At 40.2% G+C, this 215,864-nt stretch overlaps 2 protein-coding genes, 1 non-coding gene and 1 pseudogene across 4 annotated transcripts; all 4 read right to left on the bottom strand.

Annotated features, from left to right (window-relative positions):
• Positions 1-485: 485 nt before the first annotated feature.
• On the bottom strand, positions 486-69,314 carry TXK (TXK tyrosine kinase). The gene is made up of 15 exons (XM_002814727.4): positions 68,094-69,314; positions 48,216-48,270; positions 47,087-47,189; positions 46,191-46,396; positions 44,422-44,487; positions 38,772-38,826; positions 29,546-29,625; positions 28,478-28,605; positions 24,149-24,223; positions 20,857-21,028; positions 14,383-14,599; positions 10,884-10,948; positions 8,447-8,565; positions 6,068-6,225; positions 486-2,257 (listed from the first exon to the last, which is right to left on the bottom strand). The coding sequence occupies exons 1-15, from the start codon at positions 68,107-68,109 to the stop codon at positions 2,189-2,191; spliced, it is 1,584 nt and encodes a 527-aa protein (XP_002814773.3). The 5' UTR covers positions 68,110-69,314; the 3' UTR covers positions 486-2,188.
• LOC112133183 (U6 spliceosomal RNA) lies at positions 39,972-40,079 on the bottom strand. Its single transcript, XR_002914870.1, has one exon. It is a non-coding gene; the product is annotated as a U6 spliceosomal RNA (small nuclear RNA).
• On the bottom strand, positions 43,221-43,280 carry LOC112133244 (U6 spliceosomal RNA; annotated as a pseudogene).
• Positions 69,315-69,443: 129 nt separating the features above from the next.
• Positions 69,444-200,368, bottom strand: TEC (tec protein tyrosine kinase). Of its 2 annotated transcripts, none has more exons than XM_024246119.3 (18): positions 200,272-200,368; positions 160,431-160,613; positions 110,021-110,125; positions 105,235-105,316; positions 104,118-104,246; positions 102,442-102,482; positions 101,632-101,807; positions 97,542-97,607; positions 90,552-90,606; positions 84,760-84,839; positions 83,459-83,592; positions 80,238-80,312; positions 79,330-79,501; positions 78,990-79,206; positions 75,288-75,352; positions 72,849-72,967; positions 72,603-72,760; positions 69,444-71,436 (listed from the first exon to the last, which is right to left on the bottom strand). In XM_024246119.3, the coding sequence occupies exons 2-18, from the start codon at positions 160,566-160,568 to the stop codon at positions 71,353-71,355; spliced, it is 1,896 nt and encodes a 631-aa protein (XP_024101887.1). In that variant the 5' UTR covers positions 160,569-160,613; positions 200,272-200,368; the 3' UTR covers positions 69,444-71,352. The 2 variants fall into 2 exon arrangements, with proteins under 2 accessions (XP_024101887.1, XP_054409859.1); XM_054553884.2 differs by lacking the exon at positions 200,272-200,368 and adding an exon at positions 166,918-167,003 and having other exon boundaries at positions 70,813-71,436.
• Between the last annotated feature and the right edge of the window lie 15,496 nt (positions 200,369-215,864).

Below are 215,864 nucleotides of genomic sequence, written 5' to 3' on the forward strand. Positions count from 1 at the left end.
ATTATCTGGACTCTTAGTTACCTAGGACATAACCCCAGTTATTCTTGTTCCTAATTTGGTACCTCAAATTTTCCCGAGTTGTTAAAACAAAAGGAATAGGGCTGCCTAGCACCTTAGAAGTGCCGCACCCTCTTAGAAGTGCCAGGCACTGTCATAGTTGTTGCCCTCTTAGAATGATTTACCTCTGGGTGTCACTCTTTGCTCTGTACCTGGTACATCTATAGTGATGGCAGGTGCTCGATACTCAGTCCTAGCTTTTCAGTGTTTGGCTTTGCTGGGTTTTTTCTTTCTTTCTTTCTTTTTGAGAGAAATGGGGACTTCCAAGCTGAGTAAAACCTGGAAAGGGCAACTTGCTGCAGCCATATATTGATACTACATTATTTCCTATGTCATAACATTGACTTCCCTTCCATCTGCTTTTGCTGTTTAGTAGTCTCATGTCTTCTTGAGCTAGACTATCTTATGTAAATTCATGTTATGTGAATTGAAGTCTCAGTAATAAGAGCCTTCTGTCTCTCCTCACCATAACAGGAGTCATAGGAAAGGGGGTGTGATAGTCTCAGAAACAGCCTAGCATCTCATACAAACTTGTTTCTGTTTTTGAGACAGGGTCTTGCTCTATCACCCAGGCTGGAGTGCAGTGGCACAATCATGGCTCACTGCAGCCTTGACCTCCTGGGCTCCTGTCTCAGCCTCCCAAGTAGCTGGGACTACGTGCGTACATGCACCACTATACCTAGCTTTTTTTTCTTTTCCTTTCTTTTTTTTTTTTTTAATAGAGACAGGATCTTACTTTGTTGCCCAGGCTGGTCACAAACTGGGCTCAAGCTATCTTCCCACCTCGGCCTCCCAAAGTGCTGGGATTATAGGCATGAGCCACCACATTCGGCCCAAACATTTCTGAGACCACTACTTGAACTATCAAGTCTCTTCTTGTAACTGATTCTCATTAGAAATAATACACATTTATTGAATGTCATTGCTATATAAAGATACCATTCTTTGAGTGGGGGAAATATAATTTAAAAGTCGCAACTACTGATAATCAACAATTTAAACTCTAATGAGAATCATAAAGCTTGTTCCCAGAGAACCATGATACAGGGTGGGACAGTACGCAAATAATGGGCTCCTGTTGTTAGACTTCATGGTAATTACACTTGTGCTTTCTCCAGTATCTTTCTTCCTATTGTACTCCTGAAGCACTCAGAATGATAAAGATAAATTTCTGATCATTCCTACAAAGAGTGCAGGCAAAGTTAAGATTTAACTGTGATTACTGGTTGTTTCATCTCGAATTCAAAATCCTGGATTTCCAAAACAATGGAGCTTGATGTCACATTTGGCTATCTTGCTTTTGTCTCCTCTTCTGGAAAGAACAAATCATCTTCCTGAAAATTACAGGAGACACTTAGTATGACAAAATAAGGCCTCTGAAACTGTCTAATCTCACATGTAAAAAGTGTAAAATCACAGAACTAAAATCAGGTTCCGGATTTTCCTGGAAATAGAATGTCACCAGGATCTGTTCAAAGATGAGCTTTGGCTACATTTTATAACAGTGTTTAAAACTCGAATGCAAAAAACTGCTTTCAATATAATCAGATATGTGCAAAAACAATTTGTTAAATAACATGGGAAGATTATATTAACAAAAGACATTTCCAGAATACTAACATTCATGTGGTTTACAAAGGTGCATTTTCTGTAAAGAGCTATACAGCCCAAAAACATGAAATTCTTCAAGGGAGTCCCCTTTATCCCATGAGTTGGAAGAATTTATTTTCATATTCTATGCATGGATCACTGAAGTGATGAATGTCACCCGTCTTCAAGAAGGAAACACTCTCAGTCTTGTGAAGAAGAACCTCAAGGGTTCCTGGGGCTATGATCATGAAGAGCACCACTATGAAGACTGCTGCAAAGCCTTTTTCACTTCTTCACATTTGGGATGTGAAATATTTTACAGAAAAATAGGAGTGTGCAAGTCCCTCTCACACATAGAAAAACGATTGTCTGAATATTCTTAAATTTTTAAAACTTTTAAAAGCTGTGATCTTTGCACTATTTTCAAGAGTCAGCAACTCTGAAGAAAGATATTCACCATAAGTGACCCCATATGGTGAAGATATTCACAATAAATGACAGTTTTGCAAGATGACTCTTTGGGTTGGCATTCCGTTTCCGGTCACCAGGTTTCCGCAATCTCTGTGAGAGCCCGCAGCAGCTCGGCAAACGTAGGGCGGCCTTCAGGTTTCTGGAAAAGGGAAGTGGGGGTGGTTAGCTCAGCTTAACCCACTTATGCCAAGGGTTCCATTTTTGGAACGCTAAGCATGTGGGAGTTATTTATATCCCACTGCTCGAGGTCATCGCCAAGGTCTGATTTTTCACTCATGCAAAAATTCAAAAAATTGCCACCTGCGGCATAAATGGGCTAAGGATCACTCAGAGACCAGCTCTGGAACTTGCTAGCAGAGACCTGAATCCAGGCTGGCTCTTCACAAAAAGGAAGAGAAAGATATCTTGACTGACATACCACAGCATGGTATTGGCAGTTGAGTGAGGCGTGAATATGAAAATGTTAGAGAATGCTGCAAAAATAAAATGGCTAGACCTGCAAACACTAGCAACATGTGGCTATTTAAATTTAAATTCCTTAAGATTATATAAATATTTAAATTCAGTTATTCAGTCATGCTAGCCACTTTTCAAGAACCCAATAGCCAGAAGTGGCTGCCATATTGGGCAGCACAGATAATAGAACGTTTCGGCATCTCAGAAAGTACTCGAGGACACCACGACCCTAGAGATATATTTGGATGACTTGACATGCGTGAGGTAAAGAAAGGGCTGGGAGAAGGGGCATCTAGCATACCAGGCTCCCAAGCTCAGTTCAGGGTATCTATGACACCTGAGCCGTTATAGAAAGGAGGATTTCAGTCAGAAAGCAAAAGGCATGATTTCATGAGGGACTTTGAAGGTCTTGGGGCACAGGTTGTGCTTTCAGTTTCAGTCAACAGAAAAATAAGAGTGTGGAAGTCCCTCTCACACATAGAAAAATGATTGCTGAATATTCTTACATTTTAAAAAGTTTTAAAAGCCTGTGATCTTTGCACAGTTTTCAAGAGTCAGCAACTCTAAAGGAAGATATTCACCATAAGTGACCCCATATCCCTGGTCATGGACCCAAGGATTGGAGCATTTTTTCCTACTTCACTTAGGGGTGTGATTTAGCTCTGATTCCATGAGGAAGAAGAGATGGCACTGTCAGCATATTTTAAAACCGTGGGAAACAGAGCTACTCATAGTAGCCACATTCTCACAGGTGTCATTGACAGCAGGGTCAGCGGAAAGACACCCCTCTTCATGGCTCATAAACAGAGAGCATCAATAAAACAGAGAGCAGAAGACAGCACAAGTGCAAGTGAGGGTCCTCATTGAGACTCTGGGCATAAATTTTGGAGCTCTGTGAGGAGCCTGTATCTGTGCATGAATCCTGAAATTTGTCTCTCAAAGATAACATAATCACGTTTGACTCTAATGCCCTAAGCACATGGGGTAAAGTTGTAGGCAAAATCAACTTTTGCACCTGACATAATGGCTCACATCTGTAATCCCAGCACTTTGGGAGGCCAAGGCAGGAGGACTGCTTGAGGCCTGGGCAACAAAGTGAGACCCCCATCTCTAGAAAAAATTTTAAAAAATTAGCTGGTCATGGTGGCACATCACTGTAGTCCCAGCTATTCAGGAGGCTGAGCTGGGCCGATTGCGTAAGCCCAGGAGGTCAAGGCTGCAGTGAGCTGTGATTATGCCACTGCACTGTAGTCTGGGAAACAGAGCAAGACTCTGTCTCAAAAATAAATCAACTTTTTCTTTTCTTTTTTTTTTTTTTTTTTTTGGAGACAGTCTCGCCCTGTCGCCCAGGCTGGAGTGCAATGGTGGGATCTTGGCTCACTGCAACCTCTGCCTCCCAGGTTCAAACAATTCTCCTGCCTCAGCCTCCCGAGTAGCTGGTATTACAGGTGCCCGCCACCATGCCCAGCTAATTTTTTTGTATTTTTAGTAAAGACAGGGTTTCACCATGTTAGCCAGGCTGGTCTCGAACTCCTGACCTCGTGATTCGCCCGCCTCGGCCTCCCAAAGTGCTGGGATTACAGGCATGAGCCACCACACCCGGCCAAATCAACTTTTTCAAACAAATAAATCAACATAACCACACCATTGTATTAATCAATGTTGTGACTGCAATTTGAGACTAATATTTACATGGTCCTTCTGACAGCATCCTATTTATCACTTCCCTTCCTCCTTCTATGTCTCAGTCCCACTTACCTATAACATCTCAATAAGTATTATATTACACACACACATATGTGTGTATTATTTCATACACAACATATACTTCTGAGCTACTTACATTGTTATTGCAAAGATGCTCCTAAAACAGCTGTTTATTACTACTTACTGAACATTTTTCTGAACATTTTTTTCTTACAGCTTGCTGAACATTTTTCTATGTCTTTCAAGATTCCTTGTAATGTAGTTAATATATGTAAAATATTTTCATACATTGGGGCTCTCTATAAATGTAATGCTTCTTGGAATATGAACAACCACATCACTCTTAAAATATTCAATATTCTAGTGTCTGTGGATTGATAATCAAGTGCTTTATTTTTTCAGCCAGGAGGAAACTTCTCATCAAGCTGTAATTTCCAGCTGAAACTGTCAGCTGGAAAGAGAGCAAAGCTCTCAAAATCACAGGGAATTTCACTGAGAAGGGCAGGGGTGTGTTGAGTCAGTGCCCAGAGGTGGAAAAGAAGCCCCTCTGGCTTTATTTCTAAGCTTGGCATTTCAACAAATAGAAAAACTAAGTTCTGGAGAGATTTCTTCCTGAGTGGAAGTTCCTGACACACTTTCTGCCTCCATTCCTATTCTAGTTTAATCTGTAGCAGGAGTCCTGACTGCCAGAAGACAGATGAAACCCATTACTATTAGCATTGGAAAAGCAAGACAAAGCAAAGTTGAGTGAAGTAAATGGAAACACCATCTTTCTTTTTCAACCTGTAAGTTTAACAAACCTGGTTCTACCCTTAGTTTCCACCATTAATTGTTTTATTTATTTGTTTATTTTATTTTATTTTTTTTTTGAGACAGAGTCTTGTTCTGTTGTCCAGGCTGGAGTGCAGTGGCGCAATCTCAGCTCACTGTAGCCTCTGCCTCCTGGGTTCAAGCAATTCTCCTATCTCAGCCTCCCAAGTAGCTGGAATTACAGGCATGCACCACCAGGCCGGGCTGATTTTTGTATTTTTAGTAGAGACAGGGTTTCACCATGTTGGCCAGGCTGGTCTCAAACTCCTGACCTCAAGTAATCTGGCCACCTCGGCCTCCCAAAGTGCTGGGGTTACAGGCGTGAGCCACCACACACAGCCTCCATCATTTAATTCTTTTTTTTTTTTTTTTGAGACAGAGTCTCGCTCTGTCGCCTAGGCTGGAGTGCAGTGGCGCGATCTCGGCTCACTGCAAGCTCCGCCTCCCAGGTTCAAGATTCTCCTGCTTCAGGCTTCAGCATCCCCAGTAGCTGGGATTACAGGCATGCACCACCATGCCCGGCTAATTTTTGTATTTTTAGTAGAGACGGGGTTTCACCATGTTGGCTGGGCTGGTCTCAAACTCCTGACCTCAGGTGATCCACCTGCCTCGGCCTCCCAAAGTGCTGAGATTACAGGCATGAGCCACTGCGCCCGGCCCATTAATTCTTAAAGCTAATAAAACATCTAATCACTGAGGCTTGAGTAACACCAAGAGTTCCTGCAAGAACCAATCTCAAACAGATAAGACTCAGAAAATGCACTGAATTCCTCAGATAACAGGCCATTGTTCAAAACAAAACGGATTCATGACTTTGTAGTGAGTTTGAGATAGTACTTCAGACTCTCAGGATCATGACCAAGACACAGATGCCTTTTCCTGCCATGACAGAGTTCTGAAGTAATGTTTGTGATAATCAGGTCTGTTCTCGGATGCTGGGACTGCCAACCTTTATAGGAAAGTAACGTATACTTACCTCATGCCAGCAGCTGTACATGACTTCATATATGGACATTGGTGCCAGGTGAGGGCGATATAGCCTGAAGCCTTTAGAAATAGCTTCCACGACTTGCAAATTTGACTTATTTTCAAAAGGCATTTTTCCTTCTGTAAAAACTTCCCACATTAAAACTCCTGCAAACAAAAATGCAGGAAAACAAGGGGTTAGAGAGAAATGATTGCTTGGGAACTGAAGGAACAATTTCAAACTACAAGGCATTATTTTTGTGCTCCAGGCTTTGGCTTTGGGCTATAACCATCCTGAGTAACAGCGGTTCTATCAAGGAAGCAAATCATGTTCACCTTAGTTTTCAAAGAGGCCTGTAACCTGAAAATAATCTAAGTGAAAACAATGCCTTTCCTTTTCCATGGGTCTTGATTGCCTCCCCTATCAGGAGAAAATGCCGGTAGCATTTTCTTTTTTTTTTTTTTCTCTTTTTTTGAGACAGGGTCTCGCTCTGTCACCCGGGCTGGAGTGCAGTGGCATGATCTCAGCTCACTGCAACCTCTGTCTCCCGGGTTCAAGCAATTCTTCTGCCTCAGCCTCCGAGTAGCTGGGATTACAGGCACCCACCACCACGCCCAGCTAATTTTTCTATTTTTAGTAGAGGCGGGGTTTCACCATGTTGGCCAGGCTGGTCTCGAGCTCTGACCTCAGGTGATTCGACCGCCTCAGCCTCCCAAAGTGCTGGAATTACAAGCGTAAGCCACCACGCCCGGCCCAGCATTTTCATTTCTAAATAGCAGTCATGTCCCTGCATCCTGAAATCAATGAACCTTTCTGCCATTCCATAGAAACCGACAGGATTATGTGAGCCTCTGCTGCCTACTTAGCCAAGAGTTTCAGCCAGTAAATGGCATGTGTCCCCTTCTTTCTGCTAAAAGATTAGACTGATGGGCAGAGCCCCAGAATATCTAGCAGGGGCTCTGTACATAAGTAGGTGTCCAATAATCATTGATTGATTGATTACTGAAACTCCTGCAAGAACTCCCAATTTGAGTTCATTTAATTATTCGCTTATTCTACAAATACTTACTAGACATTGATGAGAGGCGAGGCCTCTGCTGGGGCCTGGAGATTTTATAAGTGTGAGATCAATCCATGTGCCTAAGGAGCTCACTGTTCAATGAGGGAGACAAGTAGGTAAAATTCAGGGAGTTCTAACTGTTTGGCAACCTTTGATGAGGTCCTTATATTGCTCTTCATTGGTCTCTAAGATGTGGTCTCACAACCTTTAATTGCTCTTCAGCAGAGCTTCAAGTGTCACCTGCTGAGACTATCATATGTCCATGGAGAGCTAATGAGATTAATGACACAAGCTTAACTTTATTGTATGTTTTTAAATTTATGTTTTAATTTTTTTGAGGCAGGGTCTTGCTCTGTCATCAAGGCTGGAGTACAGTGGCACGATCCTGGCTTACTATAACCTCAAATTCCTGGGCTCAAGCAATCCTCCTGCCTCAGCCTCCTGAGGAACTGGGACTACAGGTATCTTCCACCACACCTGGCTAATTTTTTTTTTTTTTTTGTAAAGACAGTGTTTCTAGGTTGCCCAGGCTAGTCTTGAACTCCTGGTCTCAAACAATCCTCCCCACCTCAGCCTTCCAAAGTGCTGGAATTGTAGGCCTGAGCCACTGTGCCAAGTTTTAACCTTATTGTAGACAATAAAACTGACACTCTTCTGAGGACCCAGAACCCACAAGCATCCAGGAAGTTTGGGGTGAAAGAGGATAGATAGAGTTTTGCATATTTATTACCATTTTTTGAAAATCAACCCTGAAACTTCACTGGACATGGGTCTATGGTGTCTCTTTCTCAATGAAGAACATTATCCAATATGAATATCAATTCACAGATCCCAAGGAAGCGTATGTCTAAATTCCACAAACTTTAAAGATAAGGAAGTAAATGAGATGCCACCATTTTTTAAACTCAGGTTTTAAGTTCAGGTTAACAACTGAACAACTGGAAAATAGTCAAGCTGCTTCACAGTTTAGACAATGAAGTTTATTAATTACACTCTAAACAATGTCATAAGATCATTTTCCCTTCAAGCCTCTGCGGAGTGGAAAACTTATCTGAGTTTGTTTTCTAGATCAGTAGACTCTTTGTTATGGTTTTACAGTGAGTGCCCATGGAGGAAGGAAAAGATCCAAAAGGCAGACTTATGTAAGAAGGTATGTGACACCAGTTGCCAAAGACAGTTGGGATGTGGTTAGAACAAATAGAAGGAAGCACAATTACAAGAAGACTTTTAAAAAAAATGCTACATCAATTAGGAAATCAAAGTTAAAAATAACATATTGCCCATTTTATTAAATCAAGCTCCAGCAAGTGAACATCAGAGGCACTCACCAAATGACCAGACATCAGATTTACTGCTGTACTTATTGAAAAGAAAAACTTCAGGAGGGGACCACTTGATTGGGAACTTGGCTCCAAAAGAACTGACATACTCATCATCCAAAACGTACCTAAGGTTATCAGATTCAAAGCACATTGTGTTAATTACCTCCAAGCTCTATTTACTTCAAATCCCTTTAGTTAACTCTAAGTTGCTAAAAGACGAAGTATTTTACCCCAGAAAGGTTGTGGACGCCTTCTTGTTAGTAGAGTGTGAAAGTGTCCCTGATAATGTTTCCTCCCCAAACCAAGTCTCAACTGTGTTTGTTTTATGTGGACCTCTGAAAATCATAATGCTGCTTCAGTTCCAAACGTGGCTCACTGTTTATGTTAATTATGGTAAATTCTTAACTCTACAAAGAAGCATGCTAAAGGCTCCAACAACCAAGATTATAAGAAGGAAATAAAAGACCACTCTTCCCAGGGGTGGGGAAAACAAAGACCACTCTTCTTAAAATGGAAATGAATGATTCAAAGTTGGATGTCGAATTTTCTTCCATGTGCATGTTTTTATGTGGGGCATAGAGAAGGGGGGAAAGTAAAAGTATATGAACATAATGCTTCTGATATGACAAATCCCTAATGCATTAGAGTGGCCCTATATGGAAAGAAATCAAGAATAACTACCATCTCCTTAAAAAAATAACAAGTTGAACCCTCTCTCTTTTTTGAGAATTGTACGCAGGGATGTCCAAATGTGAGAAACTGAGGAGAAGAGACAAAAATAAACTTGTGCTTGTTGTCCCTTAAATATACAATATAGTTTTTCACAGTGTTTATTAATGCTGCCCCTACACTCTCACTTTTTTTTTATATACACTACCTCCCTCCACCTGTCAGCACTTTATTGAGTCAGAGGTCATTCTACTTAGGTAAAGAATGACTAACAGAAAACAAAGAGAGAAAAGCCATTGTTTATAGACTTCGAATTTTTCAAGTCTAAGCTCTTCAGAGAAGAAAGATTGAGTTATTAACAAAATATCTTGGAAAATTGGCCATGAACAGGAGTGAGATCTCACTACCACCACCCCTATTACCACCACTATCTAGAAAAAGATCCCCTGAGCTAGAGGAATGGGGGAAATAGAAGGGAAAGAAAAGGGGGGTACTAGACATTAGTAGATCAGTGGGTTAGGGTCCTGTATCTTGTACCCTAAAGGGCTGCCCAAGTGCTTTAGGAAAGAAACTCCTACTCCCACATTAGGTTGGTGGGATTTAAAAGTGACACAGAACCGGTGCTCTTTTCCCCAGGTACAGCCCTCGGAAAGGCAGAAAGATGCCAATGAACAAATGGCTGTGGATGTGCCTAGGTAAATGAGATCTGAGATCACACCATGGAATTTTGTAATCATAAAGAATGCCGGCCAGGTGAGACTGCTCACACCTGTAATCACAGCACTTTGGGAGGTGAGGTGGGTGGATATTTGATGTCAGGAGTTCAAAACCAGCCTGGCCACATGGTGAAACCCTGTCTGTACCAAAAATAAAAAATTAGCTGGGCATGGTGGCATGTAACTGTAGTTCCAGCTACTCGGGGGGCTGAGGCAGGAGGATAGCTTGAGCCTGGGAGGTCGAGGCTGCAGTGAGCCGAGAGAGCACCACTGCACTCCAGCCTGGGTGACAGAGCAAGACTCTGTCGAAAAAAAAAATGCCAGTTCTGAATGAATCTTGCAGAAAAAATTCAGTATGTGTTAGCAGCTACCTGTTTGAATGGCCAGCCAAAGACAAGACCGGAGGATGGTGGCTGCAATGATGCCATGCACACCGATAACAAAAGGACCAGTAAGCCACCTCCCTATCAGTACTATAGCCCCACGAGACACAAGAACTTGGACTTTGAAGCTTAGGGAAGCTAGAGAGAAACCCCAAATTCCCTGTGATTATATTTCTAGCACCACCCCAAAAAAGGATGCTCAAAATTTAAACTATATTGAGTTGTAGAAAAATATGGTTAAATTTTTCACACTCTTGAATTGTAGACTTAAAGTCAACTACTATACTTAATAATAGAAATGTTTGGTGAGGACATAGAAAAATCAGAGCTGAGCAAATAAATTTCTTTCTTTTTCTTCCACAAACATATGTATATCAGGAATGCTTTTTTCTTCACGTTTCTCAGTGGATCAAGAAATTCCTTTTTTAATTTTAAGATATACCATAGTTTTGTTAAAAGATGAGAAGAATAGCCCACAGTAAACATTTACCTCACAGCTAAAATTGGTACATGTCCCAAAATTCAAAGTGAGCCAGTAGGCCATACAACCAGGCCTACAACCTAGGAAGATAAAAACACAGCCTGCAGCATCTTCAGTTTATCAGTAAACAAATGTAAGATTCCCTCTTATGAGTAAACAAACCAACAAAATACATATATATACATAGCATGTACCTTGTCATTCCAAAGTCCGAAATTTTTACTATGCATGTTGAACTGACCAAACAATTCCTTGCCGCCTATGGAAAGAAGAAAAGAATCCAAGTTTGAATACAAGCTTTTATTTCAAGAGTTTTTCGTCTCCTCTTCCTTAGGTTATTTGGACCCCACACTACTTCTCTGTGTGGACAGCCAAGTCATTTTTATGGTGATATCCATCAATGGTATAGATTCAATAGTTTGCCTTCACTTTTTTTTTTTGAGACAGGATCTGGCTCTGTTGCCCAGGCTGGAGTGCAATGGCACCATGTTGGCTCACTGCAACTTTCCCTTCCTGGGGTCAAACCATCCTCCCACCTTAGCCTCTTAAGTAGCTGGTACTACAGGCACACATCACCACACCCAGCTAATTTTTCTATTTTTGGTAGAGATGGGGTTTCGCCATGCTGCCCACGCTGGTCTTGAACTCCTGGCCTCAAATGACCCACCCACCTTGGCTTCCCAAAGTGCTGGGATTACAGGAGTGAGCCACCATGCCCAGCCTGCCCTCAGGATTAATTCAATCTGAAAGATGATACAACTATGAATCTTGGCATAAAAATAGTGTATATTTTTTAACATCTTTATAGGAAAGCCCAAAATACATAACAGATAAGGCATAGTCATTTTATATCTTTGGGATCTCTAATACGTAATAAAAATTAAGAAAATATAGTTTAAAACATATTGCACTAAAGATAACTATTTACAGTGATAATTTCATATTTCTTAAAATTATCACAATGAACTGAATATAATGCTATGTAGAAACAATATGTCTGATGCCAAAGCAATTCATTTTCAGCAACTTAATCCAGAAAATCATTGATTTGATTATTTAGCCTCATGTACGTAAACTAGATAAACTATTTGATAGAATTTTCCCCTTTTCAGCTAATTTGTGGTTCAATCAGTCAAGCAACAAAAGCAAGAAACTTGAAATAATAAATCACAAGGAACCAGTTTAGAAGATGCCAGCAAGTCCTAGCAATGACCAAACCACAAGAAAAGTTCTTGACAGGGAAAAGACTCATTGTTCACGGACATATTTTAAGTAGCATATAGGGAGATAAAATAGAACACAAAAGAAAATGAGCAAACAAGGAAAAAAAACAGGAATAGGAGGGCCTGTGAGAAGCCATTTGGAGCAAATAAAATGACCAGAACTTGTCATCCCGTTGTTATCTGGAAAGACAAACCTGCAGAGACTAGGAAAGTGAGCTAGGTGGAGTTTATACTGTATTCATCCACTCAAAAATGTGCTCATTTCTCCTAGGTGCTGGATACTGGGGAATGTGCCTTTAGGGATTTTTTTTTAATGATCTATCTCTGTAATAGCAATAGTTAGCATTGCTGAGCTCCTCTACATGCTAGACACTGTTTATTAATTCATGTAATTCTTCCAACAAACCCATATGAGGAAGGTGCTATAATTAATACCACTTTACTGGTTAACCAGCTTGCCCAAGGTCTCACAGCTAGTAAAAAACAGAGACAATATTTCAACCCAGCTAGCCTGGCTCTAGAGCAGTCATTCTCAACCTCAACTTCATATGAGGCTCATCAGGGGAATTTTCAAAAAATATTGATGGCTGGGTTTCAGCCACAGAGATTCTGATTTAATTGGCCTGGGGTATGGCCTGGCTATTGCGATTTTTCTAAAAGCTTCCAAGTAATTGTAATGCACACCAAAGTTTGCAGTTTGAGAATGACTGCAACCTGTGTTCTTAATCACTGCGTGGCATCTCAGATATCTAGGCCTTGATCTCAAAGACTCTAAGTCTCATAAGATAGACTCTAGTATTTGTATAAACGACGTAAATAATTAACTATTGGGTGAAGCAGTAAATAGCAAATGCCCTGAGTGTTCCAAGCCATGGGTGGGATAAGCATACTTCCCAAGGTGTGCTGGGGCCAATGTAACTATGTTCTCTTTTTGTCCCCAAAATACTGCAGCCTGAACAGTGAGTAATATGATCACTTTGATCATGTGTGGTGGAAGCACAGAATTACTTCCAAGGGGCGATATCAGGGATTTCTCATAGATTTCTCCAATTCTCATTTGAGTTAATTTTTAGATTTAGAAATGAGACATGGAAGAACATAAGGACATCAAGGGAATAGTGTGATTATCACGAATAAATGTGGAATGGACAGAAAGTGTTACTCAAGGGGAGGTAGCAATGCAGGGAAGCAGTGCTGTTAGCATATGGTTTGGGGCAAGACAATCATTTATTTAAATAGAAATGTTCTGAGCATTACAGAAAAAAATAATTTAGCATTCCTAGTCTCTTCAATAATGCCAGTAGTGCTCTTGCAATCCTGTTAGGACCAAACTACCTCCACATCAGGAGCAGTTATGCCCCTAGGTGACATTCTTTATATAAAGTGGAGACTAAAACTGGAACTTGTTCTTCACTGTTGTATCTCCAGTGCTTAGCAGAATGCTTGGCATATACTAGGCACTCGATACATGTTTGATTATGGGTTGAAAGAGAGAAAGGTGGAAGGAAAGAAAGAAGAAGGAAGAGAAGGAAGAAGGGAGAATGGAAAGGAAAGGAAATCAGTTTTAGTCACATGATAGGTTAGGTGGTTAATTAGTTCAAGGCATATTTAGAGTAAAGCCTTACTTGGCTATGAAATCTCCTTTGCAAAATTATGACTCCATCTTGCTTCTAACCTCCAAGCTGTCCTTGTTCATTCCTGGGCATAGGCTAAACTAACTTTGGGAGGAATTTATAGTTTATAGTTTAAAACGAAGATGATAACAGCCCTTTCCAAAAACAAACCTCCCTCTTGCCTGGGGACTAGACTTCCTTTGTAGGACAGATAAATTAGCCACAAGATTAGAAATTATGGTTTAGGAGTCAGACAGCTGGAGGCTACAAGATTCTGACTCTCCTTAAACTGCTCCTAAGATCACTGCTTGAGATATTTTGCAGACCCTGCACTTGATGGATCAGGTAGCACCACCCAGATCGATTAACTGGCTCACCTGATCTTCTGTCCCCCACCCAGGAACTGACTCAGCATGAGGACAGCTTCAACTTCCAATGGTTTCATCTCCTACCTAACCAATCAGCTCTCCTGGCTTACTGGCTTCCCCCCACCCACCAAGTTGTCCTTAAAAACTCTGATCCCCATATGCTCGGGGAGACTGATTTGAGTAATAATAAAACTCCAGTCTCCTGCACAGCCGGTTCTGTGTGAATTGCTCTTTCTCTATCGCAATTCCTCTGTCCTGATAAATCGGCTCTGTCTAGGCAGCAGGCAAGGTGAACCCATTGGGCCTTTACAGCTACAGCATCAATGGACAATTGAAAACAAAGTTACATTTTACAACAAATTGCATGAATAGGTAAATGTTTAAAAATTAAATCAAGGACATATTATTCAAAGTATTGAAAGTAATTGTCACATCCTTCTGAATATAGGTATGATACATTAAAAAAAAGTAAATTTGCACCATACTTACCAAATCCCTATGAATATAGCCATTCCTCTCCAGATATTCCATTCCTTCACATATATCCTGGCATACACTCAGTAGCATTTCCTTCCTGAGCTTTCCTTTATTCTCCCTGAGATAGTTAAGCAGGCAGCCATTTTCCATGAACTCTGTCACAATGTAAAGGGGCTTCCGCTGTATACAGACCCCATAAAGTTGCACTAGCTTTGAATGAGATAATTTCCTGGTGAAGAAAAACATACACCAGTGAGCAGAATTGTGTTTGCATTTTTAAATGTTTGAACACAACTGGTAGTATTTACCATCTATTTATCACTCTCATTACCAAGATAAGATAAAAATCAACCCAAACACAGAGAAAGTAGTGCAGTTTCCTTGCCACTTAATGCACTGAGAATGTGGGGTCAAGAGTTTAAGTGGGGTCAAGAGTTGAGACAGAATATTACATGCCCTATATTCTACGTGTAAGCATTTTATTTTTCTCCTCTTCATTTTATAATCCTTTTGTTTCTTCATCACTGTTTATCCTTGCTACGTCAAGCAGATTTCCTTTCCTGTTCTTTGAATTCCAACTTTCCTACCTGCAGCTGTCCAGATGAAAAATTCTGGACAGACAAGAGGGAGGAAAGAGTGACTAAAAAAGAAAACAAAAATTAAATTCTAAAGCATGAAGTTCTTTAAAAGGAAATTTGTAGATAAAGTTGGAAACTAAAAGACATTTACCAGCATGAAAACTTGCAGTGTATTTAGTAATCACACACACACACACACACACACACACACACAAGCCTTGAAAGTTGCCTATTAAAACATACCCAGAACTTTTTAGTTATCTAGACTTCAAAAGTTTATTGGTTTTGTGCGCGTGTGTGTGGAATATTATATTCAATCTCTAAAAGACTTTTATGCCAATTAGTCATCATGGAAAATAATACTCAAATTAATGCTTATAATTTTAGAAGATGTACCTTGTGTCAAACGTACCTTGAAAAGTTATTGCTTCTTTTCATTCATAAAGGTAAAATAAAATCAGTGACTTGGGAAGACTGTGTACCTTAACACAATGTATATGAACGATTTTTGACTCATTACCATAAAATTAGCTTGTGAAAACACTCCAGTTAATGAGGAAGAGAGGCATTCATAGAACTTAACATTATCTTAATTTGGAGATATATATACATTATATATATTTTGTCTTTTACTTTTTGAATTCATAAAGTGTACTTTCAGTTAAGGGATGCAGTTTACATGTATATAGAGTAAGTGCAGAAAAGCAAGTCTTGAGATGAAATATTAATTTGCCACAGGAAATCCACCAAGTTGATACCCACATGGAAGCATTTGAGAATTGAAACGTTACTGCATTTCCTTATCAAGATCACTGGTAAAAATCTAACAGAAATAAGGCAAACCCTTATCAGAAATCAGGCAAAAACAAACTCTCGCATGTGATTCAGTCTAACAAATATGACAAATATTTCTCACAAGCATAGAAAGATGCAAATGGAAAATCTACATTCTTGTTTGTTATAACTCTAGGACTTCTTAATACACATTATTTCTCAGTTTAGATAAGTATGTGGGATTCATCATAGGGCAAACACATTTAAATTTATTTAAATTTGTTATTTAAATATTTTAAGACCCTTTGCAGGCTTCTCCGGTTCTCCTTTTCTAATCATTCTCTTTCCCTAAGTAATCACATTAAGTTTCAGGGTTTTAAATATCATCATATCATTTTGATCACTCTCAAGTTAATACCCTCCACTCTGACCTTTTTCCTGAACCCCAGACTTATATATTGACCTCAACACTTCATCACACCTAATAAATAACAGGCTTCTCAAATCCAACATGTCCAAAGCAGAATTCTTGATTTTTCCCCCTAAACCTGTTTGGTCTTCCCCCATCTTTGTAAATAGCGCCATCCTTCGCCTGATATAATAACGTACATCAAAACCTTAGCATCATCTTTGTTCCTTTGGTTTCTTCCAACTACCTGCCACATTCAATTTATCAGCAAGTCTTGATGACTTTATCTCAAAAATGTATCCTGAAACAATTCTTCTCTTTCCATCTCTTGCCTTCTGACATATATTAGTTTTCCAAGAATTTATTGATAATTATGTTCATTAAGATCACGGTTTTTGTACCCAGATAGTTCAGTTTTGATTTCAATTAGAAGCTCTAACAATGTTTTGTTGTGGGACTACAGGCAAATTACATAATGTAAACCAAAAATAAAATTCTAAGCCCCTAACCATCTGAATGGACTCCTCCTTTTAACCAAGGGCATTCCAAAGTTAACCTGTAAAACTAGTTCAGGCCACAATGGGAAGAGGGAGTTGGACATGCCTCATAACCATTAACATCAACACAGACACTGAGACTGATAGAACAGACTCTTTAAGTCTACTAAGAAACATTTACAATCTATTTTCCCTGAAACCTTCTACCTGGAAGTTTCATCTGCATAATAAACACAGACCATCTGCATTGGTCTCCATAACTCTTTATAGTAACCCAGACATTCCTTTCCATTGATTCAAGTTCTTTGGATAATAACTCAACCAACTGTCAATCAGAAAATCTTTGAATCTGCCTATGACTTGGAAGCCCTCACTGATATGGACAGGAGACAGGGAAATACTGGGTAGAAGACGACAGTTTCCCCAGGAAAGTCCTCACCCTCAAGCCTAGATACCTATGGCCTTAAGTGAGAACAGCCATTCCTGTTTTTGTGCCCCGAAAGTTGCTTTTTGGCCCACCATACCCCCTATCCTGTACCTATATAAATCTCAAACTCCAGGTCCAGAAGCAGATGAGGAGATGAATAGACAAACAGCAGAATAGTACAGCAGAGAAGGGGAGGAAAGAAGGAACGTCAGGAGGAGTTTGGCTGGACCTGTCAGAGAATCGGCTGTTGGATGGCCAAACTCCAGGGGAAGATCATCTTCCCACCCCATCATCCCCTGTCCAGCTTCCCATCCATCCTGCTGAGAGCCACCTCCAACACTCAATAAAACCACACATGCATCCTTCAAGTTTGTGTGTGACCTGATCTTCCAGGACACTGGACAAGAGCTTGAGATACAGAAAGCTGTCATACTGGCCCCCTGCCCTTGCAAAAAGGCAGAGGGTTCACTGAGCTGGTTAACCCTTAAGCCATCTGTGGATCACAAGGCTAAAAGAGCACACTACAACGCAGACCCACTTGGGCTTTGGGAGTTGCAGACACCCACCCCTAGATGCTGCTGTTGTGCTAGAGCCCAAAAGCACTCACCCTGATTCCTGCACCTGCTCATCTGCATGCTCCCCATCCTGTAAAAGGTCATGGTGGCTGAACAGAGAGCCACACCTCTGTTGCATGTCCTGCAAGTGGGGACCAGAAAACTCTCCTGTTTCACCACTCCCTGTTGTCCTGCCTTTCCAGACCAAACCAATGTACATCTTACATGGATGGATTGATGTCTTACGTCTTCCTAAAATGTGTAAAACTATTTTTACATTTTGTCGGCCGATCACCTTGGGCACATATCATCAGGACCTCCTGAGGCTGTCATGGGCATGTCCTTAACCTTGGCCAAGTAAACTCTTAAATTAATTGAGACTTGTCTCAGATACATTTTGGTTTATAATAAGCCTTCTAAATGTTCTCTGTCTTATCTATAAAGTTGGGATCTTAATAGAAGCTACCTCTTGGAGTTGTGGTGCAGATTCATTAACTCATTCAATAATCCATAAATGTTTTTTAAGCACCAACTACATGCTATTCATCCTTTTAACACTCACCAGGTTTAACAGGAGAAACAAATAAAAGGTCATATTATTAGAGAGCTTGCATGCTAGTGGGAGAGAAATAAAACAACTACACATTAAGCTTCAGAGTATGACAAGTACTTTGATGGAACTAACACAAGGCGATACAACAGAGAGCATTTGGCAGTGGGTATGCCTGCTTAAACAGAGTAGCCAGAGGAGACCTCCTGAAAGAGGTAATATTTAAACCACACACAGAAATGAGCTAATATGTGCAAAGCTGTATGTACTTGGTAGATAGTATGTCAATGCATGTCAACTATTTTAAAAATAAATGTATTTGCAATAGGATGTTAGAATGGAAGATTTTCTGCCTCACTTTTTTAGAAATCAGGGATTTGTGTGTGTGTGTGTATGATAGGGTCTCACTCTGTCACTCAGGCTGGAGTGCAGTGGTGCCATCATGGCTCACTCTAGCCTCAACTTGCTGAGCTCAATTGATCCTCCCACCTCAGCCTCCTGAGTAGCTGGGACTACAGGTGCTCACTACCATGCCTGGCTAGTTTTTTTATTTTTTTGTAGAGACAGGGTTTCGCCATGTTACCTAGGTTGGTTTCAAACTCCTAGGCTCAAGTGATCCTCCCACATTGGCCTCCCAAAATGAATCAGGGGAAATATTGTCCTCAAAGATCCTGACCTCAAATGCCCAATCAGGCTTGTACCTTTCAAGAATTCTCTCATTATGACATTAAACATCTTCAATTCTTTCTTGTTTGATAGATATTCAAATATGTTTTTAACTCTCCCTGAATCACTTGTCTCCCATTCATTCTTTTTTTATTATGCCTATTTAATCCAACACAGGAATACAATTTTTGTCCTTTAGGTATAGAAAAACCATGGTAGGGTGCAGATAGCTACAGGAAGCAAAGGCAGATAGAGATAGGTTCCTGGGGCACCTAGGGACACAAAAACATCATTGGGAAGTTGGTGTCACTGGGAAATTGTGTTTGTAACAACTTCCCTTGGAATTCATTCTATTGTAAGTGAATGGAAAGGATATTTTGATAGGACCCTTGGGGTATGGGTTGAGAGCCCCAAGGGATATACTTGCTCTGCCTTCGAAAGAGAATAGGTCCAGTTAATCGAGAATGGGTCCAGTTAATTGCCTCTGATTATTGTTTGCTTGTTTTTTGTTTGTTTGTTTGTTTTTCTAGTTGGAGTCTGCAAGTGTGGGTCAGAACTAAATTTCTCTGGAAAACAGAGCAGAATCTAAATAATGCCATCTGGAGTTTTTCTTCTTCGCAGCATTGCTGTTCTTCTAAATAAATGTTGAACAAATATTTAAAGAATGTTAATTTGAACTATGGTCAAATTATTGGCCTGTCCTGGTCCCGCTCAGGTTGTTACAGTTAATGAGCCACAGAAATGGGTTCAACTGAGTCAAAATGCTGTCCCAGGAAATCACAGAAGAGTTGTGTCCAACAGTCTACAAAGAGCCACTTCTTTTAAAGCTCTGGACCCTTATGTCCTCTGAAAGCAAATACCTTTTTATCCTTAAAAAACCATTAACTCTTTTTGGCCATTGGAGGATGCCCTTTCAAAAGATGAGTAGTATATCACTACTAAGACATAACCATCATTTTTGCTTCTGGGAAAAGGAAAAAAAAAGAGTACTTGTAAAGCACCTATTATTGAGCTGAAAAGAACACACTTGCTTGTCACTGATACCGACAGGAGGCAGGGAAATACTAGGTAGAAGAGGGCAGCTCCCCAGCAAAATCCCCACCTTCAAGCCTGGAAACCTACAGCCCTAAATGGGAAGAGGCATTTTTATTTTTGTGCCCAGATGCTGCCCTTTCCAAGACTGCTCTAGCCTGCCACACCCCTGTACTGTGCCCATATAAACCCCAAGCTCCATTGGCAGGCGACAGAGCAGTGCAGCAGAAAAGAAGAGAAGAGGAGGAGTGTCTAAACATTGAGAGGAGTTCTGCTGGGGGTGGTCAGAGACAAGATCGGCTGCAGGACGGTCAAACTCCCAGGGAAGATCATCTTCCCACTCCATCCCCTTTCCAGCTCCCCATCCATCCTGCTGAGAGCCATCTCCATCACTCAATAAAATCTGTACATTCACCATCCTTCAAGTTCATGTGACCTGATTCTTCCCGGATGCCACACGAGGACCCAGGTATCAAGAGGGCAGGATGCAAAAGGCTGTCACCCTGACTTTCCACTGAGGTGGTTAACACTTAGCCATCTGCAGATGGAAAAGCTAAAAGAGCATTGTAACACCTCCAGACACTGTCGTGGGGCCAGAGCCCAAAAGCACTCACCCTGGCTCACCTGCATGCTCCTCCTCCTGTAAGGGATTTGAGCACACAGCAGCTGAGTAAATGAGCCACCCTCTTCACAAGGGCTTCTGCAAAGGTGTCAAGGGAATTCTCCTGTCTCATCACTTACATAAATTCTCTTATTTAATTCACACATTGATCCAGTGAGGTAGGTACTTTCATCCCATTTTATAGATGAAGACATTGAGGCTGGGAAAGGTGAAATAATTCACCCAGGTCACACAGAGGTCAAATAATGTGCCTGGTTACACAACGAGCTTGAGCAAAGTTGTGACACAAATCCAGGTGTGGCTGCCTCCAAAGTTCATGTTGTTTCCATGACACCGGGGCATGGTATGATATTTATCAGGGTGTTGTTTATACGTACATCATCACTTTGGCCTCTTCAATGAAATCCTCTTCAGACATGGAGCCTTCATTGATGGCCTTGATAGCTACCTGGATATGTGATCGCCATTCACCTAAATGGACCACTCCAAACTGACCGCTTCCAATCTCCTTTATAAAAGCCAACTCAGATGGATCTATCTCCCACTTTTCTGAAAAAGTAAAACATCCATGTCACAAGTGGAAAGAAAGACTGTTAAAATATTAGGGCTGGAAAATGTTTAGGAAGTATCTATTATTTGACAGAGAGGTCAAAAATGTATAAAGTGGAGAGGATATGAAGCCATTTTAATACTCTCACTGTGGCTTAAACGTAATTCAAGGACTCAAGTTTCAAAACACAAACTTTATTTATTTGGTGACGTTTGTATAACAAAAGAAGGATAGCAAAACGCACTCTCTGCTCCCAAAGAGAACAGCGAACACACTTCTGTGCCTTTCTAAACTAAACCTACCAAAACTAGACCTGGGACCCAAAATATTTGTGTTCCCAGTCTGTTTTTTTTTTTTTTTTCCTGGTGAGTAAACTTGTAAGGCAAATAAAACTGTGATTTCAGTTCTTCCTGTTGGTCTTCTCGCTCCATCCCTAAAGGGCTTTTCTCCCTTGGTACTTTTTCTTCTTAGGGAAAAGTCCAATGAAATCATCTAATAAACAAATTCAGTGTTAGAAATCTAACCCACATATATCTAAGAGTATATCTGAAGTGAAATTTTTACTGTATATTTCTCATTTTATAGAAGCAAATCAGGAAAAAATAAACTGTTTTTAAAATAACCCTCTTGAAAACTGTACTAAACTTAATGGTTTAGTGTCTCCTTTTAATACAGCAATACCACCATCTGCTGGAACTTTTGAATAATGCATTTAAAAGAATTGTAAAATCTGATAGTCCCTTCTACCAGCTATGCAAAGTATTCCCCCTCCCTATAGAAGGTATGTTTTATTTTATTATTATTATTATTTTTTTTTTTGGAGGAAGAGTCTCACTCTTTCACCCAGGCTCGAGTGCAGTGGCGCGATCTCAGCTGACTACAAGCTCCACCTCTTAGGTTCAAGTGATTTTCCTGCCTCAGCCTCCCAAGTAGCTGGGATTACAGGCACGCCACCACGCCTTGATAATTTTTTGTATTTTTAGTAGAGACAAGGTCTCACCATGTTGCCTAGCCTGCTCTCAAACTCCTGAGCTCAGGCGATCTGCCCACCTCAGTCTCCCAAAGTGCTGGGATTATAGGCATGAGCCACCATGCCCGGCCTCATAGGTATGTTTTAAAAGTAACATGGGAGGATATATTCATGGCCTTGGAATTGGCATAAATTTATTCAACAGAATATAACCACAAAGAAAAATATTGATAAGTTATACTTCATAAAACTTCTGTTCATCAAAAGTACCCCCATTAAGAAAGTAAGAAGTTAAGCCACAGAAGATATTTCTAAAATATACAACCAACATAGAATTCTTATTCTGAATATAAGTAAATCAACTAGAGAAGACATATACCTTAACTTTTTTAAGGGTAAAAAATTTGAATGGAGTATTCTCTCATGAAGAGAATATCCAAATGGCCACTAAGCCAAATTGATAAAAATAATCAGTCATCAGGGAAATGTAAATTTAGACCATAATGAGATACTACTACATACCAGATTGGCTAACATGTAAAAAAAAAACTAGAATAAAATATTGGCAAGGGCAAAGGTATGGAGCCACTAGAACTTATATATTGTTGATGGGAGTGTAATTTGGTATAAGCTCTTTAGAAAACTGACTGTATCTACTAAATCTAAACATATGCATAGCCTATGACCCAGCAGGTCTACACTTAAGCACATATCCAACATATGCTGGAATGTAAACGTGCACTTAACTTCATCAAAACACACACAGAAATGTTCTTAACAATATTATTTGTGAGAGCCAAAAATTGGTAACAACCCGAATGGCCATCTACAAGAAGCATGGCTAAATCAGTTGTGGTATGTCACGCAGTGTAGCACTGCACCACAGTGAAAATAAACCAAACCCACCCAGGACCATGGATGAAACTCACAGATGTAATGAGGTGAGGAGGAAGCCAGACACAAAAAAATGCAGTGTCTGATTCTGTTTATATAACTTAATCAAACCAGGCAAAACAAATCAAGCTATAGACTTATCAGTTGTACACTATTCTATTTGTTTTTAAACTTTTTAAGTTTATTTTTAAGAAATTAAAAAGAATCATGTTTAACTTAAGTAAATTGTTAATGGTAGAACTTTGTATTATATATACTATCTGCGGGCCAGAGGAATAATACAGGCACCAATAATAGCCAGAAATCTTGCTTCCATCCCACTTAACTTAATGAGATCCTGAGTCCCAGTTACTTGTTTCCCAATATAATTGTGTTATTAATTTTTTCAGTACATTCTGAATCCCACTATTGAGAGAAGTTTAAAGGAATAAAATGTCACCAAATTAGAAAATAGGATTCCCTGGCACTTATTTATTCTCACAGATTTACAAATACCACATTTGCCAGAAAGTGGTTCAAATTGAACTTTGTGCATGTTCTATTAGAAACAAAAAGAGAGATGAAGACGATACTTTCAGCAGCTCTTTTTAGTAGCTTCTCTCGGAGAGGAATCATTTCCCAGGCACCCTTGTAACCAAAGAACAACAACCCAAACATCCAAATAAAAAGAATTGTAAGTTATCAAAAGGGTGAAGATTAAGGCTCCTGGTAATGTAACAGTGAAATCTGAAGTCAAACGGAAGCATTCCTCCCCAAAGTTTAAATTGTCCTTATGAGATGCACATATTTAAACATCTCAGAAGGGTGATGTAAACTTTGAGAAGAAATGTTTCTAGATAGACATTTCGGAAGTGCTGAGAGTCCAAAGAATCAATAGGGAACTTAGATTCTTTTTTTTTTTTTCTTTTTTTTTGGGACAGAGTCTCACTCTGCTGCCCAGGCTGGAGTGCAGTGGCATGACCTCAGCTCACTGTAACCTCCGCCTCCTGGGTTCAAGCGATTCTCCTGCCTCAGCCTCCCAAGTAGCTGGGATTACAGGCATCCACCACCAAACCCAGCTAATTTTTTGTATTTTTAGTAGAGACGGGGTATCACCATTTTGGCCAGGGTGGTCTTGAACCCCTGACCTAAGGTGATCCACCCACCTTTGCCTCCCAAAGTGCTAGGATTACAGGTGTGAGCCACCGCACCCAGCCAGAGTAGATTCTTTACTACTGGATTTGCTATTTTACTTCAGCATGTGTGCACACTTTACCGTAGCTAAACCCAGCTGTGGCTGGTAAACAACTGCCCATCAGCCCTACTGGATATCGGAGACGAGTCATGAGACCTAAGGAGAAAGAGAAATCAATATTTCAAGCCTAGTTGCTAATATAGAAGAAAGAATGAAATATTCTAGAAGATAGTACCATTCTTTAAATAATTAGACAAACAAAATTCATTCTACCAGTTAGTAGTTTGCTTATTTTCCCACATTTTCAAAAAATATATATATATATATTCATTGTATACAATTTAAAGAATCTAAGAAAGTATAAAGATGACCCTAAAAAATCCCCCACAAAATCTTGGTATTCACAGATAGATTGTTATCATCTTGGTGAACATTTTCACAAAAATCACTATGTGCATAATTGAAAACATGAACACGTCCAATATATTTTACAGAAATATAAATATTTTGTTAAAAGCTTTTTGCACTATGCACGTAATTGATATATGTCATTGACTATAAACAGAGCTTAAATTTATTTCCAAGATTTCACTATTATAAAATATGCCATATGTCCTTGAACATACATTTGTCTGTACTTCTCAAATTATCACCTTATAAAATGTGATTTACAGGTCAAAGGGCGTCCAGAAAGGATGTACTAATTTATTCAACCACCAACGGTGTTGAAGTGTGCCCATTTTCTATAATCTTTGTTTATTTGATTTTTAATAGCATGGTAGAGTAAATGAGACTTCATTTAATCGGGTTAACATATAGAATTCTATACATTAAATGTCTCTTTTTTTCCTTTCAGTGACCCACTTAGGCATATACCTTACATTTCAACTTAGTTTAATAATCATTTATTATTTATTTGTTCAACTAATATTTATTAAAAGCCTGGTATGTGCTTTTAATAAAAGCTTTTAATAAAACACTATCTAGATGTTGGGAGACAGTAGGGAACAAGACTGATGATTCGGTCTTGCTCTCATGATTACATTCTAGTGAGAGGAAGAGAAAATAACAAGTGCATGCACACACAAGAAAAAGTAGATAATGATGATTACGTGCAAGGCAGACCAGATAACATATAATTACTTTAGAGTGGGTTCTCAGGGAAGGCCTTTCAGACAAGATGACAGCTATGCTGACGTTGATTGATGAAGAGCCTTCTAGGTAGACGGAACAGCATGTGTAAATGCTGGAAGACAGAAACGAGCTTGACCAGTGTAAGAACAAAAAGAAGCACATATTAAGTGCCTATTGTGTGCAAGGCACTCTTCTAGGTAGATTCCCAAAGATCTCAGCAGATTCCAAGATGAGTAAGATGAGGACTCTGCCCACAGGGAGCTCTATCTCAGTGAGAGAAGACAGGCAGAGAGAGGCCATTCTAATGTGAAAGGAATAAGTATTGTGCTGGAGATGCATATAGGGTGCCTTGGGATGTAGAAAAAGAGCACTTGACACATTGTTGGACTCGAAGAAGTCTTTGGGAGGAAATGACTGAGATGAAACTAACACATGGAGCTAACCCATGGGGAGAAACTATGAAGGACTTTCTAAGCAGAGGTAACAGCATGAGATGAAATTTAGAAATGTGAAGCATGGTGGTGGGTACTTGAGCAAAACTCAGGAGGTAGAGCCAGACAAATTACACTGGAGAGGTAAGCAGTATTCTGGGTATGATGGGCCTCATAAGCCACGCTAGGGAGCATTACATTTTCCTGCAGGTGAGAGGAAGCTATTGAAAAGTCCCAAGTAGGAGGGCACAGTCAGATTTACATTTCTTTTTCTTTTTTTCTTTTTTTTTTTTTTTTTTGAGATGAAGTTTCACTCTTGTTGCCCAGGCTGGAGTGCAATGGTGTGATCTTGGCTCACTGCAACCTCCGCCTCCCAGGTTCAAGCGATTCTCCTGCCTCAGCCTCTCGAGTAGGTGAGATTACAGGCATGCGCCACCATGACTGGCTAATTTTGTATTTTTAGTAGAGACAGGGTTTCACCATGTTGGCCAGGCTGGTCTCAAACTCCTGACCTCAGGTGATCCACCCACCTTGGCCTCCCAAAGTGTTGGAATTACAGGCATGAGCCACTGCACCCAGCCAGATTTACATTTCTGATAGATCACTCTAGTACTAGCAGAATGGATTAAGGGGAAATCAACATTTGAGGCAATAAGACCAGTTAAGAGGCTACTGCAGTTGCCCAAGTGAGCAATGATTAGGGCAGCACTAGAAGGTAGGGAGAGGCAGGGATCTATAGGAGACACATTTAGGATATGAAATCAATTGCATTTGATAATTAATCAGAAGTGAGGTATTAAGAAGCATCTATTTAATTCCTATGCTTCCAACCCCTACAAGGGGCTGGATGATGCTAGTATTACCTGAGAGAGAGAAAAGAAAGAGGACATTTGGAGGGAGAGTAATGGTGTAAGATGAAGCATCCTAATTCATCAGTGAAGTTCAGGGCCTGCGGGATTGCAAGTGCCTTTGTCTACCACACAGAAGATTATGCAAAGGGAGATGCCTAAGGTGAGAAGAGTAGTGATCAGGGATGGATTCTGGAGGAAAACCAATATTTAAGGGAAGAATAGAAGTAGGGCACATTGGGAAGACCCATTAGGAACTATTGAGCTAGAGAAGGCCAAAAAGGGGTGGTGTCAAACATCGAAGGAGCAACAAGTGACACTGCCAAATGTAGCAGAGAGGACCTGAACACATCAGAACTAGAAAGCACCACTGTACTGTCAATATAGGGGCCACTGGTCAAATATGGAGTGTTGAAAGCAGAAGACAGATCATAGATGATTAAAAAGTAAATGGAAAGTGAGAGAGTGGAGACAGTGGATGTGGACACATTTTTCCAAAAGTGTGACTTACAAGAGCAATGTGTAAAGGGAGAAAGAGTTAGGGCAGCAGGAGGAGAGTTGTTTTTGTTTTTAGGATAAGAAAGTCTTAAGCATGTTTATAGGGTTAAGAGCTAAAGGGAGACAGAAGAATGGAAGAGATACAGGAGAGAAAGGAACAGTGGATGGCAGGTAAGGGCAAGAGCACAGGCATGCCCTCACTACTACTGGAGGGAATGAGGATGAGAGGGCATGGGGACAGAAGAGGAGATGGAGGTCGCTCATGCCTAGTGACTTCACTTTTCCTAGTGAGGTACACAGACAGGAGATTTGCTAATAAGGCAGTGGTTAATTTTGGTAAAGGAGTCTTGAGAATGGTAAAAGTTTGAACAGGGAATAGGAGTGGATGCTTACCGTGACTCTAAGACCTAGTTCAGATTAAAGCTCTTATCTAACCTCATTAAACCTTATCACCAAAACCACTCTTTCTTTTTTCTTTGGAGGAAGGAGAAAGAGGAATGTAAAGGAGAAAATTCAGAACTGACATCTTGACTCTATCTCTAGCTACAACTAAGACCTTTATGGCCCCACCCAGATATTTTACCCTCACTCCTTAAGCAAAATTCCAGTGAATAGCCATGTGGATGCATCCCACAAGTGGATAAAAATGTCCTTTGATATATTCCTGATACTTAGAACCAGTGTAATGGAAAAGTGAGCTCTTTCCAAAAGGAATATTTGTCAATACTTTTCATGAGAGAAATCTAAAAAAGAAGTGCATAACAAGCAGTCAAAATAATATGAAAAGTTACAGTGGATTCCGAATTCTACAATGCTGAGATAAGAAGATTCCCCATGGGCTCAGAGTGGTTCAGCACAGGTTGGGAAAGGGCTGAAGGCCAGAGAGGTGATTGTAATTGTGGTGGAACTTTCTGGTATCCTACATCTTTCCACAGATGATAGGTCTGCACAAATAGCAATTATTGCAAACAATGGCTGGGGAGATGGGTTAAGTATGCCTCTGGTATAGTTAGGCTAAATTGTAACTGTGAAAGGCTGTGTTCTCTGTGAATTTTTATATTCTCCAAACAAGAAAGAACAGAGAGTGAGAGATATAAGGGTAATTTTCTATTACAACTGTCGAAAGTAGAGAGCAGATTTATGGGGGCAAAGGGAAAGAAGCATCATTATTTAGGGTATTTGAAATCTTATTACATTTAGCCCTGTGTAAATTTCCAGAACAAATGCATAATGATTGATGACTATTTGCTTCTCTGTCATCTATCATTTTTCTAACCTGGTAGAAATACAAGAAATTGACCTACTTCTTGCCCCCAACCAACCAGAAAAATGAAGAGGCATCAATAAGAAAGATAATTGCTCAAAAGATAGGTTGTACTTCAAGCTTTTAAACTATTTCTACAGGGAGATTTGCTCCTGTTGAGTGCCTGATACCAAAGATGCATTGCCCATCAAGGGCATAGCTCCCTGACTCACCCAGCTTGAAGTTCCCCACTTACCGGCTGCATTGTGCTGGTGATACCAGATTAACTCAGGGATTGATTGAAAGACGTGTCTTTCAGCCACATACCACTGTCCTGAGTCATTCTTTTTTATCTGATAATGTTTTATGGCAGCCTCCGTACTTCTACAATCAAGAAAATGTGAATTACTACAAATGTGAAAGATCACTTTGGATCTAAGCCAACTCATTAAGCAACAGGACTCCAGTTGTAAAACTCATCCTAGCAACACTACACTGAGAAGTAGATTGGCTGAATTCAACAAGTGCCCCCTCCCAATGCCAAGAAAATTCCTCAACTAAATTATTGGGGCCTTAGATTCAAACGTAACTTCAGCCAAAGTTGTCTGAGTGACAAGATCAGTGTTCAAAAAAGTAGATCTCATAATGAATACATATAAGTACATATTGAATATCAAGTATTGGTTAAATGAATGAACACATGCACTGTAAGCAATTGGAGATGTGAGACAAGAAGGGAGGAAAAACCAGTGCCAGGTGCATTAGTTAGTAGGTTACTATTATGGGCAATTGGGGCTCAATACTTGTAGGAACCTAGGAGAGACCGGGGAACACACCTCACAATTGTCCCACTGAAGTGCAAGGAAGCTGAGATATTTATCCACCAACTCCCATTCTCTTTAACGTAGGGTTGCTCCTGGGATGTTACCTCTCAGGCAATTTCAGCCTAGCCATGGGGCCCACAAGTTCCCACAGCCAGAGAACATTCTCAGGCAGACAGACACAGGAAGCTTTCTGAGTGCAAGAGACCTTTCTGCAAGTGAATCCCAGAACAGACCAAGGGATATGAGGAAAGCGCCCAACAGTGTCTACTACAACTAATCTCCCCCCTTTACTTTATGGTTGAGAAAAGGAAGACGGGAGAGGTTAAGAAACTTATGCAATGTCACACAGAGCATGCTAGGGATATATCATGGACTGGTTGGTTTTTCCAACTTCCAGGCCAACAATCTTTTCCCTAAGCTAAGCTCTCACTAACATTCTCTATGTGATGGAGACTGTCCCAGGGATTATTTCTATAGTAACCAAAATCACAAGTGCTTACCTTCTAGCTCCCATAAATACGGAAATTGTGTAGGATCCTAAATGTCTTGAATCTCTGACAATAAATGCACCTTCTTTAGACTGCAAAAAAAATCATTTATTGAATAAGTCTATTCCTTCTTAGAAAGACAAACCTACAACTCAGGGATGAAAATCAAAGCTATATTGACTTACCATAAATAAGTGACCTACTATATTATTAATATGAAGAATTAGATTGTCTTTACAAGTACACAAAATCTTATCTCCCTTATAGATTTAGAAGTCACACCTATCAAATAAATTGTAATTGGGACATGCATTTATAATGTATTTTAGAATATTGTTATTGATTTTTCTAAGAAAAATTCTCTATTTGACAACCTTGTACCCTACTGCTTATTTTTGTTATATTGATCAGGATAATAGATAAAAAATCACTGTAGAATAGGAAGAACACTGAGACAGACTGACCGGATTGTACCTTGGAAAAAGAGCAACAAGGTGGCAGGGAGGAACACAGCTGGGCAAGCAGGGAGTGGGGAAGGACACCAGAGTTCATGGGAAGGAGAAAGAAAGAATAGATTTGGGGGAGTCTGAAAAGAAAAGCAAAAGGAACCATATTAGTTGCAGTAGGGGTATGGGAAGATAAAAAGAAATGGTAAAGGGGAGAACATGATAATAAATCTGAAGTTATCTTATAAATTAGATTCCTATTAACATTCTTTGGGAGATGCCAATAAAGCTGTAAATTGCTTTCAAAGAATCTTGAATGTTGGATTGTTTCGATTCGTTTGTTAGATATTGTAAAATGATTTAGCTTTACTGAGTGTGTTTATGCTTGTGAAGAGGGAAAATATATCTCAGAATCTTGTCAAACCCATAGAAGCTTACACTTATAAAGTGCTGGCATTATTTACATTGTGCTTGAGAATTGCAGGACCCAAATAGCATGGTCTGACCCTCAAGGTAAACGTATTACATTAAGTAGAGTCTTCTCCTTCTCATTCCAGATATTCACCAAGATATAAGCCTTATTCCCTGGTCAAACTGTTTTAACCAAAGAATCTCTTGCAGCCATTCGAAATAATAAAATCTAGCTTTTACTATATTCCTACAATGTACAAGGGTACTGTTACATACCACAGAGGACACAAGATGTAAAAGACAAAGATGAAGAAATAAAGTTGAATGTATTGTGTATATGTATATAATACACACAAACAAGTATATATAATATGCATATAAAGTTGTATATGTAGCGATTGCTTTATAGAAACAAAGTAGAAAGGGTACAAGCAAGATTTCCTGACTACAAAGCAATAAAACCAGAAATTAATAACAAACTCAAAAGTAAAAAAGCTCCTATCGCTTATAGATTTTTAAATTTTCTTTCTCTTTCTTTCTTTTTTTTTTTTTTTTTTTTTTTGGAGTCTCACTTCATCACCCAGGCTAGAGTGCAATGGCATGATCTCAGCTCACTGCAACCTCCACCTCCCAGGTTCAAGCCATTCTCCTTTTCTCCTGCCTCAGCCTCCCCAGTAGCTGGAATTACAGGCACATGCCACCATGCCCGGCTAATTTTTGTATTTTTAGTAGAGACGAGGTTTCACCGTGTTGGCCATGCTGGTCTCGAAATCCTGACCTCAAGTGATCCGCCCACCTCAGCCTCCCAAAATGCTGGGATTACAGGCGTGAGCCACCATGCCCGGCCTTTTAAATTCTCTTTCATATAGCTCAAGGAAATTCAAATAAAAGTGAAAAATATCTAGAAAGTAATAAGGAAACATCACATATTAGCACCTCTGCTATGCAGTTCAAGCAGTACTCAGAAAAATAACTTTATAGTCTTATTACTTATATCAACAAGCAATAGCAATAAAAATAAGCATATTCAACTCAAGAAATTAGGATTAAAAACTATAAAATAGCCCAAGTCAAGTAGAAGAAATAAATTAATAAAGACAAAATGGAAAATAATAAATTATTAAAGTAAGAATATAATATGACTAGTAAATTCAAAATCTGGTTGCTTAGGGAAAAATAATAGATAAACTGCTAATTAACCTAATCACTAAATAATGGTGAAAATCAATCAAAAATAATAAGTCACAAGGAGAAAATTATCAAGGATCCAGTAAAAATTAAGGAATTTACTTGATTCTATACAATAAATTTGGAAACTCGAATGAAATGGATAATAAACTAGTAAGACATAAAATTTATCAAAATTGAATGCAGAAGAGTTAGGAATCTTAATGGACCTGTTGAGTAGAAAAATTGATCGGGTTTTTAAAAAGCTACCACTTTTTTTTTTTTTTGAGACGGAGTCCCACTCTGTTGCCAGGCTGGAGTGCAGTGGCACCATCTCGGCTCACGGCAAGCTCCGCCTCCAGGATTCAAGCAATTCTCTTGCCTCAGCCTCCCAAGTAACTGGGACTACAGGCGCCCGCCACCATGCCTAGCTAATTTTTGTATTTTTAGTAGAGGCGGGGTTTCATCATGTTGGCCAGGATGGTCTCGATCTCTTGACCTTGAGATCTGCCCGCCTCAGCCTACCGAAGTGCTGGGATTACAGGCGTGAGCCACCACGCCCAGCCAAAAGCTACCACATTTTTTTTTTTTTTTTTTTTTTGAGACGGGGTCTCGCACTGTCACCCGGCTCACTGCAAGCTCTGCCTTCTGGGTTCACGCCATTCTCCTGCCTCAGCCTCCTGAGTAGCTGGGACTACAGGCACCCGTCACCACACCCAGCTAATTTTTTGTATTTTTAGTAGAGACGGGGTTTCACCGTGTTAGCCAGGATGGTCTCGATCTCCTCACCTTGTGATCCGCCCGCCTCGGCCTCCCAAAGTGCTGGGATTACAGGCGTCAGCCACCATGCCCGGCCAAAAGCTACCACATGTAAACAGTACGATAGTCACACATTAGATTGTACTGAACCTTAAAGAAAAAAATGGTATAGAGATGAAACTATGCCACAGCACATGGCATGAAAAGAAGAAAAACTTTTCAGTTTGTATGTAAAAAGTGAGCCTAATATCAATAATCAACAGCACAGCCAGAACTGTGCACAAAAGAGAAAACTACTGACCAGTCTTATCGATGTAAAAATTCTAAATAAAATGTTAAGAAATAAATCCCGTGGCACAAAAGAATGATATACCATGACCAAGAAGAATTGCATGACAAATGTAAGAATAATTCAGTATTTGGGATTTTATTAATATAATTTATCATATTATTAGGTTGGTGCAAAAGTAACTGCGGTTTTAATGGAAAAAACCACAATTACTTTTGCACAAACATATATAGCAGCTCTAAGGAGAAAAACCACATGAACATCCCTAGAGACGCTGAAAAGCCATTTGACAAATTTCAACTTCTAGTATCAATTTTTAAAAATTCTCAATAAAATAGGAATGTGTGTGTACTTCCTTAACACAATAGCACTTACTCACTTTAGTCTCAAATCCAGCATCGTGCTATATGTGGAAATCATTCCAAATAAAATCTGAAAAAGGGCCGGACGCAGTGGCTCATGCCTGTAATCCCAGCACTTTGGGAGACCGAGGCAGGCAGATCACTTGAGGCCAGGAGTTCGAGACCAACCTGGCCAACATAGCAAAACTCCGCCTCTACTGAAAATGCCTGTAATCCCAGCTTCTTGGGTGACTGAGGCACGAGAATTGCTTGAACCCGGGAGGCAGAGGCTGCAGTGAGCCGAGATTGCGCCACTGCCCTCCAGTTTGGGCAACAGAGCAAGACTGTCAAAAAACAAACATACAAACAAACAAACAAAAAAAAACGGGAAAAAAGAAATAATGCCCACTACTATCATCACTGACATTTCATACTGTTCTGGAGACACTAGCCAATTCAACTAAGTGAGAGGCAAAAATTAAAAGTACTATATTAAAATTATAAAAGAGGAGCTGAAATCATCACCGTTGGCTGCTGATTGTATACTGGAAACCCAAGAGAACCAACTGAAAACCTACTACATAAAACATGAGGATTCACCAAAATTATCAGTTACAAAATTAATTCACAGAAAAAAAAGCTTTATAAGTAAAAACAAGATACACTCATTTATGACACCAACACAAAAGATGAAATACTTTAAGATAAACTTAAAAATAAATGTGCAAAAGTTGTACGAAGAAAACTCTAAAATGCTCCTGAAGAATACAAAAATGTTTGCTTTTCTCATTAGGTGTTTAATATACCTATGGTTATTTTTCCAAGAGGCATGAATCTAATTTTAATTTTTTTCTATACGAATATCAATATATGGGTTCTAGAACAAATGGATCCCCAAACCTCATTGATTTGTAATGCCTGAAAATTTTTTCCCAAATTAATCTGTACATTTAATGCAACCAACCAACAGGAAGATTTTTAAAAATGAGACAAGGTGATTCTGAGGCTTATATGGACAAAAAATATATATTAATACATTCAGAATATTTCTGAAAAAGAATAATGAGGGAGGCTAGCCACACTAGAGACAGCCTCTGTACTTTAAACAGTGTAGTAGTCCTCTATGAGGACTGATCAATAAAACCAAGTAGAAAGCCCAGATATAGTCCAAAATAGGGATTTTGTTTATTATCACAGTGGTATCTCATATCAGTGCAGAAAGGTGGATGTTTGGTACCCATCCAGAAAACAATAAAGTCAGATCCATATCTCACTCCTTACATCAGGAAAAATTACAAATGGATCAAAGATACAAATGCATAAAATAAAACCACTAAAGCGATCAGGAAACATGAGAATTTTAATACTCTTCAGGCCAAAAGGCCATAAGACAATAGAAAAACTGCAGGAAATAACACCACATGTCACAAAGGGCTGATTTCCTTAATATAGCTTCATAGGTCCTACAAATTCTGAGAAAAACATCAAAAACCCAATAGAAAACTATGCAAAGGATATGAACAAAGAGTTCACAGAAAAGGAAATACAGACATATAAAATTTAGCATATAAAAAATGCTTAGCATTCCCAGAATATGGGAAATGCAAATTAAATCCACACTGAGATGAGGTGTCAGAGAGCAAAGATCCAGATGTTTTCTATGAAGTGCCGGCTGAAAAGGTTATGGGAAAACAGACTCGCTTACATTTCTGGTAGGCATATAAATTGATACAACTCCTACTGAGGACATTTCAATACCTGTTAAAATTAGAAATGTATATTTCATTTGACCCAGAATTTGCACCTTTGAGGATTTATCCTACAAAACCATATAAATGGGAAAAGATATGTGTATAGGTTATGGATGGTAGCATTGTTTCAACAGCAAAAGAAATGTATATTATTTAATTTTCATAATGAAGAATTGGTTTTAAAAATTGTGATACACTCAAACTAAGGAACACTATGCAGGTATAAAATGAAGGAGGACATGTTTTGTGTACTGATGTGGAGAGATTCTAAATATATATCCTTATGTAAAAAAAATATAAAAATATATATAGTATGCTATCGTTTGTGTAAAAGTAACAACACAAGAAAATATATTTGAACTTACTTGTGTATGTATTAAATATCTTGGAAAGGACACAAAATAAACTAATAGTAGTTTTTCTGTGGGGAGGGCAATTGGTGGCTTGCAGACAAGATGGAAGAAAACTTTCCAAAATCTTTCAATTTTGAACCACATGAACATACTCACTATTGAAATATGAAATAAATAAAAATTATAGGATATTGCCATGAATTGTTTATGCAATAAATTTGAAAATAAATTTAAAATAGGCAATTCTCTAGGTAAATATAAATTATCAAACATTTCAAAAAGAAAAGGAAATTCAATCAGTAGTCACGTATCTACCTGTTTGTAAAAGCAGCATATCTGGACTGTTACAAGACAGTTATAGTAGCTAACCAACCAATATAAACTATTCCAGAGATTGGAAAGAGAGACAAAGCCCCATCCCTTAACTCATTTTATGATGTTAATGTAACCTTTATACTAAAACCAAAGAGAACAGAAAATTATAAGCCAGGGTCCCTTTTGAACACAACAGGATAAATGCTGAATAAAATATAAGGAAACCCAAACCAGAATATGTATTTTAAATGCCTTATGACAAGTAGGATTTAATCCAGGTGTATTTTTAAAATAAAAATTAGAAAATATATAAATTAGAAAAACATTTTTAAGATACATAGAAAAAATATGTATATTTTAAATATCCCATGCTTTATACACACATACACACTCATTTCTGATAAAGACCCAGATGTGGAAAGCAAATCCTTAATACATTTAAAAGAGGATAGAAATCCATTAACTACTTCAAGAGGAAGAAAAATTTCTTATACTAAGAAAAAAAAAAAAGCACAGATAATAAAGGAAAATTTGAGAAATGTGACCACATTAACCTTTTTAAATTCTATGCAAGAAAACAATATAAAGTTTTCCTAAAAGCCAGAAACCAGAAGAATATATTTACAACATATAACTGACAAAAAAGATCGGTATTCAAAATATTACTTTTTTTTTTATTTTTTATTTTTTTAATTTATTTTTTTGAGATGGAGTCTCGCTCTGTCACCCAGGCTGGAGTGCAGTGGCGTGATCTTGGCTCACTGCAATCTCCACCTCCCAGGTTCAAGCGATTCTCCTGACTCAGCCTCCTGAGTAGCTGGGATTAGAGGTGCCCGCCACCATGCCTGGCTAATTTTTGTATTTGCAGAAGAGACGGGGTTTCATCATGTTGGCCAGGCTGGTCTCAAACTCCTGACCTCAAGTGATCCACCCACCTCGGCCTCCCAAAGTGCTGGGATTACAGGCTTAAGCCACCACCCCAAGCTGTATTTTTTAAATATAGACTTACACGTTTAAAAGGCAAGCACTATAGAAAAATGGACAAAAAATATTGACAGGCATGTCACTGAAGAGTAAGCTCAACTGGCCTACAGACACTTCAAAAGTAACTCATTTGCACTGGTAATCAAGAAAATGTTTGAGAAGGTATACAATTTCTCACCCAATGAATTGAAAAAAAACTGTGAAACTACTTGCCACCCGCTGGCAAGAATGTTGGGAACCAGTTTATCTCATTCACCACAAGAGCGTAAATTCGTATAACCGTTTTGAATCACGTTTTGAAAATATCTAATAATGTTAAATCTGCACATACCCTGTGAACACATAATTCCATCTCGCCCTTGTGTACAAGATGACATTTATAAGAAAATTCATTGCAGCACTGTTTGTAACAGTAACAAATCAGAAACATTTTGAATGTTTATCCACATTGAATACAATTTTATAGAATCATATCATGAAATACACTAATACATAGTTAAAGAAACGTATTTGATCTATAGTATATGTACCCATATCGGTACTTTGAAAACAAAATGTTTAACTAAAAAATCAACATACATATGATCTCCTTTCCGTCAAATGGTAAAATAAATAAAATAACATTATAGGTTGTTTATGTGCATGCATATATGATCAAAATATAAACACATGGACAAAACGGGAACATACCCCTCTACTGTGATTGCCTCTAGGGAATGAGAGAGGACCAAAAAGATGAAGGGGGTGGGCTTCAACTGTATCTGTAATGTTTTATTTATTTTTAAAATGTCATGGCCAAATTTTAATATTTGCCATATCTGGGTTGTGGGCCTGTGCGTATAATTCCCTGTTCAAGTCTCTGAAAAGAGATGAGACCCTTGCTTTGTCTGGCTTCTTGTCAGATGCAGAAGCTCTTATACTGAATCTGCACAGCCCAGTGATTTGGGCCATATTACCTGTGACCAGTGTGCTAACTGTGGACCTCCTCTGGGACTTTCCTTCTCTCGTTCTGCCCACCTGTCATAAAATTTTATTTCTCCATGTTGGACCTATTAATGTCACCTTACAAAAGGCCATTTGCTGTGACCATACCAGGAAAATAGCATATTTTCTGCCACACTCAGTTTCCTCCAAGCAAGTGAGGTCTGACCAACCTCCATCCGTGGTCACCTGAGGATGGGCCTGTGTCCCTCATTCTCTGCCTATAGCCCCTGCTATGAAGTAGGTCTTCATTGTACCCTGCGCCATTACTGGCATTGAGTTTTGAGTTACAGAACTGATTCTTTCTCATTCGCATTTCTAGATTTCCTCAATATCCAACAGCAGAGCAAAATGACACACATACTCTTACCTAGTTTCTAGTTCTGACTCTACTTTTACCCACAGTTAATGTTTACTGACAGTTGGAAATTTAAACTATAGGCAGCTTTGTTTTGGTTTGACCTAAATGAGCAGTTTTGATCTCAGTTTCATATTTTGGCTATTCTACTCTTTCCTTTGTTTCCAAAGAACAAAGAAACTGCAGCAGCATGTATTTTTCTTTGTTTGTGTTTTTAATGAGTCTAACCTAAGTTCCTGAGGATCGAGTTTATACTTGACTGCCTTTGATGCAAAGGTTACAATGAGCAACTCAAATACAGGACTCCAGACTGGGCGTGGTGGCTCACACCTGTAATCTCAGCACTTTGGGGGGCCAAGCAGGGCTGATTACTGGAGCTCAGTAGTTCAAGACCAGTTGGGCAGCATGACAAAACCCTGTCTCTATAAAAAATATAAAGAAACTAGCCAGGCATGGTGGCACGCCTGTAGTCCCAGCTACTTAGAGGGCTGAGGTGGGAGGAAAGCTTTAAGCCCAGGAGGTCAAGACTTCAGTCAGCTGTGATCAAGCCACTGCACTTCAGCTTGGGTGACAGAGCAAGACAATGTCTCAAAAATATATATATATATATATAAAATATAATATAATATTATATTATATAAAATATAATATTATATATAATATATATTATATAATATATAATATATAATATAATATAATATATAAAATATATATATTTAATATAATATTATATAAAATATATATATTATATATAATATATATCTCTCTATATATATATAGAGAGAGAGAGAGAGAGAGACTCCATTGGCAGAATGCACCTTGGAGTGAATGCAGGAGTCTGCATATGTTGGAGCTGAAATCCTTTCAGGAGAAACATATTTCTGAAATTATAATGAAAGTTGATGGAAAACATGATCTAATACAAATATATCTGATTTACAACTTCACATAAAATATATAGTAGGGATGTAATGATATTTTAGAACTAGAAAAGACAAGAAATAATATACTTTTTTAGTTGGTTAAAGTCTTTATAAGTACTTCTCAGAAATTTTGAAAATGTCCACAAATACATTGAATTACCTCTTGTCTCAATAGATGTTCTGCCTGATTTCTGGTAATGTTTCTATGGTACCACCTGTAAAAGCAATAAAAATGATTTTTAAATTTTATATTCAATTTTTTTTTAGAAAAAAGTGCTTCATTTTATTCATTTTTAAGAACTTACTTCAGAACTGAGCTTAGAAAGTTCAGTGTTTTTTTAAATTCAGATAAACAATAATATACTATTGTGGGTTAATTAAGTTTAATATAATTTTATTTTCAAGCCAATATCTAGTTTATTCTATCATATCTCAATTCAGCTTCCAATATACACTTAGTATATCATCATGAATGATTTAACTTCTTATGAATTTCCATGAAAGGTATGTGGTAAATCATCTTGAACAAACACTGAGTTTTGGCAGACAAACTAAAAAAATACTCATTTCTGTCTTTCCTCTCAGAAACTTCCTATTTACATGTTTTTATAGGTACTTTGTTACCCCTTCCAAAAATTAAAGCCCATTCTTACTTTTCTGACACTCCTAAGTATATTACGTCATAGTATAGTCAGTAGTTAGTAGATGTTCTCACTTACAAGTGGGAGATAACAGGGGGAACACATAGCCATAGAGATGGAAATAATGGACACTGGGAACTCCCAAAGCAGGGAGGATGGAAGGGGGGGTGAGAGTTGAAAAATGACTTATTGGATAAAATGTTCATTATTTGGGTGATAGGTACACCAGAAACCCAATACCCACCATTACACAATATACTGTTGTTAAAAAAAAAAAAAAAAAAAAAAAAAAAACTTGCACGTGTACCCTCTAGATCTAAAATAAAATTTTTAAAAAATCAAAAAACAGAATACATGGAACAACCAATACATGAACTTGCCTCTAACACCCTCTCCCGCCCCATCTCTCTCCTGAGTCTCCCCTCACTCACTAAGCTTCAGTCTCATTGGAATTATTTCCTTCCTCAGATTCACCAACCCCTTTTCTTCCCCCAATCATGCTGTTTTTGTCTGCATGAAACATGTAGTTAAATGACTCTAGAATATCAGAAGTACCCACAGTAAACATAATTAACTAATACTGTAAGCTAAACATACAGTTTGATATGATAATACCTAGTCAGTAAGCAAATGTTGTACAGGAAGGAGAAAGAAAAAATGGTAGAACAAAAGAGAGAGAAAGGAAAACTGAAAGGCTTTCATTTCAAAACTAGACTTTAAAAAAAATTTAATGCTTCATGAATTTGTGTGTCATCCTTGCACAGGGAACATGCTAATCTTCTCTGTATTTTTCCGATTTTTAGTGTATGTGCTGCCGAAGCAAGCACTCAAAAACAAGATTTTTAAGAAGGTTTTAAACTTAATCTAATATTGTCAGATAGAAGTATGTGACAAATTCAAGATCTTTTAAAATAATTCAGAATTCTATCAGGCAGGAAAGAGATGGAATGAATGGAACTTAGAGGAGGCAAGAGCACAGTATTTCAGAATTTCATCTATTTAAATCAGATTATAAAAGTTAGAAGGGGTTTTTTTTTTAATATGTAAGTAAAACTGTAACTTTTAGACAACTCTTAGACCTAGACAACACTGATTACAACTAGGACCAAATGATGTGTATGAAGGAGTTAGGGACAGGAATCCTATTGACATTTTTTTTTTAAATCAGCATGTCCAGCTATGGGTGAGTAGAAACATCTTGTACGTTATGTGAACACCTCTGGGCTCATGTCCCAATCTTAGATTTCAGATCAATAAGTAAACGGTATTGTGTTCTTGAATTTTTGATCTAGAAACCCCACTAGATCTGAGAAGGTAAATCTGCTTCTCTTAGTAAATGACTTTCTAACTGTGAGAAGATTACGGATTCCATGCAGAGATAATGAGATAAATGAAACTCATGCTTCTGTAAAGTTCAGGAATAATCAATATGTTTGGTATTTAAAATATCTATTATTTTAAGGGAATCTGACATATTAGATTTTTGCCTCTGATTTAAAGGGCATAATTAATTTTAAACTTGTTATCTGAAGTTGAAGATAATTTGACTTGTTTTTGAAATGATATTTGTACAGTTAAAAGAACTTAATTTCCCACATTTATAAGTTTAGTTTATTAGATTTCCAGGATCATTTAAAGACTTGCATAGGGCTTATTACAATTGTAAATTTGCCCTGTCAGTTATGTGAAGTACTTTGGAAGAAAACTGAATTTATTCAGTTTATTCATGTAAATTAAAAGTTTCCAAAAATTTAATTAACTGAGCTTATAAATAAGACTGATTGTTTAAGGATATCTAGTATGTTGAGTTTGAATTAAGCTGATTGTTCTTACTTCTTTAGATTTATATATAGTATACCAAATTTTATAAGTTGAATTTGAGGACTTACTGAAAACTAGGTTTTTACATTGTAATGTTAATAATTTGGATATTCATTTAAAGTAGCCATAAATCTTTCTATGCACAAAGGTTCCCCTGAAATATCAGAACTCCACATTGACACAGCATTCCTTCCACCATACCCCACCCTCCCCCCAACACACACTACCTGCTACCACCTTTAGACCTCAAGTCACTTCCTCAGAGCCAACCCAACATCCCCCATCTAAATTACATCCCCTGCCCTGTTTTCTTCCACAGTGTCCAATACTGTTCCTTCAAAACACTACAGTTTATTTTATTTTTTTCTTCAACTTTTATTTTAAGTTCCGGGGTACACGTGCAGGATATTCAGGTTTGTTACATAGGTAGATGTGTGCCACAGTGGTTTGCTGCACAGATCAACTCATCACCTAGGATTAAGCCCAGCATCCATTAGCTATTCTTCCTGATGCTCTCCCTCCCCTTGCCGCCCTCGCCCCACCCCCCGCCCCAGGCTCCAGTGTGTCATAACTGTACATTAATGGGCCGGGCGCAGTGGCTCACGCCTGTAATCCCAGCACTTTGGGAGGTAGAGGCGGGCGGATCACGAGGTTAGGAGATTGAGACCATCCTAGCTAACACCGTGAAACCCTGTCTCTACCAAAAAAAAACCGGGCGTGGTGGCAGGTGCCTGTAGTCCAGCTACTCAGGAGGCTGAGGCAGGAGAATGGCGTGAACCCAGGAGGCGGAGCTTGCAGTGAGCCGAGATCACGCCACTGCACTCCAGCCTGTGTGATAGAGCGAGAGACTCCGTCTCAAAAATAAATAAATAAATAAATAAATAAAATTGTACATTTATTTGTGGACTTAGGATTGTTTAATGTCTGTCTTTCCCCAAGAACTGTAAGTTCCATAACTCTGTATATTTCAAGTTGTTATATCTGGTACATCGTAAGTGTACAATAAATACAGATGGAACAAATAATGTGATTTGAGGACTGAAGTAGTGAAGGAGTGTTGAACCCCTGTAAATACTAGGCAAGGTAGCCCAAACTGTAAATGTTTTTCCTGTTAGTTTCATAGTTCATGAAATAATAATAATCACTAGAACGTATTGAACATTTATTATGTAATAGATAGAATAGGTATTACTGTCTCTGCTTTTCAGATCATTCAGAAGTTTAGAGACATTAGGTAACTCTGCCCAGAACCAAAGCACTAGTCAGTGCTGATGCCAGGATTTGGACCCAGGTTCCTCCTATTTCTATACACGTGCTCTAGTACTTCAACCTAGGGCAGTAACTTTTGTACAGTCATTAGAACAGTGCTTGGCACATAGTGATTAATAAATTTCAGTGATCAATAATGATAGCTATTTTATCTACATATTAATAAAGCTGTTTTTAAAAACAGCAACAAGATGAAAAATGAGTTTTCTCATAATTGGAGTCATTTTAAAAAGGATGATTTTTTTAAAAAACACATATATAAATCAAGGCCCAAGGAAATGAGGTAGCAGTTGTAACCCCAGAGTAGTTTAATTCAGATGATCCAACATCCACAGTATAAACAGGCTGTTATAGCCAGAGCCTAGGCCTTGTCTAAACAGGATAATCAATGAACAAATTAATGAATAACGAAAGGGTGGAAAGTAACATTCCTAGGTAGTGAGTGTCCATTCACTAACCACCAGGCACTGTGTTAGCAACCTTCACAAATGTCTCCTTTAATCGCCTGTAAAATCCAAATTATATGAAAAAAAGTCTCATTTTTCTAATTTTTCTGAACAAGATATTTTCATATAATATCTGTAAATACATACAAAATCTCTGACCTGGCCTTGCAAGAGGCCTGTTTCTGTTGGTCAGCTTCAGCTCAGGATAGCAGTAAGACCTCATGAGGACATGCTCTTGAATAGATAGCTGTGGAACTGTTGTTTTTTTTTTTTTCTGTTCTTTTTTTATAGAGATAGGGTCTCACTATGTTGCCCAGGACGGTCTTGAACTCCTGAGCTCAAGCAATTCTCCCAGCTCAGTCTCCCAAAGTGCTAGGGTTACAGGCGTGAGCCACCATGCCTGGACTCTTTTGTTTTCAATTTTTAAAAATTGCTATGCTAATCTTCTCTGTATCATTCCAATTTTAGTATATGTTCTTCCGAAGTGAGCACTTTGGAACTGTTTTCTAAGGAAGGTGGGTTCAGTCACCTGAGGACTTTGACTTACTGGAGATTAGAATCTTGGGAAGGGCTAAATGGCTCCAATAGAGACACGAGGCCAAGTGAAGGTGGGAAAAGAGAGAAGAGACCCTATGATGGAGCTGAGGAGAGTGACTGGAGAGAGAACAGAAATAGCTACTGGAGAAATAGCTACTGGAGAAATCTCATAGAGTATGGTAGATGAGTCATGTGTCCTGAAGTCATCTCCTTCTCTCCTCCAATAAAGTCTACATTATTCACCAAAGCTTTTGAATTCAAATTTGTTTTAGGAGAGATGTACTGAGTTAGACCTCCAGGTGGGCTTTATTAGTAGCAAGACCAAACAAGGAGGTTCTCTCATTCAATTGTATTTGCTGCCTGGTTCTCAGAGAAGCACTTGTCTTAATGCCTCAATGCATATTACCTACTGCCTGGTGGAAGCATATGCTAATTTTAAGATAAGTGCCCAAGCGGAATGAAGGTAGGGGGAGATGCTCAATCTGAAAATCTAAATTTATAAAAAACATATGACTAGTCTCAGTTCTGCCGCTGTCTACCTGTAATCTATCAATCTTCTCATCTGCAAAATGAGGGGCTAAAAAAGTGATTGCTAAGTGATTTCCTCCATCTTCCAAATCTGTAACAAAAATAGATTTCAGGCGGAACTCTAGTGAACATGCCAAACGGTTCTTCCAAACTACAGCATTAGCCTAGTTCTTATCTTCAGCTATTTCTAAAACATATAAAAACATGAGCCAAAATATAGTAATTTATCTATATGGTCAAGTCCAATTTACCACTCATTGAAAATTTAATGTCATTTTTAAAAGTAAATTTTCCAGTTAAGATGTATAGTAAAATAAGTGCCAGATGAGTGTTTGGTTTCAGTCTGTCACTGTTAAAACAGAAAAAGTGGCTATACAAAACGGAACAAAAATAAGTTTAAGAAAAAGAAGTTTCTGAATCACCATGATAAGGATCAAACGTCTCTTTATTATTAACGCTGTCAAATGTGTTACTTTCTTTTCCTTCTACAGACCCAAAACAGTATCTATACTTACAAGCTGCCAAAATGTCCCTGATTTTCATAGGTTATATTTTGGAGAAGACTTACTCATATATTTCCAAATTAGTTATTTTGTTTTCAGTCACATAGTTGCTTGGGATTAAGCCTTCATTCCTACAACAAAAGGAAAAGCAAAAATCAAAATGCTTGGCACGTTTGTGGCATTATCATGGCAACAATCCTTTTAAAACCTCAAGGATGTAGGGGGAAATCAAATTCATTTTACTGATTAAATTGTTAAAAGGAGAAAAAAAAGTTTTTTTATTTCTAACTCAACAAAAATCTCTGTACAAGAAATGTATTAAGATCCCAACTTGTAATGTGAGTAGTTTAAGAGGTTTTATGATCCCACAATCTTTTCAGAGAGAAAAGGGGGCACTTAAATGATCATCTGATATCATAGTGACTATGTTAAAAACACAGCAATTACAAAGACATTGACTTCATTCATTTCAATTGCTGAGGAGTATTCCACAGTATAAGTATTCTAGTTTAGCTACTTCGCTAGTAGAAGCAACGCTGTAAAGAAATTCTTGAACATGCCTTCTTGTACAGAAGAATATTTCTCAAAGACAGATAGCAAAAAAGGGAATTGCTAAGTCACGGGATATGTGCATCTTTCAGGATATGCAACAAATTGTCCTCAAAGGAGGATATACCAACTTACACACCTATCGGCATGGTAGAAGTTTCACTTTTCCTATACCTTAACCAACATTTGAAATTACAAAAAGATCTCCAAGACATGTTATTGAGAAATAAAAGTAAGTTGCAGAATCATGCAGAAAGTATGATAAGATTTAGGTAAATGAATTCTACAAACAATACCATGTATTTTGATATGTGCATGTAAGAGCATTGAAAATAATCTGAAAATGGATAATAGTATTTACTTTTGGGGAGACACTTGGGTTTGGAGGTAGTGGCAAAGCAGAATTTTGACATTAATGTTTGCATGTTATATTTTTTTAAAAACTCTATTCACTTACGGTGAAATAAAAAATTCAATTTTTAAGTCTGAGGCATGCCAATAGTATACTCGCAGGTGTGGCTAATTACATAGTCCTGAACCTACTAATGCCTCTTTTTCCACTGAAAAGTCTCCATCGCATGTTGAGAACTGTTAAGAGAGCCACATCATTGAGAAAATGTAGTTGGAGAGGTATGTAATTTACATGCTTATAATACTTAGATACTTAAAATCTCCAAATCTTGGCAAATATCAGAAATCAATGCCAGCCTTCTCTCTCAGGAAGTCCAGATATTCCTCAGAATTCTTCTCAACTCAGGAGTCCAGTCAGGCATTAACCATCTGTTGCAATTGACACAATGAAACCTGTCTGCATCCCAGGGTCTTTTTTCTTTCTAATCTAATTCAGCAGCGACTGCGATGTTTGCTTTCAAAACTAGTCATTGTAGAAACATAAAAGTGAATAAAATACTATTTCTGTTCTTACCTTAGAGCTTAACAGGAAAAAACTGACAAATTCCCAAATGAAAGCACAAATTAGAATAAGAACCTACATTGTCAGAATTATTATTTCCATTGTATAAATAAAGAAACAAAAACTCAAGAGACGGTAAGTGACTTGCCCGGGGACACACAATAGTAAGCGGCAGCATCAGGATGTGAAGCCAGGTGTATCTGGTTCTGAGACTCTGCCTGAAATCACTGTTCTCTCATTCTCTCACATATCCTGGGGGAGAGGGGACAGATTCCATTTCATGCAGAGGAAAGAGTTATAAGCCTGAGTCACTAAATAGTCTTCTTTGTGTTGGAAGAATTGGATACTGACTAAGTCATGTAAGTGTCTTACCCCAAACGGTCTCTTGCCTTCCACCAGTGAGGATTATATTTCTCCAGTATCAGGTATTCTTCTGCTCTCCTTAAGGCTAAATTACAGGGTTCTCTGGGCAGAAAATCATAAAGTGCCTTGACTTGGATCTTCTCTTCAGCAACCTCAGAGGGTGGGAGGGGAGGCAGTGGCTTTCGTTTTGACGGCTGCACACGGCCCGTGCTGGACTGTGAAAATCAAGAAGTGAGTTGTTTTACTATCATTTTAATAATTTGTACTTAAAAATATAGGGACAAAGCATATTTGCTTTCTGCCTCACTTTTCTTATCCAGCTACACCAAGGCAGAAGCCAGGATGAGATAAATGTAGAAAAGGACTAACTATAAAACTCCTTTAGGATCCAGCAAACACTCATCATTTTGTACACTTTTGAGATCACAAGTTCTCTTGACAGCATTTTACTGGATTTTTTTCATATCAAAATTCTCAAAAGATGATGTACTCCTCTTCAATAGTTGTACCTTGTTTTAAGGATTTTTTCTCCTTAAAAGAAGAAAAATGGCCTTTTTCTTTTTATGTAGTGGCAGTTTGTGCTTGGGTTTACCATACTTCCTAAGAATGCTGTTTCTCACTGAAGTGAAAATTAATCTCAGCCTCAAAATGACAGGAGCCAGACTATGTTTTTTCCCACTCATTGCCCATTTTCAAGTTCTGCCTTTAAATATAAGTAGCCTATTTTAACTGGTCTTTTCTTTTTCCCTTTACTTTCTTCTAGAACATTCCTTCACAAATTACTGAGCACTTATTTTATGCCAAGCAGGATACTAGATTCTGGACAACAAACAGCACCTCATGAATGAAGACTCTAAAAAGACAACCTTCTCCATTCCCCTCTTGCCTGTCAAAATAATACTTACTTGCTTCTTATTTGACAATTGGCTGAGCCACGGCCTGCGGCGCTGGGTGTATTTTTCTGGAAGCTCTTCATCTGTGCTCAGGCTTATCTGTGTTCTCACTTGTCTGACATTGAAAAGCAATCATGTTACAAATAATTATTTGTACCAAAGGTTTTCACAGAAATAGTAGAAAAATCCAGGTCTCTTTCCAACTCCATTTTCATTTAGAAGGCTTCCTAACTCCATCTCCCTGGGCAAATTACTGGTTTTAAGAACTTAAGTTTCCTTCTCCAGGAACTAGAGGTGCTAAGAGCATAGAGTTGTTATAAAATAAAATTAAGAAAACATGTCACATTCCCAGTAGAGTCTGGTGCATCTTCGGGGCATAACATTATAATCATTGTAATGAAAACTTACTCCGTATCTGGTTCAGTGTTTGTCATTTTATATGCATTACCTTATTTGATGGTATCTTTTTGTTATCAATAGACATGGTATAGTGATTAGGAACATGAGTTTGAATCCCAGCTCCACCATTTCATAATGTGGCCTTGGGTAAGCAATGTAACCTATCTAATCCTCAATTTCCTCATCTGCAAAATGGGGACTGTAAAAAAAAAAAAAGTAGGTGGTTTTGAGAACTGTATGAGTTAATAAACATAAATATTTTAGCGTAGTATCTGATATACTTTTAGCATAGTATCTGTTAAATGTTAGCTTTTTCTGTTAACATGCTGCCTTGGATTTAATTCTTACAGAGTCATTTACTGCCACCAAAGTATAAGATACACCGATAGTTTTGGGGAGATAGATAACTAAGATAGGATTCTTGCCCTTAAAGGGAAAAATTACGTATTGGAGCACAGACCTATAAACAACATACATGAAATAAAAATTAAGTGGAGAACAATGCCGCACACGGTGGGAATGCAATGGAATGAACAACTAAATCTAAAGGATCAGGAAAGGATCCCAGATGACCTGACATTTGACCTAGACCTGTAAACAAATAGGCATTCAACAGGGAGAAAATGGGAGAAGGTTCCCAGGTAGAGAGAACAGCAGGTGCAAAGAGACATGGTGACTCCATAGGTAATAAAGAAACGGAATTAATTAATTTTCAAGAAATTGCCCTCGGAAGTAGACTTACCGCTTCTGCACTGAACAGCAACAGCAGCAACAGAAAACCGACTGGATGGTGTTATCTGAAAAGCAGATCATTTCTCAGCTGTTAGAAAGCCATGAGTACGTGATATTGAGGGAGTCTCTAAGGGAAGGGTGATACGAATTATTATAAAGCGTATGAAAGTCTCGATCATGCCTTCCTTCACTAGTGGAAGACAAATAACTGTCACTAAAGCAAAAAATAAGTTTCTGGCACCTTGGCCAGTGTGGTTTCCCTTCTCAGGCTCTTCTCCTCTGGCCTGGTTTTTGCATTTCCTTAGTCTGTGAGTGATAAATGACCAGTGTATTCTCTTTTACCTTTGTCAGGGCTAATGTTTGCTAACAAATGTACAAGAGAATAGGATTCCAAAAGTGATGCTCTCCTAGGAAATCTGTTAGCAGGGATTTTGAATTAGATCTGTCATATTTTTTTAAATTAAAATGTTTAAAACATAGGCTCTTTTTTAAAATTCCATCAACATTTCAGTGGGATTTTATTTATTTATTTATTTATTTATTGTAATTAAAAATTGTTCTAAACCTTAGCTGCCTGTTAGAATTATCTGAGGAGCTTTAAAAATATTCTGGTCTACAGGTCATACCCTGCATACCCCAGACCAAAAAAATTAGACTATCTGGGGAGGAATCTAGGTATTTGTATTTCTGTTTTTTTTTTTTAACTTTAAGTTCTGGGATACATGTGCAGAACAAGTACGTTTGTTACATAGATATATATATGCCATGGTAGTTTGCTGCACCTATCAACCCATCATCTAGATTTTAAGCCCCACATGCGTTAGGTATCTGTCCTAATGCTCTCCCTCCCCTTGCCTTCCACCCCCCAACAGACCCCAGTGTGTGATGTTCCCCTCCCTGTGTCCATATATTCTCATTGTTCAACTCCTACTTATGAGTGAGAACATGCAGTGTTGGGCTTTCTGTTCCTGTGTTAGTTTGCTGAGAATGATGGCTTCCAGCTTCATCCATGTCCCTGCAAAGGAGATGAACTCATTCGTTTTTATGGCTGCATAGTATTCCATAAAACATAGGCTCTTACTATGGAATAAGTTTAAAGATAAACTGAATATTTGAAGAAAGAATTAGCTAGTAAGTCTAGGTTATGCCTAGACTTTTATTGTCAAGCTTCATCTTTATTTGATTTAAGTGAGATGATTTTCCTTTTTAAAGACCATAAATAAGCCAAGGGTGGTGGCTCATGCCTCTAATCCCAGCACCTTGGGAGGCTGAAGCAGGCAGATCGCTTGAGCCCAGGAGTTCAAGATCAGTCTGGGCAACATGGCAGAACCTCATGTCTACCCCAAAAAACTTTTTAAAAAAATTAGCTAGGCATGGTGGTGCATGCCTGTAGTCTTCAATACTCAGGAGGCCGAGGTGGGAGGATCCCTTGAGCCTGGGAGATGTAGGCTGCAGTGAGCTGAGATTGCACCACTGCACTCCAGCCCTGGTGACAGAGTGAGACTCTGTCCAAAAAAAAAAAAAAAAAAAAAACATAAATAAATTTTGAATTTCAAAAGGATATTTTATTTTCATGAAACCTACATTTCTCCATCAGCTCATACTCACATTGACATCCGAAAATATTCTGGAGGCAGCAGAGTACCTTAGAGGTGAGCATTCACTTTGAGGGGAGACAGACCTGGGATTTGGCCCTAGTCACCTGGCTGACTACATCTTGGATAAGTCCCTTTACTTCTCTAAGTCTTAGTTTTCCTAACTGTAAAACTGAGGTAAATAGTATGTACTCCCTTTGAGAAGCCCTATAAATGTCTAACTTTGTGACTTTGAGTAAACTAGTAAATGTTCTGTGCTTCAGTTTCCTTGTCTGTAAAATGGGAATAATAGGATGCCTAACACGTAAGCCAACGGTGAGGACTAATTGAATCGATTCATGTAAAACACCTAGACCAATACCAGGTATACGGTAAGAGGGTAATCAAGAAGGCTGATTATAATAGGATCGTGGTGAAGAATCAATCGGATAACATCTTTTAAAGTCCCTGGATCATAAAGGTAAGTATTATCAGTCAGGATCCCAACAAGAATCAGAAGGCACACTAAAACTGGGATATGTTGAGAAGGATTTATTTATAAAAGGAAGTATAGAGATGTAGGCAGAGTGTAGTAAAACTACAAGGATAGTGCAGGAATCCAGAGCTGAGCCATCACCACACCTAACCAAGTGAAGAGGGAAGGCAAGGTTACCAGAACCTAGAAGGAGAGGGTATCTGTGGCCCAGGCCACCTGGAAAAGAGCACGTATCATCCACCCAAGGACACAGACGGCCCAAGGAGAGTTCACGGCAGGAAAATCAGGAGGATAAATATCCTTACTCCACTCTCCTCCCTCCCTCCTTGCTGGGCTCTCCATTGGCCTAACCCAGCAGGAAGCCAGATGGTTGTATGTAAATCACACAGGAGCAAAGAGCAGGCTGGTGAAAGGCAGAGAGTGGACCAGCAAGGAGAGAGGCAGACAGGAAACATCCAGCACAGTCCACCCCTCAGCATCCATTTTTTGTTTCTTTTTTTTTTAGACAGAGTCTCACTGCGTCGGCCAGGCTGGAGTGCAGTGGTGCTATCTTGGTTCATTGCAACCTCCTCTACCTCCCAGGTTCAAGTGATTCTCCTGCCTCAGCCTCCTGAGTAGCTGGGATTACAGGCATGTGCCACCACACCCAGCTAATTTTTTGTAGTTTTTAGTAGAGATGGGATTTCACCATGTTGGCCAGCCTAGTCTCGGACTCCTGACCTCAAGTGATCCACCCACCTTGGCTTCCCAAAGTGCTGGGATTACAGGCATGAGTCACCGCGCTCGGCCTATCCTAAAGTGGAAATCATATATGCCCTCTTTCATTATCCATTCCATTTCCCCTTTGACACTGCCAACACCTTGGCTGGAGGAGGTGCCCAAATATTCATTCCTGTAGGATTTGGGTTTTTGTTTAGTCTTATCTCTGTGGGGTTGCTACAGTTTTCCATTGACCAGGACTATTACGAATATTAAGAAATAAAGCTAATGCATTCTCTAATTTTTAAACAAAGTCCCTTTGCCGTAATTGTGAAGCACCAACCCAATTTTCCTCTGTTAATCAGGATAATCACCCCAGCTACATTGACCCCCTTCAGGGCCTATAAATTCAGTAGTACAAGGAATCCCACAGTGGCCAGAGGGCAGTTCAACTTTCAATATTCCCTAATAAAAGGATTCTTCTCTTGGCAATGGACTCTCCAAACCTACAAAAACCAAAGTCTCAGGGAAAGTAAACAAAAATACTCCAGTGCGTTATTAGATGAAATGGTGAGAGAGGCTGCTCCAATCTCCACTGCTTTGTTTCCAGACTCATGTATCCTGGCTATGGAAAAACAAAAGCATATTTGCTGATGGTTTAAGACTTTATTGTATCCTACAGGACCCTACCTGAACTTTGCAAGATGTTGTCTTCCAGATGTGATAGTAATTGAGCCTTTAAAAGGCCATTCTTCTGTTCTATCAAGTCAGCTGCTTTGGAGTTATGGGACACATGGTAAGGTATTCGAGGACCATTGAACAAGCACCAGTGAGAATAAGAAAAAGCTAACTCCCTCCACAACATGGGTCATCTTGCCAATCTCTGGTTATATCTTCCTATTCTGTCCCCGTTCTAAGAAATTCAACCACATCCCTTTCCCCAAGATCTCCTTGTCACCAATCTCCCAATTTTGTTCCTTCCAAGTTCCCATTGGCAGACCAATTTGTTTTTACCATTGCCCATGAATCGAGGTAGATCAGTGTCTCAGACTATCTCTTTTCCTAATGAAGTGAATAAACTTATGTGTTTCCTGAAGTTCTGGGAGGACTTTATTTCAACACTATCTATCAGGCTACCTTGAATGAGGCTGTAGTACAATGGCCATTTCCTGTGGGTACACATTTATGACGCAGATCTTCCTGTAAATCAAGCCAGAGATTTTCTCCCATAAGCTGTTGGAGAACTACCCAAGAGGCCACTGGTGTGAGTTGAAGTAGAAGCAGAAAGAGTAGGTACAATGTGAATAGATGTTGCATGCTTATGAAGCTTTCTTGAAGCTTCTGGATCTGCTAGGGCCCATTTTCATATATGCCACTTCTGTATTAGGATAGAAAACTAGTACGCATGACCGATTTCATAGTCCATTGAATCAGATAACACCCAGCTCATGATAAGCAGCTTGGATCACATAAATATTTGATGATCCGTGATTAAGCATTTAGTCTTTACCAGTAGCAAGTCAGGAGCTGCTTTTGAGACGGAAAATATTCCTAGGGGTTTGTGCTGCAATTCTCTTATTGGGGTTTTCCTGAAATGCCATAAAGCCAGCATCTTGCCCTCTCCTTGCCCTTTATCCCAAGCAGTACCAATGACAATTTGATTAATTGATAACTGAGTTATTTCTCCAGCAGAGGGTATCTCTGGACCTCTAAACATATGACCAAATAAATCCCAGACCCAACTCTGAATCTGCTTCCTAGAGCTACTTCCGAAACAAGAGAAAACATGACATACTTAGATTAACTTTGAAAGCGTTATTTATAAAGGGACTAATTACAAAGAAGTGAAAATCACAAAAGATATACAGGAACCCAGGTCCAGCAGTAGTGGAACTGTTACCATCCCTAGGTTCACAAGGACTAGGATGGGGAGAGAGAGTAAAATAGAGCAGAGATCACTTTGAGGAGATGAATGATCTGCTGTTTAGGGACACAACAACCTCATTACAACTTCATTCCAGGGTTCCCAACAGGTATAATCCAACCAGAACCCAGAGGGCTTAGGAGGACATTGAACTAACCCTTACAGATTTTTGTTTCCAGGATAAAGTTTAGGATGGAGAGGAATGAATACTAAAAGGTGGGGAACACTGAGCCATTTTGGAGGCTGGCTGCAAAATTTAATCCCTACACATTATCCATACATATTAGTTCCTTTCCTATCAAAGAAGTTGATCTTCCAAACCTACATTCATACATCAGTTACTTACCTTTCTCTGATTGGACGTCACCATTGCTCAGTTGTTGAGCCATGGACAGACTGATGATCCAATGGGAAACCTCTCTTCTCTACCACGGACATACAGTTCAAGTCCAAGCCCAGGCAAGGATTCACCTTTGCACCCACTGCTGTTTCATTGCTCCCCCCGATTTCTCTCTTCCTTTCTCTCTTCCTTTTCTTCCATTTCTCTCTTCCTTTTCCTGCACCCAGAAATCACTCATTTTCCATGGTCCACCCAAAGACTTACTTCTGGAGACAAAAATAAAATAAATTACTAATTCCCAAGAATCTACACTACATCATGTTCTTTGGTGTTTGGATTTCAGCTGCTTCTGACTGCCATTTTCATCTGCTGTGTCTGCTGGGATGAGGAAACTGCCAAAAAATCACTCTTCGAGGAGAGGGCACATTAGCATTTAAGGACTCTGTTGACTTTGGCAGGAATGGGTCTCATTTACATTTTAACCAATTTATTCCAGTGTTGTTTCAGAGCCCCAAATAGATCCGTATCTATCCAGGCCAGAGGATGCAAAACCAAATGTAGGTTGCATAAATGAAAGAAGTAGGTCAGAATAGAGTGTAGACTGTGGCAAAATGTTGTGCCCAAGCCCACTTGGAGGTATTCAAATTCAAAATTTTAAAAATACTCCCTCCTTCTCCTATATCACCATTTTTTCCCCTCTCTACTGGATCATCAGCATATATATATGTGTGTATATATATATACACACATATATATATACACACACACACACACGCACACACACACATACACATACATACATATACGTACACATATATACGTATATATGTATGTATATATGTATATACGTATGTATGTGTATATATACATACATATATACATATATGTACATATATATGCAGTTACTTCAGCTATTAAAATACATATATACATATATACACATATATACGTATATACGTATGTATATATAAAATACATATATACGTATATATATGCAGTTACTTTAGCTATTAAAAACAAAACAAACTACGCGTGATCTTATTTCCTTCATTGATTTGCTCCCTATTTATTGTAAAATCTAGGAATAAGTCTCTTTTTTTTTTTTTTGGTTGAGACCGACTCTCACTCTGTCTCTGCCCAGACTGGAGTGCATTGGTGCCATCTTGGCTCACTGCAACCTCCAGCTCCCAGGTTCAAGCAATTCTCCTGCCTCAGCCTCCAGAGTACCTGGGATTACAGACACCTGTCACCATGCCCGGCTAATTTTTGTATTTTTAGTAGAGATGGGGTTTCACCATTTTGGCTGGGCTGGTCTCAAACTCCTGATCTCAAGTGATCTGCCCACCTAGGCCTCCCAAAGTCCTGGGATTAAAGGCATGAGCCAGTCCTCCGGCCCTAGAAATAAGGCTCTTTACTTGCTGTCTCCAACTGCTCTCCTTCCATTACAGTCAGGCTGTCATCTCTACCACTTCTAAAAAAAAAAAAAAAAAAACAAAAAAAAAACTGCTCTTGTTAAGGTCACCAGTGACCCATGCACCACTAAATTGAACGGTCAACTCTAAGTCCTCATCTTACTGAACCTCTCTCTGGGCAGCATGGGTACCACATCCCTTGACTTTGCTCCTTGTCAGTCTCCTTTGCTGCTTTGTTCTCTACCTCCCTGACCTCTGAATAATGCTAGATTTCCCACAAAGCTTTTGATTTCTTCTTTTCTTTGTCTTATTCACTCTTTTGATTATCCCATTCTCTCCTGCAGCTTAACAACTATCTATCAGCTGATGACATCAAAATGCACACATCTAGCCCAGTTCTAATTAACTCCAGACTCACCTACCCAAATGCATTCTCAAATTCTCCACTTGGATGTCTAGTAGATACCTCAAGTAAACAGGAGATGAAATCTGAACTCTTTTCTTCCTCCCTCCCCAAACGGGCTCTATCACCCTTCTCCATCTTGTCAAAGGCAATTCCGTCTTTCCAGTTGCTCAGGTAAATAATCTTAGTCATCCTTGACTCCTCTCTCTCTCACACAGGCCAATTTATCAAGAAAGTATGCTGACTGTGCCTTTAAAAAATACAGACTTCCCCAGTGTCCATGGGAGATTGGTTCCAGATCCCCCGACAGATATCAAAATCCGTAGATGCTTAAGATCCTTATATAAAATGACATAATATTTGCATGTAACCTACACACTTCCTCACATATACTTTCAATCATCTCTGGATTACTTATAATACCTAATACAATGTAAATGCTATGTAAATCATTGTTACACTATATTGTTTAGGGAATAATGACAAGAAAAAATGTCTGTACATGTTCAATACAGACACAACCATCCTTTTTTTCAAATATTTTTGTTCCACAGTTGGTTGAACCCAGGAATGTGGAACCTGTGGATACAGAAGGCTGTTTATTCAAGAGTTTCCATTTGGGATGATGAAAAAGTTTTGGAGATAAGAGAATGGTTATGGTTTATAACAATGTGAATGTACTTAATGCTGCGGAACTGTACACTCAAATATGGTTAAAACGGTAAATTTTTGATATGTATATTTCAACACAATTTAAAACACACACACACACACACTTATTGCTTTCCCCATCTCATCCATCACCACCATGGATAAGCCACCATCACCTCACCTGGCTCACACCAAAAGCCTCCTAACTTCTTCCTGCTTCTCCTCCTCCCACTATGCTTTATTCTCAGCACAGCAGCCAGAGTAATTAATTAAAGTCTTAAGTCAGATCATGTTACTCCTTGTCTGAGAACCCCACAATAGCTCCCCATTTCACTCAGGGTTATAGCTACATGTTCCACAAGAACCTATAAAATGCTCCATGATCTGGCCTCCTGTTCCCTCTCATCTCTGCAATAAGCTCCTGCTCACCTCACTCAGCCACACCCTGATGCTGCTGCTGGAGCCATAGGGCCTGCTCTCACCAGAGATTCTTGGCTTTTGTTTTTTTTCCAGAGCACTCCTCCTTCCATTCTTAACTCCTTCCAATCCCTCCAAGTCTTTGCTCAAATCTCTTCTTCTAAGTGAATAGCTCCCTGATTTGACATCACGGCCATCTGCACTCCCTAACTTTGAGGTTCCTCACTCTGCTCTACTTTTTCTTTCTTTTTTGGTGTATTTCTCACCTTCTAACATGCTGTGCAATTTATTTACCTTTTTTCTTTGCTGTTTGTCTCCCTCACTAGTATGTAAACAAGCACCTTTGTCTATTTTGTTCACATTATATCCCAAGAAGCTACAACACTTTTTGACACAATGAATACTCAACAAATATTTGTTCAGTGAATGAACGAATAAATGAATGAACGAATGAATGAATGAATATGTTTGAAAGAGCACAAAATTATAGCCTTGCTCAGAGGATGTACCTGTCTTGATTCATTCCTAGTGGGAATTTGCAAATGGTATTTGGAACAGAACAAGCAGGTTCAATCGGAAGTGGTGAACAGTACAACCAGAGAGGAATAACTCAGTCATAAAAGTCCTTGAAATAAAGGAAGATAAGACCTTGGAAGTCTATGTAGTAGGGAGGCTTCATAGATACTGAAGATAGAGAACAACTTGGCCACAGGCCAAGCAGAGCAATCGGTTCTCAGTCTCGAAGCCATTGGAAAATGGTCCAGCAACATGAGCTCTGACCATCTATATAGCCTCCTGTTTTAATATAAACAAATTATTTAATATCATCGAGGCCAAAAAGTGTATATAATGGCCACTTTATCCTTGAGTAATCACTAGACTGTTATGTTATTTTCTACTTTTTTCTGTAGGCTTGAAATATTTCAAAACTTAAATTTATAAAGAAAAAGAAAAACCCAGAAAATCAAATAGGTCTGTGATTTGATAGTTAGGTACCCATTCTATGATTGATAGCTTTCTACATGTACATAACTTTTAGTGATAGATGCAAAAGGATTTTTATTTCCCCAGTTTGGCCTCTGTCTTACCTTTTCCCCAACCAGAATTATCATCTTCCTCACTATCGTTAGTAAGAAAACCATTCTGTCGCTTCACCTTTCCAATCTCCCCATGTCTGTGAAAGAGTCCACCACAGAAAACTTAGATTCTTCCTGAGCCCCACCCTTTGTATTTGATCTGCCATCAATCTATCAGTCTGTTCACAGGGCTTGGCTTTTTCCTTCTTCTACACCCTTCCAATAAGCAAGGCTAAGCCCTCATCAACTCGTACCTGTAATTTTGCATTAATTCACTTAGTCCTCACAATGACTCTGTGAAGTAGATGCCATTCTACAGATGAGGAATCTGAATCACAGAGAGGTTACTCCTTACCAACAAAGGGCTAGTAAGCAGGGAGCCAGGATTTGAACCTGAATCTAGAGTCTCTGCTCTGAGCCGTCTCCTTCGATTCACCCTATATACCCATTTCCCTAAAAGCCTGCTTCAGCCAACTGCTCTTCATCCTCAGCATTATATCTTCCCCCACTTTCAAGGTCTTCCATAAGTGACCCCACTCTGACTACTTTAGCTTTCACCAATTCCTGCTGCACCAGCTTCTTCTGCTTGCTCTGTTCTCACAGACACATCGTGCATTTCTGCCTCCAGCCTGGAAAGGAAGACTTCCATTGCAATACACTCCCATCTACTCTTCCTTTCAGTTCCCAGAGCACCTATGGTCAGTCCTGCCCTGTGGCTCCTAGTTAGGTACCACCTGAGATCGTCATTTAAGTTTCTCTGTATAGGCTTCATCTCTCACAGGGCTTCTCAATCTCACCACTATCAACATTTTAGACAGGATCATTCTTTATTGTGGGGAGCTGTCTTGTGTACCACTGAATATTTAGGGCATCTCTGGCCTTTATGCACTAGATGCCAGCAGCAACATAGCCCCCTCCCTTCTAACACCCACACCACCACCACCTTCCAATTGTGGAAACCCAAGTGTTTCCAGGCATTGCCAAATGTTCCCTGGGGGCAAAATCAACCCCAGTGGAGACGCTGGACCAGACTGTAAGCTTCTCAGTCTCAGGGACTGCATCTTATCCTTTTTTTTATTTTTAATTTTTTTTTTTTTTTTTTTTGTCTTCTCCCTAGCTTCTAACATCAGTGCCTGGCACATAACAAAATCTCAATAAATAACTGTTAAATAAGACCCCACCAATATCAACACCCTTACATTACATCTGAGCTCTTTTTTTTTTTCCACTCATTCATCTTATCACCCAGTATTTCACAGTGTGATGCTGGCCACAGAGAAAGCTAAGTTGACCGTGACCTTTTGACTGAGTGGAACGGCAAAGGTGAAGACTGAGCTTCCGGAGCTTTAGCCAGCATTTGTGGTGGCTCATAAGTCTAACCTTTTATTCCAGACATGAATTTTTAAACAAATGCTTATCCAAAATAAAGTACCAAACCATGAGATGCCAAATGAAATTATTAAAAACTCTCTGGCATCCACATGTGTTTGTTTTTTCTTTTCTGTATTAAAAGAACATATGGGGTTCAGCAGGCTTTAGTATCAGGCAGACATGCAGTCAAATCACTGTTCCCTTTTCTTGGAGCAACAATGTGATTTTGGGCAATCAAATCTAGAAAATGTAGGTAATAAAAGCTGTCTTCTAAGAAAGGGTTTCCCCACTTCTACCAACACAGCCCTTACCATATGCCAGGCATGACAGATACTTAGATCTTACTATACTAAGCCATGATAACTTACTCACTATACTAACATTATGATCCCCATCTTACACATAAAGAAACAGAGGAACAGAGAGTTTCAGCCATTTATCCAGTCACATAAAAAGCAACTGAGCCAGAAGTCAAACCCAGAGTCCATGAGCATTACAATAGGACTATCCTTGTGGATGAGATTAAATAAGATTGCAGAGGCAAACATCGCTAGAACATACCAGCTACTCTCAGTTACTTTACCACTTTGTCCCCACCCGCCAGTTCCCTAGAACTCATTCAGCAACTATTTATTGGGTACTCACAAAATACATTTAAGGTAACCAAATAGGAGCAGGTGTGGTTTTCCCTCTGAAGACAAAATGGAGGAAGAAGGCTGAGTAAACGAAAGCGAATCTTCAGCTCCAACTCCTCTCTTCTAAGCCAACTCTATCCCTGACTCAAAGGCAGATGTTTTCCCCATTCGGGACTCCAGGAGACTCTCTCTCCCTGCTATCAAAGCAGGCCTCAGGTGAGGCTCTCACACTTTTTCTCAGTAAGGTATAAATGACGGACACAATGTTAAATAGTAAACATGCTGTACTGCAGCACTTCAGCAAGGTCATGCTTACTGCAGTGCAGAGGCGTGTACATGTTTGTAAGCATGACATTTGTAACAGTCAGGATGAACACACAGAGAGGTTTCTTTTAAGGAACTGGCTCAGGCAGTTGTGGAAACTGGCAAGTCCAAAATCTAACAGGGTAGGCCGGCAAGCTGAAGAATGAGAGAAGAGTTGCAGTTTGAGCCCAAAGGCGGTCTGCTGGCAAAAGTCCTCCTTGCTCAGGGGAGGTCTGACTTTCATTGATTAGGGCCTTCAACTGTGGAAGAGGCCCACTCACATGATGGAGGGTGACCCACTTTACTCCAAGTCCACCGATTTAAATGTTAATCTCATCCAAAAATTACCTTCACAGAAACATCCAGAATAATGTTTGACCAAATATCTGGGCACCGTGGCCAAGCCATGTTGACCCATAAAATTAACCATCACAACACATTAAATTTAAATAGTTTGACACTTGAAAAACATGGTATAAACATTTACATGAAGATTTTCTTTTGCCTCTGTCACCCCTGAGACAGTAAGACCAATCCCTCCTCTTCATCATCCTTCTCAGACTATTCAACATGAAGATGACGAGGATGAAGGCATTTATGATGAGCCACTTTCACTCCATGAATAGTAAATCTATTTTCTCTTCCTTATGACTTTCTTAAAGCATTTCTTTTCTCTAGCTTACTTTATTGTAAGAATACAGTGTATGATACACATAACATACAAAATATGTGTTGATCAACATTTATGTTATTGAGGCTTCTGGTCAATGTTAGGCTATGAGTAGTTACATTTTGGGGAACCACCTTATTCAAGTGTCAACAACTTTGTGTGTGTGTGTGGTTTTTTGTTTGTTTTGTTGTGTTTGAGATGGAGTCTTGCTCTGTCATCCAGGCTGGAGTGCAGTGGCATGATCTCGGCTCACTGCAACCTCCGCCTCTCAGGTTCAAGCGATTCTCCTGCCTCAGCCTCCCAAGTAGCTGGGACTACAGGCACGCTCCACCATACCCGGCTAATTTTTTTGGTATTTTTAGTAAAGATAGGATTTCCCCACATTGGCCAAGCTAGTCTCAAACTCCCAACCTCAAGTGATCCGCCCTCTTTAGCCTCCCAAACTGCTGGGATTACAGGCAGGAGCCACCATGCCTGGCCAAGTCAAGAACTTTGAAAGAGAAACTGCTGGTATCAGTCAGCAGGCAGGAGTATCTGGGACTAGAGAAATGCCTCCTCCCCCAGCTCCCTGACCTCACAACACATGGCCACACCTGATAATATTTCCCTTGGTTGTCTTCACTGTCTTCTGCAGCCTGGAATTTGGGAGAAAATATTTTCAAAAATTCTTATGTTTCCTGATTCAATAGCAAAGACAATGGCCTTTAAAGAAAGATACAGACCTACCCTACCACTGCTTTAATTATGACCCAATTTTATTTAATATCCCCCAAAGACCAAGAACAGTGGTGAGCAGGAAGGCAAACCACTGCCTTGTTTGTGGTTCCATCCTCTGCCCAGCAGAGTTGCTGCCCAATAAATAATCATTGCGAGAAGAAAAATCACAGTATGAAAGCCAAACAGCTCCCTGGTGTTCCCTTGCTTGGCATGACTTTCCAAGACAGCAGGCATCTTTATTTACAGGTTGAAGTGTTGGGCCAAAATTCATTCCAATGCAGGTATCAAGGAGTATTCGTTTCATGATCATTTTCAATTTACAGCAGCACAGGTGTTCCCAGTAAGTAAATAGAGAGCGCCCTTCCACAGGCATTCTGTGATTACAGAATCCATTCTTTGAATTGTTTTGCCGATTAACCTGCGGAGAGAAAGCTCTTGAGCTTTTAGCAAATTCCCAACTTAGGCAGGAACTCATGCATATCAAGGGCCTTTGCCAGAGCGACAAAAATGCCCCAGAGATAGGCAATGACTATTTGCCTGCTGGAAGGAAATGTGGAAAGAATATATTCAGGCTTGAAGATTATCACTGAAGGAGCTGAGCTTCCTCTCCCAGGCTTACATTTGCGCTGTTCTTTTCATCTACTTCTTATTCCTCAGTAAATATCTCTAATGATGAGTCTCAGGCCAGCAAATCAGAAAAAGGGCATTGCATCAGATGTAATCTCTGTGACCTTTAGAAACCGGCACGTCTGTCATGGGGTAGGCAGTTGGCCCTCCCACCTTTGGTATTTGTGTTTTTTCCTCAGAAGGATTTGCGCCCCTCTGTCCTCTAGGATAGGCTCCTATTGACATTCCTTCCACCCCCAGAGGCTCCTGGTTGGCAACAGCTGGGCTGATTGGGAACAGGTTTCCACCAGGGGGCACTGAAAGAAAGCAAAAGTGAGAAGCACCCCTTCTCAGAATAGCTCCTAAGGTCATCTCTGAAAAGGACAAAGGAACAGATGTGAAGAGCTGAGGGGCTTGGGCTGCACGGGAAGCAAAGCTGCTGTCGCTTCCTCACGTCTAATGTTTTGAAGTTTACATCGTCACCTCCAGTTCATCCCCTGGCATTTCCGATGTCAGGGTTTCGTTTTGAATCAGTGCCTTGAGTGAAATGCATTCCTACTGAATTTGGTCGTCATAATAACTGGCACAGGTCTAGTGATTTTTATTTAAAAACATGGCTTGAAACTGGCTGTTTTGAGAGCTGCCTTAACCCAAAGACCAGGCTTGTCGCCCAACCCAGGCGCTCCAGGTTGTGGTTTTAAGATAAGGAATGTCTGATACCGGCTGCTTTTGCAGTTGATGGGCTGTGGTGAGTGGGGAAAGCCTTGAAAACTTGTGGCTTTGGAAAAATGGCTCTCGGTGACCAGAGCTGATTCTGTAAGTTTGCTGCAACATATCCTTTTTGCTTTTTTTCCAGAAATTTACAGAAAGACCAAACTTCCTCGTTACTCTGCCATAAATGCCCACCACTACATCCATTTCTTTTTTGTTTGTTTGTTTTTGTTTTTTTTTGAGATGGAGTCTCACTCTGTCTCCCAGGCTGGAGTGCAGTGGCATGATCTTGGCTCACTGCAACCTCTGCTCCCGGGTTCACGCCATTCTCCTGCCTCAGCCTCCCCAGCAGCTGGGACTACAGGCGTCTGCCACCATGCCCAGCTAATTTTTTTTTTGTATTTTTAGTAGATACGGGGTTTCACTGTGTTAGTCAGGATGGTCTCGATCTCCTGACCTCATGATCCACCTGCCTCGGCCTCCCAAAGTGCTAGGATTACAGGCGTGAGCCACCACGCCCGGCCTATCTTCAAAAGGCCCCATTTCTTAAGGACCTTTTGGAGATAGGCACGTTTTAGCCACATTAACCCATATTATCTGGGGAGTGTGACACATAACCAGCTTGGCTATAGCATGGATTTCTACCTCTGAACAGGAGTTAGAAAAGACTTCCAAGTTGGAGTTAGACTTCTTGGTTTGGAGTTAGACACCAAACCAAGACCCCACACCAAGGAGAGGGCAAAATAGTAAAATTGGGACATTGAGTTTTTCACATAAATGTTTATTCAATTTAGAAAGTTATCCTTTATTCTGAGTTTATGCCCTTTATACATTTGGGGTCTAAAGTGATCCTGTGTCTGTGTTCGCAGGTGTGTGCACTTTTCCTTTTGATACTAAAATGTCCATTCCTCTAAGAAGTGATGGTCCCCAGAGATGTTAGTTTTTCTAAATGTATGGATAAAATGAGTAATTTGTGTTAGACCTCGACTGTTCTGTTTTGCTTTTTTGACATTATACTGCCAGTGAAACCTTAAAGAAGGGAGGATAACTACTTTAGGGGAGTCATTGGTAACTAAGAGAAAACAAGTACCTAGCTAACAGGACACCAAACTTATCAATTTGAGTGGAAGAGTGGTGCTTGACCTGTCTATGGCCTGAAGGGGTGCTGTGTGGGGCGAGGAGATTCTAGAAGCCTGGCAAGCTGGATGGGGTCCTGGGCACCAGGGAAGATAATGTTTCTGGGAGTAAAAGGTGCTGTAAGGAAAGGCAGAAATCTTCCTGATGATGACCGCTCATCTGTTTCCCAGCTTCTGCCAGGGCAACCCCCCAGGCATGGACAGCAGCCACTCAAATCCTTGTTTGGTCTATGAGGCAATTTTTCTTTCTTTCTCAGAAGGGGCTGATGTGAGTTGGTCTTTGCAGGCACCTTGCCCACAACTTCCCCACTCCCCCACATCTCAAAACAGTGTTTCCTAGAACACTGTTTTCTGTGAGCTCAAAGTTCATAACAAGCTCGCAGACATCACACCCAAGACATCGAGCCAGCTTGTGCTGTGAAGAAGCGCTCGGCCACAAGGCGCACGGGCGTGGCTGGCACTGGGCCAGAAGCTGTGCTGCTCACTGACCCTCGGTGGGCAGGGAGTGCGGGCGCTGCTGGCCTGGGGCGCTCCACAGAGGAGAAATGGGGGGATCTGCAGTAGTTACAAAAGGCAGCTGCAGTGACGAGTTAAAAACTGAAATGATTTAAAGACAAAAGAAAAGACACATCTAGTGTCCACTTTAATCTTTCAGAAAGGGCATCAAACTCCAGCCCCAGGCAGAAGGTTGGCCAAAGTGGCCAAGTTCTTTTTTAATCTGCGGCTCCTCCTGCTTTTGCCACACACTTAGTTATCTATTGTTGGAAACAAATTATTCTGAGACCTAATGACTTACAACACTTATCTCATACTTTTGTGGGCCAGGAGTTCTGGAATGGTTTAGCTGGGTGCCTCTGTCTCCAGATCTCTCATGGAGTTGCAGTCAAGCTGGGCCCAATCAGAGCTGGAGAATACACTTCTAAGCGAATTCCAAGCAGGTCATGGTGCCTCGGTTCCTCGTGATGGGGATTCTCTGCAGGCTGCCTGAGAATGCTCCCAACAAGGCAGCTTGCGATGCAGGAGACAGAAAGCCCGAGATCGCAGGAATGGGAGCCGCAGCCTCTGTAACCTGGTCTCAGAGGTGACGTTCCATCAATTTTACCATATTCTAATCACAAGAAGTGAGGTACTAGGTCCAATTCATACTCAAGGAGGAGGACTGCATAAGGGCAGGAACATCTGGAGGCAGATATCATCAGGCCATCTTAGAGGCTGCCTACCACAGCTACCCTCCTTATCTTCATATTCATAATAGTAATAATGGAAGGTGTTGACCTAACAAAGTTGGTGTGAGAATCAGATACAAAAAAGGAGTAAGATAGGACTCCGAAAAGAGAGGCCCAAGAAAGGCAGTGTGACCAAAATGTCCTTACCTTACCCTCAGATCCAGTTATGGAGATGAGCCCAGAAACCTGCCTTTTAACAGCACCCCAGGCATACTTCGGGCACACCAAGACTTAGAAACCACTCTTTCTACTCTCTAAGTTGGGAATAAAGAAAGGCAGAGAAATTAGGCAAACAGGGGAGCTAAGAGGTGAACTCTTTAAGCCCCCAGCTGCTTTCCCTTGCCCTGTCCTTTAAATAACTCTCCTAGGCTGGATCTGTTCTCAGGGCAACTGTGAGTTGATGGAAATGCTGGCAACACCAAGTACGTTTCACAAACTGAATCTCACTGGAGCAGTGCCCTGAGACCCCACTCCAAATCTCCCATCAGTATGATCAATATCCCACGCTCCACAATTACCTTCTCCTACCCTATAGCAGCCTTTGAAGCCAGGCTTCTATGACAATACTTAAAACAACAAATGTTTTTGGCAAATGACCCTAACAAACATATAAACTTTTTTTTTTTTTTTTTTAAGAGACAGGGTCTCACTGAGTCACCCAGACTGGAGTGGAGTGGTGCAGTCACAGCTTACTGCAACCTCAAACTCCTCAGCTTAAGCAATCTTCTTGGCTGGACTTTTTTTTGTTTGTTTTGTTTGTTTTTTGATTAACAGTAATACATCTTGAGGCATCACTTAGCTGTCTCCTTGTCAACAGTAAACACTCATTGTTTTACCCAGCAGAAAATGTAGCCACATTCAGCTGCAATTTACAGTAGACAACAGGTGATTCTTACCATCAAATCAAATTAACAGAAGCTGGAAAGAAGAGTGAGATTTCATCAAATCCATGCCAGAGAGAATAATCCTCAAAATATCCCGCCAATAGGTAGTCCCTTATTTAATCCCTTGGGCAATCAAATCCTTGTCTCAACCCTCACAATGATTTATTTTATATACAACCGAATCCTTACTGCTGTAATTTACAGCATTTTCTTTAGTTCTGACCTTGAGGGAAATAAAGAGCAGATGCTCACACAGCTTTTAATATTTAAAGATTCTTAAGTCACTGCTGAGCTTGTCCTGCCAGTGGGGGTGGCAGGGGACACAGGTTGCTGCTTTTTCGCTTTTTCTGCTTTGCTCTGCTTGGCCTATATTTCTGTTTACAGGAGCCTTGTTCTTATCTGCATGAATGGAAGACTATGAGTTATTTTCAGGTCAGCACAACTGGAATAACCCGATTTTTTTTTTTTTTTTTTTAACAAAATCTACAAACAGTTATTGGCTCCTATGAGGGGATTTGGCTTAAACAGATGACATTTAAAAATTACAATCAATTTTTCCTTAATGCTACCTAAAAGTCAGAAATGTAAAAACTTGACTTTTTTAGCTGGTCTTTGATTGCTTTAATCTGATATGACTGAGCTTTGTTGAAGCTTGGTTCCATCGTCATCTAGTATTAAAATCAAAGACAGTATTTTCCTTCCTTATCTGCAAAATAAGGCCCTCTGAGTCTTAGAGGTAAATTAATAAGTATTTCCAAAACTGCATATGGAACTGAATAGTCTTCCAAAGCAACTCCCAAAATAAAGTTCTTAAAGCACCTCTCAGGTTTATTGTTTCTTTATATTTTGTTGCAAGGTGGGCAAAAAGGGAGTGGCCTGGGCTAAAGTTCTAGTTCTGGATTTTGTCCAGCATTTGTGGATCGCGGTTGGCAGCTTTATATGTATACAAATATACACATACACATACACACACTCCCTTTGAGAGCTTATTTATATATATAAACTTATTTATATATGTGTGTATGTGTGTGTGTATATATATATTTATTTATATATATTTAAGGCAAAAGGAAGAGCACTTAAATCCCGAGTCTGGCAAGTCTCATGCTTGGCTGGGTGTGGTGGCTCATGCCTGTAATCCCAGCACTTTGGGAGGCTGAGGCAAATCACTTGAGGTCAGGAGTTTGAGATGAACCTGGCCAACATGGTGAAACCCTGTCTCTACTACAAATAGAATAATTAGCCAGGCATGGTGGCATGCGCCTGTAGTCCCAGCTACTTGGGAGGCTGAGGCAGGAGAACCACTTGAACCCAGGAGGTGGAGGTTGCAGTGAGCTGAGATCGTGCCATTGCACTCCAGCCTGGGTGATAGAGCAAGACTCTGTCTTAAAAAAAAAAAGTCTCATGCTTAAATCCTGAGTCTGACAACCATGTGAGTTTCTGGCGAGATTTAAACTTTCAAAGGCACAATTTTCTTATTGGCTAGATAAGAATAACAATTTTCACCTTGCCAGTTTGTAGTGAAGATTTCACATAATGAATATAAAGGAACTGGTATAGACCACGGCCCATAGTAGGTGCTCAATAAATACCTTTATAAGGAAACAAACACATTGCAATTCTGATATGATGGCTGCCTTCTTATTTAGAAGACTTTTCTGCTGTTTTTTTTTTTTATTCTAATTTCTTTGGATTTATAAGAAGCATCCCCCACAGCTCTTTCAAACCAAGGATCTTCACAGATAACAGTGTCTAGGGAATCTTTCTCTGTTCTCCTAAAACAAGCACTTATTTTTAACAGTGGTCTTATATTCCATAAAAATATTAAAATAACATCTTCATATGTAATATTATATATGAGGGAAATAGACATTTAAGCCAGTGTTCACACTTGACCATGTTCACACTTTTAACCAGGTAGAGACTCATGACTTTGACTCTTATTTTGGCCTTTACTCAGGCTCTGACTGCAGATAAGAATCAGTTTTGCCTAAATTTCAATTGCTTGGGAAAGGTCCTCGATAACGGATGTCTACATAGAATTGTGAATAAATACCCCTGTGAAAATAAAGGTTAAGTCTATATGTTTACATGATAAAGCAGATAATTTCAGAGTATAAACACAGTTGTGTTTTGACTTCTCTTCCTTTTGCCTTAAATATAGATATTTGTGTGTGTGTGTGTATGTGTGTGTATTTATATATATATAAAGTTGCCCACTGTCATCTACCACTGCTGGAGCAAATCCGGAACTAGAACTTGGTCTCATGGCCTTCAGCCCAGAGTTCATTCCAGAACTAGAACTTGGTCTCCTGGCCTTCAGCCCAGAGTTCATTACAGTCTCATTCTAAAAACAAGTACTTCATACTGATTGCATTTCTACACACACATATGCAGATTTCTGGACACTCTTTTTGTTTTTCTTTCATTTATGTTCTCAATGCTGAACCTTTATTAGAATTACATCATCACCGTGGTTCTTTAAATAAGAAACAAAACTCTGTCACAACATCTGAGGAAATTATCTTTTAATGTTCCCAAGCTCTATGCCTTAGAAAAAAAAACTTCCTCTGCTGTTCAAGAATAACAGGCCCAGAACAAGCCCCCAAAATAAATGACAAAGCCCATCTTACTCACAGGAGGAAAGGATCATGGCAGCCCCTTCTGCGGGGAGCACACAACAGAGTTCAGTTCTTCTGCGGTGCTCCACTCATAAAAACACATCTTTCAACTGAAATCATAGTTCGCTCAAGATGTTTCTCACGGGCAGAGTTAACCCCACCTATTTTCCTGTTCTGAAAACCTCAGAAGAGTATAAATGACAACCAATGGCATATATAAGAAAGCTCAGTAATCTCCATCCCAATCTCTGAGGGTATCTGCTATTAGTCTCTCATCCCCAAAGGTGTGGGTGACTCGCAAACATCATTTTCAAGAAATCACAAAATTTTGGTAAAAGACACCTTTAAAATCATCAAATCAAACTGCCCTCTCTGGACTGGGAAGGAAATGAAGGCACAGACAGAATAAGGGACTTGCCCAAGGCCACACCGTGAGTGGCAGAAACAATTAATTAGATTCTAGGCTCTGGAATATTGAGTTTAGAATGTTCCATCCTCCCACTCAGCAGACACTTTATTTGGGGGAAGTCAATCTAGTAATAACCCTAAAATGTGATTGGGGGATGGCTGAGAAATATAACAACACCAACAATACAAAGCACACTTGGGAGTTTCACTTCATCCCACTGGAAAGCATAACCATGTGTTAACTAATTAACAGAGCAACTTTAATGAAGACACAGCATATTCTAATCGCCCTTCCAATTTCCTCGTTTAGATTAAGGCCTCCTTAGCATTCTGGGTGATGACTGTTATTTTTACTTCACCTTTTGCCTTAGTTATGCTTTCGTATAAAACCTTTTTTTAAGTCTTAGTGAAAAATATTTAAAGATTTTTGAAGGAAATGTTGACAAATGTTGCCAGGTGCTCTCTATCTTGTTTTCCCATAAAAAGTATACATTGACCATTAGGGCAGGGACTCTATCTTCTCCTCACTCTCTTTCATACCACCTAGTACTTCCCATAGCTCCTCAAGGTGAAAAGGGAAGTATGGGATGGGAGGAGGAAAGGTCACGAAGGAAGGAGAAAAGGCTGACAGTGATAGTAAGGTAGAGTGTGCCAGGACCGACTCCTTGAATGAGCTTCAAGTCAGTTAAAAGTTGTGCATGGTTAGCAACCAAAATGCCCATCAATGATAGGCTGGATAAAGAAAATGTGGTACATATACACCGTGGAATACTATGCAGCTATACAGAATGAAATCATGTCCTTTGCAAGGGACATGGATGGAACTGGAAGCCGTTATCCTCAGCAAAGTAATGCAGGAACAGAAAACCAACCACCACATGTTCTCACTTATAAGTGGGAACTGAACCATGAAACACATGGACACAAGGAGGGGAACCACACACTGGGGCCTGTTGGGGAGGGCAGATGAGGGGACAGCATCAGGAAAAATAGCTAATGCATGCCAGGCTAATATCAGGAAATATATGTATCAGGCTAATATCAGGAAAAATAGCTAATGCATACCTAGGTGATGAGTTGATAGGTGCAGCAAACCACCATGGCACACGTTTACCTATGTAACAAACCTGCACATCCTGCACATGTACCCTGGAATGTAAAAAAAAAAGTTGTGCCTGTTTTTGTGATGAGGGTACAGTTAAACAGGTAGACAAGAAGGAATGTGGCAGATTGTGATAAGGCTCGGGATAAGCAGTTTACTTTCTTCCATCATGAGGGGCACAGGAAAAGAAAAAACACAGCCTTCAGTGGATGGACTGCCTGGTGCACAGACTCTAGACTGACCAGGATGAAATGAAATGGTTCTCCAGGGTTAGAGTGAAGGCGCTGCCCTGAGCAGCCAGCCTGTGTGTTCACCCAATGCTCCAGAGCAGATCATCATGGCCTCCAGAGGAGACGGAACTCCTGAAGGGAAGGCGCTGTGTCTTCCTCGGCTAGTTACCCCACCAATAGCAAGAATAACGTGTTGGGCAATAAACGGTCTCTGGATGACTGATACCGTTTCTTTTCGCTGGCGCTCATGTGACCGAGATAGTTTCTTTTCCTTGGCGCTCACAAGGAAAAAAGGAAGGCCCTAACTCCATTGATGTCTTAGTAGAGCTTCTAGGGGTGAGAAATCCACACACAGAGTCTTGACAGCAGGGTCTCCTGAGAGGCTGTACAACAATCCCACCATCCAGGAACCCAAGTCCAAACAGGCCTCCTGAAAAACGTCCGGGAGGCACAGAACACCATGCTCGCTGCTTCTCTCGGTAGCTTCCTGGATCCTCTGCCACAACTCGGGCTGCTTCCGGGTCCTGTGTGAGGTGGGGGCAAACTTTGTTGCGAAGGTCACCTGATCCTTCTGCCCCAGAGCTCAGCACTTCCAATTATAGTGTCTGTGTCCCAGGGAATATTCTTAAGGCTTAGAAGTAGATTACCTGGTTTAATTTTCCATCTGATTCTGATTAGCTGCGGCCACCATGGGCAGGATTACATAGGCCAAATGCACGTGGTTAAGCTGGACAGGCATCCCCAGACACATTTACCTGAGTGAGGAGGGGGCGTTACTCATAGAAGAATCTAGACTTTCTTCTCTTCAGGCATATTTGATGTTCAGGGGGAAATGAATTTATAGCTATAAGGCACAGTCTCTAGTCCTAAGAAGGTGAACTCATATACTACATGATTAAAAGTTTCAATTAGAAGACAACTCGTGTTTCTTATAAATATATAACTTTATATATTATATATATTTACAATATATACAGCATACAAATATTGTTCATGTAATACTAAGAGCAATCTTGAAAACTGAGATGTTTTCAAAACAAAAGATAGGTATTTATGTATCCAAGGTGGGTTCCTGATTTATCTAGAACCCAATTGTAGACAATATCTCAGGCCCAGATTTCTGTAGAAGTCAAAGGGAAAAACAAGGGTTGCTTGGTCATGACTCTAATACCCTTCCCCTTCCCAAATACCCTGGCCTTCAACTAGCATCAGCTAACATGGTCCCATGTGTGCACCCCTAAATGGCCAAACCCTGGGGCTACACACAGTGCCTGGTAAACAACTGTCACTCAAGTGCCCGAGGAATGAATAGAAATGAGTGATTTTAATCACCATTTCTAAGGCAACATTTCCACACTCTGGGAGATTCTGTCTAGAAGCAAGTCTAGACAGAGCCTGGTCTAGAAGCAAATTATTTATGTGTTTCCACTGTATAAGTAAAACGATCTACATGTCCAAGTGCTCAATAAATTAAAAGCCACAAAACGCCCATCCTTTCTTGTGCTTGGGAATCTGGGAGCCACTGGTCACATCACTTATCTTCCAAAAGTTTCTTCACATTCAACTAGTTCATCTATTGTGCGCAGCAGATCTTCAAAAGAAGGCCTTCCCTCTGGTTTCTACAATTAAAAGTCAAAGAGAAGCTGTGGGTTCCAGAATCCATTCCAAAAAACCTGTCACTGCTCCAACTCCTAAACACAGCATATTACAGACAGACTTCACTGCTTTGGGACTGGGACATACAGGCATCTCCAAAGGGGTCTTGTCTCTATCCTAATTTACCCTGCATGTACTGCTGCTAGGCTAACGTTTCTAAGACACTGCTTTCATGTCTCTCTTCAAGACCCTGATAGATCTTTTTACTGCCTGTGAAGTCAAGTCCTGCAAATTTATAGGAACCTCTATAATCTGCCACTTCCCCACCCTCTTATCACCCAATCTTATTCTCCACAAAATCCCTCACATAGGCTGTCTGTTAAATAGGGCTACTGTCTCCACTGTCGTGCACACTGTGTTTATAACCACCTCCTTACCTTTGCTCAAGCTGTTCTCTCTCCCTCTAGCACCACTTCCTGCCCAGAATGTCTCTGCCCATCCCAACCAATGCTCTTGGGAGGCAGTACAGCAAGTGGTTGAGACCCTGGACTTTGGAATCAGACAGGCCTATACTGTTCCGTAGCTAAGTGACCCCAGGCAAGCAGCAACCTCATGACCCTTAATCTTCTCATCTACAGAGCGGCTACAGTCAAAGTATCTCCACCTCAAAGTGTTGTTTTGAGAACTAAATCCAAAACACTAAGTATAGTGCCTGGCACATAATACATGTGAGCTAATGTTACCGTCTTTCAGAAGTCATTTGGTATCTAATCTCTTTTAGGAGGTAACATTTCAATACTTCCAAAGACCTTGGAAAATTGAGGCTTAGAGAAAGAAACCAACTCTGGTAAAAAAATAATACTTCATCTCTACAAGTGAACCAGTGAAAAAAGAACTACTTCTCCAGGCTTATTCCCCAAGTCCCTAGCTCAGGCAACCATGGAAGGAGTCCCACTTGGAAGTGAGGGAGCAGCCTGAATGTATCGAGGTAGTTATTAGCATTTTCCACATCTTTACATTCTTCTTCCTGTTATTCAGAACTTGAGTTGAGAGGGTTGGCTTCCTATCTAGAGCTTGAAATCACTATAAAGCATGCACCACCTCACTGGGCTATAAAGACTGCATGTTATCCGTCTACCAAGCCCAATCCCTAAGAGATTCAAAAAGAAAGCACACAAAAAATCTATACCTCCTGCCAACATCTCAGCATCACCTCATATACATAGTTGGACGCCAACTTCGGCTGGTAGAGTCGGTGGCCTCGAGTGACCATGGTTACCACTTCATAATTGGTGTATTTTTCAAAAGGCATTCTGCCTTCCGTGAATACTTCCCACATTAAAACACCTGGAAAAGGATAAGGATTACCAAATGGATGTATCCACTTTCTCCTCAGGGCGGATGGACGTGAGGAAACATGGACCATGGATCTTACCAAATGACCAGACATCTGATTTGCTGCTGAAGCGGCTGTAATTAAACACTTCTGGTGGACACCACTTCACGGGAAACTTAGCACCAGAAGAACTTGTGTACTGATCATCCAGAACATACCTAGAGTAAGACACACCATGGGATTACACCTCTGAAGAACAATCTGCATTTTCTACTTGCTCTTTCATTTTTTTCCCCTTGCAATCAAAAACACAGTTGACTGAAGTCCAACAAGCATCCGGTTGAAGCTAAATGTTCACCTCAGTGGCCACACCTGGTGATTTCCAACTTCCTCTCAGCTTAATTTAAGTGCATGAGATGGATGCATCACCACATTACCATCTGCACTTTCATTTTCCTGTTTTTCTTTCTTTTTATAAGGCAATAGAGACAAGGTATCATAAAATAGTTTGCAAGCTTTTCTTTGTAAGCAATTTTGTTCTTTAAATAAAATTTTACCCAAAGGCCCCGTATGTAAAAAATCTAAAGCAGAGCTGCTCCAGAGGAAGTGGTATAAAGCATCTAGAAACACACATGCTTTCAGCCCTCCAATTCCACAGAGCACAATTTAAAACTACAGCATAGGAAAATAGCAAATGCAAAAAAACAAAAACAAAAACACAACACAAAATGCCACATGTAAATGGTGGAGTATGCATTTATACATAACATCCCCACATACATACATACACTCAAAACAATACTATATAATTTTTCTATGTGAACATACAATGTCCTTCTGGAAGAACATACAAAAACTGGTAACAGTGGCTAACTTTAGGGGAGAATCCTTGATTAGGGTTGGTAGATGAAAAGACTTCAGCCCTTTCTGTAAGGTGGGCAGCACATATTTACAAAAGGAATGTATCTCTGTATTGTGTGTGAATATACCATTAATTTCTAAAAGGTTCCATGAGAACATTTTCGAAGAATTGCACAAACATCCTTTGCTATGTAGACAAAGATGGTGACTCGGCACAAAGCCAGCTGCTGGCTGGCAGACAATGCCACTGTGGGCCGGATCAAACTGTCAGCCAGTGGAGTCTGAATTTAGAGTATAAAGAGGTTTTTGAGTGGTTGATACAAAAGTGCAGATTTTCTGAAAGCCTCACATATGAAGATTGAACATATGAAAGTGGCGGACAGCCTGTCAAATATATAGTATCTGTATATAAAAGCAAATAAAGAGCACTGGGTAATTAATATCCTAAGAGTTGGAAGTTCTGGTCCCACTTCTGACAGTAACAGTTTTCTAATCTCCCTGGGCCTGAGTCTCCTTAGGAGTTAAACTTGGCCCTACATGGCCTGGTCTTTGCCTGCATTTATGAGCATTCCTGGCACTGCCCGTTGGCCAGCTACCCTGGCGCTTCTTCCGTTCCTTGAGCAGGCCAGACGTGTCCCAGACTTCAAGCTTTTTCACCTGAAATATTGTCTCCTTTTATTTTCACCTACACTGGCTACTTCCTACCTTTTCGTCTCCAGTCAAATCTCCCTATCACAAAGAGGTCGTCCTGAACATCAGATCAAGTAGCCACCCTCACTCTTGCCCTGCATCATCATTCAGCACCACCCCAAATTATCTCTATTACAGGGATCAGTCAACTTTTCTGTAAAGGGCCAGATAACACATATTTCAGATCTGGCAGGCCATACAGTCCCCGTGACAACTACTCGACTCTGCATCTGTAGCGGGAAAGCAGTCACAGGTAACACCTAAATGAATGAGCGAGGCTGTGTCTCAATCACACTATTTTTGTGGACAGTGACATTGGAATTTCAGATATTTTTTTACATGTCATAATATTCTTTTCATTTTTTTCATCCATTTAAAAATGTGAAACCCAATTGAGGTGTGGGTCAGACTGACAGCCACAGTTTACCAGTATCGACCGTGCGCGATCATGTAACTTTATCAGGTCTTCTGATTCACCCTCTTCCTCAATGTAAGCTGCATGCGGGCAAGGACTTGTAGGTCTTATTCTCTATATGGTTCAGCTTATCATTATGCCTGGCACAGAGCAGGCACCTGATTTTTTATGGGTGGATGTATGGATGAATGAATGGACAGACGGAGGGAGAAGAGAGAAAAAACAAACTAAATACCTTTAAAAGGTATTTTATAATACTATTAAATTATAAAAATTAAGAGAAGAAAAACACTGCAGACATGGACATACTAAGAACCTCACCACCAAATATGTTTTTGTGAAAACAAAAGATACTAGAAATCTAATCCCCACCAGGAAATATAGTGTATTTAACAGGCTATACTACCACCTAGTGGAGAGAATTACTACCATCACAATATATACTTAATTTAATCTGAGAACCAGTTAACAAGATTTCCTTTCTGCTTCATCAGTGCAAATTATTCCCACCCTTATTAATTCCACCAAAAAAAACGCAAACATCACCTAAAACCACGTATACTTGGACATACCTGGCCATTCCAAAATCAGATACTTTTACAACTCCCGCCTCACTTACTAGACAATTTCTGGCAGCCTGGAAAACAACATTATGATGGTATATTAGTTTAAAAATTCTACCATTTAAGTAGGAAAATGTAAGTTCTATTTATATTAAATTTAGTTAACCTAGTCAACATTTGCAGAGAGTGGAAACATCCTTCAATAAGTTGTTTTTACCCCTATGGAAGTATTTCCATTGTGTATTCGAAAAAATGAATAGAAAGGCAGGTCAGAAAGTTGTATTTGCAATAAGTAATGATTACATAATCTTCACCAATTGTCTTTTTTTTTTTTTTTTTTTTTGAGACAGAGTCTGCCTCTGTCACCCAGGCTGGAGTGCAGTGGCACAATCTTGGCTCACTGCAACCTCCACCTTCCAGTTTCAAGTGATTCTTCTGCCCCAGCCTCCAGAGTAGCTGGGATTACAGGCACCCACCACCACAGCCAGCTAATTATTGTATTTGTTGGCCAGGCTGCTCTTGATCTCCTGACCTCATCCATCCGCCTCGGCCTCCCCCAGTGTTAGGGGCAACCACACCGGCCAACTGTCATTCTTAAACAAGGGCTAATAGAAGGGTCAACTCACTTTTCTCCCTCCCAGACCTGTTCTTATTAAACTATCCAATTTTCTTACTGACAATGAGAACATCTCTTGAAGTCCTCAATCCAGTTCTCACTAGGTGAGCTTAATAACACACAACCATCAAAATGATGGGCGACCAACCTCTTATCCAATATTTCTGCTCAGTGATTGGTCATCTCCTCCCAGTCAAAGAACAGGCTGGGTGCAGTAGCTCACGCCTGCAATTCCAACATTTTGGGAGGCCAAGGAGGGTGGATAACTTGAGGTCAGGAGTTCGAGACCAGCCTGGCCAACATGACAAAACCCCGTCTCTACTAAAAATACAAAAAAAATTAGCCAAGTGTGGTGGCACACAACTGTAGTCCCAGCTACCTAGGACTGGAGGCAGAAGAATTGCTGGAACCCGGGAGGTGGAGGTTGCACTGAGCAGAGATCGTGCCACTGCACTCCAGCCTGGGTGACAGAGCAAGACTCCGTCTCAAAAATAACAGCTATGTGAAAATACAGTTTGCTTTTCCATTTATGTTCCCAGTATATTACAACATGATGTACAAAACTGGTCAAATACAATTGTGGATTATTTAATTTATATTTTCTTCCATGTTCTTCAAGGTTACAAGGTTCAAGAAAACAGTTTGATAGAAAGACGTGGTATTTCTTGGAAGGAAGACATGAATTTTTTTTTAAATTTTTTTATTTTTTATTTTTGAGACTGAGTCTCGCTCTGTCACCAGGCTGCAGTCCAGTGGTGCGATCTTGGCTCACTGCAGCCTGTACCTCCTGGGTTCAAGTGATTCTTCTGCCTCAGCCTCCCGAGTAGCTGGGACTACAGGCGTCTGCCACCATGCCTGGCTAATTTTTTTCGTATTTTTAGTAGAGACAGGGTTTCACCATGTTTGCCAGGATGGTCTCGATCTCTTGACCTCGTGATCCGCCCGCCTCGGCCTCCAAAAGTGCTGGGATTACAGGCATGAGCCACCACACCTGGCCAATGATGTTTTTAATACCATAACCCATAGACCAAAATATGTTTTGCTTCCTGACTGTTCATAATTCTATTTTCTCTATGTGGCAGTTCCACTTATATGAGGTTCCTTCTTGCTGAGTGCATTTTAAGGGTCTTATAAAGTGAGACTTAATGTCCATTCCCTGCACTGCCTGCATCTTCCTACGAAAACACTTCACAACTCCACAATGCCTGCACTGGATGGTCAACAGGATTCTTTACCAAGGAGACAAGAGCATCCAAAGTTTCCCATAAGGGGTGACACAAACCTACCATAGTAATACCAATATCATAGGCACAGAAATATAAGAATCGTTTTTGCCAAAACATCGTCTGTGTGGACAGGTGTAATCTGCCACACCCACACAGATACTCGGTTTTTATCAGTTTTATAAGGACATCTATTTTGTTCTTAGTTCTTAGTTCACAAGTTTCAGCTGACAGAGATGTTCTTCATCATCCCTGACATAATGATAACAATAACTGATGTTATCTACAGCATGTCTATTTTACAAAGCCCTTTGCCCCAGTCAAATAATGTGACCTTTGAAACAGTCTTGGAAGCAAAACAACATTATAACCCACAATTTACAGACACAGAAACTGAATTTAAGATAAGGTAAGTATCCCAAAACACACCTAGGAAATCAAGTATTCCATCTCCAAATCTTCAATTCTCTAATATGTTTTAATTCTAGAGAGCATAGCATAGTAGTTAAGTAGGGACTTTAGAGCCAAACTCCCTGGGTTCAAATCCTGGCTCTACAATTTACTTCCCCTTTGGAAGTTATTTTATCCTATTTGCACCTCGGTTTCCTCATCTGTAAAAAGGGAATAATAAGAAAATCTACTTCCCAGAATTATGATTAAACAAGTTTACTTGTAAAATACTTATCAGAACAATGTCTGTCTAAGGTGACTGTTAACTTTAAAAAATGTTTTGCTAAGGCCAGGTGCAGTGGCTCACACCTGTAATCCTAGTACTTGGGAGGCTGAGGTAGGCAGATTGCTTAAGCTAAAGAGTTTGAGACCAGTCTGAGCAACACGGCGAAACCCCATCTCTACAAAAATTAGTCAAGCATGGTGGCACATGCCTATAGTCTCAGCTACTTGGGGGCTGAGGCAGGAGGATCGCTTGAACCCAGGAGGTTGAGGCTGCAGTGAGCCAAGATTGCGCCACTGCACTCCAGCCTGGAAGACAAACTGAGACCTGTCTCAAAGGAAAAAAAAATTTTTTTTAAGTTTTTCTGCTTTCTAAAAGAAATGTGTCCATGCTTTATCACTAGAAAGCTAAAACTAAAATATGGGAGAAAGTCCCAAATGAAAATTACACTCTTCTTGGTGAAACAATTATTTCCAGGGGACAGACAGTGCTACTGATATTCTGAAAACAGACATTTTCAGCTGATTATTTTCAGGGGACAGAGTGCTACTGATATGCTGAAAGCATTTGTAAAGAACAGGTAGAGAAGAAAAACAGAAGGAAAAGAAGAACGGAGGAGAGAGTGAGAACAGGTGAGAAGGGAAAAATTGTCTCCATCATAATTCAGAACTGGTAACAGATTTCTTTTTCTGGCATTTTGAGAAGTTAACATGAACCTCCATGTTTTCCCAGTGATTTGAGAGATCTTTTAAAAATCCAAAGGATTTCTCTTATAGTTTCTGTTTATAGTGTGTGAGGTGGAAAAGAACTTGGGATCTAGTTAGAAAGTCAAGGCCAACCCCAATTTCCCTATTTATCACAGTAGGCGAGCCTTTTGACTTCCCTGAAGCTAATTTTCTCATCTGTACAAGAGTGATGGTAAGAGAATCCACTGTGAGTAGTTATCTCATGGGATTCTTATGGAGATCAAAAAATTAAAACATGGAAACTTGCTTGGAGATATTAACTAGGTAAATCATTAGAATGAATAAAGATCTTTCCTTTAAAATTACAGGGCAAGTTAAATTTACCAACTTTAAAAATAATGGTGAAAGACTGTTAGAACAAAAATTGGCTATCAATACATCATTGCACATTTGCTGAGCCAGTGTTACAAAGGAATTCAGCCAATGAGTGGGAATATGGGTGGCTAGGGTTACCAGATCTCTGTGGATGAAGCTGTTTCTCTCCAGATACTCCATCCCTTCACACACATCCTGACACATGCTCAGCAGCACGTCTCTACTGAAATGACCTTGTCTCTGTCGGAGGAAATTCAGAAGGCAGCCCCTTTCCATGAACTCGGTAACAATGTATATTGGTTTCTGCTGGGTGCATACACCATAAAGCTGCACTAACTTCGGGTGTGTCAGTTTCCTGGGAAGGAAGACATATATATAGTTACTACAGGAAAAGAAACTACCAAGTTTCTTTTTAATACAAAAAGAGGGGCCACTTTTTAATACAAAAAGGTGAGCCAGAAAGATGATAGCAACTTACATCATCACTTTAGCTTCTTCTATAAAGTCCTCCTCGCACATTGCACCTTCCCGAATAGCTTTGATTGCGACTTTGTACTGGGCTCGCCATTTGCCAAGCCTCACCACTCCAAACAGTCCACTTCCCAATTCCCTCATAAAGGTCAGCTCTGAAGGGTTAATCTCCCATTTCTCTGCAGGACAGAAAGGGAAAGTGTTCATATTTAAAAAGGAAAACGTAGCATGAATCAGAGAGGGGAAAAAGAACCTATAACCAAGATCAACCTCAAAATTACTGGATAACACTGTAATAATTCCTGGTAAAACACAGAACAGACTTGAAACCTGCATCTGAACTGCCAAAGGTGGGGAGGATGAATCCCTTCTAACCAACATGAAATGAAGAAGGCAAGACAATTCTGCATAACAAGCTAATAATAATATAGCCTGAAAGTTAAAGGTACTTTTGTCAAACAAACACTTCCTTCTTTACCACTCTTCCTTCTCAGGTTTTTTTTTTTTTCTTTTTCAATTCCATCAAGTTGGAAATAATCTAATCTGCTGTTTTAAAGGCTTTTGCCAGAAGCAACAAAGACAATTAAGTTGGAAGCTTTCTTTCTTACCTCCATCCTTACTCACGTTCTTGTAACCAATAAAGCTAGTGAGAACCAGGAAGGGCTCTGATTTATTTTAGATGTTAACATGATAATGCTTATTTTTCACTGACAGAAAGTTTTCTATGGAATTATGAATAATGATAAAAATAGAATACCTAGGCTGCTATGGTTTTAAGTATAATTATCTAAAAACCTATACTATAAACTTATAAAAACAGTTCCAGTACGTGAAATAGTACACATCCAAATTTATCTTATGACAATGGATTCTTTTCAAGGAAAATTAGCCATGCAACCACAAAATAAGAGTTACCATAGCTGAATCCTGCAGTGGTGGGTGCATTCTTCCCTTTCACACTAACTGGGTACCGAAGCCGGGTGACAAGTCCTAATAATCAAAGAAAGCGTTGCAGTCAAACTCATTCACAATCATTCTGCTTGGTCACATGCTACAGGAAACTCACTTAGAAAATTCATCATTTATTCATTTACTGCATCCTCTGTGTGTACATACAGCACTGTGCTATATGCTTTTATTCATTCAACAAACATTTTCTTTTAAATACTACAGTGTTTAACAGGCACCATGCTAGCTTTCTCTTTTTTCAAATATTTTAAAGGATGTTAAAAGGTTTCTAACAGTTATTTCGTGTTCTTTTCCAATATGAGAGCTGAACTATGAAAGGGAATTATATTAGTCTGCTAAAAATGAAAGTTATTCACCCGACATGACTCAGTATTAGCAATCTTAGCATAAAAATCGGGCTCTAGGATAGCAACAACTGGGAATACCAACTACTGGAAATCAGTGTGGATCTTTTAACCCAAGTAGCATACAGCGCTAAATAAGAAACAGCAGGTGTCTCTTCCATAAACACCCATAGCACTCTGTATTTCCTCTACTACAAGATATCTCAAAGCAATTCAAAATCGTTATGTACTTCTCTGTCTCCCCGCAAGTGGTAGGGTCTGGGAAAATCAGGATCAGTGACTACACCTAGTCCACCACAGTCTCCCCAAAGCCTGGCTCTGTTTCTGGCATGCAGTAGGCACTTGATATATGTTTGTTGAATGAATTGAGATGACGGTGAAGAATAAAACTTATACAGGAACACGGAAGAAAAAATTAGGGAGCAAAAACACCAAAAAAGAAAACAACAGAATGAGATATAAATTGATATGAAATCAGTTCCTGAAATGTTAAACACAGAGTTATCATACGATGCAGCATACCCATAACTAGGTAAATACCCAAAAGAAATGAAAACATATTTCCACGCAAAAACTGGTACACAACTGTTTATAGAAGCATTATTCATAAGAGAACAAATGTGGAAACAACCCAAATGTCCATCAACTGATGAATAATAAACAAAATCCATACAATGAATTATTTGTATATCTGGCCACAAACCAATTTCTAACAATGTGTTCAGGAAGTCCATCACAGCAATAAACATTAATGGTAATTTACATTGTCTAGAATCCCTAGTGATATTGTCAGCAATTTTTTTCCTTAACATCATTATATCTATAGTTTGTACATATCTAGGCTGTGTCTTGGCTTCCATAAGTAGATGAAGCATGACTTTCTAATACAACAGGTGGATGGTAAGATAATCCCCCTATACTTGGAGGTAGAGGGGTTGATCCTGTCTCACCATTTAGCATTATTATACTCAATTTGAAACTGTTATTTTATTTAAGAGTTAAATGTAGACTTGTATGCTGGCCTGAGAACCTAAGCGTTCCACAAATATTGTGTTTGGCTCTGGGTTGTAACTCAGTAACAGGTAGAAGTTATTGTGCAATTACTATGTGTCAAGCCCTGTTCATTTTGTTTATATTATCTGATTATTTCAATAAACTCGTGATGTATGTTTTTAAAAAAGGGAATGGAATACATCTACATACTACAACATGACAACGTCAAAAACAGTTAAGTCAGAGAAGCTAGTCACGGAAGACCACATATTGTATAATTCCATTTATATGAAATGTCCAGAATAGGCAAATCTATAAGAGAGACAGAAAGTAGGTTAATGGTTGCCTGGGGCTGGGCTGGTGAAGGGGGATGGGATGACAATTATTTGATACAAGATTTCTTCTTGGGATGATGACAATGTTCTTTAAAAAAATTAGATTATGCTGATAGTTGGCACAACTCTGTAAATATACTAAAAACCACTGAATTGTATACTTTAAATGGGTGAGCTTTATAGTTGTAAATTTTATCTAAATAACTGTTACTATTATCTGAAAAAAAAGTAAACAGTCACAAAATAATAGGCTTTGCAAAGGGTGCCTTCAATAAAATTTCAAAATTTTTCATAAGTTGGATGAAGCACTGGGCTATCCCTGCCCAGTTACATTTTTAAAGTCAAAGGCTGGAAATCTTTCTATATAATCCTGTGGAACTTTAATTTTCATGAATGTGGTTTCTGTTATTTTTTGGTATTCAGTTTGTTCCCACTCTGGTGGTAAGTGTACCAGAGATTCAAGATGGTTAACTTGTGGGACATGATTACTCTAGTCTCTGGAAACCTATAGCATAGGACTGAATCCTGACTTATCTGGCACCTTCTGTGACTATTCTGAAATAGACATATCTTGGACTTTAGTATCAAGGACATATATACCACATAAATGTGAACTTTTTTAACTTTTAAGTTCAGGGTTACAAGTGCAAATTTGTTACATGGGTAAACTTGTGTCATGGGAGTCTGTTGTACAGATTATTTCATTACCCAGGTATTAAGCCTAGTACCCATTAGTTGTTTTTCCTGATCCTCTTCGTCCTCCCAACCTCTACCCTCCAAAAGACTCCAGTGTGTGTTGTTCCCCTCTATGTGTCCATGTATTCCTGTTATTTAGCTTCCACTTACAAGAGAGACCATGTGGTATTTGGTTTTCTGTTCCTGTGTTATTTAGCTAAGGATAATGGCCTCCAGCTCCATCCATGTCCCTGCAAAGGACATGATCTCATTCCTCTTTTATGGTTTCACAGATTCCATGGTGTATATGTACCAGATTTTCTTTATCCTGTCTATCACTGATGGACATTTAGGTTGATTCCATGTCTTTGCTATTATGAATAGTGCTGCAATGAACACCCATATGCATGTGTCTTTATAATAGGATGATTCATATTCCTTTGGGTATATACCCAGTAATGGGATTGCTGGGTTGAATGGTGCTTCTGTCTTTAGGTCTTTGAGGAATCATCACACTGTCTTCCACAATGGCGGAACTAATTTACACTCCCACCAACAGTGTATAAATGTAATGTGAACATTTATTATATACCACTGGAATAACTCATGTCCTAAGGTCAAGATAGAGCTTTTTATAAAACTTGATATTATTTCTAATTTTTCCTTGTATGTATCATTCCTTTAATATGCAGTAATTTTAAATCAACCACATTCTACAATGAACTAACTATAAAATAAAACTGCTCAAGGAATTAATCACACTACCTGATCATTTTAATCACTACCTTATATTCGAAGTAGGTTTTCACAGCTCACTTACCTGCTGCATTGTGCTTATGATATTCAATAATCTCAGGAATGGAGCCAAAAGCATGTTTTTCAGCTAGGTAATACTTCTTTGGAGATGTTGTTGTTTCCTTTATATGATAATGCCTGAAACCCGATGAACCTTCTCTAGAACAAAAATCAAAATGTGTCAGAACCAAGTTGAAATAACAGAACTTCATTCTTAAGATGTTTTCTACAAGGGCAACCACAGGGTCTCGATCCCGTCTATTCCTGGCACAAATTTTACTTTCCCCTTGTTCTTCTTAGCTTCGTCTTTCATATTAGCATGTCAAAGTTTTTAAAGTACTCACTGAAAACATACTTGGCCCTTTGCATGAGATTTTGAAAGAGAACATTTATGAATTCCATTTAACAACAGTTGGAAGTCTTAAAATAGCTATTAGCAGCTACTGCTTTTTGTTCCTGCTGTTGCATAAACTTACAAATGCCTAGAACACTTAAATCGCCAATAGTGAATAAATTAGACTTTTAAATATTCAACTTGAGGTACCTTTCTAGAGCACAGATCTTCTCTAGTCCTCTCTTGCTAAAAATACTTTCAAGATGACTCCTGTTGCTCTTAGGGTAAAGCTCAGACTCACTGACATTGACATGAACTTGCCTCTGCTTCAACTCCGAGGCTTCTCTCTCCTCCTTTCACTCTGTGCTCCCATTCTACCACACAGCTACAACATACTTTTCAGTGCCTTGAACTCACCATATACTCTCTCCCCTCTAGGTCCAGGCAATTTCCTGGGTCAGAAACACTCCGTCTCCTCCCTCCAAGTTTTTCCCGCTTGCCTATCAGGTCTCAGCCTGGATGTCACTTGGGAGAGCGTTCATGACTAACTCAAGATGTGCCTGGGCTGTGTACCATCCCCCATCCCCAAACCTGCCACACACACACATTACCCTCCCACATGGCACTTACTACCATCACTGTCTGTTACTGGGCTGCAGCACCTACTAACTTACTGGTGGGCAGGGTCTCTGCCTCCTTTGCTCATGTTTTTATCCTTAGTGACCAGCACAGTTCACTATAAATGTTTGTTGAATGTTACTAAAGTTATTATAGCCATACTCAACAAATATATATGAAAAACTAGAGGGAAAATTACTGAAAATATAAATACAAAAAACAGTATATACACTTTAGAAATCAAGTTCAGGTTTTCTTTTTAATGGTGAAATGCTGCATATTTTTATGAAAATTAGGAATCCATATAAACTACATAGGAAGTTCATGCAAAAACTCTAAATTATAAAAAAAAAAAAAATGGCAGGATTACTCACCCTCCAAACTTGGTATAAAGGGAGACTGTGTACAAGCCTGGTTGACTGGAATCCCTTACCATAAAACCACCTTCTTTATCCTAAAATCCAAGTTCAGAAAAAAAATTTTTTACTCTAATTACTAATAGCATTGCCATGGAGAAGACTAAAGAACCTAATATTATAATTTTATGATTATTCTTCTTTCCCAGAAAAAATGCCTTGAAGAAGCACAACTTACCAGTAGGGCCCCTTGGTTTCTCCCACCCACGTGACTTTGTACTTCGAATTACTGCGCTAGGAGAGTAGTTCAAGAAATCACACTCAATTCCCCACAATCACAAATCCTCACGAATGGTGAGACATTTCAATCAGATAATCTCTCAGTGCCCTTCCAGAACTGAGAGACAAGATTTTGCAATTCCTGTAAGGCCTGGACATGTAGGAAATATGTCATGGAAAAATGTATTTCTTAATGATTGGGTTTCATTTCATACATTTTTTTGTATTTGTTATCAGCTTTGATTCCTGACTCAGTACGATTTTCAATCCACATTGAATTTTCCTATAAATGTCTCAGTGCTGTTTATAAGAATGAATTTAAAAATTCTTAATTCTCTAGAAGTTGAAGTTAAATATCAGTCTTTTTTTTCTGAGACAGAGTCTCACACTGTTGCCCAGGCTGGAGTGCAGTGGCGCGATCTCGGCTCACTGCAATCTCCACTTCCTGGGTTCAAGCAATTCTCCTGCCTCAGCCTCCCGAGTAGCTGGAATTACAGGCATGCACCACCATGTTCAGCTAATTTTTGTATTTTCAGTAGAGCTGGGGTTTCACCATGTTGGACAGCTTGGTTTCGAACTTCTGACCCCCAGTGATCCACCCGCCTTGATCTACCAAAGTGCTGGGATTACAGGCGTGAGCCAACACACCCAGCCAAATATCAGCCTTTACAAAAGGAGAGATCGAGGCACAAATAACTTAAACAGAGAAAATCAATAGTTGGAAACAATGCTAAAGCACTAAAGGTCAAATCTTTCTCAGGTTCCAAGCTGAAAAGCAAGAAATAGACCCTACGAACCTCAAATACCTCTCTGTCCAGTAACACTACCATCAATCTCTAGTATTTAAATTGCTTTAAAATGAAGTGTGTCCTTTATTACTTGAAAAATAAAATAAATTGTACTCTTCTTGACAGGAAAAACAATGGAATTAAATAAGGCTCCACAAATATATCTGATAACAATTAGGGATACTAATTGTAATTGGTCAGTAAAAAGTACAACAGAGGCCGGGCACAGTGGCTTATGCCTATAATCCCAGCACCTTCGGAGGCCAAGGCAGGCAGATCAGTTGAGGTCGGGAGTTCAAGACTAGCCTGGCCAACATGCCCCACCTCTACTAAAAATACCCCATCTTTACTAAAAATTAGCCAGGCGTGGTGGTGCGCGCCTGTAATCCCAGCTACTCGGGAGTCTGAGGCAGGAGAATCACTTGAACCCCGGAAGCGGAGGTTGCAGTAAGCTGAGATCACACTACTGCACTCCAGCCTGGGAGACAGAGAGAGATACTATCATAAATAAATAAATAAATAAATAAATAAATAAATAAATAAAGTCTAACAGCAACCCACTTATTTATTGAAAATTTATTCTGTTCTAATATTCTAGCATACTAACGTATTTAATCATCAAAACAGTCCTATTACATAGGTACTATTGTTATTCCCACATTACTTCACAGGTAAGGAAATGAGAACAGAAAGACTGGCTGGGTAATTTGCACCAGGTCACGCAGCTAGTAAGTAGCAGAGCCAGGATTTGGTCGCCAGGCTGCCATTTAGCTACTCACTCCCCTACATCTGCCTCTCACTGTAGGGTCTCCAGAGAGGCATGGAAGAATCCTGTGGGCATGGTTATGTGTAGTTAGAATCAAGCAAAGTCACCTACTATTATTTTTTTAACATCAACTACAAAAACAAGCACTCAACAAAATCTTGACACATGATAATAAGCAGGAGGGAAAATGAGAAAGCATGAGTTTAAAAGGCTGGAAACAATAACTAAATAGAATACTAAATCAGAAATGCAGAGAATTGTAGACATCATCTTCTAGTCTAACTCCTTTTCTTAACAGATGCAAAAAGTAGACTAGAAAAGTCACAGGTAGTCCCAGGTCCCCTTACTCAGCACAGAGTAGTTCCTTCTATACATTTTACCCTTTCATTTTATTTATTTTTAAAGGTATAGCAATTTCAGCACATTTATTTCTAAATGGAATTAAACATCTATTAACGCTTTATTTATAAAAGACATTATGTAATATCAATGTAAATTATTTTAAAATAACTTCAAGCCAAAAAAAAAAAAAGAAATACTTAAGTACTAAAAGTCAAGGTAGCAAATGATCAATCAGGAAGAAAGCATTAGAGTAAGCTTGCCCCTCATGCTAAGGAAAGTGAAAGTGCAACAACTGCAGCAAAATGAGGATGAGCCACTACAGGAGACTCTCCCGGCCAGGGAATACACTGCTGCAGAACTCAGAGATTGCAAAGACCTTTAACCAACTACTGGCTGGTCCTAGCACAGTAGTGTTTACTACTAATCGATGACAACCAGTTACAGATTTCTTTTTTCCTTCTCTACTCCCACTGCTTCACTTGATTAGCCTTTAACCCATTTATGCCTAGTGCTCATTACTGGAAAACTAAGCTTGTGGGAGTTATTTATATCCTACTGCTCAAAGTCATCACCAAGGTCTGATTTTTCACACACAAAAAATTTGCAACCTCCAGCATAAATTAGCTAAAAAAAAATAAATAAATACCTAGGGAACCCCTGGCTGCTTGGATGGTCTAACTGCGGGACACAGTGGGTGATGGTATTTCCCTAGCCAGGAATGAAGCAGAAAAAAAATGAGTGACATTACTACCTACCCAGCCCTGCAGCAACGCCTTCATAATGCAAGGCATACACAAGGGAATTGTAGCTTTATGGCCTGGATCATTCTGGCTGTGACAGAGGTTTGGCCTAATGAAGGAAATTTACCAGGAGGGACAACCTAGTAGTGGTCAGTGGAAAGCCCCAGGGGCTTCTCTAAGAATTAAGAATGAAGTAAACCATCTATGCTCAGGTTTTCACGGGACTTGATAAAGGAATTTTTACTTCCAGCATGAAAAATAAATTGCTACAGGGTATGCTGTGCTAACAAAAGGGAAAATGAAAACTATCTGAAAGCTGGCAATGACAATTCTTTATGAAAGCTGTAAGGTTTGCTCCTGTGTGCCTGTATGCCTATATGTCTATATGTGTTATGTGTGTGTGACATTTCTATGTGATCTAAGAAAACCTTTCGTAAATGAAACTAGTTTTTAAATTGTTGGTAAAATAAAATAGAAACATCTTCAGAATTTAATTCAGACATTTTGCCTAGATCTACTGGTCAGACAGGTTTAGGTTGTCTCTGCTTAAGGTCATAAAACTGCTGCTTCTGTGACCTTCTTGACACTTGCTTGACTTGTATGTGAGCTTAATTAAAATTAATCACTTCCTAGATTTTTTACTGGAAATTAGTACCACTAAGAATTATAATAGTAGTTAGTGTATGTAATTAAAACTACTAGATGTAAGAGAAACAATTCTATATACACAGTGTATAAAGAAAGAAAGAAAGATGAGTCTTTGGTGAAGAAAGCTACATAAAAGATAGGATATGGTTTTTGCTTAAGAAAAAGTAATTTTTTCTAGTTTAGAGGTTATTTAAAGGTTGTTTCAAAATGAAGGAAAAAAATGATATAGATAAAACTAAATGGGTAGAAAGAGAATGAAGAAAAAGAAAGGAAAGAGTCATGGAACTTGTCCCAGCAGGGAAGAAATCTTTAGATGGTTATTAAAAAAATCAAATGAATAAAATGGAAATTTATGGGGTTAAAACAAGGGTCTTAATACAACACTATTGAAGGTTGTATGGATCAAAAGAAGCCCCTGCTGGTTCCCCAACATTAAAGAGCCCAAAATTAGTTTGCTATATCCCCAGTCTGTAGAAACTTAAAAAGCTAAAAGACAGAGATTATAATGATAAGGCTGACCAACAATTGTTTCAGGGCAAAACTGAAGCAGGCTAATCAAGATAAAGACTGACAAAAGGGCCAGGGTCGCTTGGCTCAACCTCCTGCTGAGAACCTAAAGCCTTTTGCACAACAGAGGGTAAAATGTTCTGGAGGTAGAGAAAAGAAGTTCCTAGGACTAAAACATAAAATCATAAGGGTTTATAAGACTATGAAAGTTGGAATGTTTGAACAGGCTTTATGTAAAGTAGCTGTGTCTCCTTTAAATGTTTTATGGGAATGAACATTGTATCGGACGCGGGAATGTTTCTTCTACTGTAAAACACAGGGCATGTAAATCTGCCCTTCAAGCAATATTAATTGGACATGATAAATGGGAGCCAGTATGACTGCCCAAGCTCATAGCGTAGAGCAAGTTGGAATGCTGGTAGGGACAAATTTTCTACTTGATAGTCCTTTGTTGAGTGTTTACTAGGTCTTACGGCAAAGGCCAGTTAGCACCTCCCAGTGACAACTACTGGGACTCTGGACTACAGAACTTCTACTAGAGGGGCATTTAATGCCTTGCTATGGATGCTAACTATAGCTACATCTATGACTGAAGAACATAAAATGATCTTGACACCTGAAATATCCATGCTGTCTCAGGTGATGTCAGAGGAACACTCTAACGGAGATAGCAGTATCTAAAAGAGTTCCATCATAAAATGGAAATGGTTGATACAGGATCACGCTATCTGGTGGGTGCAAGGAGGAGACACTCATGAGCAGGGGGGCTTCTCTAACCCAAAGACTGACTCTGGAACTGTGTGAGTAGCTGCTGGATTCTACAGTGCCCAATAAACAGCTCTCAACTGACCAACCAAGAGTTGCTAGGTTTGTGGATGGCGCTTCCAAGGTGAATGGACAACATCCTGTGTGGAAGGCTGCTACTCTGAAGAAAAGTCAAGAAAATGTGTTTTTGTGTGTTTTGAACTATTTAAAGCTTACAGCAATTGAGTAAAGTATACTTTTGAGAGCCAAACTGAAGCACTAACTATTCTCTCTACCTGATTTCTTCAAAATTTAGAAGTTATTTGTGAGTATTCTTATTTTGTGGCAATATAGTTACTTGCATAAGTTCAATAAGAATATGTTTTCTTTTGTAACAGGACACACTGGGGACACCACTGCTACAATAACCACACTGGTTATTTTACCAAGGCTTTGGGCATATGAAATTGTAAGGGCCAGTTTCAAGGTGTAGCATGTAGGAAAACAGCCTGTTACAAGGCAAGAGTGATGTAACCTTGAAGTGAAACCGCAATGATGACCAGTGCTCGATCCCCACTTATCAAGGTGTTCTGCAGCAAGGTGTTTAAACAATGCTTTCATAAAGATGCTTATCTAACCTCACCAGTGGTCACATGTGTTGGTAAGAAAGGCTTAAGATACGTCCAGCTGCACATGTTTCACCCTAAAAGTCTGCTATATAAAGAATAATGTCTGGAGGGCAGGTATGGGGATAACTGTCCTGAGGCCACCCATGATTACTTCTGTTTGTAAGTCCCTATTAAATATTTCTTTCTAGAAACTGAATTTGTCAGCCTCTTTCTTCAGCCTCTCAGCTCCCTCGGCCTCTGGGAATAGTTTTGCATAGACTTGCTCACTGCTGAACATATTTAGAAAGAGAGATATGTGGAACTACTTATTATGGACTCATTAAAATTAATTTGCCCTTAAGCCAAACCCACAAGTACAAACACTTACTTCACTGCGGAGGAGTTGCTCTGCCTTACTTCTATTCATATTTCTGCAATACCATCTGAACAGAAAAAACAATACATTTCAGGCCTCAGGTTTTTAGGATATATTTTATTCTTTTCAGAATTAATAAGGTAATTCTGCTTATCAATAATAAATATAACAAATAAGAACAAGATATCACTCATAATTTCAATAATAGACAACTAATAATTTTGATGTATATACTTCCAGACTTTTTCTACCCATATTTCTACGAAAACATGTATGTATGCCCATATTCTTATGTTTTATTAAAGTGAGATCAAACTACATAGGCTATACTATAACCTGAATTTTTCATATAACATTATAGGATATTTTTGCAAATCAATATAAGTCTACATATGATAGTATGCATGTGTCATAATTTATTTAAGCTCTTCTTCACTGTTCAACATAAAAATAATTTTTAATTTTTCACTACTAGAATCATGGCAAGACTGAATCTTACTCCACTGACTAAAACATGCAGGAAGTGTCACTTTGTATTATTATCTGTAACTCAAACTAAATCTTATTCCAAGCCCTCCTCCTATCAATATGGCAGCAGATTTCATCTCAAGTCTTAATGGAGGCTCCCTCAATGAATTTCACAAAGGTCCCAGGTGACAAAAGAAACAGCAAAACATAAGCACAGGCCTCCTGGGTCTTCAGACTTGCTGGTTTCCAGCAGAGCCCCAAGCCCTGTGGTTGCCCAAGACTCTATTGTAGAAATGTCTACTATGACCGAGCAGCTGGTCTTCCCTCCCACCAGATCTTTCCACCACCCTGTGCCACATCCCAAGGCCCTGCCAATCTGTACCTCTTCTTCTTTTTTTGAGACAGAGTCTTGCTCCATTACCTAGACTAAAGTGCAGTAGTGCAATCTCAACTCACTGCAAACTCCACCTCCCAGGTTCAAGCGATTTTCCTGCCTCAGCCTCCTGAGTAGTTGGAATTATAGGCATGCGCCACCACACCTGGCTAATTTTTGTATTTTTAGTAGAGACAGGGTTTCACTGTGTTGGCCAGGCTGGTCTCGAACTCCTGGCCTCAAAGGATCTGCCCACCTTGGCTTTCCAAAATTCTGGGATTACAGGCATGAGCCACTGTGCCTGGCCCTGTACCTCTTCTTATCCTTTGGAAAGCCCTTTTCTTGATACTGTCATTAACCACCTCATCCTCAGAGATACTTGCCTCTCTCTACTTTCCCCAGCATAATCAATCCCTCCATGTGGTTTAAGCAAATAGGCCATAAGAACGTAAACTTAGACAATTTTCTTCAGTCTTTGGTTTTAAACTTATTTTGTTAGATCCTTACTTGTTGGCAAGGAATTCTCCACCACAGTCATATACCCTGAGAATTCAAATGTTATAAAATCAGCTCAGCTCCTCTGGACATTTAAATTTCCCAGTACTGCGTCAGCCTTCCATAACAGAACCAGCACCTGCTTTTGGCCCAGCAAAAACCCTAACAGGGAAACACAGGCTTTCCCTGACTGAAACAAGGGAAAAACACAAACAACAAAAAAGACAATACAAGATCTTTTTCTGTCCAGATTCTTTTATGTAGTAGCCAAATGCAAATTACAGCCTCAATCCAAGCTAAAGACTGTTAGATATTTTATTTGGAATCTGAGGTGTTGAACCAGGCCTCAGAATTGTCAACATCTCATTACATGGACCCCGCTTTATAAAATGAGACCAAGTTCAACAAAATTGCAGTTGTGATCAATACATTCCTGAATGCAATTGAGAAATACAATAAATTAGGAGAATAGAATTCTGTCCCTAATGCTTTTCCACTGATAGAAGAAACATTTGTCAAGTGCCAAAAACATTCACAAAAATTAACTAAGGAAACACACCTGGAGCTTTAATTATGAATTATAAAGTAGCAGGATTTGAGAGATTGAAAAAAGTTATTAAAAACAGAAGATCCAGTCCATCTTCATTATAAGAGTAAGCAAAGGTGGTTTCATCTTGGGTTCAGATATAAGAAATCAGTGAAGCTAAATTGTAGCTCTCAAGAGGAAACTAAACATAAGATACTCAGAAAAAGGAGGAGGTCCCTTCCTCACCTACTATATTCCAGCTCCTCAGAAGGAGGAGGAAAGAAGGAATCCACTGCACAAAGGGAAGGCTCTTGAAAATCCTGTTCTGAGGGGTCATTTTTATGGTGTTGGCAAGTTCCCTGGAAAGGATGTTCCCCTCTTTAGGATATCAGTTCGGACCTTTAAGTGTCTGTTGAAAGACAGAAAGGAGGAAGGAGTCGTACACAAATAAATAGAAGAATTAACTCATGGTCGGGATTTTCTAACAGTTCAGTTCTTGGTGGCTTCTTTCTCCTCTCCTGTGATTATCTATCTCCAGGCAAGAAAAAAAAAAAAAGACAACAAAGGCTCCCCTGAATTCTCCTGTCAGGAAGAACTATACACACAGGTAAAATGTGACACAGATACCACACACCTCTATAAAGGAATACCTGAGGCCGGCTAATTTATAAAGAGAAGAGGTGTATTTGGCTCATGGTTCTGCAGGCTGTACAAGAAGCATGGTGCCAGCACCAGCATCTGAAAAACGCCTCAGGCTGCTTCCACTCATGTCCGAAGATGAAGGGAGCTGGTGTGCAGACATTACATGGCAAGACAGAGAAAGCAAGAGAAGACAGAGGCACCTGGCTCTTTTCTCTTTGTTTTTTTGAGACAGAGTCTTCCTCTGTCGCCCAGGCTGGAGTGCAGTGGCGCGATCTCGGCTCACTGCAACCTCCACCTCCTGGGTTTAAGTGGTTCTCCTGCCTCAGTCTCCCAAGTAGCTGGGACTACAAGTACATGCCACCATGCTCAGCTAATTTTTTTTTTTTTTTTTGAGACGGGGTTTCACACTTGTTGCCCAGGCTGGAGTGTAATGGCACGATCTCGGCAACCTGCACCTCCTGGGTTCAAGCAATTCTCCTGCCTCAGCCTCCCAAGTAGCTGGGATTACAGGCACCTGCCACCACGCCTGGCTAACATTTTGTATTTTTAGTAGAAATGGGGTTTCACCATGTTGGCCAGGCTGGTCTACTGACCTCAAGCAATCTGCCCACCTCAGCACCCAAAAGTATTGGAATTACAGGCATGAGCCACTGTGCCAAGCCCAGGCTCTTTTCAACAACCAGTTCTTGTGGGAACTAAGAGTGAGAACTTACTTCCTTGAGAATGGTACCAAGCCATTCATCATGAGGGAGAGCTCTACCGCCATAATCCAAACATCTTCCCCCAGGCCCCTGCTCCAAAATTGGGGATCAAATTTCAACATGAGACTTGGCAAGGTCTCCAGATGCAAGCCACAGCAGTCAGGTGCTGCTCTAAGCACATTACATTTATCACCTCATTTCATCCTCACAACTCTTAGGAGGTTAAGTGGTATTATCACCACTGTTTTGCAAATGAAAAAATTGAGAAACAGAGAAGCAAAATATATCTCAAGGGCATACAGCTAGGAAACAGCAAAGTCAAAAACTGAACCAAAGGTCTGGTCTCAAAGCCTGTGCAGTACTAAAATGGTTCCTATTGACCTTTTAAAGATGAGAAAACTGATTCTAAGAGGTTAAAATTTGCTACTGTTATGCCAATCAATGGGTCCTGAAGTAGAACACACACCCAAGCCTAATTCCAATGCTGGGAACAACCATGTTGCCAGCGCAGCAGTCCGGAGACAGGAGAAAGAGGGCCCAACAATTGAAAGAAAAACCTTTGGCCGGGGGAGGTGGCTCATGTCTGTAATCCCAGCACTTTGGGAGGCCAAGGCCAGTGGATCACTTCAGGTCAAGAGTTTGAGACCAGCCTGGCCGACATATTGAAACCCTGACTCTACTAAAAATACAAAAATGAGCTGGGTGTGGTAGTGGGCACCTGTAATCCCAGCTACCCAGGAGATTGAGGCAGGAGAATCACTTGAACTTGGGAGGCAGAGGTTGCAGTGAGCTGAGATCGCACCACTGCACTCCAGCCTGGGTGACAGAGTAAGACTCTGTCTCCAGAAAACAAAAAAAAAAAAAAGAAAGAAAAGAAGAAAGAAAGATAAAGAGAGAAAGAGAGACAGAGGGAGGGAGGGAGAGAGGGAGGGAGGGAGGGAGGAAGGAAAGAAGGAAGGAAGGAATTCAAAAGCAGCAGGTTGAAGAGTAAGGATTAAAAAAAGAAAAGCATGCCACAGAAAAGCTTTATTAGAGGCTAATACCTTTTGATGAAGGAACTATACATCTAGAAATTAGGCCCTGAATTTGTAGGTCATTTGTCAGATTGTTCTTAGATATTAAATCCCTAATGTGAATTAGTTTTTCAGATTAGCTAGTTACCCCAAAATAGCAGTGTCAATAAGGAAAGAAGAGGTTTGAGGGCATTTCATCTTTTAACCCGGAAAGGTCAGACCCTTGCCAAGCTTCTTGGTGAGAATGGGTGAGAATAAATCATAAAAAGAAGACAAGAGGTAGAAACAAAGGAAAAACATAAAACCAACCAGTTATACATCTTAGCTTGTTCTCTAATTCTGCCCTTCTAACTATGCCACCCACTCAAAGCCTTTATCCTAAGCTTTTTCCAGTCCTAAGGGCCCTTTCATTTCTGTCACCTTCTCCCTTTACCGTCTTTCCACCAAGAACATCCTGTTATTAACCATCACAATGAATCTGCTTTCTTTTCCAGCACTGGTCTCTCCGATCTTCTCCTCCCTACACTGTTGACTGCATATGGAAGTTAGAACTAGGTTACTGATAACACTAGGAGCTGCGGGCCTGGAAATCCTGAGTTCAGCCCAGTGACAGTCTGTGGCCTGGGATTCCTCCTGGGCCCAAGCAAACAGCAGAACTATTCACTCCACAGCTGCCAGAGGCTTTTTTTTTTTTTTTTAATACTTGAGAACATTTAAGTTGTTGTGATGGTTAATATTGAGTGTCAACTTGATTGGATAGAAGGATGCAAAGTATTGCTCCTGGATGTGTCTGTGAGGGTGTTGCCAAAGGAGATTAACATTTGGGTCAGTGGACTGGGAAAGGCAGACCCACCCTCAATCTGGGTGGGCACAATCTAATCAGCTGCCAGCATAACCAGAATAAAAGCAGGCAGAAGAACTTGGAAAGACTAGACTGGTTTAGTCTTCTGGCCTACATCCTTCTCCCGTGCTGGATGCTTCCTGCCCTCGAACATTGGACTCCAAATTCTTCAGCTTTGGGACTCAGACTGCCTTCCTTGCTCATCAGCTTGCAGACGGCCTATTATGGGACCTCACCTTGTGATCGTGAGTCAGTACTCCTTAATAAACTCCCTTTTATATATATACATCTATCCTATTAGTTCTGTCCCTCTAGAGAACCCTGACTAATACAATTGCGTTACAGGATGGGCTTTGGCCAAAACAAAACAAAACAGAACATGGAGTAGGAAGACAGAATAGGGTCTCTGCCTGCCCACATGGGAACAGGTTTCCCCTTGGTCATCTACTGGCCACAGTACAAAGGCCATGTGGATTCCCTGGCCTCTGAACAGAATGCAGTGGCACTCCCACGCTGGAGACTGAAGTACAGAGTTATGCAGAGGAAGAAAATTTCTTGGAAGAGAGAAAATTTCCAAATTAAGGTACATTTGAAACACTCGAGGCCATGAATCATAAACTTCAATATTGAAAAGCCTCATCTGAAATCACATGAGTCATAAAAGGAGTTCTCATATTTAGATAAGGATTATCTGGCTTCCAAGCATCCTCTTTCCCCAAATTCACTCAGTTCTCCACGCTATCGCTTTAAAACCAGGCCCAAGTTTTCACCTTTTAGCACCTTCCCTAATTCTAAGGATTTTATAATTTTTCCAAAAATCTATTTGACTTAAGGGCAGAAATGCTACTTTATTTATACATTGTTTATACTCTCTCCTACTTCTAAAATTACTTTGAGAGATCACACCCACTGAGCACTGTGGCTTTTTCAACTTGTTAACCCTTTTCTAGATGTTAAGGTACACTTATGGTATAGCAAGTGACATGAAGAGAGAAACAGCTTGTTGTTGCTGTTGTTTTTAAGGAAATGAATGAAGCATCAATACGTCACCTCAGAATGACCATAAAAGAGCATTCGATGTATATGAGCCTCACATTACAACTTGGCCACACACTGCTAGTGGGTATATAAATAATACAAGTTATCTGGAAAGCAATTTGACAGCATGCGTTGGGAACCCTAACAATGTTCATGTACAGCCTGTAGCCCAGCACATAGATTTTAGAGATCCAGTTTAAGATAAGAAACAAGAGGTTATCCCATTTTTTAAAAAATATAGCAAAGGTACCTAAAACAACCTAAACCACACAAATAAGGAAATGATTACATAAATTATTGGACATCCACGTGCCATCTGCCTGGTTATGTTCCTAAGGCCATACATAATGCTTGATACATGCTAAGATCTCAGTAAATATTTAATAAATGTATGATCAAATGAAATAAAATGTAGCTAGGAAAATGTTTTCAAAGAATATTAAAGTGTATGAGGAAATAAGCATGATTCTATCTTTTCAAAAACAGTAAGAAGATTGAAAGGAAATATACTAATGTTGACAAAGGTCAACTCTAATTAATTTGAGTAATTTTTTCTTATTAACATTTCCACTCTGTGAACTGTTCTGCTTATGTCCTGAATGAATGGACATGATCTGTATTTCAAAGTCAGCTAATCTGTGATTTATTTCAAATCAATTCAATTATGCTTATGTAATTTATGTACATAAGCTTATGTAACTCCATTCACACAGTACCTTCAGGAAAAATGTATTATAGAGATTAATTCTCAGTCTTTTACCACATCAGACAATTGAATTAAGGATATTTTAGCACCCCCTTCAAAGAATCATGAAAGATATCCATTAATCTTCAAAATGCCTTACATAATTAGGAAAATGAAAACTTTCTGATTTTCCACATTCACAAAATAAACATTTACTTACTCATATTGATCTAAGTTGTTTGATTTCTTTCCCGTTACATAATTACTTGGGATATATCCTTCATTCCTAGAAATAAGAAAAATACTTCAGGTAAACTAAGATTACTTTACTGGGAGGTTATTGAAAGAAAGAAAGATTATTGCCTTTTGAAATAAAGCATAATATTGCTTAAAGCTTACAAGAAAGACTAGCTGACCCCCCAAAATTCAGTATCTGTAATTCACTTGACATTTTACAAAGTACTTTCACTTTTGGTCCCCATAAAAATTCTGGGATAGGCAGGCATTATTATACCCATTTTCCGGTGGGGAAACTAAAGCTTAGAAAGATTATAGGATTTTTTTTTTCCAAAGGTCTTAAAGTTAGCCAGCAACAGGGCCAGAACTCAAACTCTGGACTTGTGACTAGCTCCTGTGCTCCTCCAACATTCCACAATACTTCTCCAGAATTCACAATTTTGGTGGTATGTGTTAAAGAAACTACTACTTGAGAAAAGTCAAAGTGTTGGATTAAAAATACCCACCACTCTAATACCTCAATAGTTCTTACAGAATAGTTTCACAAATGATAATTCCTGGCCTTTCGGTCAGTATCATTTAGGGCACCTGTTAAAACAGCAAATTCTTGGGTCATAACCCAATAAATGTGAACTGAGAAGACCTATGTGAGGTCAAAAAATGTCCAATTTTACCCCAAATGACTTTCACACACATCACAATTTAAGATGCACTCTATGTCAGTAGGAGCTAGGGTTTTCAGCATAAGAAAAGAGATACACATATAAAATTTAAAAATTGTGTAGAAACCTTATAATCTTAAATTTGAATTTAAAGTATTAGTAAGAACTCATAATACACACACACACACACACACACACACACACAAATGTGTGCATACAGGTAGCTCTGTTGCACTGAGAAAGGCCCAGAAGGAACGTCAACCCAGCAGCAGTTAAAATCTTAGCATTGCCACTGTCTCTAAATACCATTTGTGACTAAAAGGAGCCAGTCCTCCTTAGAAAAATGTCAAATTGTGTCCAGGTGCAGTGGCTCACACCTGTAATCCCAGCACTTTGGGAGGCCAAGGCAGGCAGATCACTTGAGGCCAGGAATTCGAGACCCGCCTGGCCAACATGGCAAAACCCTGTCTCTACTAAAAAATACAAAAATTAGCTGGGCGTGGTGGAACATGCCTATAATTCCAGCTACTTGGGAGGCCGAGGCACAAGAATCACTTGAACCTGGGAGGCGGAGGTTGAAATGAGCCGAGATCACGCCACTGCACTCCAGCACTCCAGCCTGGGAGACAGAACAAGACTCTATCTCAAAAAAAAAAAAAAAGAATAGAATAGAAAAGAAAAATGTCAAATTGTAAGTTTGGCCAGAAAAATAAATACAAGATAACTTGAGCCATTTCATTGAGCCAGAAAGTAGGAAAGAAAAACTAAAAGTGTCCTCTACCAAAAACAGCTACCATCGACCTAATTTGGCCAATTCAAGCAAAGAGAATAATGGTGGCAATGGATTGGAACCAAATATAAAAGTATCCATAATAACACTAAAAATAAACTGTTGGTTACCATTGTTATCACTAGAGAAAGCTCAGTCATCAACTCATTATTCTGAAAACTAGTAAAAGTTTAAGAATCCAAATTTCATTTTTCCTTTCCTTCATGAACTAAATGAATTGGTAGATGAGGCAGTTCTTCTTTAGAGAACTACTAAATGCAGATGGAATGACTAAATTAGGAAATCACCATTTTGTAACCCCTAATGAAATAATGACTCTAAGAAAGAATCAATAATGAACCCCCAACATCAGGGTAAACACCAATGAAGAACTTTATGACAGAGGAACAAGTCTGACACCTGAACCACTAAGCAATCTTAGCATTATTAAAAGTAGGACAGCCAGAGATCACCTTCTAATGTGATCAAGCCTCTAGCTCTACTTGCCAGTTCACAAGAAATACAAGAAACACAGGCATATTAAGTGACACCACAAGAAAACAATCCGTTTAATCTAGATTATGGCTCATTTTAGTGTTAAATGACCTGCTTTCATCAATAAATCAAAAACGTAGAATAAGAGAAACATAAGAGATATATTAACCAAAATGCAGTGTGTGGGTCCTGATTTGAATAAACCAACAGTAAAAATAAGTATTAGAGCTAATCGGGGAGACTGGAATTACGTAATTGGTTCCATCCTTAGACCTGGGCCAGAGAAGCTCTTGCTCTGACCCCACACTTTTGAGAGCTCTGCAAAAGCGCATGTTCCCTCTGACCTGTGTTCCCATGCTCCTTTCTGGGTAACTAGGACCCCAGAACTCCCTGCTCATTTCCAAGGTCTACATGGGCCTTCTACTGGTCCATCTTCCAAAAACCAAATTATGCTGGCTGGCCATGTGCATTCCCTTTTACTGAGGCTGAAGGTGTGGCCATGATGCAGGGTAGCTTTTGCAAGCCATGCAGTAAGAGTGTGGGTGTACAGGTTGGAAGATCCATATGGTACATGAGAGGCAGAGCCAGGGCAGGAGGGAAGAAAGAAGAGAGGTAGCCCCCAGAGCCAGCTTTCCATGCACTGCAACATTCTGGCACAGAGCTCTAAATCCAAACCCTGCCTTTCTTGTCACTATGAAAGGGTATTTGTCAAGTTGGAGGATAAAGTTTGTTAGCTTGATTTATAACTCCTAAATACTTAGATATATGTTATGTGGATTTTCATTTGTACTCTTCCTCCAGGTACAAAAATATTAACGGAAAGTCTACAGACGATCTTATTTAAAATACTATTATTAAGAATGATAATGACATGGTGGTGTTTTTTTAAAAGTCTTTAGAATTTAGATTTAGGAGTGAAATAACATGATGACTTGAATTTACTTTTAAATATTCTAGAAAAAAATGGAAGGATTAGACTGGCAAAATGTTGGTAATTTTTGAAGTCAAGCAAAAAGAGATTCCATTATACTATTATATACTTTTTGGATGCTTGAAAATTTCTACAACAAAAAAAATTAAAAATAGAAATCAATCTTATACAGCATCTGATAAAGAGAAGCAGTGACAACCTTCTTGTAAACATGGAATAAAAGGTTAAGAGTTGCAAACAAGTTAATAATGCACAGCAAAACAGCACTCATATATGCACCATGCCTAGGAATCAAGCAGAAGAAAAGGACCCTGCCTAAACCAGAGGTTTCCACTGCTTCTCCAGAAGTGAACTGAGGAACAGTGACTTGAAATTGGGGCTGGGGCTGGGAGGTGAGAGGGCAGGTGGAAGAAGAGTACGCTCTGGCAGGACAAAAAGTTCTCCTCTTCTCATCCACTGGAACTCAGAGTATAAGTGGGACTGCACTGCAGAGGTAAACACAGGATACAGAGTTTGCTTATGAATCCTGCAAGATACTCATCCCCTATAGCTACCCCTATCTGCCCATATATTTATCAATGATAGGGCTGAAAGGACTGTTTCCTTTAAATCCTAAATTAACTTGTACAAAAAAAGCTTGCTGTTTAATTTCCTGCATGTACATACGTATATATTTTATATATACATACACAAAAACATGCACACACATATAGACACACACATATACCTATATATATTCTCTTACTCCTCCATATATTCATGGAGAGAAAGAAGTGAGAAGAGGCTTCATTACACTGTGTATGTGTATGCATACACACACACACATACACATATGTACATATAGAGAGAGAGAGAGTCTAAGGAAAAAATTACAATAAACTATTTCTTAGAAAAATCTAAGATTACTTACTTATGGCAGGTGGGGACAAAATACAAAATTTAATTTCCCTCAAGGTCAAAATAATCATATTAAACATGTATCAGATGAGAAAGAGACCAATGTATTCTAACTTTTGAAAAGAAGTGATTGATCAATTTGCATTTACTGAGTGACCACTAAGAAAGGACTGTGTTACTACAAAGTAATAAGGTGTGCTTCCATTTATGGCTGGTGAAATTAGTCTCATTACACGATAGTTACGACTTATCTTCTTCTCACTCAACACTTGACTCCCACCTACCCACTGCATGTCACACACAGAGAGGGAATACTTACCCATATTTATCTCTTGCTCTCCACCAATGAACATCATTCTTTTCTAAAATGAGATACTCTTGGCCTCTCTCTAATCTGAGATCATGTCCTTCTGTCGCTTGGAAATCATACATGGCTACAACGATTTCTTCACTGTTATCTTCTTCTTCTAGTGGAATTGGTGGGGGAGGCCTTCGCTAAACAAGGAAGATAACATTTGAAAGTTTAGTCTTCTATATGAAACTGATCATGAATCAAAACACTAAATGAGTCATATATCACCACAGAATAAAGTAGAAACCTCAAGTCTACTTACTATAATCCAACAAACTCTCATGAAGAAGAGTTATTATAATTCCTGTTTCATAACTAAGGTAACAATGATTTAATTAATCCACTCAAAGTCACTCATATCAGATCAAGTCTTGAATGGATCCAAAGTGCATGTTTCCTCCACTATACCCCACTCTTGAAAGGCATATCATTATATCAGTGAAGTCACTTCTTTGTCACACTGTGGTCTTAAGACTGAAATATTTATCTAAAGTCCCACTCCTCTTAATACAACTCTTTAAGTGAAAATAGAGGCAAAATGCCAGATGATAACAGGATCTCCAATGATAAAATCTCATACAATTAAATTGGTATTATTTGACATCACAAAAAATTGAAATAAGCTATAGCACATCTGCTTCTGAGACGGTCCTAGGGGAAAATTGTGTCACATCAATGAATAAACCGCATACTCAATAAGCCACAAACACTACCAAAACTTAAGACTTAAAGGCTTAAAATGTAAAGATTTACTATCAAAAGCTAAAGACCACCTACCTTCTTTGTTTCTGGTGCTGGAGGTAGTGCTTTCCTTATACCTGAAAATGCCAACAACAAAAACAGGTTAACATGCTATCTACCAATAATTGATAAAAATAAGATATTGGTAGTTTTAAGGAAAAGTGGGAATTAACACACAGACAAGCAGCACACTCTGACCAACTCTGGTGTATGCTGCTTGTATCTCTACAAGAATTAAAATTTTTAATTTTAGAATTAAAAACTGCTATTATAGCTGGTTTGTATTTCTGCCTTTCTGAACAGACTATAAATGCTACAGGGATTGAGGCCAGGCCAGTTCTTTGTATTCCCACCACTGCATAAACTGGGCACTCAGCAATGCTCATGGAATCAAACATTGAAATCATGACAACACTGAGAAATTAATCAGCTTGGCTGTCCTTTCCTCTACAGCCCACAGTCCTAGAGTTTTGGCTGACACATGGCTACCCAAGATAAACAATGTTTCCCAGCTAGGTGTGGCAATGGGACCAAATTCTAATCAAAGGATTCTGTGTACAAATGGGGTGTGCCATTTTTAGATCTCATCCCTAAAAGGATTTCCCATGGGCATCCTTGACCCCCTTCTTTCTGCTTCCAGGAAGAGAGAAGACTGCTAGAGCTGGAGCAACCCGAGGAACCACTGGAGGAACACCCCCAGCCCCGGGTCACCCACCTATCACCTCTGGGTTATTACATGAGATTGAAATAAATTTCTCTCTAGTTTAAGTCACTGTAACTTTTGGGTCTCTTTTTACAGCAGGTCAGACTGTGCATTCACTAATACCAAACCTTAAGACATTAAAAAAAAAATAGGGAACAATAAGAGCCTTAGAAACTTGGGCTTCCTCTTTAATGTGCTAAGTTAATGTGAGGATATCCCAAGAGAATCAGGGTGCCAGGACTCATAGAACTGAGGGCTGGATGGACTGAGAAGGTCATCTGATCTGGCCTCGTTCATAATACAGCATCCCTGCCAAGTAGTAGTTCTGCTCATATCCAGAAGCTCTGTCAGTTCTGATGGACCCAGTGAGCATTCTGCATGGCACCAGCAGGAAACGGTATATCCAATCATTACTATGGTTGTCCTACTACAGCACTAGTAACTTAACAATCTCCATGTATTTTTAGCTTATGACTAAGGGTCTCTCATTCCCAGGATTTGTAAAGGTTTTAGGTGTCAAAATTAACCTTAGACATTGTTCATCTCAACATCTACATGTGAGTATCATTATGACATCTTACTGTTCTAACAGACTGAAGCCACTACTGAAATCCATACTGCTATACCCCATCAAAATGAAAACAGCCCTAATCAGACTGTGGATGCACTGCCACATGAGGTTTCTAGCTCCACATCTTGGTTTATTTGTTGAAGAACATTAATGCTTTTCAAAGCTGCTGACAGTGCCACATTAGGCTCACACTTTCAATGGATTCATTTTGAACAAGATTCAATATTGTGATAAAAGCTTCCCAAAATAGACCTTTTGATTCCATGAGAAGGTCCCACTGTAACTAAATATAATTTTTCTTACAAAACACACCTACCCTACATTTTCACTGTACTAGAAAGTGTGCTGTACTTAATCAAAACCATGTCACTTTCTTACCATACCAATAATATGTTCATTCTAAGCACAATATAATTATGGAATAAAATGAATACTTACTACTCTCAAAAAGATTGTATTTTTCACATCCGGGTGCTAATTTTTCAGTTTGTCTACAACACTGATAACTTCCATCTGTCCAGAATTTAGGATGATATTTAATCATAATATTATTGTTGTTCTTTATTTCTGTAATTCACAGATATAGTAATTAATAGTGAAATACAAAAGCAACTACAGAATGTTTCATAAATAACAGTGTCGATCATTACTTATTTCTTGGATACTATGTTTACTATAAGAACGCCCTTAGATCACAGGACTCAGCATTTAGAAAAGCTCTATAGTTCTCTTTGACCTCTTCTTTTTTTGTGTGAAGCACCCTTGTTAGCAGAAATGACTGCTGTTACACCAATGATGGATAAATGCAAAAGCCAACCTGCCACCATTTTGTTCTGCAGGAGAAGCAATGAGGACTATGCAGGACAAATCATCCATTTAAACCCTTCATGAATATGTCATTCTGTCCACGCCAAATATTGACTACATGGGCACTTTGTTAGAAAATACCAAATTCTGGGCCGGGCGCAGCAGCTCATGTCTGTAATCCCAGCACTTTGGGAGGCCGAGGCGGGCAGATCACCTGAGGTCAGGAGTTCAAGGCCAGCCTGGCCAACATGGTGAAACCCTGTGCCTACTAAAAATACAAAAATTAGCCGGGTGTGGTGGTGGGTGCCTGTAATCCTAGCTACTCAGGAGGCTGAGGCAGGAGAATTGCTTGAACCCAGGAGGCGGAGGTTGCAGTGAGCTGAGATCACACCACTGCACTCCCGCCTGGATGACAGAGTGAAACTCTGTCTCAAAAAAAAAAACAAGAAAACACCAAATTCTGTTATTATAAAAGCTTGTGCTTTATCACCTTCAGATATATTACACATTAAATGAGAGCGTGCTTTTCTTAGAAACTATATGCTACTAGAAAAAAATCAGATTTTAAAAAGGGAAGTTATATTCGATATGCTGGTATAACTCACAACAACAGCATATCCTTGGAGAAACATTTACTGTAGATTGAGATTACAAATGCAATAGATACATTAGCTGTATTTCTGTCTTAATGATAACAATATTACATCTCCTCCAATTATATACATAGTAATATTTCATTGAGTTTTACCTTCTTTTAACTTCTTCACCCACAGGTCCCTGCTCTGTGGACTAGGTGCAAAAATGTAAAGTGTGTTAGCATCATGAACAACCTAAAATAAAACAAAAGATGGAATTGGTGAGGAGGATTTAGACACAGCACTTCTGTCTAGCACAGAACCCTTGGTACTACAGGCACCAATAAATGATTCTCAAATAACTGAAAGTCAATAACTTCATATCCAGAAAACCCAGGTTACTTTCTTACAAAAGCACAAGTACTTCTTCATTTCTACATTAAGTAGAATACACATTTTGCAAAGGACCATGTTTTATAGAAAAAAAATAAAGGCCAGGATACTTCATTAATCTCAGTATTTCTTTCAATCCAATTAACTAAAGTTCCTTAGATAAACTTGGTGTAACAGAGATTCAGTATTTCTCTAAATAATATTTTAGATGAATGGACTACTCCTTCAGCATCACTCTTATAGTTTCCTTTTGCCACTATCAATAATTGCAGTAGCTAACTGGATTAAGCACCGACTACACCAGCACTGTGCTGTGTGCTTTACAGACCTTAACTCAATTAATCCTGCCATCAAGGTACGAGTTTTTCTATTTTATAAATGAGAAAATAAAGGCCTACCCAGGCTCCCATTCCTGTGTAACTTCAGCAGATACCACTCATGCACCACACACTGCAGATGCTGTCCCCTGATGTTGTACTGCCTAATCTGCCCATCGCCATTTGGCTGGTAATCCAGAAAGCCAGAATTCAGACTCCAGAGCCCAGCCTCTTAACCAGAGTGCCTCACTTAGAGAGGTAGTCCTTGGTGGGCAATTAAATAGTCTTATTTTTAACATTTCTAATATTATTAATAAGATAACCCTGGGAAACTAAGCCAGAAATTTTGTCATTTTATTCTTCATGGTCAGTCACGAGGCAGAAAAACCGTCTAGACTGTTTAAAAAGTAATACATGGCTGGAAACCTCCCTTTGTCATGTCCACACCCACTGGATTGAAAACCAAATAGCTCTTTCATTGATAAATGGTTATCACTAACCATATTCAATAGATAATTCCTTCTTGTTCATTTAAATCAAAGGAATGTACTTTTTTTTTATTTTTTTTTTATTTTTTCTCCTTAGAGACGGGGTCTTGCTCTGTTGCCCATGCTGGATGGCAGTGGTGGAATTACAGCTCACTACAACCTGGAACCCCCTAGGCTCAAGTGATCTTTCCACCTGAGCCTCCAAAGTGCTAGGATTACAGGTGTGAGAGCCACGGTAACCAGCCAGAAATGCACTGTAATAGTAATGTGAACACCATAGAACAAATGATGCTATATACCATTCAGCACCTTGCTGGAACCGCATAAGACACAAAAATGAATCTGACATGAAGCCTATTTCCAAGACAAATATAGAAATACCTTATTACAAGACAGAAAGTGAGCCATGATATCAGAGCGATAAAGTGCTAAAGGAGATGTGAAGAGATGTGTTTCCTCATTTGCTCCATGATTTTCACATTTATGCGGGCTTGCCCACACAACCAACTCTGTACAGAAGGAACCATGCACCATGAACTAGTCATTCTGAATTGACATTGAGATGTCTGGAAAAGACTGCTAGGGCCTTGGACCTTCCAGAAACCTGTGGTGTATTGTAATAACAATTTAATTTATTATAATAATTTACTGAGTCCCCACAATTGGGCTAAGCACTTTATATGTACTGCCTCATATCATTCATACAGCAATCCAGTTCTTTCTTAGTGTTAGAATCCTCTTTTTTCAAATGACAAAACCAAAGTGGCTGAGGTTAAGTCATATGAGTAGGATATTTAACCCCCAAATATCCCTTGACTGTTCCCCTCCTGGAATCTGCCTTTCCAGACTCCAAGCAGTCTAACTTCTCCACAAAACTCATCTCGCGTCAGTACCATGAGCCTGTAAAACTTCCTTAAAGTTTGTTAGACTAGCTAACCGCCTCCCCCCACCAAAAAAAAATGCAATCCAAATTCAGAGTTTCGATAACTAAAACTAGCTTGATATATTACCTAGCTAACTTGGGGCATTCGCATTTCTACGAGAAGTTTCTAGGAATAGCGCCCTGTTTTGGCATCTCAGGTTGTTTGGTAGGCTGAAGAGATATTTGTGGGCCAGTATCTCCCTCAGCAAACCTCAGATCACACCATGTTGGCCTCCTGGGGAGGAAGATCCCGGGAGCTGCGTTTCTCACTGCCTTCATTCTTGTGAGTCATCCTACCACAGCAGAGGCTGTTGGGGAGGGAAGAGCTTTGCAAACTTCAAGTGCAGAAACCATTTAAACAAGGAGGGAATACTCTCCCTCAGTAACACTACCCACTCGTAGTTACCCACCCTCCTATTTATATCTTCCATCCACTCATTCATTTATTCCATAGACTTAATAGTGTGGGGTAGGAGAAACAGCACAGACAAAAGGTAGACAGATCTGGGTTTGAAGCTCAGGGAAGACATGCCAGCTCCTGGGGATCTCCCAGCTGCCATCAGAATGACTCATCTAGAAAAGCATGAAGGAGGAACCATCCCATCTAGGCAGCTGATGAGGATTCCCCACCATTTTCTCCATCCGTCCCACTTTCTTCTCCCAGTGTCTTTTGAAAATGTCTACTTCTACTTTTATTGTTTTCGCTTTGCACCTGAACATAATGTAAAATTTCACTATGAAAATGTGAAACTAGGATCTATACTTTCTTAGTTCTACTTAAGTTATAATAAGAGAGGGTATTTTTCACCTTTCAAATCATGCTGCTTTAAATTGTATAAAGCTCAAGCTTATCCCTTCTTGATTAATTTTTCAGGTTGTTTTTGTACTTTTCTCATATTTATTCATCTCAACAATTTTAATAGTTCAAGGATGGAATGCTTTCTGTTCTACTTGTATTATCATTCTTAAAAGCAACCCAAAACTTGCAGAGTGAATCTCTTTTTCTTGGACAGCAAAAATCCTAATTCTGGGTCCAGACTCATGAGAGCCATAGCTCCCCAATGCTGTCAATCCCTAATATGTCTAACAGCCATCAAAGCTGTGGTACGAGGCCTGGTGCAGTGGCTCACGACTGTAATCTCAGCACTTTGGGAGGCTGAGGCAGGCAGATCACTTGAGGCCAGGAGTTCGAGACCAGCCTGGCCAACATGGTGAAACCCTGTCTCTACTAAAAATACAAAAATTAGCCAGGCGTGGTGGTACATGCCTATAATCCCAGCTACTTGGGTGGCTGAGGCATGAGAATCGCTTGAACCTGGGAAGTGGAGGTCTCAGTGAGCTGAGATCATACCACTGCACTCCAGCCTGGGTGACAAAGTAAGACTTCATCTCAAAGGAAAAAAAAAAAAAGAAGTGTGGTAGGAATGGTTCTCTGCTAAATTTCCATTATATATGCATTAAACATACTTAAGAAGAAGGTTTAAATTTATCTTACTTCTAGATCCAGGTGGTAGGTGTAATATTAGGTGTAATATTAATAGCAGCAGCAGTAGTAAGAGAATAGCAATAGTAATAATAGCAACTACCACTTACCTTGCTCTGATTATATGTCAAAGCTATTTATATATCACATCAGTTAATCCTCACAACAACCCTATGAAATGAGTACTATTATTGTTATTATTCCTATTTTTCAAGAGAGGAAACAGGCACAGAGAGGTTAAGTGACTTACACAAGCTCACATAGCCAGTAAGCAAATCAGGCAGTTTGACCTTAGAGTCACCTCTCTAAGTACTTACTGTCCCTGTCCTTCACTCAGAGAAATGGTAGCTATAAAATAAGGAACAGGGAAAAGGAAAATTAAATGTAGCCCTTCCTCCATTTGTGACGTTGCCACCCTAGTGGAGAATAAGCCAGGAGCTTAGATATTTTGGCTCACTGCTTCCCAAACATCTTCATCCCCCAAAACTGGTAAATGTATAATTCCAATGTAATTGATAACTTCATAAGAGCAATTAAAAACAAGCAAAAATTCCACCACATTGAAAAAGACTTCTGTAACTTTCCTTTCAGGACACGGTGAGACCACAGCCATGGGTAAAAGGTGACTTTCACTAGGGACATTCACTGCTCAAGGAGGGCATAAAAACATCCTTGAGCAGGGAAGGAAGTGGTGAGGTGCTGGGGGAGGGGCTGAGAGCTCCAGATTATCAGGATCCAACTCCACACTCCTGAGTTCTCAAGGCAGGTGGGAACCAAGATACCGGCAGGAATGCGGAGTAGCTCAGGACGCCGGACCCTCCTCTTCCGGAGAGGAGATGCGCGTGTGTGTGCTTGGCAGGCTTTTCATTTACAAGGTGACCTTGGAGAAGCTATTTAACAGGTGAGCACTGATTTCCTCAGACATAAATGAGAATAATGAGATATTTACCTCCCTTATGCAACAGAATCATTGTCAGGGGAAAAAAATAACATGATTACCCCAAAGAAGCATAGTTTAATTAATATATAAGGCTAATACTATTTTTTTCATCACAAGCAGCCTTTTAATCTCATTTCCACTTGAGGATAACTCACGCCTTTCACTTCTCAGTTTCTCAGATTCATAGGGAAAACTTCAACCCTCACTTTTCAGTCTTAGCCCCGACTCCTTAAGAACCAGATAATGTTTCCACAAAGACTTAAGCAGTTCATGAAGAAAAGTCACAACTATTAAAGTGGCAAATGAACCTAGAAATCAGCCAATCAGCCAGCAAAGCAAGGACAGGAAACTGTAATGTCAAAAAGCAAACATGACTAAGCCCAGCACTGCACTGCCACAAAAATACACCAGCTCACCTGAAATGGATATTTATTTTGACAGGGAATGACACCATCATCATTCTTCACTATTTCCACACACTTGATTTTTGAAACATCAATAAACCCCTTTCTGTATTTCTTCTGTTAAAAGAAAAAAAGGAGAAGCATTACAATCATAAGACATAAAAAACAATTAACAGTAATATTATTGTTAATGAAATTTTGCTCTGATTCAAAATATTGCAATTTCTTTAAAATTATCTAAATCATGTTTCCCACTAACTGCTAAAATTATTCAAAATACTAACACTGTGATCATTGTAATCAAAATTATTAAATCCTTTAATTTATCAAGATGAAACTGTTCTGTCCTGCCCCCAAAAAAAACTCCAGAATGGGCCGGGTGCCGTGGCTCATACCTGTAATCCCAGCACTTTGAGAGGCCAAGGCGGTGGATTACTTGAGGCCAGCAGTTCGAGACCAGCCTGGCCAACATGGCAAAACCCCCATCTCTACTAAAAATACAAAAATTAGCCAGGTGTGGTGCTGTGCGCCTGTAATCCCAGCTACTCAGGAGGCTGAGGCATGAGAATCACTTGAACCCAGGAGGCAGAGGTTGTAGTGAGCCGAGATTGGGCCACTGTACCTCAGGCCTGGGCGACAGAGTAAGACTCTATTTCAAAAAAATAAATAACTCCAGAACAGAAAAACTCCCTTTCATTGCTACCTGCCCCTGCCAGATACACAATTTGTTCAACTTCTTCACATTCTTGATGATATTCCCCAAAAAGAAAGCGTCAAAGACCAAGCCAAGCAAAATTCCATTTACTCAATCACAGATGCAAGTTCCAGCCAGCTCTTTTTCCTCTTCACTGGGGTAGATGTCTCCAGTAGAGGCAGCACACAGAATTGAGAGTTATGTGAGGTGGACTTAAAATATTCACAGAAAGCTTCCATTCAGAGTTTATTATTAAATATTCTAATTTTCTTCCCCATTTGCCTGCCCTCCCTGCCTGCTGTAGATCTGCCTGCAGCAATTAACTAACAGCCCATCAAGACTTCCTGCTCCAAAATCATCCACACCTTTAAGCATAGTTATCCCACACTTGGGAATTTATCCTAGGGAAAAATCCAAAAGAAGACAAAGCAGTATGTGCAAAGATAATATAATGCGGCCACTAAAAATTATTACAAACACAATGTAGAAATAAAAAATATTTGCTGAATAATATTAACAGATGAATTCCACACAAAAGTTGCATAAAGACTAAGGTTACTTTTTCTTCATTGGTAGGTATTCATATGACAAAGAATAGAAGAAAAAGTAGACAAATGAAGAACATCGTATTTGAGATGCCAGCCATCCCTTGGCCTTAGTCACTGAAAATTCTTTTATCTAATGTTCTGAAACCCCAGCTCTAGCCACAAGCTTTGGGGTCCCCACCCCACTCCCAGGAACCTGCTCTGCATCCTCATTATCACCACAGGACTTCCACACCTGCCCCATTCACCTGGGCCATCAGCAGCTCCCATCTGACTAGAGGACTCTGGCTGTCATCTCCCCAGTGCATATTTATATCCCCCAACATACGCACACACTAGAACCCCACACTCCCTTGACACTTGATATGGTCTGGCTCTGTGTCCCCACTCAAATCTCATCTCAGCATTGTAATCTCTACAATCCCCATGTGTTGAGGGCAGGACCTAGTGGGAGGTGATTGGATCATGGCGGCAGTTTCCCCCATGCTGTTCTTGTGACAGTGAGTGAGTTTTCAGGAGATCTGATGGTTTTATAAGGGGCTCTTTCCCTTTTACTAGTTTCTGCTCACTCTCTCGCTCTGTCTCTCTCACCTGCCGCCACGTAAGACGTACCTCTTTCCTTTTTGCCATGGTTGTAAGTTTCCTGAGGCCTCCCCAGTCATGCAGAACTGAGTCAATTAAACCTCTTTTCTTTATAAATTACCCAGTCTTGGGTATGTCTTCATAGCAGTGTGAGAATGGACCAATACAACAGTTCTGTCAGTCCCCAGAACCATCCACACCTTTCCCCATTCCCTTCATGCCTGGCTATGGAAGGTCACACACACAATCCTAACTGCCATCTCTATGCCCAGCCAGGCTTTCGCTGCTGCTCATCAGCCCTTGTGTATATCTCTAGTGAAGGGAACCCAGCGGCCTCCAGAGTCACTACCAGCGCCCTCAAAACTACAAACTTCCCATTCCCTTTGCCTTGGTGGACTCCCTCCCTCTCTGCTTTACAGAAGAGACAGCAGTTATCCAGGGGCACATCCCCAAATTCTTCCTTCTGCAGTTCAAGAAAATGCTAAGATTTTACCCTTTTTGCTTTTCTTTTATCCTGTCTCTAAGAGAAAAGTTAAAAAGACACAATGGTTGAGACACTATCGTCGGCACTGAACACATGTTATCTCATTCTGTGCTCATAACATCCCTGTGAGGTACACATTATTCTCCTCATTTTACAGGTGAGGAAACTGCAGCTGAGAAAAGTTATGTACATTACCCAGGCCCTGAGCTGAAAGGGTACATTTTGGGTACATTACCCAAAGCCAGTTAGACTGTGAGAGATGCCCGAGATGCAAAGCAGTAAGAGGACTCATGGAGCCAAGTTCCACCATGGACAAAAGGGGTTCTAAGCAGCCTTTCCACCAGGGCAGGGAGAAGGAAGGACATCCTCTCTGGTCATTCTCTGCTAAGGGCTTCACCCACCCTGCCTACAGATGCATTCAGGGCTCTCCTATCCAAACCGGGAAGCATGCTTTCCACCTGCTGCTACTCTCACCCTTCTCCTCTGTTCCTAAAAGAGAAGACAGTGCACCCTCAGTTTCCATTTCTTTACCATCCACTCCCTCCTTAACCACTTGGATCTGCCTCCCACCTCATAGCCTGCTAAGGCTGTTATCGAAAACATTACTGACGATCAAACCAAACGGTCTTCTCTGAATTGTAAGCCACCTTCTGAGATTTGCAAGTGCTGACACTCTTCTGCGCCCTTAGCGGCCCTGACTTTGGGTTGTCCTGGTTTTCCTTTTCTCCCTTCCCTTCAGTTTCTCAAAGGACAAAGCCTGTCTTGTGTCAACAACTGTGTGAAGGATGAGTAAAAGACAATAGGAAAAGCTCATTTCCTGAGCATGTAGCTTCAAAATTGGGCCAGGTGCTTTTAATCCTCACAGCTGCTCTGCAAGGTAAGGATTACTACACCCATTTTACCGACAAAGAAACTAAAATCAAGTAATGTGCCCAAGTTTATCTGTGGAACAGACTGACATAGCAACTGTCATGTAATGACGTGGGTACTATATATATATATATATATATATATATATATATATTTTTTTTTTTTCAAGACAGAGTCTTGCTGTGTCACCCAGGCCGGAGTGGAGTGCAGTGGTGCAATCATGGCTCACTGCAACCTCCGCCTCCTGGGTTCAAGCAATTATCCTGCCTTAGCCCCCCAAGTAGCTGGGATTCCAGGCATGTGCCACCACGCCCAGCTAAATTTTGTATTTTTAGTAGAGACAGGGTTTCCTCATGTTGGCCTGGCTGGTCTCAAACTCCTGACCTCAGGTAATCCACCCACCTCGGCCTCCCAAAGTGCTGGGATTACAGGCGTGAGCACTACATATAAAAAAGATGCTAAGAGAGCACAGAGAACAATGGCTTACATTTCAGAAGAGGAATGGCAGGAAGAGAAATCTCAGTGAAATGAACAGTAGATGCAAAGAAAAAACACATTCCACCTGACCTCAGTTTCGTCATCTGTAAAATGGAAATAATAATAGTATCTATTTCCTAGGTTTGTTATGTTTGTTATGAGAGTTAATATATTTGCAAAGTGCTTAGAAGAATGTCTGGCCCATCTGCATGTATTTGCTAAATAACTGTCTAGCTCTAGGAGCAGCAGGCTATGGTCTGCTTTCAAAACACCCATCTCCATGTACCACCTGGCCTGGCTTCTAAAAGCGGCTGTCAGATGTGGATAAATAGATATAAGAAAATTTGGGATGACTTGATTTTACTTATGTCCCCTAAATTCATACTCTGTGATATATAATCTCCTAATATCCTGTACTGTTAGGCTGGTGCAAAAGTAATTGCAATTTCTGCCATTAAAAGCAATGGCAAAAGCTGCAATTACTTTTGCACCAACCTAACAATATTTGGACTGACTTTCTCCAAATATCTTGTTATGAAACTAGCAGATACAGGTTCACATGTAAGTTGATCATTTATTCTTTTATTTATTCTGCCAGCAAACACTATGGGACACCAACCCAACTGGGCAACAAGCACCATGCTGAGTGCTGGAGTTTCAAAGTTATGAAAGGAGGGTTGAGGGTCTCTTCAAGAGGATTTCACAATATGATGGGTGGACGGGGAAGAGGGATGATTCGCAGTCTATGATCAAGCAATGCTCTCTTGTGGTATCCTACAGAGTGGGGCATTGATGGGGCCACGAGAAGATTGGGAAGTTTCAGGAAGGAAGTGATATTTTGATTTTATTTTTAAAGGATAAGTATGAGTTTTCCTACAGAGACAATGGAGAGAGTTTCAGGCTGCAAAACAACAAAGTGCTGAGTACTTAGGGAACCGAAAGAAATTCACTGTGGTTGAAGCTCAGGGTGGTTCAGGGGGCTTGTAGGAAATGACACCAAAGAGGCTGTCTGAGGCCACATTAGGAAGATGCTTCTGCACCAGCCTTACAAGTTTGGATTTATCCTGAGCAGTTTTACATGGAGAATCAGGAGTGCAGTACTGTGGTGTGTTTTTAAAAATATAATGATTAACGGCAGGTGAAGAGTGAGTGTTGACAGGGAGGCTAGCTGGGTGACTGCCGTAATAGTTCAGGTGAAAGATGAAGTTCTGAACCAAGTCAGTGGCAGCAAAGTAAGAAAAGCAAAGACACCAGATAATTTAGAAGGCAGAGTTCACAAAACTTTGTGACCACTTAGATGTGGGGATTAAGAGTAGAGAAGGACTGAGGGGGGCTAAGGGATTTTGAGTTTGAGTGACCAGGAAACACGGACACCATGAATCATGAGAAGGAACACAGAAGGACAATCAGGTGCGAGGAGGCAGGGCTGGGAAATGTTTGAGTGACAATTGAACAACCAGGTGGAAGTTAAAATATGGGTCCAGAACTCAGAAATGCTTAGCACCGTCTTTATAGATAAAGACAATTCTGCTGCAGAAATGCTTAGCGCCATCTTTATAAAGACAATTCTGCTTTTCACAACACATATACAGTATATATAGTGGCAGCTTATTCTAGCCACATCTGAAGGTAACCCTGGGAGGTTAGGCAGGGCTGCAGAAAAAAAGGATTGGAAGGGCTGAGCACCGTGGTTCACTCCTATAATCCCAGCACTTTGGGAGGCCAAGGAGGGTGGATCATGAGGTCAGGAGTTCAAGACCAGCCTGGCCAACATGGTGAAACCTCATCTCTACTAAAAATACGAAAATTAGCCAGATGTGGTGGTGCGCACCTGTAGTCCCAGCTACCTGGGTGGCAGAGGCAGGAGAATAGCTTGAACCTGAGAGGGGGAGGTTGCAGTGAGCCGAGATAGCGCCACTGCATTCCAGCCTGGGCAACAGAGTGAGACTCTATCTCAAACAAAAAAAAAAAGAAAAAAGAAAAAGAAAAGGATTGGAAGGGATAAACGATTCACCATAGGGAACAGAGAGTTACTGAGTGAGGCATGCTATCCCATGCACTTTCTCCCCGAGCCCACTTTAACTCCTGACATGTCAGCTTTTTAAAGCTTTTCCACAGTGGGGCCCTTTAGGAATAAAAGCTTTAGGAAATGATTTCTGAGCAGTTACCGTAGAAGGAACACACAGTTTTTCCTCCATTTAGACTATTCTTTAGAATTTCTTCAGTAAGAAAATACTTCATGATTCCTGGCATATGCTATATGCTATTGTTAATATTGTGGCCCATCTGGGTGCAGTGGCTCATGCCTGTAATCCCAGCACTTTAGGAGGCCAAGGCAGGCAGATCACTTGAGGTCAGAAGTTTGAGACCAGCCTGCCCAACATGGGAAAACCCTATCTCTACTAAAGATGCGAAAAATTACCCAGGCTTGGTGGCAAATACCTGTAATCCCAGCTACTCTGGAGGCTGAGGCTCGAGAATCTCTTGAACTCAGGAGGTGGAGGTTGCAGTGAGCCAAGATCGCACCACTGCCCTCCAGCCTAGATGACAGAGCGAGACTCCATCTCAAAAAAAAAAAAAAAAAAAAAAAATTGTGGCCCAAGGGGAAATATCCAAGGTCATTACTTTTTTTCGTGTTATATTTCCTTTCTATTCTATAGCCTTTGCCCTGTTTACTAGACTGAAAATCATGATGAAGCTGAGACTTTCCCTGACTCACCTTTGAATCCTCTATGAATCTTCCGAGCTAAGAAGACCACCTGACACTTAGTAGGTACTAATTCAACAGTGTGCTGACCCAGTGTGCAAAGGACCATGGGCAATACTGTGTGTGTGTGTGTGTGTGTCCTCTCTTGCACACTTTGCAAAGCTTGAAAATGGAAGTAAGCAATGACCATTTTATATATTGTAAACCAGCACATATGGGAAAACGAGGCATTAAGATGAAATATAACTTGCTTTAAACTACACATCAACTGAATGGCAGAACTGGGAGTTAGATGGATGAGATTCTGTCCCCCAGCAAGACTTAACAAGGTACACTGTTTTCCTTTAATTTCCAGAATACTCTGTATTTTAATAATACAAATATCCATCCTAATTTAAAGAAATTAAATAAGAAAAAAATGTATACAAATAACCAGGCTGGTCTCAGGTGATCTGAGAAGTCATTTATCTCAGGACACCCTCTTGTCCTTTTCGCAAGGCATCCAGAGTCCCCACCATGCAAAGAGAAAGGCTTGCCAGGGTGTCCCTCCAATATTCCAAATGATTCATCCCTTTCCCACATCACAAATTTTATTCCTGATGTGGCTGTTCCCAGGGTCTTGTGGCAGAGGAAATCTCCTGGGTGAATCACGTCTGCATTGCAAGAGGACCTCAGAGAAGGAGCATGATCTTTGGAGACAAGCAGATCCTGACTTTTAGCCTCTGCTTTGCCACTTACAAGCCATACAACCTAGGGCAATCCCAGTTTTCTCTCTGTGCTTCAGTTCCTTTCTCCGTAGAAATAGGACAATGCTGCTCTCTTTGCCATGCTATCAGCAGGATTAAAGATAATGTTCATAGGTGCTTAACAGTGTCTGACACATGGAACTCTGTGATGGTTAATTTCATGTGTCAACTTAAGTAGGCTAAGGGATACTCAGACGGCTGGTAAAACGTTATTTCCAGCTGTCCGTGAAGGTGTTCTTGGAAGAGATTAGCATTTCAATCAGCTGAGTGAGTAAAGAAGCTACACCTCTGCCAACGCAGATGGGCATCATCCAATCCGATGAGGGTGCAAATAGAACAAACAAAGGCAAAGGGAAAGCGAACTCTTAAAGCTGGGATGTCCATCTTCTCCTGCTCTCAGACTTTGGTGCTCCTGGCTCTCCAGACTCCAAGGCTTTCACCAGCAGCCTCCTCCCCTACTCCTGGTTCTCAGGCCTTTGGACTTGGTCTGAACTACACAATTAGCTTTTCTGTGTCTCCACATTGTAGATGGCAGATTGTGGGACTTCTCAGCCTCCATAATCAATTGCATGAGCCCATTTCCATAATAAATCTCCTCTCATACATCTATATATATCCTGTTGGTTCTGTTTCTCTGGAGAACCCTGATTAATACAAACTCACTCCCCAAATGGTAGCATATACTGTCAGTTTTCACAGTAACCCAAGGAAGTTGCAGGAAACTGAGCACTGAGAGGCTATGAGACTGGCTAAGGATTGTAGAAGCTGAGCCAGAATTGAACTAAAATCCCTCAAAAACAGTAATGCTTTTACCTGACTTCAGGTCTCTAAAGCTTGAAGAGTTATGGACTTTTATTATTTAAAAAAATATATATATATTATCATGTCCATAACTAACAATTACAGAACACTTACTATAAACCAGCACTGTTAGCCTCTTAATGTGGATAATCTCAATGAATCCTCACAGCATTATAACATGAGAATTATTGTCACCCCCATTTTGCAGATGGAGAAATCAATACATAGAGAGAATAATTAACTTGCCCAAAGTCACACAATAATCCAGGATTTGAACTTTAATTCCAATCCTGAATTTGTAAGTGCCCCCTATACCTAAGTAACTTGATATCATTTAACTATGTGCAAACATAAATTCAGTAGAAACTTCTTAAACTTATGGCTTGCATACAACTATAAAACCAAAGCAAGTTCACAAATTAAATACAAACAAAACTATACAGCAAATAAAGTGAAATTAACATTACTTGGATGTGACAGATGGGGTGTTGGCTGGAATTGAATCTCTCTCCCTAAGTAGTTCTCTTGCCATCTACATGCTTATATTACTGTGTGCCACATGACACCCTCTCCCACCTCTTTTTTCAATTCCAATTATAAAGAACCTCTGTTTATACATATACTATCCTATCATTAGGCCTATTCTATCATTAGGCCTCATTTTGCACCACTGAATTGTTTTGTGTTCAGTCTGTCTCTGTTCTTTCTCAACAGGCCGCAACAATTAAAACAGATCTCAAACACAAACCCAAAGCAGACTGCTGAAATGGCATGTTTAGCAACAAAGGACCATGCAGACAAAAAAAATACACACACACACACACACTTATTAAATATTATTGGGGGATAAAATATTTCATCAAATTAAGAAGACAAAATTTAGAACTTGCGGTTTTCAACACATGCATAGCACTAAACCTGTGGCTAACATTCATTGCATTCCCTCACGACAATTTGTATTTAATTTGTGAACTTGGTTTAATCCTTCAACCATGTTCATTAAATATTGACTGCAGTGTCCTTTTACCATCTGCAAGGCACAGATACCAAAGTACCATAACAGAGATTTGAAAACACACACACACACAATCCGTTGCCCGTATGGAATGTACAAAAACCCAACATCTAGGGTTACAGAGACAAATGACCATATTTACAATGAAAGTTCGGGTGAGTCAATAGTGAAAGACTAAAGAGTTCCAGTCAACTGTTTAACAGAAAAGAAAATGAATGACGTATTCTACTAAAAATCCCAAATGACCCTAAAAGGCCTATTCTATTCACACATGTAGTCTTTTTCCCTTTCCACTCAGAACAGATTTAAAAGAATGGGTCTTAAGTACAGCAGAACACATTAATTAAGAGAAACGAAAAAAATCTCAGGATGGATTTGACATTTTTCTTGTGAATACTGGGAATAATTTTTACATAGAGCTTTCTAAGAGAAGTCAAATGAATAGAATTTAAAGGCACTTCCAATTTGGTGATTCTATGAGAAACTGCCGCCTCTTTACCAAGGACAAAATTCTAACAAAAACTTGGCATTCCATTACTTGGTATCTCATTATTTTTTCCTCCCTTTAAACTAGCTTATAATAGTAACTTATATGAGTGATTTATATTTTATAAAGTGTTTTTACACTAGGAGAAAAAGAAACATATTAAGAAACCAGTAATATATATATAAGCATGGCATAATATATAGATAAGCTTGGCATAATTTTAAAGATTACAGTTTTTAAAGTAATATCCAGAATATAAACAGGAAGAGGAAAATCTCTATAAGCAATACAAAGGCAAAAATTTCATTTCCAGAATCACAGAATAATCTTCATATAAAATCGTGTTGATGTAGGCAATTGTAAAGTTTCTGAAGACATATTTTCACTGTATTTAAAATTCAAGTGTTGTTTTCTCCCCCTAAGTGATCTTATGACCACTTAAGACTTTTCCATACCTCCTGGCAACCCTCTTCACAACTCTCCTTTGTGGCCCCAGAGCTAAAACCTATCACCAGGTGTGTTTTATTACAGTTGAAAGCAAAACTTACTAACCTATGTGTTTTGAATTAAGTCTAAAAGTGATTTAAATGGTTTAATTCTTAACATTAGTAGGAATTACAATACATTGTGTAAAAATAAATGTATACAGATCTCTTACTGCCTAAGTTTCATGTAATAGACTTCTGAATTCAAGGAATGCCAAAATTAATAAATTCAATCCAAAGATTACAAATTCCCTTGGAGCAAGGACTATGCTAGTGATCTCTGATTGCCACATTTTTCCTCCTCTTTCTGGGGAGTTGGCTCAGCTAGACTGCACTTCCTCATCTGCCGTGCACTTAGGTGAGGCCATAAGACTGAGTTCTAGCCAAGGGGGCATGGAAAGAAGTGACATAACATTACTTCCCATCCTCCAAAACCTTTCACGCTATCCTTCCTGTTCCATCCCCTTCCTTGTCGCCCTATTGGACTCAAAAGATCCACTGAAAGATTGTGGGGACTGAAAAACAACGAAGCCATTAAACGGAAGAGTCCTGGGTCCCTGAATCATCATGTAGAAGGCAGTTATATATAACGTAAGGAAGAAAGAAACTTTCTATTGTGGTAAGGCAGGAGTTTCAGAGTATTGTAAGTTATAGCAGTTAGCTATCTTGAATAATATATTCTAGATTAAGAGTACTCCACACCTCAGCTACTCAATGCGTCAGATTTTTTACTGATAAAGAGACATGCTGAACTAAATCAGTGTTTCCCAAGGAGTGCTATGGTGGTTTCTGAGGGTTTTTTCCTTTATAATCTTCATTATTTAATTTTTTCCATGCTCACTACAACAAGCAGCAGCAAACCTTCTTCCCAGTCATTCCAATACCTCTCAAAAGTAATTTAACAATTCAAGTGTTCTCTCTACACTGTATGAGTATTTAGAATACTCATACAAGCATATGTATGTATGTATGCTATACATACATATATACACAGACACAAACATGCACACGTATGTGTGCATTCACATACTTATACAAGTACTTTCATTTATATTTGGGAGTGTGTTGCATTTTTTTCACTTTTATATACCATAGACATCTCAGGTCAATACATACAGGACTAAAAGGAATTCTTTTTAATAGTACTAGAACTTTAAAGAAAATGTTTTCTTATGATGATGCTTGATGGAAAGTATACAGCAATATAACAAGGTGTGTATGTGCGTGTGCGTGTGTGTGTGTGTGTGTGTGTGTGTGCGCCCATGCACATGCGCACACACAGGCATAAATGGCCAGGAAAAAGATCAGTTAAATATCTCAAGCTGAGGTGGTTTTAGGTGAAACTTGGATAAACATTTGTAATTACTGTATATAGTTTTATGATTACCTTTTATTCGTGGTTTTCTATTTACTGACTGATACAGTTTCCTTTTCAAATAATTGTGTCTAAGGAAAAAAACATTAAATTATTTAAAGGAAAACATTAAATAAATAGTGCTTTACAGATGGCACATATATGGCAAATTCGTGTAAGTAGTATATATAACGGCTGAAATTTGGGCAACACTGGCTGAAATTATCTCTTTATTTTGAATTCTAACATTCCTTCACATTTGTTATTTTGTAGCTGTCACTGTATTCCTCGACCATCAGGCCTGCCTAACACACCTCCCAACACATGTGTGAAGAGCACACTGGGAACACTGACTTACACATAACAAGATTCAATCTATAGGGATATGTTCAGGTAAAACCCCATAAAGGTTACACACACTAACTCTCAGCCACCTCTCCTGAGACGTAAGCATTTCCAGACAAATCCAAAATGCCTACTTATCCCCACCCCCCAGGTTTCAACACGTACTGAAAAGATACAGAAAATGCAGAAATAGACAATGGATTTTTATGGCAACATTTGGCTTCTGGAGATAGATCTCCCACCTGGACACATTTTCAGCCTAGAGTAGTGCATGGGGAAATGTCTCACTAGGAAATAAGAATTTCTATGAAACTCAGTGTTGGCATTTGGGATCTGAATCTGGCAGCAAAGATGCAAAATGATCAGATTCCATGTGGTGAATGGAAATACACTAAATCATAGTATCTGATTTAACCCATATTCAAATAATAAATAATAATAGGTAAGACTTATAATAGCACTGTGTGCCTGGTACTGTCCTATGGGTTATGCATATCAACTTGTTTAAGCCTTCCAATGACCACTATACCATGTTACCTCTCCAAAAACGGCAAGAGCAAAAACACCTGTGGGAAACTGACACTAGGTGACAGCAACAGAAAGGACTCCCACTTCGCAGATCTGTGAGGGAGGACAGTCCCTGGCCATATTTAGTATATGAAATATCTACCATCTGTTTAGCACTCGGAGCTAAGCATCATAGGACGTAGGGTACTAACTACCACCACAAACGTTAATATTTAGATTTGAAAGCAGTAACATGTAAATACTTCATTTGTCTTAAGTACTTTTCCTGCAATTCTAGTGGTATGTATGCTGACTAGAGACTTGTTCAATATGGTCTGAAATGCCAGGTGAGTGTTTATCAGATTATAACTATGAATTTTCCCATTTAAAAACCTGAATTAGCTCTACTAACTGCCACATCTAAACTTTAAGCCTTCATGGAGCCAATTTCTAAAGAAACACAAGCCCACAGAGGCACCCTCTACAACAAATTTCAATTTATCATTACACATTAACAAAACCCTCTTACTCTCCATGTGTCTGCTAAAATGATCTTCCCAGGTTCACTTGGAATTTTACTGAGAGGCAAATTTCTCTGACTCCAGGATTTCAGACCAATGTGATGTCAGAAACCTCTTTAGCAAGAACCAAAGAAATATGGGATAGATTTCCTACCTACAAAGCATTTATAATCGAGGTAGGAAATAAGTCATGGATAGCATTTTGACAGCCTAGCAAGACGAATCAAAGTTCCCAAAGTTATTTACAATTTCAGGCAAGAAATAGAAAGATAATCATAGAGCATTATCTGTGGATCACAACTGGATCCAGAGTGCCAAAGAGCCTCAAGTGCAAAAGACAATGGTGATTTGATTGTTAAAGGAAAAAAGACTGGATATTGCTGTCTCCTGAGACTAATAAGAAGTGACTAGAAACAGGCTGGCAAATGTAAATGATGGGAAAACTACAAAAATGTTACCCTAAATATAAAATCAGAAGTTATTAGGAAAGTTTAAAACTGATGAAGAACTTGTAAAGTTGACTGACTTTCAGAGACATGTATGTGAATAATATATACAGCAATTGACTATGCTGCTAGGGGACTTTTTAAAAAATTTATTGAACATGCCACAGTATTTTCAGTATTGTCTCAATGTTTTAACACAGCAGAGTCCATATGACATAATGACTGAGCACCCAGGCTTCAGTGCCCAGCAAGCTGTGTTTAAATGCCAGCTCTGTGGCCCCATGCAAATTAAATAACCTCTTCTAGTCTCTATTTCCTTATCTGTAAATGGGGATCTTAAAATTATTAAATTAACATAACCTATCTCCTAGATTATTTTCAAGATTAATTGTGAGATGCTCACAGGCACATAGCACAATTTATCTGGACCCTCACAATCACTTACTCTCAGTTATTTGGTTTGTTTTTGCCTTTAAATATAAGATTTATACAATTTTTCAGCATTTAAACTTTTTTCCCATATATACAGCCTTAATTTTTAATATTATATACTCTCTAATTTTGTTATACAGTTCAATAAAAAAAAAATTTAATACAGATCTTTTAAATATTTCACTGGCATTTACATTGCTTCATTAGGTAACATACCAATAGTTTTTCACTTTCTCCTTAAGGATGAATTCAGTAAATATTCCAGGAACTCAATAAATATAGGAGTAAACAGTTAAGTTTGACTACAATGCATAAAATATCACAGAACAAACTAGGGAAATAGGATAATAGCAGAACCATTCTTTCTCTTAAAACAGAATAATATTTTAAATAACTATTTTTAAAAATAATTTGGTCTTATTTATCAATGACCATAGAAATGTAGGCAACGCAGGGCACAGTGGCTCATGCCTGTAATCCCAGCAACATAACACTTGCTATGTTGACCACCTTGGGCAACATAGGAAGACTCTGTTTCTACAAAAAAAATTTTAATAATTACCCAGATGTAGTGGTGTGCACCTGTCTGCAGTCCCAGCTACTCGAGAGGCTGAGGCAGGAGGATTGCTTGAACTCAGTTCAAGGCTGCAGTGAGCTATGATGGCACTACTGCACTCCAGCCTGGGTGACAGAGTAAGACCATAAAAGATGTGCAGGTGAAGTCTAACAACCACTCAGGACAACATTTGCTGAGTATATACTATATGCTAAATAATGCACTAAGCACAAAAGGCATGGAAGCATATGTCCACACAGAGACTGACACAAAAACTTTCATAGTGGCTTTATTTATAATAGCCCAAAACTGGAAACAACCCAAACATCCATCAACAGGGGAAACAAATTGTGGTATAGCCATACAATGGAGTACTTCACAGTAATAAAAAGAAATGCAATGTTGTTATAACCAAAAGAATATATGTCAAAATAATATGCTGGGTGATAGAAGCTAGTCTAAAAAAGAGTACCTGCTATATGAGTTTGTTTATTCTAGAATTCTAGAACATGCAAACTAATCTATCATGTCAAAAATTAGATCAGCGATTACCTAGGGATGGTAGGCATGAAGAGGGAGGTATGAAGATAAAGTGGCATGAGAAAACTTTTAGGGGTTATGGGCATACTCAGTATTTCAGTTGTAGTGACGGTTTCATGGATGTATACCTAATGTGAAAATTCATCAAATAATGCAATTTAAATACGTGCAGTTATTGGAGCATACCTGTATAATGCTGAAAAAAATATGGTCCCTGCTCTCGGAAACCCTGAAGTCTGGGGATACTTGGAAACTATAAAATTCTTTGGTAATAATTTAATGTTCTAAATCATAAGCTTAAAACTGCAATAACAACAATGGTAAAAGAAAAAAAATGAGTAGAAAGATTAAGCAAAATAACTCTGGTTTATAATGGGCCAGAAGTAGGTAACTGATCAGCCTCATTTAAATGAAGGCTCTGCCCTAGTATTTATTCCATCTTAGAAAGAACTCACCCATCCATTTGATTCACTCAGTCTTAAATGAAAATGAGTAATAAATAAAATAAATTCAACACCTCCTACCAAGGCTGCTGCTTGGTCCTAGCCTTTTCTTTATCACCCCTTCTTCAAGGCAGGCCTAACAAAGGTCACCAACTGGAAGCTCAGCAAAGGCACAGCCACTCCCTCTCCAGCACCTGCAGCAGAGCCTGGCACCTGGCAACCTGGCACCTAGCAGGTGCCCAATAACTTTGTTGAATAAGTCAATGAATGAATGAATAAATAAATAGCAGGAGACTCAACTAAGTGGAATTGTTGAGCAGTTAGACTCTTCTCAGGTCTAATTTCACAATATCCAGTTGTAGCCACCACTTTTTCTTTTCCTTTTTTTCTGATTTTTTTTTTTAAGAGATAGGGTTCTTGCTACATTGCCCAGACTGAACTCCTGGGATCAAGCGATCCTCCCACCTCGGCCTCCTGAAGAGCATAACCAGCACCACCACTTTTTCTTAACTACGCCGTTTTCAAGAAGCGTTTTTGCTCATATTTTTTATCTTCTATCTTTTTTCTTTCTTCTGCTGCAGCTCTCTCAGACCTATACCACACCAGGTAGGCACAGGCATGCCAGGAATCTCCAGGACCTGCTTCCTGGAAGTAATCCCAGACTCTGCTTCCTCTCCTCTCTATTCCACCAAAGTGTACTGCTGCACATAGGAATACCCAAGTGACACAGTAACTGTCCCATTTCAATCTTCAGAGATAAACGTAACTACTGTCAAGGGAGAGATGGTTATCATTGGATATGTTAGTGAGCATCTTTCGGCCTGTTTTGTTGTTTGTTTTTGTTTTGTTTTGTTTTTCTTAGCAACAAAAAAGAAGGAAGGCCCTTTAGCCTAGGTTTCAGTTCTTAGGTTTCTATGGTTAATACTGACTAGTAGCACTTTGCTTCTCTAGTAGGAGTGTGTGTGTGTTCTGAGGCTGTCCAGTAAGCACTTCATGTGTTAGGGTTTTTTTTTTTTTAATGATACTTTATATCTTTATGAAAGTGGAAATAACTAGAATCACATAAACATGATTTCTTATCAAGAGGAACTTGGGAGAGATAAGCTTTGTAAGTTTCTGGTGGGTGAGCGTTACAGATGGCAAATGGGGCAACATAGAAAATGCAATTTCCGGGATAGATGGTGGGTGGCAGGGGCAGCAAGTAATCCAAATACACAACGGCCAAATCTGTGGAACAAAACCTACCACTGCAGCCCAAGGGGGAACAGCACTCCCACCCCACCTCCTGGTATCCCAACCATGACCAATGGATTGATGAAGTGATAACCCAGAGCAATGACAGCCCTGAGGGTGGGAAACCCTGTGTCAATTCTCCTAAAGCCTTCCCTTGGGGCTGGATTTCTGGAAAGGTGCATCGAAAGGCTCACAGCCTCTTGGAAACTTTGCCTCTACCCTGCCCATATCTAGCCAGTTCTTCTACAAAGACGAGCCCCACTCCCTGTTTATCTGATGTTAGTGGAGGGCACAGAGGCACGCACACAATTATGAACTGGAAATATAAATTACTTAAAACTGAACTGAGCTTTGCTAGGGAACTGTGAAAGCAGAAAATTAACCTGGTCTTTAAATCAGCTGCTACTTGGCCCTATATATCTCTCTAGTTCTCTTCAAAGTTAAAGAGATCACATTGCAGTTTGTTTTCTAGATGCCTTTAAAATACTAAACTGCATATAATGGCAGCTTCCCTATACCCTTTGCTACCTCCCAAAGGAGAAACATCCCCTCCTTGTTTTCAATGAATACAGTCAGCCATACCAGGTAAAGTTTCTTCCTCTCGCTTCTCTAATGGGAAGTTTGATGAGTAGATGATGAGAGTTGGGGGGAGTGAGGAAGTGGGCACAGGGAGAAGGAATCACCATAATAACACCCACAAGAAAGAGAAAATATATTTTAGAGCCAGGTCTCTAGTAGCAGACGGTGAATTGCCCATCAACTCTCCCCTCAGTAAAATACTCAAAGAGAAATATACAGAATTGCTTCATTATGTATTCCATGGGTTTTTGTGGGTTTAACGCTGGCCAATCGCTGCTTTTACTACAGTTTCTACAGGAATGTTCATTCAACTGGTGTTGCAAATAACCAACTTACAGCAAACTTTTGTAATACAACCCACCAACTGTGAACATTCTGTAGATAAAATTATTCTTAAAACAATTTCTTCCACTGACTGAGTGCTTGATGATATTAAGGAAGTTCTGTTGATATTTAGGAGTGTGATGATGGCACTAAGATTCTGCTTAAGCTGGGGGCTCCCTGACTTCTGCAGATGAATACTGAACCATCTGTAGAAGAAATGATGTGGTTTCTGCAAGACAATGGGAGTAGAAGGGATTTGTTATAGATAATGAGGTGGCAGGAAGTGTGACTAGGGTTACTTGGTTGGGTGATGGGTACACGGGGTTCACTGTATTATTCTGTCTACTGTTCAGTAAGTTGTAAATATTCTATGATAAAAGGTTAAAAAACACTTCTCAAATATTTTTTAAAGCCTGATCAAAGTTGTAGCTGAATCTACTTACAAACTTTTTTTTTGAGAATGGAGAAAGAGCCCATTATAAACCAGTAAAAGTAGAGATGGCACATTTCTTAATTGCCACTAATAAAGCTTTTGCTGTCCTTTGTGGTAAAGTGCACACTGGGCTCAGAACAGGAAGCAAGCCTTAGAAACAACAACAATCCCGATGTTTATACAACTGCTCGTACAGGTCATGTGTGCACAGCTCCTTGCATTCATCAATCTTAAAGTGCTCCATAATTAATTACAGAACCACTGACTCTGCCGAAGTAATGAGTCATTTAGCATCTGCAATTTACTGTTGGGTAAATGGGGCACTGAGTTAAACAAACTGATCAAGGGCAAATGAATAAGATACAGAAATCTAGGCTGCAATGCTGTACTCTTTGCTGGCTATCACAGCTAGGAGCCATAATTAAACTATTCGTCCCCTCTTAGTTTGCTCTTGCTAATGCAACTAACTCTCAATTACTCTAGTGAAATTCTCATTCATCCCTGTTGCAGAATATCTGGCCATTCTGAGAGATGCCCCCACAGGGCAAAATACAGAATCCCCACTGTCCAATAGCCACGCCACTCACTGAGTGCCCACCAGCACCTGCAACAGAAGCTTTATCTGTCTGCTTTTCTCTTCCTTACCCCCGCCTCACCTCCCTTCTGGTGGTACAGAGATACCACATGATAGCACCTATGCAACAACCAGTCTTGGAAGGTGTGATGGTGAACTTTAGGTATCAACTTGACTGGAAGAAGGACTGCCTAGAGAGCTGGTAAAGCTTTCCTTCTGATTGTGTCTGTGATGGTGTTTCCAGAGGAGACTGGCATGCAAGTTAGTAGACTGGGTGGGGAAGATCCCTACTCAGTGTGGGCAGGCATCCTGGTTTACACGTCTTAGATCTCCCCGGGCTAAGAACCAGCAGGCCTCTATAATAGAGCTTACTGCTTAAAAGCAAAAAGTCTGAAGCCCAGCTGTCTGAGTTTGAATCTCACCTCTGCTATTTACTCACTGTATCTCTTTGAACAAGTTACTTAACCTCTCTGTGCCTACATTTCATTAGCTATTAAATGGGATGAATAATAGCATCAGAACTTCATATGATTGCAGTAAGAATTCGAAGAGTCAATTCATGTAAAGCTTTTGGAAGAACGCTGACAAACGGTTTAAGTGTTTAATCAATTTAGCTACTAATATTATTTTTGAAAAGCATACTAGCCCTTAGGAAACATAAAAGCGAAAGCCACTAGTTTTGATTAAGGAAAGATCCTCGCACCTACCTTCTAGACTCCAAGAAAGATCTTCTGAGAATAGATGTTGAATTTGACTATGTCTTATAAAAGCCATGAATGAGATGTTTCCTCAGGTCATGACAAGTATCAGTTTTCTAAAATTACACGAGGCCATAATAGAAATGACCAGTGTCTACCAACATCCACTCTTTTCAAACAGAAAAAGAAATTAACCTTTCCTCATGGGTCTTACAATTCTGTTTTTAAAGTGACGGTTGATGCTTCATGTGACTCCACTATTTTTACCCTTTGAGGCTGTTATTTTAGTTCTATCTTACAGTATGAAACCAATACTGAGCCAGCCAGTGACTAGATTAGCACTTCCTTTTTACGTTAGGAACAATTGATCTCTGGTAACTCACAGCATTTAACACACGATAGCAGGGAGCATCTTTGATCAAAAATTCCTCTTCAAAGTATAAGAGTAATGTTACAAAGACATATTTTGCCAGTTTGTCAGGCTGTCTTGACGGCTAAGTCATATTCCAGTGAATATAAAGATTAATATATGTCTGATCCTTCTATAAACACACAATTTGGTCACCTAAAAAATATCACAAAGCTATCCAGAGGCAGTGCAGTACAATGGTTCAGAGCTCTGGGAATCAGGCTGCATGGGCTGCGGTCCCAGCTCTGCCACATGCCCACTCTGCAACCTTGAGCAAAGTACTCAACCTCTCTGTTCTTCAGTTTCATCATCCGTAAAATGGGAATAGTAACTGTATCTGCCTCATACAGTCCACAGGATTAAAGTTAATACTTACAAAGCACATAAGACCATGCTTGGCACATGGTAAGCACCCAAAAATATGCTACTTTGGCATATGGATTGAGTTAAAGGCACTTAAAAAAAAACAGCACATGCAAGAAGGGCACTGTGACCTTCCTGGTTCTTCTTGAAAGCATGAGATTAACTCCCATGAAAAAGGTGCCCTCCTTGTACCAGGACGACGAAAGACATTCATTCTTATCACCAGAGATGGCGAGTTGAGGCTGAGGGAAAGCTGTACAAACCTTGTTATACTAGTCCTCATCTTGCTACTTTCCCACAATTAACTGTCCTAGTCCTGAAGTGAATTCGTATACTTTCATGTTGCCTCAGCATCCATTTTGAATAGATTCAACTTTTTCATACCCAAAGCAGGGCTCAGTCACCCTTGACAGTTCTAGTTCCACACCACACCCAAATGGCTCAGGCCAGCAGCCAGAGATAAGAATTTAAAGGCATCTCTCCTGTCTAGCAGACGGGGTTCCCCACTTTATCGAAGCTTCCCTTAAAAGCACCATTCAGGCCTTTGCCCAGGATCTTAAAGTGACCCCTACCCCTTATATATACTGCCAATTCCCACATGCATTTTCTCTCTGCCTGACTCCATTCCTGCCTCATGCAACCCGGAGATGGAGGACTGCCCTCCCAACCCATTCCACCCTTCCTGTCCAAGATCTGTAAGTAAAAATCTCTGAACTCATTTCCTACCTGGTGATGTACTGAGTTTCCACCTTTCATCTGAAGAACCAATGGCTGCAGCTGCCTCAGGCCACGCTTTCCCAGGGATCCTGGGGGGAATATCAAGTCAGGCTCCCAGCGCCAGGGTGATGGTCAGGCAGGTGTAAGCTGGACATGGGTCAGACAAGAGCCACAACAGCGGCTGCCAGATAAATAAGATAAACAAGTTCCCCATGTGAGGGAGTCCCCAGGTTCCAGGTGGGCTACTAGGCATAAAACCATCCTCCAGGCTAAAGAAGTACCCCCGGAAAGGGACACTATAGACATTAATGTCCAGCTACCCTGCATTTCGCATCAGGACAGGTTTGCTAGCCAACCTGGTACTGGAACCCCATTAGCTAGAAGCTCTCAAAATAGCCCCAACTCCTTTTCCCTATCACATCTTTACAATTTACCAATTTACTATTCTTTGTCCAACATAATATATAAGCTTTCAACCCTTACAACCTCCCTGGGTCTTTATTTTCCTGGTGAAGGCTCCCACGTACATGTAAAAATTACTAAATAAAAATTCTATGCTTTTCTCTTGTTAATCTCTCTTTTGGTGGTCTAATTTAAAAGGCCCCAGCTGGAAAAACTAAGATAGGCAAGGGGGAAAAATATTTTTTTTCTCTCCTTCACACAATAGAAGTATATTTAAATTAAAAAAAAGAAAAGAAAAAAACTAACTAAAAAAGGCCACAGAACCCTTCTGTTTCTAATCCCAGAGGCCAGTCTTGATTTTCACTATGCAAAATATATACTCAAAGGTACCGAGGAGATGATAAAGAAAATAATGTTTCCCATTGTCTCTGTTTTTAAGGTAGAAATGTTTTCATTCTTAAAGCATCTTTGAAGCCGATGGACAGAAAGGTTTCTAATATTCTATTGGCCAGAGGCTTACATACAAATGGCCTGGCAGGGCAGGTATTTTCTCCTTTTACAGGTGAAGAAACTGAGACTTGGAAAGTTTCATCAACTGCCCAATTTCATAGCTGGTAATGACAGATCCAGATTCAGAGCAGATCTGCCTGGCTTCAAAGCCCACAGCATGTCCTCTCAGGAAGACACCTCCTTTTAGGATAAACAGCATTAAATGAACCAGATCCGATGATTCCAAATTTACTTCTCTAACACCAACTTCTCACTTGCATCTTGAATCTATATCTCTAAACTACCCAGGAAGACATCTCTCCTTACCTCTTTCATTTACATCTCTTTCATATGACACAAAACAAATCTATCATATTTTCCTTGAACCTGGATTCCATTCAATCATTCAACAACCACTGCACTCCAGTCTGGGCTACAGAAAGGATTTTTTTTTTTTTTTTTTGAGACAAAGTCTCACACTGTTACCCAGGCTGGAGTGCAGAGGCATGATCTCGGCTCACTGCAACCTCCGCCTCCCGGGTTCAACCGATTCTCCTGCCTCAGCGTCCCGAGTAGCTGGGACTACAGGCACGCACCACCACACCTGGCTAATTTTTGTATTTTATTAGTAGAGATGAGGTTTCACCGCATTGGCCAGGCTGGTCTCGAACTCCTGACCTCGTGATCCACCCACCTCGGCCTCCCAAAGTGCTGGGATTACAGGCGCGAGCCACCACGCCTGGCCAAAAAGAATGGATTTTTATATCCTGAAACTTAACAACAATGGCAATATTACTAACTTTTCTTCAAGGCTTACCATATGCCAGTTTTGCTTTAAATTTATTTAGTGCATGTTGTAGATGTATCATTTCAACTGATCCCCATAACAACCCTCTGAAGGAGGATGAGTACTGGGTTAAGTGATGCCTTCACCTGCTCTGTGAAGCTTATAAATGAGAATGAGAGAAAGAGACTGAAAAACTAATTGTATTAATAATGTATTAAAATAAAATAGAGATAGGTGGTGCAAAGTAAAAGTGCAGAATGACATTATACAGGGAAATCTAATCTAATCTGGAAGATCACAGCAAATATACCAAGGAAGTAATAGTTAAGCTGAAACCTCAAAGAGGGGGAGAAGTTAGCCATTCAAGGGAAGGAATACACGGGTTCTAGAGAAAGGACATAGGTAATGTACATGCTTCAACATGGGAAGGAGGTGGTACCTTCAAAGAACTGAAAAACAGATGGGCTGGGGGGCGGGGAGTGAGGAGTGAGGAGAAAGAATTGCAGATCAATGTGGACAGGTTGGCAGGCTGCTGGACCACACAGTGTCCCATAGGCCATGTTGAGGACTTTTGAGATTAAAATTGGGATAATAATTTCTTGTAGGGTTTTAGGCAGGAGAGAGACATGATCGTATTTGTGTTTTTAAAAGATCACTCAGCCATTGGGTACAACAGACTGGAGAGGAGCAAGAGTGGAAAGAGGAGCCCATTAGGATGTGGCAGAAATTGCTAGTTGTCTGCTTACGACATCTATTTCCCACTAATAATGGAACCCTGATTTTTAGGTGGGTACCTTGGTACTCAGAATAAAAGACTGTACTTCTAAGCTCCCTTTGCAACTAAGTATAGCCATGTGGCTAAGTTCTGGTCAATGAGATATAGGCAGAAGTCTTGTATGGAACATAAGGCAAAGCTGCTAAAGGGATCTGACTCTGGTGGGAGATGTCCCTTCTTGCTTTTCTGTCTTTCTTCCTTCCTCCAGCTTGCAATTCAGACAAGATGGCTGGAGCCATCTTTGGCAAAAACAAAAGATAAGCTAGGACTATGGAGAGGAAAGACAGGATCCAGGATCGCTGGATTGTATCCACCATAGCAGTTCTAGACAGCCCACTTCCAGTTTTTGGTTTGGTTTTTCCACACTGAGAAAAAGAAGAAACTTTATCTTGTTTAAACTACTACTTAGGGATTGTGTGTGGTACATAGCATAACCCAATCCTAACTGATACAGAGGCTACTGTATTCACCCAAGAGAGGTAATGGTGGTTTGGATCATGGTGGTGGCACAGATGGGAGGAGAGAGAGCAGGACTGAGATATATTTAGAAGGTGGAACCAATGGAACCTGTTGAGAGTCCAGACAAGAGAGGGTGAGGAGAGGGATAAGTTGAGACAGACTCTCAGGTTCCTGGCACAAGCAACTGGGTAGACCATGGTGCCAATTACTGAACTAGAGATTACAGGGGTGGGAGACATCTTGAGATTCTTTTCAGACATTTGAATTTGAGACACCTGTGAGAACTCAGACCTCAGAATAGATATCAGGCTGGGAAACAAAGACTGGGAAAGTCATCTGCACACAGAAGCTAACTGAAGCCACTGGAAAGGATGATGTCTTCTAAGGCAAGCACAGAGCGAGAAAAGAGGCCCCAGGAAGGAACCCCGAGGAACATGCACATGTGAGAGGTGGGCAGAGAAAGGGCAGCCCTTGAAGGAAACAAAGAGTGGCCAGAAAGGATGCAGGAAAACCATGGATTTCACAGGAAGAGATATACACTAATTATTTATTGCACAAGCAAGAAGGGCTGTGGGCTATCGAAGCAGTAGGGAGAGACAGCTGCTCACTGGACTTCTAGGAGCAAGGACACAGGCTCTCAGAGGAGCATCACAGACAGCCAGAAGGAGGCTAAGGAAGGGGACGGGAAGCAGAATGTTATGAGTCTGGTGAGGTAGGAGGCATGTTCCGGCCTCCACCTGGAGAGACAAGCTGGGGAAAGACTGTGGAGGGATCTCCATGCCAGAGGAGGGGAGGAGAAATCATTCCCTTCCTCCCCAGAGAACCAACAGCCCAGTCAGTGGTTCCTCAGCTCACAAAGGCAGGGAGAGTCACAGGGGAAGCCCCAGGTGGCCAGATTCCAAAGTATTGTGGCTTATTTTAAGGTGGACAGGTTTCCACCTACCACACTGGAACTTCTTTCAAACAATTATCTTCGGTTTTTCATTTTTAAATAAATAAACATGTAAAGGCATATGGGGTAGAGAGTAAGAAATTTTATTTACTCAAATCAGTGTGAACCATCAAAAAGAACAGATTTTTAGGCCGGGTGTAGTGGCCCACGCCTGTAATCCCAGCACTTTGGGAGGCTGAGGTGAGCAGATCACTTGAGGTCAGGAGTTTGAGACCAGCCTGGCCAACATGGCAAAACCCTCTCTACTAAAAATACAAAAATTAGCTGGGCGTGGTGATGCATGCCTGTAATCCTAGCTACCTGGGAGTCTGAGGCATGAGAATTGCTTAAACCCAGAAGGCAGAGGTTGTAGTGAGCCAAAATCGCCCCACTGCACTCCAGCCTGGGAGGCAGAAGAAAAAAAAAATGGATTTTTATATCCTGAAACTTAACAACAATGGCAATATTATTAACTTTTCTTCAAGGCTTACCATATGCCAATTTTGCTTTAAATTTATTTAGTGCATGTTGTAGCTCTATCATTTCAATTGATCCTCATAACAACCCTTTGAGGTAGTAACTATTTATTGTCTCTGTTTTACAAATGAGGAAACTGAGGAAGAAAGTGGCTATGCTCATTTGCCCAGCATCATATAAGCTAGGGAGTGACAGAACCCAGGATTTGAACACTGACTGTCTGACATCAGAACTAGTGCTTCTGGTTTCAGAAAATCTGCTTTTCCTAACTATAGAAAAGAACATTGCCGGCCATTACATTAAAGTAAGCAATGGGAAAATAACTATGCAAAGCTGCAGGCAGGAAAATAATTTTCACTTCACTTGAGAACTGACGGAACCAGCCAGACAAAGGCGAGGTGAGTTGCTTTTGTTTTCTTTAACTCAGTCTGTCACAGTAACTAAGAATAAAAAGAATTTGGATTTTATGGCCAGGTACAGTGGCTCACACCTGTAATCTCAACACTTTGAGAGGTTGAAGCAGGGGGATCACTTGAGGCCAGGAGTTGGAGACCAGCCTGGCCAACACAGTGAAACCCTGTCTTTACTAAAAATAGAAAAAATTAGCTGGGTACAGTGGTGTACACCTGTAATCCCAGCTACTGGGGAGGCTGAGGCATGAGAATCACTTTAGCCTGGGAGGCGGAGGTTGCGGTGAGCCGAGACTGTGCCACTGCACTCCAGCCTGGGTGACAGAGCAAGACTGTCTCAAAAAAACAAAAACAAAAACTTGGGTTTTAGACAGCTCATGGTAGCAGCAGTTTGCTCATTCTCAGAACTGTTCCTCTACACAGAGCCCCCTGCAATGTGCTTCTCACAAATGCATACTGCGCAGACCATTCAGTCAGCCCTGCCCATGAGAACAAAGGAAGGTGTAACCCCAACATGATGGTCCCCATGTGACCCAGACACTGGGGTCAGGTGCAGGAAACTGTTCTACTTTTAGTCAAAGCTCACTGATGTATAAGTGAGTCTGAGACAGGGTGTCTGGGGCTCTGGAAATAAAGAACCAATATTTCCACCGGAGACACAAATAGCAGGCCTCAGCATTTCAAATGAAGGCTTTTTAGCAGAGAAAAGTTACTGAGAATTCATAGTAGGGGTTCATGAAGCTACACTGAGATGTCTAAAATAAACAGTCATAATTCATCAGAATTTGAAAGAACAGCCACTTTGGGCTAACTCAGAGAAACTTGCAAGCGCAGAGGCACTCGTTTTACAGGCAGCACAGACACACGGAGGAGCTGAGTATCCATGGGAATCTGTACAACTCAAGGAGCCATTATTAGAAACCACCACATATCAAGTCCTGTGCAGGCGCTGGGGGAAGGAGGATACAATGATAAGCAGACAGGATCTCCTTCTCAATTTGCTTTCCTATATTTGCATTTGGTCAATGTGCAGAAAACAGTTAACACAGCAGGCCTGACACTGCTATTCTTAGCCAGGCTTACTTGCCTTTCTAGATTGGCCCTTGACTGGCATCTGGAAACTTGAATCTGGGGAAGGTCCCATGATTTCTAGCAGTGATGAGCGCCACAAGGGGTCTTAACGGTTTATACAAACAAAATGGTTCATGCTGAACACCTGCTTGCCTTCTGGGAGTCTGGAAGTTGGGCACCTGCTAGGCAGAGGGGCCTATGTGACCAGCTCCCAGTTAAAAACCTTGGACACTGAGTGATGAGTTTTCTGGAAGGCAATATCCCACCTGTTGTCACAGCTCACGGATGGAGGATTTAAGCCCACCCTATGTGACTCCACTAGGAGAGGACTCTTGTAAGCTCTGGAAGCTTGCACCTGGTTTCCTGCAGACTTCACTTGCCTTTTCCTTTCGCTGATTTTGCTTTGCATCTATCTCCTCACTGTAATAAATGATAGTCATGACTACAGCTATTATCTAAGTCCTATTAAGTCAGCAATCTGCAACCTTTTTGGCACCAGGGAATGGTTTTGTGGAAGACAATTTTTCCAGGGACCGGGGGTGAGGGGGATCACTTCAGGATGAAACTATTCCACTTCACATCATCAAGCATTAGGTTTTCATAAGGAGCACGAAACCCAGATCCCTCACATGTGCAGTTCACAACAGGGTTCGTGCTCCTATGAGGATCTAATGATCCTGCTAGCAAATCATCAAACCTGGTGGTGGTCTTGGAGATCCCCACCCCTGACACAGTTGGTGAACTAGAATGAGCTTCACTGTAAGAAAGACCTGGTTTAAATGCCAACTTTGACACTTAGTAGTTGCAAATCATTGACTTAGTTAATTAAGCTCCCTAACCCTGGGATTTCTCTGAAAACTAAGATAATACAACTTGCCTCAGAAGACTGTGGTCAAGATTAAATAAGTTGTAGACACTCAATAAATGTTATATCCCCTTCTCTTTAGACTAACATGTGAATAGCACCCTCTAGGGTTATGCAGTGCCTGGCCTGCATAATAGCAGGCAGCCTCAGTGAGGCTCACTTCACCTGATTCTCCCTTCCACTCACTGGTGTGCTGGAGTCAGCTCATGACAGCACATGAGAGCCCACTATGCATGCCGTTCCCAGCTCTGTGCTCCATGACATCATGCAGGGGCCGGAGATCTGCCATAGTGGGAGTACTTAACACCATGAAAATTGGCAAATGCTGAAAATCAGGGCTTCTTCCTCTACTCCCAGTTGCTAAATATATACTATTACTAGCACATCACTGTCCCCTGCATTTTAAAAATCAAATAAAGAGGAGGTTCCCACCAGACAGGAGGTTTTATAGCCTATATGCATTTTTTAAAATAAGCTACATATAAAGATGCTCAATGGTATTAGCCATAGGGAAAGGCAAAACCACAATAAGATACCACTTCACACTCACTAGGACGGCTATAATCAACAAGAGAGAAAATAACAAGTGTAAAGAAGGATTTGGAGAAATTGGAACCCTTGTACACTGCTAGTGGGAATGTAAGAAGTCACAGCTGCTTTGGGAAACAGTCTAACATTCCTCAAAAGGTTAAACATACTCAAAGCCAAAGCAATTCAGCTCCTATATCCCAGAGAAATGAAAACATATGTCTACACAAAAACTTGTACATGAGTATTCATATCAGTTCTATTTCCAGTAGCCAAAAGGTGGAAACAACCCAAATATCCACCAACAGATGAATGAATAAACAAAATGTGGTCTACCCATGCAATGGGGCCATGAAAAGGAACAAAGTACTAATATATGCTACAACTTGAATGAACCTTGAAAACCTTATGCTTAGTGGAAAAAACCAGACACAAAAGTAACATATTGTATGATTCTACTTATACAACATATTCAGAATAGTCAAATCCATATAGACAAGAAGTAGATTAGTGGTTGCCAGGGGCTGGGAGGAACAGGAAATGGGGACTGACTTCTTAAGGGGGACAGTTTCTATTTGGGTTGATGAAAAAGTTCTGGAACTAGATAATGGTGATTTTTAAATGACATTATAAATGTACTTAATGTTACTGAATTGTACACTCTAAAATGGTTACAAGAGTAAATTTTATGTTATGTGTATTTTTCCACAATAAGAAAAAAGAGATATTAAGAGAGTTAGACAAGCCACAAAGTACAAACCACACACACACGATGAGTTTCATTCAGAATATGTATTTTTTATACCTTTGAAAAACAAATAAGAAAAAGACAGAAAACCTAAGAAACAAAATGTAGAAATAGGTATTTCGATAGAGACTAAATGTCAATGGACAGTGAACACATGTAGACTTGCTCATTTTCATTCGTGATAAGAGAAATGCAAGTTAAAAATATAGTGAAATACCACTACACACACACCAGAGAAAGCAGTATTTAAAAGTGTAAAATATCAAAAGTTGGCCAGGCGTGACGGCTCACACTTGTAATCTCAGCACTTTGGAAGGCTTAACAGGTAGATTGCTTGAGCCCAGTAGTTCAAGACCAGCCTGGGCAACATAGGGAGACCTCGTTGTTACAAAAAAAAAATGAAAACAATTAGCTGGGCATGGCGATATGCACCTGTACTCCTAGCTACCAGAGAGGCTGAGGCAGAAGGATTGGTTGAACCCGGGAGGTCAAGGCTGAAGTGAGCCATAATCACACCACTGCTCTCCAACCTGAGCAACAGAGTGGAACTAAGTCTCAAAAAAAAAAAAACCCCCCACAAAGAAAGAAAGAGGAGCAAGGGTTCAAAGGGAGGAGACAGAGATCTTCTGCACTGTTGACAGGAATCCAAGAAAGGTAGAATTTGAACCATGCCTTAAAGAATGTGTAGGGTTTAGGTAGGCAAAAAAAGATGGGCATTCCAGGTCAGAAGAATGCACCACGTGGTAGGAACATGAAAATAAGAGTTTCAGGAATCAGACAGTTTGACTGCAGCAGCAGAGAACCATGAGGAAAAAATATGGAATGAAGCTGAAAAGGTAGACTGAGGCCCCAGAAGACAGCCTGACAGACTAGTGATTCTGGAATTTATCTGGCAGGCATCAGGTGCTTTAACCCTTCACGTCTTGAGTTGCTGGGATACTGCTTGTGCTTGTAACTACAAACCCTGTGTGTCTCATTCCCAAATGTCCTTTTAGGCTCCTTGTATTCCTCTGAGGAAAGGCATTCTTCAAGACATCCTCAAGGAAAATATGTTTTCAACATTATAAAATAAACACGTTAAAGAATTTCCAGGCCAGGCATGGTGGCTCATGCCTGTAATTCCAGCACTTTGGGAAGCTGAGGCAGGAGGGTCACTTGAGTCCAGGAGTTCGAGACCAGCCTGGGCAACAAAGCAAGACCATGTCTCTACAAAAAAAAATTAGCCGTGCATGGTGGCACATGCCTGTAGTCCTAGCTACTTAGGAGGCTGCAGCGGGAGGATCACCTGAGCCCGAAAGGTTGAGGCTACAGTAAGCCATGATTGTACCACTGCATTCCAGCCTGGGTGACAGAGTGAGACCTCGTCTCAAAATAAAAAAACAAAAATCCAGAATTTAAGCATAATGGATTGATCACAAGCTGTTAACTCCTTTCCCTTATTGCACTCCACTAAAATGATAGGAAAAGGATTTTTTAAAACGTATAAATCCCAATAGAAGAAAAGAAGAGGAAATTGAATGAAAGATAACAACACCATTTGGAAGAAAGAAGACCAAGGCAAACAGAGTTTAAGTCAACATGCCCACACCTACCGATGAGGACCCCAATGAGAACAGAGTGATACGTCCATCTGTGATCCAGGCAGGCTCAGAACTTGACCTCCCAGAGGCAGGGGTGAGGCAAAGAGCCAAAGTCTGAGCAGAGGGTGGGAGTGGCAGGTCTCCTCTATCCCACTTAGCCAACAACTGTGGCCAGCACATATGAACTCTTAATAACAATTTCTCCATCTGAGAATCATAACATTTGGCCATGAAAGGGATTCTGGTAATCACAGTCTAATTTCCTCAATTTAGGGTGGAAACTGAGGCACTGACAAGATGCATGACCTCTCCAAGATCACACTGGCTAGCAGGGCCAGAACTAACTCCAAGCTTCTAACTGCTGTTTCACATTTCACTGTTCCCTGGCATGGCAACATGGATGAATTAGCAACATCTTGTCTCTCCCATCTCAAAACCCTCCAAAATCTGCCTGTTACTTAAAAAACAAAAACAAAACGAACAAAATGATGAATTTGCCCAGCTCACTGGCCTCCTCCCCTCCCATGCCCGCCCCATTCCACCTCAGTTCCTCTCCCTCTCTGCTGTTCTTTGAGTAATAAAGCAGCTCCCACCTCCCTGGGGTCCTTTGTACTGTTGGCTTCTCCGTGGCCTGCCCTGCTCTTCCTAAGGTCTCTGTTCCCTACCTACAGAAACAGCACGCAAGGCCCCATCTCGCTCATGTGGCTTTACTTTTCTCATGGCGGGGGATATTTACTGGTATCTGTACGTTGTCTGCATCTCCCCTTTAGAAGGTAAATTCCAGGAGAGCAGGGCATTTACCTTCTATACTATTGTGTCCACAGAGCCTACAACAGTACTTGGCACAAAGTGGGTGCTTAAAATATTTTTGTCAAATGAATAGATTCAAGTAAAAAAGAATTGGGGGTGGTGGCTATGAAATTCAAGTAGAGATGTCTGTGGGCGCCTTCCAAGTTAGATAGGCTGGGTTTGAATTCAACTATCCCACTGTGGCAGTCACTATGAATTATAAATCTAGATTTCTCTATTTCTAAATTTGTATTTCAGTCAATTCAGAAAATTTAAGCTTACTGGGTAGATATATTCCTCCACCACTCCCCATCAATGCCTCCCTCCAGAACACACAGCTTATAACTTTCTCAGCATAGAAAGTTTTAATCCCATGCTTTTGAATGTTCTCGTTTAGCATTTAAAATATCTTTTTAATTTTTTTAAATTTTTTTCTTCTTGTAATTTGGATTAAATTCAGTAGAAAATAACCCTTCCATAACAAAGTTGATGATAGAAAACTATGTCTCTATGTAACAGTCAGATGTAGCAGAGTATAATGGTTCGTTACAAAATAAATTTATAGGCACGCACAGTGCCTCACTTTGGGAGGGTGAGATGGGAGGACTGCTTGAGCCCAGGAGTTTGAGAACAGCCTGACAACATAGAGAGAGCTCATCTCTATGAAAAAAAATTAAAAATAATAAATAATTAGTTGGGCATGGTAGCAAACACCTGTATCCCAGCTATTCGGGAGGCTGAGGTGGGAGGATGGCCTGAGCCCAGGATTTGGAGGCTGCAGTGAGTTGTGAACACACCAATACACTCCAGCCTGGGTAACAGAGTGAGACCCTGTCTCAAAAAAAAAATAGATTTATAAAAAATCAAGCTTGATGATATATTAACAATAACTAATTACAAAATATCATGGGGAAAAAAACCTATTCACAAGAGTAGCTAAAACTATAAAATACTCAGGAATACATTTAACAAGAAAAGTATAGGACTTTAAAAACAACAACTGTTTAACTCTATTCAGGGAAATAAAATCAATAGATTAAAGTAGAGATATACCACTTTGTTTTTCAAAGGAAGAACTTAGAGAACATAAACCAATTGTAAACATGCTGGTTTATTAGCTGTTTTACAGTGGAAATGTTTGAGAGTATTTCACTGGCAGAGTCTGCAGATATTGTCAGATATTGGAACAAATGAAATGTTATGTGCTCTACAGAGGCAGATCCAGATTTTGAGGGACCTGAAGCTTAAACATTTTGGAGGAGAAATCTTTGTCACTTAAAAATTAAAAATTAAAAATTAAATAAAACTAAAATGCAAAATCATAAATGCAAAAGCTCTGGGGCCCTTCTAGAGGCCTTAAGAAGGGATATGGAATTGAAAGAGCCTAAAGCTTACTTTTCTTTAACTCCATAGCAGACCCACCTCTGTTGTCACAAAAATGTAAAGTCGGCCAGACTTGGTAGCTTATGCCTGTAATCTTGGCACTTTGGGAGGCTGAGGCAGGAGGATCCCTTGAGGCCAGAAGTTCAAGACTAGCCTAGGCAACATAGCAAGACTCCATCTCTACAAAACTAAAAACAAAAAATTAGCAGGAATGGTGGTATGTGCCTGTCATCCTGGTCCTTAGGAGGCCAAGGTGGGAGGATCCCTTGAGCCCAGGAGTTTGAGGCTGCAGTGAGCTAGGACCACACCACTGCACTCCAGTCTGGGTGACAGAATGAGACTGCCTCTTTATAAAAAAAAATGGAGAAGGAGGAGGAGGAGGAGGAGGAGGACAAGGACGAGGAGGAGGAGGAGGGAGGAAAGAAAAACTAAAACTGAGAAAGCAACACCACAGTTACCACAACTGGCACCCTATCAATGTGTACCACTGGCAAACATCCAGAGAAAAACATCCACAGCAGACAACCCCCAACAGAGTTCCATGAACATGGTTCAGAGATGTCAAACACATGAACCTACCCGAGATATGCATTTCCAGCAGTTACCAGAACTCCAAAACATAACCAGACTACCAGCACCACAGATCAATTTAAAGAGTGAATCACCTGTGATTAGTGACCTAATAACAGAATGACACAATTGCAAATATATTTATATCTGGGAAAAAACAGAGGCAAGAGCAAAGACTGAAACATGTAAAGACACAATGGGCAACAATGCAACCTACCTTATGTATATAATAATAACAGCTGCTTACATGCACTTACCTACCAGGAACTATCCTAGCCACTTTATCTATACTGATCCATTTACCCCTCAAAAACACCTATGAGGGAAGTATTATTATTCTCCCCAGTTTAAAGGTGAGACACAGAGAGATTAAGTAATTTGTCCTAGGTCACGCAATTAATAAATAACAGATTTAGAATTTGAACCCAGAAAATCTGGCACAAGAGTCCATCCTCTTAGTCTCTCACTCCCTAACTTCACAGAAATTCTGTAAACTCAGAGATGGACCTAGACAACAGCTGAAGTTTCCTACAATTAAGAAGGAACAGAATACAGCTGATAAGCCGATTCTAGAACTTCAAGAAATATATTATCTCATCCAGTGAATTTTGGTCTTGTTTACTGCAGATATCTTCGTCAGAACACCTATCATTAGAAAGTGATTGTGACATCTGAAAATAAAAAAATCACTCTGAGGTTCAAAAAAATTTTTTTAATTATATCTGATCATTAGCATCAAGCTGCTCATCATTTTCCAAGAAAATTCAAAGTTTTACTATTTGTCCTTATACTGTACTACAATCAGTCCTAGTCAGGATAAGTTAACCCAAAAATGAGCTTACTTTATTATTTTCTAAAGTGTTAAACTAAATTACAAATATATTGCAGCAGATGTCCAGGAGTCTTCAACTGTGACATTGTTTCTCTGCTTTGAGATAGACAATGAACATGAATAAATTCATCTTTGAGTCACTTGTGAGTTTTCTTTAAGAAGAATCACTTAAAGTATATATGAAATGTACCATTTAACAAAACTCACTTTAAAGTTCTTGAGCCTTACCACCTAAGCATAACCCTTTTCAGCTTCTTTAATATAAGCATTCACAGGCTGGGCACAGTGGCTCATGCCTGTAATCCCAGCACTTTGGGAGGCCGAGGTAGGCAGATCGTCTGAGCTCAGGAGTTTGAGACCAGCCTGGGCAACACAGTAAAACCCCATCTCTACTAAAAATACAAAAAATTAGCCAGGCGTGGTGGCATGCACCTGTAGTCCCATCTACTCAGGAGGTTGAGTCACGAAAATCACTTGAACCCAGGAGGCGGAGGCTACAGCGAGCAGAGATCATGCCACTGCACTCTAGCTTGGGAGACAGAGTGAGACTCTGTCTCAAAAAAAAAAAAAAAATATATATATATATATATATATATAAAAATAAAGCATTCACAGAAATTTTTTTTTCTGCTGGTCTCTCTTTTCTGCACAATTCTAATTTACTTAAATGCACAGGGTTCCTAACACCTCACAGGGGTACAGCGCGGAAAAAAACAAACATAAATGAACCACTGGTAAAAGAACACCCGTTGCAAGGTTTGTTATCTATACAGCCGAAGAAGGGAAGGAGGAAGGAAACATATGAATAGAGGTGGTCAGTGAAGTTACTGTTTAAGGAAGTCCCCCTTTGTGGGAAATAGAACAGTGTGGTTTAACAGTACACTCGCCCAAAAGATAAGACATCTTGGTTTGCCTCCTCAAATGGGATGTCACTTCAGAGAAGACTGTCCCCTAGTTTCTTCACTTGTAAAATAGTCCGTGGGCAAATCTGTGGGTTGTTTACAGTTATACTTTATGGGGCACTGAAGACAACAGAGCAATGCAAGTATGTATACAAAATACTGATATTTTTGTGGGATCTGTGCTATGTAAAATGTAAGAACAGGAGGAAACCTTGAAATCCTCTAGGCACAACTGCCCCATATTACACTTGGAAACCCAATGTCCAGTGAAGTCGAGAGTCCCGTGGGCAAGTGCAAACAACGGTGGCACACAAGGTAAGAACGCCAGGTCTCAAGGGACCCCTTTCACAGCACAGTGGAGGCAGCATAAGAAAGTATGTCATTATGAACCCACAGAGGTAGAACTATAGCTTCATCAGATTGTAAGCTTAATGAGGCCAGAACCATTCATATTTTAATTACTCCATCCCTAGCACTGGGTACACACTCACTAAATCTTTGTTGTACAAGTGATGAAGAAAGTAAAACAAATGAGCTGAGTCCCATATTACAAATAAAAGACCCTTCTACCAGGAAATTATAAACATATTCCTCTCAACAGCACAAAATTTATATTTTACAATCTTATGAGTAAGGAATTACACCTATCCATGTGACTTTCGTAGTCGCAAATAAAATTAACAGCAATGCCTATGTGATTGCTTGGAATAAAGATAGAATAAGAAACACGTCATCTAACTAGCTAATGGGGAAAAATTCCTTTCCAATAATCTATTAAAAGTCATTTGCAATTTCATCTCAGTCTCTTGCTTACTCGTTTAATTTTATTTAACAAACAATATTGCACACATTTTGTAGTATTTTCTTTTCAGGTGCTTACCAATGTAGAATCATGCAAATCTTTGAGAAAGTTTTCTAATATTAAAAGTAAAAAAGGTATATGAAGAGCTTTGGTAAGAAGACCAAAATGGTATTTTTATCTGAAGTAGTAATCAGTGAACATTAATATTTATTTATCTCAGAAGTACAGTATATTCACAAAACTAAAAGGTAATAACATCAGAAGTCCTCCTAAAAAAGTAATAAAAGAATTAATTGCAGAGTAACACAAGTGTTTCTAAGCTCCTTTCTGCATATAATTTTCTACACATACCTGACCAGCATCAACCTATAGCTAACAGTTGGTGTGTCTGAGATAGTTTTAGAAACAACTCAAAATGTAGTATCACTTTCTCAAATTGTCATGTGATTTCTTTTGACAGTTGATAACTTTGTTTATAATAATGTCCACATCTAGTTTGGGGGAGAGATTAATACTAATAAATACTGAATTAAAACATACCCTTGTTTTAGATTTTTTTTAAGAGAGAGTCTTGCTATGTTGCCCAGGCTAGACATAAACTCTTGGACAACATAGCAAGACTCTGTCCCTGAAAAAAAATCTCTGGGTGTGATCCTCTGACCTCAGCCTCCTGAGTACCTGGGATTAGAAGTGCTAGCCACTATGCCCAGCTGTTTCTAAATTTAAATAATGCACCACTTCAAAAAATAAAATGGAACAAAATTATGTGGGGAATAACTCTCACAATGTGAGATCTTTATATTAAAGATCTTTTTGCTTACTTTAAATATTTACTGATCATCACCATTGTAATTACTACCAACAAAAACATTTTTAAAAGGCTAATGGGTGCAAGGTATTGTGTGTGGTATGTTTAAATTACAAAACAACTTCTTCCATCAAGGAGATTATTATGTAGTCGGTGAGAAAAAAAGGCAATAATCATAACATATACATGTAACAGGAAATTAAGTTTAAACAGGAATTCAGAAAGGGCAAGGCATGTATAACCAGAGGGGTGTACAAAGCCTCCCACTTAAAAGGATTTGAGATGAGCCTCGAGTAAATAGACAGGAGAAGGAGAACTGCCAGGCACAGCAGGACCAAAGCTTCAAAGGTAGGAAAGTGACAAGCACAGACAGTCCCAAGTTATGGTTTGACCTAACGATTTTTCAAATTTATGATGACACGAAAGCAATACATATTCACTAGAAACCATACTTCATGTACCCATACTACCATTCTGTTTTTCACTTTTAGTACAGTATTTAATAAACTACATGAGGACTGGGTGTGGTGGCTGACACCTGTAATCCCAGCACTTTGGGAGGCCAAGGCGGGTGGATCACTTGAGCTCAGGATTTTGAGACCAGCCTAGGCAACATGGCAAAACCCCATCTCTACTAAAAATACAAAAAAAATAGCCAGGCGTGGTGGTATGTGCCTGTGGTCTCAGCTTCTAGGAAAGCTGACGTGGGAGGATTGCTTGAGCCCAGGAGGTGGAGGTTGCAGTGAGCTGAGATCACACCACTGCACTCCAGCCTGGATGACAGAGCAAGACTCCAGCCCAGATGACAGAGCAAGACCCTGTCTCAAAAATAAAAATAATTAGGCCGGGCACGGTGGCTCACGCCTGTAATCCCAGCACCTTGGGAGTCTGAGGTGGGCGGGTGACAAGAAGTGAGGAATTCAAGACCAGCCTGACCAACATGGCAAAACCCTGTCTCTACTAAAAATACAAAAATTAGCCAGGCGAGGTGGAGCATACCTGTAATCTCAGCTACATGGGAGGCTGAGGCAGGAGAATCGCTTGAACCCGGGAGGCGGAGGTTGCAGTAAGCCAAGATCATGCCATTGCACTCCAGCCTGGGCTACAGAGCGAGACTCCACCTCAAAAAATAAAAATAATTAAAATAATTTTTTAAATTACACGAGATATTCAACACTTTTTTATAAAAAGGCTGTGCCGGGCGCAGTGGCTCACGCCTGTAATCTCAGCCCTTTGGGAGGCTGAGGTGGGTGGATCATTTGATGTCAGGAGTTCAAGACCAGCCTGGCCAACATGGCAAAACCCCACCTCTACAAAAAACATAAAAATTAGCCAGGTGTGGTGGCACGCATCTATAATCCCAGCTACCTGGGAGGCTGAGGCAGGAGAATCGCTTGAGCCTGGGAGGTGGAGGATGCAGTGAGCTGGGATTGCGCCACTGTACTCCAGTCTGGGCAATAGAGTGAGACCCTGTCTCAAAAAATTAATTAATTAATTTAATTAAATAGGCTTGTGCTACATGATTTGGCCTAACTGTAGGCTAATGTAAGTGTTCTGAGCACATTTGAGGTAGGCTAGGCTAACCTACAATGTTCAGTAGGTTAGGTGTCCCAAATACATTTTCAGCTTACAATGGGTTTATCAAGAGGTAACCCTATCGTAAGACAAAGAGCATCGGTATCTGCAAGCAAAGGAGTCTGAATAGTCACTAGATGGTATCCATTATAACAACCATATTATTGACACTGTATAGAGTTAGTGTCCTCATCCACTGGGCAACCCAGACACATCCTTTCCAGAACTAAGGCAGTGCACTCAGCGTGATCCAGAAATAATTGATATGAGCTTGGGTCCAGGCTTAACAACCAGCTCACTAGGTAACCTGGAGCAAACCATCTCCTTATCTTCAGTTTTCACAAGTGAAAAATCTGGAGGTGATTCTTTAAAGTCTCTTTAAGCTCTAAAATTGCATGATTCCTCCTTATTACTAACAAATCAACTATCTCCTTGTATTTATCCTCTTGTAATTATTTCCTTTATAAATCTTTATAGGCCTCAGAACAGAACAGTTCCACAAACACACTAAGTCCCCTTTTACCCCAGGGCCTTTGCACATGCTGTTCCCTCTGCATTGAATGGACTCTCTCTCTGCCCATCATTGCTCACATTCTCACCCTTGGCCAAGTGGCCTTCCCCAACCTCTACGCCCCAGGAAAAAAAAAAACAAAAAACTATACAGGTCTATACTCTTGCCACCAAGGATTCCTCTACTCATAATTTGGCCTCTTTTTAAACTGTCTTCCAGGGTAAATGCTATCATCCCTATCTTCAAAACAAACACTTTCTAGAAACTATTAATTACAAGGAAGTAATTTCAAAGATTTCTAAGAATTCCTCAGCCCAGTAGTTCATAGCATAAAAGGAGAAATACAACTCAAGTTACATAAATTGTGATGTCAAATGTAGTTCTTTTTTTAAAAAATGCAAGAAGTTACATACATTTCAGATTAAGACAATTTTTTTCAAGGTAGACAGGTAAGAGAAGAGGGGTAGGTAGAAACACTATGTTTATTTCAACTACAATGCCATTTTCCAAATATTCTAGGAATCATTCTTTTTGTAATTGCCTTCAGTTCCTATGGCACAATCTTGAATATGTTCAGTGGAAAAATAGCTAAACGAAACTTTGCTTAAAACTCGACTTTTTGATATCACTAAAAATTGCTGACGGACAAGTCTTATGACTAAATTAAATTAAGTAATACCATTTCTGAACAACAATGCTGATTTTTCGTATAGCCTTTGTCTCATCATAATACAAATAATCAAATGAATAAAACACAACTATCACAGCCAGATCAAAGAGTGTTTTTCAAGATCTAGAATATGTCTATTGTTTCTACTCTTAAGTTGCAGGAGGACCAAACCTTTGATTAAACTCCTCTCTTCATTTAGTAGTAATTACCCCATAGAAAGCTCTGCATGCCTGACTACTGTTTTAATACAAAATAATAAAAAATTAAGCTAGAAGGGGAGGAAGCGAGAGAGATGGTAAACAGTAACAAGTGATTTTTTTTTTTTTCTTGAGATGGAGTCTTGCCCTGTCACCCAGGCTGGAATGGAATGGCGCGATCTCAGCTCACTGAAACCTCTGCCTCCCAGGTTCAAACGATTCTCTTGACTCAGCCTCCCGAGTAGTTGGGATTACAGGTGCCCACCACCATGCCTACCTAATTTTTGTATTTCTAGTAGAGACGGGGTTTCACCATGTTGGCTAGGCTGGTCTCGAACTCCTGACCTCGTGATCCGCCCAACTCGGCCTCCCAAAGTGCTGGGATTACAGGCGTGAGACACCGCTCCCAGCCAGTAATAAGTGATTTTTACTCATCCTAGTGAACCATGCTACAATAATTTCTTTGGTGGGGAGGGAAACCTTCAGCTCCTAATGATAACCACGACAATGAGAGTAGGAGAATAGACCATACTGATTTTTAAGTTTGTGAACTCTTACATGAAGTCATTGTATGGACTCTTACATGAAATCATTGAGTGGTCATGAGACAGCTGGCATTTTATAGTATGTAACAAAGGACAGCATTTGTTCCATATTATCTCTTCCTCTCACCATAGATATTTTAAAACTTTATGTCTTGACCAACTGAATGCAATGTGTGATTATGGATTAGATCCTGGACTTGGGGCTGGAGGGGCAGGGAGGGTGAGGAATAGCTATAAAGGCATCAGTGGAACAATAAATGAAATGTGCTCTGGATCTCCAGATTCAATAATAGTATATCAATGTTAAATGTCTTAATTTTGATCACTGTACTGTAATTATAAAAAAGAATGTCTAGGGGTATGGATGGAGGGAATGTTAGTATCCTCCTATTCTGTCTTAAATAGATTTCAGCTTCCTAGAGGAAAAAAAAAAGACAGTGAATATCATTAAAGGAAAGTAAACAATTTTGGCAAATTAAAGGAGTAAGTAAGACCCTTGGACTTCGGACCTGGCATGATGGCCTCTTGAAGTGATTAATGACAAGAAAGGTCAGATCCAGGAAAGTAGAATAAAAACACAGATATGAATCAGAAATGGGAGAAGAGATACAAGAAAGGAAATTGAGACACAAAGAAGAAAGTTGATACCACCTAATTTCAGAAACAAAGAAACTCAAGTGTCTAAGAATATGAGTTTTCAAGGCATAATATAGTTGAGAATTTCCAGAGCCACAATAATCCCATCACACGCTAACGATTACATGGAGTATTTAGAGTCATGTCACTTTTGTTGTTGTTGTCATATAGAAGATGGCTTGCTATGTTGCCCAGGCTGGTCTCAAACTCTCTACCTCCTTATGTGTCAGGACCACAGGCCTGAGCCACCACACCTCCCAGAGTCATAGCACTTTTTACAAGCTGGTGGACTGCCTGGTAATCTCTAACATTTGATGCAGATACTTCCAATTGCCCGGTAGTACAAGAAATTATTCTTTTCCCATTCCACAACAACTCCCCAGAACCCTAGGAAGTGCTGAAAGATACAAACCTTCAGGTAAAGATTAGAAGGACCCAATAAACCTACAGTTTCCACTGGGGGAACCACCTAATATACGAATATAACTAAGGGAGAAACATCAGATCATCTTAGAACCTCAACAGGCTCTTATCCCTGTATCACTAAGTCTCCAGGTTCCCAGGATTGGTCAAGAAAAAACCAGTATGACCCAGGAGAGCCTATACAAATGAGCGATTTCCCCGGGTGTTTAAGAGACTCATGTCATCATACTTGTAACTGATTGCCTGCCCCCACCATCATGTTTGTTAACCTAGGTAAAATATTAAAGTTTCAAGCATCTCGTAACAAGAGAATGCTCAATTTTGGTACAACCAGATTAAATAAGAGAGGCACTGTGGGTGGAGGATTACCTAGGTGCCAAGGCAAGAGACTGAAGGCACAAAGTGTTTCAGTATAATAAAGAAAGTAGTTAGAATAAGAATAGTCATAATACAAATTAGATATAAAGAGGATCATGAACAATTATCAATCATTATTATAAACATTATTAATCATTACCTTTTAATATTACTCTTTGTTGCATTACTAATATAACCTAGGAATAACCAGCGGGTATAGGGTCAGGTGCTGAAGGGACATTGTGAGAAGTGACCTAGAAGGCAAGAGTTGAGCCTTCTGTCAAGCCCGCATAAGGGCCGCTTGAGGGCTCCTTGGTCAAGCGGTAACGCCAGTGTCTGGGAAGGCACCCATTACTTAGGAGTCTCCTTTCCTTGGAGGAGTCAGGGAACACTCTGCTCCACCAGCTTCTTGTGGGAGGCTGGATATTATCCAGGCCTGCCTGCAGTCATCCAGAGGCCTAAACCCCTCCCTGTGGTGCTGTGCTTCAATGATCATGCTCCTTGTCCACTTTCATGCTCTTCCTGTACTCCTGGTTCCTCTTTGAAGTTCGTAGTAGATAGCGGTAGAAGAAATAGTGAAAGTCTTAAAGTCTTTGATCTTTCTTATAAGTGCAAAGAACAAAATGCTGACGTGTGCAGAGAAGAAAACGCTGACGTATGCTGCCTTCTCTCTCTCTCTCTGCTTCGGCTACCTAAAAGGGAAGGGCCCCCTATACTGTAATCACATGACTTGCTTCACCTTGTCAATCACTTAGAAGATTCACCTTCCTTACCCTGCCCCCTTGTCTTATATGCAATAAATAACAGCAAGCCCAGCCGTTCGGGGACACTACTTGTCTCCGTGTCTTGATGGTAGTGGTCCCCCAGGCCCAGCTGCTTTTTCTTTATCTCTTTGTCTTCTGCCTTTATTTATTACAATCTCTCGTCTCCACACACGGTAAGAACACTCGCTAAGCCCCATAGGGCTGGAACCTGCAAGGCACCTGTGGCATCTTGGGAAGAGCACTGAACTGAAGAGTTAGAATATCAAGGTTCGAATTCTAATTCTTCTATCTATTAGCAGTGTGACAACCTTTCTGATCGTCTTGGTTCACAACATACATTTATGTCATGGTTCACAACATACATAAATCCTAAATTTATCCTAGAGATGGGGAGATGGGGAGACCTCAATCCCAAATGTATTTAGGATTGAGGTCTCCCCATCTCCCCATCTCTAGGATATCCAGTGCATCCAGCCATGCAACATGTTCTGAGTACTCCCTCTGCCCTAGGCCCACAGAAATACAAAAATGGATATGAACCCTGCGCTCAAAGAGCTTGATATGGTTTGGATATTTGTCCCCTCCAAATCTAATGCTGAAATATAATCCCCACTGTTGGAAGTGGACCTGGTGGGAGGTGGTTTGGGTCATGGGGGTCAGATCCCTCATGAATGGCCTGGTGCCCTCCTAGATGGTAATGAATGAGTTCTCACTCTGAGTTCATGTGAGATCTGGTTGTTTTAAAAGAGTATGGCATCTCTCTTGCCTGCTCTCATCATGGGATACACCAGGTCCCCTTTGCCTTCCACCATGATTGTAAGCTTCCTAAGGCCCCATCGGAAGCAGATGCTGGCACCATGCTATTTGTACAGGCTGCAGAACAGTGAGCTAAATAAACCTCTTTTATTTATAAATTACCCAGTCTCAAGTATTTCTTTATAGCAATACAAATGGACTAATACACAGCTAAAAAGAAAAGAAAAGAAAAATACCTCTCCTGTACTCTCTCAGCACTTCTGACACCAAATGTGTGGCAGGGAGTGGGGTTTCCACACCAGCCGACTCTCCAATTCTTGGCACACACCAATTGAGTGTCCTACAATTTAACTCAATTCTGACACTAACTGCTCAGAATTAAGACAGACCCCACAGACCAAAGGATCACTCCCAGAACACTGCCCTCTGCTTCAGATGTCAATCACAAGTAGTGGATCCCCAGGTTACCACAACTCCTGTCTGACTTGGCTACATATGGAGGTTCCCACAACCCCCTCCTTGGGTTCAAGAATTTGCTGGAACAGCTCACAGAACCCAGGGAAAGTGTACTTACTATTGTCAACTTATTACAAGGATATTTTAAAGGATACAAATGAACAACAGGATGAAGAGATACACAGGGTGAGGTCCAGAAGGGTCCCAAGCACAGGAGCGTCTGTCTCCATGGAGTTTGGGTTATACCATTTATATGGTTTGGCTGTGTCTGCACCCAAATATCATCTTGAACTGTAGTTCCCATAATCCCCAACGTGTTGTGGGAGGGACCCAGTGAGACGTAATTGAATTCTGGGGGCGGTTACCCCCATGCTGCTGTTCTCCTGATAGTAGGTGAGTTCTCACAAGATCTAATGGTTTTCTAAGGGGTTTTTTCCCCCTTCGCTCAGCACTTCTCCTTGCTGCCACCACGTGAAGAGGTATGTGTTTGCTTCCCCTTCCACCAGGATTGTAAGTTTCATGAGGCCTCCCCAGCTATGCTGAACTGTGAGTCAATTAAACCTCTTTTCTTTGTAAATTACCCAGTCTTGGGTATGTCTTTATTAGCAGTGTGAGAACCAACTAATCCAACCATCGTCTAGCACACGCACACATTCTTGCTCAATAATCTGGAAGCGCTATGAACCCCTTCTGTTAGGGTTTTCATGGAGGCTTCACTACATAGCCATGATAGATTAAATCTTTGGCTATAAATGATTATTAGCTCAACCTCTGGTGCTTCTGCCCTCCCTAGAGGTTGGAGGGTGGGGCTGAAAGTTCCAACCCTCTAATCACATGGTTGGCTCCCCTGACAACCAGATCCCCCATCCTAAAGTCAACCTATTACTTTCCAAAAGTCACCTCATTAACATAAACATAGCTATGGCTGAAAGGGGCTTGCCAAAATATATATTTCTTATTATACTACACTATCACAGGAGCTTAAAATCCAGTAGGTAACACAGATATGTAAATAGTCAGGTAGTCAAGATACCATAATAAAAATGTGTACAGAGCACAAAGGGGAGGAGGATCCATTCTACTTTTGCCAGGAGGGAGACAGAAAAGGCTTCTGAGAAGATGGGGATTGAACTATGTCAGAAAAGATGAGTCAGTGTTCCCCAGGCACTCAACAAATTTTTGAAAGATAAAATAGATGGTGGCTGGATAGATGGATCCTGGCAGGCAGGCAGAAGAGCGTGTCACTCCAAATAGATTGAAGAGTATTAGCAAAGGCACGATGTGAAAGGGCAACTGTAAGTAGGAGACACAGCCAGGAGAGGAGGAAGAGGAGAAGATGAAAAAATTGCATCAAGTGCTTTGTATCCCAAACTAAGGAATTTTAACTTGATCCTACAGAAGCTATGGGTTTTGCAGATGAAAGATGAAGACCCAGGAATTGAATCAAGTAGGGCAGTAATCCACCTAAACCTGGGGGTGGGAGCTGCAATAAGCCTGCAGTAGAGAAAATTCACCGATATGATGCTTATGTGTCAACTTGAATGGGCCATGGGGTACCCAGATTAAATATTGCTTCTCAGTGTGTCTGTGAGAGTGTTTCTCAGTGAGATCAGCATTTGAATCTGTGGACTCAGGAAGCAAACTGACCTCCCCAATGTCAGCAGGCATCATCCAACCCTGAATAGAACAAAAGGTAAGGAAAGAGGAATTTAACCCTTTTTTCCTGACTCATTACTTGGGGTGAAACATCCCATCTCATCATCTCCTGTCCTCAAACTGGGATTCACAGCACTGGCTGTCATGGTTCGCAGGCCTTCAGACTCAGACTGAACTACATCACCAGCTTTCCTGGGTCTCCAGCTTGCAGAGAACAGACTGTGAAACCTCTTGGCCTCCACAATTGTGTGAGCCAATTCCTCACAATATATCTCCTTTTATGTACATACATACACACACATACACGTATATATACATACACATACATTATATCATATGTATATATACTATATATATCCTTTTGGTTCAGTTTCTCTGAAGAACCCTGACCGATACAACAGGAACTGGTAACAGATCAGATGTGTGCTGGGGTTGAAATGCTGATGAAACGGAGGAGCTAAGAGTTTGAAAAGATATTATGTGTCAATTATAAATTTAAAACTTAATTTGAAGAAAGTATAAAGACAATATATACACAAAAAATGTTTAAACTATAGACTGGAGAAAATTATTTTATAAAGTCCAATGAGAGAGTGGTAGATCCAGGACAAAAACCCTCTCAAGTGTTAATTCTCTTCCATCACAAAGAAAATTTTTTTTAAAAAGTTATAACTGAAAGTAACAAACAAAAATATCCATAAAACTTTAAAAATGTTATCTGTATTATGGGGTGCTAACTTTAAGATGTTTAGATTCTTTTTTTCAAATTTTCATTGGAATATCAAGATTATTTCAAAGATAGGCTTTGAAGAAATATACCTGCAATTTCTGGAAGGTGTGCGCAATCTCTTGTAAGCTGTATGTTGTGCAAGTCTTTAATCCTTCTAAGCCTTAGTTCTGCATTTTGAAATTAAGTCTAACAAGACTTAATACAGAATTGTTTTGAGAAATAAGGGAAATAATGCATGTAAAGTACTCAGCACAGTGGTTAATTTGTAGTTAGTGCTCAATAGATCGTATCGTTTTTACTACTAATGTGCAGAAAAGAGTTAACACAGCAGGCTTGAGGCTGCTGTCCCAAGAAAGGCCTGTCTACAAGGCTGATCCTTGCCTGGCATCTGGGAACTTGGACTTTGGGAGGGTCCCACTATTACCAACACTGATGAGGCAGCTCACTGTACCTAAACTGTACAATGCAGTTCATGCTGAAGACCTGCTTTCCTTCTGGAGTCTGGAACCTTGGTACACTAGGCATAGGACAACTGTGTGACCAGCCTCCAACAAAAACCTTGGGCACTGAGTCTCTAATAGCACATTTCACAATTGTCACAGTTTGATGCTGGAGGAATTATGCACATCCTCTGGGACTGTACTAGGATAAGATTCTTGGAAGCTTATGCCTGGCCCCATGTGTCTTTTCCCTTTACTGATTTTGCTTTGTATCCTTTTGCTGTAATAAATCATAGTTGTGAGTATGACTCAATGCTGAGTCCTGTGAGCTGTCATAGGGAATCACTGAATGTACAGGTGGAGTTGCAATCCCTGGCACAACGAGTCTCCCCATTCCTTCAACTTTGTAAGTTATTTGCCAGCTTCCTTGCTGGGGCAGTACAACAGACAAAAAGCCAACCAAATTAAGAGCTCCAAAGTCCAATTCTAAAAATTCCTGATTTCTTAGCTAATGATAGTTGCAAATTTACATACTACTTCAATTTATTAAATTCAACATCTCAACCTATAGAAATCGAGTCCTCATTTTCTCTCTCACTATTATTTGTAGATCTTTTTCCTGATCAAACTCCAGCACTGCTCTTCCTTTGTTCCCATCTCATTATCCCACGGAGCCTCCACTGAAACATCAGGTGATCTGTCCCCTGTGTCATTTAGCCCCATGACTAGAAAGCAACATCATTTATGAAACCTGCAGTGTCCTTTGCTCTGTGTTATCCTGAATAGGATCAAATAATATAAACTTCCAGGAAGATCTGTTTTCAGTTCATTGGAATATGTGGAAATATACATGAATTAACTAACTACCATAGAGAAAGGAGGACAAACTAAAGAATGACCCACAGCGGAAATTGAAATGCAAGTTTTACAAAATTAGACTGAGGAAATGGTTTGAGTGAAGTTCTCGTCATCTAGAATAGGATTTTTCAGCATATTTCAACAAGCACAGAAAGGTTTATTACATAATAGGAAGAATTTCAAGAAAAGCTTGCTGTCATCATGTTGAATAAGCCGTCGAGAGAATAAGGAGAAGATGGATGTCTTTGGTCTGACATTATGAACTGAGAGTTTTAACAGAGTATTAGTGGCACTTGGTAGCCACAAAGAAACCACAAATCATAGTTATTAGATCAATCGACAGCCTCCTCATTGTTTTTCTATTGAAAACAGGAGAACTATGAACAATAAAAATAAATATCTCTAGGGCTACTTTATTTCTGAATGGCCCCTGTGGTTCTAATTTACTTCTAGAGTCACATTTTTTTAACAAAATATTATGTTTAAAAACCTGTTGATTTGCACAGATTACTCATGTCACATCCTTTTTTTCTCCTTCTTTTTTTTTTTTTTTTTTTCTTTTTTAGATGGAGTCTCGCTCTGTTACCCAGGCTGGAGTGCAGTGGTACAACCTCAGCTCACTGCAACCTCTGCCTCCTGGCTCCAAGCGATTCTCCTGCCTCAGCCTCCCGAGTAGCTGGGATTACAGGCACCTGCCACCACATCCAGCTAATTTTTTTGTATGTTTAGTAGAGACGGGGTTTCACCATGTTGGCCAGGCTGGTCTCAAACTCCTCACCTCAAGTGATCCACCCACCTCAGCTTCCAAAAGTGCTGGGATTACAGGCATGAGCCACCACGACCAGCCCTCACATTCTTTTTTGAATCACAGCTTCCAGGGATAGGGAGTTGGAAATCAGAAGATTGATCCGTGGCAAACAGTGAACTGAGCACATTAGCGCAAACATGGAACAAACATAGCAACAAGGTGTTGCTGGCCATGCCTAGAAGCCAGGCAGAGTTGTTGGGGAATTCAGCCCAGCACTGTCAGAACTTTTGTTATTTTAAGAAGCCCGATTCTTACAAAGTTTCTTTTTTTTTTCTTTTTTCTTTTTTTTTTTTAACTACTGACAATTATTTTACTATGAGAGGCAAACGAATCTGTGACCACATTTCAAGGCATAGGTCACAAGTATGCCAGTGAATGTTGGTCCATAAGAGAAGAAACCAGAAGGGATCAAAACAAAACGCCCAGCTCATCAGAGGAGTGGCGGTGAAGGCAGGAATTAAGTAACAGGACTAGGCTCTCTAGCCCAGGCAGCAGCAGCCAGGAAGGAGGTGGATTCTGCCAGGAAGTGTTAGAGGCTGGGTTTTTCTGTGTTGTGACTACCTTCTCATTCTGTCCTTTCTGGTTCTCAGGGTGGCTGAGGCTGCTCCAAGCCAAGATGGTGAGCGAGGTTCTGAAGGAAGAGGGATGCCACTGTTGTCCTTACTCCCCTTAAGCTAAACCAAAAGGGGTACTTTAAACTCAATGTTTGTCTTCTTCAAAGTGAGTTAGCAATTGCAATATATTTCAATAGTAACTGCCCATACTGCGAAGCAAACTATGCTGGTTTCTCAGACTTTTTTCATTAGTAAAAAAATCGCATTTTACCACTTTCACTTCTTTTCTTAGACTTAACTGCAGTCGACCCTTAAACAATATGGGCTTGAACTGCGTGGGTCCATTGATAGAGGGATTTTTCTCTCAGTAAAAGTTACACTGAGTGTGCCTCACTCTCCGGCTTCCCCTTCGACCTCCTCTACATCTTCCCCCTCTGTCACCCCTGAGACAGCAAAACCAACCCCTCCTCTTCCTCCTCCTCAGCCTACTCAACGTGAAGATGGCAAGGAACAAGACCTGTATGATGATCCACTTCCCATTAATAAATAGTAAATCTATTTTCTCTTGTTTATGATTGTCTTAATATTTTCTTTTGTCTAGCTTGCTTTATTGTAAGAATACAGTATATAATATATACATAACATACCAAATATGAGGTAACCTACTGTTCATGTCCTCAGTAAGACTTCCAGTCAACAGTAGGCTATTAGTAGTTAAGTTTGGGGGGGAGTCAAAAACTATATGCAGATTTGTGACTGCACAAGGGTTGGTGTCCCTAACCCTGCATTGTTCAAGAGTCAACCATATAGTAAAATCAAATTATAACAAATTATTACCATACAGCAAAAATGTGTAAATGTTTCCTTTAAAATCTGTTTTAGGTTTCAGAATAATTCACACTTCTGGTAACAGTTCTTGTCTAAAATACTTTTGGATTTTTAAATTTTTTAGATGTAACAAAGCAAATATAGCACATATATCATATGTTACATAATAGTCCCAGCAGGGACTAGGGCAGCTCCACATAATTAAATACATTAATATTTCTGCACACATATACACATACAGATACACACACACACACACACACACACACACACACAGGTTTTGTAACTAAGAGTTTTGAGGTTTTGGTTTTCAGCATTTTGGGGACTTAAGGATAAAGGAGTATGGTCCTAAATTATATGAACCTGCAGAATACCACAGGTCACAATGACAAGCCACAGCAGAAATTAAGAGTTGAGGACCATCATGAGAGACAATGCCATTCTATCTAAATTGGGGGAAAGCAAACCACAGAGAAATCAGTGGGAGAAAAAAAAAATACAACTAAATCAACGTCTGAGGAAGATACTCTAAAAAAAAAACAGAATTCAAACTAAACCAGGGCCAGGTGCAGTGGCTCATGCCTGTAATTCTAGCAGTTTGGGAGGCCCAGGTGGGTGCATCACTTGAGGTCAGGGGTTCAAGACCAGCCTGGCCAATATGGTGAAACCCTATCTCTACTAAAAATACAAAAATTAGCCGAGTGTGGTGGCATGCGCCTGTAAATCCTAGCTACTTGGGAGGCTGAGGCAGGAGAACTGCTTGAACGGGGAGATGGAGGCTACTGTGAGCCGAGATCACATCACTGCACTCCAGCCTGGCAACAGAGCAACACACTGTCTCAAAAAAAAAAAAAAAAAAAAAAAAAACTAAACCAGGATCACCAACAGTCCACTGAAACCAGTTGCATAACAGCATATGGTTAGCCATGGGCAACCCAGCCCCTGGTCATTTCCTGGAACCCAAGGATATTTCTAGCAGAGAAGGCAGTACGTGGCAGTACTAGCAAATGCCACACCCAACATGTCAGGAGCAAAAGAACCAGAGGTGACTGCACATTCACGGCCTCATCTAGCGGTGGAAGGAGAAGCTAAAGCCACCCACAAGGCAGGAGTGTGCTAACCACACATTCGTCTGTGCCACGTGCTCACTGGCCAGGTTTTTTAGTGAGCTGCTTTCTCCCTGCTGCCATCAAAGAAACTTTGTAGTAGCTGCTTATCATAAAAAAAATGAATGTTTAAAAACTCCGCTTTAGGTCAACTTCGATTACGTGTTGAGTCCACCAAATCACTAACCAGTTTTAAGTAACTTCTACTTAATAAAGAAGAAATATTCATATAAAGTAATGGACATGGATACAATTTATATTTGCTAAAGAAGACTTTGATACATAATAGGCGGTTTACAGGAGAGAGCCATACGTACAATGCACCTTACAAATTCCATGAGGATCTAAAAGTAATGTAATCTAATAGATTGATTCAGTAGGTTAATTATAATAAACCTATAATTAACAGATTTGTTAATTTCTATCCATACGCTAAACTTCATCTTTCAAGTCCAAATGATAATAAATCATTACTTCATTAACCCAAAGCATTTTCAATAAGATTGGAGAGGGAGACAATATTATAAAATCATTATCCACACAGAAAGCAGCAAAGTAAATCGTGATTGTCTCCTACCTCTGCTCGACCCTCATAGTAGGTTAGCATGGACTTTGTAAGTACAAAAAGTCTCTCTTTGTAGTTTAAGGGCGAAGTCTTCTTTTTCTGCTGTGACCTTTTAATAAGAATCTCCTCCAAAATAGTGTTAAAATTCATCTCCGTCTTCTGATTACTCCTCCTGCCACTGAATATCCCAGTATTCTACAGTGAAAAAAGAAACAGTTAAAATGTGACAGTTTAATTTTCTATGGATGTTGCCATTTCCAATTAACAAAATCGGCTACACCCTCACCCCTGCTGGAGCAGATGAGTATTGATCTCTGTGCCCGAACTGAGAATGCCTGGGGCACAAAAATTCAACCTCCTCTCCTTTTCCAGTTTCCATCCTGCTCCTCCACATCTCATCATTTCATGAGAAAAATCTAATCAAGGTTCTTCATGATGATGATTCATTCCTTTTTACCTCCTACTACCCTTAGCTTTCTGGTGCACTCTTACTATTTGATTGCAGGGAACAAGTATCTCAGATGGAAAAGCACATTTCGTCACCTGTGTGGCTGATTTACACTGACATTTGAATTGCTTCAGGATCTTAGTTCACAAAACAGATGACCTTACAGACACAGCCGACTCATGAACAAAATGAATTAGCATGGTGGTGGATATGATTCATACTCCAGCTCTGATAAGGATGTAATCTCAATGAAGCATCCTAGTTACCAGCGCCACAGGGATGTTATCTGGTGTCTACACTACCATGCTCCAGAGTTCTCTTCCCTATGGCTCCTGTCTCCACCACAAGAGAAATGGAAACCCACCAGTCATAGTTAACCTGCTCAGGGCAGAGTCCACCTGGATAAGAAAGTCTCAGCCCTTTAACTCTAGACTATCGATACCTAGATTCAGCCTTTTAAAATTCAACGCAATTTAACTATCTGAAAACCCAAAGACATTCAAAAAAGGTCTGAAGATTCATATTTGAGACAAGTTGAATTAACAACAGCCTCTCCTTCTCTTGCCTCCACTGTGCCTTTAAAGAAGTAACTGTGGCTGGGCACAGTGGCTCACGCCTGTTATCCCAGCACTTTGGGCAGATCACTTTAGGTGAGGAGTTCAAGAGCAGCCTGGCCAACATGGCAAAACCTCATCTTTACTAAAATGACAAAAATTAGCTGGGCGTGGTGGCGCATGCCTGTAATCCCAGCTACTCAGGAGGCTGAGGCAAGAGAATCACTTGAACCTGGGAGGTGGAGCGTGGAGTGAGCCAGACAGCACCACTGCACTCCAGCCTGGGTGACAGAGCAAGACTTCGTCTCAAAAATAATAATAAACAGGCTGAGCATGGTGGCTCACGCCTGTAATCCCAGCACTTTGGGAGGCCGAGGCAGGTGGATCACCTGAGGTCACGAGTTTGAGACGAGCCTGGCCAACATGGTGAAACCCCATCTCTACTAAAAATACAAAAAATTAGCTGGGCATGGTGGCAGATGCCTGTAATCCCAGCTACTCGGGAGGCTGAGGCAGGAGAATCGCTTGAACCTGGGAGGTGGAGGTTTCAGTGAGCCGAGATTGCACCATTGCACTCCAGCCTGGGCAACAAGAGCAAAACTCCATCTCAAAAATAATAATAATAATAATTAATAAATAAATAACTGCATATTAAAGGACCCAGGCAAGAAGAGTCACATGAACAGCATGAAGTGGCTCTCAGACAGCATGGCCGGTGACTGGACAGGGTTAGCCACTGAGGAATTCCACCATCTTCACACCCAATCCAACACCTCCAATGCACCTTTTAATTTCCTATTACTGATTGGTCATCATCCAATCAGGCCCCTCCATTTTCTATAAGGTTCCTTTACAACAGCTTCTCTCTGAACATCAGTTCCTTTATTTATAAAGTATGGAAGGAAAGACCACAAGGTCAGTGTGAGGTTTAAATGAGATATGGGCAAGAACTGACTATGAAAACACTACACAAATGTTTATCATTTTTAATTCCACGGCTATCTGCCTCGCTCGGAACATTATGACCCCACATCTGGACCATGAAGAGTAGCTTCCCAATTGGTCTTCATTTCCTCAAGTTCTTGCCTCCTTTTATTCAAACTACCTATCCATCACTCCCATTGGATCAATCTTCAAAGATTCAGCATTGCCATTTCACTCATCAGAAATCCTGAATGCCTCCCCACGACCTGCAGAGTAAAGCTAAAATTCCTTAGTCTGACACTAGAGACTGTCCACATTCTGGCTGCAGCCTACCCGCCCATCTTTACTTCCACCACACTCCAACCAAAATAGTCTTCCAAATCTCCAGAGATTCCCCTCACAGCATTCATTCCCTGGCCTAGTGGACTCTCTGCTTTCCACCTATGAAGATATACCAGCTCAAAATTCCCCTCCTTGATGTGTAGTCTCTCCTAATGGCTCCTATTAATTGAAAACCTTCCAACTCCTGTGCCATAATTTCTATCACTCATCATAGAGCTAATCATATTCTGCTATGTCTACAGCAATTAGTGTACATATTTTTAATTCTCACTTAGCTGTTAAGGAATGGTTCTCAACCTTAAGTATATATTAGAATCTAGGGAATTTCATTTTAATACAGATGTCTAGGCTCCACTTCCAGATTTTTTTTATTCAGTTGGTCTGGGGAGGAGCCCTGGGCATCATGATTTCATGTACAGATAGAATTGAGAGCCACTATCTTAAGGGAAGACACTGGGCTCTTATACCTCTTTATCCCACTCCCAGTGTCTACGGTAGCCTCTCAGTAGCAGCTAAATCACAGAATTAATTAACCCAATAGCCAACTTAAGCTAAGGAGTCACAGGAAAGCTCTTGCCCTTTTTGCATCTAAGTTGGTCTTCCTTATTCCATTTAAAATTTTGGCACTCCATCCTTCTTTCCTAAGAAACTGTCAGAATGCAAATACCTCTTCTTTGGAAATTATCTTTTCATCTTTGTGCAACACACTTTCAACGGTGAAAATGACTATTTATTAGAATGGAGGCTGGGCGCGGTGGCTCACACCTGTAATCCCAGCACATTGGGAGGCCGAGCGAGGCAGGCGGATCACGAGGTCAGGAGATCAAGACCACCCTGGCTAACACGATGAAACCCCGTCTCCACTAAAAAATACAAAAAATTAGCCAGGCGTGGTGGCGGGCGCCTGTAATCCCAGCTACTCGGGAGGCTGAGGCAGGAGAATGGCATGAACCCGGGAGGCAGAGCTTGCAGTGAGCCAAGATCGCACCACTGCACTCCAGCCTGGGCGACAGAGCGAGACTCCGTCTAAAAAAAAAAAACAAAGAATGGATACCAGGGAAGAGCAAGCGATGCTCTCATAAATGGGCCATGTACAAACATGTAGTTCCCAACACAGTGAGCAATACCATTGTTAACAAATGGAAGGCAGACTTTTGGAAGGCCCAAAGGATAAATGGGGCGGGACTTATATGCAGTTCTAGAAGCAAAAGGTCTCAACATCAGGGGCAGAAAAAACACTCATGTTGAATGTCCTGGGGAAAAAAATCACCTTATCTGTCCATGTGCAGTGGCTCATGCCTGTAATCCCAGCACTTTGGGAGGCCAAGGCAGGAAGGTCACTTGAAGTCGGGGGTTCAAGACCAGCCTGGTGTAAATGGTGAAACTCCATCTCTATTAAAAATACAAAAACTAGCTGGGTGAGGTGGCAGGTGCCTGTAGTCCCAGCTACTTGGGAGGCTGAGGCAGGAGAATCGTTTGAACCGGAGAGGCAGAAGTTGCAGTGAGCCAAGATCACGCCATTGCACTACAGTGTGAGTGACAGGGCGAGACTCTGTCTCCAAAAAAAAAAAATCACCTTATCTGACTTATATGTGTGATTACTAGTCTTATACAGAATCATACCATTTAAGTTGAAAGGAACCTTAGTCACCATCTATCTCCCTCAAGAAACTGAAGTTCAGAAAAGTTAAATGGCTTACTCAAGGTCACACAAGCCAAGACTAGAAAAAAGTCTCCTAGTTCCTACTTATGAGCTTTTCCTACCCTTCTATCCCATACAATTAAAGTTCACCACTGTTGTTATAACTCATTAGCCAATGTGAAGTCCTGGCCAAGAAAACTACTAAAGTTCAGAGAGATACAAATGAAGGAAAAGTCTCCTCATGTAGACTTCCAGCCAAAGATAGAGTATTGAATGCACACTTCACATTGGCTCCTTCCTGAAATTCCATTAAAAACAGTTATGTTGTTGTTGTTAAGGAACTGACTCTCAAGGAAATAGAAAACAAAAAAGGAAACAACAATAGAATTTTGGAAACTGGAAAACAAATAAATATGTGGCAGGTCCCGCTGAGAAGAAGCCTGGAAACAACCCAATTTCTTCTGCAAAACCTCCAAATAGCTCAAGAATCAGAAGAATATAGGTATCACTAGAAGTGGTGATGAAGAAGGAATTAAAGCAAAAGAATTGTTGGCAAATCAGTTTAATAAACAGAGTCCCCGATCCTCTCCACTTCCATGCCACAGATCTAGGTGACTAACTCTCCTCAACCCTGGGAGAAAACTAGAGGTTTATTTCGGAAGACTATAAAACACAGGGTCTCTATCCTGGGAGAGACTAAGTACAGTTGCGGCTGGGAATAGCACACTGAAAAGGAGGAGCTTAAGTGAAACTGTACAAGTGTCCATATCAATGACGAGGCTAGTCAGCTCTCTTCTCCCATCTGGCTCCAGGACATCAGGACTGGACTAAGGGAAAAGTCTTGAAGACACAGACATAGAAGTGTCCCCCAAAAAATGGCACAGCCAGACTACCCTATAGTTAAGCCCACAGTCAGCAAGGCCCACTACCATGCATGAAGCTTCCAATTGACACTTTTTTGTTTTGTTTTTTTTTAAAGACGAGGTCTGGCTATGTTGCCCAGGCTGGACTCAAATTCCTGGGCATAAGTGAACTTCCTGCCTCAGCCTCCCCAAGTAGCTGAAACTACAGGTGCACATGACCACACCCAGCTCAACTGACTTTTTAAAGTCCCACTCTGATAAATGAGAGAAAGCCAAGGATCACCAGACAATTGAGGAAAAATTATAATATGAATCCAAGGTCAAAGAACAAATGCAAAAAAAGGCAAGTTGGAAGAAACGAAAGTTGTACAGAAAAAAAGAAAATGTTTAAAAAAAAACTCAACAAAATCAAAGAATTAAGGGAAATACATGCATGAAACAAGGTCAAGATACAGCCAAAATAAGAAATAGAGAGCCAAAAAAACAGGAGCTACTAGAAATCAAAAATAAAATAGCAGAACTTAAAAACTCAATGGAAAAGTTAGAACATAAAATTGAGGAACTCTCCCAAAAAAAAAATAATTAAATAATTAAAAAATTAAGAAACAGAAAACATAATGAAATTACAGAACTCACTCAGAAAGTTCAGCATTTAAAAACCAGCAGTTCCAGAAAGAGAAAGCAAAGAAAATAGAATGAGAAAACAATCAAAGAAAATTTTTAGGAAAATTTCTTCAAACTGAAGGTTATTTTCAGATTGAAATACTACCAAATTAAGGCAACTCTTGTAAAATTTCACAACTATGGGGATAAGCCAAATATTAAGCAAGCTTAAATGTAAGTTTCATTGAAAGCATCAAAATTCAGAATGGTAATCATCCAGGGTAATGCCAGAGAGTAGAAGACAATGAAGAAAAACTCAGAAAGAAAGTGATTTCTAATCAAAAATTCTATACTCAGCCAAAGTGCCAATGAAGTGACAGGAGAATAAAGATGTTTTTCAAATATGCGCAAGGCTTTAACAATTTTATCTCTTATTCACCTTTCTCAAAAAGCTACTTGGGGATGTAGCCAAAATGCCAAAACAAAGCAGGAAGCCAAAAAAGCAAAAACCACAAGAATTTAGGAAACAAACATTCCAACATAAGAAAGAGGTAAAGGGACCCCCTCCCCCAATAGATGATGAAGGGAAATCCCAAAATGAATGACACTGAGCAGCTGGCCGAGAGTACCACCAGTCCAAATTGGATCAAGTAAGGAGGTTCTTCCAAAGAATTCTTCTAGGAGACAAAACTGAATGTATGGGGAGAAGATTTATAATAAGTTAGTAAAATTTAGCCAATTTTAAAAAACAAAATAATTCCAAGGGAAAACAAAAAAATGTTTAGAAAAGGAAAAATAATCACAGGTATGCTACAGAGTTCTGCTACAAATAACATCTACACTGTCATAATCAGGTAAACAATAGTGATAATCTTACTACTAATATAAATATATTGGGTGTGAGAGCAGGAAGTATGCTCCCATGTGGGTGGGGGAGTACTTTATGAAAGAGAGCTATTTCCTCCATGGTAGCAGGAGGAGAAGGAGGAAAAGGTAGAGGAGGAGGAGGAGGAGGAAACCAATAAATAATATCTACAATTGAAAAAGCAAGAAGTAGCAATGTAAAGCATGTTTAGAGACCGTCAAGATTACAACAAATTTAGTAAAAGTGACTTTTACTCACAATTCAAGAGTCAGGGCAGCCTCTATTCTGTAAAATAGAATGAGAGCTCCCACTGGGCCAGGGCAGAACCATGGATTTTATAAGCTGGGAACAAGGAAACAGAATAATAGAAGAAAAAAAAAAAAAAAAGCTGATTAGTAACATCAAGTTACTTCAGGTTACTTTTTTTGGTAAAGATTAAAACAGAGGGGACTTCCTTATTACACTGATTCACACAGACTGTAATCTCCTGTTTTCAGGGGGAAAATGGTCTATTTGGGAATCTACCTGCTCCCTTAAAGCTTCAGTTTGATTATGCAGCATTTAGCATGGGTGACTCCATTACTGTTTGGTCTGGTTTGTTGGGGCCTAGTACAGGAGCTCAGTCCAAAACAATGGCCTCCCATAATTTTTGTTTAATAAGATACAATGAGATGAAAAAGTTTGAAAAAATGAAAATGATTCCCTCTGAGAATCAGAATATCATTGGAGAATAGCAGTGGAAAGGTATATGTTCTACTCTTCTACCCTAAATAATAAAACATAAAAACCAGAGGAAGAGAATCCCATCTTCAATGAAATAAAAAGACAGCCTTCAATCCCAAACTACAAACTATGAAATACCTGCTAAATGCTGTGAAATCTGGACCAAAATGGGGGAGGAGGCTGAGGGTAGATTTTCCTAAAAGTAAACATCATTGTCCTGAGAGGTCAATCTAATAACCTTTTGATAAGATCAGTGAAATCCGGAGGAATAAGCAGACCATAGGAGAATCCGGGAGTATCCCTATGGAATTACTATTCACACAGAAAAATAATAGAAATCATTATCATTATCATTATAAAGCTTTCACTACTTGGCACTGTCCCAATCACTAAGCACTTTCAATGTATTGAATCACTTCATTCTCTCAACAACCTTCTGAAATATGTACTAGTAGTGTCTACATTTTACACATCACAAGGTAAGAATAAGAGCCAGGCTTTAATTTAGGCAATACAATTGCAGGGCCTACACTATTCGCTACACTATACAACTTCTCTAGTGGAAAGAAAGGTGGAACAGAAGGAAAAAGTTTAATGAGGTGCCACTTCCAGCCTCCTAGTTTAGGAGACTGCTAAGTGCAGTTGGATTCAGTCTCCAGATTTCAACAGAGATAGCCTATGACTTTCAGAGCATCATTAAGAGCCACTCCAAACTCTTAATACGAAAATTGAAGGGAGATGTCCTCTCTGAGCAAGAAAATAATAGGTTTGATGTTCTACATTTTAAAATGAAAATGAAACAAAACTTCAGGATTCCAGCTTTCTCTCCTAGCCGTTACTAAGGATTACAAACATCGTTTTGTTTTTTTTGGTTTTTTTGTTTTTTTTTTTTTGAGACGGAGTCTCGCTCAGTCGCCCAGGCTGGAGTGCAGAGGCGCGATCTCGGCTCACGGCAAACTCCACCTCCCGGGTTCACGCCATTCTCCTGCCTATGTCTCCCGAGGAGCTGGGACTACAGCCGCCCGCCACTGCGCCCGGCTAATTTTTTTGTATTTTTAGTAGAGACGGGGTTTCACCATGTTAGCCAGGATGGTCTCGATCTCCTGACCTCGTGATCCACCCGTCGCGGCCTCCCAAAGTGCTGGGATTACAGGCGTGAGCCACCGCGCCCGGCCACAAACATCTTTTTTAAATAAAACTCGACTGCAACATAAGCCCCTTTTCTATCTCATTGGAGTTGAACACAAGAGTACTATTCCCTTTGCCTTGGCGGCTAACTGCTAAAATTCTGAACATTTTAACACATTGTCTTTGAATACTAATATTCTGAGGTAGACAACAGAAACTGTCACTGTATCACTAGTGAGAAACACAAACCACCAAAGCTATACTGTCTATCCAGTGTTGCAAATTTGAATATCTGATAATACTCAGTTTCACAGTCCAGCAATTTTAGCCAACAGATCTTAAAACCTTTTTCATCATGAAAAATTCTGCCTGAAAACAAATAATTTTTTATGGATATGCCAATGGCCCTGATCTGATCGCTATGCATTGTATGCATTGTACATATCAAAACATCACTATATACCCCACAAATATGTACAATTATTATTTGTCAATTAAAAAATAAAATTAAAAAAAGAAAATAGGCCAGGTGCGGTGACTTACGCCTGTAATCCCAGCACTTGGGAGGCTGAGGTGGGCAGATCACTTGAGGCCAGGAGTTCAAGACCAGCCTGGCCAACATGGCAAAACCCTATCTCTATTGCAAATACAGGCGTGGTGGCATGCACCTGTAGTCCCAGCTACTCGGGAGGCTAAGGCATGCGAATAGCTTGAACCCGGGAGGCAGAGGTTGCAGTGAGCCGAGATCATGCGACTGCACTTCAGCCTGGGTGTTGGAGTGAGACTCTGTCTCAAAAAAACAAAAAAAAAAGAGAGACAGAGAGAAAATAATAATTTTTTTAAAAATCGCTGGTGACTAGAACAGCCTATCCTAGTCAATATGACTTTTCATACTATTTTAAGTCAAGAGAACAGAGGTGCTAAATGGGAAAGAAAATCAGAGACAAAAGAAAATAAAAGTGACTGTGAGTTACCAAATGATATTCTGGAATGAACTATAGTAAATAAGAAAAAAAGGGCCCTGATAACAGAGTTGGGAAAGGATGGACCATTTATAAGAGCAAGCAAAGAGTGATTAGAGGGTGTTGAAATTCTCATCTTATTAGGTTAAGTCATATATTATGTGCCACATTTTGCCAATATCCAGCAGTATTTTACCTACAGAATTAGCAATACTATATAATTCAATTTAATACTTGGTGATATCCTAATATTATTAAAACTTAGTTAGAGCCCTCAGTTCACAAACTTCTACATCAGAACAGGTGACCTTATTTCACATGTCATCACAGGTTTATGACAAAGTTACCATTTGCAATCTCATCACATGTTTGTGACAAAGTTACTATTTGTTTGCAATTTTAGGAAATTTGTGCAAATAAACATCAGACTGACCTTAATCTGAGAAATCAAATGCTGTGGTGCCTGTCAACAATATCAGGTTATATTTCAATTCAAAAGTACCAAAATGGGCAGCTATTATATAAGAATAAATCTTACCACTTGCTACTGCAGAGGGAAACAATACAAGTGAAAATAAGACAAAACAAATTTCTCAGTGCATACAGTGATTTTCAGGGCCTTTTACTAGGAGAAAGCATCAGAGTAAAGAATGTTTGGAAATTATATATAAGATAATCAAATACCAATGTTTGTTCCTTGGCCACAGTATTCTAAGTTATTTTTAATATGAAACATTCATCCATGTCTATATATTCTTTTCTCAATGTTTTTAAAATAGGAATGAAGAGTCCAAGTCATTAGTACATTCAATTTTTTTTACAAATGAGAAAATTTCTTTAACAAAAAAAATTAAGAACAAAAATAAAAGAGAGAGATTCAGGAGGGTCTGACATATATTTAGTCTTAAGAGACCTCTCAACTGAAATGTATGAGACAATTATGGCAACTTGAATACTAACTCAATATTGTTGATATTAAGGTTCATTGGTAATATTTGTTTGACGATATCAGGATTTGATGATATTAAGATAGTGTTCGGTTGTTTATGATTTGCTGTGTGAGTGTGTGTGCGTGTGATGGTATGGTGATTATATTTTTCAGAGTTCTTATCTTTTAAAGATATATACTGAAAAATTCACAGATAAAATAATGTCTGTGATTTGCTTCCTAATCTGAAGGGTATGGAAGAGTATAGACAAAATAAAATTGTTCATGAGTTGATAACTATTGAAGTTTAGTGATAAATACTAGGGGTTCCTCACATCATCCTATTTTTACTTATGTTTGAAATTTTCCACAATAAAAAGTGTTTAAAACGTATTTACAGGAATAACATAGTTTTCCATGTCCCAGTCATCAAACACTTCAGAGTTGATAAGAAAAAAGAGAAAAGGGTAAAAGGAGGAAGAGAAAGGAGGGAGGGGGAAAAAAGCACCAAAACAGACAAATAACACAAGAAAAAAGTGGGTGGGCTCACCTTCCCCAAGGACCATTATTACTGCCCTACCTATCTCATCACAAATACCTTCCGATGGTCCCAGTGATTTCTGTGAGCCAGCAGAGCCTTGTGCTAATGTAATCTGTACTACCTCTTCTCAGACATAAAGGAACATGTGATTTCTAGCCCCCAAAAATAAAACCACAGTCTAATGCAACATTTGTCCTCATTGTAACTCCTCTCTTCCCTCTATGTCCTTTCCATTTCCCTGTTCAAGTTCATGAAAGCTGAAGTTCTTTTTCAAGTCTACATCATGATAAAAAGAAGATTCTCTACAGACCAACAAAGTGCCAAAGCACAGTGGGCAGTCAGGCAAAGTGAGTATATTCAAACGGCAGACTTTTTATAAAAGAATCATTAGAAAGATTACCAAAGGTCAGCATCATAACTGCAACTGCAGAACACACTAGATCATGAAGGCACATTTGACCAGACAAGTATCCGCCCTTATTTCTAAAGCTTGTAGAGCTCAGTTAATGAAGAATTTCAAAAACTGAAATGCCAGCCGTTACATACCTGATCCCTAACAGGGAAAAAAAAAACTGTTAAAAACACTAATTTCATAGAAAACATTCTCATAGATGATTTATAACAAATAAAAATTATCAACTATACTCAAAAAGTATCATGGATGTATGTCATAATCTAACTACTGTTTGGAAAGTGTCTAATGACATTGTCATATGTCCCATCTCTGATGAAATAAATTGATAATGAACTTTCCTGTTCTTTGCTCTATTTATCATTGTCATTATCTGGTCCACTTATGATATGTAGTGCTGCTGTTTCTGGTTTTTTTTTTTTAAATACCTGTAAATTCATTGACACTCTTCTCACGGGTCTATGTCACCTCCCCTTGAATTGGAGTAGGCTTGTGACTCCTTTGACTAATAAAGTACAGTAGAAATGTCTTGAGACTAGGACATAAAAGCCCAAGTAGCCCCTGCTTGATTTTTTTGGACATCTAGCTCTTTGAATATTCTCCCTCTTGGAACCCAGCCACCATACTGAGAAAAGCTCACTGCAAGGAGAAAAATCACATACAGTTCTATTGCAGAATTACTGCTGAGCCCAGCCTTCAAATCATCTCAGCCTAGAAGCCAGACACATGAGTGAGAGACCTTCAAATGATTCCAGCCCCTTGTAGTTCAAGTCACCCCCAGCCATTAAAGTTTTCCAAGATAAGAGCCTTGACATCCCCACTGTGCACTAATTCTTAACCTCCAGAATCCATGAGGGTGATAAAATGGTTGTATCCCTTTGAGTCTTGGATGGTTTCTAACACAGCAAAAGTTTACCAGGACATATAATATATGATAGCATTCTTAACCACCTCATTCTTGTTTCATTCATCTCTTATTCTTGTCAATTTTCTTCCTTCCCTCAAATGTTTCCTCTTCTTCACTCAAACATCTTTTTACCATTTTCAGTTCATGAGCTAATTTGTCCACAGAAATAGTTTGAGACATTCATGATTATTCATTCTGACATTTATTGCACAGTCATGATGTATTAGGAACCATACATGAGGCACTAAGGTGGTTAACAAAGATGAACAAGACATGATCTTTGCTCTAGCGAAGAATGGGAAAAGACTACCTTAAAAACAATGCATGACATTACAATTTATTAAGGACTATAAAAGTGGTAATGTGCAGTGTCTTGCTACATTGGTAAAATAAGTCAATGTCCAATTTCTTCCAGTGCTGTGTGAAATTCTGAAAATCAAATTTACTTATATAAGCAATATGGACCCACAACAAAACAAAGTAATGTTTGTGTAGATGTTACACATATACATAAATTTCAACTCTGTTACATATCAATTTCTCAAAAGCATATTTCCAAGTCTTCTTTTCCCTCCGAGTATTCTGTCTTACACAAACCACACAAAATAAAATATAATATTTGACCTGATCTAGCACCCAGAACACTGCCTGAAATATACTGGGTATTCGGTAAGTATCTATCGGATGACAATGATTTCACTTTATCTAGCTTGCTGGTATTTACCTCAGAAGCCAAATCTCAAAGGTAACAGAAGCATCTACTTCAGATCTTTCACCATTTGTAGTTCCTCCTACTATCACTGGGCAAATCTGAAAGAAAACTCTTATTTCAAAAGCCACACAGATAAGGAGGGACCATTGTATATTCATTTGCATCTTAAATTAGCAAAGTCTTGGAATCATAAGTTAACAAACAACTTACAGGTTCCTTTTTTCTCGGAGACACCCCTGATGATGAATTCTGTCCTATGCAGGAAGTTCTTTTTTTCTGAGGGGGGCCAGAAGCTCAGAGATACTATCTCCAATGTGTGAAGTGATAGTATTTCAACCAAGCTCTCATGCTCTTGTCCCTTTAATATGACAAGTTTTTATCTACCATTATTCTAAATTTTCTATTAATATATAAAGTGAGCCTCATGATGTAAAGGAACACTCTCTGCCCTTAACTGACAAAGCAACTGAAGACCAAACTTACAAACTCTGTGGGCCTTGTGATATCTGTAAGATTAATGGGGCTGAGGCTGATAAGCTCTAATGTTGTCTTTAGCCCGCAAATGTAATTATTCTACGTAGCTTGATCTAGAAACCCACTTGTTCCTCATTTTACTACTGTGTTAAACAGAAAATTCAACCACTGAGAGGGCAGGCCTGTACCTTTTGATATATTAAAAGACCCAATTTTTAATCTATTTCCTGAGACTGCTGGAGAAGACATAAGCAATGGCTCTTTAAACATTATCCCGAAGATCTTTTTTTTCCTGACGTCACCTGATGTCCAGTATCTTATTTCACTCATTATTTTTAATGGAACTTCTGGCCAAGAACCCTGATTTTAGTGGAAGGAACTTAAACAGGTAAGTCTGCTTAACCTGGCTCTAAATCTTAGCTTTGCCATTTATTTGCTGCATAACTTTACACAAGTTACTTAAGTCCTTAGAGACTGCTTTCTTATCTGTAAAATGAGGATGATGATGATACCAACCCTAAAGGATTGTCATGAGAAGTAAGAGAAATGCACATAAAATTCCTTACACACAGCAAACACTCAGGAAAGCAATTGGTCAGTTGGTCATTGCCTCATCTTTATTCTGTATTGGTTCACATTTACACACTCAACAACTGCTAACTGAACACCTGCTAAATGCCACATATGTTATCAAAATAAAACATAAAACATGGCCATTAAGATACTCATACCCTAGTAAAAGGGACAGACAAAACAGAAGCTAACAATTTCATTACCATGTGATCAGTGCTAGACCACAGATGGTTACAAGCTTCAACTCTGCCTGGAGATAAGAGGTGGAGAGATCACTCTTAGGTGGGAATTGAACAATGAGAACGGTTGGACACAGGGCGGGGAACATCGTACACTGGGGCCTGTTGGGGGTTGGGGGTCTGGGGAAGGAATAGCATTAGGAGAAATACCTAATGTAAATGACAAGTTGATGGGTGCAGCAAACCAACATGACACATGTATACCTATGTAACAAACCTGCACGTTGTGCACATGTACCCTAGAACTTAAAGTATAATTTAAAAAAAAAAAAAGAGGTAGAGAGATAATCAGCAAAGGTGATGCCTGGGCTGGGCTAAAAAGCTGAGTAAGTTAGTAGATGGCAAGGCAAAGGCACATCCCAGGCCAAGGGCTCAGTGTTGTGAAATACAAGATGAGTATGAAGAAATATAAAAAGTAAGAAATAGCTTCTATTAATTTAAATATATCCATTTTAATACTCCTTCCTCTCTCCACACTCAATCCACATATACATGTTTCTACTATTTAAAAGAAACTAAAACCCTGTATTAGTCCATTTTCACACTGCTGATAAAGACATACTCGAGACTGGGCAATTTACAAAGGAAAGAGTTTAATTGGACTTACAGTTCCACGTGGCTGGGGAAGCCTCACAATCATGGTGGAAGGCAAGGAGGAGCAAGTCACATCTTACGTGGATGGCGGCAGGCAAAGAGAGGAGCGCTTGTGCAGGGAAACTTCCCTTTTATAACCATCAGATCTTGTAGACTTATTCACTATCACAAGAACAGGATGGGAAAGACCTGCCCCCATGATTCAATTACTTCCCACTGGGTCCCTCCCACAACACGTGGGAATTCAAGATGAGATTTGGGTGGCAACACAGCCAAATCATATCAAACCCAAAATGACTTCTTTCCAGTCTTATGTTTATTTCTTCACTCATTTTTCAACAAAACATTTTATTTAAACTCCACTGTATATCAGGTACTGTGACAGGGATATAACATTCCACACGGAAAACACAAGCTCTGCCTTCCCCAAGCTCACACTTCTGTGGAGTTTCGATCTAACTCCTCAAAGAGCCTTCCCCTGCAACATCTTCCTTCTCAAATACCACACATAGGACAGATAGATATTGTATCTAAGCCATTAGACAGCTGACTATGAGAGCTGGGCACTCTAAGATTAGAGATCATTGGATTCAAACTTCTCAACTGAGAGGTGAAATAATTAAAGCCCAAACAGGCAGAGTTGAGAGATATCACCTCCCTCCCTTTGTTCATTAATACAGTTATCAATATCTTAATCTTTAAAAATTAGGCCGGGCACAGTGGCTCACGCCTGTAACCCCAGCACTTCCGGAGGCCGAGGCGGGAGTATCACGAGGTCAGGATATTCAGACCATCCTGGCCAACATGGTGAAACCCTATCTCTACTAAAAATACAAAAATTAGCTGGGTGTGGTGGTGCGTGTCTGTAATCTCAGCTACTCAGGAGGCTGAGGCAGGAGAATCGCTTTAACCAGGGAGTCGGAGGTTGCAGTGAGCCGAGATCGCGCCACAGCACTGCAGCCTGGCAACAGAGCAAGACTCCTTCTCTGGGGAAAAAAAAAAAAAAAAAAATTAAACATTGACCATAACTATTGTTTGAGAACTCTAGATTAAAATTATGAGTTTTCCAAATGTCATCCAAAAAGACTTCATGTACACACACACACATACACATACACACACAAACACACATACACAAAAAATCACGCAAGTCCTTTAAAGCTTCACCCCACCCAGTATTTAATTTCATTAAATAAGTTAATACACAGAAAACACTTAGAATAGTTACCTGGCACATAGATGCCATTTAAGTGTTTGCTATCAGTATTACTGTTTTAACTTAATCTTCATAGCATTACTATTACTATTAATCGCTAAAACATTAAAATGGACAGGAGCAGATGGCACTTTGGAAGGTACAATTTTATAAATGAAATCAAGTAAAAGCTAAGATAATATACCCAAAATTATAAACATAATAATAACACCTTTGAGACTAGAAATCTAGTATCCTTATTCTCCGACTTCTAGGAAAAAAGTCTGGCTACATTAAAATAGCTGAAGAGCTACATTTAAAACATTTACTTTTGGCCAAGCACAGTGGCTCATGCCTGTAATCCCAGCACTTTGGGAGGCTGAGGAGGGTAGATCACTTGAGGTCAGGAGTTTGAGACCGGCCTGACCAGCATGGTGAAACCCCATCTCTATTAAAAATACAAAATTATCCAGGCATGGTGGCACACACCTGTAATCCCAGCTACTCAGGAGGCTGTGGCACAAGAATCACTTGAACACGGGAGGTGGAGAGTGCAGTGAGCTGAGATCATGCCACTGCACTCCAGCCTGCATAACAAGAGTGATACTCCATCTCAAAACAAGAAAAATTATTTTTATGGATTTATCATTTTTATCTTGTCTACCTACAGAGAGAAATTGAGACATGTTTCAATAAAAAAAATGCATGAACAAAATTTAACCAAGGAAGAATGAGATTTTTGCATGGCAAACTACAAAACATTGTGGAAATAAATTTAAAAAGACCTAAATAAATGGAAAGACATCCCACATTCATGGATGAAAGACATGATATTGTTAAAATGGCAATGCTTCCCAAATGGATCTACAGATTCAATGAATTCTCTATTAAAATCCCAACAACCTTTTCTGCAGAACTGGACGAGGTGATTCTAAAACCCATATAGTAAAATTAATACACAAAATGATCTTGAAAAAAAAGGAACAAAGTTGGAGGACTCACACTCCCAATTTTAAAATTTACTCTAATGGCATAGCAATCAAAACTGTGTAGTACTCCATAAGGATAGATATATAGATCAACAATACAGAATTAAGGGTCCAGAAATAAATTCACACAACTGTGGTCAATTATTTCTGACCAAGATGTCAAGACCACCCAATGGGGAAAGAAAAACATTTTCAACAATGGTATAGGGATAACTGGATACAAATAAATTTGGACCTCTACCTCACATCATATACAAAAATTAACTCAAAATGGATCAAAGATATAATTAAAGAACTAAAATTGTAAAACTCTTAGAAGAAAACATAGGTACAAATTTTCATGACCTTAGATTAAGCAATGGTTTCTTAAATATGACATCAAAAGCATAAGCAAGAAAAGAAAAATAGGTAAGTAGGACTTCATCAACTTAAAAATTTTTGTGTGACATTATTGAAGAAGGTTACAAAAAGCTCCCACAGAATGAAAAACATATTTGCAAATGATATATCTGATAAGGGTCTAGTATCCAGAATATATAAAGAACACTTACAGTTAAACAAGAAAAAGACAACCCAGTGTTAAAATGGGTGAAGGATTTGAATAGACATTTCTCCAAAAACATATATGAATGGTCAACAAACATGTAAAAAAATTTCAACATCATTAGTCACTATGGAAATGCAAATTGAAACGACGAGATACCACTTCATATACACTAGGATGAATATAATCCAAAAAATAGAAACTGAACACGTATTAGCAAGAATGTGGAGAAATCAGAACCCTCACACATTGCTGCTGGAAATGTAAAATGGTACAGCCACTGTGAAAAATATTTTGGCAGTTCCTCAAAAGTTAAACATAGAATTTTCGTATGACTCAGCATTTCCACTCCTAGGTATATACCCAAGAGAATTAAAAACACATTCACACAAAAACTTGTATGTGGATGCTCATGGCAGTACTACTCACAACAGCCAAAAAGTGAAAACAACCCAATGTCTGCCAACTGATGAATGAATAAACAAAATTTATAAATTCATACAATGAAATATTATATTATTCTACCCTAAAAAGGAATGAAATACTGATACATGGTACAACTTGAATGAACCTTGAAAACATTATGTTGGATAAAAGAAGCCAGATAGAAATGGCCACAAGTTGTACTGATTACTTTTACATTAAATGTCTAGAGTAGGTAAATCCATACAGGCAGAAAGTAGGTTACTGATATGGAGGTGTGGGGTTTCTTTCTGAGATAATGGAAATCTTCTGGAATTAGATAGTGGCGGTGACTGCATAATATCATAAATATAGTAAAAATCACTAGACTTCTCTGTAAAATGATTTAAATGGCAAATTTTGTTAATTGAATTATTCTCAATAAAAGTAATTTAAGAAACAATACATGTACAGCATGTAAATATACAGATGAGAATTAAAACTAAAAGGAGGAGTCAGAAACCAAAAGGCAGAAAGTAGAAAACAGAGTGGAACTCAGACTTATGCAGGGGTTGGTTCTCAGTCAACACATAGGGTAAAAACTGAACACAGTCAATTAGCGTTGAGCCTTCCACAGGAGACACAGGTCACACTGCAGACTGACACACTCTCTCTGGATATGTCCAACACAGTATCAGCAGAAATGTCCAGAAGCATTGGAAGTTCTATCAGTTAGCTTTTGATTAGAACAAAAACAAAACCCACTCCATAATTAGTGGTGTACAAATAATAAAAACATATTGTTTCTCATGATTCTGCAGGTCAGCTGGGCTTTCCTGGCCTGGACATCTAGGGTGGCCTCATTCACGCTTCTGGCACTTATAAGCTATCAGCCAGGGCACATGTGGCCTCTTGAACAGGACAACTTGGGCTTGCTCCTACAGTCCTCAGGGTCCTAAGTGCAGTAAGAGAGAGCACGCACCCAGTACACAGCACATTGCATGTCTCTGAATGCTTTACATTTATTTGCTCTTGTTTCACTGGCAAAAGCAAGTCACAAGCCCAGCGTCAGTATGGGAGGCAACTACTCAAGATGAGCAGACACTGGGAGGGGAATGATGCAGGCCTTTTTGCAAACAATCCAGCCCACAGAATAATCAATTTTGGGTTTTTTGGTTTGGGACTAAAGTATCTGGCATGGGCCTAGGGGTCAGTTTGTATAAAAAGGTATGTATCTTTAACCACAAATCACAGTGAGCACTGTGAGATGCTCATGGATATCCTCTGCAGACTCAGGCAGACAAAGAGAGCAGTAGGTTCACACGCCTCCAGTACACACCCCTTCTGGGGTGTATACTCATCAGGTGGAAAGATGAATAGGTTCACCTGCACTCTTTACATTTTTGTTTCTCTCTCTCTTTCTGTCTCCTCTTTTTTTTTTTTTTTTTTTTTTTTCGGCTGGCCCACAGAGTTGAATTCCCCTAATTCATATATGCTTCAATTCTACTACACACTAAAACCCAGAAATCTGAAACATTTTGTGTAATTGTGTGTCAAGTTTGGAGCTTCTCAAAATATCAGAGATTAAAGAATTTTTTGAATACTTCATAGAATAATAATGTTTATGATAAAATACACACCAGCTTATCAAAAGAAAAATTTTCCCTGTCACTAAACTCCAAAGAGAAACTAGTTTATGGGATCATAAAAGATAATGAAAGATATTACAAAGTATCTTCAACAGCAGTTTGGGCAGAAATTATAAAAGCGCTCCTCAACAGGCTACTTTTTATATTAACATTTCATAACGGCTTAGTAAATAAAGCCTTAGTAAAGGCATTCCTACCTGGGCTGAGCTAAATAGGTTTATCTGGTTAACTCAAGAAATAGGAAAAAAGTACAGAAACAGGTAAATCAGGAATATGATCCTTGGTCTGTATCTGTTAAATATCATCTCAAGACCACTTTTGGCAAAACTTGAGTGAAATTCAGTTTAAGATACACTCTCCAGTATGTGACAGAAATGTAAATCTTATGTTAATGGTAATATTGTGTAATATAATTTAAACAGCACGTTTGTAAAATTTTTTAAATGCTGGTATGTGCCTTCCTGATAGGCCAAGTATTTTATGGTGTACTTGGCTGAATGGCCCAAGGTAACAGGAAACAGTCCCAAAGACCTATGGCTTCACACAGGAAGTAATTACCTTTGGAGATTCCAACTTCATCTGATTTAAGCCCTGCTTCTTGACTTCATGATCTTTCTGCTAACCCTGAGCTGACATGTCTCAGATTACTATAACTAAGAATTACTAAGACCCTGGCAGGTGTCCTTTCAGTATTATTTCTGCCAAATCAGAAGGCTGTACATGGCAGAGTGGGAAAATTGTAGTTTTCAGTTCACAGCACAAATTATACAAGCAGACACTAATATTTTAAACTAGTGAAATAGAAAAGCACATTCAAAGCACAACGTGAGTCTTATCAGTCACGCATAGCCTAGAAGACTTCAGGGTGACTGGCTGATGGATTTCAATAGATCCCAGCCAAGGCATGCATCCTGGAATTCCAGCTGAGCCATCTATAGGCTGCTAACTCCAAAATCTACATCTTTAGCTTTGACATTCTCCAGAACCTCAGATTGCTGTATCCAACTGCAACCCTGACATCTTTATTTAAATATCTAGCAGGTATCTCAAACACAACACCACTTAACACAGAGCTCTAGATAGTCCCGTAAATTTTGCTCTTCATCCAGTATCCAAGTAAATGGCCTCACCATCTCCCCAGCTGCTCAGCCAAGTATCTAGGCATTATCTCTGATTCATTCTTTTCTCTCATACTCAAATCTAATTCATCAGCATGTTCTTTGGACTGTACCCCTAAATATTTTCTGAACCTATTCAAGTTTCTCATTCTTCACTACTCTCCCATTAGTGCAATAGATTGATTGGAACAACGGCCCCAATTTTTCATATCTCCTTGTATCTTTTCACACCTGTTTGAATCCCTGTCCTTTGGCAATGCCCTCCCACACTGACTATGGATATACCTATGTAACTTGCTTTGACCAATGGGACAGTAGCAAACTTGACACAAGCTGAGTCTTTAAAACGTGTGTGTTTGTTTCTACTTCCTCTCTTGCTTCTTTGCGATCACCATGAGAATACAACTGTCCAGCCTGAGGGTAAGCCCAATCTAGCCTACTAGAGGGATGTAATGTACATATGGAGGATCGCAGAGTTGATCCAGACATCTCAGCTGAGACCATCCCTATACCAGTTGACAGCCAGCTGGCCCCTCAAACGTATCAGAGAACCCAGGCAATATTGCAGAGGTGCCTACCTGACCCACAGTGGATCACAGACACATGGGCAAGCCCAATTAAGATCAACCAAGCCCAGCCAAGATCAGCAGAATTACCCAGACATCCTATACTCATGAGCAAAAATAAATCCTAATTGTTGTATGTTGCTGAATTTACGGGACTGTTTGTTACACAGGATTACTGTGGCAATAACTAATACAGCCATCATTATCCCTCGTCAGGATTACTCGAATATCCTCCTAATGGGTCTCAGTACTTTCTTCTTATCTCCTTATAATCATTTTTCCATGTATCAGTAAATACAATCATTAAAAAACATAAATCAGTCTGTGTCATCAGCCCTGCTAAAATCCTCCAACGGCTACCCAATGCACTTAAACTAAAACCCATACTCCTTAACCTAGTATATGACCTACTTCTCTAACCGCATCTAGTACCGCTCCCCAGTGGCCCACTATGATTCAACCACACCAGCCTTCTTCCTATTCTTCAAACACTGCAAACTCATGGCTGGGGTCTTGGCACATAATGTTCTCTCTACCTGGAAAAGCGCTCCATTTTCTTTCTCCCTCCTCCCCACCCATTTCTCTCTTGCAGCTTCCTTCTTATAACTCAAATTTTAGTTTAAATTCACTTCCACAAAAAAAGACTTTCCTTAGACTACCCAGTCTAAAGTAGACAGCCAGTTATTCTCACTATGTTATCCTGTTTTAATTCTTTCCATGGTACTTATCTCTGTGTGACATTTTTCTTGATTATGTGTTGTTTTTCTTGTGCACTCTCCCCACTGGTTGTAAGTTTCACAGGAAAGGAATCTGGTCTGTGCATTCACCACTGGGTCCTCAGCTCCTAAAGCAGTTCCTTCACATAATATTCATTAAATACTCAGATTGAATTGGACATGATTGTATTTACTTAGGATTGAGGGAGGACTCTAAGGAGTATGCAAGTGGAAGAATGCAAGAGAAATAACAGCTTTTATTATAAAAAGAAGAGGGGTGGGATGATATTGTAAATGACAAGATCAAAACTTTATTGGGGTGACTGCAAAAGGGGAGGAGTAGTAATTAAAATGGTTTCAGAAAGCTCATAATAAGACTATGGGTTTTAGAGAGAAGAAATAGTAGAAGTAAATATTGGATGAATGCTACCTGACATAGAATAAACAAATAAATCAGATCCTTTCTAAGATCTGGTTTTTACAAAGACGAAGAAGCAAGGCAAGCTAAAACGGAAGGGAGAAAAGACCAACTGATTCTGAGAGGAAAATACTAAAGCAGAAAAAACATTTCACTAGATAACAGAATGCAGTTCACAGCCTGGACTCTGAAAACCGCCTAGAATGGAAGCTTTGCTCTGCTCCTTATTAGTTGTATAAACACCGACAATTACCTCTCTGAGCTCGCTTCCTCATTTATAAAATAGGGTAATAATTATGACTTCACAGAGTTGTAAGAATTAAATAAGCAAATATACATAAAGTGCTTAGTATGGCACATGGATTATAGTAATTACTCAGCATTAGTGATGACGATGATAGTGGTAGTGGTGGTGGTGCTGCTGATCCTTAAGTCAATCCTGCTATTGTTGATTAAATTGGCCAAGGCCACAGTGTCTCACTGAGTCTGTTGAGTCTGCTTAATTTTTTTTTTAATTTTCAAGCATTTCAAGTTGTCCCTTCTTACCAAGAAAGAAATGATCACAGAACCAGAACCTAGAGCCAGAAGAGCTGGGTTCTGTCCCTGGTTCTGTAACTAACTAGCTGGGTGATCTTGGGTGAGTCACCAACTTCCCAGACCTGAAAGTTTCCTTGTCTTCAGCTCTATCCCTGCCCAAGGCAGCAGGTCTAGGAAACATTCTGTGAAGAGGCAGAGGTACTGACGTAAGATAGAGACATAAAGGCAGAGATACAGGCAGACAATCACTCCACGTCATTCCATTCCAGAGCACAAAAAGGAATATTAAATACCTTAACTCAAGGCTTCCCAAATCATGTTCCTCAGAACACTAGGAGCTGTGGGATGATAACATGTGCTTATATCAGACCATAATCTCATAAATGTAGGAATACTGGGTGACTTTATTCTACTCTAGGACCAGTGGCCAGCAGAGTACTCAAAACATACTATCATAGCATGCGTTTACTGCATGCTTGTTGAATGAATGAACAAATGAATGAATGGACAAGTATATTCGGGAAAAGCTGGGTTAAACAACATCAAATTAGTTCCTTGTATGCATTTCTCAGAGTCTTTAATAGGTGAATCATATAGAATACAGCGCTTCCCAACCTCATTTGATCATAGAACTTACTCTATTTCCCCTGAACCTCGTTAACATCTCCCAGAGTTGTAGTCTATAAAGCACAGTTAGGGAAACATCTGAGGCTTACATAATGTAAGTCATTTTTACTATCATGGAATACATAAGTTATCTTACTTTTTATTCATAAGATAATAAAAAGGCTAAGTAACTTGATTCATATCTAGTATGTAGCTGTCGTCTCCTGGCGTCCTACTCTTTCAAAATCTCCCATCACCAAGCAGGGCCTCAATCTCTCCCCTCTCCTAAGCAGCAGCTGTCCTGTCTCATTACTCTGCCCTTCTGCCTGCTCCCTCATAACTACTGTCCTGAAAATCCTTCCACCTCTTCTTCTACTATCTCTTCTCTCTAAAGCCCATAGTCTTATTATGAGCTTTCTTAAACTGTTTTAATTACTCCTCCTCACCTTTTACAATCACTCCAATAAAGTTTTGATCTTGTCATTTACAAGATCATCCTGCCCCTCTTCTTTTTGTTCTTTCTCTTGCATTCTTCCACCTGCATACTCCTTAGGGTCATTCCTCAATCCTAAATAAATTTAATCATGTCCAATTCTTTTTTTTTTTTTTTTTTTTTCTGAGACAGAGTCTCGCTCTGTCGCCCAGGCTGGAGTGCAGTGGCACAATCTCAGCTCACTGCAACCTCCTCCACCTCCCAAGTTCAAGCAATTCTGCCTCAGCCTCCCGAGTAGCTGGGACTACAGGCATGCGCCACCATGCCCAGCTAACTTTTGTAGTTTTAGTAGAGACGGGATTTCACCATGTTGACCAGGCTGATCTTAAACTCCTGACCTCAGGTGATCCACTCGCCTAGGCCCCCCAAAGTGCTGGGATTATAGGCGTGAGCCACCGAGCCTGGCCTAATCATGTCCAGTTCAATCTGAGTTGCCTTTTCCTTTCCTACCACTTGTTTCCCAGGACTCAAGCAAGCAAATATACCAGGACTTTTCATATCCCCATGTATCTGCTCGAGTTGTTCTCTCTGGAAGGCTCTTCCCTCTTTATCCACCTGTTGAAATTCTATTCATTTTTCAAGGTCCTGATCATAGGTAATCTCTTTATGAACTCTCCCTCATTTTCCACTCCTGCCATAATTAACGACTCCCATTAACTATCCCCAAGACAACTGCACAACTAACGCAAACATAAAAAGTTGGTTGTATCTGTGAATGCAGAGATAGCCGAGCTGGGAGAGATGACCATGAACCAGGTGAGTCAATCAGGGAGAATGACAAACAGGTTGGTGGCAAAAGGAGAGACCAGGAAGGTACCTGCATGAATGGCTTGAACCCTAAAGGACAAAGGGGTTTTCATGAAGGCAGAAAAGTGATGCCCTAGAAGTGGCAAAGGGAAGCTAGGAGTAGGCTACAGCAGAGAGAGCTACAGGGAAGGCAATGTTGTTATTCTGTGAGGAGGCTGTGGTGTGGGAGAGTTGATTCACAGTGGAACAATGCTCTCAGAGGGCCACCGGAAAGATTTGGGAAGGCAGCCAGCAGAAGAATGGAAGTTCAAAATCATAGGAGGCTTGAGAGTACATAGAAAGACAGTTGATTAGAAAGGCTGGTGGCCAGAAAAACTGGGGATAAGAGGCAAACTGGCTGAGATCCCAATTGGTGTCAGAGGCCAAATGAGGTTAGCATTCAATAGTCTTTGATCAGCATCCAAAGAGTAGGTTGATGAGTAATTTTTCCGATGTCTATGAAGAACAGATTTCTCTAATGTTCCACTCATGGCAAAATCCTTTTCCGACCCAGATCCATTTGTGCGCTCTGCCATAGGGCAGGATGGAGGAGCGGGGGCTGTTGGTGAGGAGGTGTTGGGTGTGGCACCTCCTTTCACTAGGGCAGGGCTTACTGACCTAAAACGGACACAGCAAGCTGAACATGGTGCAGAGTCTACAGGGATGAAAGGCCTGCAAGGCACCAAGTAGGCACGAAGGCCAAAAAAGTAGTGGATGACCAAGGGCAGACAGACAATGGCATAGGGAATCCAAGACAAAAATACTCATCTTCTGAAAACTCAGCATAGTATTAAGCAGGGATCTTTCAAATGCACATAATTAGATTTAGGCAAACAACAACAAAAGGAACATATTGGTTCACATAATCCAGAAGTCCTGGCACAGCCGACTCCTGCACTTCAAACAATGCTGAGTGTGCTCTCACCACCGTGCAGTGCTGCTTCTCACTGCATGGTCTCATTCTCTTGTACTGCAGCTTCCTCCATGGAGCAGGGAAAAATGACCACCAGTAGCTCAAGGTTACATCGCTCCAGGTTAAATCCCAGAGGAAGAGTTCCCCCTTTCCTAAATGCCAGCAGAAGAGTGCCATTGAGCCAGACTGGGTCACATACTAACCCCTGAGCCAATCACTTGGTCAAGTGGAGGGACTGCTCCGATTGGCCAAGGCTGAATCACATGATCATCCCTGGGTAGTGTCAACTCCACCCAAACCACATGAATTGGGGACAGAGTAGTTGCCCAAAGGAAGAAAGTCTGGGCAGACAAATAATCAGTCCACTACAGCACAGTCACTTGTCAGGAAAGCCCCAGATACCAAAAGGGCACTTGAGAGAGCTTTGAAGTCAGACAGAACTGGTTTTAAAGGTCAGCTTTGACATTTACTAGCTGTATGACCTCAGGTAAGTAATGTAACTTCTCAGTAACTCAGGTTCCTCATTGTAAAATAGTACCTACCTCCTATAGATATTGTGGGAGGATTAAATGAAATAATTTACATAAATTGCTAAGCACAATGCTTGACACAAAGTAAGTGATCAATCAATGGCAGCTATTATTAGTAAAAATAACAATAATGACAATTAGTATTATCAGAACAAGGGTACCACATGAAGGGTGATCTGTGACTCCATGAAAGAGAGGGCAAGGTCAGCATTTGGATAAATCAGCCCTGGGTCACGTATCATTAAGGACAACTGAGGACACAATGCAGAGGCCCAAATACAGAGTCAAAGCTAAGATAACAATTCAAATCAATAAACATGCTGAGCACCTATTGTGCACTGAGCACTGGGAATACAATTATGAATAACACACATATGACTCCAAGGTAAACTACCATGAAGAAAGACTATGGCTCTGTGACAGTATTTCTGGGGGAGGAGAGGTTGACTGAGGCTGCTTCTACACTTTCAGCTACAGGCAGGGCACTGGAGTAGTGCTGAGCATACAACAGAACAATGCCATGGGACCAACTACCAGAATGCGAGGAAGAGACAGAAGGGCTACAATCCACCGCCCATGCTGCTAAAAATAATGCCTCTGTGGCCGGGCACGGTGGCTCACATCTGTTATCCCAGCACTTTGGGAGGCTAAGGCAGGTGGATCGCTTGAGCCTAGGAGTTCGAGAACAGTTTGGGCAACATAACAAAACCCTGTCTCTACAAAAAATTAAAAAAAAAAAAAATTAGCCAGGAGTGATGGTGCCTGCCTGTAGTCCCAGCCACTAGAGAGGCTGAGGAGGGAGGATCGCTTGACCCTGGAAGGTCGAGAGGCTGCAGTGAGCTGATATTGCGCCACTGCACTCCAGCCTGGGCAACAGAGCGAGATCTTGTCTCAAAAAAAAAAAAAAAAAAAAAAAGTTTTTTTGCATAAATTAGGAAAAAGTGTCTCTTCTTTTAAAAACTTTACTTCTATCTTCCTAAAAACTGTTGCAGTAAATAAGCAAATCCACTGGGTCTACAACATAAATGACATCTCGGAATTTTGTAGTGTATAACCTGCACATTATATATAGCAGTTCTGGGCATAGGCAGGGAAAATAAGATGGATGCTGAGAGGAGTCAGGAGTTAGGGATGGGGATAGAGTGTCTAGGAGTCCCCGGTCCTTAGGAGACAAAGAGTACCTTTTGCTATAGAGCTGCGCTGTTCAGTATGACAGCCACTTGCCACCAGCAGCTAATGAGCACTTGAAATGAAGCCAGTGAGAATGGCGAACCACATTTTTTATTTAATTTTAATAAATATGAATTTAAAATGTAAAACTTAAGCAGTAAATAATTTTTTTTTCCATTAATCACAACCTTGTTGTTTGGTAGAACTACATTTCACTCCATCTGCTGCATTACAAAAGATGTCCTGTACTGTATTTCTCCTGAGTTATTTCTAGTATCTCGATAATTTTATATGATTACATGAAATTATAATATTTTAATATATGGCTTACATGAAATATATTATTAAAATTAATTTCACCTGTTGCTTTTTCCTTTTTTAAGGTGACTACTAGAAAATTTTAAATTACATATGTGGCTTACAGAATATTTCTGTTCAACAGTGCTGCTCTGAAGACATCTTAAGATCTATAGAGTTAAGGGGCTTGGGGTGATATCCAGAGAAACTAACTGCTTGGTTTTGTTTGAAGTAGACCTTCACATTTCCTTCTAGGTTGTCCAGCTCTGTTTACAAGGAGGGAAAATATGACAGAGAGAGAAGAGGAGCATAGCTCAGTGAGTAGAGCTCAGCAGAGTTCTGGACTCCAGCTCCACCACTTACCACTTAACCAAGTGTTACAGAACCTCCCTGAACTTCAATCTCTTCATCTGTAAAACGCTGAAAGTAATCTTACCCACCTCAAAGGGCTGCCCGCAGGATTAAACCTGATACTCTATGTAAAGAGCTTAGCATGGAGCCTGGCACATCATATATGCCCAATAGATATTTGGGATGTTTACTACTTGGGAATAAAGAAGGTGCAAATGAATGATTTCCTTTGTGTTATTTAGGTCAGTTTGCCACAGTACAAGAGGGTGCACCCTGTCCACATGCCTCCTCATTTATCTTTCTAGACTGAAAAGTTGGATGGAAGTATTTTCCTCAATCTTCTACACCATTGATAAATATATTTGCTTTCTTTAAATCCATTAGGTCTTTAAGACACATTAATGAGCAGTGAAAAAATTATCTTAGATGCTGAAGCAACATGAAAATGGGTAAAACTGGCATTTAATGAATTATTTGTGCCAACAGCTAACACTAGAAATTTTTGTTCCAAGTCATAAAGTTAGTGAATGTTTTCAGTTAAGACTTTATAATATCTGAATCTCTTTCTTGAATCAAGCATTGGAATGTACATCTACATGTACAGATCGATTCATTTTATCTAAATGCATTTTTTTTTTTTTTTTTTTTTTTTTTGAGATGGAATCTCGCTCTGTCACCCAAGCTGGAGTGCAGTGGCACAATCTCAGCTCACTGCAACCTCTGCCTCCCAGGTTCGAGCAATTCTCCTGCCTCAGCCTCCCGAGTAGCTGGGATTACAGGCATGTGCCACCACAGCTGGCTAATTTTTGTATTTTTAGTAGAGACAGGGTTTCACCATGTTGGCCAGGCTGGTCTCAAACTCCTCAACCTCAAGTGATCCACCCACCTTGGCCTCTCAAAGTGCTGGGATTACAGGAGAGCCACTGAGCCCAGCCCTAAATGCATTCTTTATTTCTCTGCCATTTTGCATAGACTTGAGATCAACTGTTTAGCTTTTTCATGTCCCAAAGGGTTCATATAGACTGTATACTCCCTCTTGTATGTAACTTATTTTAAAAATAATAACTAGACTAGTTCAACCACATCTGATAAACATTCTGAGAAATGTCCAGCTGTGTCTAACCTTTGTTCATCGTTTAGCCCTCTCCTGAGTCCTGATTTTCAAAAATATTTTCCCCAACTTATTGCTGACTGAATTTACTTACCAGACTTTGTGTGGGGTCTTTTCAAAATCACTTGGAAAATCAGTTTATCCCTGGATTCCCTGATTATTTATTTAATTCTCTTTAAGAACTCTAGCGAATTTGTCTGACATGGTTCCCCTCTTTCAAAGGGGCAGACTTTCCTCCGAAATGTTATATTTGCTTAAAACAGTATAAATCCACTTTCCCTACTTCCCTACACATACACTCATGCAGAATTTATTTTAGATTTTATTCATTCCACAAAGTCCAAGGAAAATTCCACAGACACTATATTAAATTTACCGTGAGTCTAAGCAAGCCATTATCTTCTATGAGGCTCTCTTTTCTCATCTATAAAATGGGCATAATATACTTGCCCTTTGCCAAATAGAACAAGCCATCTCCTTGTTCATGACTGTGTATAAAACACTCTCAGAGAAGCTCAAAATCCTTTACAAGCATTAGGCCATGAATCTTTCTCAAGTGAACTGTTAATTATGTGTCATTATAGTTTGTTGAATAGATGCAAAACCTGAAGCACAGGAAAATAATTCCAGTTAATAGTTAACTTAGAAATCCATGCAAGGTAATGAAACAACATATATAAAAACCCCTGTGACTCGTGTTTGCCTATGTAACAAACCTTCACATGTACCCCCAAACCTAAAATAAAAGTTAAGAAAAAAGAAATCCACCCAAGGCTTTAAACATTAGACTGTGATATCTAGAAAGACGACAAAGGGGCTGGGCGCAGTGGCTCATGCCTGTAATCCCAGCACTTTGGGAGGCTGAAGCTGGCAGATCACTTGAGGTCAGGAGTTCAAGACCAGCCTGGCCAACATGGCAAAAACTCACCTCTACTAAAAATACAAAAAATAGCCGGGCGTGATGGCACATGCCTATAGTCCCAGTTATTCAGGAGGCTGAGGCATGAGAATCTCTTAAACCCAGGAGGTGAAGATTGCAGTGAGCCGAGATCATGCCACTGTACTCCAGCCAGGGTGAAAAAGTGAGACTCTGTCTCAAAAAAAAAAGAAAGGAAGATGTCAAAGGAAAAATCTGAACAGGAGCTCACTCTGCTGTAGTTCTTTATCAAGAAACTACATTAATGCAAAATTCTCTAACATTGCTGGTTGCCGTGCACACCTTACTGGGCCATGATTACTCAAGCAGTAGAGAAATGGCACAATGGATAGGAAGGCTGGAGTTTCCTGAGGACATAAGATGCCTTCCCGGGTCACAGGAAGTTTCATAAACTCTAGACCAGGTACTGAGGTCAAATATCATTGCACAGTTACATAACAACTCTTCCACGTTTTGTTACTGATCCTTGGAAAGTTTTCCTATAGACATCCAATAAGATGAAATGAGGCTCTACACATTACCAACAAGAACATAGCCTCTGCCAATGACCTGTCAGGCTCTTCTAGTTTTATCTGACCTATAACTGGGTACATAACATGGCCTCAAGCGTTCTGGCTCTTCTTGTCCTTACATAACAGAGACACTGTAATTCTAAAAGGTCAAAAAAGAGAAAAAATGGAAACTTCACATAGCTAGTGAGTTATTTTATGATGTTCTAAAACTGATGAATAAAAGCTAGAAATCAGCCAGGTGTGGTGGCTCACACCTGTAATCCTAGAACTTTGGGAGGCCGAGGTGGGAAAATCACTTGAGGCCAGGAGTTCGAGACCAACCTGGCCAACATAGCAAGACCTCATCGCTACTTAATTTTCGTTTCAATGAGCTGGGTGCGGTCATATGCATCTGCAGTCCTAGCTACTCAGGAGGCTGAAGCCAGAGGCTGAAGCTCAAACCTTCTATCTGAGCCCAGGAGTTCGAGGCTGCGGTAAGCTATGGTGATGGCATCACTGTGCTCCAGCCTAAGCAACAGAGCAAGACTCTGTCTCTAAAACAAAAAAAAAGAAAAAAAAATCTAAGTGTCCAACAACTGGGGAGTGGCTCAAAATACCACCATATGCTAACATGACAGAATTACCCAAAGAAAATTATGCATGGACTAATTACAACATCATAAAGTAACTATTTGTGTATAAATAAAGATTGTAGAATTTGGAGTTACATAAACAGTTGTAACATAATGCTCCTTAATTATTTTCTAGAACATTGCTAAAGATTTATTAAAAGTCAGCTGATAATAGAGATGACTGGAAGGGGATTCACAAACATTCTCTCTGGAATGGTTTTAGGGTTATTTTTAATTTCTTCTTTGTAAGCTTCAGTATTGTTTACATCTTCTAACAAGGAATATATAAAACTCTACAAAATGACAACTTTTTTTTTTACTGATGGCAAGGAGAGTCCAAGGAGCACACCAGGTGTCTGAGAACCTCAGTGGCACCCAAAGACCAAACTTTTGCCTGGGGGGAAGCAAGAGGGTGTGTCAACAGCTCTGAGCCTAAAAAATGTCTTCTGGCTAGGACTCCAGAACTTATGAACAAGAATTATTTCGTACAATGCTTCTATAACTGGTTTAAGTATGTGACAAAGACACTGACAATCCTTAAAAAAATTTAAAAGTATGTATACCTAAATTTACATGTCTGACAGCATTCAAACCCAGTTAAATTGTATTTCTGTTTCCCTGCATGGTTAAAGGATCAAGCATTTTTATCACCCAAGCAGAAAAATGAAGAAATCAACTGCCTTCTATGAAACAAAAATAACCCTAATGGTAAAAACTAACTCTGTTGCATGCTTAAATCATATTGGCAGAAAAATGAACCTTTAAATCACTCTTGTAAGAAAAAAAGCCAGTTTCATTTTTGGGGCAGTCATGTGGAAATCCCACAAGTCGTGGTTGAAACATAATATTGAGGAGTATGTGAGGACATTAAGAGTTTCTAAGGAAATAGTAACAAAGATATCATTGGAATTCCATGAAGGATAAGAGAAGAAAAATCAAAGGTTTTTCCTACTAAATCACATTATAACGTCACCAAAATTAAAAATAAAAGGAGTAGGATACTTGACAGGGAGTTTCACGTTGTAAGTATCTCATGTAGTATATGACAAGTTAAAGTTTGTCGCTTTGATACTCTATTGTAAGCATTTCAAGGTTAAAAGCCTTAACCTTGAAAAACAAATGACATATAGTTACAAAAGGAAAAAGTATATATTGTAGAAATCCAAACAAAAGTGTTCCTCCTATAGAAACATAAAACTGATGAGACAATGAATACTTACTTCCCTCCCTCCTCCAAAAGCCATTCTTTGTAGCCATAAAAACCAAGATAATCATAACACTATGCTAAGGAAAAATATATGGATGGAAAATAATGATAATAATGTACGTTGTCCTTTCAAGAATGTTTTCAGTGAAGAATATTTCTAAATAATACAAGAAACAATACACTTGAAAAAACTTAAATTGAATGCTCTATATTTCAATCCATATATAGACGAGTGATGTGAAAGTCTAATCAAGAATTTAGAGAATTTAGATTGTTGGGTACAACTTGGGTAATTATGACCAAATATCTTTTTTTTTTTTTTTTTTGAGACAGAGTCTTGCTCTGTTGCCCAGGCTGGAGTGCAGTGGTGCGATCTCAGCTAACTGCAACCTCTGCTTCCTGAGCTCAAGAGTCTCCTGCCTCAGCCTCCTGAGTAGCTGGAATTACAGGCACGTGCCACCAGGCCCAGTTAATTTTTGTATTCTTAGTAAAGATAGGGTTTCACCATATTGGCCAGGCTGGCCTTGAACTCCTGACTTCAAGTGATCCACCTGCCTCAGACTTCCAAAGTGCTAGGATTACAGCCATGAGTCACCACTCTTGGCCCAAATATCATTTTTTCTTAACTGTAAAGTGTCCAAAATTATCTGGAAAATTCATTCAGTATATTAAGTACTTGCTTGGTACTATGCTTTCCCTAGGAAGGAACTTCTGTGAAAACCCAGCACATTACAGAAAAACTATACTGCATGGAAAAGGATTTCAAAGGCTTTGTTTAGAAAAGGGAAGCATGCTTGTGGAAGCACAGTGGGAGGAATGAGCTCTGCAGTATCCCTACTAGCCAAGCTTTTGTTCACAATGGTGCCTAGTGGTACCTGCTGAAAAAGCCTTTTTAACCACCTGTCATTCTCCAGAGATAAAGTAACTACTGCACCCACTCCATTGTCACAATCCCCAGCACTCCTGTTTTCTGTATTGCCAATGCATAGCTGCCATCATCGGAAGATAGAGCTCTGCTTTTTCCGCACAGATAAGATGGCTTAGGAACAATTCTCCTCCTACTTTTGTGGAAATTGAGTCTTGTCATCATGTGTGTAACCATAAAGAATGCTGATGTTACAAAGCAATTGGGAGAACATGCTGGAAGTTCACAGCCCATTAAGGGAGCCTGAGGAATGACTCAACTGATAAAATGACATTGGGAAAGTTGTGATCATCCACAAACGGCAGGGTAGGTCAGCCAAGCCAGAAACAGGAACTTGGTGCACATTCCAAGAAGGGCACAAGTGGAAAGGGAAGTAAGGGTGCTGCTGGTGGTAAGGCAGTTGTGTGATAAACTGGCCTCCAGAAGGAAATGATGATAACTTCCATTGAGGCCACATAGCCATCAATGTCACCAATCCCATCTTTCAGATTAAAATAATATTGGACTTAATAGAAGCTGCACTTCACTGAAAGGTAAAACATTCGGAGGTCAAGGTGGCAGAGTCATCCTAAACAAAGTGAATTTAAGAAACAGCAACAATAGGCCAGACGGTGGCTCACACCTGTAATCTCAGCACTTTGGGAGGCCAAGGCAGGCAGATCACCTGAGGTCAGGAGTTCGAGGCCAGCCTGGCCAACATGGTGAAACCCTGTCTCTACTAAAAATACAAAAATTAGCTGGGTGTGGTGGTGCGCACCTGTAATCCCAGCTACTCGGGAGGCTGAGGCAGGAGAATCACTTGAACCCAGGAGCCGAGATCATGCCACTGTACTCCAGCCTGGGTGACAGAGCGAGACTCTGTCTCCACTCCCACCAAAAAAAAAAAAAAAAGAAAGAAAAGAAAAAAGGAAAGAAAGAACCAGGAATAAAGGCTCTATGCCAGTAACCTATGTACCACCCAACCTAAGATACAGATTTTGCCCCCTATGACAACTATGATTAATTGGTAGTGGACACTTAGAGTTGTATATGAAGGCATCTGAGGTCCAAACTGGGCTCAGCGGCCTAGCCTGATCCGAAAATGTTTCCTGTGGGTAGAGGAAGGGGAAAACGGCAACACACTGCTATGACTGAATGGTGCCAGTCTCTGGATAGAGATTGGTAAAGAAATTATATTCCAGCCACTATTAGCAGACTGGACAGAAACCTCTACTTTCTCTCCCTTCTGAAAGCCTAAGACAATGACAATAAAGAAATTTTTTTATTTCATGTATAAATCAGCAAGGATGGAGAGAACGAGTGAAGAGACAACAGCCAAAACATTTTGGTGGAATAAGCAGAAGCCAAGAAATAATCTGATTTACACCATGGAATCTCCAAAAGGTTAAATAATTAAAGGCAATTGAACCCTCTATAAAAAGAGGGGTGAGCTAAAAAGTTAGTGACTTTTTAAAGTCTTTTTAAAAAGCTGGATCCCACAGATCCCTTTGGCCACTCCAAGCAGTTAGGTGACTGCCCCTTCTCCACCCCAGCAAAAAACCTGGAGTTTCCTCCCTCCTTCACCCTTCAGGGGGTCTGTACACAAACAGCATGGAGGGGTTATATGCACATTTGCATACTGGATGCTGAGACTTCCAGTCTTCTTTTCCACTTAGATCCCAGATTACTGGCAACCAGGCTCTCTGTCAATCTCTGGGGAAAAGATTGGAAAAGGCTTCTCTGAGGACTGTCACCAGCCCAAGAGGTAATGACCACAGAGGTTCCCCAAATAAAAAGCCCAGCCAGATTCCCCCTACCATGAATTCCCCAGTCAACAAGCTCATCCACATCTTCAGCTTTTTTTTTTTTTTTTTTTTTAAGACAGGGTCTCCCTGTGTCGCCAGGCTGGAGTGCAGTGGCACCATGTCGGCTTACTGCAACCTCAGCCTCTTAGGTTCAAGCGATTCTCCTGCCTCAGCCTGCTGAGTAGCTGGGATTACAGGCACACGCCACCACGCCTGGCTAATTTTTTTTATTTTTAGTAGAGACGAGGGTTTCACCATGTTGGCCAGGCTGGTCTCAAACTCCTGACCTCAAGTGACCCGCCCACCCTGGCCTCCCAAAGTGCTAGGATTACAGGCATGAGCCACTCTGCCTGAACCCCAGATCTTCTGCTTTTAAATCCCCCTCTCAAGTGTGAGCAGATAACCAAGGGCATCAGTTACGCAAGGAAAACTTCTAACATGAAAGAGAAGAAACCTAAACAAATGAAAAGACAAAAGCCGCTTGGGAAATTGAATCTGCGCAGGAAGGAAAAAAAGTTGCTCCAAAAAATCATTAAGCTTCTCAGGGAGAAAGGAGAAGACACTGACACTATAAAACAAAAACCAGAAGGAAATAGACACATAAACCACACACATACAAATATATATGTATATATTCAGGCAACCAAAAAAATAGAGATTTCGATTTTAAATATTCATGATTACGGTCATGGAAAACTTATTTTTGGCCCAGTCCAAAATAGCCAATATCTGAACAATATGAGTTTCTCATAGACACAGAAAATAGAGGGGGGAAAAATTACCAGTGAGATAGATATACTTATATATATATATATATATATATTTTTTTTTTTTTTTTTGAGACAAAATCTCAATCTGTTGCCCAGGTTGGACTCCATCTCAGCACACTGCAACCTCCGCCTCCTGGGTTCAAGCGATTCTCCTGCTTCAGCCTCCTGAGTAGCTGGGATTACAGGGGTGAGCCACCACGCCCAGCTAAGTTTTGTATTTTTAGCCGAGACGGGGTTTCACCATGTTGTCCAGACTGGTCTCGAACTCCTGACCTCAGGCGATCTGCCTGTCTTGGCCTCCCAAAGTGCTGGGATTATAGGCATGAGCCACCGCGCCCGGCCACCAATGAGATAATTTAAGAAAATTTCCCAAACTGAAGAATGAAAGTTTCCAGATTCAAAGAGCCCAACACAATGGATAAAAACAGACCCAAACGTAGGCACAGCGTCGTGAAATTTCAGGACTGTGGAGGCCAAGAGAAAATTCTATAAACTTCAGAGAGGACCCAGCAAATTGTAACCTGTACACAGATTATGAGAAAAAGCTGAGGAATCAGTACAGTTCTAAATTTCTCAACAGCAATACCACAATGTGGAAGTCAATAGAACAATGCCTTCAAAATTGCCATCTTAGAAATCTACACTCAGCCAAACTATCAATCGTCAGTTGAAAACAGATATTTTCAGGCATCTACAGTCTCAGAAAAGTAGACCTCTAGGCATCCTATTCCAGGAAGCTCCTTTAGGATGGGCTCTGCCAAAAGAAGGGAGTCAACCAAGACTGAGGAAGACATGTGCTACAGGTACCAGGAGATCCAGCACAAGAGACAAATGATGAGAATCTCCAGAATGATGACAAAGGGAACCCTTGGGGTGACAAGTGTGCCAATGTACCGAAGGCACCCAGTCTGGATTATAGCAAGCCAGTAGGCTCAGGAACAGCTTCTTGAGGAAAATGAAATTGACAAAATACCTGGTCAGTTGAGGGAGAATTTGGAAAACTGGCCAAGAGCTGTGGGTTTAATCAATGAAGAGTACAAAATAAATAAAATGAACAAACAAATCCATTATTAACTCCAAGGAAAATAAAAAGTTATGCTTGGTCACTCCTGTAATCCCAGCACTTTGGGAGCCCAAGGCAAGTAGACCACCTGAGGTCACGAGTTTGAGACCAGCCTGATTAACATGGAGAAACCCCATCTCTACTAAAAATACAAAAATTAGCTGGGCGTGGTGGCGCATGCCTGTAATCCCAGCTACTCAGGAAGCTGAGGCAGGAGAATCGCTTGAACCCGGGAGGCAGAGGTTGCAGAGAGCCAAGATCGTGCCATTGCACTCCAGCCTGGGCAACAAGAGCAAAACTCCGTCTCAAAAAAAAAAAAAAAAAAAAAAAGTTATGCTTGGCTTAGCTGTGAATTTTGATCTAACCATTATTCAATATTCTGTTTTAACGACTGCAAGAATGGGAAAATAGGGAAGCTATACTTGCATTGGGGGTTGGAAGGAAAAACGGAAAAAGAGAGCCAACTCATCATCTTCCACAGTAGGAAGTCAACAGATAATGCTTAAAATTGAAAAATCAAGAAGTATCAACCACAAGCCACAAATGGCAAAGAATTACGAGTGGTTGTTTCTGGAAAGGGAGAAATGTAACTTGGATAAAAGTTTAAAACTATAAACCATAACAAAACAAACTGTGGCTTCTGTGCCCACACATTTTTACATTTGTTTGCTTTTTCTTTGTTTCCCTAATAACAATCTGTTTTGAAAAAGCCCATCCTTGTTTCTCTAAACAAAAGAGTATGTAATTCTCTACATCTATACTACAGTAGCTGTGGTCATCTGAGCTCTGAGCAGTCAAACATGGTGGGGAAATTAATTGTTACAATCCAATCCCAGAAGAATTGGTTGAGCTGGGGTAGTGACAATAAGGCAAGCCCAAGCAGAGGCGTGTTTGGAGGTGGAGGCAACTACTAGGCCCCTCCCCTCTGGGTTGTTTCTTATTTTTCCACAAACCTTTTATAATAGCATAACCACATCGTACAGGATAATTTTACAATTGCCAGTGACCATGAGCCAATTTCACTTTTTTCCAACAGACTTGAATGCCCAATTTATGATCGTAATTAGTCCAACCAAGGCAGCTGGCCCCCAAGACTGTTGATCTGGGTTTGACTTCAGTAACTCCACTTTGCCTGCTGTAGACTGGACAAGAAGGGAGCATAATAAAGGCTCTGAAGCAACAGACATCCAAGGAGCATCCACGGGGAACCAGCACCATGCTGAGGATCAACACTCCTGCTGACTCTGCAGACCAAGTACCCCTGCCCTGAACAATATGGTGATTCGTCTAGGGGTAAGAATCTGGGAGGGGTGGGGTGGAAGCTAAGGAGCTGGAAGAACTGGGGCAGGGAGAAGAGGCACCAACCTGGTCAACCTGGAGGAACCTGTAGGCAGAGGTGTGGCTGGAGGCCCAAGGCCCCGTCTCCCAGCACTCTGGATGCCTGGAGGAAGGCAGAGAGGCCGGTAATTCTTCCCCAAGCGTAGAAGTAGGCCAGCCACTGCTCACAACCCTTCCAACCTCCCTATCAAGGGTCAACTTAAGGAAGCAAAGGTTGCCATTCTCTGAGCTTTATTTTCCATGGTTTGGTAAAACATAGCTGCTGCCCTTGAGTAACTAGCTGCTGAGAAAACATGATTATCTTGATAAAGAATAAAGTAGGTTGAAAATGCTAGAGCATACATTAATATTCTATATCCTTTCCTATTTGGGAAGATGTGAAAATTCTAGTTGGACCTATGTGGGGCAAAGGTATTGCCAACTAGAGTAGAGCACTGACTGCATGAGTTTGCACTTGGCCTATACAGTTCCACAGACCAGAATGTACACATCCTTGTGAGAAGAGTCAAGATCATTAACATAAACACACCACAGTAAGCATGTGCGTTGGCAAGAGTGTAATAGATGGATCAGATTAACTGGAGTATGGGGAAAGTGTAAGTCTTCCGTAAACATTGAAAATGTAACTAAACTAAAAAATACCTTCAAATACATAATGTGAAAGTTACCCATACTTCTATTTTCCCCTTAGAAATAAATCCTAATATCCCTTACTCCAGGTGATTATTGCAGAGTAAGCAGCTACCAGTGTCACGACCTAAACTGTTAAATCCCAAACTTTATTTGGGAGATCCGCTGGTTTGTTTCTTCCCAGCTCTTTAGCAGAGAATAATCTAAAAGTGAGTAAATTCTCAGAATTTCCCAAGAGGAAAATGAGCATTCACTGGAAAAATACAAGGAATACGCGCAAAACTTATAACTATTTTGGATAATCTTCAAACCCACTTATAGCCACCAGCCATCCTGTTGTTCCAAGTTAACATTAAGATCAATCTTTCGAATCAAATATTCCAGTTTCCAAAGAATAGCAATGGATGAGATTGTTTCCAAACCTGGTACACAACACCATGTTACACGTCCACGGGAAAAATAAAATCCACAAGAAATTTAGGATTAAAGAAAATTAGGAAAGTGTACACTCCCAGGTCAAGTCCCTAGTTTTTCCAAGAAGTACATACATTGGCCGGGGACCTGTTTTGAATATTCAAACACAACTTCCCGGGGCAAGGTGGGCGGGGTATTGGGGGGGTGGGGAAGAGAACGTGAACTTCCCTGGTTGAGTCACGTGCAACTGCGGAACATCTTGGCCGACACTGCCAATTTTTTTTTTTTTTTAATACTTTAAGTTCTAGGATACATGTGCACAACGTGCAAGTTTGTTACATATGTATACATGTGCCATGTTGGTGTGCTGCACCCATTAACTTGTCATTTACATTAGGTATATCTCGACACTGCCAAATTTCAATCAAGATCGCGCCGCCGCCCAACCCGAAAGGTGGCATCAGCCCTGCCCGCCGCTGGGACGTGACCCCAACGCTGAACTTGCCGCGGGGCGGCCTCAGGCCTGGAACTTCAGGAAAAAGGGGCTGGTGTTCCTTAGGAGAGGTCAGCGCAGGGGTTGGGGAGGTGGAAAATCTACCGCCGGCAGGGAGGCGAGGCTGCGCCACTGCGCGCACCTGTCCCTCCTTCCCGGACCGAAGAGGGAACCCAAAGACGGCACGCCCGCGCTCCCTGCGGCACGGAAGGGAGAAAATCCTTCCCCGTTCCTCCAGGGGCGTGTGGAAGCCTCCTCTTACCGCGCTCATCCTCGTCCCCACCAGTCCTCGCCCGGAGTATCGCACTCCCGGGGCCGCCCCAGCCGGCCCGCGGCGCCCTTACCTGGCTGAAGCGCGGCTGCTGCGCGGACCTGGGAAGACTGCGAGGTGCAGTCTGCGCCGCGGAGTCCGGAGCCTAGCGCCCCAGAGTCCAGAGCAAAGCGCCCCGCCCCGCCCCCTGATCTCCCCGTCCCGCCCCCAATCACCCCGCCCCGCCCCGATTGCTCGCCCCGTGGACGCCCGACCCCGCCTCTGATCGTGCAGACCCGCCCAGTCGTCGATCGCCCCGCCCCTGTCGCTTGGGCCCTGGGTGGCAGGTTTGCGCAGCCCTGCGGCGATTTCAAGGCAAGTGACCGGAATGGGTCGGAAGCGCGTCCCAGTGAGTTTCAGGGAGCGTCCCTTAGGTTTCCGGGGGCAGTGTTGAACCTCCCTAGCCCCAGGCTTCCCATCCCAGGAGACCCGCCCCTCGTGACTCGAACGCCCCTAGCCAGGAGAGCCCCGAGTAGTGCCACTTGTGGAAGACTAGGCGCCTGTCGGAATTAGGAACCGCACCTCCCCTTCCGCTAAGCGGTGGGAGGCCAGGCGGGTGACGCGGGGCAGTGGAGCCATGCAGCCTGTTTTACCAAAAGAATAAGTGGTTTTCCTGTGAAACCCGAGGCAGCAGTGCATATCTGATACACTTAGAGGGTCACGTGCACTATTAATGTGTTAACATTAAACTCGCTGAAGAGTAGAAAACACATGTAAGACTTAACTGTGTGCCAGGCACTGTTCTAGGTACTTCACGTGTGCTAAAAGTTCTCTGAAGCATATATTATCAGAATCCCCCATTTCACATACGGTGCAAGTGAGGCAGAGAGAAGCTAAATAACTTGCCTAATGTCACCCAACTAGTAAATTGAGAAGCTGGGTTGAGAAGCTGGGCTTCAAATCCAGGTCTTCCTCCTCTGGAGTCTCCACTGTTATTCACGGCTATCCTGAATCAGCAAAATCTGTGTGCATCCTAAACCAGGAACTGTTCCCATGCCTGGGGAAGATGAGGCAAGAGCTCTGCCATTAGGGAACTTTTATTCTACTGTAGGAGAAAGACAATAAGTGATTGTCGACTAAAATTTAAAAATCAAGCCGTTAAAGAATGAAAGTTGGTTTTATTCAGAAGTCTTACTGAGGACTAGAGATGGAGGCCTACAGCCCTGGAGGAGTCTTTTAGAGAGATTCTAGCAGATCCCTCCAACACAGAACTTCCCTTCTCAATTTAGAAACAGTTGGCGAAGATTCAGTATGTGTAAAAGCACATCACAGTTTGGGCTTAAGAGTACATCTGTTTATAGATTACAGAAGCATAATCGCTAACCTCATCAGACTTTATCTTAGGTGCAGTAAAAGGCAAGGGCTCAGGCAAGAGACGTGGGGGATCCTGTGTTCTATCTCGTTTTGTCTTCAAAGCATCTTTCCGCCAGCTGCAGGTGGTCACAGAGTCAGGGGCTGTGTGAAATTATGCTGACAGGCAGAAATAAGCAAGCATGGCTTCTTAACGTTACTTGTCTCACATGATCAACAGGCAAGCAAAAAATTAAACCACTTCGTAAGTGAGGTGTCTTGACTAAAATAAAGCAAGGTGATGGAATTGAGAGTGAAAAGGAGAGGGAGGCTACTTTAGATATGATGTTACTGGAGGCTTCTCTGGGGTAACAGTGGAGCTGAGACCTGAATGATAGGACAGATGGCCAACCCAAGGCTGAAGCTAAGGGAATGGCAAGTGCTTTGATACTTATCACACCTCACACTTGCTTGGGACTTAAAATTAGTGCCTTCCTATATCATTTCTCCTTTGATCACTGTAATAACCCTGAGAAGTCTAACAAGATTCCATTTAATACAGTGGTCCCCAACCTTTTTGGCACCAGGGACTGGTTTTGTGGAAGATAATTTTTCCATGGACAGGTGTCAGGAAGAGATGGTTTGAGGATGAAACTGTTCCACCTCAGATCATCACGCATTAGATTCTCGTAAGGCGTGCACCACCTAGATCCCTCGCATGCACAGTTCACACTAGGGTTTGCGCTCCTAAGAGAATCTAAGGCCAAGGCTGATCTGACAGGAGGCGGAGCTCAGCGGTAATGCAGGCAATGGGGAGTGGCTGTAAATACAGATGAAGCTTTGCTCCGTTACCCATCGCTCAACCGCTTACCTCCCGCTATGCGGCCAGGCGCCTAACAGACCACAGACCTCCCGCTATGCGGCCAGGCGCCTAACAGACCACAGACCGGTACTGGTCCACGGCCTGCGGGTTGGGGAACCTTGATTTAACAGGGAAAACAATAACAGCAACAACAACTGAGGGTCAGAGAGGTTTCAATGACTTTTCAGAAGTCAGACAATTAGCTAGGAAAAGGGGAGATGGGAAGAGGGCACAGATTTGGACCAAGGCCTTCTGATTCCAAATCCTCTCTCCAGTGAGGGCTTTGAGTATAATGACTAGTACTTTGAATGAATCTAGTAAAATTTCTTTTTTATTATCTACTGTCTCCTCCCTACCCCAGTCTCTCCTGCCTCTTGTCCCATTCAGGTACTTGTTTTGGCTAGTTAACGTAATCTCCCCTGGCACAGATGTACTTTGAGGGGACAGGACCATAAACCGTCTGAAACTGTATGCAAAAAAACTGTGTTGGGGGACAGGCAAGAGAGTTATAGATATATAATTATAGTAATACAGTTAATTTTCTCCCAAGAAAAATGCTTATGTATGTATATTTTTAAGTGAGAGGACTTAGAACTTTTATCATATTGACTGATCCCAAACAGGTAAGAGCTACTGCCTTAAGGAATTAACTGATATTATGATGGTTAGAAGAACCAATTTCCAATTCGCCTTGCCTGTTCTTGGTAGGTGATGGTAGCTCATATTCTTGACAGTGGTAATGAGGATCTCAATGTTTATGAAGTTTGAAAAGGCAGAAAACCCAGACCCTCACATAATTTCTTCATAAAGTTTAAATTAAAAGAGAGAAAAGTGTCTATATTGTCCCTACTAATTCTCAGAAAAACCAAAGAGAACAGAGCTGTAAATAAAACACCTAGATCCAACGTAATTCTTAATAGTTGGGGTAATTTTCATAAAGTTATAGTTTTCTAAATAAGATATTTGTTACACTATCAATCATACAGTTTAAGTAGGCAATTGCCACAGGTATACCATCCATAGATTACATAATAGAGAACAATGGCAATTTTTTTCAGCAAGGTGTTGAGAAAGAGACAGAGAGACAGAGACAAAAAAAGAGGCCATTAGGGAACGTCAACTACATTAAGGAAAAGGTGTAAAAACTGAACTCAGAGTGTGGTGGGATTAAAAAAAAAGATTTAGTCTTTCTTTAATTTTTATTTTTTAGGTGAAAACAGAATACTACACTTGGGCCTATATAATTCAAACTTTTACATTGGTCCCTAGTCAAAAGAAGGAATCTAGTAGTGGACTTAAAAAGATTTCTCCCCTGACTCAAAAAAGAAGACTCAAACAATATTAGTATAACTAAACAATATTAGTATAACCATCTTTATTTTAAGAAAATCGAGATACAGAGGAAAAGGTATTAATATAAACTTCTTGGGAGACAAGACTCTCCCTTCTTACAAGATATCGCTATGGCTTCTATAAAGTTTGTTTAGATGATCAGTATCAGGTTGACATAATTTCAGTTCCTTGAGAGAAGAAAATGCCTCTTTTTAACTTACATGTAGATTCCACATGGTACAGAAGAAGACATACAGAATCAACCTGGAAGGTTTGCAAAAATATATGTGTGTATATATTTGTATTTACAGCTTCTTGCCTTTTTTTTTTTTTTTTTTTTTTTGAGACAGAGTCTTGTTCTGTTGCCCAGGCTGGAGTGCAGTGGCACGATCTCGGCTAACTGAGACCTCTGCCTCCTGGATTCAAGCAATTCTCCTGCCTCAGCCTCCTGAGTAGCTGGGATTACAGGTGCCTGCCACCACGCCTGGCTAATTTTTATATTTTTAGTAGAGATGGGGTTTCACCATGTTGACCAGGCTGGTCTTGAACTCCTGACCTTGTGATCTGCCCGCCTCGGCCTCCCAAAGTGCTGGGATTACAGGCACGAGCCAGCATGCCTGGCCAGCTTCTTGCATTCTTTTGTGCAAGTCACTGGTTTTATTTTGTAACCATCTTCCTACTGAAAAGGAAACTGGCCCATCATAGATAATTAATACATTTGTTGATGAATAAATAATGATGACAATGACGATAATGCAGACCTTATCAGTCTTCCATGGAGAGTCTGTTCCTACATGAAGATGACTTCATTGTGATCCTATGATATGTCTGCTTTTCCTTCCATCATGTGCTGAAAGTAGTTGCTTCTTTAGAACTATTGCATAGAAGGAAGGAGTTTCAAATGTTGGACACAGAATCAATAATCATATTTCTGGGAAGAGATGCTAAATAAATAATTCAAAAGAAATAAAAAGCATCATGTGCAAAGTATATTTATAAGATCATCATTTATAATGATAAAATAAATGTCCAATAATAGGGAAATGTTTAAGTAAAATATATTAACAGTATGGAATGTCAAGCTGTCATTTAAAATTACCTATGTTGGCCAGGCATGGTGGCTCACACCTGTAATCCCAGCACTTTGGGAGGCTGAGGCGGGTGGATCTTTTGAGCTCTGGAGTTCAAGACCAGCCTGGACAACATGGCGAAACTCCATCTCTACTAAAAATACAAATATTAGCCAGGCTTGGTGGTGCTCACCTGTAGTCCCAGCTACTCGGGAGGCTGAGGTAGGAGGATTGCTTGAGCCCAGGAGGGCAGGGCTGCAGTGAGCTGAGATCATGCCACTGCACTCCAACCTGGGCAACAGAGCAAGAACCTGTCTTTAAATTAATTAATTAATTAATTAATTAAATAAGATTACCTATGTTAATGAAAAAGAGATAGGAAATAAAACTTATGAACAAGATTATATTTTTAAAAGTAGAACACAATGCTTTGAGTACCTGTAATTGTAACTAAATACAAATTATGTGGAGGAAAACTGAAAAGTAAGAATTATGGTTAACAGTGATTGAGGGGATGTGCCAGCATCCTTTCTAAGCATGTTAGATTAATTCATCTAATTCTCACAGCTGTGTGAGGTAGACTATTGTTATCTTCATTTTACAGATGAAGAAACAAAGGCAGAGGTCTCAGTAACAGCCGAAAATCATAGTTATTGAGTGGCAAAGCCCAGATGTGAACATAAAACAGTATAACTCCAGAGTTTACATTTGTAACCTTTCAAAGCTGCCAAAGGGAATGATCTTTGAATCATGAATGATGTTTATACATATATTTCTTGTATAATGTTTTTATGTTGGTTTGATAGTAATTGAAAATGTTTTTGATGTTAGAGTCAGAAAAGAAGATATAGAAGTAAAACCAGATTGTGCTTAGCAAAAGAGACAGAGAGTTTCAAAGGGGTCCAATATCTCAACAGCTTGATAGTTTATAAAAGCTGAGATAAAATGAGTTGTTCTGTTACAATAAAATGATATATTGAGTATTATTCCTATAAATAAAAAGTGTTCTCTGGCCTGAGGGCTTGAACAGGCTGTTTCCTCTGCCTGGAGTGCTCTATCTCCAGATCTTTTTGAAGTTACCTCCTTTGCAAGGGTGGCAGCCATGAAAATGCACCCATCACTACAATAGCAGGAGACTGAGAAAACATTGGTGGACAAACGAGACAAAACTCCCTGTTGTGGGGGAGCTTACATTCTGGTGGAAGGTCAATCATTCAGAATTTGATTTAGCTGCAAGTAACAGCACCCCCTTGTGGTAGGCTGAATAAGGCCCTCCCAGTGATGTCCATGTCTTAATTCCCTAGAACCTGTAAGTATAACTTATGCTGCAAAAAGGTCTTTGTAGATGGGATGAAGTGAAGTATCTTGAAATGAGATTATTCTGCACTACCTGGGTGAGCCCAATGTAGTTACAAGGGTCCTTATATGAGGAGGCAGGGTGTGATGAGATAAGTAGAGGACGGAGTAAGAGAGATTAGAAGATGCTACACTGCTGGCTTTGAAGATGAAGGAAGAGACCACAAGCCAAAGAAAGCAGAAAGCGTCTAAAAGCTGGTGAAGGCAAGAAAACAGATTCTCTCCTAGAGCCTCCAAAAGAAACCAGACACCTGGATTTCACCCCAGTGAAACTGATTTTGGACTCTGACTTCCAGAACAGTAAGAGTATAAATTTGTATTACTACATACAGTATTACTACTGTATGTAGTAAGCCAATAAATTTGTGGCAAAGTATTACAGCAGCAATAGGAAACTAACAAGAGCCTTCAACACAGAGCATCAGGGTCAGGCTGGCATGATGTTCCATAGTGTCAGGGGCCCAACTCCTTCTGTCTTTTCGTGTAGGTGGAAGAACCTGGAGGGAAGTATGAACAATTCCAGGGACTCATGATGTGAGTATGCGGCCATGCATTCACTCATGTGGGTATTTCTCAAACCTGAATCAAGTAGGAAGCCCTTTTAAACAAAACACTTTCATTTTAATTCACTTAAATATATAAATATAAAGCTACTTATTTATTCTTTATGTGTCTAGCATGTTATACATACTTAAAGCCAAAATAAGTTTTCAAAATAAATTCAAGCAAGATTACAAAACCAGTTATTGAGACCACACACATCCCTACCCCATGTTTTCACCAAAGGCCACACAGAGAATAGTAACAAGACATTCCTCTTCCTCCCAGTCAGGGAAGTACCAGTGGAGGCCTAACTTCTTGTACCATCCATTGGGATGGAACTCCCAACTGCATCCAGCAGTAATGAAGAGCACCCCACCCCCAAGTGTCAATGGAGGAAGAGTGGGAAACCTGGATTTTTACACCTACCTGGCTGTAGATAGAGGAGATGACCTCCACACCCTCCTTCCCCTGTCAAGACAGTGTCAGAAGAAGCCAGCTAAAACAAAAAGCGTAAATAAAATCCAGAATCTAATAACAGAATACCCCAAATTTTCTGGTTTTAATTGAAAATAACTCACTATACCAAGAAACAGGGAGATCTCAAACTGAATGAAAAAGATAATCAGTAGATGCCAACACCAAGATGACAGGGATATTAGAATTATCTGGCAAAGATTTTAAATCATCATCATAAAACTGCTTCAATGAACAATTAGAAACATGCTTGAAACAAATGAAGAAAATAGTCTCTGCAAAGTAATTGAAAGTTTGAGTGAAGAAATAGAAGGTAAAAAAAGACCAAATGGAAATTGTATAAGTGAAAGTACAATAACTACAATTAAAAACTCTGTTCAGGCCGGGCATGGTGGCTTACACCTGTAATCCCAGCACTTTGGGAGGCCACGACAGGTGGATCACGAGGTCAGGAGATCGAGACCATCCTGACCAACATGGTGAAACCCCGTCTCTACTAAAAACACAAAAATTAGCCAGGTGTGGTGGCTCATGCCTGTAGTCCCAGCTACTCAGGAGGCTGAGGCAGGAGAATTGCTTGAACCTGGGAGGTGGAGGCTGCAGTGAGCCGAGATCGCAACACTGTACTCCAGCCTGGGTGACAGAGTGAGACTCCATCTCAAAACAAAACAAAACAAAACAAACAAACAACAAAAAAACTCCTCTGTTCAGCAGAATAGATGGGACAGAGGAAAGAATCAGTGAACTAGAAAATTGAGCAATAGCAGTTACCTAAAATCTGAACAACAGCGATTAAAAAAAAAAATAGTCCTATGGGACTATAACAACAGATCTACCATTTGTGTCTTCAGAGTCTCAGAAGAAGAGGAAGAGGACAGGGCTGGAAAAAGTACTCAAAGAAATAATGGCTGAAAACTCTTCATATTTGGCAAAAGACATAAACCTGTACACTAGGAAGTTGAGTTACCCTCACACAGGATAAACACAAAGAAATCTACACTGAGACACATCATAGTCAAATTTCTTAACACTAAAGATAAAGAAAAAAATCTTGAAAGCAGCAAGAGAGACATAACACCTTACCAATAGGGAAAAAAACAATTTGAATGACAGCATATTTCTCATCAGGAAATACAAGAAGGAAGTGGCAGGGAATTTTTTGCATGCTGAAATAAAATAACTGTCAGCCAGCCTAGAATCCTATATCTAGCCAAAATATCCCTCAACAATTAAGGGAAATTCAGCTGGGTACGGTGGCTCATGCCTGTAATCCCAGCAACTTGGGAGGCCAAGTTGGGTGGATCACTTGAGGTCGGGAGTTTGAGACCAGCCTGACCAACATGGTGAAACCCCATCTCTAGTAAAAAATACAAAAATTAGCCAGGCGTGGTGGTGGGCACCTGTAATCCCAGCTACTCGGGAGGCTGAGGCAGGAGAATTGCTTCAACCCAGGAGGCGGAGGTTGCAGTGAGCTGAGATCACACCATTACAGTCCAGCCTGGGCAACAAAAGCAAAACTCTGTCTCTAAATAAATAAATAAAGAGAAACTCGAGACTTTCTCAGATAAAAGAAAATGAAGACAACTTATCATTAGCTGATCTACCCAAAAAGAATGGTGAAAGGAGGTTCTCTAAACAGGAAGAAATCAATAACAGGTGAAATCTTGAAAGGAAAGAAGAAAAAACACAGTAAACAATAATACAGATAGAGTAAATATTCATTTTCCTCTGCCTTTTGTAAATTATAATGGATAATTGAAGCAAAAATTTAACACCAAGGCCAGGCACAATGGCTCACACCTGTAATCCCAGAATTTTGGGCGGCCAAGGTGGGAAGATCACTTGAGCCCAGCAGTTCAAGACCAGCCTGGAGAACATAGTGAGACCCCATTTCTACAAAATAATAATAATAATAATAATAATTTTAAAAAATAAATTTTAACACTGAGTGGTTCTAAAAGTATGCAAAGAAAATATTTAGGATATTTATAAACGGAGGAGGGTAAATTTTAGCTCTTTTATAGGGAGCTAAAATTTCCACATTTCCCTCAAATAGAAAAATGGTAACACCAGTAGAAGTTTTAATAGTGTGGCCAGGCACGGTGGATCATGCCTGTAATCCCAGCATTTTGGGAGGCCGAGGTGGGTGGATCACCTGAGGTCAGGAGTTTGAGACCAGCCTGGCCAACATGGCAAAGCTCTGTCTCTACAAAAATACAAAAAAATAGCCGGGTGTAGTGGCACATGCCTGTAATCCCAGCTACTCGGGAGGCTGAGGCAGGAGAATCACTTGAACCTGGGAGACAGAGGTTGCAATGAGCCAAGATCATGCCATTGCACTCTAGCCTGGGAGACAGAGTGAGACTCCATCTCAAAAAAAAAAAAAAAAAAAAAAAAAGTTTTAATAATATAAAACTAATCATTTAAAAAGCTACACAAAGAGATATACTCAGAAGCACTATAGATAAACCAAAGTGGAATTTGAAAAGCATCCCCGTCTCAACAACTGATAGAACAAGTAAACAGAAAACTAGCAAGGGTACTCAACAATACCACCAATCAACAGGATCTAACTGACATTTAGGAAACACTCCACCTAACAGCAGAATACACATTCTTTTCAAGTATCCACAGAATATATACCAAGCTAGACCATATACTAGGTCATAAACCACAACAAATTTAAAATCACTGAAATCATATACATTGTGTTCTCTGATCACAGTGAAATCAAACCAGAAATCAAAAATGGAAGGATAGGTGGCTGGCAAGATGGTTGAATAGGAACAGCTCCGGTCTGCAGTTCCCAGCAAGATCAACGCAGAAGGCAGGTGATTTCTGCATTTCCAACTGAGGTACCCAACTTATCTCACTGGGGCTGGTTAGACAGCGGGTGCAGCCCGCAGAGAGTGAGCTGAAGCAAGGTGGGATGGCACATCACCTAGAAGCACAAGGGGTTGGGGAACTCCCTCCCCTAGCCAAGGGAAGCCATAAGGGACTGTGCCGTGAGGTATGGTGCACTCTGGCCCAGATACTATGTTTTTCCCACAGTCTTCGCAACTCACAGACCAGGAGATTCCCTACGGTGCCTACAACACCAGGGCCCAGGGTTTCAAGCACAAATCTGGGTGGCCATTTAGGCAGACACCAAGCTAGCTGCAGGAGTGTTTTTTCATACCCTGGTGGCACCTGGAATGCCAGCGAGACAGAACCGTACACTCCCCTGGAAAAGGGGCTGAAGCCAGGGAGCCAAGTGGTCTAGCTCAGCGGATCCCAGCCCCACAGAACCCAGCAAGCTAAGATCCACTGGCTTGAAATTCTCGCTGCCAGCACAGCAGTCTGAAGTCGACCTGGGTGGGGGAAGGGGCGTCCGCCATTACTGAGGCTTGAGTAGGTGGTTTTCCCCTCACAGTGTAAACAAAGCCACCAGGAAGTTTAAACTGTGCAGAGCCCACTATAGCTCAGCAAAGCCGCTGTAGCCAGGCTGACTCTCTAGATTCCTCCTGTCTGGGCAGGGCATCTCTGAAAGAAAGGCAGCAGCCCCGGTCAGGGGCTTATACATAAAACACCCATCTCCCTGGGACAGAGCACCTGGGGGAAGGTATGGCTGTGGGCACAGCTTCAGCAGACTTAAACATTCCTGCCTGCTGGCTCTGAAGAGAGCAGTGGATCTCCCACCACAGTGCTTGAGCTCTGCTAAGGGACAGACTGCCTCCTCAGGTAGGTTCCTGACCCCCATGCCTCCTGACTGGGAGACACCTCCCAGCAGGGGTCGACAGACACCTCATACAGGAAAGCTCTGGCTGGCATCTGGGGGGTGTCCCTCTGGGACAGAGCTTCCAGAGGAAGAAACAGGCAGCAATCTTTGCTGTTCTGCAGCCTCCGCTGGTGATACCCAGGCAAACACGGTCTGGAGTGGACCTCCAGCAAACTGCAGCAGACCTGCAGCAGAGAAGCCTAACTGTTAGAAGGAAAACTAACAAACAGAAAGGAATAGCATCAATATTAACAAAAAGGATGTCCACACAGAAACCCCATCTGAAGGTCATCAACATCAAAGACCAAAGGTAGATAAATCCACAAAGATAAGGAAAAATCAGCACAAAAAGGCTGAAAATTCCAAAAACCAGAATGCCTTTTCTTCTCCAAAGGATCACAATTCCTTGCCAGCAAAGGAACAAAACTGGATGGAGAGTGAGTTTGACAAATTGACAGAATGAGGCTTCAGAAGGTGGGCAATAACAAACTTCTCTGAGCTAAACGAGCATGTTCTAACCCAATGCAAGGAAGCTAAGAACCTTGAAAAAAGGTCAGGGGAATTGCTAACTAGAATAACCAGTTTAGAGAAGAACATAAATAACCTGATGGAGCTGAAAAACACAGCATGAGAACTTTGTGAAGCATACACAAGTATCCATAGCTGAATTGATCAAGCAGAAGAAAGGATATCAGAGATTGAGTATCAACTTAATGAAATAAAGCATGAAGTCAAGATTAGAGAAAAAAAATGAAACAGAATGAACAAAGCCTCCAAGAAATATAGGACTATGTGAAAAGAGCAAACCTCCGTTTGATTGGTGTACCTGAAAGTGACGGGGAGAATGGAACCAAGTTGGAAAACACTCTTCAGGATATTATCCAGGAGAACTTCCCCAACCTAGCAAGACAGGCCAACATTCAAATTCAGGAAACACAGTTAATACCACAAAGATACTCCTCGAGAAGAGCAACCCTAAGACATATAATCATCAGATTCACCAAGGTTGAAACAAAGGAAAAAAATGTTAAGGGCAGCCAGAGAGAAAGGTCGGGTTACCCACAAAGGGAAGCCCATCAGACTAACAGTGGATCTCTCAGCACAAAACTTACAAGCCAGAAGAGAGTGGGGACCAATATTCAACATTCCTAAATAAAAGAATTTTCAACCCAGAATTTCATATCCAGCCAAACTAAGCTTCATAAACAAAGGAGAAGATTACAGACAAGCAAATGCTGAGAGATTTTGTCACCACCAGGCCTGCCTTACAAGAGCTACTGAAGGAAGCACTAAACATGGAAAGGAAAAACTGGTACCAGCCACTGCAAAAACATACCAAATTGTAAAGCCCATCAACACTGTGAAGAAACTGCATCAACTAACAGGCAAAATAACCAGCTAGCATCATAATGACAGGATCAAATTCACACATAACAATATTAACCTTAAATGTAAATGGGCTAAATGCCACAATTAAAAGACACTGACTGGCAAATTGGATAGAGTCAAGACCCTTTGGTGTACTGTATTCAGGAGACCCATCTCACATGCACAGACACACATAGGCTCAAAATAAAGAGATGGAGGAATATTTACCACGCAGATGGAAAGAAAAAAAAAAGCAGGGGTTGCAATCCTAGTCTCTGAAAAAACAGACTTTAAACCAACAAAGATCAAAAAAGAAAGACGGGCATTACATAATGGTAAAGGGATCAATGCAACAGGAAGAGATATATATGCACCCAATACAGGAGCACTCAGATTCAACAGGCAAGTTCTTAGAGACCTACAAAGAGACCTAGACTCCCACACAATAATAGTGGGAGACTTTAACACCCCACTGTCAGTATTAGCTCAACTAGACAGAAAATTAACAAGGATATTCAGGACTTGAACTCAGCTCTGGAATAAGCAGACCTAATAGACATCTACAGAACTTTCCACCCCAAATCAACAGAGTAAACATTCTTCTCAGCACCACATCACACATAGTCTAAAACTGACCACATAATTGGAAGTAAAACACTCCTCAGCAAATGCAAAAGAAAGGAAATCATAACAAACAGTCTCTCAGCCCACAGTGCAATCAAATTAGAACTCAGGATTAAGAAACTCAAAACCACACAACTACATGGAAACTGAACAACCTGCTCCTGAATGACTACTGGGTAAATAACGAAATTAAGGCAGAAATAAATATGTTCTTTGAAACCAATGAGAATAAAGACACAATGTACCAGAATCTCTGGGACACAGCTAAAGCAGTGTTTAGAGGGAAATTTATAGCACTAAATGCCCACAGGAGAAAGTGGGAAAGATCTAAAATCGACACCCTAACATCACAATGAAAAGAGCTAGAGAAGCAACAGCAAACAAATTCAAAAGCTAGCAGAAGACAAGAAATAGCTAAGATCAGAGCAGAACTGAAGGAGATAGAGACAGATAAAACCCTTCAAAAAAATCAATGAATCCAGGAGCTGGTTTTTAAAAAAATTAACAAAATAGATAGACCACTAGCCATTCTAATAAAGAAGAAAAGAGAGAAGAATCAAATAGACACAATAAAAAATGATAGAGGGGATATCACCACTGATCCCACAGAAATACAAACCACCATCAGAGAATACTATAAACACCTCTATGCAAATAAACTAGAAAATCTAGACTAAATGGATAAATTCCTGGACATATACACCCTCCCAAGACTAAATCAGGAAGAAATCTAATCCCCGAATAGATCAATAACAAGTTCTGAAATTGAGGCAGTAATTAATAGCCTACCAACCAAAAAAAGCCCAGGACCAGACAGATTCACAGCCGAATTTTACCAAAGGTACAAAGAGAAGCTGGTGCCTTTCCTTCTGAAACTATTTCAAACAATAAAAAAAGAGGGACTCCTCCCTAACTCATTTTATGAGGCCAGCATCATCCTGACACCAAAACCTGGCAGAAACACAACAAAAAAAGAAAATTTCAGGCCAATATCCCTGATGAACATCGAAGCAGAAATCCTCAATAAAATACTGGCAAACCGAATCCAGCAGCACATCAAAAAGCTTATCCACCATGATCAAGTTGGCTTCATCCCTGGGACGCAGGACTGGTTGAACATACGCAAATCACCAAACTTCATCTATCACATAAACAGAACCAATGACAAAAACCACATGATTATCTCAATAGATGCAGAAAAGGCCATTGATAAAATTCAACACCCCTTCATGCTAAAAACTCTCAATAAACTAGGTATTGACGGAATGTATCTCAAAATAATAAGAACTATTTATGACAAACCCACATCCAATATCATACTGAATGGGCAAAAGCTGGAAGCATTCCCTTTGAAAACCAGCACAAGACAAGGATGCCCTCTTTCACCACTCCTATTCAATATAGTATTGAAAGTCCTGGCCAGGGCAATCAGGCAAGAGAAAGAAATAAATGGTATTCAAATAGGAAGAGAGGAAGTCAAATTATCTCTGTTTGCAGATGACATGATTGTATATTTAGAAAACCCCATCATCTCAGACCAAAATCTCCTTAAGCTGATAAGCAACTTCAGCAAGGTCTCAGGATACAAAATCAATGTGCAAAAATCACAAGCATTCTTATACACCAATAACAGACAAACAGAGAGCCAAATCATGCGTGAACTCCCATTCACAATTGCTACAGAGAGAATAAAATACCTAGGAATACAACTTACAAGGGATCTGAAGGACCTGTTCAAGGAGAACTACAAACCACTGCTCAAGGAAATAAGAGAGGACACAAAGAAATGGAAAAACATTCCATGCTTATGGATAGGAAGAATCAATATAATGAAAATGGCTATACTGCCCAAAGTAATTTATAGATTCAATGCTATCCTCATCAAGCTACCATTGACTTTCTTCACAGAATTAGAAAAAACTACTTTAAATTTCATATGAAACCAAAGAGAGTCCACATAGCCAAGACAATCCTAAGCTAAAAGAACAAAGCTGGAGGCATCACGCTACCTGACTTCAAACTACACTACAAGGCTACAGTAAGTAATGAAAACAGCATAGTACTGGTACCAAAACAGATATATAGACCAATAGAACAGAACAGAGGCCTCAGAAATAACACCACACATATACAACCATCTGATTTTTGACAAACCTGACAAAAACAAGCAATGGGGAAAGGATTCCCTATTTAATAAATGTTGTTGGGAAAACTGGCTAGCCATATGCAGAAAACTGAAACTGGACCCCTTCCTTACACCTTATACACAAATTAACTCAAGATGGATTAAAGACTTACACATAAAACCTAAAACCATAAAAACCCTAGAAGAAAACCTAGGCAATGCCATTCAGGACATAGGCATGGGCAAAGACTTCATAACTAAAACACCAAATGTAATGGCAACAAAAGCCAAAATAGACGAATGGGATCTAATGAAACTAAAGAGCTTCTGCACAGCAAAAGAAACTATCATCAGAGTGAACAAGCAACCTACAGAATGGGACAAAATTTTTGCAATCTATCCATCAGACAAAGGGCTAATATCCAGAATCAACAAAGAACTTAAACAAATTTATAAGAAAAAAACAACCCCATCAAAAAGTGGGTGAAGGATATGAACAGACACTTCTCAAAAGAAGACATTTATGCAGCCAACAAACAAATGAAAAAAAGCTCATCATCACTGGTCATTAGAGGAATGCAAATCAAAACCACAATGAGATACCATCTCTGAAGGGGTGGGTTGCCCCTCCACACCTGTGGGCGTTTCTCATTAGATGGAACGAGAGACTTGAAAAAGAAAGAGACACAGAGACAAAGTATAGAGAAAGAAAAATGGGCCCAGGGGACCGGCGTTCAGCATACGGAGGATCCACGCCGGCACCGGCCTCTGAATTCCCTTAGTATTTATTGATCATTATCGGGCGTTTCCCGTAGAGGGGGATGTG

This window comes from Pongo abelii, chromosome 3 (genome assembly GCF_028885655.2).
Source record: "Pongo abelii isolate AG06213 chromosome 3, NHGRI_mPonAbe1-v2.0_pri, whole genome shotgun sequence".
Taxonomy (NCBI): domain Eukaryota; kingdom Metazoa; phylum Chordata; class Mammalia; order Primates; family Hominidae; genus Pongo; species Pongo abelii.

Coding starts and splice junctions, on each gene's coding strand:
- TXK (XM_002814727.4), bottom strand. Junction 44,488..46,190: donor AAGGCAAGAGACCGTTTGGG/GTAAGACACTTA, acceptor CTTTTGTTGTAG/GAATGAAGGCTTAATCCCAA. Junction 21,029..24,148: donor CACAGCTGGGTTTAGCTACG/GTAAAGTGTGCA, acceptor TTACTTTTTCAG/AAAAGTGGGAGATAGATCCA.
- TEC (XM_024246119.3), bottom strand. CDS start 160,568: ATGAATTTTAACACTATTTTGGAGGAGATTCTTATTAAAAGGTCACAG. Junction 72,968..75,287: donor TCTGATTTTGGAATGGCCAG/GTATGTCCAAGT, acceptor GTCTTACTCTAG/GTATGTTCTGGATGATCAGT. Junction 72,761..72,848: donor ATCAGATGTCTGGTCATTTG/GTAAGATCCATG, acceptor ATCCTTTTCCAG/GTGTTTTAATGTGGGAAGTA.